This window comes from Spermophilus citellus (genome assembly GCF_964194105.1).
Source record: "Spermophilus citellus genome assembly, chromosome: 2".
In the NCBI taxonomy this organism is placed as follows: Eukaryota; Metazoa; Chordata; class Mammalia; order Rodentia; family Sciuridae; genus Spermophilus; species Spermophilus citellus.
The window spans coordinates 137,127,334-137,415,691 of record NC_138183.1 but is presented as its reverse complement, the minus strand read 5'-3'; the positions used below and the strand labels follow the sequence as shown (position 1 = coordinate 137,415,691).

Genomic DNA, 288,358 nt, shown 5'->3' with positions numbered 1-288,358 from the left:
TGGTGCCCTGCCTTAGCTCACAGCCATAGGATCAAACACAGCCCTCAAGAGGTGGGCGTAACCACCTAAGCACTAAACAACCTGTTTTCCCCCCACACTTATCCTGTTTTTCCTGATGAAATCATTTACTATGCCCTTTGGTCTTTACCGCTATACATAAAGTAAGCACAGGTTTTTCTCTTTATTAGGATAAGACCCCATCAGGTGTGTTCCACCCATCACCCATCACCCATCTTACCTCTTGTTTTTATTTCTTTAATATTACTTTCCTAGCTTTTATTTCCAGCTGGTCCACACCTCTCATAGTTACCCACTCCCTCCCCATGCAGTTTGTGAGTGAGATGTTTTGGTGCATGTAACATGCTGTTTTTGTTACTATAGCTCTGAAGTATTATTTAATGTCCAATATTGTGATACCTCATGCTTTGCTTTTCTCTCTCAGGATTTCATGGGGTATTCTGGGTCTCTTATTTTTCCAAATGAATTTTATAACTGTCTTTTATAATTCTTTGAAGAGTGTCAGTGAAATTTTGATGAGAATTGCAGTGAATCTGAACAGTGCTTTTGGTAGAATGGCCATTTTGACAATATTAGTTTTGATTACCCAAGAACATGGAAGGTCTTTCCATTTTCTTTTTTTTTTTGACATATCATACCTTTGAATCAAATGGGGTATAACTTCTCATTTTTTCTGAGATCTTCTTCAATTTCTTTCTTTAGTGTTCTGTAGTTTTCATTGTAGAGGTTCTTTTGTCTCTTTTTTTCAGATTGATTTTTGAAGCTATTGTGAATGGGTTGTTTTCCTAATTGCTTTTTTAGCCAATTTATCATTGGATTATAGGAATATGGTTAATTCATGGATGCTGATTTGTATCCTGCTATTTTGCTGAATTCACATATGAACTCTTGAAGTCTTCTGCTAGAGTTATTTGGGTCTTCTAAATATAGGATTATGACATCATTAAACAGAGATAATTTGAGCTCTTCTTTCATATTTGCATGTCTTCAATTTCCTTCTCTTGCCTGATTGCTCTGGTTTGAATTTCAAGGTCTATGTTGAATAGGAGTGGGAAAAGAGGGCATGTTTTGTTCCTGTTTATAGAGGAAATGCTTTCAGATTCTCTTCATTTAATATAATGTTGGCCTTACGTTGCTCACATATAACTACAGATAGAAAAATTTATCTCAACATTATAAAAGCTATATGTCAATATCTTTAAGATTTTATAGAAAATTTTTGAATTCGCAATTTTATTGGTTTCTGCTCTCACTTTAATTATGTCCTATCGTCTAATGATTTGGGCATTGGTTTGTTGGTTCTTGTTTTCCTAGGGGCTTGAGATGTAATTTTAGATATTTATTTGTTACCTTTCTATTCTGTTAATGTATTAGCTCAATGCTATGAACATTTCCTTTTAGAGCTGTCTTCATACCGTCACAGAGAATTTGATATATTTTATCACTCTTCTCATTTACTTCTCAAATTTTTAATTTTTCCCCCGAGGTATTCTTCTATCCATTTATCTTCAAAAGTGTATTATTTTATCTGCTGGTGTTAGAGTGGTTTCTGCTTTTTACCTTATTGTTGATTTCCAATTCATTCTGTTGTGTTATTGTAGAATTCAAAATATTATCTCTATTTTATTGTATTTGCAAAGATTTGGTTTGTGACTGAAAAGGTGGTCTGTTTCAGAAAATTTCCCATGTGCTCTAGTGAGGAAAGTAAATTCAGTCATTGATGGATAAAATATTCTGTTGATGTCTTGTAGGTTCATGTATTAATGGTATTTTTTAGTTCTCTACAGAACTAGAATCTTTACTTATCTTTTGTTTGGTTGATCTATCCAGTGTTGAAAGAGGAAATTTAAAGTCACTCAGTGTCATTGTATTGTGGTCAATTTGATTCTTAATATTGCTAAGGGTTTGTTTCATGTATGTAGATGCTCTGTTGTTTGAGGCATTGATCTTTTTAATCATTATCTTGTTGATATATGATTCCCTTTAGTAGTATGAAGTAACTTTCTTTGTCTTTTCTGATTAATTTTGTCTTAACATCTACTTTATCTGATATTGGAATAATTATGGTTGATTATTCATGGTTATACTTTAATGATATATCTTTTCCCATTCTTTTACCTTATGTCTATGGATATATTTACCTCTGAGGTGAGTCTCTTGCAGACAACTATTGTTGGGTCTTGTTCTTTAATGTAGTCTGCCAATCTGTCATTTGATTGAAGATTTTAGACTATTTACATTCAATGTTGTTATTGAGAGATGGTTTATAATTCTAAACATTTGATCTATTTCTAATGTTTAAAGCAGACTTGTTTTCCTTTAATTGACTTTTATTTCAGGGACTTCATTCGTATGTTTCTTTTCATTTTCACTCTTCATTTCTTCTTTATGGAAAATTTCATTGAATATGTCTTATAATGCAGACTTACTAGTTATGAATTCTTTTGTTTCTGTTTTTCATGAAATATTTTTATTTCATCTTTAATTCTGAATCTTAATTATGCTGAGTATAGAAATTCTTTGTTGACACCATTTTCTTTCAGAACCTTGTTTATAGTACTCCAAAATCTTCTGGATTTTAGATTCTGACTTGAGAAATCAGTTGGAATCTGTTTTGATTTAGTTCTAAATGTGACCAGCCCTTTTTTATTGTAGCTTTTACAATTCTATCCTTACTCTATATGCTAGGCATTTTCATTATAATGTTTCTTGGTGTGAATCTATTGTGATTTTGTATACATGGATTCCTATATGTCTCTTTGATTTGAATTTCTCTCTCATTCCTCAGGCTTGGAAAATTTTCTAATATCATTTCATTGAAAAAATTGTGCATGCCTTTAGCTTATATTTCAGAGCCTTATTCTATCCCAATAGATACTCAATTTGGTGTTTTAGTGATATCTCATATTTTTTGAATTTTCTATTCATTCTTAACGTCTTAACATTGAATTTTCTATTCATTCTTAACATCTTTTCTTTATGCAATCTTTATTCTAGATTATATGTTTTGTTTTCAAGACCTAAAGATTTATCTTCAAAGTGATACAATCCATTCATGTTGCTTTCCATTGAGCTTTTAGTTCGGTTTCTGAGTCTTTCACTTCCAAGATACCTATTTGGTTCCCTTTTAGAATTTCTTTATTTTCATTGAAGTAATCTTTCACTTTCTGTATTTTTTCTCTGATTTCACTTTTATAACTTTTTAGGTTATAGAATATTTTATCTTTTAACTTTCCATTTTTTTCTGACATATTCTCTATGGTAGTGTCTATGGAGTCAGTTGTTGAAATATTAGGGAGGGACTTTGGGATGATTTTTTCTTGATTTTTTTTCATAGCAATTCTATGCCTGCACATCTCTTGGTATAGTTCTCACTTCTTTTTTAAGATAATTACTACTTATGAGTTTTTTTTTCTTAAGAGCCCTGGGATGATTTCCTATTCAGATGCTATTTTTTTGTCAATGTGTGACCTCTGCTGATCCTAATATCAGCACCAGTTTCAAGGATGCCACTGAACTCTATTTACTATAACCACTCCAGAGCCAAGGCTTGTATTATTCAATCTTATAAGAAAGAAAAACTTGTTGCTATTTTTCTCCACAGTTTCCCAGATACATATGTAAACCTTTAAAAGTGTTCTGGAATAGCTCCAATAATAGTTATTAAATTTAGTACAATTACTGTAACCATAAATGAGGGATTGGTGGGGAATTGGGGAATATAGGCCCTAAATGATTGGAAACGAGAAAAATTAAGAGAGAGAGAAAAGATAATTTGCACTAAGGTACAAAGGTAAAATTGATGGATAGTGGGTATGTGAGGTAGTAGCAGATAATGCAAGAGAATGAATCAGGGGTAAGAGGAACAAGTATAAACTAGAGATATGAAAACAAAGATAAGAAGATTTATTCTTATAATACTTTAAACCATTAGATGAAATACATTCAGATGGATTGAAGGTACAATGTTGGCTATTGGGGTTAAAACACTCATTCATGCTAAAGAGTTATGTAAATGATCATAGTTGATGTTAGAGTTATTCATAGTAAACCATGCCAAGGTGAAGGAAAATCTTGTTAAATTTTGGTTGGGATATCAATGGGGCTTGGACAGGTAGCAGATAAACATAATTTTTTTTTTCCCTGTGGATCTCTCCTGAGTTACGATGGCACAGGAGACACTTTTTACCCCCTTTGGTTGTTGTTGTTGTTGAGTGATTGGGGCTGCTTTTTAAAATGTTTTTATCTTTCCAGGAAGACACTTTCTTTTACTCTTACTTAGTTCCAAGCAGGTACTTTAGTGTGTTGCTTTCTTGGATTTCCAGGGGAAATGTATAAAGGTAATTGTTGGCTTCTTAGAATCATATAATCTCATTGATTTAAGTAATTTTTTTCAGCTCTTTATGATATTTTAACATAACAAAAATGTAGACAAATAGTCTGGTTACCTAAATGATATGATGGATAACCTAACATTGAATTACTGTCTCTATAGAGTAGTACTATTCCCTTCAATGGTCATTTGTATCCCTTTTCTCCCACAATAACCTAAGGAAATGAGCACATATCTTACCTTACTGATACCATTATCGAACAAATGGAACAAGGTCTCTATATTATGAGCTGTTACATGTTTATATTTATTAATATGTCCCTAATTGTTCCCAAAAGCCTTTTTCTCTGCTTATAATAATTATATAAAATAATATATTTCATTGTGCCATACTTATACATTTATATAATACTTTGATCAGGTACCCAAATGTCTTTTAAAGATCAGTTCTTTATAGAAACCATTCAAGGGTTGTGTGTTTTCTACTTCCTACCTCCCCTAAATCTTCTTTATCCCCTCCCCACACATTTACTGGCTGCAAATATTGTGCCACTCGCCTTGTGAAATATCCCCTGTTCTGGATTTTTCTGAAAAGATGAGTGAGCAATTCTGAGGTAAGTTACATATAGAAAAAATCATTTTGGGGAAAAATATGAAATTTAAAAGATGCTAATATGGTATTTTGGAAATTATATGCTCCTAGCTCCAAAGTAACTATCTTCTTTTCAGTCCAGTTGGGATATTTTGTAGATGTGGTATGTCTGTATGGGATGTTCAGAACACACTAAAAGATCATTGTAAGTAGTTTCTTTTTCTTTTCCTTTTTTTGGTGTTTTATTTATTTATTTATTTATTTATTTATTTATTTATTTATTTATTTATTGTTGTTGTTTTGTTTTGTTTTGTTTTGGTACCAAGGATGCTTAAACACTGAGGCACATTTCAGCCCCTTTTTATATTTTATTTAGAGATTGGTTCTCGCTAAGTAGCTTAGGGCCTCATTAAGTTGCTAAGGCTGGCTTTGTCCTTGAGAACTTCATTCCTGAGCCTCCCTAGCCACTGGGATTACAGGCATACTACACTGTGCCAGGCTCTCCTTTATTAAATATATTTCCCTACATCATAGTTTTCTTTTTGGTTTGGTTTGATTTTTTAGTGTTTTAACTTACTCTCTTAAAATATTTGACTGTCAATGCATGCTCAGGACTATTAAAAGAATGAGATTCAAATCAGGTGACTGCTCTGCACTGAGGCTTAGCTTACACATGGGGTTAGAGAAAAACTTTTTTACCCCAGATGTCATTTATTTCCTGTCCAGAATAATGAGTAAAATGAAGTAAAATGACTCTAACAGGAATGGTACTGATTAATTCACCAAATAGCAGTGACAATGGAAATTCTTGAACAAGATAATAATTCCTGTTTTAGGTGGAATCTAAAGGAGAAAGAAAAAAGACTAGTATAGGAATGGAGCTGATCCTTGATCCTCTCATCTTGTTCCTGGATGAACCCACAACTGGCTTAGATGGGAAAACAGCTAATGATGTATTTACACTTCTAAAAAGGTAAAAATCTATGGCAACATTTTATTTCATTCATTTACTCTTTGATCACTTCTATTTTACTGGTATTTCTGGTGCAGGAGATTTAGAAGCTTTTAAAAAAAATGTTTCTTCTTCGTTAGCAGGATACAGTCAATAAACAAGAAGTGGTTCAAGAAAGATGAAGCAAGAATATAGGAAAGGAAGGCTAAGGTGAAGGCAGGGAGCTTTTTAATTAGAAGGATCAGAAAAGGCCACAATCATGTGACACATATGCTGGGAGAGAATGAGTGAGATGTGCTATAAATCAGAAGAGAGTTCAGGTTAGAAAAGGCAGCCAAGTGGCTCTGAAGCACAGCATGTCTGATGTGTGGGGAAGACCAGCAAGGCCAGAGGGACAGACCCAGAGACTATGAGGAGTGACGTTTGGTGAACTGTCACAATACCACAGACTGGAGGCTTAAACACAAAAATTAATTTTCTCATGACTCTGAAGGCAGAAATTTGAAAAATTGTATGTTGTGGGTTGTTTCTTCATTGGCCTCTCATTGGCTGCAGATGGTCACCTTCTCCCTTTGTATGTCTGTGTCTTAATCAACTCCTAACTGGACATAGTCAGATGAGAACCCTCAATACCTCATTTAAATTTAAAAAGACCTCTTTGAAAGCACTATGTTCAATGTGGCCACATTCAGAGGCCCTGGGGGATAGAGTTTCAATATCTGAGTTTGAGGAGGACCCAGTTTAGCCCTTCACAGGTGGATTAGGATGTTAAGTGGAGTTGGGCTGGTGGCAGAGGTCATGTAAGAAGTATGGCTTTTCCTGTCACTAGAGGAAATGGGGAGGTTTTTGAGATTTTTGGAGTACAACAATGGCTGTGGGGAAGACAGCAGTTAGGCAAGGATGAGGGAAGATCCAGTGAAGGAGCTGATGAAAGATGATGAAGCTTTGACAAGGATGGTCCTGGTGAGCAGAGGGTGGATTCTAGATCTGTTTTCAAGGGAACCAACAGAATCAGCTCAGGATTTCCACCTGTCATGGGAGGATTGAGACAATGACTGCTGACATTGGAGGCTTCAAAAAGTGGAAGAATGAAATTAGACAAATGCATTTCTTTTTATAAAGAAAGAAAAATGCGAATGGATGTTTATAGGAAATTTTTCAATAGTTGAGATTTAGACATCATCTTTAAAAATATAGTAACATATTTCAAACTGAAAGGAAATATCCAAGAATAATACAAATGAAATTCTACTTTTCTCACCTGGATTTCCCTCTGTTACATTTCAATGTATCTGTAGCCCCTCCTTTCCTCTCTGCTACTTCCCATGTAGTTTATTCTGCCATCATGCCCTTTCACCCCAAATACTTCTTACCAAAAACTCCAATCCAGGAGAACACACCATCATCTTAAATTCCCAGTCAATAAGCCTTTCTTTGCCAGGATCCAATCATGGCTACTCAAATCTGTTGCTAGGATGCAATCAGAGCTACTGTGTCTGTTTCCTGTCTGTCAGTATCTCTCCAGAAACACACTTTTCCTGTCTTCTTACAATCTGGAGCAATTCATGGTGTGACCCCCTTCAGGGTCCATCCCAGTGAGTGTTACATGATGCTCAAGAATGAAAGGATGCTGAGTTCTCAGTGCAACACACCTGAGAATGCAACCTGCACAGGTAATGTCAGCCTTTATCATCTAATTGTGGTACACATATATGTATACATAGATATTTACTAAAAAATATATGCATGAACAGAGATCTATAACTATTGCTGTTTTGTTATTGTGTATACATTGAAAATCCCATGAATTCATAATAATATTTCTGACTCCAAACTAACACCTCTGTCTTACTTTTAGTCTTTGCCATTTTCATGTTTCTGACTTCAGAGAGGGAGAGTTTGGGCTCCCATTATCTCAAAATATTTACTTACTTGCTTACTGATGTAATTTATTTGTTTATTGGAACCAGTCTCCAAGAAGTTCTAGTCTCTTCCTTTATCTACCACCTCTAGAAACTCCTCTGCCTCATTGTTTTAAGGTGTCAATCACACTATCTTCAAGGCTTCCCCTCTCTGTCACAACCTTGCTTCCTCTGATCTCATAACCCTATGAGAAAGTCTCTATGCTAGAAGAGAGGAAACAGCAAGAAAGGAAGATATTTATGAGTTAGACATCACAAATTTAAAATGCCATTTGCACATATAAGTGATGATGCCCAGTCATGGGTCTGGAGTTCAGGCCCCATTACAGAACCCATGTATGATATTTAGATTCATAGACATTTTATTTGTGGTTTGCTCTGCTTAGCACACAGGCATCTTTCCTCATGCAGAGAGCTCTGATCAGTCCTTCCCAAACACTGCTGTGCAAGTTCATCACCAGGGGTCTGGTTGAAATGCAGATCCTGTTTCTGTAGGTCTCAGGAAGGGTTAAAAATTCTTCACAGGAGATTTGAAGAATTACTGACACTAACGCTTGTAGTCCTCAGAGCACACTTTGAGTGTCAGAGCTCTCAGGAACCACGTGTCCATCTTCCAGTTCTTTCCAAGCTCCTATTGCCTATTGACTGAATTCTCATATTTTTCTGAAGTGCTCACCATAGGCCTGTTTTGCCATCTCTCTTAGTTATCTTCTTCACCCAAAACAACACCAACACAAGCAAATACATAAACACTGCCTGTCGTGTTGCATGGAACTGCTTCTTACAGTTTTGAGAGTAGACTTGTTCACTTTGTTCACCTTGTTCTTTCACTGTATCTCTTTTCTTAGCTCACCATCACTGGGAATTTGGATATTCTACATATATCACCTTCAGACGGGGTTATCACTCTCCTTTTTTTTTTTTTTTACAAGTAGCCATTAACTACTTCAAATCCACATCAGATTGAAATTATAGATCTTACTTGCTGTTTCTCCATGAGGCAGAACCCCCTTGGATACAATGGATTTATGAGGTGCTAATCAAATTATTAAATTGAAGTGATTCTTTTCTCAAAATACTTTAAAAAATTGGGAAAGTGATGTTGGCCTTTATTTCTTCTAACCTTAAATAATAACTCCTATAAAGGGCAGTTTAGAACTGTTTCTACCATAAAATATGACCAGAGCTCAGATCCCAACAGGGCCCCTTAGTCACTGTGAGGGCTTAGCCAGTTACTTAACATTTAGACCTTATCTGTAAAAAGAAGGAAATACTAATATTATAACAGCCTTCCTATAAAAATAAAGATTTATCTCTAAAACATTTAACTAAGTGCTAAATGGCATTCTAAGTGCTAAATAATATTAATGTACTACCAAGATAGGATGAAAACCAATTACTAAAGATTCAGCATAATTAAATGATCAATGAAAATTGGTTATATGACCATCTTTTTAATACTTAATCATTAACTAGTTCTTTTTTTCATGTATTCACTAAAAATTTTATTAAAAGGATTAAATTACCAAGACATTGACCAACATAAGACAGGACAATGACTTGTAAGAATTAAAATTTGAACAATCTACACAATAACGAAGATGGAATATAACAATATACAATTTTTCTCTTTATTTGCAGACTTTTCCATACTGTACTATTTGTAGTCTCACAGGTCATTAACTAGTTCTTGAAAGTGGGTGTACTCAAGAGATTATGTGAGATACTTGGCAATAACATGGATTCCCTATTCCAACCATCAGAGATTGTATACCAACTTCACTGAATTCACTGTCTCGTTAGACTCTAGGAAAATGCACTTTCTCTCAATCTCTATAGACAATTCTAGACTGCTGATGCACCAAACTTTAAGAATATTTTGTCTTTTAATAAAAGCATTGAATTTTATTTTCCTCAACTACCAAGTATGTAATGAGTTGAGATGACAAGTTTGTAAGAGAAAATCAAGTTGAACTGAGAAAAAAAGCTCTACTGGCAGGAGTAAGTATTTTACCAAGAAGTACAAGTTCCAGATGTTTAATGATTTATTATTTCCCTTTTTCACTTAGGATTTCTCAGCAGGGGAGAACAATTATCTTCACCACCCATCAGCCTTTCTATTCCATCTTTAGGCTGTTTGACAGTCTTACCATATTGGCCTCAGGGGAACTAATGTATCATGGTCCTGTCCAGAAGGCTTTGGAGTACTTCCAATCAGCAGGTGCGATTAACCTTTTAATGCACTAGATTCTTCATTCACAGACTTCTGGAAGAGCAGAGGAATCCACAGGAGTGCTACAGGAATGCTCCTTGATCTTACATAGGATTAACTGGGGTGACTACACTGTAAAACATCTTTGGTCAGTTCAGCGCCAGAACTTTTTTTTTCATTATGCATCACTTGCTTATTGTTCACATCTCTCTTCTTCTCCTCTCGAGTTTGACTATGCATGGTGTGTGTGCTTTTGTGTGTGTGTGTGTGTGTATGTGTGTGTGTGTGTGTGTGTGTGTGTGTGAATTTCTCATGGGCCTTTATCTGTTCTCCTTCCCAGTTATGGTGACCTTTCCCTGAAAGGTCAATAATTAGAATGTTGGACTCACAGCTAGTTATTCTGTCAGTTGAAGATTTTGAAAAGTCCCCAAACATTGCCTTTTTTCAATTTGTTCTAATTAGTTGTACATGATAGCAGAATTGCATTTCAAATCATTGTACATGAATGGAGCAAAACTTTTCATTTCTTGGGCTGGACATGATGCAGATTCAAAGTCTTCATTCAATCATACATGTACCTAGGGTAATAATATCTGACTCATTCCATCATCCTTCCTATTCCCCCACACACACTTCTCTCATTTCCCACTACCCAATCCAAAGTGCTTCCATTCTTCCCTGGCCCCCACCCATTTATGGATCACCATCTACATCTCAGAGAAAACATTTGGAGTTTGTTTTTTTGGGGGAAATGACTTATTTTACTTAGCATGATATTCTCCAACTCCATCCATTTACTGGAAAATACAATGATTTCATTCTTTAAGTCTGAGTAATACTTTATTGTGTATATATACCAAATTTTCTATATTCATTAATCTGCTGAAAGGCTACTGGATTGGTTCCATAGTTATGCTATTATGAATTGATCTGCTACAAACATTGATGTGGCTGTGTCACTGTAGTATGCTTATTTTAAGTACTTTAGGTAAAAAACAAAGAGTGCAAGAATTGGGTTAAATGGTGGTTCCATTCCAAGTTTTCTAAGGAATTTCCATACTGATTTCCAGCATGTTCCACTAGTTTGCAATATATGAGTATACCTTTTCCCCCCACATCCTCACCAACACTTATTGTTGTTTGTATTCTTGATAGCTGCCATTCTGGCTGGAGTGAAATAAAATCTTAGAGTTGCTTTGATTTGCATTTCTCTAATTGCTAGAGATCTTGAACATTTTTTTCATATATTTGTTGACTTTATTTTTTTTCTCCAAAGTGTCTGTTCAGTTCCTTAGTCCATGTATTGATTGGGTTATTTGCCAAAATATTGTCTTTTAGATCATGTAACAGATTGTGTTTCCCAGTACTTCTCCTGATACATGGTCTTGTTCTGCCTTTGTGAGGGTTCATGGAGATACTGCTGCATTTTCTAGTAACATTAGATTGAAGATTTATGTCTTGAATGGTATAAGTGACCATTACTCAATAGAAAGGCTGTTCCTGAATCAGACTTAATGGGCCAAAATTTCTGGAATGCCTTGTTCTCTTTATTTCAGATTGAATACTATGATTTATTTAACAACTTATCTATCTGCTTAAATTTAGAGCTTTTTGGATATGATTGTAGATGCTTCCCCATGACCCCAAATAAACTTGTAAATAGTCATTCTTTTTTTATTTCTTATATACATCACAATAGAGGAGTGCATTACATTCATATTTTTGCATTACAATTCTTAATACACCTTTATACCACAATTTATCATATCTCTGTTTGTATATAAGGTATGTTGACACCAAATTCACATCTTCATACATAAATTTTGTATAATGATGACCTTCCACTTCCTCTATCCTTGCTATTCCCATTCTCCCTTCCTTTCCCTCCCACCCCTATTCCCTATCTAGAGGTAATTTTCCACTCATGCCCTCCCTCCCTACCCCACTTTGAGTCATCCCCCTTATATCAGAGAAAACATTTGACATTTGTTTTTTGGGGATTGGCTAACTTCACTTAGCATAATCTTCTCTAATGCCATCCATTTCCCTGCAAATGCCATGATCTTATTCTTTTTTATTGCTGAGTAATATTCCATTGTATATAAATGCTACACTTTTTTAATCCATTCATCCACTGGAGGACATCTAGGTTGGCTCCTCAGTTTAGCTATTGTGAATCATGCTGCTATAAACATTGATGTGGCTGTGTCTCTGTAGTATGCTGTTTTTAGGTCCTTTGGGTATAGTCTGAGAAGAGGAATAGCTGGGTCAAATGGTCATTCCATTCCCAGCTTTCCAAGGAATCTCCATACTGCTTTCCATATTGGCTGCACTAATTTGCAGTCCCATCAGCAGTGTATGAGTGTAACTTTTTCCCCAAATCGTCAACAACACTTATTGTTTGTTTTCATAATGGCTGCCATTCTTACTGGGGTGAAATGATATCTTAGAGTAGTTTTGATTTGCATTTCTCTGATTGCTAGAGATGGTGAGCATTTTTTCGGATATTTGTTGATTGATTGTATATCCTCTTCTGAGAAGTGTCTGTTCAGGTCCTGGGCCCATTTGTTGATTGGATTATTTGGTTTTTTGGTGCTTATTTTGTTGAGCTCTTTATATACCCTAGAGATTAAAGCTCTATCTGATGCGTGAGGGGTAAAAATTTGTTCCGAGGATGTAGACTCTCTGTTCACCTTATTTCTTTTGTTGAGAAGAAACTTTTTAGTTTGAATCCATCCTATTTGTTCATTCTTGGTTTTAATTCTTGTGCTATAGGAGTCTTATTAAGGAAGGTGGGGTCTAAACCAACTTGATGAATATTAGGGCCCACTTTTTCTTCTATTAGAAACAGAATCTCTGGACTAATTCCTAGGTCCTTGATCAATTTTGAGTTAACTTTTGTGCATGGTGAGAGAGAGAGATTCAGTTTCATTGTGTTGCATATGGATTTCCAGTTTTCCCAGCATCGTTTGTTGAAGATGCTATCCTTTCTCCAGTGCATGCTTTTGGAACCTTTGTCTAATATAAGATAGTTGTAATTTTGTGGGTTAGTCTCTGTTTCCTCTATTCTGTACCATTGGTCTATGAGCTGAGCCTGTTTTGGTGCCAGTACCATGCTGTTTTTGTTACTGTTGTTCTGTAGTATAGTTTAAGGTCTGGTATAGCAATACCACCTGTTTCACTCTTCCAGCTTAGAATTTATTTAGCTATTCTGGGTCTCTTATTTTTCCAGATGAATTTTATGATTGCTTTTTCCATTTCTATGAGGAATATTATTGGGATTTTGATCAGAATTGCATTGAATCTGTATAGTGCTTTTGGTCATATGATATTTTAATAACATTAACTCTGCCTATCCATGAGCAAGGTAGATCTTTCTGTCTTCTAAGGTCTTCTTCTATTTCTCTCATTAGGGTTCTGTAGTTTTCATTGTATAGATCTTTCTCCTCTTTTGTTGATTCCCAATAATTTTTTTTTGAGGATATTGTGAATGGGGTAGTTTTCCTCAATTCATTTTCAGAGGATTTGTCACTGATATACAGGAATGCCTTTTATTTATGGGTCTTGATTTTATATCCTGCCACTTTGCTGAATTCATTTACTAGTTCTAGAAGTTTCCTGGTGGAGTTTTTTGGGGGTCTTCTATGTATAGAATCATATCATCAACAATTAGTGCTACTTTGAGTTCTTATTTTCCTATAGTTATTCCTTTAATTTATTTCATCTGGTAATTGCTCTGGCCAGTGTTTCAAGAACTATGTTGAATAGAAGTGATGAGAGAGGGCATCCCTGTCTTGTTCCAGATTTTAGATGGAACACCTTTAGTTTTTCTCCATTTAGAATGATGTTGGCTTGAGACTTAGTGTAGATAGCCTTTACAACATTGAGATAAGTTCCTGTTATCCCTAGTTTTTCTAGAGTTTTGAACATAAAGGGATGCTGTATTTTGTCAAATGCTTTTTCTGCATCTATCAAGATGATAATATGGTTCTTATCTTTAAGTCTATTGATGTGATGAATTACATTTATTGATTTCTGTATGTTGAATCATCCTTGCACCCCTGAGTTGAATCCCGCTTGATCATGGTGCACGATCTTTTTGATATGTTTTTTATCTGATTTTTCAGAATTTTATTGAGGATTTTTGCATCTATGTTCATTAGAGATATTGGTCTGAAGATTTTTTTCTTTGAGGTATCTTTGTCTGGTTTTGGAATCAGGGTGATACTGGCCTTGTAGAATAAATTTGTAAGTACTACCTCTTTTTCTATTTCCTGAAATAGACTGAAGAGTATTGGTATTAGTTCTTCTTTAAAGGTCTTGTAAAACTTGGCTTTATATCCATCTGGTCCTGAGCTTTTCTTGGTTGGCAATATTTTTATGGCTTCTTCTATTTCCTCACTTGATATTGGTGTGTTTAAGTTGTGTGTATCTTTCTGACGCAATCTGGGCAGATCACATGACTTTAGGAACTTATCGATGCCTTCACTATCTTCTATTTTTTTAGAGTATAATGTTTTGAAATAATTTCTTATTATCTTCCGTATTTCCGTAGTGTCTGTTGTGATATTGCCTTTTTCATCACATATGCTTGTAATTTGGGTTCTCTCTCTTCTTCTCTTCATTAGCATGGCTAAGGGCCTGTCAATCTTATTTATTTTTTCAAAGAACCAACTTTTAGTTTTGTCAATTTTTTCAATTGTTTCTTTTGTTTTGATTTCATTGATTTCAGCTTTAATTTTAATTATTTCTTGCCTACTACTGCATTTGGTGCTGGTTTGTTCTTCTTTTTCTAGGGCTTTGAGGTATAGTGTGAGGTCATTTATTTGTTGGCTTTTTCTTCTTTTAAGGAATGAACTCCATGCAATGAATTTTCCTCTTAGTACTGCTTTCATAGTGTCCCAGAGATTTTCATATGTTGTGTCTGTGTTCTTATTTACCATTAAGAATTTTTTAATTTCCTCCTTGATGTCTTCTGTAATACATTGTTCATTCAGTAGCATATTGTTCATTCTCCATGTGATGTAGGAATTTTTCTTCCTTATTTTATCATTGATTTCCAATTTCATTCCATTATGATCAAATAAAATGAATAGTAGTATCTCTTCTCCTTTGTATTTGCTAAGAGTTGCCCTGTGGCATAATATATGGTCTATTTTTGAGAAGGATCAATGTGTTGCTGAAAAGAAAGTGTATCTGCTCAATGTTGGATGATATATTCTATATATGTCAATTAAGTCTAAGTTATTAATTGTGTTTTTGAGTTCTATAGTTTCTTTATTTAACTTTTGTTTGGAAGATCTGTCCAGTGGTGAGAGAGAGGTGTTAAAATCACCCATGATTATTGTGTTGTGCTCTATTTGTCTCTTGAACTTGAGAAGCGTTTGTTTGATGAACATAGCTGCACCATGATTTGGGGCATATATATTAATAATTGTTATGTCTTGTTGTTGTATGGCACCCTTGAGCAGTATGTAGTGTCCTTCTTTTCCGTTTTGATTAACTTTGTCTTAAAATCTTCTTTATTTGATGTGAGTATGGTTTCCCCTGCTTGCTTCTGAGATCCATGTGAGTGGTATGATTTCTCCCAACCTTTCACCTTCAGTCTGTATATGTATTTTCCTATCAAATGAGTCTCCCATAGGCAGAATATTGTTGGATCTTATTAAATCCATTCTACTAGCCTATGTCTTTTGAATGGTGAGTTTAAGCCATTAACATTTAGGGTTACTATTGAGATATGGTTTGTATTTCCAGCCATATTTGTTTATTTTTGTTATTTAACTTGACTTGATTTTCCCCCTTTCTTAGGAGAGAGAGAGAGAGAGAGAGAGAGAGAGAGAGAGAGAGAGAGAGAGAGAAAATATTTTTTTAGTATTTATTTATTTTATTTTTTATTTTTTTATTGATTATTTAAAGTATTACATAGCTCATGATATATCATCTTTCATACATTTGACTCAAATTGTGTTTTGAACTCCCATTTTCACCCCAAATACAGATTGCAGAATCACATCTGTTACATATTCACATTTTTACATAATGCCATATTAGTGACTGTTGTATTCTGCTACCTTTCCTATCCCCTACTATCCCCCCTCCCCTCCCCTCCCCTCCCATCTTCCCTCTCTACCTCCCCTGCTGTTGTTCAATTCTCTCCCTCTTTTTCCCTCCCCCTTGCCCCTCATAACCTCTTATAATTTTATGTATCATTGAAGGTCTCCTACCATTTCCATGTGCTTTCCCTTCTCTCCCCGTTTCTCTCCCCCCTACGGAGTATTTATTTATTTTTTTTAGTTTTTTCGGCAGACACAACATCTTTGTTTGTATACGTGCTGAGGATTGAACCCAGGCTGCACGCATGCCAGGCGAGCACGCTACCACTTGAGCCACATCCCAGCCCCTTGATTTTCTTCTTTGATAAGTTTTTCCTTTACTGTACTACCTCCCACTGTTGGTTTTCATTGTTATTTTTTATTTCCTCTTCATGAAATGTTTTGCCAAGGATGTTTTGAAGCACTGGTTTGATAGCTGCAAGTTCTTTTAATTTTTGTTTATCGTGGAAGGTTTTTATTTCATCTTCAAACTTGAAACTTAATTTTGCTGGATACAAGATTCTTGTTTGGAACCCATTATCTATCAGCCTTCGAAATATGTTGTTCCAGGATCCGCTAGCTTTCAGGGTCTGTGTTGAAAGATCAGCCATTAACCTAATTGGTTTACTCCTATATGTAATCTGCTTCCTTTCTCTTGTGGCTTTTAAATTTTTCTCCTTGTTCTGTATGTTGGGCATTTTCATTATAATGTGTCTTGGTGTGAATCTTTTGTGATTTTTCACATTTGGCTTCCTGTAGGCTGATAGGATTTGGATTTCTGTTTCATTCTTCAATTCTGGAAAGTTTTCTAATATTATTTCATTGAACAGATTGCTCATTCCTTTGGTTTGGACCTCAATACTATCCCAATAACTCTTAAATTTGGTCCTTTTATGCCATCCCATATTTCTTAGATGTTCTGCTCATGGCTTCTTATCTGTCTCCTTGTGCTGTCTATGTTCTTTTCAAGATGATATACTTTGTCTTCGTTGTCTGATGTCCTATCTTCTAAGTGGTCTACTCTGCTGGTGATATTCTCATTTGAGTTTTAAATTTGGTTTATAATTTCTTTTATTCCTAAGATTTCTGTTTATTTGTTTGTTTGTTTGTTTTCTTATGACCTCTATCTCCCTGTAGAATTGATCTTTTGCTTGTTGGATTTGTTTATGTGATTCATTGTTGAAGTGATCTTTCATTATCTGCATTTGTTTTCTAATGTCTTCCCTGAGACTGCAGAACATCTGCTGTATGTTTCCTGAAATCTTTATCTGACATTTTTTCTACTGTAGATGTTACCTCTTCAATGTTGTATTGTCTTGCATTGTTTGTGGTCCTTTCTTTCCTTATCGTTTCATGTTGCTCACCTTTCTTACAGCTCTGTTAGACTGTTATGTTAATGTTTTTTCCCCTATAGATTTATATTGCTCTTGTATAGTTCCGAAACCTCTCTTTTGAGGGGAAAGACAATGTTAACAGTTCCCAATATCAACAATATATTATCTATGGCAAATTTTCATTATTAATATGTTTAAAGTTAGTCTCTATGTCTAGAGATGTTGGCTTCAATTATTATTTAAAGTATAGTCATTAGTTTCATAAAAGGCATACCATTTCTGGTAGCATATAGAGAACAGAGGGTCAGGTGTAGGATGTTATGCCAGGGGGGAAAGGTGTGAGGGTATGGGGTTAATCTAACTTAGCAACTTTGGAGGAGAACTCTAATGAATAGACATGGGGTAATTTACGAAAGAATGTATAAATCCAAACTCCTACATATATTTAGAAAATTACCCAAAGTATAAATAGTAAAATTTAGGAGGTTGAAAGTGGGATAGAGGGAGGAAGAGAAAAAAAATTAAAAAAAGAAAGAAAAGAAAAAGAGAGAGGGAGAAAGTAAATAAGGAAAAAAGAGGGGGAGGGGGACATATGCAATGTCTCTATATTATATTATTCTGGTGATTCATTTCTTAAAGTCCTATTTCATGCAAAGTTCTTGGTTTCACATATGTTGGGGTTGTGAGGACCAAAAGGGGAAGGGTAGAGTTGAATGGATGAGAAGAGAGAGAAAGAAAAAAAAACTCTCAGAATTTTGTTTTCTTTTCTTCCAGTGGGTGGCATCGTCTCTTCCAAGCCTCAGTCTCTGCATTCAGGGTGGTGGAGGTAGCCAGTGTGAGAGGGCTTGAGCTTCTACCTGGATCCTCCCTGCTCTTAGTCTGTCTGAGTTGGAAACCAGGTGCCTATACAGTTGTAGTTCCGTGTTGATAGTTATGCCCCCTAAAACATTGTGAGAAAAAGTTTTGAGTCATCACAGCTGGAGGTGGGGGAGTTAGAAACTGGGTACCTGATTAGCCACAGAACAGTGCTGGTAGCCACACCCACCAATAGATGTCGAGTATGGTTTTCCAAGATGGATTCCATCTGTTTCCTGTGTTGGGTTTTTGGTGAGGTGGGGGATGCTGGGGTGACCTTGTGCTGTGGCCAGAGCTCAGTCTGGTAACTGCAGCAAAGAGTCTGCATTCTGCACCACTGTGCAGGTCCAGGTCCACCTCTAATAATCATTCTTTCTTATTTTTTTTTATTGAATATCTGTCACTTAAAAAGAAGGGAAAAAAAAAAACATAAAACACATGTGAGTCTGGGGAGTCCAGAGAAGGTGAACTAAAGAGCCACAGCTCAAATTCCATTAAAATCCCAATAACATTCTTCATAGAAGTAGAAAAAGCAATCACAAACTTCATTTGAAAAAATAAGGAAACCAGAATAGTCAAAGCAATTCTTAGCAAGAGAAGTGAAGAGGAGCCATCACAATATCAGAACTTACATTATACGTCAGAGACATAGTAACAAAAATGGCATGATATTGGCACCAAACAGACATGTAGAGCAATGGTACAGCCTAGAAGACACAGAGACAAACCCACATAAATACAGTTATCTCATATTAGACAAAGGCACCAAAAATATACATTGAAGAAAAATAACTTCCTCAACAAATGGTGCTGTGAAAACTGGAAATCCATATGTTGCAAAAATGAATTAACCCCCTATCTCTCACCCAGCACAAAACTCAACTCAAAGAGGATCAAGGACTTAGGCTCTAAAACAAAGACTCTGCACCAAATAAAAGAAAAAAGCAGGCCCAAATCTCTACCATGTCAGCATAGGAAATGACTTCATTTATGAGATTCCTAAAGCATAGGAAGTAAATTTAAGAGCCAATAAATGGAATGAAATCTAACTAAAAAGCTTCTTCACAGTAAAGGAAAGAATCAATAATGTGAAGAGAGAGCCTAAAGAATGGGAAAACATCTTTACCACATGAAACTCAGAGCAATTAAACTTCAGGATATATAAAGAACTCAAAAATCTTAAACACCAAAACACAAAAAATCTAATCAATAAATGGGCATAGGAACTAAATAGACACTTTAGAGAAGAAGAAATACAATCAGTCAATAAATATATGAAAAAAATGTTCAACATCTCTAGCAATTGGAGAAATGCAAATCAAAGCTGCCCTATGATTTTATCTCATATCAGTCAAAATGGCAATTTTCAAGAACACCAACAAGAATAAATGATGATGAGGATGTGGGGGAAAAGGTACACTCATAATATTGCTGGTGGGACTACAAATTGGTGCATCGTGCTGGAAAACAGTATTGAGATTCCTTAGAAAACTTGGAATGAAACCACCATTTGATGCAGTTATCCTACTTCTTGATTTATACCCAAAGGACTTAAAAATCAGCCTATTACAGTGAAACAGCCACATCAATGTTTGTAGCAGCTCCATTCGCAGTAGCTAAACTATGAAACCAACCTAGATGCCCTTCAACAGCTTGATGGATAAAGAAAATGTTGTATATATACACAGTTGGGTATTAGCCTTAGAGAAGAATGAAATTATGGAATTTGCCAGTAAATGTAATAAATGCTAAGCCAAATAACTCAAACTCAAAGAAGCAAAGACCAGATATTTTCTCTGATATGCAGATACTAATTCACAATAAGGGATTAGGTGCTTAGGAAGAATAGAGATATTTTGGATTAGACAGAGGGGAGTGAAGAAAGGGAAGGGGTACTGGGGGTATGAAGGATAATAGAATGAATTGGGCATTAGCCCTATTTACATATCTGATTATATGCCTGGTACAACTCTACATCGTGTACAACCAGAATAATGAGAAGGTATACTCCATGTATTTGATGTGTCAAAATGCATTCTACTGTCATGTAAAACTAAATAGAAGGAATAAAAATAATCAGAGGTCAGACCAAGTTAAGATGCTTCTGTCACAGAAAGCTGAGGTAAGATGTCACCTGTGCTGTGCTGGTCACATTCTCTTGATAATGCTGCTCTGGAGAGTTGTTGTCTATTTGCAATTATGGCAGCTTGGGAGGTGTCCATTTGAATCTCTGAATTTAGTAGGTTGTAAAGCAATCTGCTGACCGCCTGCTGACATTCCAGCACTCTCTAGGTGAATTCAGAGAGCACAGTGCTCCCAGAAATTTAATATCTTTTTTGGAAGCTACATTTAGATTTTTGAAGAAGTACTGATAAGCAACAGAGCATACTGATAGCTGCTTGGGGTTTGAAGACTCATGAGAGAAAAAGAATAATGTAAAATATTCTGAAAAGTCCAAAAATGGTTTGGAATGTTTTTTTTTGTTGTTGTTGTTGTTGTTTTGCCTGAGACACAGATAGTTGTCGAAATGTTGTGTGATTGAATAAAGAAGAGGAAAGGATAAATTAGTGAGGGCAGAAAAGAGCAGAAAGATGAGGAAAAAGTTGTTCAGTCTGTCTTCCCTACCCTCATATCCAATGTCCTCTGCATGTGAGTCTTCTTTACTTTCCAAGACTACCAGCTTGAGTTCTTTGGGTGTCTTTTTTTGTAGGTTTTCCCTGTAAATTCTATAATAATCCTGCAGAATTGTTCCTGGATATTACCGATGGTGTAATAAAAAGGGATTCAGAAAATTATGAAGGTATGTAAACCTTTCAAATTAACATAATTCTTCCCAATTAATTTGGCTGAGTTTTAGCAATGTGGTGACTTATTAAAACATGGCTTTGTGAATTTACATGTTATTGTAATGAACAAATAGACTTTGTTGAAAGTGAGTGCTGTGTGTATTTTTATTTAATTTATGAATGAACATCTGAATTATTTTTTGTACTCAATCTTTAATTCTAAAGCTTGAGTACAAAAGCTTTTTGTGGGAGTTGTTACACAAATAAGAGGTCTTAGAAAAACTTGTGAAATCAGTAGTAATCTGTTGATACTGAGTTAGTAATTTGTGGCCTATTATCCACTTTTATTCTGAAGCTTACAAGACTGAAATGCATTCAATGACAGATGATTCAGAGATAAAAGAATTATCTATTCATTTTTCCAAGTCCACTTTCTACAATAACACAAAAACTGAATTGGAAGAAGGCTCAAAGGATGAGAAGAAAATATGCTTAATCAGGAAGGAGATTCCCTATGTCACTTCCTTCAGCCATCAGCTCATTGGCCTCATCAGGCGTTCATTTCAAAATTTTATGGGTAATCCCCAGTACTGGGCACCTTTGGTAAGTGACATGTTTTCCCAATTATGCTATGAAATACCAATGTGGGAGCAATTTGTTTCTAATATGGACTTATGCAGGATTCTTTTATCTTCTACTCACCCTTCCATTTATTTGTCATTCCCACTCAGTTAGAATTTGGAAACAGCCAATCAATTTAGTGTATTGTCTTGGATATGAATTGTCCCCCAAAGGCTCATGGTTGAAGGCTGATCTCTATGGAGCAATGTTGAGATGTGGGGCTCTTTGGAAGTGGCTATATCATTTGACATCATCAAAAGATTAATGTATTGATGAATTTACAATTTGATGACATTATTGGGAGATGATGTAAACTATACCACTCAGGGCCTAGTGGGAGGAAGTAGGTCACTGTTGCATGCCTTGGATGGATGTATCTTGTCCCTGACCCCTGCCTTGCTCTGTTTCCTGGCTGCTATGAGGTGAACAGCTTTCCTACTCCATATCCACATGCTATGATGTTCTGCCTCACCTTATTTCCCCCGGAAAAAAAAAAAAAAACTCAGCCATCAGACTATGAACTGAAATATGACTCTGTGAGCCAACATAAAGCTTATCTCTTGTTTTAGTTTGTTTTCATGTTGCTATGACACACATACCTGACAAGAACAACTTAGAGGAAGAAAAATTTATTTGGGGCTCATGGTTTCAGAAGTTTCAATTCATAGAGAAGTGATTGCATTGCTCTTGGCCCACAGTGAGACAGTGCATCATGGAGGAAGGGCCCAATACAAAAAGCTGCCCAGCTCATAGTGGGGTTCAGAAGCAGAAAGAGGTGGAGTAGGGACCACAGGAAGAACAATGCTTTCAGGTCACCCCTGCTTTGCCCCCAGTGACTCATCTCCTCTAGCCACACCCCACCTACCTATAGCTAAAACCCAGTCAGTCCATTCCAGCTGGTATTGAATAATTAGGTTGCAGCTCTCACAACTTAATCATTTCACCTCTGAATATTTCTGCATTATCATAGAAGCTTTTTTGGATACTTCATATCCAAATCATAACATCGTCTTTCTTAGTTCTCTTAATTGTATTGTCACAGTGGTAAAAAACAATGAAGTTCCTATGCATATAAATAATTTAAGTGGCTTCCTGGACTGCATAACTCAAAAATGTTTGCAATATATCAAATTCTAATGGATAACGTTAGTCAAAATTTTATTTTTATAAAGTGTTTGGACAAGAAAGTATCAACAATTGTGTCATTTTCTAGTAGCTGTCCATTATCATTTATTGATTCATTCCAAAGATACATTGCAATATCATGTGTTTCATTTGAAGACTCTACTACAGTAGTTAATAAATGGGTTAAAAATAAAAATTCTGCTTGTGTGCATCTTATTTCCTTATGAAGGAAGTGAAATGATAGCTGAATAAAGAAAATACAGAGCATGTGAGATGGTAGAATGAACTATGCAGAAGGTTTAAGGAGTGAAAAGGTGAATGAAGGAGTGAGAGGGCTAGAGGTGGGGAGAAGACGATTGATTTGCCATTGAAATCAGGTGTTGAAGCAACCTAGTGTCATTTTTTTTCTTCCTGATGGTAGTTTGTTCTGTCCACTGTCTGAGAGAAGAGACTGTAGGAAGAATGTTCTTCCTTATAATTGACCCTGCTCATTGATTGATTCTAACATTGGCAAAGCAATACATAACCCAAGAATGTGCACTTTATGCACAGAAAGTAACCATACTTGAACAGATATTTACATTGGTTTTTAACTCTCTTAAATATGATGCAATGATATTCTATTTTCCTTTTGATCAACTCTGTGGTAGTTGTCATCATCCTCAAATTTTGTATTTTGCTTTGTTTTGTTTTGTTTGCAATACTGGGGATTGAACTCAGAACTTCACACACACTAGGCCATTGGGATACATCTTAAGCCTATTTTTTTTTTAGTTAGTGTTAACCCCTATTTCACACAAAGCACTGGTTCTCTTAGTTCATTTGTCCAATATTTGTAGGGAATTCAATTCAGCTGGTTGTTTTGGTTTATTATTTTTATGATCAATCATTGTATTTCTGTGGAGTATTAAGATATGACATATTGCAGGCTTTAATGAACTGAATTCTCAGCATGAGTGGCACAGTTTTCATATTTAAGTGTTGTTGCTTTCCACGTGTACATGAGAATCTGCATCCCCATTACAGTGATGCTGTTTATTGATTCAGATTTCTTTAGTCCATGTGATTTGGCATTTCTCTCAAGCACTTTAGTGTCCTGTTGTCCAAAGACAATATATTATTCTTAGATAATAAATTTGACATCATTTGAAAGAACGTTAGTTCAATTAGATGCATTAACTTTGATAGCCTATTGTTCAACAGGAAGATGCTATAATAATTTGATTCTTCAGAATGATTTGTTCATTAGGCTTTTCTTACTTGTCTCTAAAACTGATGTTTAAGTGTCTTATCTAAGAAACATACAGTAGTTCTGGGCAAGACGTTATTAGAACACAGATGTTTTTACATCAGAGTATGCGTGTTTTGAGCCTAGGCTCCCTTAAGAGTCAAACAACAGGCCCAGAGCCTCCAGGTAGCACATTCAGCCTACTTGTCTCATCATTGAACTCGGTTCTCCAAAAGCAATTCCAGCAATGTTCAGCGAAGCAGTAGTCTCTACAGTAAGGGAAGAAACTTGTAGATCCCTGAGCTCAGTGGAACAACTCTTGTTCAGGATTTTAAATGTTGAAATGTTAGCTCAGGAGCAGGCAAACCCTTTTAGGTAAAGGCTCAGAAGATAAATATTTTAGGCTTTCAGAGCCACACATGGTGTTTTTCTCACAAGGTCAACTCTGCACTTCATTATAAAAGCAGCCACAGCTAATATGTGAGCAAATGAACATGTCAGCATTCCACTAAAACTTTATTCATGGACACTGAATTTTGAATTTCATATTGGAAGAAATATTATTCTTGACCTTTTACCCTCCATGTATTAAAAAATTGGTAAAGCATTCTTAGCTTGTGGGCTTAACCAAATTAGTGACTGGTTTTGGTCTGTGAGCCATAGTTTTCTGATCTTGGTGTAAGTTTTTTTTTTTTTTTAAGGTACTGTGAATTTAACCCAGGAGGCTTTACCGCTGAGACACATCCCTAGACCTTTTATATTTTATTTTGAGCCTGGATCTTGCTAACTTGGAAGGGCCTTGCTAAATTGCTGAGGCTGGCTTTGAACTTGCAATCCCCCTGCCTCAGCCTTCCAAGTTGCTGGGATTACAGGCATGTGCCACTGTGTCTGGCTCTGACATAGGGTTCTAATCTTGTATAATTTTCATTTTTCTAAGTTTTTGTAAATGGAGTTATTAAAAGTTTTAATAAATTCCTGCTGATAATCCTTTACTTATTGCCTTATTGCATTTTATTTATTTATTGCCATGATTTCGACTTGACATTCAACCAGATGATATGTTGGAAGATATAGCAATGAATGAATTACTTGAAAAGTGAGGTGTTTTGTTCATTCATATCTACTTGGACAACATTATCACTAATCTCTCTAAGCTTCATTGTTTCTACTTGCATATTAAACATTTGACTATGCATTTAATTATTAATTTGTTATAGTACAAGCTACAAACATCCCTTAGAACACACCATGAGAAATGTTATTTGAATACACCTGAGCAAGAGCACAATAATGTAGTTGGATAATTTCTTTATTTTACCTGTTTTGAACAGAGACCAGAAGACAGATGCACAAATCTCATAGATAGTGTCATTTACTCTGTTTTGAAATATTCAGTTTGCTCAAAGGCTGGCTTTCTTTTACTTCATGCAAGAATAAACAACACATGTGAACCTTGTAGAGCCATCAGCATTAATTTTAGAATCTTGATTAGTTGAAAGAAAGAACAGATTCTGAGGGTTTTGGAAATATGAGAGTGTAATGGATTCCTGACCCTACCCCTAATATTTGTCTTATTAGCAAAGAATTTTAGGGATATATCATATGTGAAACATTTCAATGATCTTCTCTCCAGAATCTCATTCTTACAAATTATTCTTTACAGATCATGGTTCTTTTCTTTGCACCATGGCTGCCATTTTGCCAACTGTCCATTACAAATTAGTTCATGGCTTGACATTGTTGTAATATTGAGATTTTTAAAACAACGTTTACATTTCCAAGATAACTGGAAGGGTGTTTTGTTTTCTTTACTTTCCCATCTTCTGTACTATTATAGTTAACCCATGTATAAGAATAATTCCTCACATATATTCTAATATAGCCCTTGGCCTTATGCCCACTGAAGCAACCTTAAGATATTTTTATTCTAAGAGCAAATGTAATATTGGTCCATTTTCTCTGGGAGACATTCACACAGACTGAATAGATGAAGATGGTAAATAAAGGCAAAGAATTGGCAGGTCAGGTATGCCACGTTAACTGTAGATCTCAGTGGTTGGTATTGAAAAATGAGCCATGTCAGAGGAAATCATCACTGAAGCACTTGGATGCCCCCAGGTGGCAATGTGCTTTGGTGACTGTGACAATGTACTTTTCCTGTTCAGGTGGGAATTCAGAACAGTTTGAATAGGTGCATATCACTACTTACTTATCATTCAAAATTCCATTGATAAAATTTTTGAGTGGCATTAAAATTTTACTTATCTCTTCATTTTGCAGTGATTGAGAGCAAACCCTAAGTCTGGCAAATGCTAGGCAAGCATTCTGTAGCTTAGCTACATACCCATCCCTGAAATTTCATTTATTTCTAACAATTATAGTGAAGTCATCCAGTTTTAATTTGGACTCCTTGAAATATTAAACTGTTCACATTCACTGGCATGAAACATGAGAATTCAGTTCAAGTCAAAAGTCTTATATTGTTCCCAAAACATCTTCCTCAAATTACTTTCTCATGCTGTTAACCTATGTGACATTTGTGGACAGTGCCTGGTGGACACTGGGAAGAATCTTAGCTTGTCTGGTCATCTGCTCCCTTGTCCTGTCAGTACTCAAAAAACAGAATCCTTACATTTTCAATTTAACTTATAAAGTGTCTAATAACAATCACTGTTTGATAATTCCTCAGTGACTATGGTCAATCTCTTTAACATGTATATTTCAGTGGAGAGATTTCATTAGGTAATAAATCCTTACTTGTAATTGAAACTCTTTCCTCTCATCTTTCACTTTTCTTTTTGAATAGATAATTTCCTCATTTGTTGACGGACTGGTTACAGGTGTCATGTTCATTTTGCTGAGGGATGCTTGTTCTGAAATCCAAAATAGGTAAGTAAATTTGGATCTCATTTTGTGAAAATGCCATCACTTTGTTTAAGCCCATGAACATCCATTAAGATTTCAAATTTATGACAATACAGAGTAAACATTTCTGTTTTATTATGGGGTAAGATTAGTTAGTGGATTGAAACTGAATGGAAGAGTTAATTTTCAGTTTCAAAATTTATATATTTGTGTGGTGGTAAATTACACACATTACATGTACATTCTAACCACGTTAGAGTGCAGAGTTAGTGGCATCAAATACATGCATGTTGTCACTGGTCAACACCATCCAACTCCCAACCATTTCTTCATCTTCTCAGGTAGAATCTTCAACCCACCTTAGAGTAACTACCCACACCCATCATTGCCACATCTGCAACTTTCTTGTTCTGAATGTTCCCATTCTTGAAATCTCACCAATGTGAAGTCATGCAATACTTCTCTTTTTATTACTGCCTTATTTTCCTGAGCATAAAGTCCTCAAGTTTCTTCTAAATTGTTGCAGATGTTCTAATTTCATTCCCTTTTAAGGCAAAATTGTATATGTGTATAAACTACATTTTATTTATCCATTCATCCATTGCTGAAAATCTGGCTTGCTTACACCTTTTGGCTATTGGAATGATGTTGCTATAGGTATACACACACCTGTGTGAATCCTTCTTTCAACTGTGTCTTGGGGCAGATACCCAGCAGTAGAATTGCTGGATCATTTGGTACTTTTAAAAATTTTTTGAAGACCTGCCAAAATCTTTTCTACTGCATTTTTCATTCTTACCAACAGCACACAGAGTTCCAATTTTTTCACATTCTCACCAAAACCTTACTATGTTTTTTTTTTATTTTTAAAATACAGAGATCCACAGAGTCTTTGGAGAAATGTTTGGTTTAAGTTCTTTGCTAAATTTAAAATTGTTTTGTTTGGTTTTGAGTGTTTTGTTGTTGATAATGATTAAGTTTTTTATATTTAGGGGTTATTCATCCCTTTCAGATATATTGTTTAGATATATTTTATACCATTCTGTGGGTTTCTTTTCACTCAATTTTAAGGCCTTTGTGCAAGGATGTTTTTAATTTTAAAATAGTCCAGTTGATATGTTTTCTTTGGTGGTAATCAGGCAGTTTCCTTAATTTTGGCATTTTTTGTGTGACTTGTGAGTATAGGATGTGTGGATGGGAATGAGTTGTTCCTGATTCTCCTATGCAAAGCACTCTAGTCAGTGTTATGATCCTTTCTAGTTTCAGTCATAATGTGCCCTTAACTTATCCTATGAAGACATTTTAAACAGCTGCCTCAATTTCTAAATAGATTCTCAATATCCCAGACCTCAGGATTCTCATAATTCATGTATGGAGAACCATCCCTCACTAGATACTGGGCTCCCTGCTTCACAATTATGGCTATGTTACCTCCCAAGGTCCAAGGGCCAGAGGAGTGGATGGTCTCATCTCCATTTTACTGTTGAGAACAGGTGAGCTTGGTCTTTATCTGAGGAGCTAATTCAAATAATGAGGAGATGGTGTTTTGTTGTTGGTTTTTGTTTTTTTGTTTGCTTTTATACTGGGGACATAACCCAGGGACTCCTAACCCCTGAGTCACATTCCTAGCCCCTGCCCATGTTTTAATTATTTTTTATTATGCAACAGAGTCTCAGTTGCTTAGGGCCTCATTAAATTGCTGAGTCTGGTTTCGAACTTGTGATCCTCCTTCCTCAGTCTCTAGAGTCATTGGGATTTTGGCATGGGCCATTACACCTGGTGAGAAGAATTTGAGAAAAAGAAAGATATAATTTACTGTTTTGCTATCATATGAGAAAAATACTAGACTAATATTTCCAGAGCTATTGTCTTCTGTACAGGTCAAACAAAGGGCTTTTAAAGAAAAGTTCTGGGACAGACTCATTATGTGCCCCTTAAAAAGTATGCATAATGTACACATGGTGTTTGAGGTAGCTTTTGGTCAGAACTGTTGGTACTGGTTCCCAGGTCTGAACATCTTAATGACACAGATTTTCTTATTATTAATAAGCTGAAGAGCATGATAACCATGCCTGAGACAAGAAGAATGTTATTCTTGATTCCACATAGATAGGGAAGGCAAGAAGGAAAAGAGTAAGGAGAAGAAAAAAAATCATTTTTAAATAAGCCCCCTGGTTTTGAATAGCCAGATGCCTACTGAATGCTTAAAGTGAACCCCAGATATAGGCCAATTGTTTTTTTAAATTTTTATTCTAATTTGTTATATGACAGCAGAATGCATTACAATTCATATTACATATATAGGGCACAATTATTCATATCTCTTCTTGTATAAAAAGTATACTCACTCCATTGGTGTGTTCATACATGTACTTTGAATAATTATATGCATCTAATTCTACCATCATTTCTAACCTCATGCCCCCTCCTTTACCCTTCCAACCCTTTGCCCTATCTAGTCTTCATCTATTTCTCCCTTTCTCCCCCTCCCTAACCCACTATGAATCAGCCTCCTTATATAAGAAAATAACATTCAGCATTTTGTTTTTGGGGATTGGTAACTTCACTTAGCATTACATTCTCCAAATCCATGTCTTTACCTGCAAATACCATGATTTTATTCTCTTTTATTTTGGACTATGTGAAAATGGCCTTTATGTGTGCTTCATCTACCTCTCCTTTAATGATTAGATGATTAGTGATTGATTGTTTTGACTAGAAAATGATGTCTCAGTGACTTACATGAGAAACCTTCATTTTGTTTCAATTGTACAGTCTGGAAGTCTGGGGTCAGAGCCCCCTTCCAGCAGGTCAGACTGCCGTGAGGGTCCCTCTCTGCCTGTAGAGGGCTGCTTCCCTCTGCATCTCTCATAGCACAGAGTGTCTGGGGCTCCTTCCTCTTACAAAGGCACCAATCACACAACAGGGACTCCAATCTCATGACCTCATCTAAACCTTATACTCCCATAAGGACATACTTCTCGTACTATGGTACTGGGGGTTATTTCTTTAACATAAATAAAAACAAAAATTAGTGAATATAAGTCAGTGCACAGCAATCCACACAGAAATTTCAATATGTGCTATCATGTGGAGTAACTAGGGCACCACTGAGGACACACAGGGAGAGACCTGATGAGGTGATGCTTTCCTGTCTGTTTAAACCAGAAGAGTTCTATTCTGGAAGGAGTTCTGTGGGAAGAAACCAACCTAACAGTGTGACTTGACTGAGCTGCTTTTATTCCCATTCTCTCCTGACAGAGCACTGATGCTCTTCTACCAAATACCCTGCCATTGTGACTTCAGCAAATGGACGGTGCAGCACTTTGTGCTCCAGAAGAAGCGTTTTGTGTGAGTTGGCCTCTATTCAGGGAAAGGGCACTGCTGGCTGGTGGGCAAACTATTTCCATCCTGTACTGGGCCAGGGATTTGAAAATGGGGATTACTGGAAATTTTCTTTCCTTTTCATTACTATTCCATTCCTTATTATTAAAATTGAAATTTAAATTGTATTTACTTATCGTGAACAACACAAGCTTTTGAAGTATATACAAGGATTACCAATATTAACTGAGAAAAGCAGTCTTAAATGGAGTGGAAAATCAAGAACATGTGAGGGCTGCTACCCAGGAAAAAGAAATGTCAAGGTTGAAGTGTGGTCGACTAATCCCAATTCTGCAAAGAAAGTGAGAAGTAAAGAGAGAAAGACGTGTCTTTTGTTTTTAGAAAGTAATATGTCATAAGGACCCTCTCAAGAAAAATTCAGGAGATTTGGTAGACATTTAAGTGTTGCGTTAAGCAGCAAATTGGAGATGACTTATGAAGTTGACAAAGTATGTAGCCAAGCACAGCCCTGAGTGGGTCACAGAGTGGAGAGAGCCAGAGGGCAGCCTTACAGGAAAGAGCAGGATGGTTTTATTCCTTGTATTGTTCAAAGATGAAAGAGACTTACCCATGCCCACATGCCAGTACAGGAATCACCAGAAAGGAAAGGAATGAAGACACGGATGAAATGGTTTGGAATTCAGAAAAAGAGGTGTTTGGAAGAGCAAAGATTAAGATTTGGTATCTGAGAAGGATGTATTGTTGGAAAGCATGATCACTAAAGAAGGAAATCATTTTCATGTTTTAACATGAGAATGGAATTGAAAAGAGTTTGGGGGATCTTCAGCTACATTGGAGGCTTGGAGGGTAACAACATCACCTTCACATTGCAAAGTGAGGAGAAGATAGTCCCTTGTACCACTGAGGTTAGTCCTTTCTTCCCACGGAGCCAGCCTCAGAGGGAAAGCAGAGTCTCTGAGGAGAGTGAGGAGATGCAGATTCTGCATTGCTAAAAGGGTTATATGGGGCCAGAGTGGGCAGCAGCAGGAGAGGTGCTGATGCCCCATGGGACCTGAGAGGGGAAGGGCCTGGGAAATCAGTCCAGGGCTTGTGGGCAGCTGCAGGGTTAGACCTGGTAGCACCAGGAGTCTGCACAGCAGCCTCTCCTCTGGGCTCTGCCTTTGTAAACTAACCTGGCGTGTTGGTATATATTTGTATTCTATAGACATGAGTCCATCAGTGGGTATTACAGAGTGTCATCTTATTTCTTTGGAAGTCTTTTGTCTGATTTACTACTCGTGGTGTTCTTGACAAGATTTTTATTTATTTGTACACTATACTTCATGGTCGGTAAGTAACAAGACAAAGAGGAGGTGTCTTTACTCTTGGATATGTGGAGAAGTTAACTTTGCTTGGCAAACATGTTTTGGGTTCCCAAAACTGTAAAACAAGCTATAAGGGAGAAAGCACATCTCTACTGTATATTCTCTAAAACAGCTAGTTATATGCACATGCTTTTCTAGACTTTTTCTAAATGAACTTTAAAAACTACTTATAGAACTATAATTTACCTGTTGCCACTATTTAAACAATACAGATGCTGTGTGTCTTACAAAAACATGGACTGACTTTTAAAAACTATTTGAAACTGTGCTAGAGGAGCTGGAATATTTATTCTTTTTCTACTGTTTTTCTCTCTCTACATGTATCTCAATATCAATATGAAATATAGATAGGCAGTAACATCTATAGTATGTGTAGATACATATAGAGAGGGACAAAAGCCTTTATACACATATATTCTCTCCCTGTTCACTTTTCAAATGAGAGGAAGATGGTAACTTGGGGGTTTATGGATCTAATGAAATTACTTGTTTGATGAAGTAGACAATATCATTTGTGCATTATTCTCTGGCTTCACCCCAGACTTATTGAATTATCATTTATGTATGTTTTACAGATAAATACCCTCCCCCTCCACACACACACACATTCACACACAACAGAAATTTCTTTGACAACAAAGTATAGAATTTGAACTAATGATGGCATTTACAACCTTCTGTTTTACAAATAATATGTATGGCATAAGAATTAGGCACAGGATCTAGAGCCCTAGATTCCTCATCAGTGTTCTTGTAGCTGTTCCCAAATCCTCAGATCATGTGACACAGAATATTAACTCATGATAATTATAAAATAGTTTAAGAAACTTAACAGCCCTATTCTGAACCATAGAACCCTACAGCAATTTGTCTATAAGGACTTAAATCTGAAAATACACCCTCTCAATTATGTGATGGAAGCAATGAAATTGATGACCTATGGTGTTGGAATAGTGGGTGACTTTTTTGTCCTGTTAGTACTGTTTTCTCAATGTTATACTGATATTGGCACAATAAATATTCCCTAATACACAGGGAGCTACACTGGACTAATTCCTTCTTTTTTTAAGGATCCAAGCTAGGAGTAGAGGCTTTCTTCATCATGTTCTTAACCCTCCTGGCATTGGCTTTTTCATCCATTTCCATGACCCTGACCATAGTAGCAGGACACACTGACGGAAGTACAGTAATCCGTATCATGGACTTCTATTTTACATTTATGATGGTGAGTGTGTACTGTGCTTCTCTGGGATGTATTTTTGCCCTGTTTCTTCTGCACTTCCTGTCATGTAAACCCAGATTTGAGGATTTGGTGGGTAGGACTCATACTTTCAGGAGGCCACAGACTGAAATAACCTTTACATTAGAGAAGAAAACACTTTCCTCCCTACTCTTATCTTTTCTATTTTGCTGGTTTCTAATGTACTTACTTAACTTAGGCACCATGTTCTTACTAATGATCTTTTAATAGAGACTTTTTAGTGACATATTATGAAACCTTGATAAACTAGAACTTCAAAAAACAGAAATATTAGCTGATTCCCTCACAAACACATAGCTCTCTGCCTGCCTTTCAGCCTGGTGTTAGAGAACTGCCGGCCGTGTAAGCACCAAAGGTGGTTTTGTTGGATTCACTACTCCCCAAGGTGAAAGTGAAGCTCCATGAGAAGTGTAACAATGGTCTAGTTCCCATGCTCTTGCATGTTAAAAATGTTTTAAAATTATTGGAAACTCTAAAGTCCATGTAAGAGATTCTCAGGATCCATTGTTCTGGTTCCTGAGAATCTCTTATATCAATATATTTTTCTTTCATCTTTTTAAAATAAAAATATATATTACTAAGTCTTAATCATTTATGCTTTCAAAATTAGCACAAACATAAATGAATCAATAGATAAACAGATTAAATATCCACATTCCATCTACTACAACATCAGCTATAGAGACATGCTCAAATTATAGTAGGAGGAGATGTCTTCCAATGATACTTATGAAGCACATCCTCTCTATTAAAAACTGCTTATTATTAAGTTATAATTATTCATAATATTAGGGTTCATTTTGGCATAACCATTCAAGCATGGCTTAGCAATACTCTTGACAAAGTTTCGTTCTCTGTTTCTGAATTTGGCAACTACCGATGAATATCATTGAGAAGTGATAAGTCTTATTTATATTTTATCTACTGTAAAGAAAATGTACTTCAATTAAAAAAGATGTTTTGTTTGATTTATTGATACTTTGCTTTTTTATTTAAAAGTCTCCATGTAGAATTTTAAAAGCCAGTCATAAAATCACATTTTATTCAGAGAGGCCATATTATTCATCAGACACTTTTAGGTTAAGTCTGATGTTTGCAGGCACACCAACACTCTCATTGGTGTGCATATCCCTGCACACCTCACCCAGTTAGGACAAGAGTGAGGTGGAACTCAGCCTTTCCTCTCATTCATCTTCAACATTCCTTCCTGAGTCAGCATTGTTATACTGCTTTTTCTAGCATTAAATAGAGGGGTTTACCATATTTTTTGCTGCACTACACTGCATTATTTAGTTTATCAAGTCTAGCCCTTGAAAAACCTGAAGCCTGCAATTCTGAAGCCCAATTTAATATTAACATCATGAATATAAAATGCAAAGACTGTAAATAACAATACTTATTAACGTATGGGAGTAGAGAGGGGTATGAGATGCTCAGGAATATTCTTCATATGTTCCTAGATTTTCAGGATTATTAGGGGCAACACATGGTAGGGATATAATTAGAATAGTGAGCACAGTAATGCCCATAAATACTTGCATTCTGCATTCTAAGATGCAATCAACCACAAACATAAAACTCACAAAAAAGAATTGGGTGTGTACTAAATATGTACAATTTTTCTATTTTTATTCATTATTCCCTAAACTACTTAGTATATATGGTTATACATACATGGTAAAAACTACACACATAGCATTTCTATGTTATTACACAATATGATAAATGTGGAGGTGATTTAAAATATAAAGAATACATATATTTAAAATATAAACAATTTACTTGGGATTACATGCAAGCATTATGCTATTTAAAAATAAAGGGACTTGAGCATCTATAGGTTTGGGTATCTGTATGCATGGATTCTGAACCTGGGCTCTCTAGAAACCAAGAGACAAGTATACTTCTTAATCTTCCATTATATACAGTTGCAGAGAAAGTTGAGGACAATGAATTGACCATTAAGGGTCTTCCAAGTAAGTGAAATATACAACATAGTTTATAGTATATTTTTCTTAACTTAAAACAGTAAACAGCCTTAACCATGCAGAGGTTTGAACATGCAAAGGAAGGTTAATGTGTAGAATAAGTGCAAAAATTTCAAGAGTTGTTCCTAGCAGAAATGTTTTGAAGATTGTAGAGTTCTTGGAAAGCATCTTCTTACAATTCTTCTTGAAGTCCTTGGACTGTTCTAATTCATACTTTTTCTCTGTGTAGATTCTTTTGGGTCTGTCATTGTATTTTGGAATCAGGACACCTCAATTCTCATGGGTTCACTTCTTCAGCATTCCTTATTATGGCTTTATGGTAAGCTGTCCTTTTCTGCCCTTATGAGTGTGTCTCCAAGATGGGAACAGAGAAAAGAAAACCTACATATTTTACTTTCCCTGGTATGACTTAGGACCATCTCCCACCCAAGTATTTCCTTTCAGGAGAAATAGATGGGAATCTCTAATAGCCTTCATTAGCACAAGGTCAGGAAGTCATCTGGGGTTTTCCTTCTGTCATCCTGTTGTTTGAGGGTAAGAAAGGGTGGGGAGAATTAATCTCATAGTAAAGCAGAAAGATTGACTGATGCAAAACATTGTTTCTATTCAATAAGGAAATGAGAAGACGGGAGACTAGAATACATAGATCATGTTAAAAGGGAAATTATAAGAGAAACAAAGGCTATGTAACACTCAACCCTGTTTAGCAAGCTACTCAACTAAAAAAATGGTGCCTTAATACAGTGTAACCAAGATTCTATTACCTATCATTATAAGTGGTTTTAATGAAAAGAACAGGAAATGTCATTACAATAAGTCTTCAGTATTTAATGAACAACAATGTGTCATTAGAATTATAAGGTTGTAGGATGACACAGAGAGAGCAGGAGGGAGGGGCTATGAAGTTATCTAGCAAGAGTTCTTCCTTCTTGGCTAATTGGAAACAACATCCCAATCCTGGACTTCTTGATTAACAACTTCAGTCACTTTGTTGTGACAGACTGCAAAATGAAACTTGGTTTGTCTTTAAATATCATAGTAAGTTTAATAAACTAACCCCAGAAAAGCAGAGGCCAAATGTTCTGTTCAATATGTAGATACCAAGCCACTATTAGGGACAATAGGGGTGAAGAATAGAAGTCAATTGGAATAGACAAATGGAAATGAAGAGGAGAGACAGAAGATGGTAATAGAAAGGACAATAGAATTAATTGGACATAACTTTCCTAGCTTTGTATTTGAATATATGACCAGGGTAATTCTGAACATGTACAGCCATAAAAATAGGCTCCTAATTAGAATAAGCTGTACTCTGTGTATGTATAATATGCCAAAATGCACTCTACTGTCATGTATATCTAAAAAGAACAAATCAAAAGTTACTATAAAGACTAAACTTGAGGATTCAATTGTGACAATTCTTCAAAAAGTTTTTGAAATTTAAAACCATCATGCCTTGCTTTTTGTGTTACATAGGCTTTGCAGCATAATGAGTTTTGGGGAAGAAACTTCTGTCCAACACTCAGTATAACAAATGGCAATAACTGTCCTGGCTATGTAATATAAGTTAGTGTCCAATGTCATAAGGATTTTCCTTTTTTTGCAATGAGATTCAGCAAGTCCCTTGGGCTGTGACTGTAAACTTCGCTGAGCCCATTAAGCGTACTTTCCTTCCTCTTAAATGAATATGATATCTATACCTCTTTGGATCATTTTATGGATTAAATAAGATATCATATGCAAGTTGCTTAGCATAGTATCAAGTAACATGTCTGCATTCAATGACTGATAGCTATTGTATGTGAAGGAATAATTTTGAAAATATTGTTAGTCCATAGGTTTCTTTAAGGAAAAGCAAATAAATTGACCAAAATTTCACAGATGCCAGGAATAAAGTTATATTTTCTGCTTAATTTCAGATGTTCTGGTGAAGAATTCTTGTTAATGCAGGATATGGATCTCTCACCTTGGGGCTTATGGAGGAATCATGTGGCTTTGAATATTCTGATATTTATCTTTCTCATAATTGCCTACCTAAGAATGTTATACCTTAAAAGAAATTCTTAAATTTCACTTTTATTTACTGCAAATTATTTTCACATTTAAAAAGCATCTAATTTACTTTAAGTATATAATAATTTTTTGTCTTTTGTTCAGTTCCATCTCACTGTTGATCAGGAACAATTATTTTCAACAGAAAATCAAAAAACAACAAAATGAATCATGCATCAAAGAACAAAAACCAAAATCTAATGCTATTTCATATTGTATTAATTTATCTCACCAGAATATAAGTATTAGGAAGAATTCAGGCTAATTTATTGACCTGAAAAAGGAGAACTTGTCTCTAGAAACTCATAACAACTTTCCATTATCTCTGGCATCAGGTTCTCCATGCACAAAATGAGTAGGCAGGTTAGTAGCCCTCCAGTTTTAATAGTCTATGAATCTACCATTAAATATGTTCTTCCATTAAATAAATAAAATGTGTAAATGTTGTATTAGAAGTATGAAACTTGAATTATTCTGGAAAATCAGTGCTTCTTCTGGAGTAAAAAAAAATCCATGATGATAAAAAATCACGTCTTGGATAAGGTAACTGAGGGTGATGGAACTTACAGATATTCTATAGTGGAATTGTAAAGGTTTAGGGATCTTAACTGGAACCCTTGGGCTGCAGGTGGAATTGAGGGCCAGGGTCTGGGGATGAGGCTCTTGTGCCATTTCTGGAACATTCTGCCTCTGAATATTCACTTCATCTCCTTGCATGTCTCAGTGGTATATAATCTGGCTGCATCAGAATCTCCTGAGAGCTTTGCTAAGACACAGATGTCAGGTCTTGCCCCTCCCACTACAGGAGCACCTGCAGAGGTGCCTCCATGAAGAACTTGTCAGGGCTGCTTGTGACCTTTTCCAATGTTCTTTCAGCTCTGAAAATGTTATGCTTATGGTTTAATAACTTGGAGATCTACACAAGATCTCCCCAACATTTGCACACTGAATTTATTTCAGTTTTCTGCCTTAATTCTTTACTTGTAGTAGAGAACTATTTACCAGTACTATGAATGTGTCTTTAAAACTTCTCTTTTATTGAAGGAAAATGTAACAAAAAGTACAGTTCATTGAGTTAGTATCAAAATAAGGCACATGTGCAGCCACCAGTCCAGGTCAATAATTAGAATGTGACCAGCACAGAAGACCCCGCATGCACCTTCCCAGTCACTGCATCCTCTTCTTTCCATGGGAGGCTTTTGAAATGATCCATGTATTTTCCCCTCTCTTGTTATCAGAACATCACTGCTGCTCAGGTTTGTGGGTTATTTGTTTGTTTGATTGTGTTTTTTTTGTGTGTGTGTGCACAGGCACATTCTTAAGTCTCTCTTACATTTTTAATAAGCTTTTAATATTTAAATAATTTTATATTTACAGAAAAGCTGCAAAGATAGTGTGAAAATTTCCACATGTGACCTTTGCCCAGATTCCCTTAATGTTAACTTTTCATATTCCAAGCTTCACCAGTCAAAGATCAGAAATGAACCTTGAAACATCCTTGTTGATCAAACTGCACAGTTGCTTCAGATTACACCATATATTTTTTTTACAAATATTATTTTATTGTTCTGGAATCCAATTCAGGACATCACAATGTGTCTGGCTCCCCTTTTCAGAAGGAAGTATAGGAATGATGGGATCTAAGAAATTGCCATATGTAGACCCCTGCTACTGTGGTGTTTTGGAACATCATTTAGTCACCACTGAATACCTTGCCATACTGCTGCAATGTCAATCTAGGGACATGGCTGCTGATGTTTATATTTTCTTTAAATAATATTTTTTATTTTTATAAAATTTGACTAATGCATCTTATAACATTGTTTTACCAGATTATTATGTAGATATCAAGGTCAATTAATTTTTTTCTATTTTTGGTAGAATTTTTCCTCTATCTATATGATACAGTTCTCTATATTACACATTTCATTAAACAGAAAGGAATACATATCCATATTTATATACAATGTACACCTGCCAGTTTATAAAACAGCCCAAATTATCAATATCTTCTTTTAAAATTATTAATCATTAAAGTGGACCATATCTTATTTAGTCTTTGCACTATAATTGCCTTTTAATGTATTTTTATTGTGGCAACAAGCACACAATAGAATTATCATCTTGTTACCTTTTAATTGAAGGAACATTAACAAAATGTGAGTTAATTTTTCATAAGCTGAAAAATAAAATTTTAGTTTATAGACATTTACTTAAGAACATGTATGTATACATATGTAATTTACTTTTATTTCCTTGGATGTCAGAACTAATGTATAATGGAAGGGAACCAATCTATTATGCAGAAATAAATGAAATGTCAGTTGATATTTATTTTCCAGTTATTTCCCTTGGGATACCATTTAAGACTGCAAGAAGACTGCTGCTATGGAAGGTTCCTCAATATGTTGGGGAGGGAGGGAGAAGGGGGAAAAGTGGGTAATTTGGAGAGATATTAAAGAGGAAGTACATGTACTACTTTCTCTGACTTTAAAGTCATGCTCATGCACCTTAGATCTCAAATTTATTAGAGTCTATTGCATTTACATACATTTGAAAAGCATAATACTGATTTTTGAAACGTCTTTTGGTGACTGTATGTTCAATGGGCTTTACAAGAGAATTGTCAAGGGGACAGGAAGGCTGGAATTTGTCAATGGATCCTACAATGCCTGAGATTGGTGCCAAGGTAGATCTACTGAGGGCCACTTCTGTTGCTTGAGCTGGCAGCAGCAGGTGCTGATGTTGAGCTTTCAGTATGGTAATGCCCTTCCAGGAGACTGGGTCAGCTAGAAACTTGGTGGTAAAATGATGACATGCAAAAACTGAATGATTATCATGTTGTCTTTGAGGACCCACTGCACTTGGATATAGGTCCTCATGGAGTGATGCTTTTATATTGGCTCTGACTGTTTTTGCCCTTTGAGAGCAAAGTCATTGAAACAAAGACCATTGTCACCTACAAAGCCCAAAGTATCTACTGACACTTTATATAAGTTTGCTGCTTTCCTCCTTCCTGCTCTTCCCTCACCTCAAGCCCAGAGCTGTGCAGCTGGCCAAGCATGGAATGAACCTCTGAAACCATGAGCCCAAATAAACTTTCCCTCCTCTATGTTCTTATCAGGTCTTTTGGTCACAGCAGCAGCAACAACAACCTCAACAACAACAACAAAAAAAAAAAAACCTGACTGAAACAGGTAACTGAAAAGATTTAGAAAAAGTGAGCCAAAATTTGAACAATTAAATTTCTCAGTAACAGTTAAAATAACAACTGGTGGGCACCGTGCAGCAAGTGAAGAGTGATTGCTGGGGATTTTAATGGTAAACATTGTTGTTCCAAGAATACTTGATTTTAGCAAACTCCCATAGACATCTTGAAACATTTTCCATCAGGACAAGTAATGGGCCAGTCCATCAGGTGGTCTGTTTCACAAAATCTGTGACTTCTCTCTGTTAGTGCCTCCATAAACTCTTGGTGATACCCAAACAAAGGGAATATAGATTAGCCACTTGGTGAACTTTGACATTGAATATCAAGTTACAGGTTTTCTTTTTAGGCATCTGGGAGGCAATTCCTGGGATGAGCCAGCACTTGCTCAGCACAGATAGGCACGTATGCTCTGTGTAGCACGGCCCCAGGAAAATGGAGCTGGGCAGCCGAGGGGCTGGAGACACGGGGACTTGAAAGCTAAAAATAAAGACCATTAGGCTTTGTGTCCATTCTGCATTATCTTCTCATTACCTCATCCATCAGCACAAATAATTTAGTTTTATAAAGTACACTGAATCCATTACCAAATATGACTCTTATAATCAACCAATCTGGTAGCTCTGCTCACAGTTCTCCAGGCCCAACCCAGATATCGAGCGCCTTTCCCAGAAATGCCTCCATCACCTCACAGAGAAATGAGAGCTGGAAGCCTTTTTGGAAATCAAGTGACACAATGCAGCACTGACTCCCAGAGTCAGTTGCACGTGACCAGATGAAATTCAAAGTATGGCAGTCCTGGGGGTTTGCCTGGGCACAGGAGCAAGCCACTGCCTGCTGGGTGTCCCTCCAATCTTCTCCCCACCCAGAAGAGCCAAACAAGGCAGGAGAGTAGGATGGCACTGAAGAGGTGACACCTTTGATTTGATTCAAAGTAAATCATGCACCATGGCACTTTTCATATTGCCAATGACAAGTTTCCTGAGTAAAACACCAGCCCCGTAGAAGCCACCGTCCATTACAACACCCAACTGAGAAGAGCTGAATAAAGTGTATCATAAAATAATCCACATCTCCAAGTGACACACTTATCCCCTCCAAAGAAAGGTGGCATTGATTGTGTACACTAACTGCATACTCAAAACTCAAGTCTAGACTCTCCTGGGAGATGTGTGTGTCACCTCCCCTGAGCAAACCCATTCCCTCTCACAAGTGAAGTGCTGACCCAGTTATGTTGGATCCCCAGCCAGACTCATCCAAACCAGCCACATGCAGTCGGAAAGCTGCCTAAATATTTAAATCCAAGGTGACCGTCCTTATGCTCAGAGGCTGTGAACAAAATGGGGACCCAAGTGGACAACTAGAAATAGAAAAAAAAAAATCACTGGAAGGCAGCAAGGAACCCCAAGGCTGGCCTAACATGTGAGTGATGTATGCATGTGTGTGTGCTGACCCGTGCCCCAGAGCCCGTGAGGCTGTCATTGGGACAGCAGGAAGAGCCCTGATACCTTCACCAAGTGTCCTGCCTAACGCAAGCTGCTTTCAAAAGTCTGAAATCAGTGACTGTGGTTCAGGAGCTGCAGACTCCTCCCCAAGCTTCCCTGCAACATCAGCCTTTGCCATATACTGAACTTGACCCACACAAGACTTCCTGGGGAGGCAGGAGTGAGCACCTCCAAGGCCTTCTGCAAGCAGGCTAGATGGACCAGCCCACATGTGCAGATCTACACACCAAGTGCAAACCCGGGTGCCAAGAACAAAGATCCAGTGGTGCAGAAATCCTGAACTGTGTGCAGCCGCTGACCATGCACCCGCAGGAGCCACCTCGTGACCTATGCCCTGTCGTCCTCAACAACCATCCCCCAGCCGTCCAGGGGCTCCAATCCAGGCACTGCCTTCATTGTGCCCCAGCATGAGCCTCAGGAAAGCCTCATTGAAAGGCTGCTGCTTTGCCTCGTCACGATTTCTACCTTGGGTGAGCTGTTAACAAAGGAGCTGGGGCCCGTAACACCAGGAACTGGTAGCTCCAAAAAGGGCAATGACGTCGAGAGGTGCCTTTGCAGTCTTCCTATCCCTAACCGAGCAGAAGAACCCCATAGTGGCTGGTTGCGTGGGTTGTGTCCCTCAGCCTTCACTCAGTGAGAACCAAACTAGGGATCCCATTCTGCTTCTCTGGGTTTCACTCGACGGTTACAGCAAGACCCCTTCTTGAAGATTATTCATATGCATCTATTATTCTTGGCTGAGCGTTGTAAACTTTAGAGCCACACAGAACGTAACAGAACCAGATCCATCATCTTGCAACACAGCCAATAACCAAACAGCCTCTCGCTGCTGCTGTTAAAATCACTCCAGCGCTGAGTGATTCCAGTCAAAGTTGCTCACACTCTCTCCTAGCGGTTTTATAAACAGAACTTTGCAAGAGGACCCCTTTGGAGTAAATATTTAGAAGGCATGTTTGGCAATAAAAATATTTCATTAATAAATATTTAGGGAAGAGAAAGTGTTTCTATAAATGGTCCCATGAGCTGTGATGCCTAGATCAAGAGGGAAAACCAGGGCTGGAGTGTGGCTCGGTGGTAGGTCACTTGCCCGGCACACACGAGGCCCTGGGCTCCATGCCAGTGCTCTGAGAAAGAAAGAAAAAAGAAAAAGAAAAGCAAATTGGTTAGTAATAATGACGAATCTATTTTAATTTATTATTTAGGAATCCAAAGATATTCAACAAAGTTGAACAGAGGCTAGTATCCTAGGAAACGAAAATGTTCTGTAAGAGTTAAACCCTTGTGAGCAAAGTAAATGGGAGGCTTTAGCAGGGTTGTTAGGAGCACAGGGTTCAGAAGGATTTCTGTAGAGAACGGCCTAGTAAAAGGCTGCATACGGGCGTGCACGTGTGTGCACACACAAAAAATGGATTTGCATTTTGTTGTTTTATAATTTTTTAAAAAAATACTTCAACGAATAAGTTGTTTGGAAGTTGTCCTGCATGTTCTGAGGATGCTCACGCAGCCAGGACGGGCCTTGACTCTCATGCTGGTGCTTCATGTCGACTGAGCCGCAGACCCTGTGAGAGAGCAGATGGAGGAAAGCAGCCCCTGGTACAGCCTTCGCCCTCCTGGATTCCAGATAAAGGAGACAGGAGCGAGCCTCGGATTCCCATCTGTGCTGGGCATCACAGAGCACAACCACAGGTGTCCCTGGACAGAGGGACTTGGAATGACCAACTGTCTTGGCTTTCCTAGGATTGTCACAGTCTGCGCTGAAACCCCCATGACCCTGGAGAACCCTGGGTCCTGGGGGACCATACAGAGCCCGTCTGGAACTTGCACCAGGGAGGAATGTCCTGGCTTGGTAGAGGTGGTTAACAGACAAATGAAATTGGGGTGTGGAGGTGACAGACTGGATCAGCCTGAGATGTAAACTGGGGTTCATTAGCATAGAGATGATAATTGACCTGGAGTAAGATGAGACCCCCTGGAGAGAGCGTTGATTGCCTCTTATCAATCAGAGCAAGCCACCTTCCCAGGCTGGCTTTCACTTTGAACTCTGAGTGACGCTAACACATCCTCCCTGGCCTCCTGGGTTCCCACTGCTTGTATGCCTGCCTTTAATGATCATGATCGTGCCTTTTCTCATCATGGTGTAGGCTGGACTTCGAAGCAGCTGATCTCTGCAATTTATTAGTTCAGTTTTCCCCTCTTTCTTAAGGAGAGTTAACCCATCACTGCACATCATCGCCATTTGTAGTTGGTCTTGCTCCATGGTCTGCTTCCTGGCGCTCCCTTTCCATTCCATTTTATTGTACTTGAGAGGGGTGCTCCGCCCCCGCCATTTTCTTTCCTTGAATGGACTTCAGTAGAGGTCTGTAAAGCAAACATTCTTTTAATTCTAATAATGGCTGCATGAAAGATTTAAAAAGACATCCTTAAAGTTAATGGAAACTAATCATCAAAGTCAATAAGAAAATGAGCTTTATTTTTCCTTCTACAAGGAAAACAGTGGATTTGTCAGGAGATTTCTTCCTCTGCCTCCCCCTGCCACACAGACCTGTGATGCATTAATCTGGACCCATGATCACCATCACTTTTGTCAGCCTGTGCATTAGCTGGTTGTCCATCAGGGTGACAAAATGCTAAACTGAACACTGAAGGGAGGGAAGCGTTCCGTCATCCCTGGCCGCTTGGCCTGTGGCTTTGGCCTGTGGCCGCACAGAGCCTCATGGCAGCCATGCACAGGAGCAGAGGAGGCCGGTTCACCTCACAGCCTCCCTCCTTTATCTCCCTGGGCTGACGTGGACTCCTTCTCTGTGTTCTGCAGATGACTTGGGGACAGATGGGAACCTGGGACAGCGGCTCCTGTGCACATTCTGCCATCTTTTGGGGAAGTTTACAAATGGACATCTTTGTCTCTCCAACTGATTCTCTAACTGGCTGACTGGGTTCTGTGGGGCAGGGAGAGGAAGGGACACCAGTGGTCTGCAGCTGTGACAGATGGCCAGACTCACAAGGGAGGAAAGGCACAACTCAGTTAAGTGGCCAATGTGAGGACTCAGATCTGACAAGTCATGGTGGGAGGCTCCCCTCACACCACCTCAAACCTGGTTAAACTTGCAAATGCAACTTAAAAATGCATGGAGATGGACAGCTATGGAGGCCAGTTTTGTCAGAACACACTTAAGAGCAACCTGGAACCGCAGAAGGGGAGGGGAAGGGGGAGAATCCAACCCAGATCCGACTTCAGACTGAGCAAGGGCTGAATGTGAAGGCAGGGAGACAGATCCTCCGTCCTACCTGCATGGCCACACCTCCACTCTTGCCGCCTTCCCAGTGGCGTCCACCTTTGAAAGGACAACATCCATAATTCTGTTCGGTCCCCCTCCTGTCATTCATTTGTCCGTTGCACCAGAAACCAATCAACAATTTGGAAAACAAAATCAAAAAGCTCGGTCACCCTCTAGCTACCATCCTGTCTTCATCCACCTGGAGCCAGGCTCTTGTCCATCCACAAGACATCACCCCCGACTCCTTGCCCTGTCCACTGCCCCTCTGACATGGCCCTGCTAAGGTGACCCAGGGCCTTCCTGTTGCCTGTCCACCAGGTGCTACTCTGCTGCTATTCACTGCCGCCTGACGCAGCCCACCCTTCTCTTCTCCTCGAATCCTTCCTCCTCTGGCCTCCAGGGCCTCGTCCACTCTTACTTTCTTCTATTTCTCTGACGGCACCTCCTCAGCCACGTCTCAGTTCCTCTTTGTTTGCTCTTCCACTTGCTGTACAACGTCTCTGGAGCATTGTACTTGCAGGGAGTGTGGCGGGGCCTGTGGGTAGGACAGTACAGCAGTCTCCCCTCTTATGGAACTTATGTCCTGATGCAGGGGAGAGAGGACGAGGACCAAGCAGTAGACAAATTAGTGAGTGAGTGACGCCACGAGGTCATGCAATGTTAACAGTAGCTTCGCTAAAGCAGGCAAAGCTGACAGAGTCACAGTCGGGTAGACTCCAGCAAGAGACAAGGGACCCCAGAGAGGTGTTTCCAGAGATGGAAGGAGGTGGCAAGGTGGCTGTCCCAAGACCCCGGGAGCCACCTGTCACACAGAACAGCAAGTCCACAGATACCTGGGAGAGGGTTGCTTAACAGATGTGCTTGAGGAGATGGGGGGGGGGGGTGGCAGGAGCTTGGTGAGAGAGGGAGAGCCAAGGCATTCATAGATAAGTGACCATGTCCACTTGTGTCCCCATGAATCCAAATCTATCACTTGAGCCCACGCCTCCCAGTTAAGACTCAGTGCTCTCCAGGCCAAGCACTTCCACGTGGATGATCTATAAGTACTTCACACTCCATGCGCCCAGCCTGACGCCACCATTTCCCCAGGACTCCTCCTCCTGTGGGATCCTCCGTCCTGTGAGGACCAGGTAGGACCTGATGCATCATTGTGGGCCTCTCCTTGTCACCTGTTCCTCCACACAGCCCCTGCACTGAACAGCTCCCACCTCCGTGGTATCCCAAATCACCACCTCTGTCCTCTGCTTGACTCCCACGGTCAGGGTGTAAACAGTTCCAGGTTCAGAGGCTCATCCCATGGAAAATCCAGCATCAGAGAGATGGGTGTGGGGGAAGGAAAGACCATCCTCGGTGGCCAAAGAATGGAGAAGAAGGCACTCGGCTCACAAAGCAGCTCCTGGGCTCTGAGGTTGAGGGTGAGACGGAGGGTTGGATAAGGAGGAAGATAACAGGCCACTAAGAAAGACGAGTACTCTTTGTTTTTCCTGGGGACAGGTGGAGTTCTTCCTGGGGCTCAAGAGCCACCGCTTTTCACTCCTCTCATGGTCAGGTTTCTGGTCATGGTGGCTGGTGGATGTCTTTTGCCTTGAAGGCGGAGAAGACAGAGTCTAGGCAAGTCCAGGTCAAGCTAACCCTATAGTATAGTTTTGATAAAACACTTCTCCAATGTCCCACAGACCTGGTGCAGGGCTGAATAGAATCTGACCCAAGGTGAAGGCAGCCAAGGTGACAGACACAGCATGAGGACAGAGGTCAAGCCTTTCATCCAGGTCCAGTCCCCCACAAGGCATCCAGGGACCCAAGAGAAGGATCAGTGTTTTCAGCAAAAGCTGCTTCAGGTCCCTGAAGAGTGACTGGGCAACGCTATCACAGAAGCCATGAGTCAGAGGTGCCATCTACAGCAGAGCTGGGGGGAGACCAGCCGTGCCCAACTGTGTGACCTCCAAAACCAGAGGTTTTTAAGTCAACTAAGCAGGTGAGGCCAGAGGGTTGTGTGGGTTTTTCCTCATCCCAACTCTCATCACTGCTTGCCCTGAAGTGTGAAACAAGCACTTAACTGTCTCCCCGACCTGAGCCTTCTCCCCTTCTGTGCTATCCTGCATCCTGGACACTTCTGAAGGACAGACGTCACCATGTTCCTCCTCTACCTTATTTTGGTAAAAGCCCTTGGAAAAGCGATCAGTCTTTCATTTGACTCTGAGGTCAAGCACGTTCTTCCCAATGCACACAGACACCCTCCATCCTGGTGAGCTGCCTGTGCTTAGCCTTGCAATGCCCTTGCTTTTCCACACCCCATGTCTTCCCACCTCTGCTGGCAGTGAACCTCCATCGGTGCACACCTGTCCGGCTTCAGAGCAACCAACCCTGCCCAGGCTACGTGAACCCACACCTCCCTGCGATGCAGACTGATTCTGTTTGAGAAACGGAGGTTGCATTCTGTGAACCACTCTGAACCTTCTCCAGGATGTCTGTTTACTGGAAAAGCAAGGTGCAGAGCAGGGTGTATGGATGCCGACGCCAGGCACAGAAGCCGAATAATAGACACAAACTCACAGAAGCTTAAACATTCAGTTGAAGGTAAAATGGAAGCAATACCTCAAAGAGGCAGAGCAGCCAGGCACAGTGGCCCATGCCTATAATCCCAGTTACTAGGGAGGCTGAGGCAGAAGGATCATAAGTTCAAAGCCAGCCTCCGCAATTTACCAAGACCCTGTCTCAAAAAATGTTGGAGATGTAGCTCAGTGGTAAAGAACTCTGGGTTTAGTTCCCAGTACCTCCCCTGCAAAAGAGAGAGAGAGAGAGAGAGAGAGAGAGAGAGAGAGAGAGAGAGAGAGAATAAATGGGCAAAGAAATAGAAAATAACTAAGAAAAAAAAGTTAAGGAAAATAGGACCTTGGCCCAGGAGATTAAATATCTAAAAACCAGGAGGTCTGACAAGAGAAAATGAAAGAAAATTGGAGGCATTCAATTTATTAAAGGAAAATGTACCATAATTTGAAGACACATGTTTGGAGACTGAAGGACTGTTAAGCTGACCATCACAGTTCATAATAGGTGGAAAACAGCACAAGGAAATTCCACCACCCTGGGAACAAAGATACCTAGGATATCTAACAAATATCTAAGAACACTGAGAGAGAGAGTGTATCTCCACAAGGTGGATTCTGCACAGTGGGTGTGACCAAAGTTGGTCTCTCGCTCTGGATGAGAAGAGTAGATAATGAAATTATTTCTTGGTTGCCTAGAAGCTTAGTGTTAAAATCCCTGTTCCATTGCCAGTGGTCTCAGCAGATTCCGCTGGGATGAAGATCTTAATTCATGTTGCAGTCTCTTCAACAGTCTCTTCCTTTCAGTGGCTTTACGGTCCTGGTATTGTCTATCATACACTGTCAGACCCCATTGGAGACACATGCCTGAGAATCAGCAGAAGGACGTCTCCCTCTATTCTGTCACTCCTTCCCTGACATGTCCAGTCGGTGCTGTGTGTGTCACCCAGGGAGCCGCAGGCTGTGGACGTACAGCTCCCTCCCAGGAGGCAGCAGAAGGTGCCTGAAGAACATCTGACGCTGGGGACACCCAGGTTGGCATCTCTGAGATGCCACCTCCTAGCTGTGTGTCACCACTGAGAATGATTTCTGGAATGAAAACAACATGCGACACGTGCCTCGTGCCAGGACCTGGCCGGAGAGCATGACGGGACTGAGTTCAGCTGACTCTCTGCTTTCCTGGGAAGGTGGGTGCCGGGAAGCACAGGTCTCGGGTGGTGCAGACAGTCTGTACCAGGCCCAGGAGGCTACACCCAAAGCTTGGGGCCAGAGAGTCTCCACACTCAGGCTGGGTGGTCCACCTGCAAGGTGCAGAACAGAATAAACCACAGGAAGAGCCTCCCATGAGAACAACTGGTAACAGCTCATAAACAGAGTGCCAATCACCAGGCCTGGGGAGTCCTCACTGGAGACATGGATCATGGGGTCTTTGTGCAGATGAAATAAATCAGGTGCATCAAGGACAGAGAAGACAGAAACCCATTTCCCACAGCCTCCACCAGGAGGAACCACAAATTGGAATCAGACACCTGGGGGCCATTGATACCAGAAACATTCACCTTTTAATATGCAATATACAATTTTACATTAATACATTATAGTCTTGGTCTCTACTTTGAGAACGGGTCCTCTGTGGCTGTCTAACATGTTACACTCACGTGTCACACTCCCCCTGCCTGTTAGAGTTCAGATGCTGATGTTCAGAAGGCAAACCAAGGAAGCGCCATCCCTCTCTTTCAAAGCCTGCCTGCTTACCACCCATGGTGCCCTCTCTGACATGCCCACTTACCTGGAGAGGGAGCAGGCTATCTCCTCAGGCCCACTGCCAGCTGCCCTCTGCCCTCCCAGGGCCTCCGGGGACAGTGGCTGGAGTCTCTGGAGCTGATACAGAAATTAATCAACTCATCAGGATCATGAAGAGACCACTCCAAAGCCAAGCCCCAGCAGGCCACCTCCTGGCCCTGCCTTCCCTGGTTCCAGCTGGCCAGAAGACAGGGGCTGCCTGACAGGACTGGGCTCTCTGCCTCCAGACCACAGGGAGGTCTCTTGCCAGCTGAGGGAGAGTGAATGATGAGGTCAAGCCTGAGACCATCTTGGAGTCCCAACAAGCATGTGTGGGCTGGAGAGATGGGTTTCTGGGCAAAACAAGCAGCCACCTGAGTACCTGCTGTTTTTTCTTTTTATTTAATGTATTTGTTTGTTTACTGGTGCTGAGGATTGAACCCAGGCGTCTAGCACGCCGAGCACGTGCCCTCCCTCTGAGCTGCACCCCAGCCCTTTCCATTACCATCCACAACTTTCTTTGCAACCACACCTGATGCACAGGTGGACATGGGTGAGCGAATTGTGCTCCTTCTCGGATGTGTGTACCCCTGCCTTTTATAACCAGACCGTAGGAAGAAAGCAGAGGTTGGGTTTTTTGTTTGTTTGTTTGTTTGTTTGTTTCAGATCCAGGCCACAGCATGGTAAATATTGTAAATAATGGTGTGCTATACATTTTGAAATCACTTAGAGTAGATTTCAAATGTTCTCCCCACACAAAAAAAGACAAGTATTTTAGGTGGAAACTTGTGTCTACACCCCACTGACACACCTCACTGACACACTCTCATGCCTGGGCTCTGCAGGCGGCCTCCGAGCTGCAGTGGAGGCTGGGGGTGGGAGTGGACGGCCCGGGAGGCACCTGTCTCAGCGGAGCTCTAGTCATGACTGCAGCCCAGTCGTGCAACCTCTCGGAGACTCAGGTTCCTTATGTTCAAAGTGGGGGTGATGGGCCATGACCACCAAAAGGGGATGAGACTTGTCTTCCTCCTAAGGTACCTGAGGCTAGGTCCCTGCCAGGGCCCATGGTGCTGGTGGTTATCACTGCCATGGGACCCGCAGCCCCCCATGTTCAGAGCTCCACATGGGGCTTCCAGGACTCACCTCTTTCCTGCCCAGCCTCCTTCTGCCCTTCTGTGGGCTCAGGCACTCCCACTCCCAACCCGAATGACAAAAGGTCACCAAGCACCTCTCCCCAGACCCTTCAGAAACACACTCACACTCTGTCCACTTGTTCTGACTTGGGTCTCCTGACTGTCCTGCAGGTCTGGAGGCTCTGGCTGGCTGGGCCTGCGGTTAGGTGCCCTCAGCCCTGCAGACTGTAATTCTCTAATGGAGCCAAGGGGAGCTGATGGGGGTGGGGCCATCCCAGAGCCAGGGATGCCAGGTGTCCTGCCTGGTTAGATTCTTTGCTGCTGAAAACCACATGCTGACCAGAGGGAGCTTCTCCAGGGAGAAGCAGGCTATTCAATACTAACCGAGGTCTGTCCTGTCTGATCCCAAATGGGTGATGAACACAGAAGCGTGGAGAAGTGGGGTGAGAGGTGGAGCAAGCTTCTTATCACACAGGAGGAGAAGGGGAAGAAGGGGGGAGGAGAGAGAAACAAGGCCCTCCTGACATCTCAGCAGAAGCAGCCACAAAGCAGAAGAAAAACTTACAGATTTTCTAAGGAAACTGTGTCTACACCCCACTGACACACACCCCACTGACACACTTGAAACAAGAATCTATTTTTTTCCACCATATCTAATTATAATTTTATTATAAATTGAAAACTATAATTACATATACTTATGGGATACAAAGTGATTTATGAATATAATGTGGAATAATTGAATCAAGCTAATTAGCATGTCCACCTCCAATACTTGTCCTTTTTGTGGGGAGAACATTTGAAATCTACTCTAAGTGATTTCAAAATGTATAGCACACATTATTTACAATATTTCCCATGCTGTGCCCTGGATCTGAAACAAACAAATAAACAAACAAAAAAATCCAACCTCATGCCTCTTGTCTGAGGCTTTGCATTCTCTGCCCATCATCTCGCCGTCCCTCCACCCCAGCCTGTATAGCCACCCCTCTCCTCTCTGTTCTGAGTTCCATTGTTTCATATTCCATGGATAAGTAGGAACATGTGCTATTTGTCTTTCTAAGCCCAGTTTATTTCACTTGGCATAACTGTCTCCAATTCCATGTTGTACAAAATGGCAGAATGTCCTTCTGACTAGCATCCCACTGTGGATCTGCCCCACAGTTTCCTTACCTATCCCTCTGCTGGTGGACACTTTGATTGTGGAACTTAGCGGCTGTCCTTAGTGCTACAGCGAGCTCCAGAGTGCAGGCACCCCTGGACGTACTCATTTCAGATCTTTCAGGGAAATACCAGGGGTGGGATTGCTGAATCCTATAGTAGTTCCAGTTTTAGTTTTCTGAGGAATATCCATGCTGTTTTCCCAATGGCTGCACGTCGTTCCATTTCTACCAGCAGTGTACAAAAGTTCTATTTTCTCCTCATTCCTGAAAATTGTCATCATTTTTTTTTAGATAACAGTCATTATGATGGGCTTGAGTTAGTATCTCATTTGTGGTTTGCATTTCCCTAATGCCAAGTGACATTGAGCATTTTTTCATACATATGTTGATTGTATGTCCTACTTTAAGCTGTGTCTATTCAGGTCCCTGGCACATTCTTTAATTGGATCATTTGCTTTTCTCCTATAGAGTTGTTTGAGTTCCTTGTGTATTCTGGATATTAATCCCTGATCACCTGTATGTCCTACAAATATTCTCCCAATTCCTAGCTGTCTCCTTTGCTTTGCAGGAGCTTTTTAGTCTGACATAACCCCTCTGCCTAGTTTTGATTTTATTATCTGTGCTTTTGAATCAAATCTTAAAAATGCTCACCTGGGAGTTTTCCTCAATCCTTTTATAGGGCTTATTTTAAATTTTGAATCCATTTTGAGTGGATTCTTTATCAGGTGTGAGGTAAGGGTCCAATTTCATTCTTCTGCACGAGGACATCAGTTATCCCAGAAGTGTTTATTGAAGACACTGTCCTTTCTCGTTGTGTATTCTTGACACCACTGTCAGGAATCAATTGCCTGTAGATGCATGAGTTCATTTCTGGGCTCTCTGTTCTGTTCCATGGGTCACTGTGTGTCTGTTACTAGGTGAGCACCATATTGTTCTATGCTTTGTAGCGCAGTTTCAACTCAGATAGTGGGATGCCTCTAGCTTTCCACTTTTGCTCATGATTGCCTTTTCTATTAGGGATTTTTTTTTGTAGTTTTATATAAATTTTAAGATCATTCTTATCTATTTCTATTAAAATGACATTGGCATTTTGATCGAGATTGTGTAGAATCCGTAGATGACTTTGGGTAGTTTGGACATTTTAACAATATTAATTCTTCCCATCCGTGAATACAGGATGTCTTTTCATGCGTTTGTGTTCTCCTCAACTTCTTTCAAACTTTTTTAGTTTTCAGCATATAGGTCTGTGGCTTCCTTGGATAGATTTATTAAGTATTTAGTGAAGCTATTATAAATCAGATTGTTCTTTCGGCTTCATTTTCAAAAAGTTTATTACCCTGAAATTTTATTGTATTCTTTTATTCGTTCCAACAGTTTTGGGATGGAATTTTCGGGGTTTCTGTACATAGTCTGTGTTGTCAGCAAACGTGACAATTTCACTTGGTTCATTCCTATTTAGATGACTTTCATTTTTCTCTTGCTTAATTGCTCTGGCAAGAACTGCCAGTGCTGCAGTAAGAATGGGCATCATTTTCTGGTTCTCCATCTTAGGGTAAAGGCTTTCAGTTTTTCACCATGGAATATTGTAGGCTTATCATATATTAGAAATTCAGGTTGCAGTAAAAAGTTATTGCCACAGTCCGGCTGGGCAAAATAACCGGGAGGTGACGAGCAACTTGAAGGTTGAAGCGGGAACTGCTTTATGGCGGGAAAACTCAACAGGAACTGAGAGGGAACTCAAGGTAGCGGGCACACAAGGTAGCAGGAGCCGCTTTATTGCGGGGACAGCAGAGGTATATATACCTAACTGATTATATACAGCTTGACTCAATTAGCATCATCTAGATACAGCAGTCAGCCAATAAGGAATCCCTCCATCTTAATGGCTCGGTGGCGTTGCCTCACAAACCACTCCTCTTGGCAAACTGCCAGGCGCCATCTTGACTGGTTGCAGCCCTCAAAAAGTTATACCTAGTTTTAATCAAATGTATGCCTTTTTATCAAACATGATGCTGACTTTTGTCAAATGCTTTTCTATATTTAATGAAATGATCATGTGGTTTTGGTCCTTCATTCTGTTAATGTGATGCATCATGTAGAATGGATCATGTAGATTGAACCATCCTTGCATTCTAGGAATAAATCCCACTTGATCATGGTGAATGATCCTTGTAAATGAATTCAGTTTTCTAGTATTTTGTTGAGGATTTTTGCATCTGTTCATCAAGAATATTTGTCCATAGTTTTCTTTTTTTGGGACATCCATTTCTGGCTTTAGTATATGGGTAAAGATATTCTTGAAAAGCTGAGTTTGGAGTTATTCTATCATTTCAATTGTTTTTGAAGAATTTGTGAATAATAGTACTAGCTCTTCTTTAAATACGTGATAGAATTCAACAGTGAAGCCCCTGTCACCTACCCAATTACTTATTATTCTTTAAAATAATTATTGACTCCCACAGGTAGATACTCCTTAGAAAGATCAAGGACACTTGCATCTCCCTTTCCTCAGCGACTAGTACACTGCCTGGTACACAATAAGTAAGCACTTCAGGTGCATTTGTTGAATGTGTAAGTGAATAAAAAAGCAGAGTAATGAATATTTATTTAGAGATTGTTATAGTTTGGATAAAGGTGCCCCCTCTAAAACTCCTGTGTCAATGCAGAAATGTTCAAAGGTGAAATGCAGTTAGGATGTGGCTGGAGGGAGTGGGTCAGTGGGAGCCTGACTGAAAAAGTTCATTTTCCCTGTACTGCCTTCCTCTTTCTCTCTCTCTCTCTCCTTCCTTCCTTCCTTCCTTCCTTCCTTCCTTCCTTCCTTCCTTCCTTCCCCCTTTTCTGCCATTAATGGAGCAGTTCTCCTCTACCACATCCTTCTGCCATGATGTTCTGCTCCCTTACCTTGGGCCCAGAACAATGAACTTAGCCAACCAGGGACTGAACTTCTGACACCATGAACCAAAATAAAACTGTCCTCCTCTAAGTTCTTTCTTGTCAGGTATTTAAGTCACAGCAGTGTAAAATGGACCAACAGAAAACTATTTCCAAAATTTGTTTAAAGTCAGCCATTTTGTCTCTGCACCCCTTCTGGATTCTGCATAGCCCTCTGGACTGTGCACAGAGAGCACAGTGCTGCTGTGATACCTAGTTACACCTGTGAGTTCATGAAGGACATCCAGCAGGATGGAGGGACATAGCAGAGAACAGAGGCTTCCTGTGTAGCAAACGGATCACTTAACATTTTCTGGCTAAAATGGAGATTCTCATACAGCTAAAATTCTTGGCAAAGCAATACTCTAGCTGCTAGGGAAGTGACAGAGGATGTGACAGTGTATGGAAGCCTCGTGACTCTCAGTTCTCTACAGTCTTCAGGGTCTCTCCATCTTTAGCTCCCCCTGCTCCCTGTCCTGCCCATCCCGTGGAATCTCCCCACCTTCAGCTCACCTGATCCCGTCTTGCCCATCTCCATGGAGTCCCCCCTTCCATCTCCAGCTCACCTGCTCCTTGTCCTGCCCACCCCGTGGAGTCCCTGTCTCCAGCTCACCTGCTCCCCATCTCGCCCTTTTCTCTGCAACATCATCGATATTACGTCAAGTCCCCAGGAGTGCAAAGCCCTTTTGAGCCTCAGGCTCTTCATACTTGGGTTCCCTCTGCCTGGCATAAGCCTCTCCCACTGCTTTCCCTCCTGCCTGGATCAGGTCTCTCTTCACTTCCCAGCTCCTTGTGGTTTCTTTAATGTACCCACCACCATCTGCAGACTTTGTGGCTCCTGCCTGCCTCCCCACCAGAATCTCAGCAGCTCAGCGGCAGGTCTACATGTGTCACCAGAACTCACACCTGCAGGGCCACCCAGGGGCTGGCAAGGGTTAGATGTTGTGCTCTTGCCCTTCTTTAGGCTTGTGAATTATGGAAGGACACCTTCTTCTTTGACTTAAAACCCATAGAGTGTATTTACCTAGGTTAGGTGGGTGTTGGGTTTTTTTTTTTTTTAGGGGCGGGGCACATTTTCTTCATACCTCAGTATGCAAAAATTATTTCTCCACATCTGGAATCCAAGGAAAAAGATGAGATATCACGATTCATTATTTAATAAGAAAGCAATGTGCAAATCCTGTGCACTGGTATCTCAATATTTAAGCTTATAGATGCATTTAAAAAGAAAGATTTCTGTGCTGGCATTGTAGCTCGGTGGTAAAGTACTTGCCCAGTGCATGGAGGTCCTGAATTTGGTTCTCAGCACATGTACACAGAAATAGTTAAAATGATGTATACAGTTATAGTTGTTTAAAGATAAAAATTAGTCTTCACCGCAAACAACATGTGTTATGTCCTGTGACAATAAAATACATAAGATTTTAGGTTGAATTTTGAATTAAATTCTTGCTTAAAATATTTATGGAATTGTTTTCCACATCAAGAAAGATTAAAGTGTGTGGGGTGGTACGATCTCATTTCCCAGCTCCTGGAATCCAAATATCACTTGAATTTGACTTATTAACTGAAAATTTGACTTATTAACTGACTCATTAACTGAAACTGCTAGAATTTTGTGGGTTTTATTTTTTTTTTAGAATCACAGTTAATTCTTCAATAGCAATTAACAAATGATAAGAGATGACTTCAAATAGGCTCTACAAATATAACTTTATATCCAAAACATTGTATGAATCATGTGAATATCTTTTCAGATTAAAACACAAACAAAATAGGTGGGTTTTCAGTCCATACCCTCAGTGGGAAATCTCTCCACTGTGTGGCTTAGGCTGGAGCACCTTGGCTGCAGGTAGAAAGCCTAAGGTGTCTCTGTTCTAAACTCCCTCTCCACTCTCTCTTCCTTGTGCTGAGGAATAGACATGTTTTATGTAGCACAGCAGCGAGTTTGGAGCAGGAAGACCAGGCTTCTGACCACAGGTGGCTGCTCCACACTCTGAGTGGGAAACAACAGATTTGAAATTCCAGTTACCCACGCATAGGATGCCATTTCTGTTACAGATTTCGTTAGAAGGAGATCAAACACTGTGTGCCTTAAGCTTTTCTTTGCCCATTAGCTGTGTTTTATATGCTTTTATCCTGTTTCCCCCAACATGGGTATTTTGGTCCTTGTTGATTTCTTTTCACTAAAGAACATTATTCTTTTTATTTCGTGGCTGAGAAAGCTCGGTGTGATTTCTGAGCAGCTCTTTCCTGGTGGGAAATGTGTTTCATGGTGGTCAGCATGATACATTAGAGAACGTCTAAAGAGCCCAGGGTTGTGTGTGGCATGCCACCTGGGTGCTGTTCTCGTCTGATCTGCTGTGTCTGGCAGTGTTTTATCTATTTTGAGAAGCCCCTCAGATGACCCTCTGATGGCAGTAGTTGGAGTGAACAGAACCCTTGTTGGGTTTAAGAACAGATGTGCCATGTTGACAGTCCAAACCCAGCCCCTTCCTTCTCTCTGTCTTCTCCATGAGTCAGACTCTCCTAGACATGAGAGACTTCTGGAATGGTACCTTCACGGTACACTGAGCACACACCCACCTGGAGCTGGTGCCCATGGAAAGATGCTCGGGTAGGATCCTGTTCTGAAGTCTGAAATTCACTGTCTCAGACTGACTCTCCAATCCTTTTCCTGAAAGCAATATGGACACCCTGTTGACAAAGACATTTCTATTTGGAGTTCATTTAAAAGTTAGGCTCATTCATTTGGGTTTTATGTGAACAAAAGAAAAACTTATCAATCTGTGTGTGTGTGTGTGTGTGTGTGTGTGTGTGTAATAATGATAACTACGTTTGTATTTGTGATATGCTGTGTGCCCAGCAGTAAACTGAGCAATCTCCATGTGTTACCTTGATTAATTCTTGCAAGCATTGCACATATTTTAAATAGAAACAGCAGATACAGTGTAGCCTTGCCTTGTTACTGAGTCCTTAGGTGGTGGAGCTGCTGTTTCAACCCAGGCAGCCTGATTTTAGAACACACTACACTCTGCTTTTCACCATATATATGAGTGTATATACACACACATGCACATCACATACATATATATTATGTATGCATGTACATACTCATTAATGCATCTGCAAAACTTAGAGAAAACCTTCTGGAGAGATGTGTCATTCACCTTAGCCGGGGGATCTTGGAAGAGGATATGAAATTAGATGGATGCTTACATTCATTCCACACATTTCTCTAATCAGTTTAATCCCTGAAACAAACATGCATTTTTTCTTGTACTTAGAAAAACAAGTTACTGATTTGGCTATTATGTTTTCCCACTGGAAATGCTTCCTGAAAAACTGAATGTTATGGATGTTAGGAATAGTTCATATTTTTTCCTCTTCTTTTGCCCTAGAGACTTTTAGAAGAACAAGTCACCAAAAACTGGTACAAAAGACAGCATCCATTGAACAGGAAGCAGGTCTAGAGACCTCCCTGCCTTCCAGAACCCTAGACAGAGCAATTTGCAGATGAGTCAACCTTAACATGACCTTCCATCCCAGTTCATCCAGAAGGGCAATTCCAGTTACTGTGGGGAAGTGTAAGGCGATGTGTTGATGTTTCTGCAGCTTTCTTTAAGGATTCTGACCTCTAAATTCCTCTCCTGGGAGATGACATGGTGTGGCTATGCCTGTCTCTGCTGGTGCCAGAGCCATGAGCTTTGCTCCCCCAGACGCAAGGTGCAGATGCCTCCTTCGTTCTGTTCTGTGCATCCTGCATTTCCTTTGTCCTTTGTTCTTTGTGATTTTTAGTGCATCTTTCTGCTTCACTGCTCAGTGGACAGAGCTTTGCCTGGGCTGGGCTCTGGCTTTCTCCTTTGACTGCTTCTTTGTGTTTTGCCTGAGCTCCCTCATTAGCGTGTCTGAGGAGCTTTTCATGTGTTGGGCCGTTTGTGGTCTTTCAGGGATTGTCTTTTTAAAAGCTTTTGATCATTTTCTACCTACTTTTTTTTTTCTTCAATGCTTTAAGCTTTTTTAAAAACATAGTATAGCTGTTGGTCATTTGGGGTAGCAGTAATGATGGTAGTGAGTCCTACCATGTGCCAGGCATCTTCTGAGTACTTAACATACTGTTTAACTTTCATACTCATTTAGGAAACTGAGTCACAGAGAGGCAAAATAACTTGCCAGAGATTCAAGCATAACAGGCGAGTTATGCAGAGGCTCATGCTATCTGGACTCTTTCACCCTCCACAGGCTGGAATCTCTCCTGCACTGAGGAGGTTGGCCATTGTCTCCTTCTAAAAACTGCAGTATAGGGGCTGGGGATGTGGCTCAAGCGGTAGCACGCTAGCCTGGCATGCGTGCAGCCCGGGTTTGATCCTCAGCACCACATACAAAGATGTTGTGTCCGCCGAAAACAAACAAACAAAATATTAAAAAATTCTCTCTCTCTCTTAAAAAAAATAAATAAAAACTGCAGCATATATCTTATGAGAAATTGTACCCATTTTCAGGAATTCAGTCTACATGCAGAAGACACCAAGATCAGGATCCATCCCTCTAAGCCCTAGATGTCTCTGTCTCTAACTCTGAAAATTCAACAAGGGCTTCACACCTAGGGTTTAGAAAATGGGTTCCTTGGATAAAGAGAGGTCTCCAAGACAGAAGGTGGGGCAAGGGCTTGGGGGACGGAAAAAATCCCAGGTTTGAATTCAGACTCGGAGACACCCCAGGGTAATCATGTCGTAGACCTTGGTAGCGCATGAGCGTCTAAAGTCACCTATAAAACGAGAAGAATCATATCTGCCGCCTGAGGGAATGTTGAGAACTGACTCAAACAGCGTCTTTGAACCTGTAAAAATCTTAGTTTCTTTCTCCTCTAAAGAAAGGGGGCTCTGAATTGAAGAGGGGCCCCCCTCCTGCAGCGCGGCGCCTGGCAGTAAATGCACAGTTAAAGCCGAGGCTCCGGAGTTGGGTGGAATTCAGCTTCTATATCTTTACCTGTCGCCGACCAACCTTCCAAGCTTCCGAAATGAGAAATGAACCAAAGTGGGTAGCCAGGCGTGAGGATTTCGCCACACAGATACGTGATGCGTTCTTCCACGGAACATTTACTGATCTACGTGCCAGGGGTCCGGTGGTCTGTGCACAGGTCAGAGCAGGTGTAAATAATTCGGACGAGATGTTTTCGGTTTGCATTCCGCTTAGCGGGAAGCTTTTCTTCCTCGGTGACTGTCTAAGCTGTGACTTTTTTTTCTTGTTTCTACTTTTTAACTTCTGCATTTGTTCCCACAACCTGACATCCTACCTGGGGTCACCCTATGCTGGGGGCACAGGAACTCGGCCAGGAGGCTGCGCTCGGAGCCGCATCCAGGGACCGAGATACAGGTCAGCCGCGACCCAGCTACTTCGGCTGGAGGTCGAACGCGGAGGCGGGAACCCAGTCGCAGGCTTTGGAGGTGCGGCCAGCCCGGGCAAGCCCGCCAGGGAGGCTGCGGCCCCGCCCACTCCGCGCTCGCCCCGCCCCCCCAGGGCCACCTCTCCGCCCGCGGGGCGGGGGCCGAGCGCTCCGGGCACTCGCTGGCGGTCCCGGCCCCTCTCCGCCTCGCCACCGCCGCGGTGCTTCCCGGAGCCGCGCGCGCCCCCGGCCGGGCGAGCCGCTGGACGACCAGAGCGCCGCAGGAGCCCGCGGGGACGCCATGCGAACCAGGTAGGCGCGCGGCGGTAGGGCGCCGGGGACTGGGGCCCTGGGGGCGGCGCGCCGGGTCGCCTCGGGCCTCGCTCCGCCGCGCTGGGCGTCTCGGCGAGATCGCACTGCCCTGCGGGCGCCGACCGCTCCCCGATGCCTGAGTTTGGGCTCCTGGGTGCCGGCGCGGGGCTGTTTCGGGGCGGCCTCGCGCGTCCCCCGCTCCGGGGCAGGCGGGCGAGGCCCTGGACCCCAGGCGCGCTCGAGCCCCCAGAGCGGCGGCGACCCCCTCCCGGGCGCTGGCGTCTGCTAGACTCGCGGCCCTGGGGCGTCCCCGCGGCGACCGGACGCTTGCTCTGGGCGCGAGTCCGGGGCACGCGCGGCTCGCGGGGGCCGAGGGGCACCGGGAGGGCGTGGAAGGGTCTGGGCGACCCCTGGCGCGATTCCGAGGAGGAGGGAAGGGCGCGCGGTTCCGCTTAAACTTGGTGACGATGCACATTTCAACTTCTTCAGAGAGCCTTGTCTAGGATAAAATGGAAAACTCCGGTTTCTGGCTTGGCGGGCGGTGACCCAGCAGCAGCGAGGTGACAGCGCTTGCAGCCGGCGGGCGGGCCCGGCGTGGATAGAGGCGCGTTGTTCTCCAAGTGTTGTCTACCGCGAAGCCCGCTCGGCTGCCGCTGGTGTCTGTTAGGGTTTCAGCATTAAGTGTCGGGCCTCCTGGGGCGCTACCGTGCAGATCGGGACACGAACCGTGCAGATCCGGGGCTGGTCGGCGTTGGCTCTTCTCGAGTGTGCTGCTCCCTGAGGTGCTGCCCGGGAGTAGTAGCGCTGGTTGGGGAGCCCCACTAATCATTGATATTTGAAAAGGAGTATTGTGCCGGATTTTATTCGTGTTTATTCTTTCCAAGTGCAAGTACATTGATTGGTATGTCAATCATAATAAAGTTCTGGTAACTTTTGTCCTGATAACAAAAGCAGTGTATTCCAGAGCGGAAAATATGGAATTAAACAGAACCATCCTGATCCAACAGCTCCTACCAGCCTTTAATATGTACATTCTTGGGGTCACAGCCTTGCAGATTTAATCAAATTACAACAGAGGCCTTTCTTGTCTAAAGAAATTTGTTAATGCAGCCCTCCCCTCCCTTCTAAATGTAATTGTCTCAGAGCTCCAAAGTTTGGGTTTTTGGCATTAGCACTCCACGCAAGCTGAGAGTCTCCTTCTAGTGGGCAGGGGTTCTGTGTGAAATCTTGAGCCCAGATGGAAAGAAGGGTAGACCTGGTGCCTGTCAGCCCGCCCTGTGGTTTTGGTTCCTTGTCTTGTAAAAAATGATGGTAATGATTCTCAATCTGCTTCTCAGGCCACCATAAAAATTAATGGGTGGTTTGCAGAGCGTTTTGACATACTTGGGTGGACAGCGGCTGTACTTCAAGGTGCTGGGGAGCATTTTGCTGTTCTACATTGTCATCCAATAAAACAGGCTGCCTCCCCCACCTGCATATTCTGCCCAGGAAACAGACCCCAGGCATGTCCACTGGACCTGGAGCACATTCCTGATTCCCTGTTCAGCACTGGCTAAATCCCTCAAAAGTGGGGAGTTTGGAGGAAGCTGGGGCTCTCAGACCCCCTCCCCCACTACAGCCTCTGCCCCTGGGTGGATTTCCTAAAGTCAGGGGACACTGATATTAAGAGGCCCACGCAGCACGTTCCTGATGGGCATTGGCCTGTGGAATGCCTTGGAGGTTGCGGGGGAGAGGGAAAGGCCAGCCCTGGGAGGGTGCACCTCCTGGCTTCCCAGGGGTTTGTCTTACGGCTCACTTGGATGTCAGAACTAATGTATAATGGAAGGGAACCAATCTATTATGCAGAAATAAATGAAATGTCAGTTGATATTTATTTTCCAGTTATTTCCCTTGGGATACCATTTAAGACTGCAAGAAGACTGCTGCTATGGAAGGTTCCTCAATATGTTGGGGAGGGAGGGAGAAGGGGGAAAAGTGGGTAATTTGGAGAGTATAAGATGAACCTGGGGCCTGTTGAAATATTATTTCATATTGATAAATGATACCATACTTAATAATTTGTCTACCATGAATCACATGGATTGAATAATAGAGTCCCAACATATAAAATAATACCTACTAGTTATGAGAAGAATTAGCAAAATCACATTGCAACTGGAAAGTTAACCCTACCTCTCTCAATCTTTGATGGAGAAAGTAGACAAAAGGGGATTTAATTGAATACATTACTTACTATATGTACATCAAACTTTATGCAGTTTGAGCATATTTAGCCCTAAATCTGAAATCTGAAAATGCTTGAAAATCTGAGAATGTTTGTTTGGTCACTATGACACCACAACTGGAAAATAGCCTTACCCACATAGTAGCCCCTACCTTTTTGACAATGGACACGACTTAGAAGCAGCTGCATCTCCGAGCAGGCATCTCAAAGAGAGTGTGGGGTTCTCACCTTCAGCCCCATCTGTGTAAGACATTACTTCCATCTTGGGGCACCTTAACTATTATCTGAAATTACATCAGCTATTGCCACCACCACTTTTAGATGCAGTAGCATACTTTGAGGGACACCAGCAGGGTCTGGAAGCCCAAAATCAAGGTTAGGTACAGGCAATATGCATGGGTACTACAAGAATATAGGGAATAAACTAATATCTCAGATCCACACTGCAAGAAAGGAAGACACATAGACAACACAAAAAAACAAGAGAGGAAAGTGCCCCAAACAAACCAGAATACTATAATAACAGAATCCATGGACAGCAAAGATGCTGAAATATCAGAGAAAGAGTTTAGAAAGTTCATAATTAAAATGATTTGTGAATTAAAAAATGAACTAAATGAGCAATTATAGACAAAAATTTATCACTCCAACAAAGAGATAAGAAAAAAAAATACAAGTAGCAAAAGATTACTTCGAGAGAGACTCTGAAAAAAAAAAAAACAGTCAGAAATCCTTAGAATAAAGGATACAAGAAATCAAATAAAAAACTCAATGGAAAGCATAATCAACAGACTACATCACTTGGAAGAAAGAATGTCAGATAATGAATACAAAGTATACAGTCTGGAAAATAAAGTTTATCACAGGGTGAAGACAGTAAGAAACCAAGAACAGGGTCGATTCAGCGGTGGAGGTGACCTGACTCCTTGCAGCTCGTTTTGCTGGTGCAGGAATTTTCCGCGCAGTTTTCAATCATGTCAGAACCAATTAGAGTCCTTGTGACTGGAGCAGCTGGTCAAATTGCTTATTCACTGTTGTACAGTATTGGAAATGGATCTGTCTTTGGTAAAGACCAGCCTATCATTCTTGTGCTACTGGATGTCACTCCCATGATGAGTGTTCTCAATGGTGTCCTAATGGAACTGCAAGACTGTGCCCTTCCCCTCCTGAAAGATGTCATTGCAACTGATGAAGAAGACGTTGCCTTCAAAGACCTGGATGTTGCTGTTCTTGTGGGCTCCATGCCAAGAAGGGAAGGCATGGAGAGGAAAGATTAACTGAAAGCAAATGTGAAAATCTTCAAAAGCCAGGGTGCAGCCTTGGAGAAATATGCTAAGAAGTCAGTTAAGGTCATCGTTGTGGGAAACCCAGCAAATACCAATTGCCTGACTGCCGCTAAGTCAGCTTCATCCATCCCCAAGGAGAACTTCAGTTGCTTAACTTGTTTGGATCACAATCGAGCTAAATCTCAAATTGCTCTTAAACTTGGTATAACTGCTGATGATGTAAAGAATGTCATTATCTGGGGAAACCATTCCTCAACTCAGTATCCAGATGTCAATCATGCTAAGGTGAAATTGCAAGGAAAGGAAGTTGGTGTTTATGAAGCTCTGAAAAATGACAGTTGGCTCAAGGGAGAATTTATTACGACTGTGCAACAGCGTGGTGCTGCTGTCCATCAAGGCTCGGAAACTGTCCAGTGCAATGTCTGCTGCAAAAGCCATCTCTGACCACATCAGAGACATCTGGTTTGGAACCCCAGAGGGAGAATTTGTGTCCATGGGTGTTATCTCAGATGGCAACTCCTATGGTATTACTGATGATCTGCTCTACTCATTCCCTGTTGTAATCAAGAATAAGACCTGGAAATTTGTTGAATGTCTCCTATTAATGATTTCTCACGTGAGAAGATGGATCTTACTGCAAAGGAACTGACAGAAGAAAAAGAAACTGCTTTTGAATTTCTTTCCTCCGCGTGACTAGACAATCATTTTGATTTCATTAAATGCCCCAAAACTGAGGAATCTAAATGTCGTCTTTGACTTTAGTACCAAATAATAGTGATGTTATAGTTATACTTAAATTACTTGTGAAAAACACCACATTGTAAACATTATGTGCTTCTTGGTACAGATTTGTGAAGGTCTCATCATGCTATTAATGCTGCATTCTAAATAAAAATATATATGCAAGTGAAAAAAAAAAGAAACCAAGAACAGAACATCCAAGAATAATGAGACAACATCAAAAGACCAAATATAAGAGTTATTGGGATAGAAGAAGGCACAGAGTTTCAATCCAAATAAATGCACAATCTCTTCAATGAGATAATATCAGAAAATTTCCCAAGCATGAAGAACAAATTGGAAAACCAAATACAAGAGACTTACAGGACACCAAACGTACAAAATTACAACAGATATACACCAAGCCACATTAAAATGAAAATGCCGAGCATATAGAATAAGGATAGAATCTGAAAAGTCACAAGAGAGAGAAATCAGATCACATATCAGGGGAGACCAATTTGTATCTCAGCAGATTTTTCATCCCAGACCCTCAAAGCCAGGAGATCATGGAACAACATATACCAAGCTCTGAAAGAAAATGGAAGCCAACCAAGAACCCTATATCCAGCAAAACTAAGCTTTAGATTTGATGATGAAACAAAACCTTCCATGACACACAAAAGTTAAAAGAATTCACAACTAGAAAGCTTGCACAAAAGAACACCCTCAGCAAAATATTCCAAGATGAGGAAATGAAAACAATGATGAAAATCAGCAGAGGGAGGGATTACACTAAAGGAAAATCTAATCAGAGGAGAAACCAAGTCATACTAAATACCAAAAATAAACAAAAGTGCCTGGGAATACAAATCATGTCTCAATAATAACCCTAAATGCTAATGACATAAACTCACCATTCAAAAGATATAGAATAGCAGATTGGATAAAAAAAAATACCCAATAATATTCTTCCTTCAAGAGACTCATCTCATAGAAAAAGACATTCACAGACTGAAGGTAATGGGAAAAATTATACCACTCACATGGAAACTGGAATCAATCAGGGGTTTCCATCCTCATATCAAATAAAGTAGATATCAAGCTAAAGTCAATCAAAAAGATTAAAGAAGGACACTACATACTACTCAAGGGAACCATACACCAACAAGACTTAAAAATATAAATATATATGCCCAAAACAATGGAGCGACTATGTTCATCAAACAAACACTTCTTAAGTTCAAGAGTCAAATAAACCACAATACAATAATTTGGGGAGACTTTAACACACCTATTTCATCACTAAATAGATCTTCCAAACAAAAGTTTAACAAAGAAACTATAGAACTCAATAATACAATCAATAACATAGACTCAACTGACATATATAGAATATTTCATCCTTCAATGAGAGAATATACTTTCTTCCAGCACATGGATCCTTCTCTAAAATAAACCCTATACTATACCACAAAGCAACTCTTAGCAAATATAAAAACGTAGAGATACTACCCTGCATTCTTTCATATCATAATGGAATAAAATTAAATATTAATGATAAAATAAGAAATCAAATCCCAACAGACATGAGTATGTCAATATGTAAATCAGTGGAAGTGTAACTGATGTGATTCTGCAATCTGTATACGGGGTAAAAATGGGAGTTCATAAGCCACTTGAATCAAAGTGTGAAATATGATATATCAAGAACTATGTAATGTTTTGAACAACCAATAAAAAAAAGAAAATTAAAAAAAAAAGAAATCAAATCCACTCCAACACCTGGGGGCTAAATAATATGCTACTGAATAAACAATGGGTTGCAGAAGACATCAAGGGGGAGATTAAAAACTTTTAGAGGTGAATGAGAACACAGATACAACATATCAAAATCTCTGGGACACTATGAAAGCAGTTTTAAGAGGAAAGTTGAATGCATGGAGTTCATTCCTTAAAAGAAGAAAAAGTCAACAAATAAATGACTTGACACTACATTTCAAAGCCCTAGAAAAGGAAGGACAAATTAATACCAAAAGTGTTAGAAAACAGAAAATAATTTAAATCAGAGCTGAAATCAAAGAAATTGAAACAATTGAAAAAAATTGATAGAACAAAAAGTTGGTTCTTTGAAAAAATAAATAAAATTGACAAACCCTTAGCCATGCTAACAAAGAGAAGGAGAGAGAAAACTTAAATTATTAACATATGTGATGAAAAAGGAAATATCACAACAGACACTACAAAAATACAGAAGATAATTAGAAATTATTTTTAAAACTTGTATTCCAATAAAATAGAAAATATAGAAGGCATTGACAAATGTCTAGAGTCATATAATTTGCCCAAATTGAACCAGGATGATATACACAATTTAAACAGATAAATTTCAAGTGATGAAAAGAAAATGCCATCAGAAGTCTACTAACCAAGAAAAGTCCAGGACTGGATGGATAAACAGCCAAGTTCTGCAAAACCTTTAAAGAAGAACAAATTCCAATACTCTTCAACTTATTTTGGAAAACAAACAAACAAAAAAGGGAGTACTTACAAATTCATTCTATGAGGCCAATATCACTCTGATGCCAAAACCAGGCAAAGACAATCAAAAAAAAAGAAAACTTCAGATCAATATCTCTAATGAACACAGATGCAAAAATTGTCAATAAAATTATGGCAAATTGAATACAAAAGTATATCAAAAGATCATGCACCATAATCAAGTGGGATTCGTCCCAGGGATGCAAGGTTGGTTCAATGTATGGAAATCAATAAATGTAATTCTTCACATCAACAGACTTAAAGATAAGAATCATGTGATCATCTCAATAGACACAGAAAAAGCATTTGGCAAAACACAGCTCCCCTTCATGTTCAAAACACTATGAAAATTAGGGATAACAGGAACATATCTCAACAACATAAAGGCTTTGTATTCTAAGCCCAGGCCAACATCATTCTAAGTGGAAAAAAAAAAAAAATTGAAGGCATTCCCTCTAAAAACTGGAACAAGACAGGATGCCCTCTTTCACAACTTCTATTTAACATAGTTCTTGAAACACTGGCTGGAGAAATTAGACAGACTAAAGAAATTAAAGGGATACACATATGAAAAGAAGAACTCAAATTCTAACAGAAGCCACATATGATCAGCAAGATTTTGACCAATCCTGGCAGATGGCACCACTGTTAGAGGAAAACTAAAGGGGCCAAGAGGCTTCACATGGATTCCCAAAAGTGATCTCTGTGGAATCTCAGCTGACTCTTAATAGTAGATAGGAACAAGGTTGCTTTGGACCAACTTGGTTTTAAACACCTGCCAGGAGAGTACAGTCCAAGCACAGTCTTACACAGACATTTAAAAGGAAAGCAATGTTGTTGTTTTTTTCCAATGTAACTTAAGAGGTACACTCATGTCAGCCCTACCCAAAATTAAGTAAAGATGAAGGCTATAAAGGAAGGGTTGTGGTGTGGGGGTGCCTAATGATCACAAAACACTAGAGTTTTGAGTTTGTCCTGAGTTAATCTAATACTGATCTCATAGACCTGCAAATCTTCCTAACCTCCTACATTGATAAACATTATTTGTTCTTCACTGATATGATTGAGTTACTACAGAGAGGTGAAGCAACCTGTCAGACACCACCAAAATAAACATCTGTGAAGGCATGGAAGGAGCAATTACACAAACTAACAGTAAAGCCCTTCCCCTAGCTGGAGCTATTAAATAATTCAGAACTTGCCTCCTTTAGGAATAAGAATCTGACTCCTTATGTTCAGGTTCTGCACACTGATCCAATGATGGACAGACAGCCAGATAAGATGGAGCCCCAATTCTCTCAACACTAAAGGCTGTACTAAACAGGAGAATCTGAAACTGACTCCCTTCAAAATTACGGGAATGCATCTAAAATTAAGAGAAATTAAAGCTCCAAACTGTCACACCTTCTGAAATTCCTCATGTAGAGAACAGAAACTACCCCTGCCCTGGCCAGGCCCCACTGACATGCTCTCTAACATAGACTAGCTAAACCTTCATATATATATATTTTTTCTCCCTCTTGTCTCACTTTAACACCTTCTCCTCTTATGAAAGCTTTCTTGGCCCTTGAATTTTCTGAAGATGTAAATTCAAAACAAAAGTTTTCTTTTATCTTTCTTCAAAGCTGGCTTTGAGTAAATCGATTTTCCTGCCCATTTGACTCTGAATAATTTTAGAGTATTATGATCAGTACATTCTAGATTCTGACTCATGTAGGGCAATACTTCTGGTGAGTAATAATTTGGTAGTGAAGATTGAACATCCTTTATGCAAATTATTCAAAATATTTGGAACTAGGAGTGTTTGGATTTGGGGTATGGTGAAATTTCTTTGGGATGGACCTAAGATATTTGCACATTGTACACATAACCTGAATGTAATTTTAAACAATATTTTTTTTTTAAATTGGGGGCATAAAAAAAGTTACATTTTCCAGTTGTGGTATCATATTGACCAAACAAACATTTTCAGTTTCAGATTTCAGAATTGTTGGGAATATTCAACCTGCATGCAGTTTTATGTGCATATAGTAAGTACCATATTCAATGCAAACTCTTATGACTAGGTAATTTTTCTCTAATTTCTCCATCAAAGATTGAGAGATGTAGGGTTAACCTCCCAGTAGTAATGTGATTTTGCTAATTGTTCTCATACTACTAGTAGGTGTTGTTTTCTGTGTTGAAACTCTACTATTGAATCCATATGATTAATGATGGTTAAATTATTGAGTGTGGCACCATTTAGCTAGTTACTAGCTAGCCAATAACCAACATCCACAATCATGAATCTCAGTGGTATATATTCAGGATGGAGCAAAGTTGGAAATCTGGTTTCTATCATCTGACCCCAAACCCAGGTGTCATTTAACTGCCCCTTACATAGACTCATTGTGTTGCTGATTCATTGTGTTGCTGACTCATGGCCAAGTGAAGAACTGTCACTCAGTGACATGTGGGACATCCCAGCGCCTGCCCCAGAAAAAGGACTGGGTTCATGTTTAATGAAGTCTGTTAAAATGATCATCCTTTAAAAAAAAAAAGATTCTTCAAAGCTACAAGGCATTGTTTCCCTGAATGTCCAGAAGGTGGTGGTACACACCAAGGCCATTCATTTCATCTCCTTTACTTAAGCAATGAAAGCTAAACAGATCCTGAAACCTTCAGGATCAAAATTCAATACTGGATATTAAGCACAATAGGCAAAAGAAAGGAAATATATCTTTAATTAATGGCTGCAATATTTATATTCAATTATTATTTTTACTACACCATATTCAGCAATGAAACTATTAGAAGAAATTTTCAACATTTCTTTTTACAAATAAAAAAAATCAATGGCAAAATACTTCCAGAGCTCTGTATTAATCTATTCAAATTACTTTCTCATTTTATGTTAATTGAAGGTAATCAACTTAATCACTTGGTTGGTATTTTGAGCCTTCACTTATTATTCTTTCATGTCAGCTTTTTCCCCTCCATAGGCTCTGGATCCATGAAAAGTCTCTACAGAGTGTTTCTTACTGTCAGTGCCTTTGTCAGAGCTGGGCAGGCAGCATGCTCCCTATTGCTACTCCCATCATGTCAAGTATGATATAAAGAACAGGAAACTTGACAAGAATAGGAATCCTCACTTGTCACAGTTCCTCCTTCCCTGATCATCGCTGGAGCTTGTGTGGGTGCTGAAAGCTCAGGTTTCAGGTGTGGCCTCCCCTCCAGTACCAGAGGAGATAGTGATGCCTAATAGCGGACCAGGGCTTTTAAATGTCTGAAATTATGGAATTAAACATTATATTTCTAGATTGAAAATAGAAGGTGCTACCATTAAATGAATCACCTTTCTCAGCATGACACCTATGAAATGGGAATTTGGCAAGAAAAATCCTTACCTCAGTTTCAGGAAAGCACTAAAGATCAGTGGAATCCCTGTGAATGTAAAATATGCATGCTACTATTTCAGCCAAGATGCATTTACTGAAAACTTATGAACCATTAAGCTCTGCCCAGGAGAGGAAGAGCATCCTAGTGGCAAACTTCAGTGCCGATCATAAGTTGTCTACTGATTGGATGAATGAGACACTTGGTTTCTATTGCAAAATATATATCCCTCTTCTCCACTAGATGATATTTTTTTTGCAGTGCATGGTTGTGTCTCCTTTTTATTCTACCTTTTAAAATATCTTTATATCCAAAAGAAACCTTAGAATTTTTTTGTGAAGTTTTCATTTAAAAAATGTACAATATTTTGAGCAGCATATGTACCAGAAGACTTAATGTGGACCTGAAAAGGAAGGAATCCTTTGGGAATGAGGCCTTGAGAAGTCTGGTTCTTCTTTTAGTGCAAGATTCTACAAGTATGAAGGTATTAGCTCATAAAATGACTTGCTGATAACTTGGAATGAGCGGATGTAGTTTTAGATGTAGTTTTTGCCTTATAAAAGCAGGGAAAGAAGAGATAGATACTCTTTTTGGACAATCTATGCACTGTTTTTGCTTTAGTTTCTCTTATTGCAGTGCAGGTTATTGGTTGAATTACCAGCAACATTTGGTGTGGTTCAATTTAGCAATTATATTGGTAAAGCTCATCTAATACATCACCAATTTTGGGTCTTTCCTGGAAAACAGTGAGTTTTTCTTTTTCTTTTTCCTTTTTTTGCCTCCTTATCATTTACTACATGGTGGGATAGACAGTGAACATCTACAATCAGAAAGTATAATTTTTCAGGGTTTCTGGAATTGTCTGGACACAAGTGATCATTGTGGTAGTTTGGAGAACATCAAATTTTCTACCCTATTTTAAAATATTATCCTTGATTTCCTTAGCATTTTGTATCTCAATATTCCCAGGAGACAAACTGAAATTTTATTTGATTGTGTACACTTGTGGGGTACCACTTATTTTCCAATTTGTGAGGTGAAACCTTTCTGAAGCTCAATAGGCATTCACAGTGAGCTCTCAAGCACAATCATCACACAGAAAAATTTGCTACTTCATATTTGTCTTTGGCGTGATACATGAGATTTGGGGAAAATTATTTATTTGCGGGTTTTGCTAATGATATTTTCTCATCACACTTACATTTTTCTTTTACTGTGAACAAATACCTTTCATAGGAGACCAGTAAGAAAAATAATTGTTTTTCCCATCATAGGCCTTAGGTGGTTGTGCTTAGTTTGGGTTGCTGTGTTTCAATTCCCAAAACTTGACCATTAAGATCTTTGATGCAGGGATCCTGACTGCACTTCTGACATCCCCCAGAGCTGTGCAGGTGTCCTATATCCAGGGCTATGAACTGCACAACCTTGGCAGACATTCTTGGGCCTTGGCTAGATCAGTGCTCCAGGTGGCTTTGCCATTCAGACACAGCAAGTCCCTCCTGGCTCCTAGTCCCACCTAAATATGGGTATAGAAGGCCAGCATTTCAGTCACTGTGCAGATTCAAAGCAGTGACCTAAACCATTGTTTCATCCACATAATAAATAAGCAAATATATGGCAGATACTAATACACAAATAGAATATCCTGAAAACAATTTGTGGTATTTATTTGTTAGTTTTTTTCTCTTTTGTCTTTTGAGAAAAACTATCATGAATCCTTGTAACAGTAAGCAAGCCCATTTTCAAGGTATTCTAATCATCCTGAAAAATTGTTACCACGTGAGGCTGCAGCTGCGTTCTGTCGCCTGCTTCCTCCAAGCAATAAGAACAGTGCCTGTCATGAGTAGGGATTCAACAAACCCTTAAGGAAAAAAAAGCAGCATCCAGCTGTTTTGGGCATAGGGCATCAGGCATCAAAGTCAGGAGTTGAGTATTGTCGTGGGGTGGGGGTGACTGTGGTGGTGTCAGCATGCAGCTGTGATTTGGGAGTTCCTTGCTTCCTACTCATGGTGGTGGTGACAGTGGAAGAATCCGGAAACAGTGGTTGTAACAACAGATGCATCCAGCCATGAGTGTTTTCATCTGCCATAGTGACAAGGGTCTGGCTGCAGTTGCAATGAAGTTGGCCCCAGTACTGAGTGTCACTGTCTAGTATACATGTTAAAGTCTGGTGGCAGCAGGGTGGAGCTCCAGAGTCTGGCAGGGGTGGGAGCAACACGCAGCTGCATCAGGGGTCCAGCCTCAGTATAGGGGTCGGGGACCAGGTGTGGGGTAAAGTGCAATGACATTGGGGCCTTGGTGGGCAGTGTTGGAGTCCATCTGGAGTTTGGAAGTTTGAGTGCTGCACAATGGTGGTGGCACCATAAGAGTTCAGAAGCAGGGGCAGCAACAGCAGCAGTGTCCAGCAGTGAGTATCTTGATCCTACAAAAGTAACTGGGGTCCAGCTGCAGGGCAGTGAAGGTGGCATCCAGTGGCCATGTGGGAAGTCTGGTTGGCTGCAGTGAAGAGCTCCAGGCTGGCATGGCAGCAAGGGCATGGGATAGTGGGAGTCAGAGTGATAAGTTAACCAGTAGCTGGGATGTCCTCTGCGGTGGAGGCTCCAGGCTATTTCTTCTCCTTCACAGGGAATGTGATGATATGCTCCCCCAAATGTAAGCAAGTAAATTGAGCCATGGCTGCTGGAGGCAATTATATCACTTGATATGGTGCTAGAGCTGCAGGAGAAAACACCCAACATGACTGACTTTCCTTGGGCCTTTCCCAATTCACACTAGAACCCTGCCTCTGAGAATAGTCCTGGCCCTCCTCCACAATTGGCCATCTTCCCAGACTAGGTTCCACCAGCTGAAGGATGTCAGAGTTGTGTGTCTTGGGAACATATGGCAGATCCCAGGGGCACCAGCTGAGATTCCTCTGCACATACCTTCAGTCATCCGCCCCAGACCCCATCATCAGAGAGCTCAGATTTACAGGATCTGTGTTCTTCAGGTTGGGAAGCACATGGAAGTTCCTCTCTGATACAGGCATAATGATCAACAGGAAGGTCCTGAGAAGCTTCAGGTTGTCCAAGTCTTGGGAACTCAAAAATATTCTGGATAGAGGTACAGCTGCATTTTGATGATGGAGCAGAGGGTGCTGTGGAATGTGGAGTGAAACAGGGAGTCATGATGGACAGGGCCTCTCTTTTAACTGGAACCTCCCAAGGTCACTGCATCATGGGTTCCCAAAGAGTAGCCAGGCAAGTCCACGCACCAGATCAAAAGGGCAACCTGTGAGGCACATGTGTGGGTAAGGGGCTCCCCACACTTGCTCTCTGGTCTCTGTACAGAAAAGTAGTGGCAACCTGGGTTTGGATTGGCTGTGTTGGAAAGGGATCCACACAGGGCTTGGCTCTGAGGCCCCAACCACTACTCTGTTCCTTTGGTGCCCAGAGTCAAATGCAGAACAATATGTTCTTTCTACAGGGTAAACCCCAGAGTTGAGTCCTCTGCGGGAAATCACAAAGGGTGGAAATTGGGATTTGCCCAGCCATCATTTATAAGAGTTCCCCATGAAGCAAGAGCCCTCCTGACTGGCCCAAAGAACACTCCCTTCTTTCCTTGAAGCTACTCCTCACAAATATCTGGCTGCAGGTTTCTATACTTAGAGATGGTGAGGAGACTGACACCTCTAACATCCTGTGCCCCTCATCTGCCAAGATGGCTGGTGGGCTTGACTAACTTCCTGACAATATTGGAACTCCAGGAGGACTAGAAGGTTTGTCTGCATTGATTCCTAAATAATAGGCCAAATGATGGCCCTGGTGGTGCTACACATACATTTGAGTGATGACTGAGCCAAACCACCTACTGCCTAGCTATTCAGGGCCAGGACCCTATTCGTTTCTCCCCAGGTGTCCCTATTCTGGCTACATGCAGGTTGGAATGTTCCCAGATGCAATCCACAGACTCCTTCCTAAATGTGGAAATTGTTTTTCCTGAAGCCTCAGAGTAGTGAGGCCTGAGGCAGAGAACTTTCTCACAGGGAGGGGATATGCCCACAGGGTAAGGCCAGAGCTATAGGCTACCTATAGTTACACAGAACCAGACATGGGGGAGACACTCTTTGGGCTCATCCTACTCGGTTTTCTAAACATCCAGGCAGGATGCTCCTCTGAAAACACTACTTTCCCCAGAGCTGACTGAGTTCCCAGAATTCCCAGCACCAAGCAGGAGATGGCCATGTGCCAGGGCTTGGAAGCAATACACATCTTTTACACAGCAGTTCCAGCACCTTCTGAGGAATGTCCAAATTTGGGGAGGAATATAGTACCTTTCAAGAATTGAAGACAGGAGCTGCTGCATAGTAAGTGTGCATACATTTGTTCTAGTAGCACCACCTACCACTGCATTTCTGGCCCATGCTCATGGATATGGTTTCTTCAACTCTTCATGGTAACTCAATGTGATGGGTATATCCCCCCTGTATAGATGAGGAAACTGAGTCATGGTCAGATGAAATGATTTGCCACAGAATACTCAGCTACAAGTGCCAGGGTGGGAATTCAAATCCAGGCTGTCCCACACCAAGTCTGGAAGAGAGTACCGTTATTCACTCATTCAACAAACCCCTATGGGTGCCTCCTGGAAGTGAGTGCCTCCTGTGTAAACCCAAAGATTCATAGCACCCATGCAATGTAGGTCCCACTTTTACCATTCCCAAGTTTCCAATGAGGCTGCTGACCTAGGAAGGCAAGGCCCATCAGGCCTGTGAGGAGACTGCACTTTGCATCAGTGAAGCTCCACATGGATTCAGGTTGCTCTGTCCTGATGGCCAACACACGTGCTTCCTCAGATCACAGCCAGGAAACATCATGGTCATGGCCAAAGGTGGGTTCATGTCATTCTACAACTGTCCATTCCCACAGAATGTGCATCAGCAAGAGGAAAGATTAAGGTTAGCTCCAGACTCTAGGTGACGATGATGTGGGTTTCTGAACTGCAACAAATGTGCCTCTCTGGTGGGTAGTGATGGTGACAGAGGCAGAGGTTGGGCAGGGATGGGAGCATTTGGAAAATCTCTGTTCTTCCCCTGAATTTTGAGCTTAAAAATGCTCTAAAAAGTTATCAAGTAAAAAAGAAGAGGAGGAAGAAGTGTGCTTTGTCATCACTTTGCACTGGGAGAGGCTGAGGGCAGGCAACCAGAGCTTGGGGCAAACAGACCCAGCACCTCCTTCCCAACCTCTCTCTTCAAGCTCAGTACAGCATGGTCTTCAAGGGGCTTTGGGGTCTTTATAGAGAAGCTGTCAGATGGTGACAGCTCAGAAGCCCTGCCTGACACCTCCTCAGAAGGCCTTGAGGGGAGACTCAGATTTAGGGTGGCCCACCTCTCCCTCTCTGTCCCTGGGCTGTCCCTACTTATCTCCATTCCACCCCTGCTCCCTCAGAGGCTGCCAGCTGCTTGATGCCTGAGCTCCTTTGAGCTGCCCTTCCCACTTCTTGGCCCAGCAGCTCCTGTCCATCAATAAGCTCTCAGCACTCATGACACTTCCTCTGAGGAGCCCATTCTGACTGCCACCTAGGAACACCCTGACCCTCTCTCTCCTCTGTTTCCTCAACCATTTCTGAATTTATCCTGTTTCATCATCAGTTTACTTGTCCTCACTCTGTCTCTCCTTCTAGACTGTGGGCTCCAAGAGGGTAGAGGCCTTCCTTGTGATCATGGTTGTCTCCACAGCTCCACCAGGATTGGAAAGGAGGGCTTGGAAGCTATGGAAAAGTGATAGGGTGAGGATATAATGAGAAGTGGGTCAGCTGCCACCTGAGGGAGGGCCCTCACCATACCCTGCCATCCTGGCCCCCTGATCTTGGCCTGCCAGCCTTCAGATCTGTGAGAAATCAGTTTCTGATGTTTCAAAGCCACACAGTTGATGGTCGTAGTTACAACTGCCTCCACTGATTCAGACCTGGGCAATCTGAGCCAGGCTTGGGTACTGCACTCTGGACACTTGGAGGTACCCAGGAAAGCTGAGGATGCTCTCTCCATGCAGCCAGTTGGTGTCTCTTTGTACAACATCAGGGTCTGCTCACATGATCCAGTGGACGCCTGGCAAATAGTAAGCCTGCAGGCAGCACTTAAGACCAAAGATAGGTACAGGGGCAAAATCAGCCACCTCTACTGCAAGGGTCTGTGTTCTAAATGCAGCTGCTCTCACCCCTTCAGTGGGGACATCTGTGGCTTGCCTGCTTGGCTTTCATCTCCCTGTCTCATCATTTACCCTTGAATATTTTTGGTGACTCTTTCTCTCACACAATGATTCAGCCCCTCCAGGCTTGACCACTAAGATCAATCCATCCCACCATGATGGGCAGAAAGAAGCAGTGACCCAGGCTGGCCCATGACTTTCAATATCATCGTTAGGACACTGTCTTTTCCTCCAATGCCAAACTAGAAGATTGTGTCTCTAAAGCTGCTTGGCAACATGCCACCACCCCCAGAGACAGGGTGGTCAAAGAAGGCAGTGTCGGGAGATGGAGCGAGGCAGTGTCCTGATGATGACACTGCAACCTCTGGATAAAGCTGTGCCTGAATCTGTTGTGTTCAGCCCACAACTCCCAAACATGTGAACCAAAGCAACCCACTTGTCAGCCTTTCTTTCTCCAGTAAACTTATGCTTGTTTACTTATTGATCTAGCTAACAGTGTTAGGGTTTATCCAATTTGAAAGGTGGACCACTTTGGTGCTTCATAGCTGTCTGGCCTTGGCTCAAGTCCTTAAACCCTCAGAGCTTCAACTGCCTTGCTAATAAAGAGGAGTTGCTACTTTCACCTACACAAGAGGAAGTCAGCCTTGTAGATTATAGGAGACAAGGCAAAGCACTTAGGATTGATGTTTGATGAACTGAAAATTCTATAATTCTAGTCTACTAATTAAGCATAATTGACTGAAGAATAACTACAGGGAATGCTTTCAAAGACCCAAGTATCACTGAGTGTCTGACTCCGAGGGCCTCAGCTATCTGATTTTTCAATGTGGCCTCAGTATGGCAGCAACTGTTGCATTCCATAAAACACCCACAATCTGAGCTCCTAAAACATCAGGCACAGAAAAAGCATAAAAATATGGATCTTCCATCTTCTCATATCACTAAAAGAAAAACACAGTGACCCATCTGAATTTAGAACTCTGAAACCCCTCACCCAAGGGCTCAGGACAACTCCATGGCAGGATCAGGAGGCTCCCCCCAAAGAGCTTGTCCCTTTGGACATCAAGAAATACCCCTTGCATTCAACATATAGCACAGCTCTGGGGCCTGCAGCACCCCTTCCAAGGGCTTATCCAGGTGATCAAGCTCATGCTCTGAGAGCATCTGCAAAGTCATCTGTAAGCAGAGGGCAGAAACTGACCCCCTGCAGCTGAGTCCATCTTGCTCCCACTGGAATGAGCGAAGCAGTCCTTCCTGCATAGAGATGGCACCACTAGAACAGGTCAGCAACACTGCTGCACAACGGAAAGGAGACTGTCATTCCAGAGGTTCAGAAGCTACTAAATGGGCAGGGCCACAATTTGAACCCAGGATTGTCTGATTCCAAACTCTGGCCCTTTGCCAACTCCAACTCACACTCCCAGCATAGGTCACAACCACCTGTGGGCTGTTGGTTGCAGCTGCAGACCAATGTAAAGCATGGTTTGCAGCCAGATCCCTGGGTGAACCACTCACTGTCTCTGTGACCTTAGGCAAGATACTTGCCATGTCCTTGTCCCCATTTTCTAATGTACCAGTGAAGGTGTGTTGTTCACTACACAGAGCATGGGGGTGGTTAAATGATATTGTCTATTGAACAGCTAGGTATCATATGGTAATTTTTTGTTTTGTTTGTTTGTTTTTATGCCTTTATTTACTCAGGATGTCTTTAACTGAATCCTGGGCTTCCTGGAGGGGAGCAAGCTGCTGTTTTATTCTATCTTAAGTACAGCCTTGGCAAATACCAGGGAGGACCGGTCACAGAGCGTGGTGCCAGCTGGTGGCTAGAACGTAGGGCTCACCAGAGGTGCTGGACAGCTCTAGAACCTCCTGTGCTTAGAAAGCAGGAACAGGGGGATGTGAGCAGGGGCTTTTTAGGAATCACATGGTTGTTAGGGACAGAGGCCTGGGAACAAGGCTCAGGCCATGTCCTGTTGCATCAGGTGCCTGAAGCCTTAGCAATTTTGCAGGCCCATGGGGGTGACAAAAGTGCCCTTTCCTACTTGTTAACCCATGACAAAATCCTCCCCCAAGCTACTACAGCACCTCATGAGGCTTCTGCAGGGAGACCCAACAGCATGGCACAGGAGACACAAGCAAACAAGAAAGCCAGGCCCCTCTTGCCACTCTCACTATTGATAACCAGGAAGATCAAGGCTACCAGACACCCAACATTATCCAAAGCTCCCAGGAGCTGTGCTGCCAGAGTCCTGAAACAGCCTCAAAACACATCATGTGGGTAGGACTGCATTATTCATGAGAAGTTCTGCCCCCATGAGCCTACACACAGGCTCCACTGAGTCAATCCTACAGGACTCAAGGGACCCAGAAATGTCCTTCTTGGAAGTTCTGTGCCCATTCAATGAACAAGGATTCTGCCACCCCTACTCTGAATGCTGAAAAGTGGAGGCTGAGCCTGGGGTTCTCAGCCCAGAGGCAAAATTCTGCAAAGAATAGGCCGAAGTTTCCTCTTTGGCCTGACACCCTAGTGACCGTGCTTCCTTCCTACTGGTCCCTGATACTTCCATATTCCTCCTCTGGTCCAAACTCCCCCAGGGCTCCCATCTTACCCAGAGTAAGGGCCAAAGACCTCAGCAGCCTCAAGACTCTGCAAGGTGGACCCTGTTTTTCTCTGACTGCAACATCACTCTCCTTCACTCTGCTCTGGTTTCATTGGCCACCTTGCTACTCTGTCTTCCCAGCTCAAGATCTTGCAGGTGTTGATAATTCTGTCAGGAACACCCTTCCTGAAGAGGTGTATGTCCTCCCTTCCTTCAATGATCTGCTCCAACATTATCCCCTCAGCGAGGCCAAGCTGATCACCACCTCTGGTGAGCCCTTTCCCTGTCTTTCTGACCTTCATGTCTGCCATGGAACTTATTATTTATCTACCTGTCCTCAGACTGGATTGTACTCTCAATGAAAGCATGTGAGTAAGTGCTCAATTTGCATCTGCATGGGGAGGGGAGCCTCAGTGGTGCTCAGTTCGTCCACCACATGATGCCACCCCTAACACACACACACACACACACACACACACACACACACACAGAGAGAGAGAGAGAGAGAGAGACGAGGCTGGCCCAAAATGTCTATACCATGCAAGATCTCGAACTGAAAGCTCACAAGATGCAAACATGGCTGCAAAGGGGTGCAAGGCTGAGCAATGGTAGAGGGTGACAAGAGAAGGCAAATCTCGCACACACATACACACACACACACACACACACACAAATCATAGCCTTATTTATTCATATATACTCATGCATTACACTAAACAGACTCACAAAAACAGTTCACACCGATTCACATGCAATGTCTGGAAATGCACTTGGACATCTGCAGACAGATGCACATACATTCTCATACTCACACACTGAAGCCCAAACTCCACACATATGCACACCACACACACACACATACACACACACACACACACACAGCCATGTGTGCACCCATGCACACTCAGTCCAGGCCTGCAGATGCCATCCTTAGCCCCGCCACTATAAATGTTCCCTACCTCTACAGGGATCTCAGAGTTGACTAGCTATAAATCCAGAGGCTAATCTCCACCATGGCCCAAGGGACAGTAAATGGGCAGCAGGGCCGTAAAAGTCTGTTTGTCATTCTCCTGTGTAAGGTGGTTAAGATGATGGGATGCTGCCTGCCAATGGAGAAGTCCACAGACCTGAGACCCCCAAGAAGTGGCCTCTGTCTCATGGTGGTGGTGGCTCTGGGTACTGCGAATGTGTGCGTGCAGGAGGAAGTCTTTTTGTCCCCAAACTGAACCTCTTCTTTGCTGAACGCTGAGCCATCTTTGGCAGGCCCACTCAACATGGTCCTCCCCAAACAGGCCTACCTGTCCCCAGGAGCTTGTCTCTCCTGTAAGGCCCCCTCACTGAGACCCACACAACTGTTCCTGCACAACAGGGGGTCCCAACCAGATACCTCAAGGTATGCCCCCAACCTGGAGGATCTTCACACTGCATCCACCCCTGCACACAGCTTAAAGACACCAAAGGTACCCCATACCTCCAGCCCCAGAACCCTAAACACATGGGTCACCCCTCCAGCCCTCCAGAGGTAGATGCTCATCCTGGGTGAGCCTTCCTACAATGTGGCAGCTCCTGTCACCAAGGAGCACCACTCCAGGAACCATAGCCCCCACCCAAGGTGGCTGTGCCTTCCCAGATGTGCATCCTGCACCTACCTTCTTCCTCAAGGTCAGCAGCAGCTTCAATACTCTACAGTAGCTTCTGCCTTATGCCAGCTCTTCATCTCTAGGGGACAAGCCGGTGGGCATGGGTGACCACATGGTAGGAGCATCCAGGGCTGTCCACTCCCCAGCCCACCTGGACCTTCCTTACCTGAGGGAGCAGCAGCCATGGCTCTCACAGTGTCCTCTGAACAGAAAGGGATGGGGGACCCTTGGGAATATGTGCCTGGTAAGGGCAGTGTGTTTGGTGTGCTACAACTCAGGTGGGCATGGGTAGAGCCAGGGACTGCCAAGTTCTGAACTCAGAGTCAGGTGCCTCCCACTACAGTTGGACCATTCACTAGGAGGGCACCATCACCTAAGATCAGCTTGGAAAGTGTTGGGAAATTTTCCTGGAGACCAAAGCCTTCCTCAGGATCTGAGGATCTCCTCACCTGATCCACGCTGCCCTCACATGGACTCATACCAGCATCACAGAGCAATGGTGCAGTAGCTTAACCACAAGAGGCCTCTGCTTCCTGCAGTGTCACTTCAGCGCCCCCTACTGAGGAAGCCGACATCATGCACTGTGTAAATGGGAAATGGTGTAAAAGCCAGCCTATGGTGGAGGAGCAAACACTGAAGGAAGGAAGGAAATAAAATCAGAGCCAACATTAATGAACTTGACAACAAACATAACAACACTAAAGACCAATGAAACAGTTGTTTCTTTAAAACGCTAAACAAGATTGATAAGCCCCCATGCTAAAATAACCAAGAAAAAAGCAGAGAAAAGCCAAGTTTATAAAATTAGAGATTAAAAAGGTGAAATCACCATAGATATCACAGAAATCCAGCAGATCATTAGAGACTATTTTGAAAACTTGTACTCCAATACATTGGAAAACCTAGAAGAAATGAATACATTTCTAGATAAATAGGATCTACCAAAACTGAATCCGGAGCAAAAGAAAACCCAAACATACCAATGACTTGTAATGAGATGGAAGGCTTTTCATTACTGTCTCTAACAATGAAAAACTCAGGGCTGGATGGACTCCCAGCTGAGGTCTACCAAAAATCTTTGAAGAAGAAGTGATGCCAAAACTCCTCAAATTACTCCATGAAATACAAAGGGATGGAACACGTTCCAAATTTATAAAGCCAGCGTTGCACACATACCCAAACCAGATAAAGAAAGACACATCAAGGGAAAAAACCTACACATCAACATCCCCAAAGAACTTAGATGCACAAATATTGGATGTACGTTTTCTCTGATATGCAAAAAATAAAGAACAAAAAGGAAAAGAAATGTGGGAAAGATGAGTAGAGAAAAGGGACCAAGCGGTAGGGGTAGGGGAACTGAGCCATATTGCATCAGTAAAAATATGGGGAAAATGGTAAAGATTTCCAGGAAGTCTTGATACTAACCCCAACAATGGAGACAACCAGTCATTAAGGGAATGGAACAGCTCTCAAAAACTGAGAGGTATCTCATTTCACATAAAACCACTGTTTGCTTGTTTTGGGGGGTGGGGAGAGAGGGGACTTGTCAATTAGCCTACCCTTTAATATAGAAAAAATGCCACAAGATATTTGTTTGATGACATCGGAGGAAGCCCTAAAAGAAACTCCAACACAAGTCTTCACAGGTGTCAGCTTTCTGAGGCAGGCAACATGGCTCTCAGTAAATTAAGTGTCCTGGTAGAAATGTGAAGTGATCCAAATCAAGCTAAAGGAGAGCTGGAATCCTAGAGGTGATGACCCAACCAAGAGCTGCTCCTGGATACTAGATTCCCCCATCCCCACTTTTGGTAGTAGTTATGACCATTTAATTTTTTCTCATGAAATGTATAAAATAGGTGCAGAATAACCATCTTAGTGTATTCCACTGTGATTAAGTGTTTTGTTCACACAGAAAACACTCTACTGCCATCCCAATTCCAGAAAGTGGGAAGATGTACTCAGGGGGCACTCTTCCTCTGTCAAAGCAGAATGACACCAATGCCTCAAGAATATGTTACACCCTTGAATTAATTTTTCCCTAGGTTCAAAAAAAGTGAGTTTTCTTTTCTTGTTCTTCCTGGCCCAGGTGTTCTGATGCCAGGCCTGCACTCTCTTTTAAGATGTTCGTGATGGTGATTGGCCCAAGACTCACAAACTGCATGAAGGATCAAAAAGAAGAGGCCACCTCAGAAAGGGCAAAGTGTGGGCAGTGGGGCCCCTAGTGGATGTGACAGACGATTCAGACCCTTCAAGACCAAGGAAGTGGGTGACAGGTGGCAGCTCATACAGCAAGTGTGAGACTTCCCTTTACACTTACAGTAGGGGCAAGAGATCAGGGGCCAGCATCCCTTCAAGTCAAGAAATATTTTGAATAGGCCAGAAAAGGGGATGCTTTATTTTGCAAGAATGCATCTATAGGCCAAGGCACATGGTCTCCTTTGGAGTGATGGTTGCATTCCACATCTTTAGGGAGCCCAATCTACTCGATGGAGAGTCCCACAAAAGTCATGTAGGGCACCAATACATGAGGTGGATCTCTCACCCATTCAGCTTCTCCTGCCAGTAGCCGTCTGGCTCCATTACCTGCTCCTTTGCCTTTGTCTGGAGTGGTGTCAAATCCTTCTCTTTCTAGAAGAGACATACTTTCTCTTCTCGGCCTTGATTTTTAACATCTCAGGACTCTCCTGGTTAGAAGGGGGAAGGAGGCATTTTCGGTTGAGCATGGCAGCATTGCCCCCTGATCTGAGCCAGTTAGGAGACTGCTGCCAGGTACTTTGAGTGGCTGCCTGAATTTTCCAAGTTAGTCAGTGTCCAGCAGAGGGAGCTCTCTGAAGTCCCAGCCATCTACCTGATGATGGAGATCAGAAACTGAGAGCCCAATCTGTAACCAGGTGGAAAGGAATCTGACCTGGATTGAGGGAGGGATAGAAAAGGTCAAGAGGAAGTGTAATTGAACACATGAAAGCTTGGTATGTTCCATCTGGGGCTTGTCTCCTGAACAGACATGTGAGATTTGTAGAGGGGTTGTCAGCTAATCAGGGACTGTGGATTCCCAGGATGAGCAGGACAATCATCTTCTGGTGGTGTCCTTCCTCTTCAGATGTGGTGAATGAGGGTTAGAAATGTGTGAGTGCGTGGTTAGGAGAAATTCATGAGGGCACTTCTGATCTCTGGCTTTTCTATGTCTTAAGTAGGATTGAGTCTCCTGCCTAGAATGTATGAGAAGGGTCCTGAGAAGAGGGTGTTGTCCCAGAAGAAGGAAATTCCTGCATGGAGGTCAAAATTATTTTCAGCAGCTGTAAAGAATATTGAGTGCTGTCTTCATATTTTCAAAATGGAGAATGCATTCTTCTTAGTGAGGTCTGAATGATCCCATAAGGGTTCAACTGCAGCCCCATTCTGGGGACAGACAGGATGTGGAGCTGGGCAGTAGGTAATATCATTTCCCCTATCAATCTAGTTTCCTGACATAATTAGTCTTCAGTTATTTGGTGACACACACCATGGAATTGACTGTGTTCTTTGCCTTGTTCATCCATTGAATGAATTTCACAGACACAAATAGTGAAAGTGTGAGGGCAAAGTGTCCAATTATACAAAAGCAATATAAAGAAAGCAGAACTCCTGTATGGGTGGGTTCCCAAGAGAGGGTTGCCAATGAGTGGCACTTGTCTCAGGTTTTATAAGGATCTAAGGGTTAAGAAAATAAGCCTCCAGCCCACTCTTGGTAAGGCCTTCAGGGACAATGTGTACTTCATGAGCCATTTCTTCCCCTCATGTTAAGGTCACTGTGTTGAAGTTTATCCCTTTTTAACAGATGTCTCACCCTTTGTTTGAAGCTCAGCCTTGCATCTGTGGTCTTTGTATTCTGTTCCACTGTCGTCTTTCTGTTAGGAGAAACTTGACCTTGGTGAGTGCAAGTCTCCTATCTGCCTACCCAGCTCTTTCCCTACCTACATTTTAGGGTGTGAGTCATATTTTGTGTGTTCCATGTTGATTGAGACTTCAGGCATCACACAGTCTCCAAAGAACTCCTCAAGATTTACTCAACTGGTGAATTACTTTGGAGACAAAGGTGAGAACATAATTACATTGAACGAGTCACCTATACTCTCCCTGGGGAAACTGTCTCCCAATAGTCACCCTCAAGGTACTTCTGAGCCCCTTTCCATTCAATCTTCTACCAGTCTTGGACATTTAGGTGAAGTTCATTGCCACTATTCAAAACAATGTGGCCCTCAAATTGGGCCCACTATTTTTGGCAGCTCTTTCATTTTCAGTCTCTTTTGGACACAGAATTGGCACCTGAGTCACCTCTTTTTTCTGTCATAAGCATTCCAATTCCTCAGAAGAGCTGTCTGGATAATTGCATACACATATCTGTTCCAAAATGAGATTTTAAGGGACAAAACCAATGTCCATCAGTGCTCAAGAAAACCTCTTCTAGTGGTAGGCACTTCCCTACCAACTAGAGGAGGAAGTAGAGAAGCAGGACCCACAGACCCTTCTGTCTACATCACACCGCAGGAACACCAGAGGCTCCCCACTCTCTTGACAAACAGAGAACTCCACTCCTTCACACTGTGGAACTCAATGCCCAGGGTCAGTCCTCACTAGTCACAGCTAGAGATGCAACAAGGAATAGAGGCAATGGAGTGCATCTGGAGTGAAACTCAACACCACACACCACACCATTCTTAGCCGACTGCCCCAGGAGAAGGCAGATGATAAGAATGGATCCAAAACAAATGTGAGACACAACTGGGCATGGCAGTGCCTGCCTTTAATCCCAGAAGATGGGAGGCTGAGGTAGGAGGATTGAAATTTCAAATCCAGCCTCTGTAACATAGTGATGCCCTATTCAAATTAGTGATAGCTTCTCTCAAAATGAAAATGAAAAAAAGGACTGAAGATGTGGCTGGCTCAGTGCTTAAGCTCCTCTGTGTTCCATCCTAGATTAAAAATATATAAATAAATAAATAAATAGCAGAGGCACATCCATCTCATCAGCAGGGCAAATTTAGCACAAATACAAGAAATTTCCCAATACAAGAAAACCTGACACCTCCTACATTCTATAATTTTCTTGGCACTGATGCCAAATATTTGAACTTGCCAGACAAACTATGCAAAACGTTAATCTTTTAAAAATATCAATGGAATCTGAGAGAATTCAGCTGAAAGATTGAAGGGGTTTAAGGCAGAACATGAACCCAGAGAGAGAATGTTTGAAAAAGAACCAGACTTAAACAATGAGTCACAATGGCCGCCAGAAGGAACTTTGATTTGAAACCCTCACTGAATTGGACAATTTTTGTTGCTTTACAGGAAAGTGGGCAAAAACATTCAGGCTTTTTGAGATATGATCCTGTCCTTCCCTCTACTCTCTGCTCTGTCCTCCTCTCTGTTTTATCTCTTCTCCTGATCCAGTCTTCCTTGCTAGGAAAATCCCAAACTCCTTCCCATTGTTCTTCAACCTCTCTTTCCACATCCTCAGAACCACCCTAGCTGCTCTCAGCCCTACCTTACCTGTCTTCCCCCTCCCAATACACACCAATCTGCTCCTGCCACCCCTCTTACCCCTCCACCCCTCCTCCTGCCACCACTGATCCTCCCTCGCTCCATACAACTCCCTCTTCTCCTGCAGCCAAGGTTCCTCTGCCCACCTCTTCTACTGACACAACCTTTCCCCTCCCCCTCCATCCCTCTCACCCCCCTCCTCCCTCCACTCCTGAAGCCATGATTACCTCCACCCACTCACCCCTCTTTTCTCCTGTCAGTGCCCACACCCAGTCCCACCAGATAGATAACCCAAAGTTCCTTTGTCCCTTCAGGGAAGTGGCTCATGCTGAAGGGATTGTCCAAGTACATGTCCCATTCTCACTTCAAGATCTTTCCCAGATTGAAGAGCACCTTGGGTCTTTCTCTGCTGACATTTCTACTTATATTTCAAAATGCCAATACCTCTCCCAGACTTATGATCTTATCTGGCATGACATCTCTGTTGTTCTGTCCTCCGTCCTTACCCCCATGAGTGAGCCCGCATCTAGCCGGCTCAATCAACTTATGATATCAGAAAACAAAGCTCAAACAAGCTGAGGAGGGCCCTCAGAACCCTATCCAATATCTGGTGAAAATGGCCTTTAAAGTTTATAATGTCCAGGAGGAGTCAGCTGAACTAGCTAAGTAGGCTCAATTACAAAAAATGGTAACACTTCAAACCCAGGCCTTACCAGGGCCCTGAGGCCTACAGCTCAAGCAAGAGCTCCATGGAGGTTCCATCATTCCTCTACACCAGGTACTTGCTTCAAATGTGGATGCAAAGGTCACTGAAATCACCAATGCCCAAAGCCACACCGTCCTTCCAAGCCATGCCCTATCTGTAAGCAGACAGAACATTTGAAGAGTGACTGCTCCATGGTTGGCCCTTCCTTGGTGCCTCTACATCGGAGTGTAACCAACTAGGTGGTATCTTCTCTTAAACTATTGGGGTTCACAGAAGACTGAAGAAGCCCAGACTTGAGGACCCCCATTACACTCACGGAGCCCAGGATAACAGTTCAGGTAGTGGTTAAGTCCACAACCATCCTTGTGGACACAGGGTCTACCTATTTGGTCTTGCATGCCCACTCTGGGCCTCTGTTTTCTTCCAAGGTCTCAGTTATGGAGATTGAAGGCAAACCCTCCTCCCCAAAATGAACTGCTTAGCTGACCTGTGCCCTGAAGGGACACCCATTCACAGACTCTTTTCTAGTTATTCCATCCTGTCCGATTCCTCTCCTAGGCAGAGATGTTCTCAAATTACTAGGGGCCACGGTCCAAAATACATACAGAGAATACTACCACCCATGCCCTTCTGCCTCTAATCTTTACCCTCTCTAATAACCAGACAGTATCTACTGTGCTATCATCCCCTGATCTAGTGGATCTCTAGGACTGGGACATCTTCAAGCCGGTCATAGCCTCCCAACACAAGCCAGTACATATTTAGCTGAAACTGCAAACTAAATTTCCTTTATGTCCCCATTTTCCCATCTCCAAAACCTATAGGGAGCAATTTAAACCCATTATAGACTGCTTACTTGCCCAGGGACCCCGCTTTCCTACTGACTCCCCCTGCAACACTCCCATATTGCCAGGATGCAAACCCTCAGGAGCCTATCACTTAGTCCAGAATCTCCGCCTAATGAATGAGACAGTTATTCCCATCCACCTGGTGGTTCCCAACCCTGACACTCTTCTTTCTCATGTACCCCCTTTGAGCACTCACTTTACGGTCCTGGATCTTAAAGATGCCTTCTTTATAGTGTCCCTCCATCCTGACTCTTATTAGCTCTTTGCCTTCACATGGGAAGACTCTACATCCTTTAGGTTTCGTCAGCTGACATGGACAGTCCTACCCCAAGGCTTCAGGGCCAGTCCCTATCTCTTTGGGCAAGGCTTGGCATGGGATCTAACTGCTTGTGATTTAGGGGGCAGCACACTCTTACAATATGTGAATGACCTTCTATGCGGTTCATCATTCAAGGCTTGTGAACTCACACTGCTCAGCTCCTCAATTTCCTGGGGTCCCTGGACTATTGGGCCTCTCCAGCCAAAGCACAGCTTACTACCTCTTCAGTTAACTATTTAGGTACACTTCTCACTTCAACCTCTAAAAGCCTGACATCAAACAGAATTCAAGCTCTCCATGACCTACAACCACCCAAAACAGTGGAATACATCCTCTCCTTCCTGGGTCTGGCAGACATTTTCAGGCATTGGGTTCCCCACTTTGCACTTCTTACCAACCCCTTATACAAGGCCACTAAGGAGACCCCTCATTGGACCCTCACCTCCCCTAAGCTAGTAGCCAATTCCTTTTACAAGCTCAGGAATGCTCTTACATATTCTTGCACTCTCTCTCTTACTAACCCTAAAAACACTTTCCACCTCCTTATGGATGAAAGACAGGGTATCACCACTGGCCTCCTCGCTCAGCCAACTGCACCCTCCTATAAGCCGATGGGATACCTCTTCAAGCAGCTTCACTCTATGGTTCATAATGACTACCGAGAAATATTATAAAATTTTATGTTCTCCTGAGAAGTCAACTTAAATATATTTCTAAAAGACTACAAAGAGAGCCTAACTTATTTAAAGTTTAAAACTGTTTTGCCTCTTTCCCTTAACAGGGAATTAAAAGCTCTCTTACCTAGTCTGTTTCATGTTTCATATATAATGATAAATTATGTTCACTAATTAATATTAATTTAAAAATTATGTATAATTTTTTATAAAATAATATTCAAGTAAAAAATTAAGATTAGTTTCAAAATCAAAACATCTTGCCTAAGATTGAACATGCCTAAGTTAAAATTCTTTCATCTCATTCCAAGTTAAGACAATTATTCAAGTTTATTGAAAATTAAATTCAGAAGATAGGCTTTTGTTATAAAGATTACTATATTCCTAAAGTAAACAAAAACACTATATATAAGTAAGTAAATGTTTCAAATTATAAAAATTATATTCCTTAATTTATAACTATTATAAAATTAAATCTTTTACTCTTATTAGTTTTATATCGTATTATCCTTACAAGTTTTAAAACTATTATCTCGTAAAGCCTTATGCAAGTACAAATTTTCATGTAACAACTGAAGGTAATTTATAATAATAAGGTGATTTCTTATAAGGCAAACAAGGTGTAATACTATATTTTAGTATCTATACTGGCCCCAGTTTATACTTTTATTGCTTAGCCCATTAGTAGAGACAAAGGGAAATCATAAGACTCATTAAAAAAAAACAAAAACAAAAAAAAAATGTAGGCCTCCTCTTGCTGTGGTGCCCTCTTTAGCTCGACAGCATGGACTTTAACAATCCTCCCTTGCATCACAGGTCACTCTTGCTAATTTTCCTGGCCAAATAAAAATATGTATTGTCACTTCTTGCTGTTTAAATACTTGTGAAGTGTTAGGATGCCCAGTGGCCCCAGGGAGTGGAGGCAGGGCCAGCTGAGGCCCAGCTGAGGGCAGTGGAGGACTGTTGGGATCTAGGCTGTGTCAGCCCTTAAAGAAGTTGCATCATCCTATCTGGGTAGAGGGGCTGAAGGTGTTAAAGCCCAAGCGTGTTCTTAGCGCTTTCTCGCGCTTCTTGTTTCTCCATGTGGGCTGATGACCATGGCTCCAAAAGCAGAGATCAGATCTGGGAGCCAGTCTGGGCTCCCAGGGCTCATAGATGGATTATGGGTGGATGTCAAAGTAGAGGTTGATTTTGAGGATGTGGTGCCGGTTCCCCCAGAAGAGCTTAAGCCTTTCTGTGTGGGCAGGCTTTGGGGGATGGCAGTAACTGTGGCCACACCAGACGTTGCTTTCCCTGGGGTGTGCCTTGCTTTCTGTCCCTTGGTCCCCATGGTGGTGCTCTGGCTAGGGGCACTGGAGGTGTTCTGTTCTAACTGTGCCCCGTGTTGCTGCCTGTTGCTTGGGGTACCTCCTCTTTTGGAGGAGATACACAAGGCCTCAAAAGCTATAATGAGTTCAGGGAGCATGTCATGGCTCCCAGATCCTCTCGATGTCATTGGGACCAAAGGGTAACTAGAGGTATCCTTACTGTCTGTACTGCTTGTCCCGCAAGGTGAGCTTAGGTGTTTCTGGGTGGGCAGGCTTTGAGGGATGGCAGTCAGGGTAGGAACATGAGTGTTTCCTTGCCCCTTTGTTCCCTTTTCTGTGTGTTTCCCCACTGCCACGGTAGTACTCTGGCTAGGGGCACTGGAGGTGTTCTGTACCAGCTGTGCCCCATGTTGCTGCCTGTTGCTTGGGGTACCTCCTGTTTGGGAGGAGATACACAAGGCCCCAAAAGCTGTAATGAGTTCAGGGAGCAAGTCTTGGCTCCCTGATCCTCTTGATGTCATTGGGACCAAAGAGAAATTAGAGACACCCTTTGTAGTGCTTGTCTCCTGAGGTGAGTTTTGGTGTTTCTGGGTGAGCAGGCTTTGAGGGATGGCACTTAGGGTAGAAATTCTACTGGTTTCTTGCCCCTTTTTAACCTCTTTTGTGTTTTTCCTGGGTGCCATGGTGGTACTCTGGCTAGGGGCACTGGAGGTTTTCCGTTCCAACCTTGCCCCATGTTGCTGCCTGTTGCTTGGGGATTCTCCTCTTTGGGAGGAGCTACACCAGGCCCCAAAGGCTGACATCATTTCAGGGAGCAAGTCTGGGCTCTCTGATCTCCTTGATGTCCCAGGGGCCATAGGGAGACTAGAGATACCCTTTTCAGTGGTAGGACTTGTCCCCTGAGGTGAGCTTAGGTGTTTCTGGGTGGGCAGGCTTTGAGGGATGGCACTCGGGGTAGGAATTCCACTCTTTCCTTGCTCTTTTTCACCCTCTTTTGTGTGCTTTCTGGGTGCCATGGTGGTGCTCTGGCTAGGGGCACTGGAGAGGTTCTGTTCCAAACTTGCCCCATGTTGCTGCCTGGTGTTTGGAGTTTCTCCTCTTTGGGAGGAGCTACACCAGGCCCCAAAGGCTGACATGAGTTCAGGAAGCAAGTCTGGGCTCTCTGATCTCCTTGATGTCCCAGGGACTGAAGGCAAACTATAGATTCCGTTTTCAGTGGGAGTGCTTGTCCCCTGAGGTAAGCTTTGATGTTTCTGGGTGGGCAGGCTTTGAGGAACGGCACTCGGGGTAGGAACTCCACTCTTTCCTTGCCCTTTTTTACCCTTTTTTGTGTGTTTACTGGGTGCCATGGTGGTGCTCTGGCTAGGGGCACTGGAGGTGTTCTGTTCCAACATTGCTCCTTGTTGCTGCCTGTTGCTTGGGGTTTCTCCTCTTTGGGAGGAGCTACACCAGGCCCCAAAGGCTGACATGAGGTCAGGAAGCAAGTCTGGGCTCTCTCATCTCCTTGATGTCCCAGGGACTGAAGGGCAACTAGAGATACCCTTTGTAGTACTTGTCCTTTGAGGTGAGCTTTGGTGTTTCTGGGTGGGCAGGCTTTGAGGAATGGCACTCGGGGTAGGAACTGCACCCTTTTCTTGCCCTTTTTTACCCTCTTTTTTGTGTTTTCTGGGTGCCTTGGTGGTGCTCTGGCTAGGGGCACTGGAGGTGTCATTTCCCAAACTTGCCCCACGGTGCTCTCTAGTTTTGGGGGTTTCTCTACTTTCTGACCTTGATATTTCCTTGTGTGATGTCCGACCCAAGGACAAGTTTCTCCTCCCATCTGCCTTTGAGGTCACTGAATGTGTCTGGGTGCTGCCACGAGGACCCACAGTGGAGTTTCTATGTTTGTCACACCCAAGGGTTGAGTAGTTTAGGCTGCCCAAGGTTGTTGGGCCCACAGTCAAGGGTGGCATCGGAGCTGCCCCTGTACCTGGAGCTCCTACGTGTACAAGCTGATGATAGCTGACAAAGCTAGGGGCTCCAGGCTTCATCCCACCAGGAACCCCAGAATTTGGTGGGACGGTGGCTCCAGGGGTGAGAGGCTGCTTCCCCTGCAGAATGTGTCCTCGCACCCTTGGAGCTGGAGAGCTGGAGCTTGCTACAGGTGAGGGCCTGTGAGTACAGTAGGGCTTTGGGCCCTGGTGAGAGCGCCGGAAGCTCCTACCCAAGGTGGAGGGAGGCCCCAGATGTGGGGGCTGTGAAGGCATAGTGGTGTTCGAAAGTGTGACCCCAAAGGGGGCCACTGGCTGTGCAGCCAAGCCTGCCAATGTGCTGAGAGAGGGCCTGGGAGGAAGGGCCAAAGCAGCAATTGGCAGGCTGGGGGAGAGCGGTCCTGTGAGATTGGTGATGGGAGGATGGCTCTGGGAAGAGACAGCAGAGCTGACCCACACTGGGGTGTGGGCCACCATGGTTGTGCTGCTGGGGGGATGGGGAAAGGTCTGGCTGAGGCCCACTGATGCCAGAGGCCTGGCCCCTCCCAGTGGAGAAGGGACCCCCCCATGGGCTTGTGGGGCCATGGCACAGCTGTTCCCAAAGGCCTGGGTCTCACCCATCAGATGACCATTAATGCGCTGCAGAGCTTTCTTCTTCTCCCTGTCCAGGTCCTCAGCAGTCACTGCACAGGCCAGTAACAGAGTTGGTGGCAGCTTCAGAGGTTGCCCTCGGCGGCATTGCAGGAGAGGAAACTTGCGTTTCCGTGGCCTGCTGGTGTCTCCCGTGGGTGAGGACTTCTTCTTGGGAAATGGGTGTCCCGCCCTGCCTTCTACCACCTTCTGATCCTGGGCCTTCTTTGGGGGAATCCCTGGGGATGAAGAACATCCCAGGGGCGGCTCCTCGTTGGATGGGTCTGGAGCCCTCCTCTTCAGGGCTCGGAGACCTCCCATGGAGCTGTAGGAGCTGCTGATGGGGTTTCTTTGGGGGCAGGAGCTCATGCAGATGGCCCGGGAGCTCTCAGCTCTGTCTTGGGAGCTCTGGGTGCAGAGGTTTCTCCACAGAGGCCCAGGCCTGTGCACAAAGGCAGGCACACAGCTATGGGCCCCCAGGGGCCTAAAAGCAGATGCTCTTCCAGTGACCTGAGGGCGCCCCCTCTGATGTTCTCTATCTACACGGGGCTCTGCTTGCTCAGCCACTACTTGGCCACTGTCTCCAGGGGCTGTGATCACAGTCCTCCCTGGGCAGGGTTCTTGGGGTGCTGGAAGCTGGCAAGGAGCCACTTCCTGCCCCTGCACCCTACAAGGCGGCTGTCTGAGTCTGCGGCCTGGGATGCAGGAATTCATGAAAGCTGCAGTTGACAGCAGCGTCCTCTTCAGGAGACCTGGCATGCGGAGGGAGGAGGCAATAGCCAAGTCTCCAAGAAAAGATCCAAGGGTCCGCAGGACCCTGGAAAAGCACCGAGCAGGCACTTTTTGCAATCGCTGAGGAGCAGTTGCAGGATGGCGGCAAGATGACCTGCGAGTGGCGCCAGCAGCCCAGGAAGCCCTTAGTGGCCAACCAGTATAGAGAAGTCAGCGCGGCCCATGACCGGGCTTCTGGTGGGACCCTTCTGGCAGGTCTCTGCCCCTCAGTGCCTGGGGCAGGGGTGAGGGACAACACTTGCTGTGGGAAGTCTCCATGGCAGTCTTAGCGAAGGCGCTAGTGGGTAATTCTAGCTTCGATCACAGAAGGCCTTCTTCGGCTGTTCACCCAGCTTCAGCCGAAATGGCTGTCAGACCTGTTGCCGGGGCGCAGCTGAGGAAGGAATGAGTGGAGAACACGCGAGCACGTGAGGAAAACCGTTAATACTGGACAAGAGGCAGGCTTGCGCCAGGAACGGACGCGCGCATGCAAATTCCGCGTGCATGTGCAAAGTCTGCATGCACGTGCAAAGTCCACGTCCTTGCACCAGATTCGGAAGAAATAGGCACGTGCCTGGTGTGTGCGTGGGTCCTGGGGGGACTGTTGAGTGCTGACACTGGGATGTGATTCAGATCCCGCTGGTCCACCTCCTGACCCAGTGAGGTTTCCGGATCATCTCGGAAGGGTTGTAGATGCTGGGTTTGAGGGGTGGCGGCTATGGCAAGGCCAGGGATCTCTCCCCTCAGACTGGTGCAACGACCCTGCCCCTCCCCAGAGGCAGCCAGGATGGCAGCACAGATGGGCTGAACTCCAATGAATGTGGGGGCAGTCAGAGGGCTGAGAAGGCTCTTGCTGCGGGTTGAGGGTCGCTCTTGGGGCGTGGAGCACTTGCGGACTAGGGTGATGAGCAGGTGTTTGGCTGGCAGTACCTGCACCTCTGGTACAGGGACAGGTCGGTGCCTCTTCAGGAGTGCTCTTCTCTGAAAAGGCGGGAAGTGCCATGGCCCCAATAGAAGCGCCCCCCATACCTCCAAGCTTGAAGCAGGGGGTAGCCTCCCTGAGCCTCTGAAGGGGAAAGCAATGTCATTAGATAGGCGGTGCACCAGCAGGTGAGCAAGTGGTGGTGGCATCTCCAGGATCTCGCTTGCTGGGGCTGGGAAGGACACCTTGTCCTCCCTTGAAGGTGTGAGCTAGTGTTTGTGTCTAGCCTTGCTCTGGTGAGGGTGGGCGGGACTTAGTTTGACAGCCAGGAGCTCTTGCAATGGCAGGAATCCCTCAGCCCATGCCCCGCCCCTGAGCTGTCAGAGTTCTGTCTGCTGTCCTGCCTGGGCCTGGCCAGTCAGAAGGGGGAACTGCTGGGGGGCAAGTTTCTTGGCTGAGCAGCATTTGCAGGTGGCGGCAGCTTTGGGATCATGGCCTGTGTGTCTTCCTGCACTTCCTCTGGGAACAGTGGAGGGAACAGCTGCTGAGAATGCATTTAAGGCATCCCCCAGAGTCTGGCTGAGGGGTTCATCAGGGCAGGCTGGGAGGGAATGCTACCCTCTGTGCACAGTCCTTTCTCTTTGTGTGGAAACCAGAAAAACCCAGCCGTGTGCTCACAAAATCGAGTTTTATTCATATTTGGGTTGCTTTCTTTGAATTTTGGTTATCAAAATTCTCCAATTTTTAAATTTATTTTTTTAGTTGTCAACAGGCCTTTATTCATTTCTGTGCAGTGCTGAGAATTGAACCCAGTGCCTCCCACGTGCTAGGCAAGCACTCTGCAACTGAGCCACAACCCCAGCTCTCCCATTTTTTGACTGTCTTCATGCTTAGCTGTTCTGGGGACAATACTAGGCCTCCTACTGTTCCTACAGTGTAAGATATGTGACCTTTCACCAGTCCAATCCAACACAGACACCTACAGACCCAGAGATCCACTCAGCATTCACTCTTTGGAGGTTCCAGTTGTCACGGGTCTTGGCTTTTCCTGGATGGAAGGGCACCCTGCCAGAGTTAGCTGTGAGGTTTCAAGCTCAAGCTTCCCATAACCCACTAAGCAGCCCTGCATGCTCCTCCATGCTCAGCTATTAAGAACTGTCCCTCCTCCTCACTGGTGGAGTTCTGAGCTTGCTTCTGAACTGGACAAAATATCAGTGAGTGGGGACCTGGAGGAGTGAGGTTGGAGGGAGCCTCACCTGGGACTGTTGTCCCAAGTGGGTGCTCCTTGGGCCCCTTGCATTGCCCATGGCCTTTTCTGGGTCCACTGGACCTTCAGTAATCAGTGAAGGCCGCTGGGTGAGGTTGTGGCAGTGCTCATCTCTCCTGGTGGGATAATTCCTGGCATGGTATCCTCCTGAACCCAGTTCGAGGTGCTGCCCAGTAGGCTGCATTGGGAATCAGGGTCCTGGAAGTAATGGAATCACCTGATGGGCCAGTGCAGCACAGACTTGCAGTGGGTGACAAAGTTGGAGTTGGGTTGCCAAGAACATGGTCCTGGGGCTCAGTGTATAGGTCCTTCCTCATGCCACACAGCTGAATTGGCACTTATCTTGAACTTTCCTCTGGAGTGGCCAGAACCAGAAGCTCCTTCATGTTCTGAGTGTCATGAAATCATAGTGCTTTTGAGAAAATGGCTGGAAGATGGGTTTATGTCCCCCACCATAGGCCTCCCCACAGGCTTAAAGGCTGGGAAATTCTCAGTTTCCTCTTTCAGTCACCATTTCCTGCTGCATAGGGAGGAAAAATGGACACCCTTCTAGATCTTGCCTGCCTCTGGAGTCAGGGTACTGACTGCATTGGTGGACAGGGTGACCACAAATGTGGGCCACACCTGAGTGGTCCTGGGGTCTGAGGTTGGCCAAACTCTTTATTTTCTACTAACAAAGGTAAACACAGTCTTGATTTCTTGTTTTATTTCTTATTAAATCAGCAATTCATGCTGGGGGTAGATCAGATAGAAAGTACAGATTGCTAAGATTCCTTGGAATGTGGCCTTGGGTTTGAGTCTATGGATAGTGTTGTGTACAAGTGTTGTTCAGTCATTTAAAAGGAATGCACATTGTGGTGGTCGCAAACATACACCTGTAGGATGAACTTGCAAGTATACTAAGCCACATGAAGGCCTCAGTGTGGTTTGTCAAGATCATCCTGATTCACAAGGACCCGTCTTTCCCTCGCCTTAGAGGGAACAGAACCCAAGTCCTGGAAACTGCCTTTAAGACTCCAAATTTGTTTTGGAGAGGGTAAAAGAACACCAATGTTGGAGAGGAATATGATGAGTTTTAGTTAAAAATTGATTTCTAAATGTGGAATCAGAATAAAGTAATACATGTGTAATATAAGCATATATCATTGTTTCTAAATTATCATGTTAAATTTCATAAATATCTATTAGATCTCCTAAAAAGTTGATATCATCAGGAAAAAACTCCACTTTTATCCTCTTCCTGGGAAATATTTTCTATTCCCACACTGAAATTTTTTCCTAAACTTGGTTTCAGCTTTTATTTTGACACCTGTGTTTGTATATTCAGTTTTTTTTAAATCCAGGATTACTTGCATATATCATCTAATCACCTGTTTTAATTCAGTGTAATCATACAAACACACACACACACACACACACACACACACACTGATCAGGTGTTATTACCATCTTTTTTTCTTTATGAGGCAGCAGAAGCACAGAGAAGATACAGAATATGCCCAAGACTGCACAGTGCATTCCCTACTGAAGGTTTGTGTCTCCTCCAAATTCATGTTGAAGCCCTAATGCCAATATGATGGCATGAGAAGTGGGGCCTTTGGGAGGTAATCAGATTTCGATATGCTGGGCGGAGGGCATGTCTCCCAAGATGAGATTAGTGTTCTCAGAATTTCAAAAAGAGACCAGGGCTTACTTGCTCTCCACCAAGTGAGAATACAGTGAGAAGCAGCCAGCTATGAGCAAAAAGAGGGCTCTTTCCAAGAATTCAATCTATCAGTACCTTGACCATTAACTTCCCACCCTCCCAAATGGGGAGAAATAAATGTTTCTTAAGCTTCGAGTATTTTGTTTAGCAGCTAGAACTGACTAGCACAGTCAGTGAAAGGACTTTGTGAATATACAATGAAATAATGTATGCAAAGTGGTCTATGAATATAAGCTATTGCATTATCACCTTCATCATCATTACCATTTTCCTAACCAAATGGCATAGGAGCTATTTTTCACACCTAATTCAATTCCAAAAGAAGCCACTGATATTTCTCCAGCAGAAAGAGGTTATGACTGCTCCAGATGAGTTACTACCTAGATTTTCAGGTTGTTTGTGGCCATTTTATGGATCTACATAGACCTTTGGCTGCTCTGTAAATGAGTTTTCTGGCCCATCATGAGATTTATACCCCTGTGCCATCAATACCATCCCCTTTTAGGGTGTCCAATTATGACCAGTGATTTACATCTCGAGCCATTCTGAAACCCATGTGGATTTTCTCTTTCTCAGAGGTCTATAAAAACATGAATGACAGGTGATGTCACTGAACAACAAAGATGGGAGAGGACAGCTTGAAGAGCCTGGAGAGGAGCCAAGCAATCAGAGAAAAAAATAACACTAAGAGTGGAGGAGGCCAACCTCTGTCCAGAGGGCTCTGGGAAGAGCCAGCCTGATTTCCTTCTGGGACCTGCTCATGGGCACTGGCCTGGGCAGGCACCAAGATGTGGTTTCACCAGACTGAGGTTCTGATGGAGTTGGTGTCTGGTGCCAAACTTTAATTCAACTGTTAGCTCTAAAAACAGGAAAGCATATGTTCTAATCAATAAAATGTTCCCTTTTGGACAATATTATGGTACAAAATTCTGATGTTTTTTTCAGATTTAAAAATGTAATAATAAAATATAATATTATTACAGCATAATATTTAAAACAACACAAAATGCAAGCATGGCTTTAGATTTCTCACAAATCATATTTTCCCCCAGATTAAATTTTTATTCAAATATATCATTTATATATCTTTATGGGGTATATTATGGCAACTCAATAGACGTACACAAGTTTTATCATGCAACTTTGATATTACATCCAGGAAGTCCCTATAATGAAACCTGAAATTAGTTTCATTGTGATGAATTACTTTTCCTAGAATTCATACTGTGACAGAGTCTGAGAGACTGTCTCTTCAGGCCCTTCAAGAATTAGGACATTCTAGCACTTCAAGTAGGTGGCGTTGATGCAGGAAAGATGAGTCTGGACACCTGAGGAATTTGGAGGAAGCAGATTTATTTAAGCTGCAGCAATCCAGAGGAGCTAACACCAAACAAGCTCTGGACCCCAGGTCTGGAAATTCTCTAAGATTTCAGTGGGTGGTTACACAGCACAATGTTTAATATAACTTAACTTTGTTCCACATTCATAGGTTGGACAGAGGTTTCACAATTTTTTACACAGAAAACAGAAATTTTCGCACATCAAAAAACTTGATTGGAGACTATTTTTTTTTTTTAGGATGTGGATGAGCACAATACCTTTATTTTTATGTGGTGCTGAGAATTGAACAAGGGGCCTCACATGTGCCAGGCAAGTGCTCTATCACTGAGCCACAACCCCAGCCCTGCAGGCCTAACTCTTACAAGAAAGAGGAACCTGGTCTTCACAACAAAAAGGAGCTCAAAGCACAATGAGTGCTCTGGAAATTTTGTTGACTTCTTAAAATAATCTCTTCTTGATTAGGAGAGAGACTTGTGTGTTACAATTAAGGTGGGAGTCTTTTGGAAACTACAGCATTACCCCCTTTGATGCTCATTATTTAATCCTCTAAGTCAAAGGGCATTATTATCTTCTTGGCTTAAAGGTTTATATGATGTAATATCATAGTTGTTGTTTCTCTTTTTTAAAAAAGAAACCTGCTTCTATTGTAGAACCACTAGTTTTAATGAAAAGAGGAAACAAACATGGAAGCAATACACAAGTTCATAGCACAATCCATGCCATGTCAATTAAGCTTTTGAATCCACCAAGAAAAGGAAACCATCCTCCCAATAGTGAGCTTGGATCTCAACTGCAATGCCCTTTCAGGATTGAACTGGTACATGTGTTTGTTTTCTGATATTATTAACTATGTGTTTGATTGTTATCAGTCCTAGAGTCAAGACAAAACAAGGGACTCTGTATATGACAGAAGTAAGGGGTGGCAATGACAGTATAAGAGCTGTCTTAAAGAGTGAAACTGTCCATTTTCCTTTTGGCTAGTATATCTTTCACCTTGTACATCCAACCCAGAGTGGCTGAAGCAGGGCTGATGTTTCCTCTAGCTTTGGGCACATTCAGGCTAGTCAGCTTCCAGAGTGACTTGAGCAGGGTTGGTGTTCTTCGGATCTTTGAGTTTCTCTGGTGTTTCCTTCTTCCTGATGCTCAGCTTAAGGGGTACAAGTTAAGGAGGGAAAGCTGCAAAAGAATGTACGTAAGAATAAGAGATTTTATTTTCAGGAGGTTCCAAAGCAGGCTAAAAGGAACAAAGTATTACATAATGTATATCTCTGCATATGTACATACATGCATTGACATATTTGGTGACACTCTAAAAATTAGAGTAAGGGATTGTAGATAGTGCTCTATGTGGGGGTGTGACAAGAGGTGGGGGATATCCCAGGAGGCTTGAACTATGTAGACTTAACTCAATGTAACTTTAAACAAATTTGAAAACAGCCTATAATTTCACAACCCTGACCCAACATTGGCTTATGATCTTCCATATATTATCATTTCATCTAAAAAATGAAGTAAATTCAATCGCCTGCTCACAGGTCAATTGCCTTCCAAAGGTGCAACTCTAAGTGGGTTGACTTTAATCTCAGAATATATTTCTGCATGGAAATCATGTCAAATGCCTTCCTGGCTCCCAAAGTTTAGGTACTGCTCAACAGCTTAATTTTACCCCTGGCTTATGCTCCTCACCAACTTTACTTTACCAGATGCAAACCCAAGGTTGTACCTAGTTCTGCACCCTGGTCAAGGTCACCCAGTTAAGAGGGATTTAAATCCAGCTCTACCCAATCTGAAGTCTTTACTTCTCCTCACACTACCACTTAGCCAGACAAACTTGCTTACTTATATTTTTCTTTTCTTGATAATCTCTTGGAAGAAGCCAGTGTTAGGCTAAATTTGGTAGATCTAGGAGGGTATTTTCCCAATAGGCTATTTTTCCTACAAGTCCAGGTATGGCCAGTCTGGCTGTCCCCAGCCTGCTGCAATGTACTGGGGCCTCACGCCACTGCCCAGAGACCCTGTGCCCAGATGACCCTATGTCAAGGACACAGAGTCTCCTCAGGGAAGAGTGGAGGAGTAGGGGAAGGAGACACCATGGGAAGTTCAGGAGAAAGGACCAGAAGGTTCTTCCAGGGCTAGACTCCAAGAGCAGCCAGAGATCCCTCTCTATCTTGCCCTACAGGATCAGGTCTAGACCTGGCCAGCAACTACCAGGCTCTAACCCCACCCTCTCACCAGTGAGCTGGACCCACCTAGCCCCACCCACTGCCTGCTGTGAGGACTGCAGCCTTTATTTAAAGTGCTCACTTGTTTATTTGGATGAGTTCCCTCAGTTAGAGCCACAACTCCTCAAGGGTCCTAAGGACTGGTGGCTGGTCCTGGGTGACAAAAGGCAGGCAGCATGCAGTGGAACTTGGTGACGTGACTGTAATGGAGAATGATCAGTTTCCTGGCTCTTATACATCTTGAGCAGAGAAGCATCCTTGGGGTCAATTCACTGCAATGGCACCATCATGAAATGGTGGCATATGGTGGCAAGAGCAGCATCCAGCTGTTTTGGGCACAGGGCATCAGGCGTCAAAAGTCAGGAGTTGAGTATTGGCGTGGGGTGGGAACGACTGTGGCGGTGTCAGCATGCAGCTGTGATTTGGGAGTTCCGTGCTTCCTACTCATGGTGGCGGTGACAGTGGAAGAATCCAGAAACAGTGGTTGTAACAACAGATGCATCCAGCCATGAGTGTTTTCATCTGCCCTAGTGACAAGGGTCTGGCAGCAGTTGCAATGAAGTTGACCCCAGTACTGAGTGTCACTGTCTAGTATCCATGTTAAAGTCTGGTGGCAGCAGGGTGGAGCTCCAGAGTCTGGCAGGGGCGGGAGCAACATGCAGCTGCATCAGGGGTCCAGCCTCAGTATAGGGGTCAGGCACCAGATGTGGGGTAAAGTACAATGACACTGGGGCCTTGGTGGGCAGTGTTGGAGTCCATCTGGAGTTTGGAAGTTTGAGTGCTGCACAATGGTGGTGGCACCATAAGAGTTCAGAAGCAGGGGCAGCAACAACAGGCAGTGTCCAGCTGTGAGCATCTGGATCCTGCAGAAGTAACTGGCGTCCAGCTGCAGGACAGTGAAGGTGGCATCCAGTGGCCATGTGGGGAGTCTGGTTGGCTGCAGTGAGAGCTCCTGGCTGGCATGGCAGCAAGGGCATGGGATAGTGGGTGTCAGAGTGATAAGGTAACCAGTAGATGGGATGTCCTCTGTGGTGGAGGCTCCAGGACCTGGTCTTGCGCCTCGTCGACTGGCCTGCTCAGGAAGAAGAATGCGGGAGGCGGTGGTACCCAGGCAGCAGCCCAGGACCTTATACTTCCCAGAGCTGCCATGTCTCGCTCTGGCCATGAGCCCACTGTGTGTCTGCTCACCCCATCACCTGATATAGCCTCTCTACTGAGGAACTAGGCTGTCTGCTAGGTTGGGGCGTTCTTGGGAGAGAACCCCACCATCCCCAGCCACATCTTGCATGGACTGTGGGTGCAGAAAGCAGAGGTCCTAGGACATCTTCACGCCCAAAGTGCATTTCTGTGGCTGGGGGTGGCAGAAGACCAAGACAGAGAATTGCTTGCTCTTAGACTCCCACTGCCACCTGTGCCCTCCACTCTTGTCCCGCCCCAGGGATGCACTTGGAGGGTGAGGATTTTCTAGGCCCCCCCACCTCCCACCTCTGCACTCTGCTACCACAGCCCAGGGGAGATGTAGCTGGGGAGGGTGGGGGCCTTCTCCCAAGGCTGCCCCAGCTGGCAGCAGGCCTACTCATCCCTCAGAGGCTGCAACTCAGGGAGGGGCAGGGTGAACTCAAGGATTAGGTGAGCAGCCTGGTGGACTCAAGGCCAATGCCAGGCATTGCTGGAATGAGCAGCATAAGGTCCTCAGCAGGTGTCTGGGTACCACCAGCTCCTGCGCCCTGCTTCGTGGGCAGGCAGGCCCTACCAGGAGCAATACCAGTTGCCTGGAGGAGCCACTGCAGAGGCCATCACAGCCTCCAGTCGCCCTCTGACTCTGAGGCCTGCTGTCCCAAGCTGTCACCATCACCGCTAACAGAGCTCCATACTGAAGCCACTGGAGTTCCCACAGGGCCACCAGTGATGCCGCAGCCACCATCACTGCACTGGGGCCAGACTCCTGCCACTGCCAGAGGATGAGAATGCAACTCTCTGGATGCCTGGCTTGACGTTGCCACCTACAGACTCCTCAGTTGCCTTTGCCACCACTGCCATCACTGCACTTCAGACACCAATACCTCCACAGATTCCAAACGCCAAGGCTTCACTGCCCAGGCTCCTGCCCATGGCTGTCCTCCAAGCCTGAGGCCAATTCTCCATCCTGCTACTGATACATCTGGGCTCCTCAAACTCCCTTAAGACATGTAGGCTTGCTATTTGACATTCTCCCCACAGATGGATGCCCCTGCTACAGGATTCTGACACTGCTCCTGGTCACTGGGAACCTCCAAAAGAAACCCTGCTGTGGAACGCTGAGTTTGGCTTCTATATGCTTCAGTCCTAGAAACCAGACTTCTTTCACAGCCACTAGATGCCCTTACAGGTGCCACCTATACCTCCAGGCTTGGGAAGGGTCCAGCACATGCCCTTCCATGCCTGCTGCCTGTTCATATGTGTCAGGGGAATTAACCGTTGATTGGGTTAAAGCTCTCAGAACTGAATCATTTCACTGATAATTCTTGTATTGGCTCACCCATGAGCTTCTGGGGACACCTACTATGTAAAGCACAACACATCTTCATCGAATAGCTTAGCAAGACCTTCTAGATAACTTGCAAGAGCTTCTACATCAGCACTTGTTTCTTTGCCTTGCACTTTTATTTCATGGAGAGGGGCCTCTTGGCAAAAACTTAATGCACCAAACTCTGTCAGTTGCAATGAAGTTGGCCCCAGTGCTGAGTGTCACTGTCTAGCATCCATGTTAAAGTTTGGTGGCAGCAGGGTGGAGCTCCAGAGTCTGGCAGGGGCGGGAGCAACATGCAGCTGCATCAGGGGTCCAGCCTCAGTATAGGGGTCAGGCACCAGGTGTGGGGTAAAGTACAATGACACTGGGGCCTTGGTGGGCAGTGTTGGAGTCCATCTGGAGTTTGGAAGTTTGAGTGCTGCACAATGGTGGTGGCACCATAAGTGTTCAGAAGCAGGGGCAGCAACAACAGGCAGCGTCCAGCAGTGAGCATCTTGATCCTGCAGAAGTAACTGGCGTCCAGCTGCAGGACAGTAATGGTGGCATCCAGTGGCCATGTGGGGAGTCTGGTTGGCTGCAACGAAGAGCTCCTGGCTGGCATGGCAGCAAGGGCATGGGATAGTGGGTGTCAGAGTGATAAGGTAACCAGTAGATGGGATGTCCTCTGTGGTGGAGGCTCCAGGACCTGGTCTTGCGCCTCGTCAAGTGGCCTGCTCAGGAAGAAGAATGCGGGAGGCGGTGGTACCGAGGCAGCAGCCCAGGACCTTATACTTCCCAGAGCTGCCATGTCTCGCTCTGGCCATGAGCCCACTGTGTGTCTGCTCACCCCATCACCTGATATAGCCTCTCTACTGAGGAACTAGGCTGTCTGCTAGGTTGGGGCGGTCTTGGGAGAGAACCTCACCATCCCCAGCCACATCTTGCATGGACTGTGGGTGCAGAAAGCAGAGGTCCTAGGACATCTTCACGCCCAAAGTGCATTTCTGTGGCTGGGGGTGGCAGAAGACCAAGACAGAGAACTGCTCGCTCTTAGACTCCCACTGCCACCTGTGCCCTCCACTCTTGTCCCGCCCCAGGGATGCACTTGGAGGGTGAGGATTTTCTAGGCCCCCCCACCTCCCACCTCTGCACTCTGCTACCACAGCCCAGGGGAGATGTAGCTGGGGAGGGTGGGGGCCTTCTCCCAAGGCTGCCCCAGCTGGCAGCAGGCCTACTCATCCCTCAGAGGCTGCAACTCAGGGAGGGGCAGGGTGAACTCAAGGATTAGGTGAGCAGCCTGGTGGACTCAAGGCCAATGCCAGGCATTGCTGGAATGGGCAGCATAAGGTCCTCAGCAGGTGTCTGGGTACCACCAGCTCCTGCGCCCTGCTTCGTGGGCAGGCAGGCCCTACCAGGAGCAATACCAGTTGCCTGGAGGAGCCACTCTGAGGCCTGCTGTCCCAAGATTGACCTTCTGGATGACTTGCGAGCGCTTCTACATCGGCACTTGTTTCTTTGCCTTGCACTTTTATTTTATGGAGAGGGGCCTCTTGCCAAAAACATAATGGACCAAACTCTGGCACCTTCAAACTTCTTATGCAGCTTTCTCACTTCTCTTGTCTGTATAACAATCTAAAGTGATGGCCTTATCTGGATTTGACTTCATCTTCATAGAACGTGATTGTTTCTTATTTTCTTCAGAATATAAAAAGTTTTTCCAGATCTGCAATAAGGCTGTTTTTGCTTTCTAGTCATTTACATATGCCCTGGAGCAGGAATTTAATTTCCTTCTTGAACATTTCCTTTGCATTCTCAGTGTGACAAAGTAGTGTAAGATGCACAGCTTTTTATTTGAAGTGCAAAACGTAAGACTCTTCTTTTTATGTAAACAATACAGACCGTTACTGAGTCATTAACGGTTCTAACTTCAATATTGTGTCTTGAAGAAAAAGATGATGGTGAGCCATGATCTGTGGAGCAATAAGAATGTACATATTAAGGTTTTTATCTTATATGAGAAGGATTTGTATTGCCACATGACAGTTAAAGTAGATCATAGTATGAGTTATAATGGCCTGAAATCTTCAACACTCATTAGGCAGTCCCTTCTGCTCCATAACAGGGGCATCTATCTCACCTCCTCCTGGATGGCCTGTTTGTATCCTCTCTCACAGCACCTATGAGCTCTACATGGGCTCCATCAGCAGCTTTGTAGTACTGGTGGTGGCACAGCCTGGTGAATGGATTAAGCACTTTTAGGTCAACATAAAAGAATGTCACTAAAAATACTTACAATGCCATAAGAATTAGCATCACAAAAAATAAAGTAGATAATCTCAGAGGGGAGGGGAAGGATAGCTGTGCTGGGGTTATGGCACTGGGTAATGCTCAGGAGCTCACATGTGGGAGATGCCATTGAAAAGTTCAGAACTAGGGAAGTGAGGATAGATTCTAGTAGATGTGGAGGGCTGTGGCCTAATAGTTTCTTGACCTCCTGCCTCTATTGTTTTGGACCCTGAATTTATATTGCTGCCAAGAAAGGTGGTTCTCTTTCAGAGGATGGGATGGCAGCTTGGAGCACCATATGTACCATACATATATACCAAGTGGAAGATAATGTTCAATATCCACTGACCTACTTATTGGCAGCTAAGCTTCCTCCTCTTCTTGAAGGTTCAGTGGCCACTGGTGGCTCCATATCCTCCTGTGTGGTCAATGCTGGTGGAGGACCAACCTCTGATTTTGAGGGCTATTTCTTCTCCTTCACAGGGAATGTGATGATATGCTCCCCCAAATGTAAGCAAGTAAATTGAGCCATGGCTGCTGGAGGCAATTATATCACTTGATATGGTGCTAGAGCTGCAGGAGAAAACACCCAACATGACTGACTTTCCTTGGGCCTTTCCCAATTCACACTAGAACCCTGCCTCTGAGAATAGTCCTGGCCCTCCTCCACAATTGGCCATCTTCCCAGACTAGGTTCCACCAGCTGAAGGATGTCAGAGTTGTGTGTCTTGGGAACATATGGCAGATCCCAGGGGCACCAGCTGAGATTCCTCTGCACACACCTTCACTCATCCACCCCAGACCCCATCATCAGAGAGCTCAGACTTACAGGATCTGTGTTCTTCAGCTCGGGAAGCACATGGAAGTTCCCCTCTGATTCAGGCATAATGATCAACAGGAAGGTCCTGAGAAGCTTCAGGTTGTCCAAGTCTTGGGACCTCAAAAATATTCTGGATAGAGGTACAGCTGCATTTTGATGATGGAGCAGAGGGTGCTGTGGAATGTGGAGTGAAACAGAGAGTCATGACGCACAGGGCCTCTCTTTTAACTGGAACCTCCCAAGGTCCCTGCATCATGGGTTCCCAAACAGTAGCCAGGCAAGTCCATGCACCAGATCAAAAGGGCAACCTGTGAGGCACATGTGTGGGTAAGGGGCTCCCCACACTTGCTCTCCGGTCTCTGTACAGATAACTAGTGGCATCCTGGGTTTGGATTGGCTGTGTTGGAAAGGGATCCACACAGGGCTTGGCTCTGAGGCCCCAACCACTGCTCTGTTCCTTTGGTGCCCAGAATCAAATGCAGAACAATATGTTCTTTCTACAGGGTAAACCCCAGGGTTGAGTCCTCTGCAGGAAATCACACAGGGTGGAAATTGGGATTTGCCCAGCCATCATTTATAAGAGCTCCCCATGAAACAGGAGCCCTCCTGACTGGCCCAAAGAACACCCCCTTCTTTCCTTGAAGCTACTCCTCACAAACATCTGGCTGCAGGTTTCTATACCTAGAGATGGTGAGGAGGCTGACACCTCTAACATCCTGTGCCCCTCATCTGCCAAGATGGCTGGTGGGCTTGACTAACTTCCTGACAATACTGGAACTCCAGGAGGACTAGTAGGTTTGTCTGCATTGATTCCTAAAGGATAGGCCAAATGATGGCCCATGGTGGTGCTACACATACATTTGAGTGATGACTGAGCCAAACCACCTACTGCCTAGCTCTTGAGGGCCAGGACCCTATTCGTTTCTCCCCAGGTGTCCCTATTCTGGCTACATGCAGGTTGGAATGCTCCCAGATGCAATCCACAGACTCCTTCCTAAATGTGGAAATTGTTTTTCCTGAAGCCTCAGAGTGGTGAGGCCCGAGGCAGAGAACTTTCTCACAGGGAGGGGATATGCCCACAGGGTAAGGCCAGAGCTATAGGCTGCCTATAGTTACACAGAACCAGACCTGAGGCAGACACTCTTTGGGCTCATCCTACTCGGTTTTCTAAACATCCAGGCAGGATGCTCCTCTGAAAACACTACTTTCCCCAGAGCTGACTGAGTTCCCAGAATTCCCAGCACCACGCAGGAGATGGTCATGTGCCAGGGCTTGGAAGACATGCACATCTTTTACACAGCAGCTCCAGCACCTTCTGAGGAATGTCCAAATTTGGGGAGGAATGCAGTACCTTTCAAGAATTGAAGACAGTAGCTGCTGCATAGTAAGTGTGCATACATTTGTTTTAGTAGCACCACCTACCACTGTGTTTCTGGCCCATGCTCATGGATATGGTTTCTTCAACTCTTCATGGTAACTCAATGTGATGGGTATATCCCCCCTCTAGAGATGAGGAAAATGAGTCATGGTCAGATGAAATGACTTGCCACAGAATACTCAGCTACAAGTGCCAGGGTGGGAATTCAAATCCAGGCTGTCCCACACCAAGTCTGGAAGAGAGTACCGTTATTCACTCATTCAACAAACCCCTATGGGTGCCTCCTGGAAGTGAGTGCTTCCTGTGTAAGCCCAAAGATTCATAGCACCCATGCAATGTAGGTCCCACTTTTACCATTCCCAAGCTTCCAATGAGGCTGCTGACCTAGGAAGGCAAGGCCCATCAGGCCTGTGAGGAGACTGCACTTTGCATCAGTGAAGCTCCACATGGATTCAGGTTGCTCTTTCCTGATGGCCAACACACCTGCTTCCTCAGATCACAGCCAGGAAACATCATGGTCATGGCCAAAGGTGGGTTCATGTCATTCTACAACTGTCCATTCCCACAGAATGTGCATCAGCAAGAGGAAAGACTAAGGTTAGCTCCAGACTCTAGGTGACAATGATGTGGGTTTCTGAACTGGAACAAATGTGACTCTCTGGTGGGTAGTGATGGTGACAGAGGCAGAGGCTGGGCAGGGATGGGAGCATTTGGGAAATCTCTGTTCTTCCCCTCAATTTTGAGCTTAAAAATTCTCTCAAAAGTTATCAAGTAAAAAACAAGAGGAGGAAGAAGTGTGCTTTGTCACTCTGCACCGGGAGAGGCTGAGGGCAGGCAACCAGAGCTTGGGGCAAACAGACCCAGCACCTCCTTCCCAACCTGCCTCTCTGCAAGCTCAGCACAGCATGGTCTTCAAGGGGCTTTGGGGTCTTTATAGAGAAGCTGTCTGATGGTGACAGCTCAGAAGCCCTGCCTGACACCTCCTCAGAAGGCCTTGAGGGGAGACTCAGATTTAGGGTGGCCCACCTCTCCCTCTCTGTCCCTGGGCTGTCCCTACTTATCTCCACTCCACCCCTGCTCCCTCAGAGGCTGCCAGCTGCTTGCTGCCTGAGCACCTTTGAGCTGCCCTTCCCACTTCTTGGCCCAGCAGCTCCTGTCCATCAATAAGCTCTCAGCGCTCATGACACTTCCTCTGAGAAGCCCATTCTGACTGCCACCTAGGAACACCCTGACCCTCTCTCTCCTCTGTTTCCTCAACCATTTCTGAATTCATCCTATGTCTTCATCAGTTTACTTGTCCTCGCTCGGTCTCTCCTTCTAGACTGTGGGCTCCAAGAGGGTAGGGGCCTTCCTTGTGCTCACTGTTGTCTCCACAGCTCCCCCAGGATTGGAAAGGAGGGCTTGGAAGCTGTGGAAAAGTCATAGGGTGAGGATATAATGAGAAGTGGGTCAGCTGCAACCTGAGGGAGGGCCCTCACCGTACCCTGCCATCCTGGCCCCCTGATCTTGGCCTGCCAGCCTTCAGATCTGTGAGAAATCAGTCTGATGTTTCAAAGCCACACAGTTGATGGTCGTAGTTACAACTGCCTCCACTGATTAAGACCTGGGCAATCTGAGCCAGGCTTGGGTACTGCACTCAGGACACTTGGAGGTACCCAGGAAAGCTGAGGATGCTCTGTCCATGTAGCCAGTTGGTGTCTGTTTGTACAATATCAGGGTCTGCTCACATGATCCAGTGGACACCTGGCAAATAGTAAGCCTGCAGGCAGCACTTAAGACACAGACAGGCACAGGGGCAAAATCAGCCACCTCTACTGCAAGGGGCTGTGTTCTAAATGCGGCTGCTCTCACCCCTTCAGTGGGGACATCTGTGGCTTGCCTGCTTGGCTTTCATCTCCCTGTCTCATCATTTACCCTTGAATATTTTTGGTGACTCTTTCTTTCTCTCACACAATGATTCAGCCCCTCCAGGCTTGACCACTGAGATCAATCCATCCCACCATGATGGGCAGAAAGTAGCAGTGACCCAGGCTGGCCCATGACTTTCACTATCATCATTAGGACACTGTCTTTTCCTCCAATGCCAAACTAGAAGACTGTGTCTCTAAAGCTGCTTGGCAACATGCCACCACCCCCAGAGACAGGGTGGGCAAAGAAGGCAGTGTCGGGAGATGGAGCGAGGCAGTGTCCTGATGATGACACTGCAACCTCTGGATAAAGCTGTGCCTGAATCTGTTGTGTTCAGCCCACAACTCCCAAACATGTGAACCAAAGCAACCCACTTGTCAGCCTTTCTTTCTCCTGTAAACTTATGCTTGTTTACTTATTGATCTAGCTAACAGTGTTAGGGTTTATCCAATTTGAAAGGTGGACCGCTTTGGTGCTGCATAGCTGTCTGGCCTTGGCTCAAGTCCGTAAACCCTCAGAGCTTCAACTTCCTTCCTAGTAAAGAGGAGTTGCTACTTTCACCTACACAAGAGGAAGTCAGCCTTGTAGATTATATGAGAGAAGGCAAAGCACTTAGGATTGATGTTTGATGAACTGGAGATTCTATAATTCTAGTCTACTAATTAAGCATGATTGACTGAAGAATAACTACAAGGAATGCTTTCAAAGACCCAAGTATCACTGAGTGTCTGACTCCTAGGGCCTCAGCTATCTGATTTTTCAATGTGGCCTTGGTATGGCAGCAACTGTTGCATTCCGTAGAACACCCACAATCTGAGCTCCTAAAGCATCAGGAACAGAAAAAGCATAAAAATATGGATCATCCATCTTCTCATATCACTAAAAGAAAAACACAGTGACCCATCTGAATTTAGAACTCTGAAACCCCTCACCCAAGGGCTCAGGACAACTCCATGGCAGGATCAGGAGGCTCCCCCCCAAAGAGCTTTTCCCTTTGGACATCAAGAAATACCCCTTGCATTCAACATATAGCACAGCTCTGGGGCCTGCGGCACCCCTACCAAGGGCTTATCCAGGTGATCAAGCTCATGCTCTGAGAGCATCTGCAAAGTCATCTGTGAGCACATGGCAGAAACTGACCCCCTGCAGCTGAGTCCATCTTGCTCCCACTGGAGTGAGCGAAGCAGTCCTTCCTGCATACAGATGGCACCACTAGAACAGGTCAGCAACACTGCTGCACAAGGGAAAAGAGACTGTCATTCCAGAGGTTCAGGTGCTACTAAATGGGCAGGACCACAATTTGAACCCAGGACTGTCTGATTCCAAACTCTGGCCCTTTGCCAACTCCAACTCACACTCCCAGCATAGGTCACAACCGCCTGTGGGCTGTTGGTTGCAGCTGCAGAGCAATGTAAAGCACGGTTTGCAGCCAGATCCCTGGGTGAACTACTCACTATCTCTGTGACCTTAGGCAAGATACCTGCCATGTCCTTGTCCCAGTTTTCTAATGCACCAGTGAAGGTGTGTTGTTCACTCCACAGAGCATGATGGTGCTTAAATGAGATTGTCTATTGAACAGCTAGGTATCATATGGTAATTTTTTGTTTTGTTTGTTTGTTTTTATGCCTTTATTTACTCAGGATGTCTTTAACTGAATCCTAGGCCTCCTGGAGGGGAGCAAGCCTTATCAGCTGCTGTTTTATTATATCTTAAGGACAGCCTTGGCAAATTCCAGGGAGGACCGGTCACAGAGCGTGGTGCCAGCTGGTGGCTAGAACCTAGGGCTCACCAGAGGTGGTGGTCAGCTCTAGAACCTCCTGTGCTTAGAAAGCAGGGACAGGGGATGTGAGCAGGGACTTTTTAGGAATCACATGGTTGTTAGGGACAGAGGCCTGGGAACAAGGCTCAGGCCATGTCCTGTTGCGTCAGGTGCCTGAAGCCCTAGCAATTTTGCAGGCCCATGGGGGTGACAAAAGTGCCCTTTCCTACTTGTTAACCCATGACAAAATCCTCCCCCAAGCTACTACAGCACCTTACGAGGCTTCTGCAGGGAGACCCAACAGCATGGCACAGGAGACACAAGCAAACAAGAAAGCCAGGCCCCTCTTGCCACTCTCACTATTGATAACCAGGAAGATCAAGGCTACCAGACACCCGACACTATCCAAAGCTCCCAGGAGCTGTGCTGCCAGAGTCCTGAAACAGCCTCAAAACACATCATATGGGTGGGACAGCATTATTCATGAGAAGTTCTGCCCCCATGAGCCTACACACAGGCTCAACTGAGTCAATCCTACAGGACTCAAGGGACCCAGAAATGTCCTTCTTGGAAGTTCTGTGCCCATTCAATGAACAAGGATTCTGCCACCCCTACTCTGAATGCTGAAAAGTGGAGGCTGAGCCTGGGGTTCCCAGCCCAGAGGCAAAATTCTGCAAAGAATAGGCCCAAGTTTCCTCTTTGGCCTGACACCCTAGTGACAGTGCTTCCTTCCTACTGGTCCCTGATACTTCCATGTACCTCCTCTGGTCCAAACTCCCCCAGGGCTCCCATCTTACCCAGGGTGAGGGCCAAAGACCACAGCAGCCACGAGACTCTGCAAGGTGGACCCTGTTCTTTCTCTGACAGCATCATCACTCTCCTCCTTCACTCTGCTCTGGTTTCATTGGCCACCTTGCTACTCTGTCTTCCCAGCCCAAGATCTTGCAGGTGTTGATAATTCTGCCAGGAACACCCTTCCTGAAGGAGTGTATGTCCTCCCTTCCTTCAACGCTCTGCTCAAACATTATCCCCTCAGCGAGGCCAAGCTGACCACCACCTCTGGTGAGCCCTTTCCCTGTCTTTCTGACCTTCATGTCTGCCATGGAACTTATTATTTATCTACCTGTCCTCAGACTGGATTGTACTCTCAATGAAAGCATGTGAGTAAGTGCTCAATTTGCATCTGCACGAGGAGGGGAGCCTCAGTGGTGTTCAGTTCATCCACCACATGATGCCACCCCTAACACACACACACACACACACACACACACACACACACACACACAGAGAGAGAGAGAGAGAGAGAGAGAGACAGACAGACAACAGACAGACAGACAGACCAGGCTGGCCCAAAATGTCTACACATTGTAAGACCTCGAGCTGACAGCTCACAAGATGCAAACATGGCTGCAAAGGGGTGCCAGGCTGAGCAATGGTGGGGGGTGACAAGAGAAGGGCAAATCTCACACACACACACATACACACACACACAAATCATAGCCTTATTTATTCATATATACTAATGCATTACACTAAACAGACTCACAAAAACAGTTCACACCGATTCACATGCAATGTCTGGAAATGCACTTGGACATCTGCAGACAGATGCACATACATTCTCATACTCACACACTGCAGCCCAAACTCCACACATATGCACACCACACACACACATACACACACACACACACACACACACACACACACACACACACAGCCATGTGTGTACCCACGCACACTCAGTCCAGACCTGCAGATGCCATCCTCAGCCCGGCCACTCTAAATGTTCCCTACCTCTACAGGGACCTGAGAGGTGACTAGCTATACATCCAGAGGCTGGACTAATCTCCACCATGGCCCAAGGGACAGTAAATGGGCAGCAGGGCAGCAGAAGTCTGTTTGTCATTCTCCTGTGTTAGGTGGTTAAGATGATGGGATGCTGCCTGCCAATGGAGCAGTCCACAGACCTGAGACCCCCAAGAAGTGGCCTCTGTCTCCTGGTGGTGGTGGCTCTGGGTACTGAGAATGTGTGCGTGCAGGAGGGAGTCTTTTTGTCCCCAAACTGAACCTCTCCTTTTCTGAACGCTGGGCCCTCTTTGGCAGGTCCACTCAACATGGTCCTCCCCAAACAGGCCTACCTGTCCCCAGGAGCTTGTCTCTCCTTTAAGGCCCCCTCACTGAGACCCACACAACTGTTCCTGCACAACAGGGGGTCCCAACCAGACACCTCAAGGTATGCCCCCAACCTGGAGGATCTTCACACTGCATCCACCCCTGCACACAGCTTAAAGACACCACAGGTACCCCATACCTCCAGCCCCAGAACCCTAAACACATGGGTCATCCCTCCAGCCCTCCAGAGGTAGATGCTCATCCTGGGTGAGCCTGCCTACAGTGTGGCAGCTCCTGTCACCAGGGAGCACCCCTCCAAGAACCATTGGCCCCCACCCAAGTTGGCTGTGCCTTCCCAGATGTGCGGCCTGCACCTACCTTCTTCCTCAAGGTCAGCAGCAGCTTCAATACTCTGCAGCAGCTTCTGCCTTATGCCAGGTCTTCATCTCTAGGGGACAAGCCGGTGGGCATGGGTGACCACATGGTAGGAGCATCCAGGGCTGTCCACTCCCCAGCCCACCTTGACCTTCCTTACCTGAGGGAGCAGCAGCCATGGCTCTCACAGTGTCCTCTGAACAGAAAGGGATGGGGGACCCTTGGGAATATGTGCCTGGTAAGGGCAGTGTGTTTGGTGTGCTACAACTCAGGTGGGCATGGGTAGAGCCAGGGACTGCCAAGTTCTGAACTCAGGGTCAGGTGCCTCCAACTGCAGTTGGACCATTCACTAGGAGGGCACCATCACCTAAGATCAGCTTGGAAAGTGTTGGGAAATTTTCCTGGAGACCAAAGCCTCACTCAGGATCTGAGGATCTCCTCACCTGATCCACGCTGCCCTCACATGGACTCATACCAGCATCACAGAGCAATGGTGCAGTAGCTTAACCACAAGAGGCCTCTGCTTCCTGCGGTGTCACTTCAGCGCCCTCTACTGAGGAAGCCGACAGCATGCACTGTGTAAATGGGAAATGATGTAAATCCAGGCTATGGTGGAGGAGCAAACACTGAAGGAAGGAAGGAAATAAAATCGGAGCCAACATTAATGAACTTGACAACAAACATAACAACACTAAGGACCAATAAAACAGTTGTTTCTTTAAAAAGGTAAACAAGATTGAAAAGCCCCCATGCTAAAATAACCAAGAAAAAAGCAGAGAAAAGCCAAGTTTATAAAATTAGAGATTGTAGATATCATAGATATCACAGAAATCCAGCGGATCATTAGAGACTATTTTGAAAACTTGTACTCCCATACATTGGAAAACCTAGAAGAAATGAATACATTTCTAGATAAATAGGATCTCCCCAAACTGAATCCAGAGCAAAAGAAAACCCAAACATACCAATGACTTGTAATGAGATGGAAGGCTTTTCATTACTGTCTCTAACAAAGAAAAACTCAGGGCTGGCTGGACTCCCAGCTGAGGTCTACCGAAAATCTTTGAAGAAGAAGTGATGCCAAAACTCCTCAAATTACTCCATGAAATACAAAGGGATGGAACACATTCCAAATTTATAAAGCCAGCATTGCACACATACCCAAACCAGATAAGGACACATCAAGGAAAAAAACCTACACATCAACATCCCCAAAGAACTTAGATGCACAAATATTGGATGTACGTTTTCTCTGATATGCAAAAAAATAAAGAACAAAAAGGAAAAGGAATGTGGGAAAGATGAGTAGAGAAAAGGGACCAAGTGGTAGGGGTAGGGGAACTGAGCCATATTGCATCAGTAAAAATATGGGGAAAATGATAAAGATTTCCAGGAAGTCTTGATACTAACCCCAACAACTGAGACAACCAGTCATTAAGAGAATGGAACAGCTCTCAAAAACTGAGAGGTATCTCATTTCACATAAAACCACTGTTTGCTTGTTTTGGGGGGTGGGGAGAGAGGGGACTTGTCAATTAGCCTACCCTTTAATATAGAAAAAATGCCACAAGATATTTGTTTGATGACATCGGAGGAAGCCCTAAAAGAAACTCCAACACAAGTCTTCACAGGTGTCAGCTTTCTGAGGCAGGCAACATGGCTCTCAGTAAATTAAGTGTCCTGGTAGAAATGTGAAGTGATCCAAATCAAGCTAAAGGACAGCTGGAATCCTAGAGGTGATGACCCAACCAAGAGCTGCTCCTGGATACTACATTCCCCCACCCCCACTTTGGGTAGTAGTTATGACCGTTTGATTTTTTCTCATGAAATTTATAAAATAGGTGCAGAATAACCATCTTAGTGTATTCTACTGTGATTAAGTGTTTTGTTCACACAGAAAACACTCTACTGCCATCCCAATTCCAGAAAGTGGGAAGATGTACTCAGGGGGCACTCTTCCTCTGTCAAAGCAGAATGACACCAATGCCTCAAGAATATGTTACACCCTTGAAGTGATTTTTCCCTAGGTTCAAAAACAAGTGAGTTTTCTTGTTCTTCCTGGCCCAGGTGTTCTGATGCCAGGCCTGCACTCTCTTTTAAGATGTTTGTGATGGTGATTGGCCCAAGACTCACAAACTGCACAAAGGATCCAAAAGAAGAGGCCACCTCAGAAAGGGCAAAGTGTGGGCAGTGGGGCCCCTAGTGGATGAGACAGATGATTCAGACCCTTCAAGACCATTTTCCCATCTCCAAAACCTATAGGGAGCAATTTAAACCCATTATAGACTGCTTACTTGCCCAGGGACCCCGCTTTCCTACTGACTCCCCCTGAAACACTCCCAAATTGCCAGGATGCAAACCCTCAGGAGCCTATCACTTAGTCCAGAATCTTCGCCTATTGAATGAGACAGTTATTCCCATCCACCTGGTGGTTCCCAACCCTGACACTCTTCTTTCTCATGTCCCCCCTTTGAACACTCACTTTATTGTCCTGGATCTTAAAGATGCATTCTTGTCTGTGTCCCTCCATCCTGACTCTTATTAGCTCTTTGCCTTCACATGGGAAGGTATCATCAGCTGACCTGGACAGTCCTACCCCAAGGCTTCAGGGACAGTCCCTATCTCTTTGGGCAAGGCTTGGCATGGGATCTAACTGCTTGTGACAGCACACTTGGGGCAGCACACTCTTACAATATGTGAATGACCTTCTATGCGGTTCATCATTCAAGGCTTGTGAACTCACACTGCTCAGCTCCTCGATCTCCTGGGGTCCCTGGACTATTGGGCCTCTCCAGCCAAAGCCCAGCTTACTACCTCTTCAGTTAATTATTTAGGTACACTTCTCACTTCAACCTCTAAAAGCCTCACATCAGACAGAATTCAAGCTCTCCATGACCTACAACCACCCAAAACAGTGGAATACACCCTCTCTTTCCTGGGTCTGGCAGACTTTTTCAGGCATTGGGTTCCCCACTTTGCACTTCTTACCAACCCCTTATACAAGGCCACTAAGGAGACCCCTCATTGGACCCTCACCTCCCCTAAGCTAGTAGCCAATTCCTTTTACAAACTCAGGAATGCTCTTACATATTCTTACACTCTCTCTCTCTTCCTAACCCTAAACACCCTTTCCACCTCGTTATGGATGAAAGACAGGGTATCACCACTGGCCTCCTCGCTCAGCCAACTGCACCCTCCTATAAGCCGATGGGATACCTCTTCAAGCAGCTTCACTCTATGGTTCATGATGACTTCCGAGAAATGTTATAAAATTTTATGTTCTCCTGAGAAGTCAACTCAAATATATCTCTAAAAGACAACAAAGAGAGCCTAGCTTATTTAAAGTTTAAAAATGTTTTGCCTCTTTCCCTTAAGAGGGAATTAAAGGCTCTCTTACCTTTACATAATGATAAATTACGTTCACTAATTAATATTAATTTTAAAATTATGTATAAGTTTTTGTAAAATAATATTCAAGTAAAAAATTAAGATTAGTTTCAAAATCAAAACATCTTTCCTAAGATTGAACAAGCGGCCACCATACCTAAGTTAAAATTCTTTCATATCATTCCAAGATAAGACAATTGTTCAAGTTTATTTAAAATTAAATTCAGAAGATAGGCTTTTGTCATAAAGATTACTCTATTCCTAAAGTAAACAAAAACACTATATATAAATAAGTAAATGTTTCAAATTATAAAAATTATATTTCTTAATTTATAACTATTATAAAATTAAATCTTTTACTCTTATTAGTTTTATATTGTATTATCCTTACAAGTTTCAAAACTATTATCTCGTAAAGCCTTATGCAAGTACAAATTTTAATGTAACAACTGAAGGTAATTTATAATAATAAGGTGATTACTTATAAGACAAACAAGTTGTAATTCTGTATTTTAGTATCTATACTGGCCCCAGTTTATACTTTTATTGCTTAGCCCATTAGTAGAGACAAAGGAAAATCATAAGACTCATAAAAACAAACAAAACAACAAAAATCTAGGCCTCCTTTTGCTGTGGTGCCCTCTTTGGTTCGACAGCATGGACTTTAACAATCCTCCCTTGCATCACAGGTCACTCTTGCTAATTTTCCTGGCCAAATAAAAATATGTATTGTCACTTCTTGCTGTTTAAATACTTGTACAGTGCTGGGCCATTCTCTAAAGCTAATGGTGGTCCAGTTTATATCAACTTTTTTCTACAATTTTAAAAATAAAAAGGGGGAAACAAAATCCCATATAACCCCACTAAATCTCACAATTATTTTGAAAAGTTTCAAAGTTGTGATATTAAAAGTCTCACTCCTGCTGAGTGACACATGGAGCTTCACTGGGGTGGATGCCCTGGCCAAATTGAGTCTTCAAGGGCTACAGCATGCCAGACTCACCATCCTATGGTGGAGGTGATAGGATGCCCAGTGGCCCCATGGCGTGGAGGCAGGGCCAGCTGAGGCCCAGATGGGGGCAGTGGAAGACTGTTGGGATCTAGGCAGCGTCAGTCCTACCTGGGTAGAGGGGCTGAAGGTGTTAAAGCCCAAGTGTGTTCTTAGCGCTTTCTCGCGCTTCTTGTTTCTCCACGTGGGCTGATGACCATGGCTCCAAAAGCAGAGATCAGATCTGGGAGCCAGTCTGGGCTCCCAGGCCTCATAGATACATTATGGGAGGACGTCAAAGTAGAGGTTGATTTTGAGGATGTGGTGCTGGTTCCCCCAGGAGAGCTTAAGCCTTTCTGTGTGGGCAGGCTTTGGGGGATGGCAGTAACTGTGGCCACATGAGATGTTGCTTTCCCTGGGGTGTGCCTTGCTTTCTGTCCCTTGGTCCCCATGGTGGTGCTCTGGCTAGGGGCACTGGAGGTGTTCTGTTCTAACTGTGCCCCATGTTGCTGCCTGTTGCTTGGGATACCTCCTCTTTTGGAGGAGATACACAAGGCCTCAAAAGCTATAATGAGTTCAGGGAGCATGTCATGGCTCCCAGATCCTCTTGATGTCATTGGGACCAAAGGGTAACTAGAGGTAGCCTTACTGGCTGTACTGCTTGTCCCGCAAGGTGAGCTTAGGTGTTTCTGGGTGGGCAGGCTTTGAGGGATGGCAGTCAGTGTAGGAACATGAGTGTTTCCTTGCCCCTTTGTTCCCTTTTCTGTGTGTTTCCCCAGTGCCACGGTGGTACTGTGGCTAGGGGCACTGGAGGTGTTCTGTACCAACTGTGCCCCTTGTTGCTGCCTGTTGCTTGGGGTACCTCCTCTTTGGGAGGAGATACACAAGGCCCCCAAAGCTGTAATGAGTTCAGGGAGCAAGTCTTGGCTCCCTGATCCTCTTGATGTCATTGGGACCAAAGAGAAACTAGAGATACCCTTTGTAGTGCTTGTCTCCTGAGGTGAGTTTTGGTGTTTCTGGGTGAGCAGGCTTTGAGGGATGGCACTCAGGGTAGAAATTCTACTGTTTTCTTGACCCTTTTTAACCTCTTTTGTGTTTTTCCTGGGTGCCATGGTGGTACTCTGGCTAGGGGCACTGGAGGTTTTCCGTTCCAACCTTGCCCCATGTTGCTGCCTGTTGCTTGGGGATTCTCCTCTTTGGGAGGAGCTACACCAGGCCCCAAAGGCTGACATCATTTCAGGGAGCAAGTCTGGGCTCTCTGATCTCCTTGATGTCCCAGGGGCCATAGGGAGACTAGAGATGCCCTTTTCAGTGGTAGTACTTGTCCCCTGAGGTGAGCTTAGGTGTTTCTGGGTGGGCAGGCTTTGAGGGATGGCACTCGGGGTAGGAACTCCACTCTTTCCTTGCTCTTTTTGACCCTCTTTGGTGTGCTTTCTGGGTGCCATGGTGCTGCTCTGGTGAGGGGCACTGGAGAGGTTCTGTTCCAAACTTGCCCCATGTTGCTGCCTGGTGCTTGGGGTTTCTCCTCTTTGGGAGGAGCTACACCAGGCCCCAAAGGCTGACATGAGGTCAGGAAGCAAGTCTGGGCTCTCTGATCTACTTGATGTCCCAGGGACTGAAGGCAAACGATAGATACCCTTTTCAGTGGGAGTGCTTGTCCCCTGAGGTAAGCTTTGATGTTTCTGGGTGGGCAGGCTTTGAGGAATGGCACTCGGGGTAGGAACTCCACTCTTTCCTTGCCCTTTGTTACCCTTTTTGGTGTGTTTTCTGGGTGCCATGGTGGTGCTCTGGCTAGGGGCACTGGAGGTGTTCTGTTCCAACATTGCTCCTTGTTGCTGCCTGTTGCTTGGGGTTTCTCCTCTTTGGGAGGAGCTACACCAGGCCCCAAAGGCTGACATGAGGTCAGGAAGCAAGTCTGGGCTCTCTGATCTCCTTGATGTCCCAGGGACTGAAGGGCAACTAGAGATACCCTTTGTAGTACTTGTCCCCTGAGGTGAGCTTTGGTGTTTCTGGGTGGGCAGGCTTTGAGGAATGGCACTCGGGGTAGGAACTCCACTCTTTCCTTGCCCTTTGTTACCCTTTTTGGTGTGTTTTCTGGGTGCCATGGTGGTGCTCTGGCTAGGGGCACTGGAGGTGTTCTGTTCCAACATTGCTCCTTGTTGCTGCCTGTTGCTTGGGGTTTCTCCTCTTTGGGAGGAGCTACACCAGGCCCCAAAGGCTGACATGAGGTCAGGAAGCAAGTCTGGGCTCTCTGATCTCCTTGATGTCCCAGGGACTGAAGGGCAACTAGAGATACCCTTTGTAGTACTTGTCCCCTGAGGTGAGCTTTGGTGTTTCTGGGTGGGCAGGCTTTGAGGAATGGCACTCAGGGTAGGAACTCCACTCTTTCCTTGCCCTTTTTTACCCTCTTTTGTGGGTTTTCTGGGTGTCATGGTGGTGCTCTGGCTAGGGGCACTGGAGGTGTCATTTCCCAAACTTGCCCCACGGTGCTCTCTAGTTTTGGGGGTTTCTCTACTTTCTGAGCCTGATATTTCCTTGCGTGATGTACGGCCCAAGGACAAGTCTCTCCTCCCATCTGCCTTTGAGGTCACTGCATGTGTCTGGGTGCTGCCACGAGGACCCACAGTGGAGTTTCTATGTTTCTCAGACCCAAGGGCTGAGTAGTTTAGGCTGCCCACGCTCAAGGGTGGCATCGGAGCTGCCCCCCCTGGACCTGGAGCTCCTACGTGTCCATGCTGACGACAGCTGACAAAGCTAGGGGCTCCAGGCTTCATCCCACCAGGAACCCCAGAACTGGGTGAGACGGTGGCTCCAGGGGTGAGAGGCTGCTTCCCCTGCAGAATGTGTCCTCGCACCCTTGGAGCTGGAGAGCTGGAGCTTGCTACAGGTGAGGGCCTGTGTGTACAGTAGGGCTTTGGGCCCTGGTGAGAGCGCCGGAAGCTCCTACCCAAGGTGGAGGGAGGCCCCAGATGTGGGGGCTGTGAAGGCATAGTGGTGTTCGAAAGTGTGACCCCAAAGGGGGCCACTGGCTGTGCAGCCAAGCCTGCCAATGTGCTGAGAGAGGGCCTGGGAGGAAGGGCCAAAGCAGCAATTGGCAGGCTGGGGGAGAGCGGTCCTGTAAGGTTGGTGATGGGAGGATGGCTCTGGGAAGAGACAGCAGAGCTGACCCACACTGGGGTGTGGGCCACCATGGTTGTGCTGCTGGGGGGATGGGGAAAGGTCTGGCTGAGGCCCACTGATGCCAGAGGCCTGGCCCCTCCCGGTGGAGAGGGGACCCCCCCATGGGCTTGTGGGGCCATGGCACAGCTGTTCCCAATGACCTGGGTCTCACCCATCAGAAGACCGTTGATGCGCTGCAGAGCTTTCTTCTTCTCCCTGTCTAGGTCTTCAGCAGTCACTACACAGGCCAGTAACAGAGGTGGTGGCAGCTTCAGAGGTTCCCCTCGGCGGCATTGCAGGAGAGGAAACTTGCGTTTCCGTGGCCCACTGGTGTCTCCCGTGGGTGAGGACTTCTTCTTGGGAAATGGGTGTCCCGCCCTGCCTTCTGCCACTTTCTCACCCTGGGCCTTCTTTGGGGCAATCCCTGGGGATGAAGAACATCCCAGGGGCGGCTCCCCGTTGGATGGGTCTGGAGCCCTCCTCTTCAGGGCTCGCAGACCTCGCGTGGAGCTGTAGGAGCTGCTGATGGGGTTTCTTTTGGGGCAGGAGCTCATGCAGATGGCCCGGGAGCTCTCAGCTCTGTCTTGGGAGCTCTGGGTGCAGAGGTTACTCCACAGAGGCCCAGGCCTGGGCACAAAGGCAGGCACACAGCTATGGGCCCCCAGGGGCCTAAAAGCAGATGCTCTCCCAGTGACCTGAGGGCGCCCCCTCTGATGTTCTGTGTGTACAGGGTGCTCTGCTTGCTCAGCCACCACTTGGCCACTGTCCCCAGGGGCTGTGATCACAGTCCTCCCTGGGCAGGGTTCTTGGGGTGCTGGAAGCTGGCAAGGAGCCACTTCCTGCCCCTGCACCCTACAAGGCGGCTGTCTGAGTCTGCGGCCTGGGATGCAGGAATTCATGAAAGCTGCAGTTGACAGCAGCATCCTCTTCAGGGGACCTGGCATGCCAAGGAAGGAGGCAATATCCAAGTCTCCGAGAAAAGATCCAAGGGCCCGCAGGACCCTGGAAAAGCACCCACCAGGCACATTTCGCAACCGCTGAGGAGCAGTTGCAGGATGGCGGCAAGACGACCTGCGCACAGCCCGGGAAGCCCTTAGTGGCCCACCAGTATAGGGATGTCGGCGCGGCCCATGATCGGGCTTCTGGTGGGACCCTTCTGGCAGGTCTCTGGCCCTCAGCGCCAGGGGCAGGGGTGAGGGACAACACTTGCTGTGAGAAGTCTCCATGGGAGTCTCAGCGAAGGCGCTAGTGGCTAATTCTAGCGTTGATCGCAGAAGGCCTTCTTCCGTGACTCACACAGCTTCAGGAGGAACGGCTGTCACAACTGTTGAAAGGGCTCAGCTGAGGATGGAATGCTTGGAGAACACGCGAGCGCATGAGGAAAACCGTCAATACCGGACATGAGGCAGGCGCGCGCCACGAACGGACGCGCGCGTGCAAATTCCGCGTGCCTGTGCAAAGTCTGCATGCACGTGCAAAGTCCAGGTGCGTGCACCAGATGCGGAAGAAATAGGCAAGGGAACTGCGTGCCTGGTGGGTGCGTGGGTCCTGGGGGGACTGTTGAGTGCTGACACTGGGAGGTGATTCAGATCCCGCTGGTCCACCTCCTGACCCAGTGAGGTTTCCGGGTCATCTCGGAAGGGATGAAAGCAATGTCATTAGATAGGCGGTGCACCAGCAGGGGAGCAAGTGGTGGTGGCATCTCCAGGATCTCGCTTGCTGGGGCTGGGCAAGGACACCTTGTCCTCCCTTGAAGGTGTGAGCTAGGGTTTGTATCTAGCCTTGCTCTGGTGAGGGTGGGCGGGGCTTAGTTTGACAGCCAGGAGCTCTTGCAATGGCAGGAATCCCTCAGCCCATGCCCCGCCCCTGAGCTGTCAGACTGTTGAAAGGGCACAGCTGAGGAAGGAATGAGTGGAGAACACGCGAGCGCGTGAGGAAAACCCTCAATACTGGAAAAGAGGCAGGCTTGCGCCAGGAAGGGACGCGCGCGTGCAAATTCCGCGTGCCTGTGCAAAGTCTGCATGCACGTGCAAAGTCCAGGTGCGTGCACCAGATGCGGAAGAATAGGCAAGGGAACTGCGTGCCTGGTGGGTGCGTGGGTCCTGGGGGGACTGTTGAGTGCTGACACTGGGAGGTGATTCAGATCCCGCTGGTCCACCTCCTGACCCAGTGAGGTTTCCGGGTCATCTCGGAAGGGATGAAAGCAATGTCATTAGATAGGCGGTGCACCAGCAGGGGAGCAAGTGGTGGTGGCATCTCCAGGATCTCGCTTGCTGGGGCTGGGCAAGGACACCTTGTCCTCCCTTGAAGGTGTGAGCTAGGGTTTGTATCTAGCCTTGCTCTGGTGAGGGTGGGCGGGGCTTAGTTTGACAGCCAGGAGCTCTTGCAATGGCAGGAATCCCTCAGCCCATGCCCCGCCCCTGAGCTGTCAGACTGTTGAAAGGGCACAGCTGAGGAAGGAATGAGTGGAGAACACGCGAGCGCGTGAGGAAAACCCTCAATACTGGAAAAGAGGCAGGCTTGCAACAGGAACGGACGCGCGCGTGCAAATTCCGCGTGCCTGTGCAAAGTCTGCATGCACGTGCAAAGTCCAGGTGCGTGCACCAGATGCGGAAGAAATAGGCAAGGGAACTGCGTGCCTGGTGGGTGCGTGGGTCCTGGGGGGACTGTTGAGTGCTGACACTGGGAGGTGATTCAGATCCCGCTGGTCCACCTCCTGACCCAGTGAGGTTTCCGGGTCATCTCGGAAGGGATGAAAGCAATGTCATTAGATAGGCGGTGCACCAGCAGGGGAGCAAGTGGTGGTGGCATCTCCAGGATCTCGCTTGCTGGGGCTGGGCAAGGACACCTTGTCCTCCCTTGAAGGTGTGAGCTAGGGTTTGTATCTAGCCTTGCTCTGGTGAGGGTGGGCGGGGCTTAGTTTGACAGCCAGGAGCTCTTGCAATGGCAGGAATCCCTCAGCCCATGCCCCGCCCCTGAGCTGTCAGACTGTTGAAAGGGCACAGCTGAGGAAGGAATGAGTGGAGAACACGCGAGCGCGTGAGGAAAACCCTCAATACTGGAAAAGAGGCAGGCTTGCGCCAGGAAGGGACGCGCGCGTGCAAATTCCGCGTGCCTGTGCAAAGTCTGCATGCACGTGCAAAGTCCAGGTGCGTGCACCAGATGCGGAAGAATAGGCAAGGGAACTGCGTGCCTGGTGGGTGCGTGGGTCCTGGGGGGACTGTTGAGTGCTGACACTGGGAGGTGATTCAGATCCCGCTGGTCCACCTCCTGACCCAGTGAGGTTTCCGGGTCATCTCGGAAGGGATGAAAGCAATGTCATTAGATAGGCGGTGCACCAGCAGGGGAGCAAGTGGTGGTGGCATCTCCAGGATCTCGCTTGCTGGGGCTGGGCAAGGACACCTTGTCCTCCCTTGAAGGTGTGAGCTAGGGTTTGTATCTAGCCTTGCTCTGGTGAGGGTGGGCGGGGCTTAGTATGACAGCCAGGAGCTCTTGCAATGGCAGGAATCCCTCAGCCCATGCCCCGCCCCTGAGCTGTCAGACTGTTGAAAGGGCGCAGCTGAGGAAGGAATGAGTGGAGAACACGCAAGCACGTGAGGAAAACCCTCAATACTGGAAAAGAGGCAGGCTTGCAACAGGAACGGACGCGCGCGTGCAAATTCCGCGTGCCTGTGCAAAGTCTGCATGCACGTGCAAAGTCCAGGTGCGTGCACCAGATGCGGAAGAAATAGGCAAGGGAACTGCGTGCCTGGTGGGTGCGTGGGTCCTGGGGGGACTGTTGAGTGCTGACACTGGGAGGTGATTCAGATCCCGCTGGTCCACCTCCTGACCCAGTGAGGTTTCCGGGTCATCTCGGAAGGGATGAAAGCAATGTCATTAGATAGGCGGTGCACCAGCAGGGGAGCAAGTGGTGGTGGCATCTCCAGGATCTCGCTTGCTGGGGCTGGGCAAGGACACCTTGTCCTCCCTTGAAGGTGTGAGCTAGGGTTTGTATCTAGCCTTGCTCTGGTGAGGGTGGGCGGGGCTTAGTTTGACAGCCAGGAGCTTTTGCAATGGCAGGAATCCCTCAGCCCATGCCCCGCCCCTGAGCTGTCAGACTGTTGAAAGGGCACAGCTGAGGAAGGAATGAGTGGAGAACACGCGAGCGCGTGAGGAAAACCCTCAATACTGGAAAAGAGGCAGGCTTGCAACAGGAACGGACGCGCGCGTGCAAATTCCGCGTGCCTGTGCAAAGTCTGCATGCACGTGCAAAGTCCAGGTGCGTGCACCAGATGCGGAAGAAATAGGCAAGGGAACTGCGTGCCTGGTGGGTGCGTGGGTCCTGGGGGGACTGTTGAGTGCTGACACTGGGAGGTGATTCAGATCCCGCTGGTCCACCTCCTGACCCAGTGAGGTTTCCGGGTCATCTCGGAAGGGATGAAAGCAATGTCATTAGATAGGCGGTGCACCAGCAGGGGAGCAAGTGGTGGTGGCATCTCCAGGATCTCGCTTGCTGGGGCTGGGCAAGGACACCTTGTCCTCCCTTGAAGGTGTGAGCTAGGGTTTGTATCTAGCCTTGCTCTGGTGAGGGTGGGCGGGGCTTAGTTTGACAGCCAGGAGCTCTTGCAATGGCAGGAATCCCTCAGCCCATGCCCCGCCCCTGAGCTGTCAGACTGTTGAAAGGGCACAGCTGAGGAAGGAATGAGTGGAGAACACGCGAGCGCGTGAGGAAAACCCTCAATACTGGAAAAGAGGCAGGCTTGCAACAGGAACGGACGCGCGCGTGCAAATTCCGCGTGCCTGTGCAAAGTCTGCATGCACGTGCAAAGTCCAGGTGCGTGCACCAGATGCGGAAGAAATAGGCAAGGGAACTGCGTGCCTGGTGGGTGCGTGGGTCCTGGGGGGACTGTTGAGTGCTGACACTGGGAGGTGATTCAGATCCCGCTGGTCCACCTCCTGACCCAGTGAGGTTTCCGGGTCATCTCGGAAGGGATGAAAGCAATGTCATTAGATAGGCGGTGCACCAGCAGGGGAGCAAGTGGTGGTGGCATCTCCAGGATCTCGCTTGCTGGGGCTGGGCAAGGACACCTTGTCCTCCCTTGAAGGTGTGAGCTAGGGTTTGTATCTAGCCTTGCTCTGGTGAGGGTGGGCGGGGCTTAGTTTGACAGCCAGGAGCTCTTGCAATGGCAGGAATCCCTCAGCCCATGCCCCGCCCCTGAGCTGTCAGACTGTTGAAAGGGCACAGCTGAGGAAGGAATGAGTGGAGAACACGCGAGCGCGTGAGGAAAACCCTCAATACTGGAAAAGAGGCAGGCTTGCGACAGGAAGGGACGCGCGCGTGCAAATTCCGCGTGCCTGTGCAAAGTCTGCATGCACGTGCAAAGTCCAGGTGCGTGCACCAGATGCGGAAGAATAGGCAAGGGAACTGCGTGCCTGGTGGGTGCGTGGGTCCTGGGGGGACTGTTGAGTGCTGACACTGGGAGGTGATTCAGATCCCGCTGGTCCACCTCCTGACCCAGTGAGGTTTCCGGGTCATCTCGGAAGGGATGAAAGCAATGTCATTAGATAGGCGGTGCACCAGCAGGGGAGCAAGTGGTGGTGGCATCTCCAGGATCTCGCTTGCTGGGGCTGGGCAAGGACACCTTGTCCTCCCTTGAAGGTGTGAGCTAGGGTTTGTATCTAGCCTTGCTCTGGTGAGGGTGGGCGGGGCTTAGTATGACAGCCAGGAGCTCTTGCAATGGCAGGAATCCCTCAGCCCATGCCCCGCCCCTGAGCTGTCAGACTGTTGAAAGGGCGCAGCTGAGGAAGGAATGAGTGGAGAACACGCAAGCACGTGAGGAAAACCCTCAATACTGGAAAAGAGGCAGGCTTGCAACAGGAACGGACGCGCGCGTGCAAATTCCGCGTGCCTGTGCAAAGTCTGCATGCACGTGCAAAGTCCAGGTGCGTGCACCAGATGCGGAAGAAATAGGCAAGGGAACTGCGTGCCTGGTGGGTGCGTGGGTCCTGGGGGGACTGTTGAGTGCTGACACTGGGAGGTGATTCAGATCCCGCTGGTCCACCTCCTGACCCAGTGAGGTTTCCGGGTCATCTCGGAAGGGATGAAAGCAATGTCATTAGATAGGCGGTGCACCAGCAGGGGAGCAAGTGGTGGTGGCATCTCCAGGATCTCGCTTGCTGGGGCTGGGCAAGGACACCTTGTCCTCCCTTGAAGGTGTGAGCTAGGGTTTGTATCTAGCCTTGCTCTGGTGAGGGTGGGCGGGGCTTAGTTTGACAGCCAGGAGCTCTTGCAATGGCAGGAATCCCTCAGCCCATGCCCCGCCCCTGAGCTGTCAGACTGTTGAAAGGGCACAGCTGAGGAAGGAATGAGTGGAGAACACGCGAGCGCGTGAGGAAAACCCTCAATACTGGAAAAGAGGCAGGCTTGCGCCAGGAAGGGACGCGCGCGTGCAAATTCCGCGTGCCTGTGCAAAGTCTGCATGCACGTGCAAAGTCCAGGTGCGTGCACCAGATGCGGAAGAATAGGCAAGGGAACTGCGTGCCTGGTGGGTGCGTGGGTCCTGGGGGGACTGTTGAGTGCTGACACTGGGAGGTGATTCAGATCCCGCTGGTCCACCTCCTGACCCAGTGAGGTTTCCGGGTCATCTCGGAAGGGATGAAAGCAATGTCATTAGATAGGCGGTGCACCAGCAGGGGAGCAAGTGGTGGTGGCATCTCCAGGATCTCGCTTGCTGGGGCTGGGCAAGGACACCTTGTCCTCCCTTGAAGGTGTGAGCTAGGGTTTGTATCTAGCCTTGCTCTGGTGAGGGTGGGCGGGGCTTAGTATGACAGCCAGGAGCTCTTGCAATGGCAGGAATCCCTCAGCCCATGCCCCGCCCCTGAGCTGTCAGACTGTTGAAAGGGCGCAGCTGAGGAAGGAATGAGTGGAGAACACGCGAGCGCGTGAGGAAAACCCTCAATACTGGAAAAGAGGCAGGCTTGCGCCAGGAAGGGACGCGCGCGTGCAAATTCCGCGTGCCTGTGCAAAGTCTGCATGCACGTGCAAAGTCCAGGTGCGTGCACCAGATGCGGAAGAATAGGCAAGGGAACTGCGTGCCTGGTGGGTGCGTGGGTCCTGGGGGGACTGTTGAGTGCTGACACTGGGAGGTGATTCAGATCCCGCTGGTCCACCTCCTGACCCAGTGAGGTTTCCGGGTCATCTCGGAAGGGATGAAAGCAATGTCATTAGATAGGCGGTGCACCAGCAGGGGAGCAAGTGGTGGTGGCATCTCCAGGATCTCGCTTGCTGGGGCTGGGCAAGGACACCTTGTCCTCCCTTGAAGGTGTGAGCTAGGGTTTGTATCTAGCCTTGCTCTGGTGAGGGTGGGCGGGGCTTAGTTTGACAGCCAGGAGCTCTTGCAATGGCAGGAATCCCTCAGCCCATGCCCCGCCCCTGAGCTGTCAGACTGTTGAAAGGGCACAGCTGAGGAAGGAATGAGTGGAGAACACGCGAGCGCGTGAGGAAAACCCTCAATACTGGAAAAGAGGCAGGCTTGCAACAGGAACGGACGCGCGCGTGCAAATTCCGCGTGCCTGTGCAAAGTCTGCATGCACGTGCAAAGTCCAGGTGCGTGCACCAGATGCGGAAGAAATAGGCAAGGGAACTGCGTGCCTGGTGGGTGCGTGGGTCCTGGGGGGACTGTTGAGTGCTGACACTGGGAGGTGATTCAGATCCCGCTGGTCCACCTCCTGACCCAGTGAGGTTTCCGGGTCATCTCGGAAGGGATGAAAGCAATGTCATTAGATAGGCGGTGCACCAGCAGGGGAGCAAGTGGTGGTGGCATCTCCAGGATCTCGCTTGCTGGGGCTGGGCAAGGACACCTTGTCCTCCCTTGAAGGTGTGAGCTAGGGTTTGTATCTAGCCTTGCTCTGGTGAGGGTGGGCGGGGCTTAGTTTGACAGCCAGGAGCTCTTGCAATGGCAGGAATCCCTCAGCCCATGCCCCGCCCCTGAGCTGTCAGACTGTTGAAAGGGCACAGCTGAGGAAGGAATGAGTGGAGAACACGCGAGCGCGTGAGGAAAACCCTCAATACTGGAAAAGAGGCAGGCTTGCGCCAGGAAGGGACGCGCGCGTGCAAATTCCGCGTGCCTGTGCAAAGTCTGCATGCACGTGCAAAGTCCAGGTGCGTGCACCAGATGCGGAAGAATAGGCAAGGGAACTGCGTGCCTGGTGGGTGCGTGGGTCCTGGGGGGACTGTTGAGTGCTGACACTGGGAGGTGATTCAGATCCCGCTGGTCCACCTCCTGACCCAGTGAGGTTTCCGGGTCATCTCGGAAGGGATGAAAGCAATGTCATTAGATAGGCGGTGCACCAGCAGGGGAGCAAGTGGTGGTGGCATCTCCAGGATCTCGCTTGCTGGGGCTGGGCAAGGACACCTTGTCCTCCCTTGAAGGTGTGAGCTAGGGTTTGTATCTAGCCTTGCTCTGGTGAGGGTGGGCGGGGCTTAGTATGACAGCCAGGAGCTCTTGCAATGGCAGGAATCCCTCAGCCCATGCCCCGCCCCTGAGCTGTCAGACTGTTGAAAGGGCGCAGCTGAGGAAGGAATGAGTGGAGAACACGCAAGCACGTGAGGAAAACCCTCAATACTGGAAAAGAGGCAGGCTTGCAACAGGAACGGACGCGCGCGTGCAAATTCCGCGTGCCTGTGCAAAGTCTGCATGCACGTGCAAAGTCCAGGTGCGTGCACCAGATGCGGAAGAAATAGGCAAGGGAACTGCGTGCCTGGTGGGTGCGTGGGTCCTGGGGGGACTGTTGAGTGCTGACACTGGGAGGTGATTCAGATCCCGCTGGTCCACCTCCTGACCCAGTGAGGTTTCCGGGTCATCTCGGAAGGGATGAAAGCAATGTCATTAGATAGGCGGTGCACCAGCAGGGGAGCAAGTGGTGGTGGCATCTCCAGGATCTCGCTTGCTGGGGCTGGGCAAGGACACCTTGTCCTCCCTTGAAGGTGTGAGCTAGGGTTTGTATCTAGCCTTGCTCTGGTGAGGGTGGGCGGGGCTTAGTTTGACAGCCAGGAGCTCTTGCAATGGCAGGAATCCCTCAGCCCATGCCCCGCCCCTGAGCTGTCAGACTGTTGAAAGGGCACAGCTGAGGAAGGAATGAGTGGAGAACACGCGAGCGCGTGAGGAAAACCCTCAATACTGGAAAAGAGGCAGGCTTGCGCCAGGAAGGGACGCGCGCGTGCAAATTCCGCGTGCCTGTGCAAAGTCTGCATGCACGTGCAAAGTCCAGGTGCGTGCACCAGATGCGGAAGAATAGGCAAGGGAACTGCGTGCCTGGTGGGTGCGTGGGTCCTGGGGGGACTGTTGAGTGCTGACACTGGGAGGTGATTCAGATCCCGCTGGTCCACCTCCTGACCCAGTGAGGTTTCCGGGTCATCTCGGAAGGGATGAAAGCAATGTCATTAGATAGGCGGTGCACCAGCAGGGGAGCAAGTGGTGGTGGCATCTCCAGGATCTCGCTTGCTGGGGCTGGGCAAGGACACCTTGTCCTCCCTTGAAGGTGTGAGCTAGGGTTTGTATCTAGCCTTGCTCTGGTGAGGGTGGGCGGGGCTTAGTTTGACAGCCAGGAGCTCTTGCAATGGCAGGAATCCCTCAGCCCATGCCCCGCCCCTGAGCTGTCAGACTGTTGAAAGGGCACAGCTGAGGAAGGAATGAGTGGAGAACACGCGAGCGCGTGAGGAAAACCCTCAATACTGGAAAAGAGGCAGGCTTGCAACAGGAACGGACGCGCGCGTGCAAATTCCGCGTGCCTGTGCAAAGTCTGCATGCACGTGCAAAGTCCAGGTGCGTGCACCAGATGCGGAAGAAATAGGCAAGGGAACTGCGTGCCTGGTGGGTGCGTGGGTCCTGGGGGGACTGTTGAGTGCTGACACTGGGAGGTGATTCAGATCCCGCTGGTCCACCTCCTGACCCAGTGAGGTTTCCGGGTCATCTCGGAAGGGATGAAAGCAATGTCATTAGATAGGCGGTGCACCAGCAGGGGAGCAAGTGGTGGTGGCATCTCCAGGATCTCGCTTGCTGGGGCTGGGCAAGGACACCTTGTCCTCCCTTGAAGGTGTGAGCTAGGGTTTGTATCTAGCCTTGCTCTGGTGAGGGTGGGCGGGGCTTAGTTTGACAGCCAGGAGCTCTTGCAATGGCAGGAATCCCTCAGCCCATGCCCCGCCCCTGAGCTGTCAGACTGTTGAAAGGGCACAGCTGAGGAAGGAATGAGTGGAGAACACGCGAGCGCGTGAGGAAAACCCTCAATACTGGAAAAGAGGCAGGCTTGCGCCAGGAAGGGACGCGCGCGTGCAAATTCCGCGTGCCTGTGCAAAGTCTGCATGCACGTGCAAAGTCCAGGTGCGTGCACCAGATGCGGAAGAATAGGCAAGGGAACTGCGTGCCTGGTGGGTGCGTGGGTCCTGGGGGGACTGTTGAGTGCTGACACTGGGAGGTGATTCAGATCCCGCTGGTCCACCTCCTGACCCAGTGAGGTTTCCGGGTCATCTCGGAAGGGATGAAAGCAATGTCATTAGATAGGCGGTGCACCAGCAGGGGAGCAAGTGGTGGTGGCATCTCCAGGATCTCGCTTGCTGGGGCTGGGCAAGGACACCTTGTCCTCCCTTGAAGGTGTGAGCTAGGGTTTGTATCTAGCCTTGCTCTGGTGAGGGTGGGCGGGGCTTAGTATGACAGCCAGGAGCTCTTGCAATGGCAGGAATCCCTCAGCCCATGCCCCGCCCCTGAGCTGTCAGACTGTTGAAAGGGCGCAGCTGAGGAAGGAATGAGTGGAGAACACGCAAGCACGTGAGGAAAACCCTCAATACTGGAAAAGAGGCAGGCTTGCAACAGGAACGGACGCGCGCGTGCAAATTCCGCGTGCCTGTGCAAAGTCTGCATGCACGTGCAAAGTCCAGGTGCGTGCACCAGATGCGGAAGAAATAGGCAAGGGAACTGCGTGCCTGGTGGGTGCGTGGGTCCTGGGGGGACTGTTGAGTGCTGACACTGGGAGGTGATTCAGATCCCGCTGGTCCACCTCCTGACCCAGTGAGGTTTCCGGGTCATCTCGGAAGGGATGAAAGCAATGTCATTAGATAGGCGGTGCACCAGCAGGGGAGCAAGTGGTGGTGGCATCTCCAGGATCTCGCTTGCTGGGGCTGGGCAAGGACACCTTGTCCTCCCTTGAAGGTGTGAGCTAGGGTTTGTATCTAGCCTTGCTCTGGTGAGGGTGGGCGGGGCTTAGTTTGACAGCCAGGAGCTTTTGCAATGGCAGGAATCCCTCAGCCCATGCCCCGCCCCTGAGCTGTCAGACTGTTGAAAGGGCACAGCTGAGGAAGGAATGAGTGGAGAACACGCGAGCGCGTGAGGAAAACCCTCAATACTGGAAAAGAGGCAGGCTTGCAACAGGAACGGACGCGCGCGTGCAAATTCCGCGTGCCTGTGCAAAGTCTGCATGCACGTGCAAAGTCCAGGTGCGTGCACCAGATGCGGAAGAAATAGGCAAGGGAACTGCGTGCCTGGTGGGTGCGTGGGTCCTGGGGGGACTGTTGAGTGCTGACACTGGGAGGTGATTCAGATCCCGCTGGTCCACCTCCTGACCCAGTGAGGTTTCCGGGTCATCTCGGAAGGGATGAAAGCAATGTCATTAGATAGGCGGTGCACCAGCAGGGGAGCAAGTGGTGGTGGCATCTCCAGGATCTCGCTTGCTGGGGCTGGGCAAGGACACCTTGTCCTCCCTTGAAGGTGTGAGCTAGGGTTTGTATCTAGCCTTGCTCTGGTGAGGGTGGGCGGGGCTTAGTTTGACAGCCAGGAGCTCTTGCAATGGCAGGAATCCCTCAGCCCATGCCCCGCCCCTGAGCTGTCAGACTGTTGAAAGGGCACAGCTGAGGAAGGAATGAGTGGAGAACACGCGAGCGCGTGAGGAAAACCCTCAATACTGGAAAAGAGGCAGGCTTGCAACAGGAACGGACGCGCGCGTGCAAATTCCGCGTGCCTGTGCAAAGTCTGCATGCACGTGCAAAGTCCAGGTGCGTGCACCAGATGCGGAAGAAATAGGCAAGGGAACTGCGTGCCTGGTGGGTGCGTGGGTCCTGGGGGGACTGTTGAGTGCTGACACTGGGAGGTGATTCAGATCCCGCTGGTCCACCTCCTGACCCAGTGAGGTTTCCGGGTCATCTCGGAAGGGATGAAAGCAATGTCATTAGATAGGCGGTGCACCAGCAGGGGAGCAAGTGGTGGTGGCATCTCCAGGATCTCGCTTGCTGGGGCTGGGCAAGGACACCTTGTCCTCCCTTGAAGGTGTGAGCTAGGGTTTGTATCTAGCCTTGCTCTGGTGAGGGTGGGCGGGGCTTAGTTTGACAGCCAGGAGCTCTTGCAATGGCAGGAATCCCTCAGCCCATGCCCCGCCCCTGAGCTGTCAGACTGTTGAAAGGGCACAGCTGAGGAAGGAATGAGTGGAGAACACGCGAGCGCGTGAGGAAAACCCTCAATACTGGAAAAGAGGCAGGCTTGCGACAGGAAGGGACGCGCGCGTGCAAATTCCGCGTGCCTGTGCAAAGTCTGCATGCACGTGCAAAGTCCAGGTGCGTGCACCAGATGCGGAAGAATAGGCAAGGGAACTGCGTGCCTGGTGGGTGCGTGGGTCCTGGGGGGACTGTTGAGTGCTGACACTGGGAGGTGATTCAGATCCCGCTGGTCCACCTCCTGACCCAGTGAGGTTTCCGGGTCATCTCGGAAGGGATGAAAGCAATGTCATTAGATAGGCGGTGCACCAGCAGGGGAGCAAGTGGTGGTGGCATCTCCAGGATCTCGCTTGCTGGGGCTGGGCAAGGACACCTTGTCCTCCCTTGAAGGTGTGAGCTAGGGTTTGTATCTAGCCTTGCTCTGGTGAGGGTGGGCGGGGCTTAGTATGACAGCCAGGAGCTCTTGCAATGGCAGGAATCCCTCAGCCCATGCCCCGCCCCTGAGCTGTCAGACTGTTGAAAGGGCGCAGCTGAGGAAGGAATGAGTGGAGAACACGCAAGCACGTGAGGAAAACCCTCAATACTGGAAAAGAGGCAGGCTTGCAACAGGAACGGACGCGCGCGTGCAAATTCCGCGTGCCTGTGCAAAGTCTGCATGCACGTGCAAAGTCCAGGTGCGTGCACCAGATGCGGAAGAAATAGGCAAGGGAACTGCGTGCCTGGTGGGTGCGTGGGTCCTGGGGGGACTGTTGAGTGCTGACACTGGGAGGTGATTCAGATCCCGCTGGTCCACCTCCTGACCCAGTGAGGTTTCCGGGTCATCTCGGAAGGGATGAAAGCAATGTCATTAGATAGGCGGTGCACCAGCAGGGGAGCAAGTGGTGGTGGCATCTCCAGGATCTCGCTTGCTGGGGCTGGGCAAGGACACCTTGTCCTCCCTTGAAGGTGTGAGCTAGGGTTTGTATCTAGCCTTGCTCTGGTGAGGGTGGGCGGGGCTTAGTTTGACAGCCAGGAGCTCTTGCAATGGCAGGAATCCCTCAGCCCATGCCCCGCCCCTGAGCTGTCAGACTGTTGAAAGGGCACAGCTGAGGAAGGAATGACTGGAGAACACGCGAGCGCGTGAGGAAAACCCTCAATACTGGAAAAGAGGCAGGCTTGCGCCAGGAAGGGACGCGCGCGTGCAAATTCCGCGTGCCTGTGCAAAGTCTGCATGCACGTGCAAAGTCCAGGTGCGTGCACCAGATGCGGAAGAATAGGCAAGGGAACTGCGTGCCTGGTGGGTGCGTGGGTCCTGGGGGGACTGTTGAGTGCTGACACTGGGAGGTGATTCAGATCCCGCTGGTCCACCTCCTGACCCAGTGAGGTTTCCGGGTCATCTCGGAAGGGATGAAAGCAATGTCATTAGATAGGCGGTGCACCAGCAGGGGAGCAAGTGGTGGTGGCATCTCCAGGATCTCGCTTGCTGGGGCTGGGCAAGGACACCTTGTCCTCCCTTGAAGGTGTGAGCTAGGGTTTGTATCTAGCCTTGCTCTGGTGAGGGTGGGCGGGGCTTAGTATGACAGCCAGGAGCTCTTGCAATGGCAGGAATCCCTCAGCCCATGCCCCGCCCCTGAGCTGTCAGACTGTTGAAAGGGCGCAGCTGAGGAAGGAATGAGTGGAGAACACGCGAGCGCGTGAGGAAAACCCTCAATACTGGAAAAGAGGCAGGCTTGCGCCAGGAAGGGACGCGCGCGTGCAAATTCCGCGTGCCTGTGCAAAGTCTGCATGCACGTGCAAAGTCCAGGTGCGTGCACCAGATGCGGAAGAATAGGCAAGGGAACTGCGTGCCTGGTGGGTGCGTGGGTCCTGGGGGGACTGTTGAGTGCTGACACTGGGAGGTGATTCAGATCCCGCTGGTCCACCTCCTGACCCAGTGAGGTTTCCGGGTCATCTCGGAAGGGATGAAAGCAATGTCATTAGATAGGCGGTGCACCAGCAGGGGAGCAAGTGGTGGTGGCATCTCCAGGATCTCGCTTGCTGGGGCTGGGCAAGGACACCTTGTCCTCCCTTGAAGGTGTGAGCTAGGGTTTGTATCTAGCCTTGCTCTGGTGAGGGTGGGCGGGGCTTAGTTTGACAGCCAGGAGCTCTTGCAATGGCAGGAATCCCTCAGCCCATGCCCCGCCCCTGAGCTGTCAGACTGTTGAAAGGGCACAGCTGAGGAAGGAATGAGTGGAGAACACGCGAGCGCGTGAGGAAAACCCTCAATACTGGAAAAGAGGCAGGCTTGCAACAGGAACGGACGCGCGCGTGCAAATTCCGCGTGCCTGTGCAAAGTCTGCATGCACGTGCAAAGTCCAGGTGCGTGCACCAGATGCGGAAGAAATAGGCAAGGGAACTGCGTGCCTGGTGGGTGCGTGGGTCCTGGGGGGACTGTTGAGTGCTGACACTGGGAGGTGATTCAGATCCCGCTGGTCCACCTCCTGACCCAGTGAGGTTTCCGGGTCATCTCGGAAGGGATGAAAGCAATGTCATTAGATAGGCGGTGCACCAGCAGGGGAGCAAGTGGTGGTGGCATCTCCAGGATCTCGCTTGCTGGGGCTGGGCAAGGACACCTTGTCCTCCCTTGAAGGTGTGAGCTAGGGTTTGTATCTAGCCTTGCTCTGGTGAGGGTGGGCGGGGCTTAGTTTGACAGCCAGGAGCTCTTGCAATGGCAGGAATCCCTCAGCCCATGCCCCGCCCCTGAGCTGTCAGACTGTTGAAAGGGCACAGCTGAGGAAGGAATGAGTGGAGAACACGCGAGCGCGTGAGGAAAACCCTCAATACTGGAAAAGAGGCAGGCTTGCGCCAGGAAGGGACGCGCGCGTGCAAATTCCGCGTGCCTGTGCAAAGTCTGCATGCACGTGCAAAGTCCAGGTGCGTGCACCAGATGCGGAAGAATAGGCAAGGGAACTGCGTGCCTGGTGGGTGCGTGGGTCCTGGGGGGACTGTTGAGTGCTGACACTGGGAGGTGATTCAGATCCCGCTGGTCCACCTCCTGACCCAGTGAGGTTTCCGGGTCATCTCGGAAGGGATGAAAGCAATGTCATTAGATAGGCGGTGCACCAGCAGGGGAGCAAGTGGTGGTGGCATCTCCAGGATCTCGCTTGCTGGGGCTGGGCAAGGACACCTTGTCCTCCCTTGAAGGTGTGAGCTAGGGTTTGTATCTAGCCTTGCTCTGGTGAGGGTGGGCGGGGCTTAGTATGACAGCCAGGAGCTCTTGCAATGGCAGGAATCCCTCAGCCCATGCCCCGCCCCTGAGCTGTCAGACTGTTGAAAGGGCGCAGCTGAGGAAGGAATGAGTGGAGAACACGCAAGCACGTGAGGAAAACCCTCAATACTGGAAAAGAGGCAGGCTTGCAACAGGAACGGACGCGCGCGTGCAAATTCCGCGTGCCTGTGCAAAGTCTGCATGCACGTGCAAAGTCCAGGTGCGTGCACCAGATGCGGAAGAAATAGGCAAGGGAACTGCGTGCCTGGTGGGTGCGTGGGTCCTGGGGGGACTGTTGAGTGCTGACACTGGGAGGTGATTCAGATCCCGCTGGTCCACCTCCTGACCCAGTGAGGTTTCCGGGTCATCTCGGAAGGGATGAAAGCAATGTCATTAGATAGGCGGTGCACCAGCAGGGGAGCAAGTGGTGGTGGCATCTCCAGGATCTCGCTTGCTGGGGCTGGGCAAGGACACCTTGTCCTCCCTTGAAGGTGTGAGCTAGGGTTTGTATCTAGCCTTGCTCTGGTGAGGGTGGGCGGGGCTTAGTTTGACAGCCAGGAGCTTTTGCAATGGCAGGAATCCCTCAGCCCATGCCCCGCCCCTGAGCTGTCAGACTGTTGAAAGGGCACAGCTGAGGAAGGAATGAGTGGAGAACACGCGAGCGCGTGAGGAAAACCCTCAATACTGGAAAAGAGGCAGGCTTGCAACAGGAACGGACGCGCGCGTGCAAATTCCGCGTGCCTGTGCAAAGTCTGCATGCACGTGCAAAGTCCAGGTGCGTGCACCAGATGCGGAAGAAATAGGCAAGGGAACTGCGTGCCTGGTGGGTGCGTGGGTCCTGGGGGGACTGTTGAGTGCTGACACTGGGAGGTGATTCAGATCCCGCTGGTCCACCTCCTGACCCAGTGAGGTTTCCGGGTCATCTCGGAAGGGATGAAAGCAATGTCATTAGATAGGCGGTGCACCAGCAGGGGAGCAAGTGGTGGTGGCATCTCCAGGATCTCGCTTGCTGGGGCTGGGCAAGGACACCTTGTCCTCCCTTGAAGGTGTGAGCTAGGGTTTGTATCTAGCCTTGCTCTGGTGAGGGTGGGCGGGGCTTAGTTTGACAGCCAGGAGCTCTTGCAATGGCAGGAATCCCTCAGCCCATGCCCCGCCCCTGAGCTGTCAGACTGTTGAAAGGGCACAGCTGAGGAAGGAATGAGTGGAGAACACGCGAGCGCGTGAGGAAAACCCTCAATACTGGAAAAGAGGCAGGCTTGCAACAGGAACGGACGCGCGCGTGCAAATTCCGCGTGCCTGTGCAAAGTCTGCATGCACGTGCAAAGTCCAGGTGCGTGCACCAGATGCGGAAGAAATAGGCAAGGGAACTGCGTGCCTGGTGGGTGCGTGGGTCCTGGGGGGACTGTTGAGTGCTGACACTGGGAGGTGATTCAGATCCCGCTGGTCCACCTCCTGACCCAGTGAGGTTTCCGGGTCATCTCGGAAGGGATGAAAGCAATGTCATTAGATAGGCGGTGCACCAGCAGGGGAGCAAGTGGTGGTGGCATCTCCAGGATCTCGCTTGCTGGGGCTGGGCAAGGACACCTTGTCCTCCCTTGAAGGTGTGAGCTAGGGTTTGTATCTAGCCTTGCTCTGGTGAGGGTGGGCGGGGCTTAGTTTGACAGCCAGGAGCTCTTGCAATGGCAGGAATCCCTCAGCCCATGCCCCGCCCCTGAGCTGTCAGACTGTTGAAAGGGCACAGCTGAGGAAGGAATGAGTGGAGAACACGCGAGCGCGTGAGGAAAACCCTCAATACTGGAAAAGAGGCAGGCTTGCGACAGGAAGGGACGCGCGCGTGCAAATTCCGCGTGCCTGTGCAAAGTCTGCATGCACGTGCAAAGTCCAGGTGCGTGCACCAGATGCGGAAGAATAGGCAAGGGAACTGCGTGCCTGGTGGGTGCGTGGGTCCTGGGGGGACTGTTGAGTGCTGACACTGGGAGGTGATTCAGATCCCGCTGGTCCACCTCCTGACCCAGTGAGGTTTCCGGGTCATCTCGGAAGGGATGAAAGCAATGTCATTAGATAGGCGGTGCACCAGCAGGGGAGCAAGTGGTGGTGGCATCTCCAGGATCTCGCTTGCTGCGGCTGGGCAAGGACACCTTGTCCTCCCTTGAAGGTGTGAGCTAGGGTTTGTATCTAGCCTTGCTCTGGTGAGGGTGGGCGGGGCTTAGTTTGACAGCCAGGAGCTCTTGCAATGGCAGGAATCCCTCAGCCCATGCCCCGCCCCTGAGCTGTCAGACTGTTGAAAGGGCACAGCTGAGGAAGGAATGAGTGGAGAACACGCGAGCGCGTGAGGAAAACCCTCAATACTGGAAAAGAGGCAGGCTTGCAACAGGAACGGACGCGCGCGTGCAAATTCCGCGTGCCTGTGCAAAGTCTGCATGCACGTGCAAAGTCCAGGTGCGTGCACCAGATGCGGAAGAAATAGGCAAGGGAACTGCGTGCCTGGTGGGTGCGTGGGTCCTGGGGGGACTGTTGAGTGCTGACACTGGGAGGTGATTCAGATCCCGCTGGTCCACCTCCTGACCCAGTGAGGTTTCCGGGTCATCTCGGAAGGGATGAAAGCAATGTCATTAGATAGGCGGTGCACCAGCAGGGGAGCAAGTGGTGGTGGCATCTCCAGGATCTCGCTTGCTGCGGCTGGGCAAGGACACCTTGTCCTCCCTTGAAGGTGTGAGCTAGGGTTTGTATCTAGCCTTGCTCTGGTGAGGGTGGGCGGGGCTTAGTTTGACAGCCAGGAGCTCTTGCAATGGCAGGAATCCCTCAGCCCATGCCCTGCCACTGAGCTGTCAAACTTCTGTCTGCTGTCCTGCCTGGGCCTGGCCAGTCAGAAGGGGAACTGCTGGGGGGCAAGTTTCCTGGCTGAGCAGCATTTGCAGGTGGTGGCAGCTTTGGGATCATGGCCTGTGTGTCTTCCTGCACTTCCTCTGGGAACAGTGGAGGGAACAGCTGCTGAGAATGCATTTAAGGCATCCCCCAGAGTCTGGCTGAGGGGTTCAGCAGGGCAGGCTGGGAGGGAATGCTACCCTCTGTGCACGGTCCTTTCTCTTTTTTTTTTTTTTTCAGAGTTTAACACCACTTCAGCCACTTTATTTTTTTAAAAGAGAGAGAGAATTTTTTTTTTTTATTGGTCGTTCACAACGTTACAAAGCTCTTGACATATGGTCCTTTCTCTTTGTGTGGAAAACAGAAAAACCCAGCTGTGTGCTCACAAAATCGAGTTTTATTCATATTTGGGTTGCTTCCTTTGAATTTTGGTTATCAAGATTCTCCCATTTTTAAATTTATTTTTTTTAGTTGTCAACAGGCCTTTATTCATTTCTGTGCAGTGCTGAACCCTGTGCCTCCCACGTGCTAGGCAAGCACTCTGCAAATGAGCCACAACCCCAGCTCTCCAATTGTTTGTCTTCATTGCTTAGCTGTTCTGGGGACAATACTAGGCCTCCTACTGTTCCTACAGTGTAAGATATGTGACCTTTCACCAGTCCAATCCAACACAGACACCTACAGACCCAGAGATCCACTCAGCATTCACTCTTTGGAGGTTCCAGTTGTCATGGGTCTTGGCTTTTCCTGGATGGAAGGGCACCCTGCCAGGGTTAGCTGTGAGGTTTCAAGCTCAAGCTTCCCACAACCCACTAAGCAGCCCTGCATGCTCCTCCATGCTCAGCTATTAAGAACTGTCCCTCCTCCTCACTGGTGGAGTTCTGGGCTTGCTTCTGAACTGGGCAAAATATCAGTGAGTGGGGACCCGGAGGAGTGAGGTTGGAGGGAGCCTCACCTGGGACTGTTGTCCCAAGTGGGTGCTCCTTGGGCCCCTTGCATTGCCCATGGCCTTTTCTGGGTCCACTGGACCTTCAGTAATCAGTGAAGGCCACTGGGTGAGGTTGTGGCAGTGCTCATCTCTCCTGATGGGATAATTCCTGGCATGGTATCCTTCTGAACCCAGTTCGAGGTGCTGCCCAGTAGGCTGCATTGGGAATCAGGGTCCTGGAAGTAATGGAATCACCTGATGGGCCAGTGCAGCACAGACATGCAGTGGGTGACAAAGTTGGAGTTGGGTTGCCAAGAACATGGTCCTGGGGCTCAGTCTATAGGTCCTTCCTCATGCCACACAGCTGAATTGGCACTTATCTTGAACTTTCCTCTGGAGTGGCCAGAACCAGAAGCTCCTTCACTTCCCCAGTGTCATGAAATCATAGTGCTTTTGAGAAAATGGCTGGAAGATGGGTTTATGTCCTCCACCATAGGCCTCCCCACAGGCTTACAGGCTGGGAAATTCTCAGTTTCCTCTTTCTGTCACCATTTCCTGCTGCATAGGGAGGAAAAATGGACACCCTCCTAGATCTTGCCTGCCTCTGGAGTCAGGGTACTGACTGCATTGATGGACAGGGTGACCAAATGTGGGTCATACCTGAGTGGTCCTGGGGTCTGAGGTTGGCCAAACTCTTTATTTTCTACTAACAAAGGTAAACACAGTCTTTATTTCTTGTTTTATTTCTTATTAAATCAGCAATTCATGCTTGGGGTAGATCAGATAGAAAGTACAGATTGCTAAGATTCCTTGGAATGTGGCCTTGGGTTTGAGTCTATGGATAGTGTTGTGTACAAGTGTTGTTCAGTCATTGAAAAGGAATACACATTGTGGTGGTCGCAAACATACACCTGTAGGATGAACTTGTAAATATACTAAGCCACATGAAGGCCTCACTGTGGTTTGTCAAGATCATCCTGATTCACAAGGACCCGTCTTTCCTTCGCCTTAGAGGGAACAGAACCCAAGTCCTGGAACCTGCCTTTAAGACTCCAAATTTGTTTTGGAGAGGGTAAAAAAACACCAATGTTGGAGAGGACTATGATGAGTTTTAGTTAAAATTGATTTCTAAATGTGGAATCAGAATAAAGTAATACATGTATAATATAAGCATATATCTTTGTTTCTAAATTATCATGTTAAATTTCATACATATCTATTAGATCTCCTGAAAAGTTGATATCATCAGGAAAAAACTCCATTTTTATCCTCTTCCTGGGAAATATTTTCGATTACCACACTGAAATTTTTTCTTAAACTTGGTTTCAGCTTTTATTTTGACACCTGTGTTTGTATATTCATTTTTTTTAAATCGAGGATTACTTGCATATATCATCCAATCACCTGTTTTTAATTCAATGTAATCATACACACACACACATTGATCAGATGTTATTACCACCCTTTTTCTTTATGAGGCAGCAGAAGCACAGAGAAGAGAAGATACAGAATATGCCCAAGACTCCACAGTGCATTCCCTACTGAATGTTTGTGTCTCCTCCAAATTCATGTTGAAGCCCTAATGCCAATGTGATGGCATGAGAAGTGGGGCCATTGGGAGGTAATCAGATTTCCATGCGCGGGGGGGGGGGGGGGTTGTGGGCATGTCTCCCAAGATGAGATTAGTGTTCTCAGAATTTGAAAAAGAGACCAGGGCTTACTTGCTCTCCACCAAGTGAGAATACAGTGAGAAGCAGCCAGCTATGAGCAAAAAGAGGGCTCTTTCCAAGAATTCAATCTATCAGCACCTTGACCATGAACTTCCCACCCTCCCAAATGGGGAGAAATAAATGTTTCTTAAGCTTAGAGTATTTTGTTGTAGCAGCTAGAACTCACTAGGACAGTCAGTGAAAGGACTTTGTGAATATTCAATGAAATAATGTATGCAAAGTGGTCTATGAATATAAGCTATTGCATTATCACCTTCATCATCATTACCATTTTTCCTAACCAAATGGCATAGGAGCTATTTTTCACACCTAATTCAATTCCAAAAGAAGCCACTGATATTTCTCCAGCAGAAAGAGGTTATGACTGCTCCAGATGAGTTACTACCTAGATTTTCAGGTTGTTTGTGGCCATTTTATGGATCTACATAGACCTTTGGCTGCTCTGTAAATATTTGAGTTTTATGGCCCATCATGAGATTTATGCCCCTGTGCCATCAACACCATCCCCTTTTAGGGTGTCCAATTATGACCAGTCATTTACATCTTGAGCCATTCTGAAATCCATGTGGATTTTCTCTTCCTCAGAGGTCTATAAAAACATGAATGGCAGGTGATGTCACTGAACAACAAAGATGGGAGAGGACAGCTTGAAGAGCCTGGAGGAGCCAGGCAATCAGAGAAAAAATAACACCTTATAAGAGTGGAGGAGGCCAACCTCTGTCCAGAGGGCTCTGGGAAGAGCAAGCCTGATTTCCTTCTGGGACCTGCTCACGATGGATCGTGGGTAAGATTTTCGTAAGATAAGGTCAGCCATGAGCTGTGTAGAAGTAGGATGCATTGGGGGTAATGATGAAACTAGATTTGTATTTCTGCTTTACAAAATATCTCTGAGTAATTAGGTTGAATTCCCTGAGATCCACTTTTCTCATCCAGCAAATGAGCCTAGTAAATGAACCTTCTCCACAATGATAAAGTGAAGATGTCATGAGGTTATATTTGCAAAGCAGTTACAAACTATGGAACCAAACTAGGTGCTGTTCAAGAGATGAATTAATAAAGATAATTTAATAGATATACATAATGGAATATTACTCATCCTTTAGAATGAAATTATGGCATTTATTAGTAAATGGACGAAGCTAGAGAATATTATGCTAAGCGAAATAAGCCAATCTCAAAGAACAAAATGCCTAATGTCTTTCTCTGATATGTGGAGGCTAATGCACAATACGGAAGTGGAGCTAGGAAAAAAAAGATACTTTGGATTAGACAAAGGGGAGTGAATGGGGAGAGGGGTATGAAAGGAGGAAGAGGAGAAGAATGAATTGCAAATTATTACTCTCTGTGCATATATTGTAAAGGTGACATTGCAATAAATTACTGAGTTGATTTTAAAGCAGGAGATGGAAACTTTATTCACCAGCAGATAGTACAGATCCACCATCCAAGGGATAGGTAGGCTGCAAGTCTATACCCTTCAACCCCCACCTGGGGTGTGAGTACACCTTTTGTAGTCCAAAACCACATTAAAGAATAAGTGGCTGTTTGTATAATTCAAAACCATGAACAAATGTCATGAAATCTAAAATCATAAGCAGAATGAAAAACACATTTTTAGTGACAAAGTAATTTTAAATTCTTTTTATTTATCAATTTAGGAAAACACTTTTAATGTTTAAATATGTTACCCTATAAAATTTAGGAGTCAAGAGTACTTGATGTTATATTTAGCAGTTAACATTTTAACTTTGTAAGCCAATTAAATGTCTCTAACAAACTTATTTAAAATTAATTCATATATATGTTAAATAAAATTCACTAATTTTTAAAATCAAAGATATCAGAGAAGTGCACTGAACAGTATCAGTTTTTTTTCAGTTGAGGAAAAATCCTAGAAACAATGGATATTAGACATTTTATAGACATTCACATTTTTTCTTTTTTTTTTCTTTTTTTTTTAAGAGAGAGTGAGAGAGGAGGGAGAGAGAGAGAGAGAGAGAATTTTTAATATTTATTTTTTTTTTAGTTCTCGGCGGACACAACATCTTTGTTGGTATGTGGTGCTGAGGATGGAACCCGGGCCGCACGCATGCCAGGCGAGCGCGCTACCGCTTGAGCCACATCCCCAGCCCCACATTCACATTTTTTCAACAACTGTTTGATGACCTAGAAACAAAACTGCATTGGTAACTTTAAAGACAATGTTACTACTTCTTGTTGTTGTTTGTTCACCCAGCATGGACAAAAATGTCATGTACATGGTATAGAATGGTTACTAATATCTAGATAATCAATCATGACAGAACACACTGTCCAAAAAAATGGGAACCAAAAAGAAAACACTTCTACATTGTATAAGAATTGCCATTTTGTGTTGCCAAACATGCTATGCTAAGCAACTGTTGATGGGTAGAGGTGGAGATTTCCCTGGGAGAAGCATTTCTTACATGATGTGGAGTCTCAGGGCAAAATGGAGTCTGATTGGTTATTATCCATATAGCCTGGCCCATTACAATATAATTACATGACCAGAATAATTCTATAGCATGTGCAACCAGAAGAATGAGAATTTGTACTCCATTTACGTATGATGTGTCAAAATGCATTCCACTTTCACATATAACTAATTAGAACAAATAAAAGTAAATGTTCTTGGGCACACTAAAAACAAACAACAACAACAAAATAACAACTAAAGATATTTTCACAGGATATTTAAGTGACCATGGACTCTATATGCTGTGCCTATGGGCCAGAAGGATTACTTAACCCTCCTTCTAGAGAATCCACTGTCCTGTCTGTACAGGAAGGGGAGGCTTGGTATGCAAGTTGCTAGAGAGATTTTATCTACAGCTGTTAAGCCAAGGGCTGCAAGAAGTGTCTAATCCTGCAGAATTGGTAGAATCACTGAAAACTGAGTAAAAACTTGCTGCCAGTGTCTATTCTCTACACCAGTCACTGGTATACACTGTGGTCCATCAGAGTGCCATGTGTGGCTCTGAGATATATATATATATTTCAAAATCACTAAATCAAGAGAGTTAAAATTCTTATTACCTAATTTATTACCTGTAATGAAAATGGCAAAATCAGAATGTGTCTCTGATTAATTAAACCTTAGTAAGAACCATTATAAACAGCAGTAGCAGCAATGTACATGCACGGGCACATCCAAAACAAATGGCTAGTTAAACAGGTCGTGTTTTAACTCCAGATTTGCAAACCTAATGTTTTAATTTTGAGGTCTGGAAGGAAAAAAAAATCAAATTTTGGCCTCCTCATGATTGATTCTACTTCAGATAGGCCAACTCTTTCATCAGGTTCTCAGTCAGCATCTCCAGTTCAGCTCTGGCTAGGGTCAGCCCATCTGGCACCTTTTGCAGGACATTGATGTCAGCCAGGTCATTCTCTATCTGAAATGTAGTTTAGGATTGCAGTACACTGATTTGGACAAGGACACTGTCATCTTCAGGGCTATCTGATGCACAAATCTATGTGACTCTTTTCAAATAGCAGCGCTGTAGTGTGTGATATGTGTTCTTGCTTTTGTAACTCCCTCCTTTTCTCCATGCCTTCCTTTTTTCAGTATCATATGATTAATTTTTCAGTTGGAAGGAAGGAAAGAGAAAAATCATGAGATGATGCTTTTTCACCAGCAATGAATCCCACTAGCACTGTGCATCCCAGGAAGGGATTCCACTTTGGCTAGCTGTTGTGGCCTTAAAAATAGCAGCCCCTATATTTGTGCAGTTTCTAATGGTGTCCTAAAAGCAACTGAAAACTAAATAATAGTTATTCTTTTGCTGAATTTTCTTCATGATTTATTCAATTTAAAACATTGGTACTTCTTCATTATATTTTGCCAAGATTTTATAGGTTAAAGGCCATCATCCTTGCAACTTCCTGTGTGAAAATTCTGTAATCCAAAAAGTTTGTATTCCTTATGTCAGGAAGTATGAGATATGGAGGAGGAGATGAAAATATAAAAACAAGTGGATAGATAAAATTTCAGTTGTATGTGTATCAGGAAAACAATTTTTGCACTTAACCCCTTATCAGATACATTATTAGTTCATTGAATGCATTGAAAATTAAAGTTTAGGGCATTGGTAGAGTTATGTTGAATTGTAAGTCATTAAAACTATAGTGATCCATAGACTTAAGAGTAATCAACTTATTTTAACAATGTGTAATGTGAATTGTGTTTGAGTCTAAATACTTTTTGGAGTGATCATCCTATTTCCATTTGTCCAAACACCAAATATAAGGAGAATGTGAACTTCAGAAGATTCAAAATATGTACTATCAATGGAGGCAGGAAAACAGGGAATAAGAGGACATGGTAGGAAAGGTAAATTATCACCTGCCTATTCCACTCACTTCATTCTGAATCCCATGCAGCCTATTTTGCACTGCCAATCTGCAAGATGAGCTAGGCATTGCCAATCCTGGCAGAAAGGATCTGGCAAAATAAAGGAAGTCATAGATAACAAAATTCTAATATGCTAGTAGTTTACAAATGTATTTTTGACACAAAATTTAAGTGGTAATGTTAAATGCTGTTTCACTAAGAATTACAAAAAAAGAAAAAGGAAAAAAAAAAAAAAGAAGTGGTGTTAAAACTGTAAGCCAAGGATGCAAAGTAAGGGATTTTGGTAAAGCCCTACTTTCATTGTGGGTTCTGAAAACAACCCTTTAAGATAAGTAGTATTATTCTCATTTTATAGAAGAAACTGAGATTCAGAGTATTCACCCAGTTAACATTTGGCAGAAGGAGAGTTCAAAGTCCTGGCTGCATGATGCAAATGGCAGTAACTGAAGAGGCTGTGTACAATCCTAGGTAAGACTTTATTATACTTTAGCTTTTTCAATTAGTCCTTCCCTGCATGCTACTCTATTGGTCAATGTTTCTACCCTTCCTTAATGTTACTTCATTTCTTCCCTTCTATTGATATGTTTTATTTCCTATTGTGGTTTCACACAACTGAATTATGGAAATAAAATGTTAAGTCTAAATTTATCCAGCACCTCTTTTTTTTTTTCCCAGTAACTGAACAACCTTAAAACGTTTTAATTCTCTATAAACTTTTACTGTGTAAATGTTATTATAGTATTGTATATCTATCTTTCTGAGTTTTCTTTGAACACACACATATCAATTTTAAAATAGGACTTTACCTTGTTTTAACATACCCTAGCAGTTACTCATTACTTATGAAATCAAGGCTTACAGTGTATGTCCTATGTATTCATGTAAGCATGTTTGTAATTCAGACACCCTTGATGATAGCTTAGCTGGGAATCAAATTCTACTTTGATTACTTTGGCACGGTTTAAGGATACAATAGAATTTATTCTGGTTTCTACTACTGGTATTGAATAATAAATAATACATTTATGATTTGTTTTTATAAACATATTATTCTTCCAATTGTAAATTTTCTTGTTCCTAGTATTCTTTTTTAAAATGTCTTTTTAAAAATATTTTTAGACACTGATGGACCTTTATTTTATTCATTTTATTTACATGTGGTGCTGAGGATCGAACCAAGTGCCTCACACATGCTAGGCAAGCGTTCTACCACTGAGCCACAACCCCAGCCCCCTAGCATTCTTAAATCTATAATATGCCTAAATGAAGAATTATTTTCATTGATCTTAGTGAAATTATGATTTTCAAACATCTCAGAGTCTGTTTTTGATTATTATTCCCAACCACATTTTTTCTAAGGAAAATTCTATTTGATATACAGCAAGATTTTATTTTGTCCTATAATTTGCTGAACATTTACTTTCTTCCATTTCATATCTGTAGGGCTCTCAACTAAACCATGGATATTTCCATGTATTTTCTAGTTAAACATGTTCTTTGGGTTTAAACTGCTCTTTGGTACTTCCTCCAATTTTCCTTTATTTTTGTGAAGTTTACCATTGTTAAATATCAAAGTCTAAATTGACCTTTTAATTCAACATTCTTAGTTTCTTTTCTTATGACTTTTATTCCATTAATAATTTTCCCCTTTAAGCATACTTTACTATGGAAAGTTTACACCATTTCATTCTGTAAAATTTTTGAATGTCTGATCCTGATGTCATTTGCCTGCTGATTCTCACTCATGGTGGATTATTTCCTTACATTAAAAAATTATAAGTAACTGCTCTGATATATTCATGGATATTAGAGCTGACAGTGTAAGAATAACTCTGTATTTTGTGGCTTATCCAATGTTCATATTACTTTATAATGCATCATTTGTCCATGCTTTTAAGGATGAGTGGCGTAAGAGAATCTTTTTTTATATTGTCCCTCTTAAAAACAGTAAATCATTTTTAAAAACAGAAAACCTCTTCAGGCTATTCAATAATTAAACATTTTGATAGGGCATAATTCATATTTGATTTGTGTTGACTCCAACCTGGCAACAAACACATAACTTGCTACTTTCATATTCACACTTGAAGGGGCTTTAGGGACACACTAAAATTAACCTTGATTTAGTCACAGACACAAATACTTGATTAAGAAACTTAATCACAATTTCTAAATCCAAATGAAGAGTTCCTGGTCAAGGGTGAGAAACATATAGATCAAATTAGTTGTCAAGGATCAGAAAATCTTTCTAAGTTGAAGTTATTGGAATTAAGTGATTTTGCCAAGGTGAACTGAGAATGTTATAGATTCAGATGCAAAACTAAAACCATCACACTATTGCTTCCTGGTTATCACCATGTCAATCACAGTTCCTGGAGATGGATATCTGTGGGCTTTCTCTCACCCAGTGAGGAGGTCCATGGTACAGGGTAGAGGAGTGTGTGGCTGTATAGTCGCTAATCAAGACCTTCAGAGACCAAGCAGGAAGCGGGTCTGATTTTATTGCACAGTTACCATGTATATAAACTTAGGCAATAGCTAAGCAGACTATAGGCAGCCACCAATACAATTTCTGTCCAACTGTCCTGGCAGCAACCAATCAAGGAGGGGCCATGGACCAAGTGCTGGTACTGCAACATATGGCCTTATGCCTAGGGCTGTGCCTATGGGGTGAATGGTATGCTACTCACACACCTAGCACAGGGGAGTGCTTTGCCTCTCAGACACCCTTAAGGTATGCCATGTATGCAGTACTCCATGCACTTATCCTCACAGATTTCCATGTTCATGATTGTTTTTAACAACAACAACAAAAAAAAGCTGGTGTGTATCTGTTTTTTTCACCACAATGAAAGTTAGCTTGATAATTTAAAAATTAGGATGTTTGCTCAATCATCTTAGAATCATTCAGGGTGCTAGAACATCAAACACTTAGAATCTATTTAAAAGCCTGTGGCCAGTAGCCACACACCCATACAGCACCGTTTACAGTCTTAGTTGCATGTACACAAGTAGGACAATAAAAAGGGAGGAGTCTCTTCTGAGGCACCCATATCCTAGGTGAAGGGACCCTTCCTCTCAACATCAAGACCACTCCTGCTATCCCTGCTGGGCAGCAGGCTCCACAAACAGATGAGGTCAAGGAGACAGCTGGGATGGAGCCCCAGCCCAGAGACTTAAAAAACTCCAGGATCAAAGGAGTGACACCTGCAAACCATGGACACTGTGTTCTTGAATATCTGTGAATCTCTAAGGCTGAGGAGCACTCCACACAGCACTCTATGAAATAAAATAGGAAAAATTATATACAAGTCAACTGGTTTTGATTTATTAATTGTAGCAATAATTGATCTTTCCAAGGACCTTCAAATAAAGATTACTTATAAGGAGCACATCTCTTTGTTAACTGTTATTCCTACATAGTCTTAATGCATCAGCCCTAACTTTATAGATAGATAGATAGCGAGATAGATAGATAGTTACAGATATCGATATATAGATATATAGATATAGATAGATATAGATAGATAGATAATAGATATATGTATATATATATGTATATGTATTATATGTTTTATATTATACATATATTATAGACAAACACGCATATATATATGCACATCTCAACAAGTAATATAGATGTAGAAAATAAGTATAATTGCTATTAACGTTTTTTCAAGAGAGAAAATTATTAATCAATTTTTAATTGATTTAGGCTTCCTATATTGTTTATTCAATAACTAAATACTGGGTTTCATCCCTAATATCAAAATCTTATATAAATACAATGTATATGTACATACACAAATCCACACATAATTTCTGTTGGATGGATATACCCATTTGTTTATCTGTAATTAGTTGATAAACAAGTTTAATTGCTTTGAAAGCAAAGGAAAAACACAGGAGACTCTTGTCCCAGAGGCTGTGATTCTGCACATCAGGGGGAACAGAGGGTTTTTAATGATGTGACTTCAGGTGTGCCCGATCTTCTTCACTTGTTAATCTGGGATGTAATCATTTTTTAAGTCTTCTGCTGCCATCCCCAACTCTGAATTTCTTCACTCCCATGGTGGGTGTGTGCTCAAGAATAGATAACTGGATGGGGACAAAAAGTAATCCGGTTTCCCTCCAGGTTGGGGATGGGGAGAGGGGGATGAAAAAAAATGTCAATTTTAAAATAAGACTCTGTGGCAGATCATCATGCTGGAGTTTTTCAGGTTATTTTTTTTTAATTTAATTTATACTTAACTGAACTTTAGTTGTTCATGGTGGGCGGGTGGTGTTATTTCAAAGGGCATCACTTTTATACCAGTTGGAATAGAGCAACTTTCTAAAAATAATATATTAAATCTGTAGAACACTGTTTTCCACTTTATACAAATTTATAGTTGTTGAAATCACTTTTATTCCTGTCACTGGGACCAATTTGTTTCAAATTCATCTGCTTCAGAGTTCTAGAAACTGGGAAATCAACTGAAAGGACTATTTGTCTCAGACGGGTGGGAAGAGAGATGGAGCTGGAAAGAGAAGCAGGATCATGTGGGGGGAGGTCCCATGGGACCTGATGATGCCCAAGAAAACACTTCTTGAAGAAACAAAACAGAGATGGTAGGAGCCAAAGGAGGAGGTTTGGACCACTTGGTTCTTCTGAGATGTTTTGTTCCCTGACAACTAGGTTAAGATATTTATTGAGGGTAGGGCTGTCCAATGCTCACTGTCCTCCCTGCCCCACTACCCACTGGAAAGTGGCTCCCTAACAACTGAAAACACAAGTAGAAGCCCCTGAGGGTGTAAGGGCCCTTTCCTGGAGGCTGCCCTGTGAGTTCATCACACAAAGTTGGGGACAAACAATTCTATGGTGGACCAGTCTTTCATGGAAGACAATATGCTCATGAGATGTCACAAGATGGAGTCCCTTATTCCATCAACCACTCTACAAGCACCAGCCATAGAATCCTGAGGCTCAGAACCCGGAGACCTCATCTTTAGAGAACACTGGGACTGGGGCCTTCTGGGGACTCCTAGTGGTAGGTAGAGTAGTGGGTGTGTTCACTCTTTCAAGAGCTACAGGCCTGGTAACCAGAGTGAACCTTATGGATTTGCAAAAGGAGGATCTGGGCCTTCCAGGCCATAAGTACACCCAGACTTTGAGTGTGGAGGACAAACTTTCAGGGAAGACCCTTTGCATGCATGGGGTAGTGGCTGTCTGAATGGAGTGCTGTTAGTTAAGAGACAGACTCCTCTAGGAAACTAAGGACTCCTTGAAAGCAGAGACCATGTTCTGCCCAAGCAGAAAAGATACAATTGACGTCCTTGCCCTTCATGAGGCTTCTCAGTCTAAAGGACTGCATGGGGCCTGGACTGGAGCCAGAAGGCCTGACTTGAGTCTGAGAAGGTCATGGCCCCTCTACACCTAGTGTTCCTTATCTGTAAAAGGCTAATGGGGTCTCTTATGTGCCCTGCAAATATAGCTTTGACTGAATCAGGAAATTATTATGCATGTCTTCGAGAAGGGTGGGAAGGAATGAGAGGAAGAATGAGCCAAATCCAGGAGAGGAATGAGAAACTGTTCAGGTCCCAAGCTGGAGCTGTCAGTCAGCTTGCCTCTTTCTTTTTTTTTTTCCTGCCTCAGTGTGGGTCCCATGGTTCTTCAGATTGTTGGGGCTCTGCACCATGATAACTGGTGGCTGCATCCTCTTACTACACTGGAGGAAGAACCTGCAGAAGAGGCAGCGTGCCCAGCAGTGGGTGGAGGTGATGAGAGCTGCCACCTTCAGTTACAGCCCACCGCTGTACTGGGTCAACAGACGACACAGATATGGGATGACTGCCGTGATCAGAATAGGCCCTCCTCAGGCTGTTGCCAATATTGACATTCAACTCCAAATTCCGGATCTTCAATCAGAGCCGCACCTCCATGAAGACAGGTGTCATGCCTTCAGAGGCAGCAGCTCCTAGGCAGAAGCCCCTGTTCCCCTGCAGCCTGCTCTGGTGGTCCCACAGCATCCCTCACCTAACGGGATGCCAGAGTGACAGACCCCATCCCCCTTCCCAATTGTCTTTCAGGAGATCCCCTCTGCCCCAACCCTCTGCAGCCTGAACTTTTCTCCCATACTGGACCATTCTGCCTCCTACCCCTTTCTTGAGGGTCCTGAAAGCCATGTCCACTTCTATTCCCTTTCCACACTGACCCAAGGGGTGAACTGACCCAATGTGCAGACTTTTGCTTGAGGGTTGTAGCCTCCTCTCACTGAAAGTGAGAGTTTCAGGTGCCAGGTATTAGAAAAAGGAGTCAATGTCAAGTAAGTGATCTTGACACACAGGTCAGAGCCCATTTAGAAGTTAATTAGTAAAGTTTTTTAAATGTCAGAGTCATTTGCATCTCATTTGCCAGGAGAAAGGCAATGTCCTTCCCCAAGTGTGATGGTGGCACAAGTCTCACCAATACAATGAGAACTGGAGGCTGGCTCTGAAGAGACACATTGAGCCAATATTTGTGGATGAGCAAAATTCCCTCCAACAAGTATTCAATGTGTTCAAGACCCTGGGCTAGGTCCCCAAAGGCACTGCTGTTCTGCAGGATGGGAAGTAAACTTGCCACAAGAGTAACAGTGCCTGAGGGTACACAGCCATGCCAGTCCACAGTGACTATGCCACTTGCCAAACAAGTCATCATGAGGTCAGTGAATCTCACCACATTATGTTCTGACTTGGTGATACCTCTGATGTATCAATTCTTAGCTGATTGTTTCTCTACATTATTTCTAACAGAACAACACTGCAAAATAGCTATTATGATTTTTATTTTACTGATGAGACAGGTTCCAAGGGCATATGCCATTTTCTTCTTTTTTGTTATTTTCTCTGAGCCTCTTCTCCCATTTACATCTGCCTGGCATTACACTTTCTGGTCTTTCCACCCGATGGTATCCCTTCCCTAATCATGTCTTCTTAAAACATCCTTGGTGAATGAATGCTTCACTGTGTATGGAGTGTCATCAGCTTGGTCTACAGATTTGCTTACTGAAAGGGCTGGTGGTAACCACCTAATATTATATGGAGTAACACATCCAAAGCATGTATCTTAAGATATCCATGGCTACATGAAAGTTGAGTCCCCTGTCATTCTACTACATGGGAATATTAATAATTTTTATACTTTCTGGAAAAGGTCCAAAAAGGAGACACAAAGATAATTATGAGATATTTGGCCCCACTTTAAAGATAAAAAAGCCTGATTCTGTCACACAAATTTTTCCCATTTATTTTGAAAATGAGCAAAACAACTAACCATATTTGATCTAAACTTTAAATGTAGATGTCCCTGAGAGAACTGCCAAGTTTTGCCTATTTTGTGGAGTGTGGTGTGTATGATTGTGATTCTCAAAAGTAAGTAAACATGTAGAGCTGCAGTCTGGCTGGGCACGAATAACCGAGCCGCCACAAAGCCTTGTAGGTTCAAACAGCAACTACTTTATTTCAACTCTCACTGGCACTGCACGTGCGCTTTTCCACCAACACCACCCACGCGGCCTTCTCCCAGGACACACCACACACCAACCGTAAATCCCTCCTCCGGAAATCCTCCCTGGTCACTTCCCCAACTAATGGGAACTCTCTGGAATCCAGGGAGAACTCCAAAGTAGCAGGCCCAGGAGGACACAGGTATCTAATTTATGATTGAATACACAGCTTAACATAACCATTATCATCTAAATGGCTTGCTGGCATCACCTCTCAACCACTCCATTCTGGCAAAAATGCAACGCATCATTCCAACTCCACTATGGCCCTCAGCAATGTAGTTCATTTTTTCCCCCATGTGTGGGCTAAAGGGCTTAGGTCCAGCAACTGCAAAGAAAGCCTGTGTCCTATCTATATGACCTCTAGCAATATATTTTAAGCCATTTTCTTTCACTTTTACTTTTTAAAGTTAAGTGGAACCATTTTTTCCTTGTGTAAACATGATCTTATATTGTATCTCAAAATACAAAGCAGGACTAAGCCCATCTTTTCTGGGAGAACATGGGCAGAGGTTCACTTCTCCCTCACCTTGCCCCCTTCAACCCTGCAGAGACCTAAAGCCCCTGACCTATAGTCTTCACTTCTTCACAACCAATAATACTCTAATTCTGAAGGTAGATTCTAGAACACTAATTTTTTGCCAATGATCAGTTAGGCTCAGCTTTCAAAGGAGGATAGAAGCCATAAACATAGGAATCAAAGAAGATTTTCTTTCTCTTAACAACCAAGGGAGGGGGGTGCTTTGTAAGACACAATGAGAGAAAAACAAAATGTTTTTATTCACATTAATTAAAATGGCTGTCACTGATATGAAATGAAGCTCAAACTGAGTTTGAAAACCTTGAATTCATTCCCTAAACTGAACCAAAATTGCTTATGTTACCAAAATAGCTCCACTAGAACAAAGTAGATTTGCATTACTTCATAAGAGAAAACAAGGTAGGTGAGATTCATATAACAAAAAAATGCATGCTCTATAAAATTTCAGGATACCCAAATGTGTTCTGGTTTGGGTATGAAAGAAACCAAAACCAGTTTGTGTTGGTAAGCAAGCCAATGAGATACACAGCAAAAAAAAAAAAAAAAAAAAAAAAGCTGTCAATAAAAACTACGGGAGTTAAAATTCTCCACTGTGACCAGCAGAGCCACCACAGGAGGTTGGAGGGGTTATGTGCAGCAATGCAAAGTAAGGAAACTGCTGTGGAATGCAAAACAGCCAGGAGCAAAGGAAAGGTGTCCACTCCTCAGCTTTGTTGCCACAGACCCATTCTTGGGTGCCAGGTATGTTGCAGCATCTTGAAGCCAGGCACTCTATTCCTCTGGGAATTCTACAGGACCTGTTGCCTCTCTGAACAATGGAGAGGCTCTTTAAGTAAACATTATGATGCCAGGCATATATCAGTAGAATAAAAGGATTAGGAAGCAGTACTTAGGGAAACTAAAGAAAGAAGCAGTAGGAGCCACCACACAGAATAGCTAAAGCATTGCAAATGAAAACCAAACTCAGATCACTACCCAATCTTTCTCAGAGAGCTGAGAATGTGGCAGGTGAGGCTTGACTATAGCTCAATACAAGGACTAGGTTGGGTAAGTGAGGACCCCATACAGATATAAATCCCACAAGAACACTAAGAAATTGGTTCCTGGGGCTTGTAAACTGGTGAATCTTCTTGACTAGAACAAAGAAAGTTGAGATAACGACCTGTGTCTGTGAGACATGGTAGTCTCTCAGGCAGGATGAAAAGGGATTACGGGCCTGAGTGTGGAATCAGTGCATCTGGCAATGACCCAGCAATTCCATTCCTAGAGATATATTCAGGGGAAGAAAACATATCTGCAAAACCCTGCACAATAATATTCTCACCAGTATTATTCCTAATAGTCCCCATATGGAAACAATTCAAACAATAATCAACACATGCTTGGATAAATAAAATGGGCTGTGTCCATACAATGGAATTTTACTCAGCCAAAAAAGAAATGAAGTACTGATACATGCTACAATATGAACAGACTAGGACAACATTATACTACAAGAAGCATACACAAGGCCACTTATGATGATTCCATTCATATAAAATATCCCAAACCCAGTAAGGAAGCTAGGGAATGAATGATTGTTCTATAGGTACAGAGTTTCCTACTGGGGTGACAAAAATTTTGTGGAATTAGATAGTGGTAATTGTTGTGTAACTCTGTGAATATACCAAAAAGCACTCAATTTTACATTTTAAGAGGGTGACTGTTATGTGATTTTGATTTCAATTAACCAAAAAAGAACGAGGACCATATAGACTTCAAAGATTGAATATTTTAAATTTTGTTGTTGCTGTAGATGAACAGCATTTCTTTCTTATTTTCATTTTTATATGGTGCAAAGGTTCCAACCCAGGGCCTCATAACTGCTAGGCCAGTGCTCTGCCACTGAGCTAAGGCCCCAGCCCCAAAGACTGTATCTTTTCAAAAGTATTCTCTCTCTCTGCACTCCTCCACACTCACCCCTTCCAATTTTCTTTCTGGTAGTTAAGAAACAGAACAGTGCCACCAGATGATCTGTATCTTTTTCATTCTCAAGGCAATATTTCAGCCAACAGGATTAGAGAATTTCTACCAATTGTCTGACATCTAAAAGGACTTCATTTTGTTCTCACAGTCAAAGAGAGGATTTAGTCTCCAACACTGAGGAAGATCAACGGAAAAACCAGATGGAATACTGGTTTAGAATGCAAGTTTGGTTGCAAAAAGTCTCAGTTTGAATTCTGCCTTAACTAGCTCCCTAGGGCTCAGAATTAGACATTTTCCCTATCAGTAAAATGGGCTTAATGCATGAATACTCATGTTCCCAGGACAGGCACCAGGAGTACATGAGAAAATACATAGCAAGTGTCCATAGGAAGTACTCGATAAATATTAGATGCATTTTTCATAAATTAAAAATCATTAAAAAGGTATTACATTACACATTCCCACAATTATCCCAAAGTATAAAAATTTACTTTCAACACTAGAGATTCCTGGTAAGAAGACAGCTGCCTTAGTTGGGAAGCTTTCTCAATTTGGTCTCCAAGGAATTCTGAAAATTTTGGCAGTGCTGATGTCTTTAACATGAAACTCTGTATTCATTCTGTAACAACTATGTGGTTTAGGTATGATAAAATCTAATACACAAGTATTAGCATCAAGGGTCACCTTGTAGGGCAATTTCTATATATTTAATTTAAGAGAAATATTTGAGAATTAAGTAGCATAGTGATTATGTGAAATTCAAGGCTTGGACTGAGATGTCCATAGACAAGTGAAGTCAATCAAGGTTTTCAAATAGAAATACCACTGGAATATGTTCAACAGGTCGAACATTCCTAATTAAAAAATCTGAAATACTCCCAAATCTGAAAAGTTTGAGTGCCAGTATGATATGACAAAGGTAGAAAATTCCACATATGACCTCCTGTGATGGGTTGCAGTCAAAATGAAGGTGTATCCAGCATGGTGACCCATTCATTCCTGTAAATCCCTGCAGCTCAGGAGGCTGAGGCAGAAGTTTTATGAGCTCAAGGCAAGCCTCAGGAATTTAGTGGCGCCCTAAGGAACTTAGTGAGTCCCAGTCTCTAAATAAAACATAAAAAGGGTTGGGGGTGCTGCTCTGTAGTTAAGCATCTTTGGGGTCAATCCGCAGCATGTACCAAAAAAAAAAGTTGCTAAAAATATTGCATAAGATTATTTTCAGGGGCTGGGCATGTAGGTCAAGGCAGAATGCTTGCCTACTCCATGCAAGATCCTCAGTTCAAGGCCGCCCAAAACAGCAAAAAACAAAACAATAGGGAAAAAAATGTCCTCCCCTACAACAACTTTCATATATGTGTATAGGTTATATATGAAACATAAATAAGTTTCATGTTGAGACTTGACTACTAGTATCCAAGACATCTCTGTCTGTCTCCATATATATATATATATATATATATATATATATATATATATATGCAAGTATTACAAAATCTGAAAATCTTAAACATTTCCAGTTCCAAACATTTTGGATAAGAGATACTCACATCATAGCACAATTTAGCATTATATATATTTAGATGGAAAGAGTTTAAGCAGCCAGGTGACAATAGCATAGAAACTGGATATTAAAGATCCTTAACATTCTGAGAGATGTACAATAAGCTTCATCTGGGAGTGCCTGCTAAGATGGTGCTAAAAGAGTGTTACCATAGATCATGTAGCACCAAATGTCAGGACAAGGCCTTTCATTCTAGTTTGTTTCCCAACCAAAAGAATCCAAGGGAGGTTTCATTGCTCTTCCACACTTGTTAGAGGAGGGGTCACAGACCACACAGTCTAGTGCCTTAGTTAAGTCCATAATGGAGGTAAATGCATCTGCTAATACCAATTAATTATCTCCCTGCCCAAAGTTAAGCACCCTACATAAAAACAAAAATCTTAATAGACCAGATTACAAATCAGGTACAAAAGGGGCTTTTTCTAAAAGGAAGCAAAGTGCATCAGCCTCATCTTGTTGTGCTCAGGCATCCCTCACTTGGTTCCATCAGTGCTACTGAAACACCTTTCCCACTCCCTATGTGGAAGCAAGCAAACTGATGAAGCCTTTGAGAAATATTCAGAAGCCAGCCCAGTGCTCACCTTTGTCTGCAGTCTCTGGAGGCCTGTTGCTCTCAGGTTTGATTGTGAGAGCACTGATGAGCTGCACTGTCTCTCCTAGCTTGAATACCTAAATTTGGACCATCTTTCTTCTGCCAAAAACAGAAATCAAAGAAGATTTAAGGTGGAAGTCAGACCTCAACTGAGTCTCCACTAGGTTACCTGACACTAGTAGAATGGACTGGTCATTTCTACATGATTTATTTCCACAATTTCTCAGTAGCAGCAATGGTGTAGGACCCTCCAAAATCTATTACATGCATAAAGATTCATAGCTACCTTATGGGAGAGCACAGGCTTTCCTGTCTTTCTGTAACAATCTCAGGAAGGGACATCTCTAAAACTGCTCCTTTTCCCACAGTGCGGAAAACCCACTTACATAAAGAAGACATTAGCATAATCTGTCAGGGGGGAGATATTGAGAGCCACATTCAAGTGGGAATGATGCCTAGCATTTTACCAGAGGGACTGGTTGAGAGGTGATGCCAGTGAGCCACTGAGATGATAATGACTAAGTTAAGCTGCATATTCAGCTGTATATAGACCCCTGCTGTCTGCCTAGTTTGCCCAGGGTGCCCTGGTCCTTTGGAGTTCTCCTGGGGATTCCTGGGGAGTTTGTGTTGGTTGAGGAGGGATTTCCGGTTGGTGGTGTTCCTGGAATGGCACTGTGGGTGGTGTTCTCAGGAGTTCAGGCAATAAAGGACTTCCTGTTTGTACCTACAAGTGCCTCCTGGCAGCTGGGTTATTTTGTGCCCAGCCAGACTGTGGCACCACATGTTGCAGCATGCCCCTACAAGCTGTGACTTGCCCTACAGATGAGACCCAGTAGGGTCCCCACACTGGCGTCTCACTCAGACCACTCTGAGGAGATAGGAACCATGGATCTACTTAGAGAAATGACCCATGAGGGTCCCAAGGCCTGGCATCTCCCTCAGGGTGCTCTGAGAAGGTGTCCCTAGAGACATGACCCATGAGAGTCCCCACACCAGGCTTCTCTCTCAGGCCGCTCTGAGGAGAAAGGGGTTCCTGGTGATCCTAGAGACAAGACCCACAATGGTCCCCAACCCTGGCATCTTCATCAGGCTGCTCTGAGGAGAAGGAAAGCCTAGGCGACCCTAGAAATGTGACACACAAGGGTGCCCAAAAGGGGCATCCCCCTCAGGCTTGCTCTAAGGAGAAAGGAGCCCCAGGCATCCCTAAAGACAAGACTCACAAAAGTCTCTAAGCCAAGAGTCCCCTGAGGCTGCTCTGAGGACAAGGGAGCTCCCCCTGGAGGTGTGACCATGAGGGTGTCTCTCTCAATTGTAAAGGCAAAATTTGTAAGCTGATTCCAAGCTGCAAAAGCTTGAGTTAAAGTGTAAAAGACTGGGCATTGTAAAGCTTCTAGATTACAAGGCCTGGGCTAAAAAGTAAAAGACAATTGTTACAATTGTAAGTCTATTGTTACAATTCCTCTGCTACCCCTGGAACCTGTAATCTCTGTAAGTTGTTAGGACAATGCGGGAACTGCCCAGTAAATATCTCCATTGATCCCCTGGTTGTTTAATAGCTAAGGGCTCCAGGTAACTTGGCACGTAAGCATCTAGGCTCCAAAACCAATCAGTTTAAATGTGTACCCCACTTAGAAGTGACCAATCACCCCTGCCCAAACTGTTCCTGCCAATGAATGTGCTAATCATGTCTCAGAGTTGTTGTTCAATTTTCCCGCGCCTCATGATGATTTGTTCTGATGTATGCAAAGCCCACTGCCCTCTCCAAAAAGTGTACTTAAGCTCTGCTTGACCTCTGCTCTGGGCTGCTCTCCCTTATTGAGTGAGCACAGAGCCCTAATAAACCCCCCTTGCCAATTGCATGAAGCTAGTCTCCTGTGGTCTCTTTCTCCGACGCTTCGCCTGACCCTTACACAATCTTCTCTGAGAAGGGAAATCTGCCCTGTGAGCTAGGGCTCTCCTGGGTTGATCCTGAGGGGGAAGCCAGCTCCTCACTCTGAAGGAGGTATCATTGAAGATGATGGCAAGGCCCTGCCCCTTGTTGACCATGCCCCTTTGGCCACAGGCAGTGCAGGACCTGCTCATGGCTCAAAGGCAGGGCCTCTCCCAGCTCCCTGATGAAAGTCAGTGCCTTCTTCCACCCTTGGCAGTTACTGAATAAAATCTGTTCCCACTGCTGTAAATAGGTCTGGCTGTGGCACCATGAGGAGTGGAATCTCAGGAGAGGAGAAATGGAGTCCAGGAGACCCCCTCTCCCAGCACTCCACCAGGCCAAGTGCTGCAGTAGCCTGAGCCAGGCAGGCAGAGGCACAGAGGAAGGCAGCTACAGGGAGTCTAGACCTTCACTCACACTTCCAAGGACAGAGGTCAGAAACAGACCGCCACAGGGGCTTCTGGGACATGTAGTCTTCGAGATAAGAGTGACTTAGCCAGGGACTGCTCTGTTTTAGAATCAGGGGTTTTAAGAAAATCTGATAATTCCCAGCCCAAGGTGACCACTGTAGGAGAGCAGAAGAACCTGAGTTCAGACCAAGTTCCCAGTAGCCTCTGAGAGCATTCTAGGTAATTCACTCTCTTGCCTGTCCAGCTCTCACCATGGATGCTCCTGGGAGCTGTAGGCTATGCAGATTCAGGGTTCTCAGGGATTCTGTTGATTGATTAGCTTGTTTAGTGTTGCAGAGAGAGCTGTGCCACTACCTAGTCCGGATGCACAACCTCTGAAATTCACTGTTCTAGTTATTCAACATACATTTGCATATTTTAGCTAAAATAGAGCACATCATCCCATGTTTTGATCGAAAAGGATGGTGCTATGGTTTGAATATTTTCCACCCATATTTTATGTCCCCAAAGCCCTGGAGCCCAGAAAGTCCAGGGCTGAACAAACCACCCCTTATATTCTCTTTCAGCTCCCCTCTTGCCATCCACACTTTGGAACAGACAAAATATCTCTTTTAATCTCAGCAGGGAGAGTCCCTCAGGAATGTACAGTAGATGATACTCCACTTGGTCATGGTGTCTCACCTGTGCCCACTGGGCCCAGCTGGCCCTTCAAGGGAGTGAGCACAGAACAAGCTGGGAGCCACACCCATAAGAGTGGTGCAAGACAGTCAGATGGGTGGAAGGGAAGGGGGCTGGCTGTCAGTATACTGAGAGTAGACACCTTTCCCCATAGGGGCTGAGCACAGGGACTAAGGAGAGAACTCCTGCCTCCATCCAGATGACCTCTGGACACTGCAAAGTTACCCCTTCCCAGGAGGTCCTTTCCTACCTAGTCAAGGGTCAGCTGCAGGCACTTTAGTCCATTTTCCTCAAAATGGACATGATGAAGTCAGATGATGAAGTTCCAGGGTTCTGGAAATTTCAGGACGGAACCCACTGCCTGTCTAGCATAGGAAGCAAAAGGACCTTGAGGTCATCACTCAGTCCCTGACTCTAATTGACCAGCTTCTCACAGGCTTCACCCTACTAAAACTCTAGACCCTCCCATCTTCAGGAAAGGCCACAGGCTGAGGCTGGGATGAGCCCAGGGTTCTGAATGTTTCCTGAGAGGGCTAAGAGCTGCCACACCCTATACCAGCCTAAAACACAGTAGTCACTCCCTCTGCCCTGACTCTGGGAGAGACTTCCTGGTGGGGTCACAGGGGCCCAGTGCAGCTGTGGAAAGCAGGCAGAGAGCTTTCCCCCAACTCCACACACCCTGCTGAACTCAGGGAACCTGGGAGGCCAGGACTAGTGCCCTCCTCTTCCTCCAGGCTTGAGGATTACCTGGGGCATGCCAGGACATAGGTGAGAAGTGTGATGGCCTCCCAGAGGCTGGACTGAGGCTCCTTGTAGGGTGTTGACACAGTTCTGGGTCAGCTATGGTCTCAGAAAACAGGTTCAGCACTCACTCCAGGGCAATACCAATCCAATAAGGCAAATTTAATCTATACCAAACCAGTAAGGCCACTTTAATCAATACAAATCTGGTAAGGCAACTTTAATCTATAACTGAATCTATAATCCTGTGAGGACTTTTTACTCAACACCAGTCCTGGGAGGATAATCCCATTGACAGGAGTCCTTTCATCAAGACAATGTGGGGAGGACATTTCCCCTGTACGTGGTTGAACTGTTATGCTCTAACTTCTCAGGATAATACCAACATATGTCCAATGACTATGTGATAATTAGGAATAAAATTACTTTTATAAGTTAAATAAAAAAACTCACTTAGGATGTTAAGAAAAAGACAAACTTGGGATGGGGTAGTGGCTCAGTGGTAGAGCGCTTGCCTAGCATGCATGAGGCACTGGGTTCGATCATCAACATCACATTTAAAAACAAGTTAAATAAACAAAATAAATGTATTGTGTCCATCTGCAACTAAAGATCTGGGGAGGAAAAACAGACTTAAGGGGAAACAATCCTCCCCAAAATAGGAAAGAGAATCTCAGATAGCAGCAGTGGACTTGACTGCTGCCACCCTCTGAAAACTAAGTCAGAGTTACCTGTCTTCTACACTGTCAGCAGCTACACAGATGGTCCCTAAGCAAAGGAGACAGGACTGCCCACACCCTGGCTAGCTCATAGCTGGCAAGGTTGCTGTGCTTAGCCAGGCCTGCCTATGAAACCTCCTCTCCAAGCATTTTTTTTCCTGGTCCAAAGGGCAGGCTGGGTGGGGCTCCTTTCACAGGGAGTACTCAGGGACCCCATATTCTAATGCAATGATTGTGCTTTGCAAAGAGTGGGTCTCTCTGATTTGCTATAGTCCACAATGTGGAATATTCTCCTCCTCCACTCCTCCTCCTCCTCCACTCCTCCTCCTCCTCCACTCCTCCTCCTCCACTCCTCCTCCTCCTCCTCCTCCACTCCTCCTCCTCCTCCTCCTCCACTCCTCCTCCTCCTCCTCCTCCACTCCTCCTCCTCCACTCCTCCTCCTCCTCCTCCTCCTTTTTTTATCTTCTTTCACTTTCTCTTACTGTTCCTCCTCCTTCTCTTCTGTTCCTTCTATCCTATGACTTTTTACCTTTCTTTCCTCCTCTTCCTTGTCTTCTTCCCCTGCCTCCTCCTTTCCCTCCACCTCATTCATTTTCTGTTACAAGTGAAATAAGAGGAAGAATCCATTGTGCTTTGTTTCTATGACTGTGGACACCAGACATTACCCTGGGACTTCTTCTGCCAGTTCACCTCTTTTTTGACCTCTGGTTGCTTCCCTAAGGAGCTGTGCCAGGCACACTAATGAAACTGGCATTGAGAAGAGAATTTGCTCAGCGATGCAGGATAATCAGAGGAATGACATTCTTCCTGGGGGCAAGGCCTTCCAGCGGCTTCTTCAGGTCTTACTCCCAAGCTCTGAGGCTGGTGGGTGTCCCGATGGTTATACTTTCAAGGAACCAAGGTGCCCATCACTGCTCTTGAGAGGCCTCTGGCCTCACACCACTTACCGGCAATGTCCTTAGCATAGAAGGGCCTATTGTTAGTGGTTGAGAATCTGACATGTCCTTGAGACCACAGATCCTGGGCACCCAGCACACCATTCCCCTGCATCTATTCTACCCCCACCTCAGACAGACTGGTCTTTTTTCCACAGAGCAACCTCTACAGTGAGGATGGCTTTGGGTTGGCAACACACAGCACAATATACTGTCCTGTCCTCCTGTCTTCCATGTTTCTCTCAGCTCCTAAGTCATCTGTCTCCATTCTGCATCCCTGCCCCATGAGGGCCTGGGTGGCCCTCAGGGACTTCTCTTAGGAAAGCAGGCATCCATGATGTCCAAATCTCTTCAACTCCCCAGAGTCCTATGAAATAGCCATCAGCCACATGAAACTATTTTCATTCTAAATGATTAAAACCAAAAGTCTATTTCTAAGTCTCCCCAACCACAATTCACAAGCTCAATGGCCACATGGAATAGACACTATCCAGGAAATCAAAGCATGCTGGGCTAACTCTGCCCAAGACCCTAAAAAGACAAATTCTCTAAAAATTGTCATTTCCTCTGACAAAATATTTGACCCTTACCCCGAGATGAGGTTTGTGCTTCTCCATCACTGCCACTCAGCTCCTGAGGGTGCACAGATTTTGCACATTCATAAATAAGTGGTTGACAAAAAAAAAATATCACAATGACTCATTCTCAGAAATTCAGCTTAATGAAAAAATTTACATAGACTGCTGTCTATGAGAATCTAAGCATATTCATACATTTACTACTACTTTAAAGGGGATACTTTTAGACATTTCTAAAAAAAATCTGAAAGGCATTTAAATGTACTTGTGTCACTCTAGAATTTTGAAATTCAAAAAGGCCTTGAGATATGCTTTAAAGATTTAAGGTCAAACAGATCAGACTGGTGGAACTGAATTCTCACTCAATGGAAATGGAAAGTCAGGAAATTCAGTATTGGGGGTGGAGTGTCATCCTCTTGCACTTTAGCTGACCAAAGTCAGAGGTACTCAGCATGTGCACAAATAATCACCTCAGGTAGCAGAGCCTAGGGGCTCAGGCTGTAATGCAAGAGGCTGCTGACAGCCCATATAATCATATATGATGCAAAATTCTAGGCAGAGTTGGGGAGAAGTCACTTTGAGTAATCTTAGAGTGTGGAAGACGAGATGGAGTTTCATTACTCTAACCAGAATGTGACAGGACTAGAGCTACTCAGAGCTCCCAGATGACACTTTGGGTTATCCATCTTCAGGGAAGTTTCCAAGAGGGGCTGTCCTCAGGATTGATTGGAAAGCCAGGAAGAGGTGCTGAGGGCAGAAGAAGAGGTGAGGAAAATTCAGGGACAAAACTGGGGGAGGGATTATGGAGAGTCAGAGACAGATGGTCAGAAAGGTCAAGCTGCCACTGCACTTTCCTCCACATTATATGGGGAGATCTCCCAGTACACAGGCAGGATAGCCACCTACATGTGGGGTAGGTAGCCCCAACACAGGGCTTGCCAGAGTCTGACAACCAGTGTGGTCAGGGCTGGTACCCTCTGAGGCTTCTCTCTGAGCTTGCAGATGGCCTATGTCCTTATATTGGTACCTCTGGGAATCTGTGCCCAGTTTTCTCAGCTCTAAGGACACTGCTTGCATCTGAATGGAGCCACCAAAAAGCCTCATTAAATTTAAGTCACTAAAAAAAAACCCTGTCTCCAAATTATGAGCTACTCGGTTAGGACTTCAAAGTAAGAATTGTGAGGGGCTAGGAATCAACCCTTCACACAGACAGGGCTCATTCCACTTCAAACAAAAGGCTACTGCAAGAAGTGATGTGATCCTATCCCTGTGAAGACAGCTTAATCAATACCAATGTAGAAAGATCATTTATATATATATACAATCCTGTGAGGACAGTTTAATCAATATGAATCCTGTGAGGCCACATTAATCTAAACCAATCCTATAAAGACACGTTAATCTTTACAAATCCAATAAGGACATGTTAATCTATGCCAATCTAGTAAGGCCACTTTAATTTGTCCCAATCCTTTGAGGACTTTTTAATCACCACCAGTCCTGTGAGCACAGTTTCATCTACATGAGTCCATTCACCAAGGCAAAGAGTGGAGGTCTTTGACCCTGTACATGTTGATTGAACTCTACTGCTCTAACTCCTTTGGATAACACCAACATATGTCCAATTACTATGGGATAATTAGTAATAATAATGCTTTCACAAATTAAATTTTAAAACATTAAGAAAAAGAAAGACATGAGGGGAAGAAAATCCTCTTCAGGATAGGAAAGAAAGTAGCAGTGGCCTTGACTGCTGCTACCCTCTGAAAATTTGGAGTTGAGGGCATGGGCCTGCTAAGCTGCCCAGTAGCTCCTCAGATGGTCCCTAAATGAAGGATCCAGGTCTATCATCACTACACCATGGCTGGCTCATGGCTGGTGGAGGGTGCTGTGCCTGGCTAGGCCTGGTCCAAAAGGCTGGCTGGATGGGGCTGCTTCCACAGGGAGCACTCAGGAACCTCATGTTCTTATTCAATGGTGGTGCCTCCCAATTATCAGGTCTCCCTGACTTGCTTTCATCCACAACATTCTTTTGTTAAAACATGAATTCTCAAAATAATTCTCTTTGCTTAAAAGGAAAAATACAATTTTGGGGAAAAAATAAATTTTGAGGGAACTGTGTCCTGGCAAAGCAGCTGGAGTTTCACCATGGTGCTGGAGGTCTGTGTGGACTTTCATTCTTACCTCCTTCTCTACCTCTTTATAGTATTCTGTTTGAGAAGAATGAGGAAGCTGTTTTCACCAGTTTCACACTTGCTTCCTGTTGGTGGAAATGTAAATTGGTACAATCATAATGGGAAGCAGTATGGAGGTTCCTCAAGAAATTAAAAATAGGCCTGTTATACGACCCAGCATTCCCACTTATGCTCAAGTCAAAACATCATGTTTCCTGCCTTAAATATACACAAGTTTTACTTGTGATTTACACATGAATTAAGCTGGAGAACAGAAAGTTGGAAGAGAAGCAATAAAACAATGCATGATTGGAATACTTCCATGCAGAAATCTCTGAACAGAAATGAAGGAGGAGAAGGTCCTGCTACTTTTAGACCTTCCAGGTGTCTTGTCCCTCATCCTGAGACTTGGTGGAGAACTCCTTTGTTTCTGAAAAAAATCTCTGGTCCCAGGCATTGATGGATGTCTGCAGCTTTGGTTCAGCTGGAAGCCAACTTTGAGTCTTTGGGAGTCTTAATGAAGATACCAAAGTAAGAAAATAAAACTTCCCAGATGGTCTTCTAAGTATTTTTTTGAAATGTAAGGAGATAAAAATCTGAGCTCTGTATAGCCCTGGATGGATTCTGGGAAATATCACCCAAAGGAGATGTAGTAACCTAACCTAGAAACAGCAAGGCCAATGTGTTCCATTCTCAAGTCTGACATGTCTTCTGAGATAATGTCCCTTCTTCCTTAAGAAACAAATAATATCCTTTTCTTTACTGTCTTTTCAATACTTTGGTCATTAAATCACACTTACATGGTGGAGACAGCATTCCAACAGAATAGAAAAAATGTTTTATTCAGCTTTCTTGCTGCTGTGATTAAAGGACCTGACCAACACAATTATAGAAGAGGAAACGCTTATTTAGAAGCTCATGGTTTTAAAGGTCTTAGTTCATAGAAGGCTGGCTCTATTTCCCAGGAGGGAAAGTGAAGCTGAACATTATGATGGGAGACTATGGCAGAGGGAAACAGCTCACATCATGGTGATCAGAAAGCAAAGAGACAGACTCCACTTTCCAGATGTAAATATAGACACTAAATCCATGCCCTAATTCCCACCTCCTGTAGACATACCCTACCAGTTCAGTTTTCACTCAGGTAATCCCTAGCAGGGGATAAAATCATTGATTAAGACTCTTACCACCCAATCACTTCTGAGCCTTCTTGCATTGTTCCACATGTGAGCTGGGGGACACCTCACATCCAAACCATAACAAAAGATGAATGACAAGCACCTGGAGATGAGGTGATAAATTATTCTTGGGAATTAAACTATTTAACTTATACGTGATGCTTGAGGCAGCAAACCTCCAAGGAATTTACCTAAATAAAAGAATCCCATGAATACAAATGACCATACAGTCAACCTGAGTTGAGTCAGGCACTACAGAGAAGTTTAAGGTCATTTAATCTTCATATCAACCTCAAGGTGAAGGGAGTATCAATAAATTCATTTTCCACATGGGAGAAGAGGGCCAAGAGGAAATTAAGAAATGAAAACGTGATCCCACAGAGGTCACCATTAGCAAAGCACATACTAATAAAGAGAGTCATTTTGATATCTTCTGTCTCCCTTCTTCATTTAAGAAAAGCAAATCTGGAGGTAGCAGATGAGGGCCTCTGAGGCATGGGATAGTTGCTCTCTGCTCTGAATGATGGGACAATTGTCAGGCTCAGCATAACCTGAACAAGATATCCATCACCTCCCATCTCACTTTCTTTTATAAACCCATGAACCAAAAAGCATCTGCAGTCTGTGTGGAGGAGACAGAATCAACCAGGAGACTACTGCCAAAGTCCAGATGAGAGATGGCAGAGGTGGTGCTTATTTGAAGAGTTTTTTTATGAGGAGAGATGAGATGTGATTCTGTGGGTTTGGACTTCAAGGACTGCTGGCTTATGTTGGACTCATTTGAAACTTGCTAGATTTGGATGCCTATTTGAAAGCCAGAGAAGTACTGAGTAAGAAGGTGGGTATGGAACACTGAGGTAGAGGTGAGATATTCCCATGTAAACTTGAGAATGATTAGCACATCTCTGGCATTTAAAGGCCCAGAGTGGAAGAGATGATTTGGAAAGAGTGTTGATTTTAAAAAGTGTATGGGAGAAAAAATAGGAGAGTATTGTGAAGAAGCTAATTGAAGAACAAAATTGTTTTTACACGAGTGAATGAATTATAGGAGTGTACTGTATTGCTCAGTGCAGGTAGTAGAACTGCCCAAAGATTTTGATAGGTCATATGATTTGCAATGACCTTAGGCAAATTATGTTAGTTGACAGAAATAATCAGGATTGTTTTTCGGCTTTTCTAATGCTTTTCTTAACTTTCAAATATTTTGAGTTGGCCATAGTAGCTTTTCCTGTTTCAATTTTATGGCCCCATTTAATTTTCAGAACATTTTCTAAATCTCAAAATGTGATAACCATTGGAGGGTGTTAACATTGAACAATGAGGAAATAAAGGAAGGATTATATATTCTTTCTCTCAAATATTTTACTGTAGTGAGACAATTGTATCCCTAGACTAATTATGTAGTATATAACCCGACTTAAAAAGAATGTTGGCTAAGAATATACTAGGGTTACAACAATTAAAATTCAGTTTCCTAATATGTCCCACTGCAACTCTATTTTTATTGTACGTATTATTATTATTATTTTTTGCCTCATTTGAGAAATGGGCTTAGACTGCTTGTGTTTCCATTTCCTAAACCACAAGTATGACATTGAGTCCATTCTCTTTGACATTACCTGGTCCTGTAGACTGATTTCTTCTCACAAAAATTCATATACTGAAGCCCTATAATCCCCAAATTAACTTTATTTGGTGGTAAGTTCTCTAAGGAAGTAATTAAGGTTAAATGAGTTTATATAAATGGGGGCTTCGATATGGTAGGATTGATGTCCTCATTAAGAGATACCATCAAGGCCTCCCTGTAGTTGTGGAAGAGAGACTTTCCAAAAACCCAAAAGAAAATTGATATTGGACTTTTCAGACTTTAGAACTACGAAGAAATAAATTTTCTATTCATTGAGCCACCTAGTCTATGATATTTTATATTATGGTAACTGAAAAAAGCTAAAATACCTGGGAATAAGATGAAGTAGTTCCGGTCTCACTTGCAACTCACTCCAACATGTGTTAGGTATTTTAGCTTGAGTCTTACTTTGTAAATGTGGTAATGCAATCATTCAAGTATCTATTAGCTTATATTTGTTGTGCATGTGTTATGTGACAGACACATTTCTAGGTATTAGAAATACAGAGGTGAAATAAAATCCACATGCAGCCTATATTGCAGTGCACACAGAAAACAAATAAGGAAATGCAAACAATAATTTCATTAAGGTCACATGTAGAGGTACCTACAGAAATAAAATCTCAACCCTCGATTTTGATTTTGTTCTTTTAATTGCTCCCAATAATTCTTCCATGCCTGAGGAACATTTTCCACAAATTGTTGCTCAAATGCTCAGATGTTACCTCTAATAAACATAATGGCCAAAGTCTCCATCCCCAGCATCATACTTCCTCAAATGCTTTTCACTTTCCTATGTTATCAGTCAAGATCCAATATATAGAGAGAGTGTGTGTGTGTATGTAGTGTTTTTAGAAATTTCGTTCAGAAAATGAAAGCATATATTTTTGTCTTCCTTAAGAAGTTGGCATGCTTCCCTATTTTATATAATTATAAACATATTTAGTCAGCTCTTTGGTAGTCAGAAAGCAAAACAGGTGGAAGTTTTAGAATCACTTCTGGAAAATCCACTCAACCCATGGAGGGTTCATGTTGTCATTATTTTTATTTGGACTTCATTTTGCCGATTGTGCTTTAACTCCTCTCATTCAGGTTATACATTTATATGTGATAAGAAGAGCTTCATTTAGAATCTTGGAACCAGTAGTGTAACCCCTTCCTGAAACAATAGTATTAAAAATAAATGCTTTTGCAAAATAAAGGAACATAAGAGCCATCATGTATATACAGTTGACCTGTTTACATAATGAAATTTTCACAGTGTCTATTGATGTTGTACATAAGGTAGAAAAGAAACAAGCAACACCATTGTGCTCAAGCTAATGGATGAAGACAGCATCTCATGCTTGCAGACAGAAAAAGGACAGGTAAATGTTAAGTGCTTCCAAGCAAAGAGTAGGAGATGATTTCTCAGGATAATCAACTAGGCGTCCTAAATTTGCAGGGGAAAAGACGACAGACGGATTATCACATGTCTCACAGGAATATTTCTCTCAAACAAACCACATTGGGTGGATATGTAAGTACTAGGAAACAGGGGAGGGGAAGAAACTATAGGAGAGATTGAAAATCTTGCAATAAGAGAAGGGATTTGCTTTCCTGTTCAGAATTCTGCTTCAGAGCTGAAGTGAAGACATCCATGCCCAAGTTCCACAGAATCCAGCCAAACATCACAACAACTCTAAGGCTTCCAAAACTTCAGAAAGCCATTGCAATCTTGAGTTTGTTAAAATTGACTCAGGGTGGATATAGTGCCCTGGCAACCCCTAAGAGGGTTCTGGTGTGATCACATGATTGTCTTCATTCTATGTTGAGTGACTGAGTTAACCCCAGGCAGGCCTACCTAGTTAGGTTGAACAGCTTCTTTCCTTGAAAGGGACCCTGGAAGAAGAATGAGCCCTCTATCTCCTGCAATTGGCCATTTCCCTTTTTATAGCCCTCTCATTTACTTTTTCCAGATATCTCTGCTCCCAACTAGAACAGATACCCAATGAGTAAAGAGCAGTCCAAAAGACTCCACCAGTTAATAATAGCATTTAGAGAAGAAGGATAATGTGTATCCTCTTGAATTACAGATAAAGATGGGAAGAAAACCAGGTTGGTGTTTGGCAGATAATAGCTGCATGACAAATGGCTATGCATTACTAATCCAATAACCTCTTTCTTTTGCAAACCAAATGTACTTGCAGCTTGAAAACTGATTCCTGCACTCAAGCATCCATCTGAACTGGAACCAAGAAGGTTCAAGAATGGTGACAGTTGAGTAAAGGACATACTCCCCCACTTCACATCCATTTCTTCTTTGGGCTAATAATTAATCTTGATTTATATACTTCACTACACACATGGGCATGGGCCCAAGAGTATCCAATTTCCAAAACTAAAGCACCCCATAATATTTATCACATCCAATTTTTACGAAGAAAAATTGAGATTTTGTTCTTTTAGTTATTGAAGAGAGGAGAAATTCTTTAACTCTGGAAACTTCTATATAATTCTACCAGTATTTGGGGATATAGCTGTGCCAGTTACTTGCAGAAGATGTCCATATTTCACAACATATGCCTTAAGGGGAATAGAAATTAGCCTAAATATTAAGAGCCTTTATGTGGTTTTAGGCCTGACATTTTGTACTTTGCTTGTGCGTCCAGTTTAGGTATCCTAACCCATTATAAACATTGGGGAGAATGACCAATATAATTAAATTTGTGAAAGAGTTTCCACTATAAGCTTTGATTTGAGGACACTTGAGAATTTTTAAATAATTCCCCTTTGGTTAAAATTTTCCATTTTCAGTTTTTGCCCAAAGGTAATTTCTTTGTTTTTGTTTGCTTTGGAAAAAATTGAGGGAATTTAACAGTTTGAGGGTTTGAATATATTTATTTATGATTAATTTTGATGAATACTTTTATAAAGTATATTCTAAGTGATGTAAATTTCCTGAATTTAAAATTACAAACTTGGAAAGTGAAATGATCATTAGAAAATTTTAAACTATAGTAAATAATTGTAATGAACATTTGACTTAAGAAGAATGATCATACACACACACGCGCGTAATTTTATATTAAATATAAAGAATTTAGGTCAAATGAATTTCAGCTCACATTCTGTCTTGTAACTACAAAATCTGAAGAATGTACCCTCCTGAATTTAATTAAAATTCCATAAGAGAAAATCCAACCTTATTCTGTCAATTTCCCTATCTCATTATGTTAGAGTAAGGAAAATAATCTGTTCCTCTTAAATATTAGGTTTTGGTTTTTGATTAAAAAACAAAAACAAAAACCTGTCCTCCCTGCATGCTTCCACCAAAGTAAATTTCAGTAGTGGAGATATAAGGGCTTTTTTGTTTGTTTGTTTCTTGTTTTTTAATGAATCTAAAGATGTCAGCTCCTATATACAAAGATCCTGTATTTTGTCATCCCTATCTTACAATGAGGAAAAGCAGATTACAACTAACAAATAAACTCCAATAATTTCTTATACACATCAGAAAAGCAAATTTCCAGGGCAAACTGCCTCCCCCAAATCTGAAAAAGCCAAGGATTCAGAGAGTCCCAACAGAGACTTTGTTGCCCAAGATCTGAAGCAGAGGTCACTATAGCCATAAACTGGTGGAAAGATTTCAGTAACAACTTTGAGAAACTGCTGGAGGCTTAGTGTGAACTATCAGGAGATGACAAACTCCTGGGAGCTGCAGCCTGAAGGTTTGGGGTTGTACCTCTATGTTTTCTATGAGGTTCTCATGGTAAATATCCAAGAAGATCCCTTCATGGCTCTGACAGGAAAATATTTTGAAAAAAATCCTTGTGAAATTACCCTAGAGTGTTCTCCCTAACAGTCTACTCTTCAGGGACTGGAAGGGCAGGGGGTTGGTTAGAACAGAACAGAAAAGAAAATGGAAAAACTGTCCTTGCCACAAAATCTCAGGTAGAAGAGGAGCACACTCTCCATTCAGCCCCTTTGGCATTACTATTTCACTTTAGAGAAGAAAAAATAGTGTGAAGGTCAGATTTCATGGATATGGACACACTCATGACTGGCACTTAGTTTTGAGATTAAGGATTCATTAACATCACAGCAACAGAGCTCTAGTATAGTGGGCTACAACTTAAGTGATTGAAAGATCCAGACTCCCTGAACAATAATATTCAAGAGAGGTCAAAATCAAGACAGGATACAAAGGTAAGAACCAAGGAATAACTTAAACTCCTTGCATGGACAGCGAACAAAACTTCAATAAATTCCAAGCCTGAGAAAGACTAGCAACAATTTTCACACTATCTGCCTTATGTACTTTAAATCTATTAATAAGTGTTCATCATTCAATGAAAAAATGTATAATAAGGATTAAGACAAGAAATAAATAACAGTGTGAAGAGAAGAAGCAAGTAGCAGAACCAGATTCAGATACATCAAAGCCTCTAGTATAAAAGGCAGAGAACAGAAATGCAAAAACAGAGCATGGAGATGTGAACTCAGAAATTGTTATGGTTTGGATGTGAGGTGTCCTCCAAAAGCTCATGTGTGAGACAATGCAAGAAGGAAATGATTGGGATATGAGAGCCTTAACCCAATCCATGGATTAATTCCATTGATGGGATTAACTGGGTGGTAACTAAGGCAGGTAGGGAATGGATGGAGGAGGTAGGTCCCTGGGGACATGTCTGTGGGATATTATTTTGTATCTGGCTACCGACATTCCTCTCTGCTTTCATCATGTGAGCTACGTCACTCTGCCACACTCTTCTGCTATGATGTCCTGCCTCACCTCAAGACCTGAGGAATGGAGCCAGCTGTCCCTGGACTGAGTGCTCTGAGACAGTGAGCCCCCAAATCCACTAATTGTTCTTGTAAGATCTTTTGGTCATAGCTGCAAAACTGCTGACTAAATCAGATCTCAAAAATTCTCCCTCTCTGTCTCTCTCTTTCTTATATATAAGCAGAGATGAACTCCAGCAGCCAGATACAATATCAAAACCTTTTCACCTACATATATCCACCTCAAACTACAGAAAACAAAAGACAAGGAGAAAATCTTGAAAGAAGTCTAATGGAAAAAATACTGCACCTATGGAGAACAAAGTTAAGAATTATAGGGACTGGAGTATAGTTAAGAATTATAGCTCACTGGGGTATAGAATACGTGCCTAGCATATCTGAGGCCCTGGGTTTGACCCTCAGCATAACTAAAAAAAAAAAACAAAAAAAACAGATGAATTATTTCAACTTATTTCTTCTTTCCTCTAAAATTATATGCAAGCAAATGAAGAGTACAGTGAAACATCTAAAGTGTTGCAAGAAAGAAATCCAAATTAGAATTTCATATCTACAGTCAAACAAAACCTTCCCACTGTGTACAGTGACTTTCTTCAAAATATTAAGGAATGGATTAGGATTTAAAAAACAATACTGTTACATCAAAGAAGCTTATGTACCACTCATATGATGTATGAAAGTGACACTTTACATCTGAGATTTTCCTGGTAAACACCCACAAACCTGACTTAATCATGGGAATATAGCAAGAAAATACCAGTTAAGTGGCATTTTGAAATAATATTTGTATTATGAACTCTTAATACATAAAAATGTATAGATCTGTACTGTTCAATATAGTTACTTCTGGCCACATATGATAATTGAATGCTTGAAGTGTGACTAGTATGAGTTAAGATGGACTATACATGCAAAATAAACCACAGGTACCAAAGAATTAATATAAAAGAAGGGATACAATTAGTCATTAAACACCGATTATGTACTGAAATAATAATTTTCATATTTGAGTCAAATTACATTATTAAAATTAAATTTGTTGAATTTTATTATTTACTTTAAAATGTTTAATAAGCACATAAATCTATATATATTCAGGTATGCAAAATGATTGTATGTATACACACATATGTGCACATATCATGTATGTATCATGTATTGATCACCATGGTCACATTAATTAATATAGCCATTACCACTCATAGTTACTATGATTTCCAGCATTTTATATGTAGTAATTGGAACATTTCAAATTACATATTGTCCATGTTCCATCATGGACCATATCTATTTGATAGCTTTATACCTAACTCATAAATCTTAATTTTCTTTACCATGTTCATCGGATCTTTATAGAAATCTCATAAAACATCAATCAGTATAAATGTAAAAAATATCAATACCTTAAGCATACCATATTCAAACTGTGGATAACCAAATATAAAGAAAAATAAATTGAAAGAAGTTCTATTAAAAAAAAAAAAAAAAGCCTTAGCTCTTTAGGAGCAAACATGAAATTTATCAGACATTGCTAAGAAACCTTACAAATAAAAAAACGCAGCAACATATTTAAAGCATTGAAATATAAAAACCACCCACTTAAAATTCTGTATTCAGTAAAATTATCCTTCAAATGTGAAGCAGAGATCAAGACTTTCTCAACAAAAATTGAGGTACTCTTTGACAGTATACCTTGCCCTGCAAGAAGTATTAAAAGGAATGCCTCAGAGGAAAAGAAAATATCACAGCTCAGAAAACAGATCTACATATAGACATGATGAGTATTAGACAAAGAATTAAGTGAAAGAAAAATGCAAACACAATTTTTTTCTTATTTTTAATTAGTCTGACTCCATTGTGCTAATACTAATTGGCTGTATTTAATTCACATATATACAATTATACATTTTGCTCTCCAGCTCATATGAAACACCAGCCAAATCAAACCACATTCTGGACCATAAAATACACCTTAACAAACATACAAGTAGAAATTACAATGCCTAATCTCAGATCACAATGAATAAACTAGAAACTGACAATAGGAAGATAGTGAAAAGCCCTGAATACTGGAAGGGTAAAAAAAAAAAGACTTCTAAAGTGATATGAGACAAATAAGAAATCTCAAGAGAAATTTAAAAGCATTTCAAAATAATCAAAAATCAAATTACAAGTTATAAAAATTTGTGGGGAACATTAAAAACAGCAGGAAATTGGTAATGTTGAATGCATATATTAAGGAAGAGATATCTGAAATCAGTAACCTAAGCTTCTCACTTAGGAAACCAGAAAAAGGAAAGCAGACTAAATCTTAAATAAAAGGAAAAAAAGAAATAATTAAAATTAGAGCAGAACTCAATGAAATTGAGAACAGGATACCAAAAGAGAAAATTAATGAAAAAAAAAAAAGATGGTCTTTTGAAAAGATAAACTTGGTAAGAATCTAATCAAGGTAGCTAAAAGGGGGGGGGGAGAGGAATCATAAATTACTAATATTAGAAATGAAAAAGAGGCCATTCCTAAATATTCTCTGAATGTTAGAAGGATAATAAAGTAATATTATGAATAGTTATGTAATCAGAAATTTGAAAACCTAGATGAAATGGAATAATTTCTTGAAAGAAAATCTACCAAAATGCCTACTACAAAATAAGTAGATGATCTGAATGGTACTGTATATATTAAAGAAATTGAATGAATACCAACAAAGGATTATTGTATTTTAAAGTTAAAAACAATATATTTCTCCATTTTTCCCATGTCTAACCCCTCTCTGCTATGGATCAGCATCCACTTATCAGAATATTCTGCCTTTGGTTTTTAGAGATTGACTTATTTCATTTAGCATGATATTGTCCAACTCCATCCATTTACATGCAAATGCCATAATTTTATTCTCTTTTAATGCTGAGTAACTTAAATTGTTGAGGATGGGGATATTGCTCAGTCTTTGAATGAAAGAGGTAGAAATGCTACTTCATCACTTTCTATGTGGACACACAATAGATGCCAAGATCCTGGAAAGTAAGAAACTGCATAGACATCTACCTTTCTCACGGGTGCCACAGGATAATTTTATCTTTGAAATTATCAAATCTTGGTCAGAATGGCATATCCCATTCATGAGAACCTTATGTGATAATTCAATCAAGTATTTGAAAGAAAATTCCTTCATGTTCTCAGAATAATAAACTAAATATGAGGTAAAGGAAAATGCAAAAGACATGGAAAGAAAATGATGAAATGAATAGATGAAACAAGGAGGAAAATATTAAAATTATTTCTAGCAAAATTAGTTATTGCATTAATTATTCAATGACTAAGTTCAAAGCCAAATAAGATATACTTTAACTTGTGAGGAAAAATCCTGAGAAAACTAGATTTAAAATATTTGGATTAAATTTTAATCATATGGTGAAAAACCTGTTTTGTGTATAAGCACATGTAAATCAAGACCTGGCAGGTTACATTTTTCAGGAGTTCTTCTTGTCTTCCCTTCATATTTTTTCCTGGTTCCTCCTGAACTTAGTACTAGCTACCCTACGTTTTCTTACATCAGGATCCAGAAGCCTAACTTTCAGATACCTCAACCATAGATATACTGGGTTTTGAGAAAAACAATTTTCAGAAGAAAGACAAAAATATCTTTTAGATTTGTCAATAACAAGAACAACTACAAAAAGCAAAAAGCAAAAACTCACTCGCCATCTTCTCCTCTGCCGACTCTGCGGCCGCCGCCGTCGTCGTCTTCTCCTCTGCGACCGCCGACTCTGCGGCCGCCGCCGTCGTCGTCTTCTCCTCCTCTGCGGCCGCCGACTCTGCGGCCGCCGCCGTCGTCGTCTTCTCCTCTGCGGCCGCCGACTCTGCGGCCGCCGCCTTCGTCGTCTTCTCCTCTGCGGCCGCCGACTCTGCGGCCGCCGCCGTCGTTGTCGTCTTCTCTTCTGCGGCCGTCGTCGTCTTCTCCTCTGCGGCCGCTGCCGTCTTCTGCCGTCTTCTCCTCTGCTTCTCTGCGGCCGCTGCAGTCTTCTGCCGTCTTCTCCTCTGCGCCGCCGCGGTCTTCTGCCGAGAAATGTGTCCGGCAAGAGGTCTTATATAGCCCTTGGGTTACTGTGATTGGCTCAAAGTTATGCTAATTAGGGTTTGAAAAATGTACCAATGCTATTGGTCCAGACTTTGGCCAATCAGGTTTGGAAATGATCTAATGCTATTGGTCAATTCTATATTCCCACCATTCATTCATGTATGCCCGACTTCCATTTTCTCAATGGAGGTTGAGTAGTGGGAAGTTGAGGTTGTGGACCCAGCTGCAGTGATGCATGGCATGGGCTTCTGCAGCAGGCCTCCCTGCTGTGCCGAGGCCTGGCTGCTGCAGATGACAGGTCTGACAGGTCAGGGAGCCTTGACTCCCTAGGCACTGGCTCCAGGCAGCAGCAGGGCCACTGGAACTCTGACCCACCCAGGCCAACACCCCACCTCTCTTGCTTCTTGGTGGGGATTAGTAGACAGGCTGTGTGACTTTGTAGCCAGGGCCATCAGTGCTTAAATACACAAATAAGATAGACCTTAATTGCAGGGGGAAGTCCTGATAAAACTGGACTTAAAAATATTTGGATTAAATTTTAATTATATGATTAGGTGTATAATCACGTGTAAATCAAGACTTGACATGTCTTGCAGAAAATGAGCAACAACACTGGGGACAAAGCCAGGCACAGTATTGGTACTCAATAAATTTGAGCTATTGGGTATGCATGTGTATCTGGAATATTTTCCCACTAGAGGAGAATATTACAGTCAGCTCTTGCTGTGTAACAAGACAACTTAAATTTTCAAGGCTGAAAACAACAAACTTTATCATTTCTTACATTATTGCTTCTCATAATTCAGTGGGTCCAGAATTCATGTAAGTCACAGCTAGACAGTTCTGCCCCATGTGGCATTGGTGGAATTCAGATAAGGCATAGCTAGACAGTTCTGTCCCATTTGGCATTGGTGGGGTTCACTCACTGTCCTCAGCTGGTGGTACCTTCCAGGTCCCACTGGGCTAGAAAGTCCAGGAGGCTCCCTCACTTGCCTGACCCCATGGTGTGTTTCCATGTGGTTGCCCCTTCTTCATGGATGTCTCATGGTTCAGTCATGGTGTGAGTTTCTTCACAGCATGACCTCAGCTTCCAGAAAGATGGTGGGAAGGGCCAACCCTGTTCAGAATGAGGCCCCAAACTGACAATTTGTCAATTCTGCTGCATTCTGTTGCCCAGGAAGCCACTTGATCCAAAGTGCCAGAAGATGTAGCCCACCACTCCTTGGGTGGAGCAGTGAGTGTGTTAAAGAGGAAGTCATCAACTGTGAGTGTCTTTGAAAGCCACATCCCACAGAGAGGATCCAGAACTTTCCTGACTATCCAGATGCTCCAACCTATCATGCCTCTAGCTCTCGAAACAAGTCTTTCTCTCCCCCTGCCTCGCTTGGTCTGACTAACTTGTCCTCACTCTCCCTGGTCCTGATTCAACCACCCCTGCCTCTGGCAAGGCTTCTGTGTTCCCCTAGATTGACTTGGTGCTCAATAGCTACTTCTCAAACATCCTGTCCTCTCTTCCTGAAGTAAGGTTAGCACTCCTGTCAGTAATATAAGTCTGGTACCTGGCACCTTTCAAACATGGAAGACATGGAGTACAGGGTCATCTGTGAAGGACTTCATTCCCAGATCCTGATTCAGGGCCCAACACCATAGAAATAGACCACAGATGTCATCATCAAGAGTGTTGGCTCTTGTGTTCTAGCCTCACCTTGGTCCCTTCCTCCTGGTATGGGCTGGAGGTTGCAGATTCCCCAGGAAGCAACTTCTGGGATGGACAATGTTCAGGACATTTAGTGGGATGGGAGGGAGGAAAAGGATTGGGGCTGGAGGCTGAGGATGTCACTCAATGGCCGAGTGCTTTCCATGTGCATGAGGCCCTGGCTTCTGTACCTAACAGCAGGATCCCCCAAAAAAGCAAGTATCATAGTGAGAGAGACTGGGCTGTGATGAACCTGAACAAAGCCATCAGCCAACCCTGTGAGGACTCTGAAGATGGGCCATCACTCCGAGTGTGGCCAGGGTCTGTGTTATTATTACCAGGCTTTACCAGTCTTTGGAGGCCTGCTGTTTTGGTGCTTTACAAGCATCATTTGGTGCTTTACAAGCATCATTAGCTCATGGCAGGGTCCCCCTCGTGATACCATCAGGTACCAAGGATGGCATTTAAGGTCTAATTGCAGGTGGGAAGCACACTCAACTCATCGTTGTGGGCTATCTTCAGTGCTGCTGCAGAACCTGGACGTCCCTGGCCCAGCTTTTCCCTTGTATTATTCCAGATGGGGAGATTGGTGTGGGGCCTGCAGGGTGCTCTGTGTCCCAGCCAGAGCTCCGTCTCACGGTCCTGCCTCTCTGGCACCACCTCCCTCCACGTCTCAGGATGAAATCTCTGACCAGAGGACAGTCAGTTCACCGCTGGTAGATGCCTTTCCTAATGCCTTGGTTCATGAGACAGTTTCCCAAGTGCTTTCTTGTCTGCCCTTTGTTACATCCCAGGTGAGGGACAAAGAGAGCATTAGCATTTCTATGCTCCATGAAGAACCCAGGCAGAGCTTTGGCTGCCTAGGAGCATATGCCCAACTTGCACTGGCTTTTCCCTAGTGTAAAGTGGATTAGCTGTGGGGTGAAATGGAATGGAATGGAGGCTGTGTGAAGTCCCTCTCTGAAGGGGTCTTGATACACAGCCTGGGAGGCAAAGATCTAGGGCTGCCAGGATTCTCCACCCCTGGTGTGCGGGCAGGGCCTGAGGGATGAAGGGTCATGGCAGGGCCTGTGGGCAGGCCTGGGGGAGGAAGGGAGGTGGCTCCTGGTTAGGTTACATCATCTGGCAAAAGTGAGGAGCTCCAGACACAGTGAGGGTCTCCAACCAGAGAACTTGGTTTTAAATCAGAATCTAATTTAAAAGGGAGATAGATTATCCTGGGTAGATCTGAGCTAATCACAGGAGCTCTTTAAACGAGGGTCTGAAGGTCTAAGGGGCCAGGAGGAGCTGCTGAGGCCCTCAAGGAGGGACATGGCCACGTGTGCATGGCTGTCAGAGAGGCTGTGTGGCTGGGACCCATCAGCAGTCACTAGAGCTGGGCCCAGTAGTCCATCAGCCAGAAAGCAGGCACTACAGCCCTGCAGGCACTGAATGCTGCTGACCAAGGGTCCTGCTGACTGGGGACCTTGGAAGAGGGCCCTCATCTCATATGGACCCCAAGGTCCAGCCAGCTCCATGGTTTAAGCCTGGCGGGACCCTGAGCAAAGAACCCGCCATGCTGGGCCCAGACTCCTGACCCACCGAGACTATGCGATTCCTGCGTTGTTCTAAGCCACAGAGGGTGGGGTTTTGTTACCTAGCAGTACAAAAGCAGCACAAAGGATAGCTCATTAACATCAGCACTTGATGCTTGTCACAATGACACATGTGATGGCAATGATATGAATGGTGGTGGGCCAGGCATGCCTGTGATCCCAGTGGCTCGGGAGGCCGAGGCAGGATGGTGAGTTCAAAGCAAGCCTCAGCAACAGGGAGGCCCTAAGCAACTCAGTGAGACCCTGTCTCTAAATAAAATACAAAATAGGGCTGGGGATGGGGCTTAGTGGTCAGGTGCCCCTGGGTTCAATCCCCAGTACCAAAAAAAAAAAAAAAAAAAAAAATGTAGTGGATTTGAAAATAAAACCTGAGTTCTAGCTCATTTTTACTTATATTACAGATTGCACTTTATGGCTACAGTTGTGTCTCTTCATAGTCACAGAAGACAAGATTCCTGTCAAAATAGATGCCCCCACATGCACACTTGCCCAGAGTGACTCCCCAGTGCACACGGATCCTCGGGGAATGTGCCTGTGAGGCAGCTTTTCTTGTACCTCATAAAAACATTTCCAAACCTGATGGAGCTTTGTGAAACCCGCACTCGTCAATCCGTATCGTTCCCAATTTAGGGGCTCTTGAGACACATCTCAAAGCAATTAGGGATGTTGAGGTTGAAGCAAACTGTCCCGTGGTGTGTGCTTTATTATCCATGAGTGACAGATCGTTTAAAATCTGGTCTCCCTCGAAATGGTCATGCTTTTGTGGGTCTGTGTGTGAGTGTCATAAATACTTGTGGGTGGAAAATGATTCAACACTAGACACACACATCTGGAAGGAAAGAGCTCATGTTTTAAACCTAGAAATGCCGGTTGGTGCTTCTCCTCTGCCCTCGCTCCCACTGAGAGGTGGGCAGCACAAGCTCTGAGCCTCTCCAGCTGCACACCCCGCTTGGCTGTTCTGCTCCAAAACCCTCCTCAGGCCACTTGGTCCTGCAAACTGACCTTCTTATTTGAATGCCAATATCTCCTTCTCTGACTTCAAATAAAACTGAAAATAAAAATCCTCAAATGCGTTTCCTCCCCGGGCATTCCTGAAACACCCACTGGCCCTCAGTTGCCAGGCTTGGGGACCCTGCAACTTAGTGCCCTAAGCCACTCTCAGGAGGGCGCACCTGCCCGAGGCGCCAGGGTAGGGAGGGAACCACCTGAGGGTGGCAGACAGGAACAGAGATGGTTGTCCACCCCAACCCGACTCTGTGGAAGCCCCATGTGGTTCCCTTACACTTAGCTTGTTGGCCTGATATGTGTGTGTGTGTGTGTGTGTGTGTGTGTGTGTGTGTGTGTGGTGTGTGTGTGTGTGTGTGTGTGTGTGTGTCTGTGGATGGACCCCAGGAAGCTTGGCCTGTGTGTGTCTGTGTGCGTGTGTATGTCTGTGGATGGACCCCGGGAAGTTGGCCTGTGTGTGTGTGTGTGTGTGTGTGTGTGTGTGTGTCTGTGGATGGACCCTGGGAAGTTGGCCTGTGTGTGTGTGTTGAATAATGCAGAACCTGGAGCTCAGGGGTGTTTCCAGGGGAGCTCTGGGCATCTGCCCTTGCTGCCCATCTCAGAGCCCAGGGAAGGAGTGATGGGGCCGAGGTAGGCCTGGAGTCCGTGCCTCGCCCGTCCCTGGCTCCGCCCTTTCCTAGGAAGCAGCCCGCCTCCTGCGTCACCTGGCCTTCAGGCTGTTGAAGGAGCTTCCATCTGCCTGTGGCCCTGCTGCGGCTTACTGCATCTAGCCCCACGCCTGCCTGCCGTACACTTGGGAAAGCGGGGGAACCAGTGATGATGCTGGCAGAACCCTTCCCAGTGCAGGACGCGCCTCAGGAAGGTGGCAGCCTGGTAGTCAGTGAGAAGCACTGGTCGGGGCAGTTCACGGGGTGGTTCACCAAGCAGCCTGTGACAACAGAAGTCCCACTTGGGGGGGTCAGAGTCCTGTGTGGTAGAAGAGCTCCTGTCCCCACCTGGCTGTGGAGTGACGTGGGTGCCCACCTGGACAGCGCCTGTCTAGAAGCCCAGGAAACACAGGGTGATGAGTTGCTGCCCAGGACATACAGCACACAGTTCTATTGTGAATTTTTAGAAAATATGTGGACAGAATACATTCCCTCTGTCCCTCCACCCCCACCAGGACCTTTGGTCAGTGGACAGCACATACCACAGTGTCCCATGAGATTGCAGTGAGTTGGAAAATCCCCGTTGCCTAGTGACATCATCATTGCTCATATAGCGCGTCCATGCAGTGCTGTCACAAGCAGACCCATCGCACACGGGTCCCATGGTGCACATGTACCACTCATGCCATGCATGTCTGGTGCCGGGAGCCCACCGTGGCGGTGCCGCAGGAGCCTGAAGGCCACACCTGCGTCTCCCTGTGTGTGGAGGCAGGAGCAGCAGGTGCATGTGGCACTGGACTGGGTTCCCAGCCTCTGCGCTGCTCAGCCACCTGCTGTCTTTCCCCAGGAGCCGTGGAGCACGCAGCACATCCCCGCGCTCTTCTCCGCCTTCTGCAGTCTCCTGGTCGCATTGTCTTACCATCTGAGCCGGCAGAGCAGTGACCCTACGGAGCTCCTGTGAGTAACTTGCAGTGCTCCCCATTCCCCGTGTCGGCGCTGAGGTGGGAGGTGCCCTTAGCCGTCAGCACCGCTGGATGCTTGCTGTCAAGGGAGCCGACGAGGGGGCAGCGGTGCAGTGCTGACCGGAAGCTGAAGGGTGGGCATCCTGCCACCACTTTGCCACCTGCTTGGAGGTGGCCCCATGTGGGGGCCACTGAGACCCCCCTGGGTGAGTCTCGGAGAAGCCCCCAGAGAACCCCCCCCGGAGGCACCGTGCATGGAGCCTGGGCAGCACTTGGAAGGAGGCTGCCTTGGTCCCCACCCCCAGTGCCAGGGAAACTCTGCTTGGGGGCTAGAGTGACATAATCTGAGGTTGTTGGGTGTATGAGAAGTGGGTGCGAGAGGGAACCGTGGTCTGTATGGTGTCTGGTGTCAGAGGTCCCCCTGGAGCATGGCCTTGCTGAGGTGTTCTGGGAGGAACCTGGAGGATGGCAGAAGCAGCACTCACTGCTGCTCGTCAGCGCCAGTGCCCAGCGAGGAGGGGACTCAACTGCGTTTATCAGGGGGAAGTTTAAAGATCAGGACGCTGCTTTCAGGAGGCACCTCCTTCATTTTAATTTCCTCACAAGGGCACTTGTCTGCCATCTGTGGGTGTGAGGTCAGGGGCACTGTCCCAGATGCATCTTAAAACTAAAACTGTGTGTTTTCCACTCTTAGGTCTTTTATTCAATGCAGATTGTTCCCTAAATTTTTACATCAAAATCTGGAAGAGTCGGCCTCAGACCCTCTCCCACAGAAGATGAAGGACTCGGTGGTGAGACCTTTGCGTTGTGTGTTGGGGGTGGGCCTCCTAGTCAGCAGGGTTGGGCTGTGGTCATGGCCACGGGAGGGAATGGGGCAGGCAGAGGCGCCAGTCTCAAGCCAGGCCTGGCGCTTGCCCATTGCACTGGCTGCCAGGTGGGAGCCATGGAGCACCTGAGGGGGGTGCCGTCTCCTTGGGCCCCAGGTGCCCTGTGGTCTTCGGTGGCAGCAGCTGGCCCGGATGTTGTCGTGAATCCGTTCAGTTGCTTCTGCCCTTTACTGGCTCCAAACAGCAGGTCCCTAGACTGAATGCGAGCCACCTGCAGTCCTGGTACCCCCACCCGCTGCTCCTGCTGCCTTGCTACCACCCGGTGCTCAGCCCAGAACACTCTTCCAGGTCTTCTGGCTCTGAACTGGCATCTGCACCACCCCCAAGGGGCCCCCGGCTTTAGGCTCACAGCTGTGGTGCAGTTTGAGGGGAATCACTATCCTGGTTGGAAACGGAAGGAGGAGAGAGGGAGGAAGAGGAGAGTCCTGGGGCAGTAAAATAATGACACTATTTCTTGTGCACCAGGAAGATGACTCTGGGCAGTGTCAGCTGCCCCAGAATCAGCTTCCATCAGTTCTCAGGAAGTGACGCGCGTTGACTGTGCAAGTCCCCTCACGTTTGAGTGCGGAGCCTGGTCCCCAGTTCCTGCTCTCCTGTGTTTTAGGACTGACAAAGGGAAAAGCAGTCAGTGATCAGACGCAGCCAGGAACTGCATCTCATGTGTCTCAGTGTCCACTGTGCCTGATACACAATAGGTGCTCGGGACATTCTGCTGGACTCACACGAGTTAACTGCAGTCTGCTATTTCAGGACACAGGACTCATGGCCAACAGGACCACGTTTTAGCAAGTGCACACTCAGCCCTGGCCTTAGAGTGGCCACAGTTCAAGCTAGAGCATTCAGTATTCTGTGTCACCTCCAGAGACTCAAAGGACGCACCACTGAGTGGGAGGAGGGGTGTGGTTGGTGAGTTTTAAGAGCAGAGGTACATTCAGAGGAGGGCAGGAGGCAAAGCTGGAGGGCTGATGTGGTGGCAGCCAGACGGGAGAGGTGCTGACATGGGAGCAGCACCGCAGCTGATAGAGTGACCGGGGACCCGGTGGCTGAGCCAATGTCCCAGAGGTTGCCGTAAAGCCCGAGTCTCCCTGTGCGCCCCAAGTCTCCTCATCTCACACCTAATGAGGATGCCTCTCCATTTTCTGATTTATTGCAGTAAAAGTAAGGAAAGAATTACAAAGAAATATGATGGGAAACTTGCCTGGCGCTGCTGATAGCAGTTCATTAGTGTAATTAGATGTGAAGGCCAGCGGTGCCTTACTGGTTCTCGTGCCCTTTGACGTCTCTGCAGAGGCAGCACACAGCTGGCGAGGTGACTTCATGTGATGTTTGTGTTCACTTCTCTGAACAGCCTCTGATCTTATCTAACATCTTAACGGGAACATCAGAGTTGGCTTCTCTGAGCTGATGCCTACTACCTGGGCCACGGTGTGATTCCGAGGTTCCCTCCTGGTGGTCTCTGGTTGCGCTCCCGTCTTCTCTCTGCCCTTCGTTTTCCATCCGTGTGTCTCTTTTCCTGAACCTTGGTTGCACGAGAAACCCCAGGGAGGCTCTTAGACTGCAGTTTCTGGCCTTTCCTCCCCTTCTGATTTCTTTGTCAGCGGTGGCCTGGGGACCTGCATACCGATCAGCATGTCCACCGGGATTCTGACCTGCAGATTTATAGACAGCGCCCGAGGAGCCGCTGCTCCAGAAAGACAGCTCTGCCGGTGGCTGGGGGTGCCCGGAGCAAGACGAGTCCCACACACAGGCTCATCTCCAGAGTGCCACCGTCAGGACAGGTGGGAACCCCCACCGCAGTTTCCGTCTCCTGTGGGCCGCTGGCCTACAGCCTTCGGGCCTCACTTACAGCCCTGTCCTCTTCCGATGTGCTGCTTTTGTTATGTCCATTTTCCTTCTTTCCTAGGGTCCAAAATTTTTTTGAAACACCTCCCAACTTTCACGTGTGGAACTCGGGCCTTTAGGGGCCCCTCCTAAGCGCCCCCTGAGCCTCTGGCTGCAGCTGCTGCTTCCCTGGGCCCCACGCTGCGCAAACCTGCACAAACCTGCTGGGCATGGAGACCAAATATAAAGAAAAATATATTGAAAGAAGTTCTATTAAAAAAAAAAGCCTTAGCTCTTTAGGAGCAAACATGAAATTTATCAGACATTGCTAAGAAACCTTACAAAGCAAGACCCAACAATATGCTGTCTTCAAGAGACTCACCTTGTGGGCAAAGACATCCACAGGCTGAAGGTGAAAGGATGGGAAAACACTTATCACTCATATGGATTGCATAAACAAGCAGTTGTTTCCATTCTCACCTCAGATAAAGTAGACTTCAAACCAAAAACCAAAGTTGGTCAGAAGAGACAATCTGTGCTTCTGAACCACACATGCCAGCATGCTGTCTGTGGCCTTCTGGGGAGTCCAGAGCAGCTCCCACGAGCCGCTCCCATCACCCACTGTGCTTGCCAGGCCCTGTCTGGCTGGGTCCCAGCTGGGCTGGGGGACCCGAGGTCTCTGGCCTCCGTACTGACTCATGAGGGAATACGGAAGGAGTTGGTAGAACATGCCCAGGATTCTGGCTGGAACTACAGGACAGGTGCTTTCTTTTCCAGGATCTTCAGCTGCAGGAGTGCAGCTAGAACTGCTGGTGGCCATGGCTGCCACCCTGCAAAGAGCTATCTAAGGATGACACCAGTAGATGGGAGAGGAGAAGTGCAAGAAGAATTCCATGCTGTCACGTAAGCCTCTGGATCACTGTCACGACATGAGCTGGCAAGTTCCCCATTTTCATTCAGTTTCATTTGGGTTTCTGTGGCTTGTGACCACAAAGATCCTAACTACCACAGAGAAGCTCAAAAACAAATTAAATGCCCATTAATAGGTGATGACTAGTCAAGATACAGTGCAGCCCTTGGAGAGGCAGCACCAGGAGAGGCAGGTCACTGTACCACCATAGACAAGTCTCCAGCGTGTAACTGAGTGCCAATAAGTGGACGTAAAAGATGTGTAAAGAGTGTACCTATTGGTACTCTAGATCCCTGTGTGCACCACTTGCGGGAGAACACGGAGGACTTAGGGATTCATGCCAAGAGCTCTCGAGGGTTATCAGAAGGAAGAGGAAGGCTGGGGAGCAGGGACGTGTGTCCAACACTTCCTCTGCATTTCCCTTGGTTTTTCTAATTTTACCAAATGAGCAGACGTTTAGGTACTGCTTGTGTAAATCTAAAGAGTGACATGGGGAAGATCCTGCTATCCTGGCTTTGAATTTGGTCCTCATCACTTCTCATTCCCACCACCTAGAATCCACACCCTGCTCTCTTATTTGTCTCCTAGTTTGGCTGAGGCTACCTCTCACCTGGCTCTGTAACCGCTGAGTGCCTCCTGGCTGGGGCTTCCTCCTCTGCCCGCCACTGGCCCAGATCGGCGTGGTCACAGTGGTACCCACTCTGCCTCTTGAGCCCCATATGACTGTGTCCCCTTCTCCTCCTGCCTCTCTGCCACCTCAGTTCAAGTCCCGTCAGGAGGTGCTTGGACTTGGCAACACTTCCTACCAGTCCTGGCCTCGACCTTTCCCTCACCTCCACAAAGAGACATTTCTAAATGTGGCTGGTCCTGCTGCCCCTGTTCCGGTACTGTAAGGCTCATCATTCCACCTGCACCCTCTCCCCACCCTGCCCCAGGTTTTCATGCTGACCCAAAGTCTCACAGCTCCCTAAACACACCAAACTCCATGCCTTCCACAGGCTACTTCCTCCGGGGAACTCTCTCTTCCGGCCTTCAAGACCCCAGGTGACAGCCTGGCTCCCAGTTCTCCCTGGTTGGACCAGTTCCACTTCCAAGTGCTCCCTGGATGGTCCTCAGCCCCATCTCACCCACCACACTTCACTGTGATGATCTTCTGTCTGTCACTCCCCCCACCCCACTGTGTGAACGCCTGGGCCGCACACTATTCTGTCCCCACGGCCTGTGGTTCCAGAACTCACCATTTCCCATGTTTTCCCAGCTCCATCCCACTCAGGAAAGAGGGCAAGCTTCATCTTCCAGACCTCAGAGGGTCAGGGATGCAGGGAGACCTGGTCCTCTGGACCCACTTGTGCCCTTCCCTGGCTGCTGCTTTGAGCTCACCCTGCAGATCAGCCCTGGGGTCACTTCTCTCCCCTGTCATCCTGTGAAGCCTGACAGATTCACGGCAGCTGATTGTAGTAATGAGCCTGTGCCTGGGCAGCTGCTTTCCTCAGAGTGCACTGGAGGCCACCCCGACGTGTCTTCCTGATCTCCTAGCCCTCTGTGGGGGAGGAGGCTCCAGCTAACATCAGCTTTGTTGTGGGGGGGGGCAGGGCTTGAAGGTGGAGGGACAGCTGTGATGGTCAGGGGAGAGGACAGTCACACAGGGTTCTGGTGAGTGGTCTGGACCAGTAAAGCCTCATATCTTGCAGAGAGAAACCCCGAGAGCAGGGTGGCCTCTGAACTCGCCCTGGAGGCTTCCAGACCACCCCTGGGACTCACTGAAGGGGGCTTCTCAACAGGCACGGTGAACTGAGGGGGATCACTGTGCCCTCCTCACAGGGGGCACTTCCTGGCTCCTCACACTCTGCCATCTCTATCACCTCACAAATGCCGTCTGTTTCCCTAACTGTCTTCATGCTGGCTTGCTGTCACCACTCTCCGGAGATGAGCAGGAGCGGGTTTCTGGGCGAGGTGGGCACAGGCAGGTGCAGGACCCACTGGCTGTACCGAGAGCCTGTCTCCGGGCTTGTCTCTCTGTTCCTTTCCCTTTCCCTTTTAGACACAGCGATTACCCCAGCCTAAAAGCAGATTATTTAAATGACATGCTAATGCTACGCCAGTCAGAGGAAATAAGAGAGCCACTACTGGGGTTCAGTCTAAGAGAACATTAGTATTTTAATTGGTGCTTCAAAAAGATTCTGGCAAAGTCAAAGTCAACGCCCAGAACAACTAGGACTTTGTGGCTTTCATTTGGGCCACACTCTTTCAGGCCTATCTCCTCATCCTGCACAGGACAGGGCTAAGAGTCCTCATGGATGCTAAGGATGAACTAGGCACACACCTTTCTGCACCTTCACAAGCCTTTTCCAGGAGTGACTTGCTGGCCCTTGGCTGATCAGCAGTCAGCTCCCCTGCCTCAGCCGGGGAGCCACCCGGAGCCACCTCCTGCACAGTGTGGTAGGGATGGACAGGCCCCAGGCTGCACAGGCCCCTGGCTGCACACCCACACCATCAGCACCTGTCCTAGCCTACTTACAATGACTTTGACATCCTGCCCTGCATTGTTCTCCGCTTTAAAACCTCTCTCTTAGCTACAGGAATGGACCCTCCCGACACCAGTGAGTCTGTGTCATTAGCTCCATTGACAGCAAACCAAAGTTCAGAAGGGCACATCTCACCCTGTGAAATGTCAGTCGCTGGAGTCGGCCCTGAACTGCTTCCAGCACCCTTCATATCTGATGCTGTGCTCTTGGCACCACAAGCAGTAAAATCACGTATAGTAACCTCTCAAGGGTGTAAGAGATCCCAGGGAATGAGGTCCACCTCCTGTGTGAGATAGGGAACTTTGTACTAATGATGAATAGGAGAACATAGAAGCCTGGGTCTGAACAGTCACAACAGGGACACAAACTGACCAGAACCAAGAGAGTTCATACGAACAGGAAGCAATGCCTGTGGCCCCGGCAGGCCAAGGCCCCAGTCTGGAAGGAAGTGTGGAAACTGGGGCCCACGGGAGAGGTCACAAGCAAGGACGCGGGAATCTGAAAACAGCACTCAGCCAGTGCCACCAGAGAACCTTCACAGCCACTGAGGAGCTCTGAGGATGGCCACCTGGGGGCTGCTCTCATATCACAGCAGTGTTCAAAGAGGAGAGGTGGAATGAAGAGAAAACAAGGATTAACAGAGTTGATTCACAAAGGCACCGGGGAAAGACTCCTGGGATCTGAAACAGTCAACCAACAGGATGAGGCACCGATGTCAGTCTCTGGCGGAAGCCTGTGGCTGTCACATTACACAGAGCACACACATGACAGAAGTGCTGACAGGGTCCATCTCCCAGGAGCTGTTCCCACGCCTGCCCTGCTCTTCAGGGAGGGGCTTGTCACAGTGGTCAGACTATACTTGGGCTTGGAGGAGCCCCCACAAACCAGGGGCCTCTGCCTTCCTGTGGAGACACTGGCACCAGCTCACGGCTTTGCCTGGTGTCCCAGGAGCATTGTTCCCTGCACCTGGGAATTCACAGGAGGTGAACCCTTGACCAGAAGCAAACAGGTGGCCAAAACATCCCAAGGGACCCATTGTGGGACACCAGGTCACCAGCTGGACCTCAAGGGGCAAAGTTAAAGAATCGTATTTAATTTAATTCAGAGCATTTGAGATCCAGGGACTCTCTGCCATAAGATTGCTAATGGACACGACGGCCATGAAAGTCCACACCACACTGATTCATTTCAACCAGTGACACTCAGCAAGCCACCTAGCACACTGACACTCCATGAGAATTTCCCCCACATGGCAGCAGAGTGTAACATAACACGTAACTCAATTCCATTTCCCTCTATAAACTGTCTACAAAGAAAATGCTTTCAGCTGGTGGCTGTTTGGTGGGAAATGCCTTTCCCAAGGTCAAGAACACCACCCTCCATTCACTTGCCTTGCTGAACACAATGGACACCATGAAGAAGTCCAGCAGGAAGCTCTCCGAAATATCTTTGTAGTCGAAGTGGAAAAAGATGACGGTAAAGCTCAGGTGCAGGAACTGGTGAACCGGGTTGCAGAAGGACGTGTGCAGAAGCTTCATGCCCGCGACGATCATCAGGAAAATGTCCCAGCTGTAGGAAAGCAGAGGGACTCAGGGTCAGCCACAGCCCAGGATGCCAGGTGCCTCCCCAGGGCTGCGCCTCCCACCAGGGATGGAAGGACTCCCTGGGCATGAGCACCTGGCCAAGTACTCACGGGGTTGAGCCAGGGTGGAAGCCACCCTGAGTGACCCCTTGCACATTGTCTCGGCCACTGTGGCCTCCCCTGCCCATCCAAGGCCGTCTCCTAAGTCCTTGCGTTCTTCTGCAAGGACGCAGAGCTCCTCTGGGGCTTCTCTGAAGGAGCGACTGCAGGGCAGAGGGGGGTCCCAGGCACAGCTGGTGCCCAGGGAGAAGTCAGCCTGGACTAGTACCTCTCAGCTGCATCTCACAATCAGAGGAAATGACTGAAACCATGGCCCAGCATGGGCAGCGTGAGGCTCTGGGTGGAGAAGAACCCAGTGTCGTGGGAAGGCCACTCCACACCTACAGGCAGCTCCAGAGTCGTCTGGTCTATTTGCCATTCTGGAGAACGTAAGCTTTCTGCTCTCCTCACACTCCCACCTTTTTTTCTTAAAATCGCATTCCTACCACTTCTCCCAGGAGCAGGGCTGATCATCCAAGGGGCTCAGCAAAGCAGAGGCAGGTGGAGAACTTCCCTTCCAAGTCTTGGTTTTGAGGACTCAATTCTTGGACACCCTCTGGCCAGGTGAACCAGATTTATTAGTGGAGTTGGGCTGTGTGTGCAGTGTGCGTGACCCTCCCCCAACCCCCAGAGGGTAGAGCAAAAACAAAGAACTAGCTGGAAACTGGATGGGGGGGATGGGAACATACAGCCTCCTCAAGGCAGGCTGGACCTCTTGGCCAGCTTCCTACCAATAGTAACACGCCCTGTGGGAGCTTGAGGACAGAGTGGGATAGTGGCAGAGAATGGTTACACCTGAGAGAGAAGGTTCCCACTCTGGCTAAGTACAAGGCACAGGGGCCAGGCTTCATCCCCTAAGCCCAGCTGAGTCTGGGACCCTGGACCTTAGCAGACATGAGCATCTTCGCCAGAGGAGGTCATTCAGGAAATGCTTCCCAGTGGTAAGCAAGATTGACATCAATTAATTGAATACTTCAAATTAGCTAATAGAGGGGAATTTGAATGTTCCCAGTGCAAAAAAAAAAAAAAAAGGATAAATGTCAGAGGTGATAGATGTTTCAGTTACCCTGATCTGATCATTATATATGATGTGTGTTGGAATATCACATTGTACCCCATAAATAAATACAATTACTATGTGTTAACTAAAAATTATATAAGGTGGCTTATGAAAAGTTTCTTTTTTATCATCAAAAAGACCTGATGTTGGCAATTCCGTATGTCTCAATCTAATCCTTTGTCCACTTTCAGAACTCGGGCCGTGACTGAGGCTGCTTCTGCTCTACCATGGGGTGCTCAAGGTTAGATGTGCCCTTGGCCCTGAGTGACAGTTTAGGTTTCTGAGAAAAACTAGCCCTGGTTCCAAGTGGGTTTGTGGAGAGTGGCAAGGTTTTCTGTGTCCTCACATCCTGCAGAAGGGGTGCCCTACCACCTGCCCTCCTCTCCCAGAGGACCCCTGATGCCACGGTGACAGCATGGAAAACCTGGCATGGCTCCTGTCGCCCTGACAGCAGCACCCAGCACAGAAATACTGTGGGACAGAGGAGCCCTCCGAGGGCCCAGGGCTGAGGTACCTCAGGACTATGGGCATTTTGGGTTTCAAGGGATATCAGTGATTTTCTGGGTTATTCAGGCAAAATATAAATGAGGGACAAATCTAACACTCTGTTTTCTGTGACCATAATTTGGTGGAGAATTCATTTCACATTTACTAGTGATGACTGGTTATAATTCTGGGAGATTCAGGACTAAGGTTTGGGGCTTTCACAGTGTTGATAGCAATGGCACCATTACTGGCACCGAGGTCATTGCATGCTTAGGTGAGGTTTTACAGTCAGCATCAGGGAACACTGGCTGGGCCCAGGTGTGGAGCACCAGAGACCAGGCTGGGAAGGGAAATGTCTGGTGAAATCTCATAGTTCACTCATCCTCCCACGGTCCATCCATCTTCCCCTCTAATGTGCCCTGGGGATTGGCACTGCTGTTGAAGGATTCACTACTGACTAGGGCAGTGGTTCTCAAATAGGCAGGGGAGGCAGGACCTAAAGACTTTGAAAGAGGCCTCACACTGTCCTGGGAGTGGCTGGTCTGACAGGAAGACTGAAATCTTCTTTCTTTCATTCTGGATGTATCAGGAACAGAAAAAAATCGTCAGCTTCAGGTCCAGATGGCACCCTCTGGGACCTGAGACTATTCAGAGGAATACTGGTAAGGGACCTTCTTCTGATTTCAGTGTCTGGCAAAGTCTGACCTGGCACAGAGAGCAGCCTGACCATAGGCTGTACCTTCAGCTGTTTATGTGACCCGTGAAGTCCCAACCCTTGCACCTGCCTTCTTTATTGCTTGGCCTGCACAAGGTCCCTGTCCTGAAGTGGAACGGGAAAAGCCTCCATCCTTGACAGCACGGCCCAGTGCAGCACAGTCCCTGCTTGGCTAGCCTGGTTTTGACTGTGCCCAAGATCTGCCTTGTTCTGGGAAGTGGTCACAGGGTCATCCTGGACTGTGCCCACTGGGAGTCCTTGCCACTAGCAGATGCACGTGGTGCTCCAGAAGGGAGCTGCTTCCTGCATGGAACCCTGACTCAACTGGGTCACAGGTCTGGGGTCTATTGTCTGCTGTCTTAGCCAGTGTAAGTTTCATCCTGGGATCTGCTGTTGAGGATTTTAAGTACCAAGGGGCACAGAATTCTTGCCCTGGTCTAATAAAAACAGGTCTGGAATGGAAGGAAGACAGAGTCCAATGAAAACAGAAAGGCCGTGGGATCAACCAGTTAGTGTCTGCTTTGTGAGACCCTGAGGCCACTCCAAGTCCAGAGGGTCTCAGTATGTCTTTCAGCCAGCTCGTGTTTGGCAGATATTAATGAACATGCTCCTGTCACACACGAGATGGAGAACAGGTCTGGATCAGTGTGCCTGGGACTATGCGTCAGCGTTGACCTTGACACATACATTGGAGCAGTGTGACTGAGGGGACCTGGGGAAGGACCACTCTCATCCTTCTACTCTGATAATGTATTTGACCAGCAACTCTCACTTTGTCAGAATGACAAATCTGCAAATTATCTAGTAGATTTCCATTTGTAAATTCAGAATTAATTTTAATGGGTGAAACCAAAGACTCCACTCTACACTGTTAATGATTTGCAGAAACACAGGCATCGTGACAGTGTGAAGTCTCCTGCTCCGCAATTTTAAATTGTGATCCTTCTCTTGATAAATGCAGAGAGCAGTGACAGCGATTAATTTCCCTCCCCCAGCACCACATGAAAGAATATCTATCTGCTAAGTGGAGTGACAGGAAGCAGTCAGGGAGCTCCAGGCAGGGTGCTAGAACCTCCAGGAATCCTGGACTCCCACTGGCTTCCTCTCTTATTAGCCTCGCTGGCTAAGCTTTGCAGGATGGTTTCAAATCCACTGACACTTGCTCAAAACATCACTGCAAGCAGATCTAACTTCATTTGCACCCCAGGCACTCCACAGTGACGGTCTACACTGTGGGTTTAAGTAAAAGACCACCAGGGCTTTTTAATGCATAAAGTCACGGGTATGTACAAGTTGGTTTCTTCTGCAGCCTGCTGAGGGAAAACTCACTAGGTTCTGAAAACATGTGACACAAATCGGCATGAGAATAAACCATTTTCCACTTACTGGGTACCAAGTCTCCGGTAATTGCTTATTGAAAATGCATCGATAGTGAGGGCATTCAGAATTATTGCTGGGTACAAGATATATTTTTCAAAACACTGAAGCCAAACATAGAGTCTTTCAAACCACATTAAATGGGTGACATCTGAAAGAAAAACAAAAACCACTTAGAACAGTTTCTGATCAAAGTGCTTTCGCATAAATACAGATAGCGACAAGAGACACCCCTTCCGCTCAGGCTGCTGACTGATGAGGGCATGTCCACCTCCCCTCCAGGCAGCAACTCTCAGCTTTGCTTCCGTGAAGCTCCTGGGTGACAAGGCACAGGTTGGCCCCCAGTCTGCAAGGCAAGAACCAACAGAGCGACCTGCTAGGCATCAAGTCCACGGCTGAACAAGGCTGGGGGCACAGCCTGCACAGCTCAAAAGCTTCCCCTGGCTCCTTTCATGCTTGGGGTGACTTCTGGGGCTGGGCAGATTCTGGGATTTTTTTTTTTTCTCTCTCTCTCTCTCATTAGTCCTTAAATCCATGATCAAATCCTTGGGCAATGTACACAAATAAGAGAAAGCTAGTCCCCCAAGTCCCCGGTACTGGGACCTGCTGTATTTCCCCAAGGCTTCCTGACTTCCTTCCTGAGAGCTGGGGCTTTAAGTCAGGCTCACCCAGGTCACCAGGACCAGCAGGCCCACCCAGCATCTCCACCAACCCCTAGCATGTGACCTCAGACTGTTCCTTTGTGTTCCCGAGCCTCAGCTTTCTGTGTCCCATGGGTACTTTAGAGGGCTGCTGGGGAAGGAGTCCGGCTCCCTGTTCCCTGGTGGGTGCCGGGTGGGATCCACACCTCTTGCAGTCCTCACTTGCTGCTCTCTCTGGGGAGGAGCAGCACTGGTCCCACTGGTCAGAGCAGACTTCTAGGGTCACATTATCAGGCGTGAGGGACACTTCCTCCCAGCCTCCAGGGCCAGGGCCAGGGCTGCTTCCACTGTACCCAGGGGCCCATGGTGGCTGTCCCTCCGTGTCACACACTCCTCATCTGCTAGAAACCAGGAGGCTGCCCCTGTCCCCACCCACCAGCACAGAGCACAGGAGCCTTCTGGAGGCTCCACCTTTTCCTCAGCAGCTCAGAGTCTGAATCGGCCAAGGGGACGGCGACTCCATCACAGCCCTGGAGTCACGTTCTCAGTGGCTAATGTGAACACTGTACCCAGGTAAAGCACAGTAGGGAGAGGTCCTTGGCGGTGGGGAGAAGGCACGCAGTTTGCACCCTGTGGGGTTGCACGAGAACGACTCATGAAGGAGAAATGCACTCTCCCAGAGCAGCTGTCCTCTGGGATCCTCACCCAGATCAGAGGACAAGTCACCTAGTTCTAGGCAACAACACCAGGGCTGCATGTAAAGAACCTCAGGAAGCAGCAGACACAGGGTGTCCACTCTCCTCACCGAGGCTTGTTTTCTACATAAGAAGGTGTTGTCTTTAACTCAAAAACGATCTTCGTGGATAAAAATATGAAGAGAAATTTGGTTTCAGAAATCCCACTTGACAGAACTGGCTGGGACAGGACAGGAATGGGGAGACAGGGCAGAGAGGGCAGCATGGGAAGTAGAGGAAGAGAACAAACACCAATGCCCAGGCAAAGAAGGAGCGGCAACACCTGAGGGATGGCAGAGAGGAGAAAGCCCGGTGACCCATGAAGAGGGCGCAGGGGGAGGAGAGTTAAGCTCGGGGTAAGGATGCTGGGTCAGAATTCAGCTCTGGGCTTTCTTAATGGATGATGTTTCCTGGGGGCAGATTTGGAGATGCATTATTTCACAATGAATGAATTTTGATAGATGATGAAGTTAAGGTCACACATTTTACATACGGATTAAAGTCTTTTAGTCTTTTGTGAAAGTATATGGAAAGTAAGAAAAACAAACATTTAAGACCTTTCCCCCTTTACCCCAGCACACAACTGTGACCCCTTCTTCCTAGAGAAAATGGCCTCTATGAGCTGCGGACTGGCCTCCCCACCACCCCTGGAGCAAATGCACCTGAAGACACACCCACCTGCTCCTCCCAAGGCTGAGCCTCAGTGCCGTGCTGGATCCCAAGCTCCTGGTGTGTGCTGGACAGTCAGTCCCATGCCCCAGTGGCCCCTCCAGTGCTCCCCACGGGAAGCACTCTGCACATCCTCTAAGAGCTCACTGCCCTCTCTGTACAGGCAAGCTCCCTGAAAAGCTCATCACTATCTGACCCTCCCACGCCCACATCTCCTGCTTCCTACAGAAACTTCTGCCCTGTACCTTTGCAGCCACACCTGCTCAGAACCGCACATGCCAAGGTGCCCAGGCCTCCTGGCCACCCTGGACACTAGCCACCAGACGCCTGCCTGGCCGCCTACCATGAGGCCATGCCCATCTCTCCAGTCATTTCCAAGCACTCCACTACTGTTCACGCGTGGCCAGCTGCCGGCCGTAGCAGCTCCTTGAGAAGCATGCGGGCAGCCTGCTCCTCCGCAGAGCTCTGTCGGGAACACCCTCTCACATGTTTCCAGGGCTCTCCCTCTGTGTGGGTCCCTGCTCGAGGGCACGTTCTCGGTGGTATTCTGACCACCCTATGAAACCGCCTCCTCTCGTCACCATTTCTTCACTCCGACTTACTTTTCTTCATACGCCATATCCCTGCCTGACACTTGTTGACTGATGGAGTTTGCTTGCCCTCCACTGAAGTCTCAGCTCCATGAGGGAGGGGCTCCATCCCTGGCTCTAGGCCAGGAGACACCCCAAAGCACCTCCTGCCCTGAGCCACGGCTTCTCCATAACCTTGGCTCAGCTCTGTGCCATGGTTAGCTGTGCTCACTGTCCTGCGGGGTCCTTTGCTTCACCGTGTGCCCCTGACATCCGTCCTCGGAGTTGTAATTCATTCTTTCTCCAGGTGTAGGAATCTATGGAGGTGAATTTGCAGGTTGGCTTTTCTAGCTTCTGCCGACAGGCACTTGGTTAGGATCTATCGTCCACTATGAGGAGCATGGCTGGGAGCATCCTCCTGTGTCATGGTGAACCTGCCTGCTAACTTCTGTGCAGCACACCTTGGGTGGGGAACTACAAGGTCACTGGGTGCAGGCGTCCATAGCTAATGCCAATGTCCCAGGGTCATAGTGCCAGTCTGCACTCCCACAGGCAGTCATTTGGCTTGTCCCACGTCCCTGCCAAACACTCTGTGGTGCTGCTTGTGAATGCGATGTAGTCTCACTTCACATGTCCCCAACCACTGGGTGGGGACCTTCAGCTCTTCAGTGAGCTCTTGACCACTGTGACACACACATCTGAGTGCTAGTTCTCCATGGCTGGCTGGCTGGCTCTTTCTCCCAACAGCTGACGAGCCTCTTCCTGAGTCTTAGGACTTGACACATCTGTGTACATCTGTGTACAGGTCCTTGGTCAGCGCACACAGGGAGCACCCATTCATGACCTGTTTCACGATAACAGCCCCTCGTAGAAAGGAGCCCATGACACAAACACATCCACCCTCTCTTCTCTCTCCCATAGCCTGCTGTCGTTTGTAGGAAAACTCATGACCTGCTCCTTGCTGTCCTCTAAGGCCTTTGGTCTACCTTCCAGGTTTAGATCTGTGGACTCCCTAGAACCGACTCCCATGTAGTGTGAAATGAGTGCCAAGATCTGTTCTTCCTGTGACAGTCCTGTGGGCGGCTGCCACTCACTTCCACAGGCACAGCCCGAGTATGATGCCTCAATGCCTCCATGTGGCCAGGTGCTCCAGAAGGCCCCTCAGACTCTCCTGCTGGAGAAGCTCCTACACTGTGCTGTCTGAAGATCTTAGGACTGGCCCTTCATCCCAGGATGGCATCTCCAGGGGTGCAGGCCAGGGCATCCAGACCGTCTCCTCCAGAGGGAGCAGGACTCAGTGCTGACCTATTAGAACTGTCAGTCACTGGGATAGCGAGAGGGGAAACTTTCAACCAGCTATTTTAACGACTGTGTTTAAATCCTTTGTAATCAATGCACCCTCCATCTGCCTGCTCCCAGGTGGACCCCGACACTTCCTCACCTGAGGTACTCTGCCACACTGCTGTGGACCCAGCCCCACCAGGCACCTGCAGACACCTGGCGCTTCTGTGTACAGTGCTCCTAGCACCAGGGGAAGCTTGCAGCTCCCTGTGCCATCACTGTGACGGCAAGGTCCACAGTTCACAGCAGTGAGAACACTCATCCCCAGCAGACTGTGCCTTACGTGGCCTAGTACCTCAGTACCTAGTAGGTACCTGCGCTGGGCTGGGGTTCACTGAATGTTACCTGTTGTCTTAATGTTTGGGGGAAACTCTGGATACTTAACAGATTTACTTAAATATGGATACTTAAAGATGGACAAAAAAAAAAAAAAAGAAAAAGAAAACCAAGAGACAGAAAGCAGTCCTTGGAATTGCTTTTGGATTACAGACAAGCAGTTCTCTAACTACATCATATCAAGCATTTCCTATTTTAACCTTTCTAAAGATTCCCTCAACTACAGCTAGGTTTCTTTCTATACAAAATTGCTTTTTTTTCTGATTTCCAATCTGTAACAGATGGACAGTGTCAGACTGAGGCCAGCCCCTCAGAGCCAATCCAGTCTGCTTGTAAAATCCATTTACAGAAGCCCATAAGCTTATGCCACCAATTCAGACAACCTGGGTGAGATTCCTGCAAAAAAAAAAAAAAGTAAAAAAAGTAAAGAAGATAAATATAACTGACCCTTATCCACAGTGCTATTAGGAAAACGTCTGTGTTAAAGACAACGTTTAAGAGGCTTATTGCTGAAGAGCAATGGGGCTGTCTGTCTAGGGGTGTCTGAGCTCTTCCAGAACTTGTCACGTTTACTTTCAGAAAATGACATTTTCCAGTGGGTGGGGATGGTCCCATGCAGCCTATGGGGACTCACTGCAGAGCATGGCAACAAAATCAGGTTTTCATAAGAATCCACCCATCCCAGAGACAGCAATGGAGTCTGATCAAGTGGAAGCTCGGGATTCAGCACCCAGGCCTGGCGGGGTGTCTGAGACTGAGGTTCCTACTCAGCGAGCCCTTGGCCTGAGCTACCTGGGCATTCGAGGAAGGGGAGGGCCCTTCGGCCCTACCTTGTGGTGTGAGAGTGAGGCCTGCAGGCTGCATGGAGACCCAGCACTGCAGGTCGGGTCCCAGGGCATCCACCACGGCCAGACGCGCACCAGCAGACAGGCGGCAGGACTACGGAGGCCGGTCGTTAGGAGAAGGCAACCAAGCCTCCAACTGAAAGCAGAGCAAGACACAGCTCTGCAGGAGGCTTCTGAGGAGGAGTCATGGAACCAGAACCCCCAGATCATTGACCCGTGAGTCACAAAACCTTCACTAGTTCCCAGGGCCTTAGAGTCTCTGATGCATGCAGACTGGGGACGAAGCGGCCACGCTGCCTGACCCAGCACAGCCACCACCGGAGCACCTAAGGGAACAGAGCATGACTACCACGGACCCCTGCACCTGGAGCACAAGCCACCATACCCCCGTGGGGAAGTCAAGCTGGCCAGGAGCCCAGGGAGGGCAGCAGACACTCACAGGGCACCCAGCACAGGTGTGCACGCCAGGCGTGAGGGGAGCAGGCCACAAGAGGCAGGTCCCAGCACCTAGCCAGAGCAGGGCAGAGAAGTGTGGCAGGGGCACTTTGCACCTGCACTCCTGGACTCTCTGTCCTTCCTATCCCAGAATCCATCCACCAACACCACTGGAGTGTCCTAATGAAATGCTTCAGTCTCTAGATGGAGATAGCGTTGATCACACAAGTGGAACTCGCTACAAGGTGTCCAGCTGGAGGCAGTGGGACAGGGTGGGTGACGGGGTGGGGTGGACACAACACTGGGCCAATGTGCATGTGCAGAATGCCCAGTGCCAGGGGGAACGCGTTCTTGCCTGTGGGGTGCCCACGGAAAGCCAGCACACGGGAAAGCTCGCAAGCACAGCACACGGTGCATGTTTGCAAGTCCCCACAGGGTCTCCCTAGGCATAAGTCAGAAAGCAAATCTGCAGCGGTATTTTATAACTGCCTTTCCATTAATGTCCTGAATATGCAAAGAGACCATAAAAAGACATTATTTGGCATTATTATTTCTCTCTTCCCTGGAAGATGAGGCCCCCGAGGGAAAGAATGTTAACTAATTATGCCATTTACATGCTTATATATGACTCGTTACAGTTGAAAGCTTTATGCTTTCTTAAAGGGTTTCAGGTTGTGTTTTTAGATGCTCTTGCTACTAAAATAGGTCCTCCTCAATAATTAAAAACAATCCAGATCCTCAGGATGGTTTAGCTTTACAAAGACGACCTTCTCTAGTTCAATTCCTGAGTTGGGACTTGAACTGCAAGGACTCTGGGTCCCCTGTTTTACTGGGAACGGGGGGCAGACCACAGCCCGGGGTAGCTGGGCACCGTGGCAGGGGATGGACGTTGCCTTGTCCGTGAGCAGTCCTCCCTCCTGCCTCTCCTGCTGGGCTGCGGCTCAGCCTGGGAAGTCCCGAGTACCCTGGGCATGTGCCTCGTGGCTTCTTCTCTAGAAATAGGCTTCACTTGCAGACGCAGTAGCAGGAATCGAGGATGATCACTGACAGCTGCAAAGGACATTGCGCCACCCTACTGCTCGGAGCCCTCGAACTCTGCTTAGCAGACCTGGGGGCCATGACCTTGGCCTTTCTTTTCCCAGACAGGCCGAATCCAGAAGACCTGTGGCTTCTCCCCACACCTGAAGTCCTCTTCCTCCCACACCTGGAGCCCCCTTCTTCCCACACCTAGAGCCCCCTTCGTCCCCACACCTGGAGCCCCCATCCCCCCGCGCCTGGAGCCCCCTTCTTCCTTTCTGAGGGCTGGTCTTCACCACACTTTTCCTTGAGGCATCAATTTAAATGTCATTTTTTGAAGGCTCCTTCCCTTCCTCTCAAATCTAAATAGGGGCTTCCTGGTCCTCCCTCCCTGTCCCTGCGCCTTCCTTCTCTGTGCCTGAGACACGGCACATGTGCAGCCATCTGTGTGATGACAGCCAGCGCTGGGACTCTAGCTCCATCATGTTTCCTGTCTACGGCCTCTCACTGGGTGGAGGATGGGTCAAGGATGTAACTGGGGAGACCTTGTGGAACAGTCCAGGGAGGAGCAGGTGCTTCTGGCAGTGAGTCTGGCTCGGGATCAATGGCCTCCTGGCCAGAGCACCTCACTCCTGCAGTGACCACACTGCCCGCCCCCCAGAACTACATAGTCCCTGGCATTTGATGGGCATTCCATGAACATTTCTAAGTGAATTAATAAATAAGACCAGTTCAACACCATGGAAAACTTCTAGAACAAACAGAGCAGTAAAGAGTGACATGAGTGAATCAGAACATAAAAGTCCTCGTTTCTCCAGAGCCCATTTGGAGGTTGTACCCGCGACCCTAGGGCTTCATCCTAGATCCAGGAAGGCTGTTCTTGACTGCTCAGCTTGGAGAGGGATGCCCAGGGAGCAGCGAGGGGGAGGGATACCTGCCTCTCCAGCCAGATCCATAGAATCAACCTGGCCATCAGTGGTTGTCCTCGTGTCTGAAGTGTCCACCCCGCATGGGCTGGGACCTCCAGAACTGGGGGCTGAAATGAGCCTCTTCTTGTTGAAGACTTTGGGCTCAGGTTTGCGATACTGTGGTGGCAGCTGAGCCACCTGGCACTGGGTTCCCAGGCCATGTCCTTGCTGCTTCTTCAGGCCTCCCTTGGCCTCGCCCCTGTGAGCGGAGGCGACTGGGCTCCTCTTCTCCTGTTTCCTACTGTGGTGTGAATCTGCTCCACTGCCAATCCCCAGCGGCCATCCCAGCCCATAGAGCCTGACACAGAAGACAGATTTCCCAGCAGGCTAGGGAGGCCAGCCAGAGCCCGAGAATGTCCAGAAAAATCACAGGACAGCGAGTAACTAACCAGCAGGCTTCTGATCAGCCCTGAGTCCCTGTGCTGGCGTTCAGACACACTTTCCAGGTAGCAGCTCAGCGCATGAAGACTGTGTGTGCCTTGCTGTGCTAGTTCAACCTGGGCGTCAAGCTACTCCAGCCATTCTGAGTTAAAGAGGCTAAGGACAGCCGCCCAGGTCCTATCTGCTGAGGCCAGCAGCCTTCCTCTCTGGAGGAAAGGGGCAAGGAATAGTCCTTCCACTGCTCCCCACAGCACCCCCATCGCACAGACAAGATGAGCCCCGAGATCCAGCACAGCACGGAGTCCTGAACTCACTGCCCCCCCCCCCCCCCCGCTCCTTCAGTCATTGCTACCCATGTTCCACAGATCTCACACCTACATCAGTTTCAGTCACCAAGGAAGGTCTGTAATGCAGGTCATCCAGAAAGGACCACCCCTGTAGACAGAATTCTCAAAACCACAGGACACGAACATCCAGATGATAAAGGGTGACCAAGTGCCCAGCCCCACGGTGAAATGTGAAATGCATAGCAAGGCAAGTGGCAAAGGATGTCCCCTTTCATTGGGGATGAGGGGGCACACTCATGGGGCTCTCTGCTGTCTAGGACTATGCCAAAAGCTGCTCACGTCTCGTGTGTATTACCCCAACCCACGGTTCTCACATCTGGGACTCCAGTTGTAGACGGTGGGGGTGAGCCACAATGGTTAAGCACAGTCAGCCCAGGACACGGCCAGGATTTGTGTCCACTGTCCTGTCCCAGAGACTGCTCTCTGGGTCTGGACGCTACACTCCCCAAAAACATCCTTCAGGAAAAACCTGGTCACGCCTAAAGGGCCAGGGGTCAGAGAACATCAGACGTCCCAACGGCAGCAGACGCCTCAGAATCCCAGTCCAGAGCCTGGCCGGGCTCGCTGCAGACCGGCCCTCAAGTGCAGAGCAGACGAGACCCCACCGGGTTTCCTGCTCCTGGGCCCTTCTCTGGAGTGACTGGGGGGAGCTGTGCCTCCAAAGCGGGTGAGCAAAGAAGCGATGACTCAGAGGGAGTCTGCAAGGTGGACGGGTGAAGACTGGAGCCAGGCCACCAAGCTGCTGGAGAAGCTGACACACACAAACACAGGACGGGGAGAGAAGGCATGGAGCCATGGTGCATCCCGGACTCGCAAGAAGGCCAGGGGTCCGCAGTGTGCTCTGGACTTGAGCAGACAGCACTTAGACCTTGAAGCATGTGTTCCACAAGCAAGTGAAGGCTGTACTGGAGGAGGATGGGAATGCACCGTGGAAGGAGGGCAAGGGCTGCGCTGTCTATCCCAAGGGGAAGCCTGGAGACCAGTGAGTCCAGACCAGAAGGAGCAGAGCAGCTCAGGGCCACTATTGGGAAGAAGCATGGGGGATGCCAGGAGGGACACCTGGAGGACAGGGAGCAATTCTTGCTGAAGACGAAGAAGCACAGATGGAGGAGTCGGTGACAGGGATCTGCTGCTTTTTGTTATAACTTGTTCCATTTTCCTTCTTTTCTTGTTTTTATTTTTTTTTTTAAATTTAGAATCAGGGTCACTCTAAGTTCTTAAGGCCTCACTAAATTGAGGAGGTTGGTCTTTAACTTGCTTCAGCCTGCCTCAGCCTCCCGAGCTGCTGTGATTACAGGTGTGGGCCACCAGGCCGGCCCTTTCCAGTTGATTTCTAATGCTATATATCACTTTGATGAAATAGCTAAGGTATTTTTTAAATGAAAATTTTAAAAGAAAATTAGAGAAAGCATTTTTAGAACCATGTTTATCATATGTAGAAATCAGTCTCTCTGCAAATTGATTGACAAGACTTGCTAAACTGTAAATAAATTTACTGGTGAATTACAAATCTCTGCCAGGCATGGTGGCCCCCACCTGTAATCCCCGCGGCTTCAGAAACTGGGGCAGGAGGATCTGGAGTTCAAAGCCAGTCTCAGCAACAGTGAGGTGCTAAGAACTGGGTGAGACCCAGTCTCTAAATAAAATACAAAATAGGGCTGAGGATGTGGCTCAGTGGTCAAGTGCCCCCTGAGTTCAATCCCTGGTACCCCCCCACCCCAAATAACAAATTTGGGACTCATTAGTGTATTAGTGGATTTTTTAAATTTATAATTTAAATAAAAATTTTAATTTAGGTGTTTTATAATCTATTCAATCCTTTATTCATGTATTCTAATGTATCCCCAAATTGTAACAAACTTCAGCAACTAGTGAGCTCTTGGGTACAAGTCACAGACAGGTGCACCTGAGTCCTTGGACCTACCTCAGAGAACTTATAAAGTCAATGTCACTCATCTGTTCACTCCACCAACGTCTGCTGAATACCTACTTGGTGCCAGGCACTAACCCAACGTTCAGCTACACAATTCCACAGACTTCCAGTTTGCATTTCCACCGGACTGAAGAGGCTGCCCCAGCCACCAGCACCTCCCCAACCCTGAGGCTCCTGTGACTCTACCTCACTCTGTACGTCCCCGAGCCTAGAAGCCTAGCCCCCCACAGTGCAGGCTCCTGGGCGTTCACTGTATAGTAAGCTCCTGGGCATCAGAGATAGAGGTGGTCATGCTGTGTCACTGTTCCCAGGGGTAGAGATTGTCTTTTGGATCATTTCCTGGCAGATAACATTCCAAACAGTAATTTCAAAAGCATAATTCTTTTTTAATCAAGGACAGGGAGGTATAAAAGTATTGGTGACTTCAGAATGTGGATGTCTTTGCCCACAAGGTGAGTCTCTTGAAGACAGCATATTGTTGGGTCTTGCTTTGTAAGGTTTCTTAGCAATGTCTGATAAATTTCATGTTTGCTCCTAAAGAGCTAAGGCTTTTTTTTTTAATAGAACTTCTTTCAATATATTTTTCTTTATATTTGGTCTCCATGCCCAGCAGGTTTGTGCAGGTTTGCGCAGCGTGGGGCCCAGGGAAGCAGCAGCTGCAGCCAGAGGCTCAGGGGGCGCTTAGGAGGGGCCCCTAAAGGCCCGAGTTCCACACGTGAAAGTTGGGAGGTGTTTCAAAAAAATTTTGGACCCTAGGAAAGAAGGAAAATGGACATAACAAAAGCAGCACATCGGAAGAGGACAGGGCTGTAAGTGAGGCCCGAAGGCTGTAGGCCAGCGGCCCACAGGAGACGGAAACTGCGGTGGGGGTTCCCACCTGTCCTGACGGTGGCACTCTGGAGATGAGCCTGTGTGTGGGACTCGTCTTGCTCCGGGCACCCCCAGCCACCGGCAGAGCTGTCTTTCTGGAGCAGCGGCTCCTCGGGCGCTGTCTATAAATCTGCAGGTCAGAATCCCGGTGGACATGCTGATCGGTATGCAGGTCCCCAGGCCACCGCTGACAAAGAAATCAGAAGGGGAGGAAAGGCCAGAAACTGCAGTCTAAGAGCCTCCCTGGGGTTTCTCGTGCAACCAAGGTTCAGGAAAAGAGACACACGGATGGAAAACGAAGGGCAGAGAGAAGACGGGAGCGCAACCAGAGACCACCAGGAGGGAACCTCGGAATCACACCGTGGCCCAGGTAGTAGGCATCAGCTCAGAGAAGCCAACTCTGATGTTCCCGTTAAGATGTTAGATAAGATCAGAGGCTGTTCAGAGAAGTGAACACAAACATCACATGAAGTCACCTCGCCAGCTGTGTGCTGCCTCTGCAGAGACGTCAAAGGGCACGAGAACCAGTAAGGCACCGCTGGCCTTCACATCTAATTACACTAATGAACTGCTATCAGCAGCGCCAGGCAAGTTTCCCATCATATTTCTTTGTAATTCTTTCCTTACTTTTACTGCAATAAATCAGAAAATGGAGAGGCATCCTCATTAGGTGTGAGATGAGGAGACTTGGGGCGCACAGGGAGACTCGGGCTTTACGGCAACCTCTGGGACATTGGCTCAGCCACCGGGTCCCCGGTCACTCTATCAGCTGCGGTGCTGCTCCCATGTCAGCACCTCTCCCGTCTGGCTGCCACCACATCAGCCCTCCAGCTTTGCCTCCTGCCCTCCTCTGAATGTACCTCTGCTCTTAAAACTCACCAACCACACCCCTCCTCCCACTCAGTGGTGCGTCCTTTGAGTCTCTGGAGGTGACACAGAATACTGAATGCTCTAGCTTGAACTGTGGCCACTCTAAGGCCAGGGCTGAGTGTGCACTTGCTAAAACGTGGTCCTGTTGGCCATGAGTCCTGTGTCCTGAAATAGCAGACTGCAGTTAACTCGTGTGAGTCCAGCAGAATGTCCCGAGCACCTATTGTGTATCAGGCACAGTGGACACTGAGACACATGAGATGCAGTTCCTGGCTGCGTCTGATCACTGACTGCTTTTCCCTTTGTCAGTCCTAAAACACAGGAGAGCAGGAACTGGGGACCAGGCTCCGCACTCAAACGTGAGGGGACTTGCACAGTCAACGCGCGTCACTTCCTGAGAACTGATGGAAGCTGATTCTGGGGCAGCTGACACTGCCCAGAGTCATCTTCCTGGTGCACAAGAAATAGTGTCATTATTTTACTGCCCCAGGACTCTCCTCTTCCTCCCTCTCTCCTCCTTCCGTTTCCAACCAGGATAGTGATTCCCCTCAAACTGCACCACAGCTGTGAGCCTAAAGCCGGGGGCCCCTTGGGGGTGGTGCAGATGCCAGTTCAGAGCCAGAAGACCTGGAAGAGTGTTCTGGGCTGAGCACCGGGTGGTAGCAAGGCAGCAGGAGCAGCGGGTGGGGGTACCAGGACTGCAGGTGGCTCGCATTCAGTCTAGGGACCTGCTGTTTGGAGCCAGTAAAGGGCAGAAGCAACTGAACGGATTCACGACAACATCCGGGCCAGCTGCTGCCACCGAAGACCACAGGGCACCTGGGGCCCAAGGAGACGGCACCCCCCTCAGGTGCTCCATGGCTCCCACCTGGCAGCCAGTGCAATGGGCAAGCGCCAGGCCTGGCTTGAGACTGGCGCCTCTGCCTGCCCCATTCCCTCCCGTGGCCATGACCACAGCCCAACCCTGCTGACTAGGAGGCCCACCCCCAACACACAACGCAAAGGTCTCACCACCGAGTCCTTCATCTTCTGTGGGAGAGGGTCTGAGGCCGACTCTTCCAGATTTTGATGTAAAAATTTAGGGAACAATCTGCATTGAATAAAAGACCTAAGAGTGGAAAACACACAGTTTTAGTTTTAAGATGCATCTGGGACAGTGCCCCTGACCTCACACCCACAGATGGCAGACAAGTGCCCTTGTGAGGAAATTAAAATGAAGGAGGTGCCTCCTGAAAGCAGCGTCCTGATCTTTAAACTTCCCCCTGATAAACGCAGTTGAGTCCCCTCCTCGCTGGGCACTGGCGCTGACGAGCAGCAGTGAGTGCTGCTTCTGCCATCCTCCAGGTTCCTCCCAGAACACCTCAGCAAGGCCATGCTCCAGGGGGACCTCTGACACCAGACACCATACAGACCACGGTTCCCTCTCGCACCCACTTCTCATACACCCAACAACCTCAGATTATGTCACTCTAGCCCCCAAGCAGAGTTTCCCTGGCACTGGGGGTGGGGACCAAGGCAGCCTCCTTCCAAGTGCTGCCCAGGCTCCATGCACGGTGCCTCCGGGGGGGGTTCTCTGGGGGCTTCTCCGAGACTCACCCAGGGGGGTCTCAGTGGCCCCCACATGGGGCCACCTCCAAGCAGGTGGCAAAGTGGTGGCAGGATGCCCACCCTTCAGCTTCCGGTCAGCACTGCACCGCTGCCCCCTCGTCGGCTCCCTTGACAGCAAGCATCCAGCGGTGCTGACGGCTAAGGGCACCTCCCACCTCAGCGCCGACACGGGGAATGGGGAGCACTGCAAGTTACTCACAGGAGCTCCGTAGGGTCACTGCTCTGCCGGCTCAGATGGTAAGACAATGCGACCAGGAGACTGCAGAAGGCGGAGAAGAGCGCGGGGATGTGCTGCGTGCTCCACGGCTCCTGGGGAAAGACAGCAGGTGGCTGAGCAGCGCAGAGGCTGGGAACCCAGTCCAGTGCCACATGCACCTGCTGCTCCTGCCTCCACACACAGGGAGACGCAGGTGTGGCCTTCAGGCTCCTGCGGCACCGCCACGGTGGGCTCCCGGCACCAGACATGCATGGCATGAGTGGTACATGTGCACCATGGGACCCGTGTGCGATGGGTCTGCTTGTGACAGCACTGCATGGACGCGCTATATGAGCAATGATGATGTCACTAGGCAACGGGGATTTTCCAACTCACTGCAATCTCATGGGACACTGTGGTATGTGCTGTCCACTGACCAAAGGTCCTGGTGGGGGTGGAGGGACAGAGGGAATGTATTCTGTCCACATATTTTCTAAAAATTCACAATAGAACTGTGTGCTGTATGTCCTGGGCAGCAACTCATCACCCTGTGTTTCCTGGGCTTCTAGACAGGCGCTGTCCAGGTGGGCACCCACGTCACTCCACAGCCAGGTGGGGACAGGAGCTCTTCTACCACACAGGACTCTGACCCCCCCAAGTGGGACTTCTGTTGTCACAGGCTGCTTGGTGAACCACCCCGTGAACTGCCCCGACCAGTGCTTCTCACTGACTACCAGGCTGCCACCTTCCTGAGGCGCGTCCTGCACTGGGAAGGGTTCTGCCAGCATCATCACTGGTTCCCCCGCTTTCCCAAGTGTACGGCAGGCAGGCGTGGGGCTAGATGCAGTAAGCCGCAGCAGGGCCACAGGCAGATGGAAGCTCCTTCAACAGCCTGAAGGCCAGGTGACGCAGGAGGCGGGCTGCTTCCTAGGAAAGGGCGGAGCCAGGGACGGGCGAGGCACGGACTCCAGGCCTACCTCGGCCCCATCACTCCTTCCCTGGGCTCTGAGATGGGCAGCAAGGGCAGATGCCCAGAGCTCCCCTGGAAACACCCCTGAGCTCCAGGTTCTGCATTATTCAACACACACACACAGGCCAACTTCCCAGGGTCCATCCACAGACACACACACACACACACACACACACACACACACAGGCCAACTTCCCGGGGTCCATCCACAGACATACACACGCACACAGACACACACAGGCCAAGCTTCCTGGGGTCCATCCACAGACACACACACACACACACACACACACACACCACACACACACACACACACACACACACACACACACACACACATATCAGGCCAACAAGCTAAGTGTAAGGGAACCACATGGGGCTTCCACAGAGTCGGGTTGGGGTGGACAACCATCTCTGTTCCTGTCTGCCACCCTCAGGTGGTTCCCTCCCTACCCTGGCGCCTCGGGCAGGTGCGCCCTCCTGAGAGTGGCTTAGGGCACTAAGTTGCAGGGTCCCCAAGCCTGGCAACTGAGGGCCAGTGGGTGTTTCAGGAATGCCCGGGGAGGAAACGCATTTGAGGATTTTTATTTTCAGTTTTATTTGAAGTCAGAGAAGGAGATATTGGCATTCAAATAAGAAGGTCAGTTTGCAGGACCAAGTGGCCTGAGGAGGGTTTTGGAGCAGAACAGCCAAGCGGGGTGTGCAGCTGGAGAGGCTCAGAGCTTGTGCTGCCCACCTCTCAGTGGGAGCGAGGGCAGAGGAGAAGCACCAACCGGCATTTCTAGGTTTAAAACATGAGCTCTTTCCTTCCAGATGTGTGTGTCTAGTGTTGAATCATTTTCCACCCACAAGTATTTATGACACTCACACACAGACCCACAAAAGCATGACCATTTCGAGGGAGACCAGATTTTAAACGATCTGTCACTCATGGATAATAAAGCACACACCACGGGACAGTTTGCTTCAACCTCAACATCCCTAATTGCTTTGAGATGTGTCTCAAGAGCCCCTAAATTGGGAACGATACGGATTGACGAGTGCGGGTTTCACAAAGCTCCATCAGGTTTGGAAATGTTTTTATGAGGTACAAGAAAAGCTGCCTCACAGGCACATTCCCCGAGGATCCGTGTGCACTGGGGAGTCACTCTGGGCAAGTGTGCATGTGGGGGCATCTATTTTGACAGGAATCTTGTCTTCTGTGACTATGAAGAGACACAACTGTAGCCATAAAGTGCAATCTGTAATATAAGTAAAAATGAGCTAGAACTCAGGTTTTATTTTCAAATCCACTACATTTTTTTTTTTTTTTTTTTTTTTGGTACTGGGGATTGAACCCAGGGGCACCTGACCACTAAGCCCCATCCCCAGCCCTATTTTGTATTTTATTTAGAGACAGGGTCTCACTGAGTTGCTTAGGGCCTCCCTGTTGCTGAGGCTTGCTTTGAACTCACCATCCTGCCTCGGCCTCCCGAGCCACTGGGATCACAGGCATGCCTGGCCCACCACCATTCATATCATTGCCATCACATGTGTCATTGTGACAAGCATCAAGTGCTGATGTTAATGAGCTATCCTTTGTGCTGCTTTTGTACTGCTAGGTAACAAAACCCCACCCTCTGTGGCTTAGAACAACGCAGGAATCGCATAGTCTCGGTGGGTCAGGAGTCTGGGCCCAGCATGGCGGGTTCTTTGCTCAGGGTCCCGCCAGGCTTAAACCATGGAGCTGGCTGGACCTTGGGGTCCATATGAGATGAGGGCCCTCTTCCAAGGTCCCCAGTCAGCAGGACCCTTGGTCAGCAGCATTCAGTGCCTGCAGGGCTGTAGTGCCTGCTTTCTGGCTGATGGACTACTGGGCCCAGCTCTAGTGACTGCTGATGGGTCCCAGCCACACAGCCTCTCTGACAGCCATGCACACGTGGCCATGTCCCTCCTTGAGGGCCTCAGCAGCTCCTCCTGGCCCCTTAGACCTTCAGACCCTCGTTTAAAGAGCTCCTGTGATTAGCTCAGATCTACCCAGGATAATCTATCTCCCTTTTAAATTAGATTCTGATTTAAAACCAAGTTCTCTGGTTGGAGACCCTCACTGTGTCTGGAGCTCCTCACTTTTGCCAGATGATGTAACCTAACCAGGAGCCACCTCCCTTCCTCCCCCAGGCCTGCCCACAGGCCCTGCCATGACCCTTCATCCCTCAGGCCCTGCCCGCACACCAGGGGTGGAGAATCCTGGCAGCCCTAGATCTTTGCCTCCCAGGCTGTGTATCAAGACCCCTTCAGAGAGGGACTTCACACAGCCTCCATTCCATTCCATTTCACCCCACAGCTAATCCACTTTACACTAGGGAAAAGCCAGTGCAAGTTGGGCATATGCTCCTAGGCAGCCAAAGCTCTGCCTGGGTTCTTCATGGAGCATAGAAATGCTAATGCTCTCTTTGTCCCTCACCTGGGATGTAACAAAGGGCAGACAAGAAAGCACTTGGGAAACTGTCTCATGAACCAAGGCATTAGGAAAGGCATCTACCAGCGGTGAACTGACTGTCCTCTGGTCAGAGATTTCATCCTGAGACGTGGAGGGAGGTGGTGCCAGAGAGGCAGGACCGTGAGACGGAGCTCTGGCTGGGACACAGAGCACCCTGCAGGCCCCACACCAATCTCCCCATCTGGAATAATACAAGGGAAAAGCTGGGCCAGGGACGTCCAGGTTCTGCAGCAGCACTGAAGATAGCCCACAACGATGAGTTGAGTGTGCTTCCCACCTGCAATTAGACCTTAAATGCCATCCTTGGTACCTGATGGTATCACGAGGGGGACCCTGCCATGAGCTAATGATGCTTGTAAAGCACCAAATGATGCTTGTAAAGCACCAAAACAGCAGGCCTCCAAAGACTGGTAAAGCCTGGTAATAATAACACAGACCCTGGCCACACTCGGAGTGATGGCCCATCTTCAGAGTCCTCACAGGGTTGGCTGATGGCTTTGTTCAGGTTCATCACAGCCCAGTCTCTCTCACTATGATACTTGCTTTTTTGGGGGATCCTGCTGTTAGGTACAGAAGCCAGGGCCTCATGCACATGGAAAGCACTCGGCCATTGAGTGACATCCTCAGCCTCCAGCCCCAATCCTTTTCCTCCCTCCCATCCCACTAAATGTCCTGAACATTGTCCATCCCAGAAGTTGCTTCCTGGGGAATCTGCAACCTCCAGCCCATACCAGGAGGAAGGGACCAAGGTGAGGCTAGAACACAAGAGCCAACACTCTTGATGATGACATCTGTGGTCTATTTCTATGGTGTTGGGCCCTGAATCAGGATCTGGGAATGAAGTCCTTCACAGATGACCCTGTACTCCATGTCTTCCATGTTTGAAAGGTGCCAGGTACCAGACTTATATTACTGACAGGAGTGCTAACCTTACTTCAGGAAGAGAGGACAGGATGTTTGAGAAGTAGCTATTGAGCACCAAGTCAATCTAGGGGAACACAGAAGCCTTGCCAGAGGCAGGGGTGGTTGAATCAGGACCAGGGAGAGTGAGGACAAGTTAGTCAGACCAAGCGAGGCAGGGGGAGAGAAAGACTTGTTTCGAGAGCTAGAGGCATGATAGGTTGGAGCATCTGGATAGTCAGGAAAGTTCTGGATCCTCTCTGTGGGATGTGGCTTTCAAAGACACTCACAGTTGATGACTTCCTCTTTAACACACTCACTGCTCCACCCAAGGAGTGGTGGGCTACATCTTCTGGCACTTTGGATCAAGTGGCTTCCTGGGCAACAGAATGCAGCAGAATTGACAAATTGTCAGTTTGGGGCCTCATTCTGAACAGGGTTGGCCCTTCCCACCATCTTTCTGGAAGCTGAGGTCATGCTGTGAAGAAACTCACACCATGACTGAACCATGAGACATCCATGAAGAAGGGGCAACCACATGGAAACACACCATGGGGTCAGGCAAGTGAGGGAGCCTCCTGGACTTTCTAGCCCAGTGGGACCTGGAAGGTACCACCAGCTGAGGACAGTGAGTGAACCCCACCAATGCCAAATGGGACAGAACTGTCTAGCTATGCCTTATCTGAATTCCACCAATGCCACATGGGGCAGAACTGTCTAGCTGTGACTTACATGAATTCTGGACCCACTGAATTATGAGAAGCAATAATGTAAGAAATGATAAAGTTTGTTGTTTTCAGCCTTGAAAATTTAAGTTGTCTTGTTACACAGCAAGAGCTGACTGTAATATTCTCCTCTAGTGGGAAAATATTCCAGATACACATGCATACCCAATAGCTCAAATTTATTGAGTACCAATACTGTGCCTGGCTTTGTCCCCAGTGTTGTTGCTCATTTTCTGCAAGACATGTCAAGTCTTGATTTACACGTGATTATACACCTAATCATATAATTAAAATTTAATCCAAATATTTTTAAGTCCAGTTTTATCAGGACTTCCCCCTGCAATTAAGGTCTATCTTATTTGTGTATTTAAGCACTGATGGCCCTGGCTACAAAGTCACACAGCCTGTCTACTAATCCCCACCAAGAAGCAAGAGAGGTGGGGTGTTGGCCTGGGTGGGTCAGAGTTCCAGTGGCCCTGCTGCTGCCTGGAGCCAGTGCCTAGGGAGTCAAGGCTCCCTGACCTGTCAGACCTGTCATCTGCAGCAGCCAGGCCTCGGCACAGCAGGGAGGCCTGCTGCAGAAGCCCATGCCATGCATCACTGCAGCTGGGTCCACAACCTCAACTTCCCACTACTCAACCTCCATTGAGAAAATGGAAGTCGGGCATACATGAATGAATGGTGGGAATATAGAATTGACCAATAGCATTAGATCATTTCCAAACCTGATTGGCCAAAGTCTGGACCAATAGCATTGGTACATTTTTCAAACCCTAATTAGCATAACTTTGAGCCAATCACAGTAACCCAAGGGCTATATAAGACCTCTTGCCGGACACATTTCTCGGCAGAAGACCGCGGCGGCGCAGAGGAGAAGACGGCAGAAGACTGCAGCGGCCGCAGAGAAGCAGAGGAGAAGACGGCAGAAGACGGCAGCGGCCGCAGAGGAGAAGACGACGACGGCCGCAGAAGAGAAGACGACAACGACGGCGGCGGCCGCAGAGTCGGCGGCCGCAGAGGAGAAGACGACGACGGCGGCGGCCGCAGAGTCGGCGGCCGCAGAGGAGGAGAAGACGACGACGGCGGCGGCCGCAGAGTCGGCGGTCGCAGAGGAGAAGACGACGACGGCGGCGGCCGCAGAGTCGGCAGAGGAGAAGATGGCGAGTGAGTTTTTGCTTTTTGCTTTTTGTAGTTGTTCTTGTTATTGACAAATCTAAAAGATATTTTTGTCTTTCTTCTGAAAATTGTTTTTCTCAAAACCCAGTATATCTATGGTTGAGGTATCTGAAAGTTAGGCTTCTGGATCCTGATGTAAGAAAACGTAGGGTAGCTAGTACTAAGTTCAGGAGGAACCAGGAAAAAATATGAAGGGAAGACAAGAAGAACTCCTGAAAAATGTAACCTGCCAGGTCTTGATTTACATGTGCTTATACACAAAACAGGTTTTTCACCATATGATTAAAATTTAATCCAAATATTTTAAATCTAGTTTTCTCAGGATTTTTCCTCACAAGTTAAAGTATATCTTATTTGGCTTTGAACTTAGTCATTGAATAATTAATGCAATAACTAATTTTGCTAGAAATAATTTTAATATTTTCCTCCTTGTTTCATCTATTCATTTCATCATTTTCTTTCCATGTCTTTTGCATTTTCCTTTACCTCATATTTAGTTTATTATTCTGAGAACATGAAGGAATTTTCTTTCAAATACTTGATTGAATTATCACATAAGGTTCTCATGAATGGGATATGCCATTCTGACCAAGATTTGATAATTTCAAAGATAAAATTATCCTGTGGCACCCGTGAGAAAGGTAGATGTCTATGCAGTTTCTTACTTTCCAGGATCTTGGCATCTATTGTGTGTCCACATAGAAAGTGATGAAGTAGCATTTCTACCTCTTTCATTCAAAGACTGAGCAATATCCCCATCCTCAACAATTTAAGTTACTCAGCATTAAAAGAGAATAAAATTATGGCATTTGCATGTAAATGGATGGAGTTGGACAATATCATGCTAAATGAAATAAGTCAATCTCTAAAAACCAAAGGCAGAATATTCTGATAAGTGGATGCTGATCCATAGCAGAGAGGGGTTAGACATGGGAAAAATGGAGAAATATATTGTTTTTAACTTTAAAATACAATAATCCTTTGTTGGTATTCATTCAATTTCTTTAATATATACAGTACCATTCAGATCATCTACTTATTTTGTAGTAGGCATTTTGGTAGATTTTCTTTCAAGAAATTATTCCATTTCATCTAGGTTTTCAAATTTCTGATTACATAACTATTCATAATATTACTTTATTATCCTTCTAACATTCAGAGAATATTTAGGAATGGCCTCTTTTTCATTTCTAATATTAGTAATTTATGATTCCTCTCCCCCCCCCCTTTTAGCTACCTTGATTAGATTCTTACCAAGTTTATCTTTTCAAAAGACCATCTTTTTTTTTTTTCATTAATTTTCTCTTTTGGTATCCTGTTCTCAATTTCATTGAGTTCTGCTCTAATTTTAATTATTTCTTTTTTTCCTTTTATTTAAGATTTAGTCTGCTTTCCTTTTTCTGGTTTCCTAAGTGAGAAGCTTAGGTTACTGATTTCAGATATCTCTTCCTTAATATATGCATTCAACATTACCAATTTCCTGCTGTTTTTAATGTTCCCCACAAATTTTTATAACTTGTAATTTGATTTTTGATTATTTTGAAATGCTTTTAAATTTCTCTTGAGATTTCTTATTTGTCTCATATCACTTTAGAAGTCTTTTTTTTTTTACCCTTCCAGTATTCAGGGCTTTTCACTATCTTCCTATTGTCAGTTTCTAGTTTATTCATTGTGATCTGAGATTAGGCATTGTAATTTCTACTTGTATGTTTGTTAAGGTGTATTTTATGGTCCAGAATGTGGTTTGATTTGGCTGGTGTTTCATATGAGCTGGAGAGCAAAATGTATAATTGTATATATGTGAATTAAATACAGCCAATTAGTATTAGCACAATGGAGTCAGACTAATTAAAAATAAGAAAAAAATTGTGTTTGCATTTTTCTTTCACTTAATTCTTTGTCTAATACTCATCATGTCTATATGTAGATCTGTTTTCTGAGCTGTGATATTTTCTTTTCCTCTGAGGCATTCCTTTTAATACTTCTTGCAGGGCAAGGTATACTGTCAAAGAGTACCTCAATTTTTGTTGAGAAAGTCTTGATCTCTGCTTCACATTTGAAGGATAATTTTACTGAATACAGAATTTTAAGTGGGTGGTTTTTATATTTCAATGCTTTAAATATGTTGCTGCGTTTTTTTATTTGTAAGGTTTCTTAGCAATGTCTGATAAATTTCATGTTTGCTCCTAAAGAGCTAAGGCTTTTTTTTTTTTTTTTAATAGAACTTCTTTCAATTTATTTTTCTTTATATTTGGTTATCCACAGTTTGAATATGGTATGCTTAAGGTATTGATATTTTTTACATTTATACTGATTGATGTTTTATGAGATTTCTATAAAGATCCGATGAACATGGTAAAGAAAATTAAGATTTATGAGTTAGGTATAAAGCTATCAAATAGATATGGTCCATGATGGAACATGGACAATATGTAATTTGAAATGTTCCAATTACTACATATAAAATGCTGGAAATCATAGTAACTATGAGTGGTAATGGCTATATTAATTAATGTGACCATGGTGATCAATACATGATACATACATGATATGTGCACATATGTGTGTATACATACAATCATTTTGCATACCTGAATATATATAGATTTATGTGCTTATTAAACATTTTAAAGTAAATAATAAAATTCAACAAATTTAATTTTAATAATGTAATTTGACTCAAATATGAAAATTATTATTTCAGTACATAATCGGTGTTTAATGACTAATTGTATCCCTTCTTTTATATTAATTCTTTGGTACCTGTGGTTTATTTTGCATGTATAGTCCATCTTAACTCATACTAGTCACACTTCAAGCATTCAATTATCATATGTGGCCAGAAGTAACTATATTGAACAGTACAGATCTATACATTTTTATGTATTAAGAGTTCATAATACAAATATTATTTCAAAATGCCACTTAACTGGTATTTTCTTGCTATATTCCCATGATTAAGTCAGGTTTGTGGGTGTTTACCAGGAAAATCTCAGATGTAAAGTGTCACTTTCATACATCATATGAGTGGTACATAAGCTTCTTTGATGTAACAGTATTGTTTTTTAAATCCTAATCCATTCCTTAATATTTTGAAGAAAGTCACTGTACACAGTGGGAAGGTTTTGTTTGACTGTAGATATGAAATTCTAATTTGGATTTCTTTCTTGCAACACTTTAGATGTTTCACTGTACTCTTCATTTGCTTGCATATAATTTTAGAGGAAAGAAGAAATAAGTTGAAATAATTCATCTGTTTTTTTTGTTTTTTTTTTTTAGTTATGCTGAGGGTCAAACCCAGGGCCTCAGATATGCTAGGCACGTATTCTATACCCCAGTGAGCTATAATTCTTAACTATACTCCAGTCCCTATAATTCTTAACTTTGTTCTCCATAGGTGCAGTATTTTTTCCATTAGACTTCTTTCAAGATTTTCTCCTTGTCTTTTGTTTTCTGTAGTTTGAGGTGGATATATGTAGGTGAAAAGGTTTTGATATTGTATCTGGCTGCTGGAGTTCATCTCTGCTTATATATAAGAAAGAGAGAGACAGAGAGGGAGAATTTTTGAGATCTGATTTAGTCAGCAGTTTTGCAGCTATGACCAAAAGATCTTACAAGAACAATTAGTGGATTTGGGGGCTCACTGTCTCAGAGCACTCAGTCCAGGGACAGCTGGCTCCATTCCTCAGGTCTTGAGGTGAGGCAGGACATCATAGCAGAAGAGTGTGGCAGAGTGACGTAGCTCACATGATGAAAGCAGAGAGGAATGTCGGTAGCCAGATACAAAATAATATCCCACAGACATGTCCCCAGGGACCTACCTCCTCCATCCATTCCCTACCTGCCTTAGTTACCACCCAGTTAATCCCATCAATGGAATTAATCCATGGATTGGGTTAAGGCTCTCATATCCCAATCATTTCCTTCTTGCATTGTCTCACACATGAGCTTTTGGAGGACACCTCACATCCAAACCATAACAATTTCTGAGTTCACATCTCCATGCTCTGTTTTTGCATTTCTGTTCTCTGCCTTTTATACTAGAGGCTTTGATGTATCTGAATCTGGTTCTGCTACTTGCTTCTTCTCTTCACACTGTTATTTATTTCTTGTCTTAATCCTTATTATACATTTTTTCATTGAATGATGAACACTTATTAATAGATTTAAAGTACATAAGGCAGATAGTGTGAAAATTGTTGCTAGTCTTTCTCAGGCTTGGAATTTATTGAAGTTTTGTTCGCTGTCCATGCAAGGAGTTTAAGTTATTCCTTGGTTCTTACCTTTGTATCCTGTCTTGATTTTGACCTCTCTTGAATATTATTGTTCAGGGAGTCTGGATCTTTCAATCACTTAAGTTGTAGCCCACTATACTAGAGCTCTGTTGCTGTGATGTTAATGAATCCTTAATCTCAAAACTAAGTGCCAGTCATGAGTGTGTCCATATCCATGAAATCTGACCTTCACACTATTTTTTCTTCTCTAAAGTGAAATAGTAATGCCAAAGGGGCTGAATGGAGAGTGTGCTCCTCTTCTACCTGAGATTTTGTGGCAAGGACAGTTTTTCCATTTTCTTTTCTGTTCTGTTCTAACCAACCCCCTGCCCTTCCAGTCCCTGAAGAGTAGACTGTTAGGGAGAACACTCTAGGGTAATTTCACAAGGATTTTTTTCAAAATATTTTCCTGTCAGAGCCATGAAGGGATCTTCTTGGATATTTACCATGAGAACCTCATAGAAAACATAGAGGTACAACCCCAAACCTTCAGGCTGCAGCTCCCAGGAGTTTGTCATCTCCTGATAGTTCACACTAAGCCTCCAGCAGTTTCTCAAAGTTGTTACTGAAATCTTTCCACCAGTTTATGGCTATAGTGACCTCTGCTTCAGATCTTGGGCAACAAAGTCTCTGTTGGGACTCTCTGAATCCTTGGCTTTTTCAGATTTGGGGGAGGCAGTTTGCCCTGGAAATTTGCTTTTCTGATGTGTATAAGAAATTATTGGAGTTTATTTGTTAGTTGTAATCTGCTTTTCCTCATTGTAAGATAGGGATGACAAAATACAGGATCTTTGTATATAGGAGCTGACATCTTTAGATTCATTAAAAAACAAGAAACAAACAAACAAAAAAGCCCTTATATCTCCACTACTGAAATTTACTTTGGTGGAAGCATGCAGGGAGGACAGGTTTTTGTTTTTGTTTTTTAATCAAAAACCAAAACCTAATATTTAAGAGGAACAGATTATTTTCCTTACTCTAACATAATGAGATAGGGAAATTGACAGAATAAGGTTGGATTTTCTCTTATGGAATTTTAATTAAATTCAGGAGGGTACATTCTTCAGATTTTGTAGTTACAAGACAGAATGTGAGCTGAAATTCATTTGACCTAAATTCTTTATATTTAATATAAAATTACGCGCGTGTGTGTGTATGATCATTCTTCTTAAGTCAAATGTTCATTACAATTATTTACTATAGTTTAAAATTTTCTAATGATCATTTCACTTTCCAAGTTTGTAATTTTAAATTCAGGAAATTTACATCACTTAGAATATACTTTATAAAAGTATTCATCAAAATTAATCATAAATAAATATATTCAAACCCTCAAACTGTTAAATTCCCTCAATTTTTTCCAAAGCAAACAAAAACAAAGAAATTACCTTTGGGCAAAAACTGAAAATGGAAAATTTTAACCAAAGGGGAATTATTTAAAAATTCTCAAGTGTCCTCAAATCAAAGCTTATAGTGGAAACTCTTTCACAAATTTAATTATATTGGTCATTCTCCCCAATGTTTATAATGGGTTAGGATACCTAAACTGGACGCACAAGCAAAGTACAAAATGTCAGGCCTAAAACCACATAAAGGCTCTTAATATTTAGGCTAATTTCTATTCCCCTTAAGGCATATGTTGTGAAATATGGACATCTTCTGCAAGTAACTGGCACAGCTATATCCCCAAATACTGGTAGAATTATATAGAAGTTTCCAGAGTTAAAGAATTTCTCCTCTCTTCAATAACTAAAAGAACAAAATCTCAATTTTTCTTCGTAAAAATTGGATGTGATAAATATTATGGGGTGCTTTAGTTTTGGAAATTGGATACTCTTGGGCCCATGCCCATGTGTGTAGTGAAGTATATAAATCAAGATTAATTATTAGCCCAAAGAAGAAATGGATGTGAAGTGGGGGAGTATGTCCTTTACTCAACTGTCACCATTCTTGAACCTTCTTGGTTCCAGTTCAGATGGATGCTTGAGTGCAGGAATCAGTTTTCAAGCTGCAAGTACATTTGGTTTGCAAAAGAAAGAGGTTATTGGATTAGTAATGCATAGCCATTTGTCATGCAGCTATTATCTGCCAAACACCAACCTGGTTTTCTTCCCATCTTTATCTGTAATTCAAGAGGATACACATTATCCTTCTTCTCTAAATGCTATTATTAACTGGTGGAGTCTTTTGGACTGCTCTTTACTCATTGGGTATCTGTTCTAGTTGGGAGCAGAGATATCTGGAAAAAGTAAATGAGAGGGCTATAAAAAGGGAAATGGCCAATTGCAGGAGATAGAGGGCTCATTCTTCTTCCAGGGTCCCTTTCAAGGAAAGAAGCTGTTCAACCTAACTAGGTAGGCCTGCCTGGGGTTAACTCAGTCACTCAACATAGAATGAAGACAATCATGTGATCACACCAGAACCCTCTTAGGGGTTGCCAGGGCACTATATCCACCCTGAGTCAATTTTAACAAACTCAAGATTGCAATGGCTTTCTGAAGTTTTGGAAGCCTTAGAGTTGTTGTGATGTTTGGCTGGATTCTGTGGAACTTGGGCATGGATGTCTTCACTTCAGCTCTGAAGCAGAATTCTGAACAGGAAAGCAAATCCCTTCTCTTATTGCAAGATTTTCAATCTCTCCTATAGTTTCTTCCCCTCCCCTGTTTCCTAGTACTTACATATCCACCCAATGTGGTTTGTTTGAGAGAAATATTCCTGTGAGACATGTGATAATCCGTCTGTCGTCTTTTCCCCTGCAAATTTAGGACGCCTAGTTGATTATCCTGAGAAATCATCTCCTACTCTTTGCTTGGAAGCACTTAACATTTACCTGTCCTTTTTCTGTCTGCAAGCATGAGATGCTGTCTTCATCCATTAGCTTGAGCACAATGGTGTTGCTTGTTTCTTTTCTACCTTATGTACAACATCAATAGACACTGTGAAAATTTCATTATGTAAACAGGTCAACTGTATATACATGATGGCTCTTATGTTCCTTTATTTTGCAAAAGCATTTATTTTTAATACTATTGTTTCAGGAAGGGGTTACACTACTGGTTCCAAGATTCTAAATGAAGCTCTTCTTATCACATATAAATGTATAACCTGAATGAGAGGAGTTAAAGCACAATCGGCAAAATGAAGTCCAAATAAAAATAATGACAACATGAACCCTCCATGGGTTGAGTGGATTTTCCAGAAGTGATTCTAAAACTTCCACCTGTTTTGCTTTCTGACTACCAAAGAGCTGACTAAATATGTTTATAATTATATAAAATAGGGAAGCATGCCAACTTCTTAAGGAAGACAAAAATATATGCTTTCATTTTCTGAACGAAATTTCTAAAAACACTACATACACACACACACTCTCTCTATATATTGGATCTTGACTGATAACATAGGAAAGTGAAAAGCATTTGAGGAAGTATGATGCTGGGGATGGAGACTTTGGCCATTATGTTTATTAGAGGTAACATCTGAGCATTTGAGCAACAATTTGTGGAAAATGTTCCTCAGGCATGGAAGAATTATTGGGAGCAATTAAAAGAACAAAATCAAAATCGAGGGTTGAGATTTTATTTCTGTAGGTACCTCTACATGTGACCTTAATGAAATTATTGTTTGCATTTCCTTATTTGTTTTCTGTGTGCACTGCAATATAGGCTGCATGTGGATTTTATTTCACCTCTGTATTTCTAATACCTAGAAATGTGTCTGTCACATAACACATGCACAACAAATATAAGCTAATAGATACTTGAATGATTGCATTACCACATTTACAAAGTAAGACTCAAGCTAAAATACCTAACACATGTTGGAGTGAGTTGCAAGTGAGACCGGAACTACTTCATCTTATTCCCAGGTATTTTAGCTTTTTTCAGTTACCATAATATAAAATATCATAGACTAGGTGGCTCAATGAATAGAAAATTTATTTCTTCGTAGTTCTAAAGTCTGAAAAGTCCAATATCAATTTTCTTTTGGGTTTTTGGAAAGTCTCTCTTCCACAACTACAGGGAGGCCTTGATGGTATCTCTTAATGAGGACATCAATCCTACCATATCGAAGCCCCCATTTATATAAACTCATTTAACCTTAATTACTTCCTTAGAGAACTTACCACCAAATAAAGTTAATTTGGGGATTATAGGGCTTCAGTATATGAATTTTTGTGAGAAGAAATCAGTCTACAGGACCAGGTAATGTCAAAGAGAATGGACTCAATGTCATACTTGTGGTTTAGGAAATGGAAACACAAGCAGTCTAAGCCCATTTCTCAAATGAGGCAAAAAATAATAATAATAATACGTACAATAAAAATAGAGTTGCAGTGGGACATATTAGGAAACTGAATTTTAATTGTTGTAACCCTAGTATATTCTTAGCCAACATTCTTTTTAAGTCGGGTTATATACTACATAATTAGTCTAGGGATACAATTGTCTCACTACAGTAAAATATTTGAGAGAAAGAATATATAATCCTTCCTTTATTTCCTCATTGTTCAATGTTAACACCCTCCAATGGTTATCACATTTTGAGATTTAGAAAATGTTCTGAAAATTAAATGGGGCCATAAAATTGAAACAGGAAAAGCTACTATGGCCAACTCAAAATATTTGAAAGTTAAGAAAAGCATTAGAAAAGCCGAAAAACAATCCTGATTATTTCTGTCAACTAACATAATTTGCCTAAGGTCATTGCAAATCATATGACCTATCAAAATCTTTGGGCAGTTCTACTACCTGCACTGAGCAATACAGTACACTCCTATAATTCATTCACTCGTGTAAAAACAATTTTGTTCTTCAATTAGCTTCTTCACAATACTCTCCTATTTTTTCTCCCATACACTTTTTAAAATCAACACTCTTTCCAAATCATCTCTTCCACTCTGGGCCTTTAAATGCCAGAGATGTGCTAATCATTCTCAAGTTTACATGGGAATATCTCACCTCTACCTCAGTGTTCCATACCCACCTTCTTACTCAGTACTTCTCTGGCTTTCAAATAGGCATCCAAATCTAGCAAGTTTCAAATGAGTCCAACATAAGCCAGCAGTCCTTGAAGTCCAAACCCACAGAATCACATCTCATCTCTCCTCATAAAAAAACTCTTCAAATAAGCACCACCTCTGCCATCTCTCATCTGGACTTTGGCAGTAGTCTCCTGGTTGATTCTGTCTCCTCCACACAGACTGCAGATGCTTTTTGGTTCATGGGTTTATAAAAGAAAGTGAGATGGGAGGTGATGGATATCTTGTTCAGGTTATGCTGAGCCTGACAATTGTCCCATCATTCAGAGCAGAGAGCAACTATCCCATGCCTCAGAGGCCCTCATCTGCTACCTCCAGATTTGCTTTTCTTAAATGAAGAAGGGAGACAGAAGATATCAAAATGACTCTCTTTATTAGTATGTGCTTTGCTAATGGTGACCTCTGTGGGATCACGTTTTCATTTCTTAATTTCCTCTTGGCCCTCTTCTCCCATGTGGAAAATGAATTTATTGATACTCCCTTCACCTTGAGGTTGATATGAAGATTAAATGACCTTAAACTTCTCTGTAGTGCCTGACTCAACTCAGGTTGACTGTATGGTCATTTGTATTCATGGGATTCTTTTATTTAGGTAAATTCCTTGGAGGTTTGCTGCCTCAAGCATCACGTATAAGTTAAATAGTTTAATTCCCAAGAATAATTTATCACCTCATCTCCAGGTGCTTGTCATTCATCTTTTGTTATGGTTTGGATGTGAGGTGTCCCCCAGCTCACATGTGGAACAATGCAAGAAGGCTCAGAAGTGATTGGGTGGTAAGAGTCTTAATCAATGATTTTATCCCCTGCTAGGGATTACCTGAGTGAAAACTGAACTGGTAGGGTATGTCTACAGGAGGTGGGAATTAGGGCATGGATTTAGTGTCTATATTTACATCTGGAAAGTGGAGTCTGTCTCTTTGCTTTCTGATCACCATGATGTGAGCTGTTTCCCTCTGCCATAGTCTCCCATCATAATGTTCAGCTTCACTTTCCCTCCTGGGAAATAGAGCCAGCCTTCTATGAACTAAGACCTTTAAAACCATGAGCTTCTAAATAAGCGTTTCCTCTTCTATAATTGTGTTGGTCAGGTCCTTTAATCACAGCAGCAAGAAAGCTGAATAAAACATTTTTTCTATTCTGTTGGAATGCTGTCTCCACCATGTAAGTGTGATTTAATGACCAAAGTATTGAAAAGACAGTAAAGAAAAGGATATTATTTGTTTCTTAAGGAAGAAGGGACATTATCTCAGAAGACATGTCAGACTTGAGAATGGAACACATTGGCCTTGCTGTTTCTAGGTTAGGTTACTACATCTCCTTTGGGTGATATTTCCCAGAATCCATCCAGGGCTATACAGAGCTCAGATTTTTATCTCCTTACATTTCAAAAAAATACTTAGAAGACCATCTGGGAAGTTTTATTTTCTTACTTTGGTATCTTCATTAAGACTCCCAAAGACTCAAAGTTGGCTTCCAGCTGAACCAAAGCTGCAGACATCCATCAATGCCTGGGACCAGAGATTTTTTTCAGAAACAAAGGAGTTCTCCACCAAGTCTCAGGATGAGGGACAAGACACCTGGAAGGTCTAAAAGTAGCAGGACCTTCTCCTCCTTCATTTCTGTTCAGAGATTTCTGCATGGAAGTATTCCAATCATGCATTGTTTTATTGCTTCTCTTCCAACTTTCTGTTCTCCAGCTTAATTCATGTGTAAATCACAAGTAAAACTTGTGTATATTTAAGGCAGGAAACATGATGTTTTGACTTGAGCATAAGTGGGAATGCTGGGTCGTATAACAGGCCTATTTTTAATTTCTTGAGGAACCTCCATACTGCTTCCCATTATGATTGTACCAATTTACATTTCCACCAACAGGAAGCAAGTGTGAAACTGGTGAAAACAGCTTCCTCATTCTTCTCAAACAGAATACTATAAAGAGGTAGAGAAGGAGGTAAGAATGAAAGTCCACACAGACCTCCAGCACCATGGTGAAACTCCAGCTGCTTTGCCAGGACACAGTTCCCTCAAAATTTATTTTTTCCCCAAAATTGTATTTTTCCTTTTAAGCAAAGAGAATTATTTTGAGAATTCATGTTTTAACAAAAGAATGTTGTGGATGAAAGCAAGTCAGGGAGACCTGATAATTGGGAGGCACCACCATTGAATAAGAACATGAGGTTCCTGAGTGCTCCCTGTGGAAGCAGCCCCATCCAGCCAGCCTTTTGGACCAGGCCTAGCCAGGCACAGCACCCTCCACCAGCCATGAGCCAGCCATGGTGTAGTGATGATAGACCTGGATCCTTCATTTAGGGACCATCTGAGGAGCTACTGGGCAGCTTAGCAGGCCCATGCCCTCAACTCCAAATTTTCAGAGGGTAGCAGCAGTCAAGGCCACTGCTACTTTCTTTCCTATCCTGAAGAGGATTTTCTTCCCCTCATGTCTTTCTTTTTCTTAATGTTTTAAAATTTAATTTGTGAAAGCATTATTATTACTAATTATCCCATAGTAATTGGACATATGTTGGTGTTATCCAAAGGAGTTAGAGCAGTAGAGTTCAATCAACATGTACAGGGTCAAAGACCTCCACTCTTTGCCTTGGTGAATGGACTCATGTAGATGAAACTGTGCTCACAGGACTGGTGGTGATTAAAAAGTCCTCAAAGGATTGGGACAAATTAAAGTGGCCTTACTAGATTGGCATAGATTAACATGTCCTTATTGGATTTGTAAAGATTAACGTGTCTTTATAGGATTGGTTTAGATTAATGTGGCCTCACAGGATTCATATTGATTAAACTGTCCTCACAGGATTGTATATATATATAAATGATCTTTCTACATTGGTATTGATTAAGCTGTCTTCACAGGGATAGGATCACATCACTTCTTGCAGTAGCCTTTTGTTTGAAGTGGAATGAGCCCTGTCTGTGTGAAGGGTTGATTCCTAGCCCCTCACAATTCTTACTTTGAAGTCCTAACCGAGTAGCTCATAATTTGGAGACAGGGTTTTTTTTTAGTGACTTAAATTTAATGAGGCTTTTTGGTGGCTCCATTCAGATGCAAGCAGTGTCCTTAGAGCTGAGAAAACTGGGCACAGATTCCCAGAGGTACCAATATAAGGACATAGGCCATCTGCAAGCTCAGAGAGAAGCCTCAGAGGGTACCAGCCCTGACCACACTGGTTGTCAGACTCTGGCAAGCCCTGTGTTGGGGCTACCTACCCCACATGTAGGTGGCTATCCTGCCTGTGTACTGGGAGATCTCCCCATATAATGTGGAGGAAAGTGCAGTGGCAGCTTGACCTTTCTGACCATCTGTCTCTGACTCTCCATAATCCCTCCCCCAGTTTTGTCCCTGAATTTTCCTCACCTCTTCTTCTGCCCTCAGCACCTCTTCCTGGCTTTCCAATCAATCCTGAGGACAGCCCCTCTTGGAAACTTCCCTGAAGATGGATAACCCAAAGTGTCATCTGGGAGCTCTGAGTAGCTCTAGTCCTGTCACATTCTGGTTAGAGTAATGAAACTCCATCTCGTCTTCCACACTCTAAGATTACTCAAAGTGACTTCTCCCCAACTCTGCCTAGAATTTTGCATCATATATGATTATATGGGCTGTCAGCAGCCTCTTGCATTACAGCCTGAGCCCCTAGGCTCTGCTACCTGAGGTGATTATTTGTGCACATGCTGAGTACCTCTGACTTTGGTCAGCTAAAGTGCAAGAGGATGACACTCCACCCCCAATACTGAATTTCCTGACTTTCCATTTCCATTGAGTGAGAATTCAGTTCCACCAGTCTGATCTGTTTGACCTTAAATCTTTAAAGCATATCTCAAGGCCTTTTTGAATTTCAAAATTCTAGAGTGACACAAGTACATTTAAATGCCTTTCAGATTTTTTTTAGAAATGTCTAAAAGTATCCCCTTTAAAGTAGTAGTAAATGTATGAATATGCTTAGATTCTCATAGACAGCAGTCTATGTAAATTTTTTCATTAAGCTGAATTTCTGAGAATGAGTCATTGTGATATTTTTTTTTTGTCAACCACTTATTTATGAATGTGCAAAATCTGTGCACCCTCAGGAGCTGAGTGGCAGTGATGGAGAAGCACAAACCTCATCTCGGGGTAAGGGTCAAATATTTTGTCAGAGGAAATGACAATTTTTAGAGAATTTGTCTTTTTAGGGTCTTGGGCAGAGTTAGCCCAGCATGCTTTGATTTCCTGGATAGTGTCTATTCCATGTGGCCATTGAGCTTGTGAATTGTGGTTGGGGAGACTTAGAAATAGACTTTTGGTTTTAATCATTTAGAATGAAAATAGTTTCATGTGGCTGATGGCTATTTCATAGGACTCTGGGGAGTTGAAGAGATTTGGACATCATGGATGCCTGCTTTCCTAAGAGAAGTCCCTGAGGGCCACCCAGGCCCTCATGGGGCAGGGATGCAGAATGGAGACAGATGACTTAGGAGCTGAGAGAAACATGGAAGACAGGAGGACAGGACAGTATATTGTGCTGTGTGTTGCCAACCCAAAGCCATCCTCACTGTAGAGGTTGCTCTGTGGAAAAAAGACCAGTCTGTCTGAGGTGGGGGTAGAATAGATGCAGGGGAATGGTGTGCTGGGTGCCCAGGATCTGTGGTCTCAAGGACATGTCAGATTCTCAACCACTAACAATAGGCCCTTCTATGCTAAGGACATTGCCGGTAAGTGGTGTGAGGCCAGAGGCCTCTCAAGAGCAGTGATGGGCACCTTGGTTCCTTGAAAGTATAACCATCGGGACACCCACCAGCCTCAGAGCTTGGGAGTAAGACCTGAAGAAGCCGCTGGAAGGCCTTGCCCCCAGGAAGAATGTCATTCCTCTGATTATCCTGCATCGCTGAGCAAATTCTCTTCTCAATGCCAGTTTCATTAGTGTGCCTGGCACAGCTCCTTAGGGAAGCAACCAGAGGTCAAAAAAGAGGTGAACTGGCAGAAGAAGTCCCAGGGTAATGTCTGGTGTCCACAGTCATAGAAACAAAGCACAATGGATTCTTCCTCTTATTTCACTTGTAACAGAAAATGAATGAGGTGGAGGGAAAGGAGGAGGCAGGGGAAGAAGACAAGGAAGAGGAGGAAAGAAAGGTAAAAAGTCATAGGATAGAAGGAACAGAAGAGAAGGAGGAGGAACAGTAAGAGAAAGTGAAAGAAGATAAAAAAAGGAGGAGGAGGAGGAGGAGGAGTGGAGGAGGAGGAGTGGAGGAGGAGGAGGAGGAGGAGTGGAGGAGGAGGAGGAGGAGGAGTGGAGGAGGAGGAGGAGGAGGAGTGGAGGAGGAGGAGGAGGAGGAGAATTATTCCACATTGTGGACTATAGCAAATCAGAGAGACCCACTCTTTGCAAAGCACAATCATTGCATTAGAATATGGGGTCCCTGAGTACTCCCTGTGAAAGGAGCCCCACCCAGCCTGCCCTTTGGACCAGGAAAAAAAATGCTTGGAGAGGAGGTTTCATAGGCAGGCCTGGCTAAGCACAGCAACCTTGCCAGCTATGAGCTAGCCAGGGTGTGGGCAGTCCTGTCTCCTTTGCTTAGGGACCATCTGTGTAGCTGCTGACAGTGTAGAAGACAGGTAACTCTGACTTAGTTTTCAGAGGGTGGCAGCAGTCAAGTCCACTGCTGCTATCTGAGATTCTCTTTCCTATTTTGGGGAGGATTGTTTCCCCTTAAGTCTGTTTTTCCTCCCCAGATCTTTAGTTGCAGATGGACACAATACATTTATTTTGTTTATTTAACTTGTTTTTAAATGTGATGTTGATGATCGAACCCAGTGCCTCATGCATGCTAGGCAAGCGCTCTACCACTGAGCCACTACCCCATCCCAAGTTTGTCTTTTTCTTAACATCCTAAGTGAGTTTTTTTATTTAACTTATAAAAGTAATTTTATTCCTAATTATCACATAGTCATTGGACATATGTTGGTATTATCCTGAGAAGTTAGAGCATAACAGTTCAACCACGTACAGGGGAAATGTCCTCCCCACATTGTCTTGATGAAAGGACTCCTGTCAATGGGATTATCCTCCCAGGACTGGTGTTGAGTAAAAAGTCCTCACAGGATTATAGATTCAGTTATAGATTAAAGTTGCCTTACCAGATTTGTATTGATTAAAGTGGCCTTACTGGTTTGGTATAGATTAAATTTGCCTTATTGGATTGGTATTGCCCTGGAGTGAGTGCTGAACCTGTTTTCTGAGACCATAGCTGACCCAGAACTGTGTCAACACCCTACAAGGAGCCTCAGTCCAGCCTCTGGGAGGCCATCACACTTCTCACCTATGTCCTGGCATGCCCCAGGTAATCCTCAAGCCTGGAGGAAGAGGAGGGCACTAGTCCTGGCCTCCCAGGTTCCCTGAGTTCAGCAGGGTGTGTGGAGTTGGGGGAAAGCTCTCTGCCTGCTTTCCACAGCTGCACTGGGCCCCTGTGACCCCACCAGGAAGTCTCTCCCAGAGTCAGGGCAGAGGGAGTGACTACTGTGTTTTAGGCTGGTATAGGGTGTGGCAGCTCTTAGCCCTCTCAGGAAACATTCAGAACCCTGGGCTCATCCCAGCCTCAGCCTGTGGCCTTTCCTGAAGATGGGAGGGTCTAGAGTTTTAGTAGGGTGAAGCCTGTGAGAAGCTGGTCAATTAGAGTCAGGGACTGAGTGATGACCTCAAGGTCCTTTTGCTTCCTATGCTAGACAGGCAGTGGGTTCCGTCCTGAAATTTCCAGAACCCTGGAACTTCATCATCTGACTTCATCATGTCCATTTTGAGGAAAATGGACTAAAGTGCCTGCAGCTGACCCTTGACTAGGTAGGAAAGGACCTCCTGGGAAGGGGTAACTTTGCAGTGTCCAGAGGTCATCTGGATGGAGGCAGGAGTTCTCTCCTTAGTCCCTGTGCTCAGCCCCTATGGGGAAAGGTGTCTACTCTCAGTATACTGACAGCCAGCCCCCTTCCCTTCCACCCATCTGACTGTCTTGCACCACTCTTATGGGTGTGGCTCCCAGCTTGTTCTGTGCTCACTCCCTTGAAGGGCCAGCTGGGCCCAGTGGGCACAGGTGAGACACCATGACCAAGTGGAGTATCATCTACTGTACATTCCTGAGGGACTCTCCCTGCTGAGATTAAAAGAGATATTTTGTCTGTTCCAAAGTGTGGATGGCAAGAGGGGAGCTGAAAGAGAATATAAGGGGTGGTTTGTTCAGCCCTGGACTTTCTGGGCTCCAGGGCTTTGGGGACATAAAATATGGGTGGAAAATATTCAAACCATAGCACCATCCTTTTCGATCAAAACATGGGATGATGTGCTCTATTTTAGCTAAAATATGCAAATGTATGTTGAATAACTAGAACAGTGAATTTCAGAGGTTGTGCATCCGGACTAGGTAGTGGCACAGCTCTCTCTGCAACACTAAACAAGCTAATCAATCAACAGAATCCCTGAGAACCCTGAATCTGCATAGCCTACAGCTCCCAGGAGCATCCATGGTGAGAGCTGGACAGGCAAGAGAGTGAATTACCTAGAATGCTCTCAGAGGCTACTGGGAACTTGGTCTGAACTCAGGTTCTTCTGCTCTCCTACAGTGGTCACCTTGGGCTGGGAATTATCAGATTTTCTTAAAACCCCTGATTCTAAAACAGAGCAGTCCCTGGCTAAGTCACTCTTATCTCGAAGACTACATGTCCCAGAAGCCCCTGTGGCGGTCTGTTTCTGACCTCTGTCCTTGGAAGTGTGAGTGAAGGTCTAGACTCCCTGTAGCTGCCTTCCTCTGTGCCTCTGCCTGCCTGGCTCAGGCTACTGCAGCACTTGGCCTGGTGGAGTGCTGGGAGAGGGGGTCTCCTGGACTCCATTTCTCCTCTCCTGAGATTCCACTCCTCATGGTGCCACAGCCAGACCTATTTACAGCAGTGGGAACAGATTTTATTCAGTAACTGCCAAGGGTGGAAGAAGGCACTGACTTTCATCAGGGAGCTGGGAGAGGCCCTGCCTTTGAGCCATGAGCAGGTCCTGCACTGCCTGTGGCCAAAGGGGCATGGTCAACAAGGGGCAGGGCCTTGCCATCATCTTCAATGATACCTCCTTCAGAGTGAGGAGCTGGCTTCCCCCTCAGGATCAACCCAGGAGAGCCCTAGCTCACAGGGCAGATTTCCCTTCTCAGAGAAGATTGTGTAAGGGTCAGGCGAAGCGTCGGAGAAAGAGACCACAGGAGACTAGCTTCATGCAATTGGCAAGGGGGGTTTATTAGGGCTCTGTGCTCACTCAATAAGGGAGAGCAGCCCAGAGCAGAGGTCAAGCAGAGCTTAAGTACACTTTTTGGAGAGGGCAGTGGGCTTTGCATACATCAGAACAAATCATCATGAGGCGCGGGAAAATTGAACAACAACTCTGAGACATGATTAGCACATTCATTGGCAGGAACAGTTTGGGCAGGGGTGATTGGTCACTTCTAAGTGGGGTACACATTTAAACTGATTGGTTTTGGAGCCTAGATGCTTACGTGCCAAGTTACCTGGAGCCCTTAGCTATTAAACAACCAGGGGATCAATGGAGATATTTACTGGGCAGTTCCCGCATTGTCCTAACAACTTACAGAGATTACAGGTTCCAGGGGTAGCAGAGGAATTGTAACAATAGACTTACAATTGTAACAATTGTCTTTTACTTTTTAGCCCAGGCCTTGTAATCTAGAAGCTTTACAATGCCCAGTCTTTTACACTTTAACTCAAGCTTTTGCAGCTTGGAATCAGCTTACAAATTTTGCCTTTACAATTGAGAGAGACACCCTCATGGTCACACCTCCAGGGGGAGCTCCCTTGTCCTCAGAGCAGCCTCAGGGGACTCTTGGCTTAGAGACTTTTGTGAGTCTTGTCTTTAGGGATGCCTGGGGCTCCTTTCTCCTTAGAGCAGCCTGAGGGGGATGCCCCTTTTGGGCACCCTTGTGTGTCACATTTCTAGGGTCGCCTAGGCTTTCCTTCTTCTCAGAGCAGCCTGATGAGATAACTAATTTATACTCAATTAATTCTTAAAGTCATAAAATGGAGAAGCATCCTTCCCCACTCATTGCTCAGATATTTTTATCCTTAAAAATCAACTACCCATAAGTTATTTCATATGAGCTCTGCTTCCATATTTCTAAATAGTATGGGCTTCTGCCAGATTTAAGCATTATTTTACATAGTATGTATGGACAACCTGTTATCGGAGATAAGGATAAGAATTGTCTCTACCAAAATAATATGTTTTTTGTTGCTATAATATCAGATTGCTAAATTTTGCTAATTCCAGATTGATGTTTAACAGAATTAGGCAAATTAAGATAAATACTTTTATTTGCAATCCCATAAATCCATATATTTATTGCATGATGATTAAATGAGTTTCTATATAAAATAAGTTCTGTGCTAGTGTCCTACACACGGAGTTAGGTGGTGTAAACACTCATGTTTAAATGACCAGTTGTTTCAAAGTTCCCAGAGTCTCACCCCATTGCACAGTTAAACTTTTCTTCTGCACATTACCTATTGATTTGCATCTCTGTCCATTGGGAAGGGAAAGACTGATTTAGGTATGGACATGAAGGAGCCTACACGTCAGTTCTCTCAAATTGGGTGAGATCCAGCTGTCTTCATACATGTGGTTTTAATACCATTGTTTCTTTCTTCCCTTATGCTATTCCTATTTCAGAAAAAAGAAAGTCATGTATTAAAGCTAAAATTCATATGGAAGTTCTAATTAGACTGATTGACATAAAAATATTAACTGTCATCCAAAGCATGTTCATCAAGTGAAACCTAGATGAATACCATGAGTTGGAATGTTTCTTTAACGTCCCTAGATTTTGTTAGTTTTGCTTATTGACTCCTCATAATTAGTGTCACTATTTTTTTGGCATTACTTTCATTGTAATAATGAAGTAAGCTAAATACATTAATAAAGCAAATACAATGTATCCATTGCTATTCCAGTCACTGAAAATATAGAGCCAGTCATGGTGGCACACATCTGCAATCCCAGCAGCTCAGGAGGCTGAGGCAGGAGGATCATGAGTTCAAAGCCAGGTTCAGCAACTTAGTGAGACCCTGTCTCTAAATAAAATTTTTTAAAAAAGGGCTGGGGAGGTGGCTCAGTGGCTAAGTGCCCCTGGGTTCAATACTTGGTACAAAAAGAAAAGAAAAGAAATATAGAAAGATAAATAACAACATCTGTACCAGTAATTCTACCTGGAAAAACTAGCATGTAATTGCTAACACAGAACATACTCTAGTATAAAAATATGTAATTGAAGTTCTATGGGACTATGGACAGAGAAGCAATGGATGCAGCAATTTCTAATGCACATGCAAGAAAGATCAACAAGGCATTATGTAAAAATCACCCTCACAAAATCCTCTTGCCTGTTTTCCCACCTTGTCCTTACAGAGACAAACCTTGCCTGACCCGATTTAAGCCCTTCACCACCTCTCTGTCACAACCCACATGCAAAGCTCTACAAATTAAGGCCTGCACTTTGAAGCTGTTTTCCTACGCCCTCTGTCCCAGCTCCCTGCTCCCCTCCAGATGGCCCCCTTGCAACACAGTGAGGGAGGGCATTGCCTGTGTGGTTAGCAGAGTGTAGGTTAGGCCAGGAAGCCTTGTGTGAAAGAGTAGTTGTTGGTGGTTTGGCTCAGAGAGCAGAAGTCTTGCCAAGGACATCTTTGCTGCTAGCTTTAGAAGTGATGGATGGTGGCCACAAGGCTGTTTTTGACTCAGAACTTAGAAAACGTTTATGAAAAAATGACATTATTGCACATGGAGAATATCTTGGCGAGCTGGTGCAAGCTCACACACAGAGCACACACCCTCCCATGGTCGGGATATTTTATACCTTCTCTAATGAAGAGGAAGACTGTGAAGCTTACATGCCCTGGCAATGGGCTTCCAAAGACAGCTCATGAGCAGAATAGTCTGAGATGTTAGAAGAGTCTCCACACACACACAAAAATCTTCTTCTATAAGCCACAGATTTGGCCACATGGTTTGTTTACTTATTTTATATTTACAAAGTCCCTGCTCACTCTAGGGTCCACCATTACGAAAGACAAGAGGTTATTTCTATAGCCCCAGAATACCGTTGAAACTGTTTTTGCTTATTTCTTCATCCTTTTCCCTCTATAAAAAAGGAACAATATCTTACCAAATTTTCAGAAGTTTTGTGTAACGAAAGTAAGGCAAGAGAAACAAAAAGACAAGATACAGAACAAACTCCCCACTGCATACTCCTCTGTTCCCATAACCAAGAAAGAGACATGTATCTGACCTTGCATTGAGAATTAGAAAAAGCAATAAACTGAGGAGTAGACAATTACTGATCTTTTGGATCAAGTTTTGTCCAATTCATTTGTAGAATGCCATTTGAGCAGCAGGCATGCGACTAGAAACTTGTGATTCAAAGATGAATAAGATGTGGTTCCCAAACCCAAGGAGTGGACTGAACATAGACAAGTCAGCAATCACTTGCAAGGATGTGTGGGAGGTATTGAAAGATCAGAGATGCCCGGTTTTGCTGGAAACACAGAGATACTACCCAGAGATAGGACTGGGCTCTGCTATGAAAGGAAGTTGAGTAGATGGAGGGGGAAAAACCTATGTGAGGTGACTACTAACAAGAGTCCAAAAATCTCCCCAGACTACCTATAGGAAACAAAACTAGGGCCAGAGAGATGTAGTGACTTGCCTTGGGGGTCTGTAGGTCATCAAATAAGAGCAAAGAGGAAGGAGGGTACACAACTGAGCAGCTGTGATGGACTGTAAATACCAAAGGCAGCAGGTTAGGGAAGACTTAATGCCTTTCAAGAGAGTATAAAAGGAGAGTCTATTCCAAGAAGATCCCAGGGGGCAGAAGGGTGGGTAAGGTCAGGCGTGGTGGTGCATGACTGTAATCCCAGTTGCTTTAGAAGCTGAGGCAGGAGGATCTTGAGTTCAAATGAAGCCTCAGCAATTTATTGAGGTCCTAAGCAACTCAGGGAGACCCTGTCTCTAAATAAAATAAACAAAAGGGCTGGGGATGTGGATTAGTGGTTAAGCACCCCTGGGTTCAATCCCCAATACCAAAAAAAAAAAAAAAAAGGTGTCTGAGGACTCCTCCAGATGACCTCTGCAGAAGGGTATACATTTGATGTACTTTTAACTCTTTGATTTTTAACAAATTGTTTTGAATTCTTATTAATATTTGGCCCTAGCAACAGTCCCATCCAGTGACATAAACATCTTAGGGATTCATAGAATGACCCATGGCATTATTCAATGGGGTTGAATTAATCTGTTGATTAATCATTATATGAACTATGCTCTGCTAAGGCTAGCAAAGCACAAGAGAGCCCCTAAATTATAGCTTAGTGTTGAAGTTAAGACATTTGCATGAATAAATAAAAAGTGTGATGAAATGGGTTATTTTAAACATGAAGCATTAGAATTTTTCCCCTGAAAAGACTTTCTTCTCAATGTTTCCATCAACTTCCTTTTCCCCTGTCTTGCTTTGCTCTTGATGGCTCTTTGTTAGTCTGTGCTGGCTTCTCCTCTTTCAGGGTTTCCCACTTGACTCTTCTTATTCCTATAAGTCCCCATGGCCTCATTGACAATGCTCACAGAATCTTCTGGAGCCCTCATTTCCATGCTGCTGCTCCTCAACTGTAGGTGTGTCATTTGCGCCCTAGAGGCCTCTCAAACTATCAGACCCAAATGCTAGAACTCAGAAGGCCCAGATGAGGATCATGACCCAAAGTGGGAACTCTGAGAGATCTCTTTATTTTTTACTTCTGTCTCTCCTATCTTTCAAAGTGATATCTTCTGTCCTTCATGCGTGTGACTTTCATCCGTCAGGCACATGACTGCTTGGTTCAGATTGCTCTTGACCACTATCTCAGTGGTATCACATTGTAACTTCTTTCTATTATTATTTTTATTTGACATTACAGATTGAACCTGGGGATGCAGTACCCCTCAGCTACATCCTTAGCCCTTTTTACTTATTTTTTTTTTTTTTTTTTTTGAGACAGGGCCTCACAAAGTTGCCCAGGCTGACCTTGAACTTGTGAACTGAGTTGCTGTGATCACAAGAGTGTTCCAGTATGTTGGATTCACATTATATTCTCAATAGTAGTGAGTGTCTGGTTCACCCACTATATTTCCCAAAGACCTTAAGGACTCTGTTTATGTTTTGTTCATCTTTACATTTCCCAGGATTTATCATAGTCTATGGCACACAGTGACATTCAATAAGGGCCTGCTACATTTTTGTGGCAATCTCAGTACAAAGAACTTCATCTCTGGATTACTGCAATAGTCTCAACCATCTCTCACTTCTACCATGTTCCAACACTGGACTTTCCTGTTTCCCTTGTGTTCATGCCCAGTACATTCTCCACAGAGCAGCAGGGGGAATTACTTTGAAGCCAGAGACAGATCATGCTATGTCTCTGCTCTAATTTTCCCCATTTTATAGAGTAAAAGGGCCTGTAGGACCTGACCCTGTCTTGCCTCCTCTAACCTCACTCCTCCTACCCTGTCCACACTCACAGGACTCCAGGCACAGCGACCCCTTCTTCCACCAGAGGCTTTGCCTGGAACCCTTGAGTCAGACAACGTCTTCGCTTGTGCCTCCCCTAACATCAGGTCTTGGCTCCATCAATCCAAGCCCTCCAGACAATGGCATAATCTACCTCCAATTGAAGCAACCTGCACTTCTTTTCCTGAACACCTGTTACTTATTTTGCTTTAATTTTACACTGTAAGTCTGTTTGATTGTTTCTTAAAATTAGAGGCTTCTGATTTGCTATACTGTATTTCAAACTTAAAAAGTAGTTAATACGGGCTGGGGATGTGGCTCAAGCGGTAGCGTGCTCGCTTGGCATGCGTGCGGCCTGGGTTCGATCCTCAGCACCACATACCAACAAAGATGTTGTGTCCGCCGAGAACTAAAAAATAAATATCAAAAATTCTCTCTCTCCTCTCTCACTGTCTCTTTAAAAAAAAAGTAGTTAATACTAAATGTTTAAAAATGGTTTTTGAATGTGTACATAAAAACAGTTATGGTGATTTTCTCATTTATTTTTTCCAGTTCAAACTAGTTTTTGTGGCTTTCTCTTGCTGCTACTGTAACTATTGAGTTTATATTCAAATTGGACACACATCCTAAAACTTTGATGGAGAGGGAGTTAATTTTTGCTTTAATATTTAAAACACATGTACTACACCTTTATCTTAGGAAGGAGAAAAAAAATCCTATGAATCTTTTTTCCTATGGGAACTAAAATGTATACATATATACATATATATGCATGTACATGATAGTATACATATATACATATATATGCATGTACATGATTATGTATATGTTTATGTGTGCAGATATGAAATACATGCATGTATGTGAATGTTTATAGTTCTGAATAGGGGTATGTATATATGTCTGTACATGCAAACATTTCCCAGCTTGGTCCACTGGAAGGAACAAGAGGTAAATGCATCCTAGGAGCAATGAGTGTGCTTAGTGTCCAAATACTGGTTGCTAATCATAAATGGAAACAAGGATCCTCAGAGGAATAGCTAATAGGGAAGGTACAAGGCGATCCAAGACCTTCTTATGCCAGCCTAAGAGGATCAATGGGAGCATTGATGAAGTTTGAGACAAATGGAACATCGGCTATTAAGTTCAGTAATGGACTCTAATACTCTTGAAAACACAGGGATTTATAAGTCCATAAGATAATAAATAAATAAATAAATAAATGGAGAAGGAGGACTTTGGATTAGAGCCCTATGCTGGGAGCTTGTGAGCAAATGTGGAGGGAAGGCTGGAGATGGAAAATCATTTTTTGGCAAACATCACAGCAAAAGGTTGTGTCAGAGAGAAATAGCCAGTGGACCCTAGGTCTTGGGGGAGATGATGAGCAGGGCAGTCTTAGGTTTCAAGTGACTTCCTACAGATTGCTTATTGTTGCAAGAGGAACAAAACAGTGATTCCATGGAGTCGAATTTAAGTTCCTTGAGCAGGTAATTGACATGACCAAGGAGGGAGAGTTGCTGCCATATGTCCTCATGTGAGATGCCCTTAGGACTCAATGTCACCTGTGTTGTGTTCTGGGTGAAAATGCATGATCTGAATGTGTTTAAGAGGAAACGTCAGATAAGCCCTGAATGAGGGACATTGTATATTTTAGGGGAATAAGTGGTATTTCTCAAATATAGAAATGCAATTGAAATAACAAAAAATGGCTCTAGAATTGCTCAAGATTAAATAGCAAGTACAGTAACTGACCTTATATTATGTCCTGCACTGGAAGAAAATAAGTGGTATTCAGATCATCACTAAGCCACTGATAGAATTGCAAACATGTGGATGTCAGACTTAAGCATCACATCAATGCTGAATTTGCTGAAGATGGTGACTGCACTGCAATTACATGCAGGATATTCCTATTTGTAGAAAATGGACACTTAAGTACTTAGGGGCAAAGTGCCATGATATATACAATTAACTCCCAAATACTTCAATAAAGAAAGCTATGTGAAAGTATATGGATGGATATGTAGAACAGATCATAAAATAAATAAGATCAAGTACAAGCAAGAGAGGAATTTGAAAAAGAGTACATGGATGTTTTAGTACTATACTTATTTTTAAATTTTACATAGTTTTATAATAAATTTCAACTGCAAACTTCAATTTATTTTAAATGTACTTCTACTTTTTAGGGTACGTTCCCTTCCCAGCATTCATGCAGGCCCTAGGAGAATCCATGCAGTCCTTACCCGCCCCTGCTGTAAGCTCTTGTAGGGATTTATGGCTGCTGCCCTGTTCTGCTCAGGCACCCCAAGCACTATCTGTGCAGATTAGTGTGCAGGGGATTTTTACTGAACGTTTGGTGATAAGAAAGGTGGTATTCACTTCACAATTTAGGGTTGGGTATAGCTCAATGACACAGAATATATGCTTACCATGCATGAAGCTCCAAGTTCACTCTGCAGCATCAGGGTAAAAAGCTCAAAATTGATTGATTTTGTTGTTCTTCACTTTTCCTGCCCTTCTGAGTTGATGGCAGTAGGTCTCTCCTGAGGATGGTTCTTAGGTCCTGGTCTCCATCATGGGGCTCCAGAACTTCTCTCATCTCACCCCTCCTCTTTCCTGGCCCTCCCACACACATTTGTTCATACCCAGCAATTCAGCTTTTTTTTTTTTTTTTTTTTTTTTTTCTGTCCCAGTCTTGTTTCTAAGCAGCACTTGACTGGTTCCTCTCCCTAGAGCAGAAACTCATCAAAATGGTATCGTAATAAAAAAAAAAAAAAAAGGTACTATCTACCCCAGAGATGCAGCCAGACACTCCTTAAGCAAATAGAAATTACTACCATCAGACTTTTGGTCTAAAATACTATTTTTCTTTTTCTTTTCTACTTTTGCTATAGCCCCTGATGTTTAGAGAAAAATGAGGTGCCATTACCAATATATGGAATTCTTAATTTATGCCCTCAAACTATCCAAAATTCTTATAGTTATAATTGTATTCAATACTCACAACACCCCAAGATATGAGTGTTATTCTGATTTCCATTTTCCAGGTGATGAAATTGCTTTGTGTCTATCAGTAGCTAAGATTTTTATGCTGGAGCTCCTAAATCTCTCTGATCAGCCTCCATTACATGTTTCTACTGAGGTGGCTGACTTCCAGCTCCAGAGAAGACGGACAAAAGAGCTTGTGAAGTGTCTGTAAAACAAAACAAATATAGTGTATTGTTGCATTCATTTTTTAAAAAATTAGTTCATTCTATTTTAATTAGCATCTCTGGGAAATCCAAAGTAATGTGGGAAGAGCTCTTTTGCCATCTTGTGGCCATGGTGTGCTATGACCCTCATTAAGACGTCTGCAATCTAGTTCAGCCGATATAATATCAATACCTGAAAATGTCACGGGGGAAGTACAGTATCCATTTCATTTTCATGTCAGATTCTGTGGAACAGTCTTTTCAATCTCAAGACATACTTGCTTCTGGAAACCAACCTTTGGGCTTTTCAAGCTCACGTCGCACTTGCTTCTGGGAACCAAACCTCGCCAAATGGCTGTCAGCAATCATGCTCTAATATGCTTTTTTTTTTTTTTTTTTAATGATCAGGGAAGTTATGACATTCTTTTACATTTAACTTTCATAACATATCTGTAGTATAACTAAGTATCTCCACTTTATACATGAAAAAGACCTAGATCAAAGAATTTGACTCTTAAGTCTCCAATGTTAGTCAATAGGGCTGAAATGCCTTTCATTTTCTATTAATTCAAGCCCAGACACCTTTTTCTTTCTTCCTTCCGTCCAACTCCTTCCCTCTTATGCTTTCTCCCCCCCCTTCTTCCTTCATTTTTCCTTTCTTTCCATCTTTCCCTCCACTGTTCCTCCTCCCTCTGTCCATTTTCCCCCTTTCTCTCTCTCTACAAGTATTTATTGCAATCTGGGGACATCATCAACATGCTGGTACCACACAGGTCCTCTCCCACCTTTAGAAACAAGGTCAGTGAGACACAGGTGGATGCCTGCTGTAGGGTTCTGGCAAAGAAGAATTTTCCTTTACTTTCTTATCCTTCTCCTGGAACAAAGACATGGGACTCCAGCTGTAAAAAAAAAAGAGGGGGGGGGGACTTGGAGAGTCCATCTACCAGGACTGCTCATTATAGGAGAAAGTGATTTTTTACATTTGTTTAAGTAACTGTTGTCAGTGTCCTGGAAACTTGCTTACGAAGCATTCCCAACTAATACAGTGGGAAGGAAGTCACGGCATGAGGTGAAGACCAGGTCTCCACCCGTCAAAGCTCACAGTCTACTCCATGCCCTGCAGAGAATCCCAGTTGTTAATAGCTGTTCCACATCAGGACATCCTTCTTCCAACCTTCCCCTTACATATCTCTGCTTTATTTTATATAGTTTTTTTTTTTTAAAGAGAGAGTGAGAGAGGAGAGAGTGAGAGATAATTTTTTTTTTAATATTTATTTTTTAGTTCTCGGCGGACACAACATCTTTGTTGGTATGTGGTGCTGAGGATCGAACCCAGGCCGCACGCATGCCAGGCGAGCGCGCTACCACTTGAGCCACATCCCCAGCCCAGCAAATACTTAAGTATACATGTAACAAAATATGTACAAAATTTATTTGAGGAAAACAATAAAATTCTTAACAAAAATTCAAAGAACTAAATACTAGAAGATATTCTATGTTCATGGATAAGAAGATTCATATTGCAAAGATTTTTAGTTCCTCCCAACTTGATCCATAGATTCAATGACATCCTAATCAAAATATTAGCAAGTTATTTGATGGATATCAAAATACCAAATCTAAAGTTCATTTGGAAAATAATTTAAATACATGAGAGTCAATAAAATGTTAAATGAGATGAACAAATCAAAGAACTGACACTACCTATTTTAAAGGGTTACAAAAAGACATAGTAAAAGAACAATTGATCAATGAAATAGATCTAGGACTAGATCCACACAAATACAGTCAACTAATCTTTGACAAAGAGCAAAGTAGTCAGCAAATAGTCTTCAATATGTGGTTCTAAAACAGAGATACACATATGAAAACTGCAGCTAGATACAGACTTTATGCCTTTTATAGAAACCAACTCAAGATGGATCATAGACTTTAATGTAAAATGAAAAATAGAGCAAAGGGGAATATTTAGGTGATTTGAGGTTTGACTGTGATGTTTTTACCAAAAGTTAAATCCATTAAAGACATGGCTGAGAAGATGCAGTCATGAAAATTAAAAACTAATACCTTTAAACATATTATTTTAAAAAAGAAGAACAAATCTCAGACTGGGAGAAAATACATGCAAAAGACATCTGTCAAAGTATTCATCCAAAACATAAAAAGCATTATTTTTGTCTTTATTTTGTCTTTATTCCAAGGGAAATTTTTATTATAGATGGAACTATAAAAAGAAAACAATTTGAATGACATATCCTAATTAGAAAACATACTAAAGATTTGAAGAGGCATCTCAGAAAAGAAGATATATAGATGAAAAATAAGTACAAAAATGTGTTCAACACATGTCACTATGAAATTATAAATTAAAACAAGACGATACCACTAGAGACTTATTAGAATGGCTCAAATCCAAAACACTGGCAGTGCCAAATTCTGGAAAGGAGGTAGAGCAACAGGAACTCTAATTCTTTTCTGGTGGGAATGCAAACTAATTATGGTCACTTTGGAAGGTAGTTTGTTGATTTCTTACAAAACTAGCTATACTATTATCTTATAATTCAACCTTAGATTTCCTTGGTATTGGTATTTGTAGCCTTAGTATTTACCCAAAAGAATTGAAATACCCATACCCACACAAAATCTTGCACAATGTGTGCTCACACACAAGCATCACACATGTACAAAACAGTTTTATTTACAATTATCAAGTCTTGGAAGCAACCAAGATGTCTCTTCATAGGTGAATAAATAAATAAACTGTGGTGCATCCATACAAAGGACATGTTTTCCATATCTAAAAAGATATTAGCAATCAAGACATGAAAAAGACAGGAAGGAACTTAAATGCATATTACCAAGTGAAACAAACCAATCTCAAAAGCTTATATATTGTAAGATTCTAAACATATAACATTCTGAAAAAATGTAGAAACTATAGAAATAGTAAAAATATCAGACATTTCCAAGAGTTATAGAGAGAGGAGTGATGAGCAGGTAGAACCCAGAAGACTTTGAGTGCAGGGAAACTATGTTACACAACACTACAATAGCAGATACTTGTCATTATACATTTGTCTAACACCAAAGATTGTATAACACCAAGAATGAATTCTAATGTAAATTATGGATTTTGGGTTAAAATGATATACAATAACAAGTTAAAAACTCTGGTGTGGAACACTGATAATGTGGAAGGCTATTTATGTAAAATATATAGTATTGCTTTGTACTCTCCACTCAGCTTTGCTGTGAACCTAAAATTGCTCTAAAACAAGTCTGTTAGAACAACAAACTAATAGGACCTCAAGGAGAGCTAGACAAATCCACAGTTATTACCAGAGATTTCAACATTTCTTCCTCACTAATTTATATGAATAGCAGAACAAGTAAACAGAAAATAAGGACAGGAGCACTTGAATAGCAATTTGATCTAAATGACATGCCATCCATGAACAGTACATATGTGAATAAATACACACTTATTCAAATATACACAACATTTTCCAAGTGGTATCATATTCTATTATACAAAATAATTAAATTCATTTAAAATACTTCAAGTCATATAAAGTAGTCTCTAAACATTACAGAATAAAACTAGAAATTGAAAGCAGAAAGGAATTTGGAAAATCTAAAAATATGTGTACACTAAGTAATATACTTGTAAATAACCAATGGATCCAATAATATATCAAACAATAAATTAGAAATTATTTTAAACTGACTGCACTGAATAAAATACATTATATTGAATATATTTCTGTATATGAGCAATAAACAATGAAGAATTAAAAATAAAGCACTAATATAATTTACAATAACATTGTATATAAAATTTTTAACAATAAATTTGATATAAGACATGCAAATCTATATGCTAAATTTTAAAAAACAAAAACATTCCTAAGGGAATTTACTGAAGACCCAAATTGATGGAGATATGTATAATTTTCCTGGATCAATGTCATAGGATGTCACTTGTTCCCAAACCTATCTATTCAATACCTTATTAACCAAAATCTCTCTAGGTTTTCTTGGAAATGATGAAGTTGATTTTAAAATAATTATGAAAAGTGGACCCAGAATATTCAAAACCACTTTGAAAAAATAACAAAATAAGAGGAATTACACCATCTGACTTCAAGACATTGTCCTATTGGCATATCAATAGCACAGAATTGAAAACTCCAGCAATACAGCAACAATGTATGGCCAATTAATTCTGACAAGAAGCAAACTTAAGTACAGCCAGAAGTCAATAAAGAAATGTAAATTAAGACCAAAATGAGATATCCTTACACATCTGTTAGAGTATTTAAAATCTACACTGACTATACCAAGTATTGGGGAGAGTGTTACATTGCTTGAATTCATTCTTATAAACTGCTGGTGGAAATGGAAAATAGCACAACCACTTTGAACAACACTTTCTTAAAATTGTTAAAAGTTTATCATGTACCTAACATATGATCCGACTATTCTACTTGGAGGTATCTAACCACAAGAAATGAAATCAGATGCCCATACAAGACTTGTTAATGAACATTCAAATCAGTTTATCTGTAGCAGACAAAATCTGGACATAACTCAAAAGTCCAATGAGATGTGAATAGATAAACCACAGTACATTAGTATTTTGAAATGAAACAAAAGAGGAAGAATATACAATATATAATTGTATTTTATATAACAGAATGTATAATTTATAACAACAACTGATCTGTTGTTATCTAGAGATAAGGAGTTGAGGAGGAGATTAGAAGGATGGAACAATTACAGAAGGGCTCAATGAAAGTTTTAGAGGTGATGGTTATTTATCTATTATGTAGATAGTGGTGATGGTTTCAAGGGTATATGTATTTCTCACAACATATCAAATGGTACATTTTAATTTGAGCAGATTCCTCCACTAACTTTACTTTGGGAAGTTTTCAATATTCATTATGCTTCAACAAAACTTCTTCAAAAAGAGGAAAGAAAGGGCTGGGGATGTGGCTCAAGCGGTAGCGCGCTCGCCTGGAATGTGTGCGGCCCGGGTTGGATCCTCAGCACCACATACCAACAAAGATGTTGTGTCCGCCGAGAACTAAAAAAAATAAATAAATATTAAAAAAAAAAGAGGAAAGAAAGGAAAGGGAAGGAAGAGAAGAAAAAGGTAAAAGATAAGAAAAACAATAGCAGCAAATGTACAGATTTATTAGCAGGACTATTGGCTTAAAATATTTTGTTTCATGTAATTTCTGGTGACTAAATATCTAGAAATGAGCATGATTTAAAGTTTTAGATTTATGATTTGATAGAAAAAGCTGAAACAATAGCACATTTTAGGTCATTGTTAATAGTTCTTCTGATAATCTTTAATAATTATTTTAAAGGTTTCTGGAATATTTGCAGGCAAATGAGAGGGAGGTTGAGAAGATGTGGAACTTCACTTCTAACCCTTCCCTTTTTCTTCTTTCTATTATCAAGTCACTTCAATGATTCACAGATCCGATTTACCCCTTTTATTATGCATCAGATGTGAGAAAGCACCGGAGGGATACAGTCTTTCCTTGAACTTCAATATCATCCATACATTAAATTAATTTAACACTATAAATAAAGAAAATATAGCTGGGTGATTTGGGAACACATGAATAAATTTAGGCAGTATTTGGAATGAACCAAAATCAAATCAATGATATTTTACAGCACAGACTTCCCCTGTTCTATGTGCAAATGCTCAAGTAAAATTATATGCAGAATCTCTAACTAATTGGATTAATAAAACAAGAAGCTAAAACACTAAATCCAATGCATTTGGAGGTCCCGGTACACTGGTGTCAGATGACTGCTGAGAGCAATTCCCAGTGTTCCACAGGGCTGGCTACTCTAGTTCCTGTTTTTACTAGTGCTGTATGAGGTGGATCAGTCAACTGAAAAAAAATCCCTGAATCTGCCAAACACCATCACTTCTGTTTTTCCTGTCCCTCAGAACCTCAACGAAAATCACTTATTTGTATAGTGGTTAATTAGAAGGGGGAATTTTTTTTCCAGGTGGATTGATAACATGGTGACTCCCCAAAGTAAAGAATTCTCACAATTTATGAGGACCCAGGAGGGAACTGAGCATCTTTCTTTTTCTCCTATATGTGTCCTGTCAATGAAGAAACAGGAATACAAGCCTCAAAATAGAGGCCTCCCTTCCCTGGATGTGAGACCTGAAAAGAATCATGACCCTGGAGCCTCTTCCTGGTCCCTTTCCAAGCACTGACCTTTCTGATTTCTCTCATCCTGAACTGCAGCACCTACCCAGCTCACTCCTAGAGAGGAAATTAGCAATCTTCTCTTATTTATTTATTTATTTATTTATCTATCTATCTATCTATCTATCTATCTTGAAGTGCCTGGAGGGAACTGAAAACACATGCAAATGGTTAAACTCCTACTGAGACTAAAATACGATTTCCATAGTTTATTAAGCATGATAAGATCACACAGGTTTTAATTCATTTAAAGAGAGATTTTCATTTTTCCCACCTTCTCTCTCCTTGCCACCCCCCCCCACTACACACATATTTTCTCTTTGAAATGCATAGATATTCTTATGAGTTCATTCTTATAGGAATGAAATAGTCCGAATATGACTTACAGCTGAGTCACAGACTTAAACTCTGCAGAGATAATGAAATAATTATAAGCATGATTCCTTTTAAATAGTATTTCCCATGTCCCTTTTTCTATTCTCTACAGAATAGAATGTCTGTGCAAATGTATTCAAGGAAGCTAAACATGTAAAGCTTAAATAAAGTGTTAAGCCAACTCTAGCACTCACACAGAAAACTTGCTTAAAACTGATATTTCAGTATAATACTTATGAATTGATTCCAACACAAATAAACTGCCAGCCATACAAAACTATCTGGTAGATTCTGCCTCCCAGTCCATGGAACCATCGCTGGAAGTCACTGCCACCATCAATCTGCCTTCCCTCCTGCTTAGAGATTATCCCCATCTTCTAATGTGATATGTTAGTAAGTTTCTCACATTCACATTTCAATTTTGCTTTCTGAAATACCAAGTCTTGTTATTTGTTTACTTTTATTTTGTTTTCTCCTTAAATAGATGATAAATGTCCACCAATTTTTATATACAGGTTGAATCTCTCTCTTATGCAAAATTCTTGAGAACAAAAGTGTTCTGGATTTCATATTTTCTCAAATTTTGGAATATATACTTATATATAATGGGGCATCTTGAGGATGGGACCCAGTCTAAATATATAATTCATTTATGTTTCATTTATATTTATACCTATAGCTAGACAGTAGTTTTATGCAGCATTTTCAATGAACCTTTGATTTGCAGGTGGCAAGAGGTCAGGTGTAGAATTTTCAATTGTGGCATCATGTTGCTGCTCAGAAAGCCAGATTTAGGAGCACTGTGGATTGTGGATGTTTAGAGTAGGGATGCTCAACCCATACCATGCTGTACGAGATACTGAGGCTTATGTTTAAGGTGACCTTCAAGTTTTTCAAATGAAATGATCAAAGCAGCACTCTGGCACTTCCAGAGGAGCAGAACTTCCAGTATAATGACCTACATTGCATCTTCTTTGGGTATGAAAAGTGTCTATGAATGTCATCTCGAGTATGGTCAGCGAATGACACTGCTCAAGGGAAAGCTGTGTTTCAGGCTTGGAGAAGTTGTTTTTCTTTTCTTTCAGATACTATTGGAAATGAAAGTCATTCATTACCATCTGCTCAAGAAACTTGGAGGTTATAAAATGTTGGGAATTTGGATTCCCATGCAAGAAGCTTATGGAGTGGGAAGACAAGGAGGCATTCAATTTCCTAGGCCCTTTCCCATCTGGTTGATAATTTAGCACACCATCAGGTGATAGCTTTCTTATTAGTCCATAGAGAAAGAAACACTTCTCTGTCCCTGGACCATTGGCTCTGGTGCTCTGAAGCTCATCTCTGAAGCTACATCAGATGACATGGGGCACCAGGTGTTTTCCACTCTGGAGACTTGGAAGTCAAAGGCAGTGTTCCCAAGGGAAGTGTGTTTAAAAATATTGCAACCCAGGGATGCTGTTCTTCAAAGGAAAACCTGGAGCACTATCAGCCAAGTGAGACAGAAATGACTTCATATTATATGCTTTGGTAGTAATGGAAACCCAGTTTCAACCCTCCATAGTCTTCCTTGGAGGTCATACCTTCCTCTCACCCAGAGATGCCTGAGTTTTGAACATAAAAAAAAAAAAAAAGATAATGCTCTCGGGACAGCATCTGGTAGTCTAAAACTGCTGCACTCTGGAATCAGAGATGGCTAAATTCAGACTCTGCTTGTGCTACATTCTATCACTGATTGTGGGCTACTATATCAATCTCTGAGTCCCCCTTTTCTTCTCTGTAACCTTACCATTAGAGAAGTAACTTAATAGTTATGAGGACAAAACCAGTCCCTTAGTAGGTACTCAATGCATGCTAATTCTCCAGCAAGTCGCTTTTCACTTCCTTTTTAAAATTAATGTTTCTGCTTTAATTGTAACAGAGAGGATTTCTGGACCTAAAATCGGGGGGGGGGGGTAGTATAACCCTTTTGTCATCAGTCCCCTTCCCAGAATGCTGTGCTTTCCCAGGGTGTGGAGCTATAGCCGAGGTCTGAGGTAGGACACTCTCCCAAGGAGAGATTAAACACCGCATTCATTATGGCAGTTGGAAGGCTGCATTATTGCTCTTCCAAGAGGGAGAGATTTATGGCTGTACCTAATGAATGCTAATAGTTTTCTTATCAGTGGGTAGCAATACAAACATTTTTGTGTATGGTAAGGTTAAAGTAAACCTTCAGAGTAGCCTTACAAAACTCGAAAGCTAATGATTAGTTCTTGACAAGTCTGGCTAATAACAGGAGCTCCTGGAAGGCTGTATAGGTCTGGTTTAGCCAGAATGCATTATTCTTCAGTGTTTTACGATTTCACATCTGTCCTCTTAGAACTGGGCTGTCACAAAAATGCAGGCAGCTTTTGTGCTTTTCTTAAACCTCTAGGCAGTTGTACTGTTTTTAACCAATGTAATCTGGTTGTTGAGTAAAGGGAAGCCAAAAAGCTTTCCTAGTCAGTTAGGGGGGGAAAAAAGCGCATAACATAAATTTGCTTTGTAAATAGTGTCCGATTCAACAAACATGTATTGGGTGACTACTATTTATGGAAAATGCTGTTAGACTCTTTCATATCTATATGCCATTTAATCTTTAGTCTTCCTGCAAGGTTTGGCTTCTTAGAAAACTGGAACTTAAGAGAGGGTGTATGTGTTGTTCAAGGTCACATTTCAAACCTACATCTGACTTCAAGCAGTTAGCTTGTTCTTCCAAGCCATCTCTGAGAGGGACGTGGACAAATGACACTGAGGAGTTCAGACGTACCCATTTCCAAGACAGGATAGTTTATAAGATGAAAGGGTGCATTACTAAAAGTTAAAAGTGAATATTCTTATATTGATAAACAATAGTCATATCAATCAACATAAATTACATACCAAGGGAGATTTTAAATTATGTCTTTCAACTTGTTGTTAGAGTAATAGCAGCTCAACAAAATAATTACATTTAATAGTTAGCTTCAGCCTAGCTCAGTCTCTCTGACACCTCCTTAGGGTGGATATGATTCAAACCATAAAAGTTAGATATAGTATGTCAAAAAATCCATTACCCCCCAAATCACCCTGAGCATAATTCACAGCAAAGTTTATGGGTTTTTCCCTCTTTTCAAGAAATAAATTAATAAGGAAAACAATAGGTCAATATGTATTTGTGAAAAGGAGCTTAGCTTTATACGAAGAGATACTTTCATTTCTAGTAATGCTCTAAGTTTGGAGAAGTTGCTCACCATCTCTGAACTTGATGGCGTGGGAATGATAAAATCTATTTCCTGATACTGTTCTCTGGAACAACATTGGTCAAATTTTAGTTTATAGCCTGAAAAACCTCTGCCAACAACACACAATTAATGCAATTTTTCTTTCTTGTGAAGAAACAAATTAACAAATCGTGACTGATTTCTATTACTCTAAAGTGAGTCACATCAAGAACTCTGTGTAGCTTTCCAAAGACAAATTCCACACCTTGTAACAAATGGCACATGGCTTCCCTGCTTAGTGCTTAATGTTGGAATTTTGTAATTGAGAGTTTACTATTGACTTCCCTCCCTGGAGGTAAAACAGTCAGGAGGGAGCCTCCAGGCTGCCAAAGATTTCTGTAACTTGTCAGATAATAACTGGGGTCAGAATATCCTGCAGGGAACAGTCACCTGGATTGAACAAAGTTTGGCTGTCCTTCATCCCCTCAAAAAGAGGGGGTCTGGAACTGCTTTGATGCATGTAAAAAAGCACATATCTCACAAGCAGAGATAATGAAATCAATGTGGGAAAATTCTACATGTTATTTGATCATATTTTGTGTACCGAACAAGGGATCCAAGTAAAACCTTGTGCCTTTTCTTTCTAGTCGAGTCCCAAAATGTCTGCCTTGTTGTTCATTTAACAGAGTTTATTTGTGCAAAAAAGAAATCATTTGTTAGTGGGGCAGTACTCAAAATTGGAAGAGGTTTCAGAGACCTCCCCTCCAGCAGTCTTGGCAGTGAGTTTCCATAAGCTGAATGGGAAGGGAAGGACTTGACTGGCTACAGACAGCCATTGCTTATATGGCTATGGTCTGATAAGAGGCCCCTACTCACATAGCCATTTGGCTGGTTGACTGAGGCTCATTTTGTTTTTAAATCACTTACTTGAAATTCCTCCCAAAGTTTCCATTTGCTTAGGAAAGGGCTTCAGGTACAGAGAGAGACTTCCACAGTCTGGCTGGGCACAAAATAACCGAGCCACCACAAAAACTTGTAGATTCCAACAGCAACTCTTCATTCCCGAACTCTCACCTGCACTCTACACGCACGTTCTGGGGAAAATACCTCCACCGGGCTCTGCATCCCAAATACTCTCTGAATCCCGGGAGAACTCAATGGGAACTCAAGGAGCTGGTGCCTGAGGCAGCAGGATACGCCCTATTCCCAGCAGGATCCACCCTAAACCTGGAACCGCCCTAAACCCAGATCCGCCCTAATCCCTGAGCAAGGTCACCTTTCAAATCAAAACTCTCAAACATTCATGCAATGTCACTGCAAATTACCTGGGTCCAAGGCAAGCCCATTTCCACAATGGAGAGTCCTCCCTCTAAGCAACATTGGGTAGGCTGACAAGGAAATTGCCATGCGTCATTCCTACTTGGCCATGGCTCTCAGCAAGAGACATTCTCAGGCTAATCACCTCCTTTGTATTTGTCTTAACATTTTAAAAGAGCAAAAATACAAGAGTCATCCTGAATTATGGCATCAACTAAAAACTGTATCAGGGAAGAGCCATAATTAGGCATCAAGGGAAAAGTAGATGCTTTCTACTCCTTGCTTGTTTTTACAGTAGGAGGGAGTGAAGGGACCTTAGCATAGACAGGTACCATCTGACCAGCCATGGAAGTGAAGGGATTTCACAGCACCAGTGTTTAGCACCAAAGTTAAGCTCACTCTAACATAGTCCAGAAAACGTACCATGAACTGTGGTGTGATCTGAATGGATCCACTGAGGAGCTGGCATTGTTTGTGGGATCAAGATATATGGAAACTATTAAGAGAACTAACTAGGGTCCCATGAGAATTACATCAATTCCTTCTGAGGGCAACACCCTCAATAAACTAACTCTTCAAGGTTCCACTACCTCCCAACACCACCACACTGAGGGCCAGCTCCCAATACAGGAAATCTTAGGGGATCCACTCAAACCACATCAAAATCATAGCAAGGCAAGCCTGGCTCTCTCACTGTTCTCTAGCTTTCTCTCTTACCATGTGATCTCTCCTTCTCACCTGTACTTCCACCATGATGCCCTTCACCATGATATGCCACTTGTTTTACATACATGATATGCCAGTTGTTTTACATAGTCTGGGTGGGGGAGCAGGGGCAAACTCCTTTGCACTGCACAAAGGCAGCCTGATAATAACAAATTGCCTTGTCAACCACAAGAGATACTTAGTTATTAATGGAAATAATAACAGATCATATCAGCTTTGTGCACTATAATCAAAAGGAAGATCAAAGGGAACTAATAATACAAACAGTTAACAGTGAAAACATGCTAATGAGATAAAACCCACTTTCATCTCCCCCTTCTCAAATGTACCACTGGAATAATTATTGATAATAAATAATATCATTTAAAAGTGGACAATATTTTTAATACCAAAAGTCCACCAACACAAATGAAGCTTTTTCCTATTAGATAAAATTCTTTTTTGGGGGGAGCAGTGCGGGGATTGAACTCAGGGGCATGCAACCACTGAGCCACATCCCCAACCCTGTTTTATATTTCATTCAGAGACAGGGTCTGACTGAGTTGCTTAGCACCTCACTTTTGCTGAGGCTGGCTTTGAACTCGTGATCCTTCTGCCTCAGTCTCCCAAGCTGCAGGGATTACTGGCATGCACCACAGCACCTGGAGATAAAATTGTTTGGGGTGTTAAAAAAAATCCTTATTGCATTTCCTACAGCCCAGCTTTATAGCCCAGAAAGTTACACAAAAGGGGGGTTACAGATAACAGAATTCTGACAAGCATCACAGTAATGGTAGTTTACATTTTTTTTTTTTTTGCTGGCCCCAACATCAGAATTTATGAAGACCATTAGAGCCTCAGAGAGGGTCGTTGTCTGGCCAGGGAAGGCCAATATTTATGAGGTGTCACTAAAGTTTCAGAGATGGCTGCTATCTGGTCAGAGAGCCAGGCATGGATGAGTTCAAGGCACGGGGGGCAGGCATTCCAAGCAGGTTCAGAATTCGCAGTAATTTATAGTAAAGCAGAAATTAGCTTTTCATGAGTTTGTGGCAAGATGGCTCCCAATTTTAATAAAAGATCAGGTTGGGTCTATCAGTGTTGTAAAATTTAGAGGGGGAATTAACATTTAAGCAAAGAGTCATTTCAGTTTCTTGGTAATTGAGGCAGGTTACAGAACTTCATGAACCCCTCCCCAACTTGCCATTTAGGAGAATATTGCTATTACAGTAGAATCCTTTTCATATTTACCCAGTCCTCCTCACCATTAAGTTAGCCCTTTGCTTCTTGGAGACACTTTACAAATATTAGTGTGTGCCAAGGCCATTCTCAGGAGGTAGGCAGATATTTCTATCACATTTCCTCCCATACAGAAAATGATATGAAAGATCATTCAACATGGGTAATTTTATTCTTACAAAGCCAGGATTTGAGGTTTCATATTCAAAGTATTGCATTGCCATCATTTGGATTTTAGTTTATATATCTTACCAAGGATATTCCATCATCCTGACTCTCTTTGTACACACATAGGTCACACCACACACACACACACACACACACACACACACACACACACACACACATGAAGATAAGATGTCCAACATAAAAGGAAAGTAACTAAAGACTCATTTAGGCATAAAATTTCAAATTGGGTGTCATAGGCTTTCTTTACATTCCTAGGATTTAAGAAACAGAAGCCTATTGAATGTCAAAAGACTGATTTTAACCCCTGGATACATCATTTGATTCAGAAATATCAACAAATACATTTAATTCCAAAAAAAAAAAATCTGTTTTTTTTTTAATTTGGAGAAAATAATTCTTGACCTTTCTTTGCCTTAAAAAAAAATTCCTTTGACAATTGTGCAACTCCAGATGTACATGTGAAATTACAATGTAACATAATTTACCATCATAATGGTAATCATGTTTCCAAAGTAGCTCATTTTTACTTTCAATAAAAATGGAGTAAAGAACATCTATAGGAGAAAACCAGAAATATTTCTGGAAAATAGAAAGCAAAGGGATTGTCAATGAGTGGAGGGAAGGGCTCCATAGGAAACAAAAACAGATGGCTGCAAAGAGGTGAAAGTTATTCTAGTTCCAGTGATGCTCCAAGATCTGCACTGGCAGGTGTGGGGGGGAATATGGCTGGGCTCTGGGTCTGGAAAAGAAAAACTATAAAAGTGACACTATGTGAAACATTTGGATAATGTTTCCTACCTTCTCTCCTCCTACTGCCCTGGCAGTAGGACAAGCAACTTAGGAAACAGCACTTGCTCCATAGAAAAAGGCAGACATAACAAAAGACATAACTTATTTCAAAGTCAAGTACAAGTAATCTGAGCTCATAGGTCAATAATTACAGCAATAGATTATCTTCTAAGGAAAATAGGAATCTGAGTCCACACTAATATAAATAAATAAGTAAATAGATACGAAGAAGGAAATGTCTCCCACACAGTTGCATGTCAACTTACACTAATTATGAATAAAAATTCTTATTAATATTAAAGCAAAAAGACTTGGCAGACATCATTTTTAATATGTGAGCAAACTCAATACTGCCAGTAATGAGTCACATTGCCATTGTATGTCTTCTAATGTGTGCACTAGGAGGCACACGGCCCCATAGTTGTGGTATCTCTGCCAACATTGCCTACCCTGAATCTAATCATGAGGAAACATCACTCAAACCTAAGCTGAGTGACTTTCTACATGGTGGCTGCCCAGGACTATTCAAAAGCAGAAGGTCAGAGAAGACAATCTGTTTGCAGATTGAAAACATATATAGTTTTCAATCTGCAAACAAAACAAATACCACACAGAACTTTGAATAGAATCGTCGACGTTTTGAGGGTAGTTTGGGGACAAACAGCAAACCTTATACAGAGAGACCTTTGAATTAAAAGGCAATATTAATCTCAACATTGATTTTGAAGATTACACTGTGGAGTTTTAAGAGTATGTCCTTATTTTTAGGATACCCACACTGCGTATAAAGGTCAGACCTATCTGGGTGGTGAAGACCCATGTCTGCAACTTAACTTCTGAGTGATCAGGAAAAAATAGCATTGTTATTAATAAGTAGAGGAGTATGACAAATGTTGACACTGTTGAAATTTGAGTGTTAGGTACTGAATACCTCCCCCTCTAAAATAAATATGCTGAATTTCTAACTCCAAGTATATGTTACTACAGAATGTGACTATATGAGTCTCACTATTTCTGCAAGGGAATCCATTCCCAGACTGCCAAAGGATGCCTAAAACCATATATGGTATTGAATGCTACATACATTGTGATTTTTTTCCTATACATGTGTATCTGTGATAAAGTTAAAATTATAAATTAAGCATAATAACAGATTAACAATAATACTAATAATAAAATTTAAAAAATGTAACTAAATTACAATGAAAGTTATGTGAATATGGTCTCTCTCTCTTTTAAAATATCTTATTATTGTATTTATTAATTTTTACTTTTTGGAAAAACCTTACAGCTTGTCTTTGGCATATCTAAATTGTCAGGATCACTCATCTTGTGTGTTGGACCATTAGTAAGTAAAATAAAGATTACTTGAACACAATCAGTGCCATACTTTGGCAGTTCAATTTATAACAGAGAGAAATACAAAGTGATTAACAGGAAGTAGTATATACAGAATGGATACACTGGAAAGAGTTGATTCATGTCCTGGGCAAGACAGAATAATATGGGACATGATTTTATCACCCTGCTCATCAATTTAAAACTAATGGCTTCTGAGATTTTAGAAGTTGCCATTTAATATTTTTTGGACTGCATGTAAATAAAACCATGGAAAGTGAAACTGAACAAGGAGAGACCATTTATTCTTATCTGCATATTCAGAAACAAAATTATTAAAGAGCTAATTAAGAGTTAAATGAGGTTAAAAGGGTAGTTTTTAATCAAGCCTAACCAGTGTCCTTATAAAAAGAAAATATTTGATGTGGGGAAAAAGGCACACTCATACATTGCTGGTGGGACAGCAAATTGGTACAACCAATCTGGAAAGCAGTATGCAGATTCCTTGGAAAACTTGGAGTGGAACCACCATTTGACCCAGCTATCCCACTCCTTGGTTTATACCCAAAGAACTTAAAAACAGCACAGTACAGGGACACAGCCATATCAATGTCTATAGCAGCACAATTCACAATAACTAAATGGTGGAACCAAATTAGATGCCCTTCAATAGAAAAATGGATAAAGAAACTGTGGTATGTATACACAATGGAATATTACTCAGCATTAAAAGAGAATGAAATCATGGCATTTATAGGTAAACAGAGTTGGAAAATATGCTAAGTGAAGTAAGCCAGTCCCCAAAAACCAAAGGCCAAAGAATGCTTTCTCTGATATGTGGTTGCTGATCCATAATGGGGTTGGGAGGGGAGCATGGGAGGAATTGAGGAACTTTGGATAGGGCAAAGGGGAGAGAGAGGATGGGAGAGGGCATAGGGGTAGGTAAGATGGTGGAATGAGATGGACATCATTACCCTAAGTACATGTATGAAGACTCGAATGGTGTGACTCTACTTTGTGTACAACCAGAGATGTGAAAACTTGTGCTCTATGTGTGTAATATGAATTAAAATGTACCCTGCTGCCATGTATAACAAATTAGAATAGATAAATAATTTTTTAAATATTTTTACTGGTTTTCACAACATTACAAAGCTCTTGACATATCATATTTCATACATTAGATTGAAGTAGGTTATGAACTCCCAATTTTACCCCAAATGCAGATTGCAGAATCACGTCGGTTACACATCCACAATTTTACATAATGCCCTATTAGTAATTGTTGTATTCTGCTACCTTTCCTATCCCCTATTATCCCCCCTCCCCTTCCCTCACATCTTCTCTCTCTACCCCATCTACTGTAATTCATTTCTCTCCTTGTTTATTTTCCCATTCCCCTCACAACCTCTTATATGTAATTTTGTATAGCAATGAGGGTCTCCCTTCATTTCCATGCAATTTCCCTTTTCTCTCCCTTTCCCTCCCATCTCATGTCTCTGTTTAAAGTTAATCTTTTCTTCCTGCTCTTCCTCCCTACTCTGTTCATAGTTGCTCTCATTATATCAAAGAAGACATTTGGTATTTGTTTTTTAGGGATTGGCTAGCTTCACTAAGCATAATCTGCTCTAGTGCCATCCATTTCCCTGCAAATTCCAAGATTTTGTCATTTTTTAGTGCTGCGTAATATTCCATGGTGTATAAATGCCACATTTTTTTTATCCATTCATCTATTGAAGGGCATCTGGGTTGGTTCCACAGTCTAGCTATTGTGAATTGTGCTGCTATGAACATCGATGTGGCAGGATCCCTGTAGCATGCTCTTTTAAGGTCTTCAGGGAATAGTCCAAGAAGGGCAATAGCTGGGTCAAATGGTGGTTCCATTCCCAGCTTTCCCAGGAATCTCCAAACTGCTTTCCAAATTGGCCGCACCAATTTGCAGTCCCACCAGCAATGTACAAGTGTACCCTTTTCTCCACATCCTTGCCAGCACTTGTTGTTTGACTTCATAGTGGCTGCCAATCTTACTGGAGTGAGATGGTATCTTAGGGTGGTTTTGATTTGCATTTCTCTGACTGCTAGAGATGGTGAGCATTTTTTCATGTGCTTGTTGATTGATTGTATATCCTCCTCTGAGAAGTGTCTGTTCAGGTCCTTGGCCCATAATCCACAAAGTTACAACTATCTTATATTTGATAAAGGGGCTAAAAGCATGCAATGGAGGAAGGATAGCATCTTCAACAAATGGTGTTGGGAAAACTGGAAATCCATATGCAACAAAATGAAACTGAATCCCTTTCTCTCGCCATGCACAAAAGTTAACTCAAAATGGATCAAGGAGCTTGATATCAAATCAGAGACTCTGTGTCTGATAGAAGAAAAAGTTGGCTCAGATCTACATGTTGTGGGGTCGGGCTCCAAATTCCTTAATAGGACACCCATAGCACAAGATTTAATAACTAGAATCAACAAATGGGACTTACTTAAACTAAAAAGTTTTTTTCTCAGCAAGAGAAACAATAAGAGAGGTAAATAGGGAGCCTACATCCTGGGAACAAATTTTTACTCCTCACACTTCAGATAGAGCCCTAATATCCAGAGTATACAAAGAACTCAAAAAATTAAACAATAAATAATTTTTTAAAAAAGAGGCTATTTGGATATATTAAGACATTCAAGGGAACTTGACACACAGTGAAAAGACCCTGAACAAACATGGTGAATAGGTGATCAATTGCAAGCCAAAGACAGAGACCTCAGAGTAAAGGAAACTTCCTGCAATACCTCAGTATTGGACCTCCACCACAGTGTTGGACCTCAAATATTTACAACTGTAAGAAAGCAGATTTGAATCATTGAAGTCACCCAGTCTGTGATATTTTGTTATAAACCCTTGCAAACCAGTAACAAACTAATGCATATAAAATATATAAGCATTCTTCTTTTAACATATATTATCTTAAAGTTATCAAGGTATGATTTATTCACAGATCCTAAACAAATAGTTTCATAGTGTTATGATTTAGATATTAGGTGTCCCCTCAAAGCTCATTGTGAAACAATGTTAGAAAATTTAGATGTGAAATAATTGGATTATGAGAGCTTTAGCATAATCGGTAAATTAATACCCTGATAAGAAATAACTGAGTGGTAACTATAGAAAAGCAGGGTGTGGCTGGAAGAGGTGGGTCATTGTGGGTGTACCCTGGGGGTATATATTTTGTCCCTTTTGAGAGGAGCGCTCTCTCTCTCTCTCTCTCTCTCTCTCTCTCTCTCTCTCTCTCTCTCTCTCTCTCTCCTGGTATGATGTCTTGAGTTCCTTCCCTCTGCCACAGGCTTCCGCTTCCAACACAATGTTTAGCCTCACCTTGAGCCCTGAGGAATGGAGTTCGCTGTCTATACACTGAGACCTCTGAAACCATGAGCCCCCAAATAAACTTTGCCTACTCTTTGTTGTTCTTATTAGGTCATTTAGTCACAACAGCCAAAAAGCTGACTAAAACAATGAGCTTTGATATATATTGATCCTTTTTAATCAAAGACCTTACTTCATAAGCTTTCCTGCATTTCTTTTTTTTCATTTAGGAATATTATTGGACCTCTATCCATGTATAATTAATTCTTTTATTATTGTTGTTAATATTAGTTTTGATTGACAGCTCATAATTTTATATACTTATGGAATACAAAGTGGTATTTTGATGTATGCATACAATGCAGAATGATTAAATCAAGCTAATTCATATATCCACCACTTCACTTACCTGTCATTTTTATATGGTGAGGCATTTCAAATTTACTGTTAGTTGTTTTGAGATATATATTACTATTGATTATAGTACCTGCTTCTCAATAGATTTCAAAAACTATTACTCCTGTCTATTTGAAACATTATACCCTTTGATTAGGAACTTGCCATTCCTTCCCTTCCAGCCCCTACCCACTTCTTATAACCATCATTCTACTTTCTCCTTTTGAGTTAATTCTTATATTCTTTTTTAGATTCTATGTATAAAGTGAGAGTATGTGAGATGAGTTTTTCAGTACCTTGCTTACTTCATCTACCATAATGTATTCCAGATTCATTTCTGTTATCCCAAAAGACAGGATTCCCCTCTTTGTAAGTATTAATATTAATATTAATATTGACTAGTATTCCTTTGTGGTATAGGAACAATATACATATATAATATGTATTATATACATATATGGTATAATATATATTACATATATGTAATTTTTAAATATTGAAATTATATATCACATTTTCTTTACTCATTCATCCACTGATGGGAACTTATGTTGATTCTATATCTTGACTAGTGTGAATAATGCTGAAATAAACACGGTGGCTCCGAAAATTCTTCACACACTGATGTAAATCCCTTCAAACATATGCCCAGGAGTAGGATTATAGATCACATGGTAGAGGAAAGCAATCAGTAAAATTACAAAGCAGCTCACAGAGTGGGAGAAAAAATTTATAAACCACACATCTGATGAGGGCTTAAAGTAGAAGGAGCTCAAACAACTCAACAGCAAGAAAATAACCAATCTTATTTAAAAACAGGCAAAGAACCTGACATATTTCTTTGACAAAGACCTACAAATGACCACAGACTGCATGAAATCATGCTTAGGAAATCATTAGCGAAATACAAATTAAAATGTAATGAAATACCACCTTACATTATTTATACTGTCTTTTGTCAAAAAAATGAAAAATAAGTATTGGCGAAATGGAGGAAAGAACAAGATCTTATACATCATTGGTGGAAATGTAAATGTACAGTCACCAGGAAAAGTGATATGGACAGGCCTCAAAAAACTAAACATTGAACTATTATACAGGTATTAATTTATCATTCTTGTAACTTTTATAAGTTTGAAATTAATTTTTAAATATTGAAATAAGCATAAAATTAAATAAACAAGAAAACTCGTTTATATATTTTTTAAAAATCTATGACTGAACAGACTCATTATGCATTGTTAAATAATGATTATTTCTGGGGAATAAATTAATAAAAATGAGAGGCAAAGAAAGCATTTACTTTGACCTTATGTACTTTTGTAATTTTCAGACTTTTTTTTTTTTACAAAGAGAATGCATGCTATATAAATATGTATATAATGTATATAGCTCAATAAAAGCCCTCTACAGAGGTCAGCAACCCAGAAGAAGACCTACCATATATTGGTATTTTTAGGTGAAGTTGGGGCACAACCAGCCTATCCCTTCTTTGTCCACACACTCTAAAATTCCATGAAAAAAGTATAGGGCAGCACGTATGTTATGCCACACACATGTAAAAAAGGAATTATTGAGAAAAATGTAAAATGCAACTGATTATATTAAAAGAAACAAGAAGGCAGTAGAAGAGTTGGAAGATAACATAAAGAAAAATATCCAGAATATAGACCTAAATGTGATCGCAAACTAAAACGAGGGCAGAACTAAAATGAAATTTAAGATGTATAGGGTGCCACTGTAGAATCTTCAAAGTCTAATAAGAGTTGGGGAAAAAGAAAGTTAGGGAGAAGGCAGAAAAGGGATAAAGGACAATGAAGAGCAAATGAAATGAAGGAAAGACGTTAATCACTGTAAACGTAGAATTTCCTACACTAGGGAAAGACGTTAATTTTCAACCATTTTAACTATTTAAATTTTTGTCCATATTTTTTTTAATTCACTGTATGTACTCTGAAAATATAACACTATATTTTTCAGTATACTGCTTTAAAATAAAAACTTTTTAACATAGCTCCAAAATTATTTCCCCTAAATTTAATAACTTTTTTCCATGTAATCTTATTCTACATCAACATAAAATTTCTCAACTGTCCCAACATATTATTCATACACACATACACACAGAGAGTCAATTTTCATTATTCACTGTAGTTATGTTCTATAAAGTCACTGTAAACACTGAATTATCAAATTGTACCTTTTTGTTATTGCTCATACAGGAAATACAATGTTAGCTTCCCCCTAGTCTGTGACCACCTTTTCTTCAAGTGAAACACTATTTGCATCGTATGGGTTAGTTTGCAAATGTTGTTGCAAAACAAACCAGTCTTACCAGCATCAGAAACCTGCTTTCCCGTACACATATTTTTCCATATCACACTTAGCAGGTTTTCTTGTTGTTCAGTTCTCCTGTAGCCTTCTGATGAGCAGAACTTATGTCCCCTGCAAATGCAACATTTTCACATCCCCTTTTGCCATGTTTATGCCAGTCAGCACTCTCCAAAGGATTTCACACTCTCCTCACTGTTTCATTGGTCATCTTTCGGAGCTCCACAAACTTAGCCACTTGGCCATCTTTTTCTAGCTTTGTCATGCACTTTGTGTATTAATTTAGCACTTTCCAGAGCAGCCTCAAGTACAGATCAGCAAGATTCCTCTTCCTCTTTCTTAGATCATTAACACTACACTCAAAACCAACGGCATTATAAATTATGCCTGAATGAAACATATCTAAAAGAAGGTTATCTAACACATATATTTCCTGTGTAAGGCACATCACATTTTTCTTGTACTCGGGAACAGTAGACAGCGCTTCAGTACTACACTTGAAGGCATAAAACGTGAAAAATGTGGCACTCATTTGACCACAAAAAGGGAGCTTGTTTTACGGTATAAGAGTTTAAATAAGGCAGAGCACAGCTTCCTTCAGTGACCACTAAGCTGGAGTACAGAGGATGGCTCAAAGATTCTGCAGGTCTTTCACTTGTCTGTAAATGACAAGAAATTATTCCAAGTATTGAGTATTGATTTGGGGATTACAAAAAACTTAGCAGGTAGATATATTTGCAAATATGAAGTGTGCTAATGATGAGGATTGGTCGAGTGTATGCATGCCTTTGGGTCAAGTTGCAATATGGCATGGTGTTGAGTACTTGAAAAAATAATTGTAAGATTTAAATGATATTGGGCAGTGATAATGATAGTCTGCACATTTCAAATTATAATATTTAATTCTTCAAAATGAGTGATGATTGAGAGAGACCAGTTGGAGAAAAGGTTAAGAGATCAACAGTTCTCAGTTAGTCTAATTAGGATTCAAGACAATTTATCTAAGTTAGTGGATCAAACATATAAGCTAAATTACATTACCATAGTGTGTTCCATTTTCAGCAACAACTGTTTAGATAATTTGACCAATTTTAACCAATTAAACATGTTGAATTAAATATACTTTAAAAAATGTTCTTGGGCTGGGGTTGTGGCTCAGTGTAAGAGCACTTGCATCGCACGTGTGAGGCACTGGGTTCGATCCTCAGCACCACATAAAAATAAATTAATAAGTAAAATAAAGGTATAGAAAAACAATGTTCCTATACCCAACAATGGATTGAAAACATAAGACATCTTTAGAATCCAAAGACTAAGTGAAGGCAAGAACCTAATATAGGTAATCAGGTCTGTAAGATTGCCTGGGGCCTTCAGATAATTTGTTAATTTCTGGTGAGCTATTGCACAGTATGGTGACCAGGGATAACCATCATGGGGTTTTCATTTCAAATCAATATAAGAAAGGATTTAGAAAGTCTTTGCCATAAAGAAATAATAAATGTTTGAGGAGATAAGTATATTTATACTGTTAAAAATATTATACAATGTATAAATGTATGGAAATATTATCTGGTACTCCATTGATATGTCTAAGTTCTATGTTTTTATATGTCATTTAAAATAAATTTTAAATGGTAAAATATAAATTAATTAATTTAAAATAAAGCAATTAATTTTGGTAAACTTTGACTATTATCCTCAAAGGCATAGAAGAAATGGTATTGACTCCAGGGCTAAGGAAAATGTGCTATGTAAAAACATATGCCCCCACTGACATGCACAAGTAATGTTCATGGTCACTTTATTCATAAGAGTCAAAAGCTTGGAAAAAAACATCCAAGGTCTATTAATAAATCCAATAATCAAAGGTTTATTGCCATGAATACTACACAGCAATAAAAAATGAACATAACGGTGAGAGATAAGAAAGGTTTAAAGCCCACATAATTCCATTTATTAGAAATTCCAGAAAGGGATCTATGATGGTAGGAGTCAGAATAGTGATAGTTCTGGGGGTTAGTTTTGACAGAGAAGGAGCAAGAGTGAAAAAAGACTAAAATACATCCTAAAAGGAAATAAGAAGGCAGTAGAAGAGCTGGAAGATAAAGAGATAATGAGAAAGTAGAGAAGAAAAGAGGCAAATGCAACACAGACTGGGAAAAGTCAATAGCAAATAAAGTATCAAAATATAATCAAGATCATTAAAATTCCAGGAAATTAAAATTAAAAATGTGCTACAATACAGATGAACCTTAAGACCACTGAACTAATGAAATACGTTAATTTTACAACCTGCTAACAGATTCAGATCTGTAGTTTGGAAATACATTGCTTTGAAAGTTGAATTCTTAGATCTCAAGGTGGCCACATCTTCTGTACCATGTAAGGACAAAATGTTCTTAAAGGTATAGAGAACAATCTGTACTCCTATCAAAAGTGTACAAATACTTTGATTCAGGTGATTTCTCACATTTATGTATTGTAATTTTCTGCAAGAAATGGAGGTATCACATCTCAGTTTTTATGTTTTTTTTTTTTTTTTTTTTTTTGTACTGGGGACTGTACTCAAGGGTTCTAAAACACTGAGTTACTTCCCCAGTCCTTTTATTTTTTATTTTGAGACAGGGTCTTGCTAAGTTGCTGGGGCTGGTTTTGAAGTTGTGATCCTCCTGCCTCAGCCTCCCAAGTTTCTAAGATTACAAGAGAGTACCACCAGGTCCAACAGACAATAATTTTTAAAATTTTTAATCTTGGTAACATACACATGAATCTTATCATTTTAACAATGTCTAAGTCTATAATTAAGTGGCATTAAATACATTTGCATTAAACACTAACACCCTACTCTCCCTTTCTGGCAGCCCCAGCAACCATCATTCTGCTTTCTGTCTCTATGAATTTAACTAACCTGAGCCCTCGTGTAAGTAGAATCATAGCTTATTGTTTTTGTGACACAATAAAAAAAGTAAAGGAATAACGTGCATATAATGCAGGATAGGAGTTATTTCTGAAGGGATCAGAAAAAAGTAGGATTTAATATAGAAGATTAATGCTGCACATTACATATACTTCATACATTTTCCTTTGATTTTATTCATTATTCAGTTAAAAGAGATTTCAAGGAAAATATTAACAAGGTCACTGAGGGAAAAAATAAAGTAAAATCACTAAAACTGGAATGAGAAGGAAAAAAAAAAGCAAGCATGGGAGAGAGACAAATTTACACAAGCTAAAATTTTAATCTTCTACCAATGAATGAATCCTCTCTAATCACAGTAAATTAGGAAATATGGAAGAATAAGGATTTCTGTTTCTAGATGTAGCAAAAAGTTCTAGAACCAAAAGCATAAAGAGTTATAAAGGTGGTTATTTCTGACTTACTGGAGTGGGGATGGGGAATTTGAACTGGAGAATTTTCTGAAATTATATACCCTTCTATTATTCTTAAACCATCTTCACGTATATTATGTACATATAATATAGTATGAATAATATATAATAATATTTAATATATTAATACATAATTACTTGCATGTATACTCTTTCTATATATTATACATTATCATTATTAAAAGTTTAAATATAAATGAGCATCTTAATAAGTGCTTAGGTTTAAAACAAACTTACATTAGACATTGAATGCTCGTACTTAATCTCTAAGCTTGCAGTAACTGAATCTCTAATAGAAACTCCTTGCAGATGGAGGTCTTAATAACTATATCTACTCTTGGTGTACTGGACTGACCAATTTATCCTCCCAATAGGAATCTCTATCCTCCTGCCAAGAGGTCTCCTTTCCAAAATCTCATCTCTGCCTGACTAGGACAGTATAACCCTTTAAAAGGCACAAATCAAATGCTGCTTTATCTGCATAGATTTCGTGCTATGCCCATGTGGATGTGAACTCTTTCTCCTTTGTATATCTGACACCTCCTTGCTACCTCTTTTTGGAGATGTTTCACTTTCTAATTAAAATTTTTTAAAATAAAAAAAAATCAATGTAAGTGTTACTGAAGTCTATGTTTAAGTGATTCTTGATTAACCCCCAATTTTCTTATATTATGTATTGTCCATTTAGGGAAACTCAAAAGAGTTTTGCAAAATTAATAAATCATTTGGGCATGTCAGCTATTCAGGATATTTTTCCAAACATTATTTTGAAAGCCATAATTATAACAGAAATACAGAATGCATATACATAATCATATTCACATGGCTCACAAATATGTATACATATTCATGTGTGCATATATCTCTCTGTATGGATATATATAAACAGATATATACAAACACCAATGCACATTCATAAATGTGTGTGTGTGTATGTGTGTGTGTGTGTGTGTGTACATTAACTGACAATCACAGAGTTTCAATAGAGACCTTTCCATGAGTAAAGAATATGGAAGCTGGGCATGGTGGCACACACCTATAATCCTAGTGGCTCAGGAGGCTGAGGCAGGAGGATCGCAAGTTTAAAGTCAGTCTCAGCAACTTAGTGAAGCTCTAAACAACTTAGAAAGATCCTGTCTCAAAATTTAAAAAAAAATAAAATCAAAAGTGTTGGGGATGTGGCTCAGTGATTAAGTACCTCTGGATTCAATCTTTGGTACCAAAAAACAAAGAATGTGGAAACAACTCCTTCTCTATAAGGAAAGTTCAGGAGTATTAAATAAATGGAGATCAATGTGACTTGCACAATATTCTTAAAACATTTTTTTGCATTATATTTGTTAAAATAGACATCAGATATTTTCCCTATTGTAGAGCAATGCTCTGGATGTTCACAGAACAGAATGCCTACAGGTTGTATAAAAGAGCACACTGTGATCATTAAAGGAAAATGCAGTGCTGACCACTTTCAAAAGCAAGAAAAGTTATTTCTTCTCTTGAAAAACAGGCTACAGAGAGAATTGTCAAATATCTAGTTTTCCAAGAATCAAAAAGCATATCATACAACATATTTTGATAATTCACATCTATGTTCAAACACGTTCTCTTAAAAACAAATAACCAAAAAAAAAAATCTCTTATTGCCTCACATTCTTCTTGTGCCCTTGTCCAGTCAAAGAACACTCCCCAATGCACTCTCTCAAACTACTGTTTTATCTCTCCTCCTCTCCTGTCTTCAGTGCTTTCTAGATAGATTTTCTGCCTACCCCTTCAGAAGGAACAGCTTTTTCCAGCTAACTGCACCTCAGTGCCACTCATTGCAGTGGCCAGTGCTGGGGATACTCACATATCAATCAGCGCCTGGATTAGCTTTGCAACTGTTGTGACCAATAAACCCAACAAAAACAACAGAGAGGAGGAAAAGTTTATTTCAGCTCATGGTTTTAGAGGGACAGTGCATGGTCAGCTGACTCCATTGCTCTGGGCCCAAGATGAGGCAGAACATCATGGCAGAAGAGCATGACAGAAGAAAGCAGCTAAGGATGTGGTATCCAGGAAACAAAGTCCAATTGCAAGGAGCCAGGGCTAATGTAATGCCCAAGGGCACACCCTCAGTGACCTACTTTCTCCAGCCACATCCAACCTGCCTACTGTTACCACCTATTACCATTCAAATTATTAATTCATCAAATGGGTCTCTCCTTCTTGGCTGCCAGAAGCTGAACAGCCTTCCTCGACCATGCCCATTATATTCTGCCTCACCTTAGGGCCACAGCAATGGAGCCAGCCAATCGTGGACTGAGACCACTAAAATCATGAGCCAAAATAAATATTTCCTTCTCTAAGTCGTTCTTGTTAGTTATTTTGCTTACAGTATGAAAAGCTATCACAGAAGGTCCTTGAAGCCAAGCAAAGCAGCCTTCCCAATGGACTTGTCAGCTGTGTCAAAAGGTGCTGTATGAGGTGTTCCCTGAAAACTCCTATGTGAGACAATGCAGAAACGTTCAGAGGTGAAATGATTAGATCATGGTAACCTAATTTCTTTTTTTTTTTTTATTTTTATTTTTATTTTTTTTATTTATTTTTTTTTATTGGATGTTCACAACATTACAAAACTCATGACAAATCATATTTCATAGATTAGAATCAGTTGGGTTATGAACTCCCATTTTTACCCCAAATACAGATTGCAGAATCACATCGGCTACACATCACATTTTTACATACTGCCATATTAGTGACTGTTGTATTCTGCTACCTTTACTATCCTCTAAAATCCCCCCTCCCCTTCCCTCCCATCTTCTCTCTCTACCCCATCTATTGAAATTCATTTCCCTCCATGTTTGTTATCCCATTCCCCTCGTAAACTCTTATATATAATTTTGTATTACAATGAGGGTCTCCCTCCATTTCCATGTGATTTCCCTTTTTTTTTTCACCCTTTCCCTCCCGCCTCATGTCTCTGTTTAATGCAAGGACCTGAACAGACACTTCTCAGAGGAGGACATACAATCAATCAATAAGTACATGAAAAAATGCTCACCATCTCTAGCAGTCAAGGAAATGCAAATCAAAACCACCCTAAGATACCACCTCACCCCAGTAAGATTGGCAGCCATGATGAAGTCAAACAACAACAAGTGCTGGCGAGGATGTGGGGAAAAGGGTACTCTTGTACACTGCTGGTGGGACTGCAAACGGGTGCGGCCAATTTGGAAAGCAGTATGGAGATTCCTGGGAAAGCTGGGAATGGAACCACCATTTGACCCAGCTATTGCCCTACTCGGACTATTTCCTGAAGACCTTAAAAGAGCACACTACAGGGATACTGCCACATCAATGTTCATAGCAGCACAATTCACAATTGCTAGACTGTGGAATCAACCCAGATGCCCTTCAATAGATGAATGGATAAAAAAATGTGGCATTTATATACCATGGAATATTACGCAGCACTAAAAAATGACAAAATCACGGAATTTGCAGGGAAATGGATGGCACTAGAGCAGATTATGCTTAGTGAAGCTAGCCAATCCCTAAAAAACAAATACCAAATGTCTTCTTTGATATAATGAGAGCAACTAAGAGCAGAACAGTGAGGCTGAGCAGGTAACCTAATTTCTGATCCATTTGATGGTTGATTCACTGATGAAGTCAGAACCCTCCCGATCCAATCTTTGCCTAAATACATCATCTCTGAAACTTACTGCACTGGGAACCACGTTTTCAGCTCCTGAGCTTTTGAGAGGACATTTCATATCCCAACCAAGACACCTACTGTCCCTTAAGGATGTTCTACATCCTTATAACCCTCTTTTCACCTCCCCAACCTCAAACCTCCCTCAGACCTCATTTGTTAACTCTTCTTCAATCACAAGAATATGTCAGGTGGTCTCAGCCTGTCTCATCAATTCTGAGGAAGGGTGGGGGTATTTATCCTCTGCTAATGTTATAATTTAGGACTTCTGTTTTCAGACACCATACATCTGCCAACATTCCACTAAAGGAAGGGATGCTGTGGGGGAATGTATTCTGCTACTGCTTACTTGTGGGGTGTCTGGAGTTGCTGCCCCCCTGGACTGGAATCTGCAAATACAGCCAGTGGCACTCTGCTCACAGCTGCCCCAAATGGGTTTTAGTGATTATTTATCTTCTTCATCCCCTTTTGGTGTAAGGAAAATGGTAGACCACAATGCCACTAGCATTGGTCTAATACCTTGTCCTACTCTGTAAAGACCCTACTGTAAATATTTTGTCATACCATCCTGACCTCACTCAGTTTAAGTGTGACAATTATTTTCTTTGGAGGAACAGACTGATGCATCTAGACTGATGTTCAAGGTAATTCATATTCAATGGTGTATACTATGTTTATTACATGAATGCAACAAAATTATACAGAGAACTGTTAAAGTATTTTTATTTCTTTTCTATTTTTTTAGAAAAATTTTTTAAAAAATCAAAGATCCTATTGTAAATAATGGTGGTTGTTTTTGTGAATTATTCCTATACATATGCAAAGTTTTCTCTAAACTATATATCCAGTAGTACAACTGCTGGCTTATAAAGAATATAAAGTATTATTTTTTATTATTGTTTTAAGATTGCATCTAACCACTTTACAAATAGCTGTGTCTATTCACAATCCCACCAGCTGCGAGATAGCTTTCAATATTGCTCTGCAAGGTCATGAATATCGATACTGAGAGACTTTAATTTTCAATGACTATCTAGTTTCAAATTATGTCATTATGGTTTTAATTTTCATTTTCTTCTTTTACTAAAGCAGTGAGTATTTTGTATACATAACGAGGTTATTTGTATTTCACATTCTAATAGTTTTTTTTTTTTGTATTTTTAGATTATTTTCTATTGGGTTGCCTTCCTTTTAAATACTTTACCCTGAAAAATGTCATAACTATTCTGTTTAGGAGCCATTTAGAGGTTCTCCTAGATTTTGGCTTGCGTTTTTACTCTTTTTATGGTATCTTTTGATGAACAGAAGTCTTTACTTTTAATGAAGTTAAATGTGTCTGTGTTGTTTTATGATTGTGTTTTTTTGTTTGTTTGTTTGTTTTTAGTTATCGATGGACCTTATTTTATTTATTTATTTATATTTGGTGTTGAGAATCAAACCCAGTACCTCACACATGTGAGGCAAATGTTCTACTGCTGAGCCACAATCCCAGCCCTTATGGTTGTGTTTCTGAGAACTTATTTATAATACCCTGCCTATCTGATATCATTAAAGTAGCCCCTTAGAATTTTCTTTTGAATTTTTACAGTTTTGCTTTTCATATCACAGTCCTCAATTCATCTGCATTTAAAAAAATAATCAAATTCTCCATCTATGTAGGCACCCCCATCAGATTCTCAGCTGTGCTGTGTCATTTCTATTCTGTTTAGGTCCCCCCCCCCACCCAGCATGAGTCTGTTTCTCTATTCTGTTCCATTGCCAACCTCTCTGCAATTCTGAACAACTCATGGTAAATTGTGGTATGAGAGGGAACCAATAGTTTTCTTTTTCAGAATTAAACCTTGGCACTTCATTCTTTGAATAAATTTTAGAAAGAAATTACCTTGTCTAGCCTCATAAAGATATCAGTGGGAATTGTATTCAACTTATGGGTCAATTTGGGATAAATTTCTATTTTTATTATTGATTCCTTTGCTAACATCTCTCTGTAGCATCTTTTTCTACTTAGGACTCCTTTAATATCTTTCAAAGATATAATTTTCTAATAATTTTCACATTAACTTTAGAAACATTTACTCTTAGGTTGCCTGCACTTTTATTAGATTAATCCTTAGGCTTCTTAAATTTTTATTGCCTTTTGTAAACTTTTCTGCTCAGATAAATGGTATATGGACTATTATTTTGCTTCTGAAATTAAATAGGTCAAAATTGCTCAATTAGTTTATTAACTCAAGTTATTTATTTATTTACTGGTTTGTTTTGTTTCACTTGCTTTGGTTTTAGTTGCTGTTATTTGGTTGTTGGCTTTAATTTAGTTGGAAGATAATCACATCACTGTGAATAATGTCATCTTTTTTTTCTTACCTTTCTAATTCTTAATTCTTAAAACATATTATCTTTTTATTTTTGTTTATTAGAAGCCTTTCTATGATGTTAAATAGAAGTGTTAATATTGTGCATTCTTACCTCCTTCCTGTATTTCAAGAGGAAAAAATGCTTTTGATGTTTCACAATTGCTTTTGATTTGCTTTTGTTAATTAAAAAAAAAAAAGAACCTGTAGTCAACTGAAAAATTCAATAGCCTTAGTTGCTATTTTTTTAAATCATTAATGCAGGCTGATTTTATCTAATATTCCACATCTTTGAAGTCATCTGTGATTTTCTTCGATCATCTAGTAATGGCTGAATTTTGTGACAGTGTCTAGACTTGAGGTGACACTGCATTCTTCAAACAAATCCAACTTACTTTTTTATACATTACTGGATTTAGTTTGCTAATATTTTTTGAAGATTTTTGTATCTCTGTTGTTTAATGAGATTGACAAGTTTTACATTTTTTTTTTCTCCTTGCAATGTATTTTTTCTAGAATTAAAATGTAGGTCAGCAAATGAGCATCCCATTTTTCTTTGTTCTTAAAAGAGTGTTAAAATAAAATTATCTGTTTCTTACCTTAGAAGTTATTTTTTTCTACTGACAATTTATTTGCACTCACATGTTTTATTTAATTTTAACTGGTTTTGATAATTTTCTACTAAGAATTTAACCTTTTTGCCTTTATTTTCTGTTTTTGCACCTATTTCTACATATTTTTCTTTAACTTCTGTTGCATCTGTTCTTATATAAATTTCTTCTAAAAATTTCTACTACTGGTCATTTGTGTCTTTACTTTTAAAATTTTTATTAGTCCTACTGGACATTTGTTCATTTCATTAGCAAAGTTCCAAATTTTGGCAATGTGGGCCCTGGCCATTTTGCCATATTTTCAGTATTATTAATTTCTGTTTTTAACTTTAATATGTGTCTCTTTGGTTTATTCTTTTGTCATTTATCTCTATCTTCTTCAATTGGTCTCTTTGTCCATTATTTTGCATGTTCCTCTTTGCTATTATAAATATTTATTTTTTTTATTTATTAATTTATTCTAATTTGTAATTCATGATGGCAGAATGCAATTCATTTCATATTACATACACATTTGGAGCACAATTTTTCAAGACTCTGATTGTACACAAAGTATTTTCACACCATTTGTGTCTTATACATGTACTTAGTGTAATGGTGTCTAACTCATTGCACCACCATTCCTGCCTCCTTTCCCCCTTTTTTTCCTTCCCTCCTCTTTGCCCTATCTAAAGTTCCTCCATTCCTCCCATGCTCCCCCACCCCCATTGTCATTATGAGTCAGCATCCTCATATCAAAGAAAACATTTAGCATTTGGTTTTATGGGATTGGCTTGATTCACTTAGCATTATGTTCTCCAACTTCATCCATTTGCCTGTAAATTCCATGATTTTATTCTCTTTTAATGTGAGTAATGTTCCATTGTGTATATATACCAAAGTTTCCCTATCCATTCATCTACTGAAGGGCATCTAGGTTAGTTCCATAATTTGGCTATTGTGAATTGTGCTGCTATAAACATTGATATGGCTGTGTCCCTGTAGTATGCTGTTTTTAAGTCCTTTGGGTATAGACCAAGGAGTGGGATAGCTGGGTCAAATAGTGGTTCCATTCCAAGTTTTCCAAGGAATCTCATACTGCTTTCCAGATTGGCTGCACCAATTTTCAGTCTCACCAGCAATGTATGAGTGTGTCTTCTTCCCCACATCCTCACCAACATTTATTGTTGTTTATATTCTTGATAGCTGCCATTCTGACCAGAGAGAGATGAAATCTTAGAATAGTTGTGATTTTCATTTCTCTAATTGCTATAGATGTTGAACATTCTTTCATGTTTGTTGATTGATTATATACTCTGTTCTGAGAAGTATCTGTTCAATTCCTTGGCCCATTTATCGATTGAGTTATTTTTTATTTTTTTATTTTTTTGGTGTTAAGTTGTTTGAGTGCTTTGTATATCCTAGATATTAGTGCTCTTTCTGATATGTATGTGGTAAAGATTTGCTCCCATTCTATAGGCTCTCTATTTACCTCATTGATTGTTTCTTTTGCTGAGAAGAAGCTTTTTAGTTTAAAACCATCTCATTAATTGATTTTTGATTTAATTCTTGCACCATAGAAGTCTTATTAGGAAAGTTGGGGCCTAATCCAACATGATGGAGATTTGGGTATAATTTTTCTTCTATTAAGTGCAAGGTCTCTGATTTAATTCCTAGGCCCTTGATCCACTTTGAGTTGAGTTTTGTGCATGGTGAGAGACAGATGTTCAATTTCATTTTGTTACATGTGGATTTCCAGTTTTCCAAGCACCATTTGTTGAAGAGGCTATCTTTTTTCCAATGTACGTTTTTGGCATCTTTGTCTAATATAAGATAACTGAACTTGTGTGGATTAGACTCTGTGTCCTCTATTTTGTACCATGGTCAATACCATGCTGTTTTTGTTACTATTGCTCTGTAGAATAGTTTTAGGTCTGGAATAGTAATGCCACCAGCTTTACTCTTCTTGTTAAGGATTGATTTGGCTATTCTGGGTCTCTTATTTTTCCAGATGAATTTCATGTTTGCTTTTCCTATTTCTATAAAGAATGCCACTGGAATTTTGATTGGAATTGCATTGAATCTGTATAGTGCTTTTGTTGGTATGGTCATTTCGACAATATTAATTGTGCCTATCCAAGAACAAGATAGATCTTTTCATCTTCTAAGTTCTTCTTTAATTTCTTTATTTAGTGTGTTGTAGTTTCCATTGTAGAGGTCTTTCACATTTTTGTTAAATTTATTCCCAAGTATTTTATTTTTTGAGGCTATTGTAAATGAGGTGGTTTTCCCAATTTTTATTTTCAAAAGATAGTGCATCATGATCAAGTAGTGTTTATCCCAGGAATGCAAGGTTGGTTCAACATATGGAAATCAATAAATGTAATTCATCATATTAATAGACTTTAAAAGAAGAATCATATGATCATCTCAATAGATACATAAAAAGCATTTGATAAAATATAGCATCCCTATATATTCAAAATCCTAGGAAAAGTAGGGATAACAGGAATATACCTCAACATTGTAAAGACTATCTATGTTAAGCCCCAGGCCAACATCATTCTAAATGGAGAAAACTTGAAAGCATTCCCCTTAAAATCTGGAACAAGATAGGGATGCCCTCTGTCACCACTTCTATTTAACATAGTTCTTGAAACTCTAGCCAGAGCAATCAGACAGATGAAAGAAATTAAAGGGACATAGATAGAAAAATAAGAACTCAAATTATCACTATTTGCACACAATATGATTCTATACCTAGAAGACCCAAAACATTACACTAGAAATCTCCTAGAACTAATAAATGAATTCAGGAAAGTAGCTTGATATAAAATAAATACCCATAAATCAAAGACATACATATTTAAACTTAAACATTTTAAAATGTCATCTTAGCAGAAATGCCTAAATTTTGTAGGTAGTGTTTCATGATCATTTTGCTCCATATTTCCAATTTCCCAAGTTTTCTACTTTAAGTAATAAATTGTTTTAATAAATTGTTTACATGTTTTAAAAATTTCAATTTAAAAATTATTTTCTTGAAAATCAACTTTCTAGTGCAGGCAGTTAAGAAATGGATGTTCTGCATAATAGTCATTTTTATATTTATTTTATTTTATTTTTGTTTGTTTATTGATACTGAGGATCAAACCCAGGGGAAGCTTACTACTAACCTACATTTCCATTTATTTATTTATTTATTTATTTATTTATTTATTTATTTATTTATTTATTTATTTATTTATTTCAGACAGGGTTTTGCTAAGTTGCTGAGGCTAGCCTCGAATTTGTGATGGTCTCCCCAGTCACAGAAGTTACTGACATGTGTCACTACTTCCAGTATAATTCTTCAATTTAAAAAAAGGTTCCATGCATACTTGATAAGAAAGTATATTCCACCGATATTGGGTGCAATCTTATATTTAGCAATTTCTTTTCCACCCCTACATATCCTATATCCTTCTCACTTATTGTTTGTTTGGTTTATTAATTTCTGAGAAGGGTATGTTACAAACTTTGGGATGATTGTTAATTTATCACTTCCTTCTGGCAATTCTGTGACCTATTGCTTTGAAAACACAAAACTGCTATTTTTACATATAAGGTCAGAATTTTCCTGATGGATTTAAACTTTAATCAGTACAAAATAACTCTATCTGAAGTAATGCTTTTTGGGACACATTCTGTTTACTTCATATTAATACAGCAGGAACTTCCTTCACTTTGTTATATTTCTCTGTTTTCTTTTTCACTCTATTATTATATGCAACATATATGCAAACTTACATTTTCCATATGTCACTCTGAGACTTATACACTTGAATTTTTAAAAATCTAGTCTGAAAAGAATTGCCTTTTAATTGAAATTACATCTGAATACATTAAGTGTGATTACTAATGTGATTACTAGATTCAAAATAATTTAGACCCTCTTATTTTATTCTTTATATTTATGTTTATTTTTCTGTATTCCCCCTCCCCTCAATTTTTGTCATCATTAGAATGGAAGGCTTTGTTTGTTTTTCTTATCCTTTTTGTTTGTAAATTTAACATTTATTTTTTACTTCTATAGTAGTTACCCTAGTAATTTTAACAAACATATTCACCTTGACCTCTATATGCTTATTCTCTAGTATCTAAGTTTTATTTTATCTTTATGATTATTTTTAATTTTCATCATGTTGGACATTAATGTCCATGTTTGTTAATACCTTGTCATACTTTTTGCATCAATACCATTTTTGTAAAGTTACTTCTCTCTAAAGCAAATTACTTATAAGTCCATATTTGAATAGAGTCTGTTATTGATTAAAAAAAAACTTTGTTTTTATCTGAAAATACATTTGCTTTGTTCTCATCTGTAAGGAGAGGTTTCTGGTTGTCAGTACTTACTCTCAACTTCTGAAAATGTTTCACTCCTCCCTGGTTCCACTGTTGCTATATATTTCTTATCCCTTGGGAGGGAATCTTTTGGGAAATGCATTCTAAGTTTCCAAGATACATTCTTCTGTTGTGCATGTTCACATTAAAGATACTAGCTTTTTATATATTCTCTACCCTGGCATCCATTCGTCTTCCTACATCTGAAGATCTATATCTCTGATTAATTATAAACCATTTTCTGTTATTTTCCCTTTAAAATACTTTTTCTTTCCAATTCTCTCGATTGTTTCCTAAGAACTGTCACCCTATCCTCCGTGTCTCTTCCTTTTTCCTAACTTCCTTTTTTTGAAGTTTTGTGCTGTACTTTAAATTATTTTTAACCTCAGATTCTAGAAATAATTCCCTGATGCACTATTTAGCCTGGTCAGTAAACTTTTATTTCAATAATTATCTGTTTCCTCTCTCCAGTTATTATTTTTGGTTCTTTATCAACTCTGCTGGCTTATTTTAATTGTCCATTGTTTCTCCATGTATTTTAATAGCTCTTTTATTTATTATAGCATATGTGCTATATTTTATAGCTAGTCTTAGTACATCTGTGATGTTTTTACATCTGATTTTATGATTTGCTATTTCTAATGATTCTTTCAAATAGAGACTTGTTTCCTTGTATGTTTTATGACTCTTGACTCTTAGCCTCTTTCTTGGTACAACATCTATCTGAAACATTAAAAACTATATTTAAAGTTTCTTTAGAGAATATTTGTTCTTGTATCTTCTGTGAACAGGGACATTCCCAATTCAGAACCATTTTAGATTACAATTTTGTTTTGAGGTTTCGATGGATATAGATGTTTACACTGGATATCTAGTACATTCTATCAGAATATCAACTATCTGACTCTCATGAATTGTTTCATTTATTTTTTATTTGTTCTTTTTAATTATACTTAAGAGTAGAATGTATTTTGATATATTATACATACATTAAGTATAACTTTGCATTCTTGTGGTTGTACATAATTTGGAGTTTCTTAAGAGGGTTATGTCCAATCCATTCTACTGTCTTTCCTATTCCCTCAACCTCCCTTCCCTTCATTCCCCTTTGTCTAATCCAAAGTACATCTATTCTTCCCTCTGCACCCCTCCTACTGTGTGTTAGCAATTGCATATCAGAGAGAACATTTGGCCTTTGGTTTTGGGGGATTGGCTTATTTCGTTTAGCATGACAGTCCCTGGTTCCATCCATTTACCAGCAAATGCCTTAATTTCATTCTTCTGTATTGCTGAGTAATATTTCATCTTGTATATATACCACATTTTATTTATCCATTCATTTGTTACTTAGGTTGATTTCATAGCTTAGCTATTGCAAATTGAGCTGGTACAAGCATTGATGTGGGCCAAGTCACTATAATATCCTAATTTTAAGTCCTGTGGGTATAAACTGCAGAGTGATATCTGAATCAAATGGTGGTTCCATTCCAAGTTTTCTGATTCGCCATACTGCTTTACAGAGTGCTTGCATCAATTTTCAGTCCTACCAGCAATTTATGACTGTACCTTTCCCCCATCTCCTCGCCAACATTTGATGTCACTTTTATTCTTGATTATTGCCATTCTGAATAGAGTGAGATAAAATCTTAGTGAAGTTTTAATTTGCATTTCTCTAATTGCTAAGGATGTTGAACTTTTTTCATGTATTTGTTGAAAAATTGTAATTACTCTTCTGTGAAGTGCCCATTTATTGCCATTTATTGGTTGCATTATTTGGTTTTGTTTTTTTTTTTGTTTTTTTTGGTGTTAAGTTTTTTGAGTGTTTTATATATCCTCGAGATTAATGCTCTATTGGAAAAGATTTTCTCCCATTCTGTAAGTTTTCTCTTCATGTTCTTGATTGTTTCTTTTGCTATTAAGAATTTTTTTTAGTTTGATACCATCTCATTTATTGATTCTTGATTATATTCCTTGTGCTTTAAGAGTCTTGTTGAGGAATTTGGTTCCTAAACTGACATGATGGAGAGTTGGGACTATCTCTTCTTCTATTAGGCTCAGGGTCTTTGGTCTAATGCCTAGGTCTTTGATCCACTTTCAGTTGTGTTTTGTGTAGGGTGAGAAATAGGGGTTAATTTTATTTTGCTACCAATTCATTTCCAGTTTTTCCAGACCATTGTTGAAGAGGCTATCTTTTCTCCATTGTATGTTTATGGCACATGTGTGGGTGTGTCTGTGTGCCTTCCATCCTGTACCACTGGTCTACATCTCATGGGTTCTTAAATCAAAATATCCAGCTTTAGTAACATATCAAAACTAGGCTTATATATCATTAATGAACTTTTTGCATTAAAAACAATTACTTTTCAAAAGGACATCTCTATGTTTTTCTGATACATGGTAAAACAAAACTAGTTGTGAGTTTGGTGGTCATTGTTATTTTTTGGTTCTGGGATATGAACCCAGACACACTCATTACTGAGTTATATTGTCAGGGTTTTTTTTCTTTTCTTTCATTTTTTTCTTTCCTTTAAAAAAAATTGTTTTGAGACAGGTCATACTAGTCTTCCCAGGCTGGTCTTGAACCATGATCTCCTGCCTCAGCATCTGGGTCACTGAGATGACAGGCCTGTGCCACTGCTGTGCTTAGTTTGATCACTCTTTCAGGATTTGATCTTGTTTTCCATTTGGCTTGAATTTTTTAAGTTATAAAATAAGAAATTTACTTTTTTATTTTTATTTTTTAAATCTCCCATTGTAAGAGCTAGGAGAACTGGTCTGTGCAGCTTGAATAATGGGAAGGGTCCCTCTGTGATGCTGCAGGAAACTAAGAATTCAGAGGAATGCATGCAACTTAAATAGGAGTTGAACCCATTGAGGACATGACTCAATTCCCAAAAGCAAACTCTGATGCTTCAAATCAGGAAAACAAAACAAAACACAAACAAACAAACAAACAAAAAAAAACAGGTATCAGAAAGCTAAGAAGATAGAAAGTGCTTCATTGCTTCATTTAGAAAGTAAGTTGTCCCAGCAAATCAAATTATTTATGAATCTGGTTTACACTTGTTGGATTGGCCAGGGCATATGGAAAGGCCAACCAGAGTCAGAGGGTCAGAAGGAGGGCTAGACCCATATGATCTCCAAGGTTTCAGACAAGCCATGACTTTGCTTTTGTTCTTAAGGATTTGTGAGTTAGAGATAAAGAATGTTTTATCAAGAAAAGACTAAATTGAATAGTTGTACAATACAAACGAAATGAACAGAATGTCAGGGTCTCTCCTTTTCCCCCTTGACCTCTCTACTTTGGAGAATACCTCAAAGGTGAACAAAACACTTCATTCAGGTACAGAAAAAAAAAATCTGCTCGTATATTTTATGACATTCTTTCAAAAATTCTATTTTGCCTAAGTTTTATAATGCATAGTTTGATACTCAGTAGTAAATATGTTCATTTATTTTTTCATTCATTGGCTTAACAATGTCAAATGTTTTCCGTGTACTGCTTTCAGCCATGGGGTTGGAGATATAAACCAAAGAATAAAAATCTGCATTTTCATAGAATCAGAAAATAAACAAGTGAAGATCTAAATATACATCAGGTGGTGATAAAATGACATAAAGTAAAAATCAAAACAAAACCTAAAGCAATTAATGAATCAAATAGAACAGGACTAGAGCCTGACTCAAACGGTGGCTACTTTAGGACAGAGGTGGCATAAGCTTCTATGAAGAGGGGCATTTGGACCAGGATCTGGATGACATGAGGTAGAGAATCAGGCAAACATCCAGGTAGGTGACAGTGCACAGACCTCGAAACAGTACCTACGTTGACATATCTGAGAAGTAGTGTAAGAGCTATCCAATGGTGTGGACAGAATAGGGGGTCAGATTGGATAAGCTGGCAGAAGATACATGAAAAGCTCAGAGAGCAGACAGAAGTCAGATCACCCAAAGCTTTGTAGGCTCACTATGGAATCTGATTGTATTCTGAATGGAATGTGATGCCATCCTAGGGATTTAACCTCAAGATTTGATTTACATTTCTGAAATATTACTATGGCTTCTGTATTGAAAACAGAATAGAAGGGAAAAGACAAAGAACACCAGGAACTTGGAATGCTGCTACAGAATGTAGGCAAGAAACTTTGGTGGCTGTGCCCAAGAATAATAAATAAATAAACAGAACACATCTTAGAGCTGTGAGTATATTTTTTAGTAGAGTTCCATGATCAAAAAGACTTGGATTCCACTCTGAAAAGAAATTCTCAGAATGAGAAGGTAATTACAGCACAGACTAGAGATGTTTTCTAATATTTTATAGAATGAAAGTTTTGGGGGAGATGTCAATTCATTGCTGATAGTAAATTTTAGAAAGGATATTTTCTTTTAAAAAGAAGATGCAGCAAACATATAAATATATGCAAAAGAAATGCAAACATTGGTGGGCAAGTGCCATATATTTTCTTCTCAGTGGTTGAGATTTATCTTCTTTAAATGTCTAAAATTTATTGGGACAGTGTCTGTGTTCACCACAAGGTTTATAGGCAGTCATGCTGAGAGATTTTTGGGTTCCATGTATAAAATGAAACAAATAAGATGTGAATTTTATTGTGTTTTTGTTGTTGTTGTTTCTTTGTTATTTGGTCAATGGGAAATGTATTAAAAAATGTATTTTGTCTTGGAAGGATCCATTGGGTAAATTGAGGAGTGTGACTAATTTAAATCCTGGGCTTTGATTCCAGTCCTATCTAGATTTGTTGCACACATCTTCTAAGTGTTGTAAACACATGGCACCCAAATGACGGAGGTGGGAGATGGGAATCAAACCTTGGTTCAGCAAGCTTTCCTTTATTCTGCAGCGATGTCAATCAATCAGGCATGGGGGAGCTCATTTTCTTGGTATGGAAATGGTCCTTGGGTTACAGAAGGAGTCTGGGTTTTATAGTTTACAGTGAGGGTGAATTGATCCTTGCAGACTGCAGGTGTGCTGTTTGTACAGTCAGGGACCTCGTTGTGCAGGTTAAATTTTTAACTCAGGAAGGCAGTTGTAAAAAGTTTAAAATTCGATGTCACTGGAAAATCTCAGAACTTGGTGTTCACTGTTTATATCTTCCTTCCTCTGGGACCTGTTGTTACCTAGAGCTTCACTATTTGCTTTTTCCCTTCTGGACTCATCCGAAAGGGTCAAAGTCCAGGGCCCAGTGTTTCAGTATTCACCTCCTCCCTTTGTGGTTGGTGTAAAGCATGAAGGGGTGCTTGAGATTGGGAACAACAGAACAAGAATGAGGCACCAAAATAAGGTTTATTGGTGGTGGTGGTGGGAGGGCGCTTTCGGGAGAGGTTACCGTCCACGAAAGGGTGAGGGCCTGGAAAGTCGTGGGTGGAAAAGGCAAGAACAATGTTAATAAGGGACACTGGAGGTAGGAGGGTTTAGGACATCTAAATTGCAACTAGGGACAGCAGGTTGTCAGAGCCAAGTTTAGGGGGTGGTGTCTGTCTTGGGTTGGTTAGGGCTGATTGAGTTGACAGGGTGATTGCTTCAGCTGGCCTTGGGAAACCATGGTGGTTGGGGTCCATGCCATGTCAGCTTCTGATTAACCATTTCAGGTCTCCTCAGCCTGGTGGAAAGTCCCTACCCACAGCCTCCATGAAAGGGGAGGGGGAAGGGAAGCCTGCCAAACTAACAGCTGGGAAGGGGTGGATGTTAGCTTTTGGTGGAGATGCTGGGGATGAACCCAAGAAGGATGACAGTTAGCTTTATCCCTCAGGGCCTGTTACTGGGAAAGCATGTACTGAGAGAGGTTTAATATTTGTCTAATTTCCCCTCCTTCCTCCTGAGACACACCATCCCTGTGTTTTTCCCTGGCAGCAGTCTTTTAGGAATATTATTTTCCATAACCCTTCAAGTGTTATTTAGTGAAAGGAAAGTTATTTAAGTTTATTGAGCCTCATTTTTAAAATCTACCATGAAATCATATAGTTTTATGTAAACTTTTTGGAAAGCAATTTGTTCATATATGAAAATATGCAACCTATTGTGTGGCACACAGAAATATTCTCCCTAAGAATTGGTTATTTTATTATCATTATCATCTTATTATCATTGTTAATATTGCTCAGCAATTGGGCCTACAATTCCCAGCAAGTCAAAACACGTGAAGTGGCTTCAGTTTGGCCTTATAACTAAGAATAGAATGGTATTCTAGTTTGATTTGTACTTTTTTTTTGCAAAGCTGTTTCAAACTAATATAGGAAAGTGCTGAAAATCCTGCATTCTTTGAGCAAAATCACAGGACTTGAATGGCTGCTTTCTAATTCTCAGATAAGGATAATGTAAATATCACTTTGAATTAATGACTCCTGGAATTTACCCCATTATGTATGATGGGATACTGGCTTATAAAGGAAGGTAAAGAGTCTCAGGCCTCTAACTTTCTTGAAAATGGATTTTTGCCAGTTCTTTCATTGTTTACAAAATATCTGCCCCTCTGCTATCACATGTGAGCTGAACTATATCCCATTAGGCCATGTGACTCTATTTGTAAATGCATCCTGTAAGGAGATAAAGTTTAAGTCCTGTCATAAAGTTTAAGTATGGTTGTAATGATGGGACCCTTAAAGGTGAGGAATTGTGTGTGACCCATGAAAAGGTATGTTATATGCCCCCCCAAATGACTAGTGTTTTCTAATTTATACACAGAGTAATCCAGGAAATAGTTTGGAGAATAGATATTAAGGGTATAGGATTATAGTAAAGGAATATAGAGTTGAATCAAGACACATTTATTTATATCACCCACTAAATGGAAAATCTGCATTCAATATTGCAACCTACAGAGTTAGAAAGGCCTGTCTGCTTGTTTGGCTGAATCATGGACCAGAAGGTAGTCAAGAGTAAGTGAGCTAGAAAGAGCAGACCTACCTTGGTTTATGGTAGAGGAAGGGACATAGAGAGAGGCCCAGGAAGACTGGAATGTTAGACTGGATTTTTCACTAAAAAAGACCTATGCACCCACCTCGAGAGGGTCCAGAAGACAGCTTTCACAATTGTTGGAAATAAATTTGTGAGTGTAGCTCCGTCACTTCAAAGTCATTGTGTTTTTTTTTTTTTTTTTCCTATGGGCCAGAATTTACATTGAGAATTGTAGCCATTGAGTAGGAAAACCAAAATGCAATGGGAGTTGTTATAAATAATGAGGTGCTGCAAGAAATCAAGCACAGTACTCATATGCGGGTGAGCAAGGCAAACTTTTACTTCTGACAGAAGGGCATGCTACCGGAACCAGGCTAGCAAGTGTGCCTGGGTGGGCAGTCCACAGCTTTATAACTCTAAGCTAATGCAGCGCTGTCCTTCACTCTGATTGGAGGAGTTCCATGTTACAGTCTACACTATTGGATAATTTTAGAATTAGGGAGGGCAAAAGGGAAGGGGTACAATTGGATCCAATTAACTCTAAATAGTGTATTCTGAAAATAGACCACCAGACTTTCTATTTCTCACAGAGTAACTGCATCCCAGAATGTCAGGGGCTATCTGGTGGCTTACAAGCACCCAAAGTAAGGTAAGTGTGGCTACTCTAGTGGACAGCAGAACCAAAGAAGCAAACATAACAGTCCATCTCCTGCAGAATTATTGAGCAAAGATTAGGAACTACATACAGTAAATTGAGTAACTCGGTTAATATTACAAACATCCCTAAAGGCAGGGAAAATGATCTCTTACACCACGGAAGAGGATGTTGAAAACAAAGATGTAAAACAATGTGACAAAAGCATATAACTTGTATATGAACTAGTCAGAATCTTAAACCCAGATAATAAGATCTGTGCCTAAATTCTTAGAGAGTATACCTCATTGCCTCTTCAGCAACTTCAATACAAGGACAAAGAGGGCATATTTTTTAGATGCCTATAGTCTAAGTGGAGAGTTATCCTTCTATCTTCTTCCTTGATCCTTTATCAGAACTGTGCCTAAAATTGAATTAAACCCAACTCATATCACTTCTGCCTCGATCCATATACAAAGGAGCATCACCTGCCATCCATCTATAACCCTCCTGTTAGCGCAGTAGAAGAGCTTTGGTATACTTCACACAAATGCAAAAAGTCATTTTGGTTCCTTAACCACAAGAGAATGGCCTTCCCATTTTAAAATTTCATTAGGAAATATACCCTGAGGCTAAGATGTGATGAACTCAGGTGATTCATAAATCCAGGGAGGCAGGAAAGTATTGGAAAGAGGATGGACGTCACTTGCTCCCAAAATGCGAGGAACAGGGTTTAGTGAGAATGTCTGTCTGCAAGAGCAGCATAAAGAGGCTTTCTGTGAAGGCCAAAAACTCCCATTGCTTCAGGAGGCTGTAATTCACAAGTTCAATAACAATGGCCAGAAGGCTGAAGCCAAAAATAAGAGGAGCAAAAGTAAAGTTCTACAAGGAAAATTAATTCATGTTCAAGGATGTGGTTGATCCAGGGGCGGGATGGCGGTAATACATTTTCTCCTCTTTCTTGGTAGCCTGTAATCCTTTAGTACATTAGGAGAAGGTGAACAGCAAGCATATTTGTATTTCACAACACCCTTACTGATTGGTACTGAATATAATTATGTAGCCTAAATTAAGACTAATTTTGTTATCTCTAGTGTAAACGAGCTCCAAATCAATGGTCTGCTGCGGATTCTCCCATGGGGGAAAGGGAAGGCAAGGGAGGCTGGCATCCCAAAGTAGGTTAAGTGTGTCTTCGCCAAGTCTGTTCCTCTACCATAAAACCCATAGGCACAAATAATAAATAACCCTAGGAACAGCTCTGTGAATGGCTCCTGATTACAGCAGAAGGCATTGTTGAGAAAGGAAATGAGTTCTGAATAGGGAAGAGATTAGAGTTCCTCTACCAGATGCACTGTAGGGATTTGCATATTCCACACTTACTTTTTTACCTCAGCAAATAGAACAATTCTATTGATGAGCTCACCTGTCCTTCCCATCCTCTCCCACAGGTGGTTTTCAAATGTTATACTTTAGAACCACTTGGAGACATTTTTAAAATGTAGATTCCTTGGCTAGAGGCTCAGAGATTTGACTAGATCAGTGGTGGGTAAAACCCAGGAATCAATCTTTATCAAGAATCTCATCTATTTGGATGTGGTTCATTTGTGGACCACGCTTTCAGAAACACCGCCAAGGGTAATGCATTAGTGAATATATATACTGTACATATGTACAATTTGTATTATTAGTATTTATATTCATGAAATTGACTGTTCAGTATTCAACATAAATAATATCCCCAGGTTGGGAACAGGATTGATTCTGTCAATCACAAAAGATAAGCCTATACAAGCAAAGATACTTTGCTTCATTTAAGTACTTGGATTTTTAAAATGGTATTTTCAAATGAACACTGATCATGTCCTCTAGATTACCTATTAACCAAATTCTGAATATTAATTGTTGACACTCAAACTTAATACAAAACAAGCATCTAGAGACAGTACTTTTTTCCTCATAGTTGATTAGCATAAAAGGTGAAAGATCTTATACTTACTATTCACTCTTCTGTTTTTTTTTTTAAGAGAGAGTGAGAGAGGAGAGAGAGAGAGAGAGAGAGAGAGAGAGAATTTTTAATATTTATTTATTTTTTAGTTCTCGGCAGACACAACATCTTTGTTGGTATGTGGTGCTGAGGATCGAACCCGGGCCGCATGCATGCCAGGCGAGCGCCCTACTGCTTGAGCCACATCCCCAGCCCCTCTTCTGTTTTTTTTTTAAGCCACAAATAATCCA

General features: G+C 43.5%; 1 pseudogene across 1 annotated transcript; it reads left to right on the top strand.

Annotated features, from left to right (window-relative positions):
- The first annotated feature begins 63,312 nt into the window (after positions 1-63,312).
- Positions 63,313-64,634, top strand: LOC308642602 (malate dehydrogenase, cytoplasmic-like; annotated as a pseudogene). The gene has a single exon. The product of its transcript is annotated as a malate dehydrogenase, cytoplasmic-like (transcript).
- Positions 64,635-288,358: the final 223,724 nt, after the last annotated feature.